Source organism: Schistocerca serialis, chromosome 2 (genome assembly GCF_023864345.2).
Source record: "Schistocerca serialis cubense isolate TAMUIC-IGC-003099 chromosome 2, iqSchSeri2.2, whole genome shotgun sequence".
Lineage (NCBI taxonomy): Eukaryota > Metazoa > Arthropoda > Insecta > Orthoptera > Acrididae > Schistocerca > Schistocerca serialis.
Window position 1 is genome coordinate 828,469,770 of NC_064639.1, and position 243,793 is coordinate 828,713,562.

The 243,793-nt window shown below is 41.8% G+C and overlaps 2 protein-coding genes across 2 annotated transcripts; one reads left to right on the top strand and one right to left on the bottom strand.

Moving 5' to 3' along the window:
- The first annotated feature begins 27,850 nt into the window (after positions 1–27,850).
- LOC126458092 (uncharacterized) lies at positions 27,851–69,009 on the top strand. The gene is made up of 3 exons (XM_050094913.1): positions 27,851–27,933; positions 51,125–51,244; positions 68,070–69,009. The coding sequence occupies exons 1-3, from the start codon at positions 27,907–27,909 to the stop codon at positions 68,199–68,201; spliced, it is 279 nt and encodes a 92-aa protein (XP_049950870.1). The 5' UTR covers positions 27,851–27,906; the 3' UTR covers positions 68,202–69,009.
- A 28,650-nt stretch (positions 69,010–97,659) lies between these two features.
- LOC126458093 (peroxisome assembly factor 2) lies at positions 97,660–242,972 on the bottom strand. Its single transcript, XM_050094915.1, has 11 exons — positions 241,169–242,972; positions 236,063–236,203; positions 217,317–217,525; positions 191,865–191,968; positions 188,706–188,870; positions 164,163–164,309; positions 136,271–136,379; positions 123,873–123,989; positions 110,776–110,853; positions 101,628–101,767; positions 97,660–97,979 (listed from the first exon to the last, which is right to left on the bottom strand). Exons 1-11 carry the CDS (start codon positions 242,378–242,380, stop codon positions 97,828–97,830), a joined length of 2,574 nt encoding a protein of 857 aa, XP_049950872.1. The 5' UTR covers positions 242,381–242,972; the 3' UTR covers positions 97,660–97,827.
- Positions 242,973–243,793: the final 821 nt, after the last annotated feature.

Sequence of the window (243,793 nt, forward strand, 5' to 3'; positions counted from 1 at the left end):
GTGCAACGGATGTCATTCCCCGATGTCTTAACACGTGTCCTATGATTCTGTCTCGTCTAATAGTCAGTGTTCTCTATACATTCCTTTCCTCGCCAGTTCTGTTCCTTATCATATAAGTCCACCTAATTTTCAACATTCTTCTGTAGCATCGCTACTCAAATTCATAGATTTTATTGTATTCCGATTTTTTCACACTCCACGCTTTACTACCATATAACGCTGAGCTACAAACGTACGTTCTTAGAAATTTCTTCCTCATATTAAGGCCTATGTTTGATACTAGTAGATTTCTCTTAGTCAGGGATACCCTCTTTGCCAGAGCTAGTGTGCTTTTTATGTCCTCCTTGCTCCGTCCATCATAGGTTACTTTGCTCCGTACGTAGCAGAATTGCTGCTCTGTGATCCCCAATTCTGATGTTTTCTCGCTGTTCTCATTTCTGCTACTTCTTATTACTTTCGTCTTTCATCTATATATTCTGTACTCATTAGGCTGTTCATTCCATTCAACAGCAGCTGTAATTCTTCTTCATTTCCACTGAGAATAACAATGTCTTCAGCGAATCTTATCACTGATAGCCTTTCACCTTGAATTTTAATCTTACTCTTGAACTTTTCTTTATTTCCGTCATTGCTACTTCGATGTATAAATGACAAGAAGTGGTAAGAGACTACATCCTTGTCTTACATCCTTTTTAATCCGAGAACTTCGTTCTTGGTCTTCCAGTCTTATTATTCCCACTGTATATTACCCATCTTTCCCTGCAGCTTACCCCTATTTTTCTCAGCATAGGAACTGAATAACGGTGGGGATGCACTGTGTAACGCGTCCTCTTATATTATTATGTTTTGCTATTGTTATTGTTCGAAAAATCTTTATTCAGTCGGTCGTCGAAATTTTGAAATAAAAGTTAATGTGAATGTCGCGTATTAAATAATTTGCGTGAAGCGCTTTTGCGACACAGGCAAAGATCAACTGTAGAAACTAAGCCACTGAATATTACAAATAATGTTATTAAAGAATACGGCTGACTGACTACATCAAATAAGAGGGCACGTACATTCGCGAATGAGTGGTCGGAAAAAAAGAAAAGAAAAGAAACAAAGAAAAGCGTTAATACTGTGTAGGAAATGAGTCTTAAATGCAGTTACGCTTATACACACTCAAATGTATCCGAACGTACGAACGGGATAGATCCCGGGTTCGATTCCCGGCGGGTTCAGGGATTTTCTCTGCCTCGTGACGACTGGGTGTTGTGTGACGTCCTTAGGTTAGTTAGGTTTAAGTAGTTCTAAGTTCTAGGGGACTGATGACCATAGATGTTAAGTCCCATAGTGGTCAGAGCCATTTGAACCATTCTTGAACGGGATAGAGGCACGGACATTTTGAGTGCAATTATTCCCCGTGGTCTGGATAAAAAGAATTACAGTTAAATGCATTTATTCATCTTAGAAAGTAAATGTGTGGACTGCGAAATTAAATGAAAAGAAAGACTGCAGGTTCTGAATGTCGCGGCAAATATATTGAAATTGACGGTAGCGGCCACGAAAGGAAAAAGAAGAACACATTCACGTACCTCTATTGTTGAGCAGCGTCGCCGTGAAGATCGTCGCCTCCATCTAAATTCTCTGCATAAAATTAAAATACTAATAATAATTTTCCAGAATTTCAGGAGCTGGGACCCATGGTATCACCAAAGACGAAATCGCTCTGCTTCAAAATCACTTTCATTATTTAACTCAATTTTATCAGTAAGAAATGGCACAACACGTCTTCACACTAGGACAGGAAGCCGGCCGAAGTGGCCGTGCGGTTCTAGGCGCTGCAGTCTGGAACCGCAAGACCGCTACGGTCGCAGGTTCGAATCCTGCCTGTTTGTGATGTCCTTAGGTCAGTTAGGTTTAATTAGTTCTAAGTTCTAGGGGACTAATGATCTCAGCAGTTGAGTCCCATAGTGCTCAGAACCATTTGAACTAGGACAGGATAACAGCGAAAGGTAACTTATTCTAAAACTAATAAACGAAGAGCGCAAAGCTTCTTTTGTTCAGCAAATACTTTACGCATTAATCTCTGGTAGTTGAACTAGTGTCTATATATCCATAAAAAAATAATCATACAATTCCTTTACAACTGCAACTCTGTCTCACCTCTTTCGGTTCTATATCTGCAGACTAGTTTCTGTATTTTCTTTTTTCTATCTTCATAATTTCAAAAGAGTGTAATTCAGTCAACGTTATCAAAAGCTCTCTGTTTATTCAGTGCTCATCTTGAGTGTAACGCCGCAAAGTTTCGCAGACATGCAGGGGTACGTGGTTGAACACCGGTTGCTAGGCAGCGCCGACTTCCGGTTAGCTGCCGCCATGGCCACGGCCGGCCGCGCAGCGCCTCACGCCGGGGCAGCGTGATTCCGTGACGTTGCGGGACCGCGACCACTCCTATCTGCACGTGCCCTGCCCTGCGGCCTGTAGCCTGGACTCCGCCGTGGACGAGCAGGAATAACCTTGCGCGATTCCTCTCCCCCATACAGGAAGCGAGTCCGCACCAGCCTTTCGATACTTTCACCTGTATCGTAGCATTCTCACGACCCTGAACAAAACATTAAACTTATGTATTTGTTTTGTAAACATAAGACTCTGCTTGTGCGATCTAAGAGGAACATTTCGTCAGATGTCATTACTGTTAGGTCGGTGCATAAGCTTGTGGCGTTTTTCCATGTTTAATAAACCCAACAGATGCACATAACAGAGGCTTCAGTCATCATATTCCGCTTCAGTATTTACAGAAGTCTGCCAACTCATTGGGTAACTTTTCGATACCGCTTCTGCAGAATCATGTGGTTTTCAGGCGAATAATTCGTCAGAGCGCCTGCTCATGCGAACAGAAACTTCATCTACATCTACATCTACATGATTACTCTGTAATTCACATTTAAGTGCTTGACAGAGGGTTCATCGAACCACAATCATACTATCTCTCTACCATTCCACTCCCGAACAGAGCGCGGGAAAAACGAACACCTAAACCTTTCTGTTCGAGCTCTGATTTCTCTTATTTTATTTTGATGATCATTCCTACCTATGGGCTCAACAAAATACACTCCTGGAAACGGAAAAAAGAACACATTGACACCGGTGTGTCACACCCACCATACTTGCTCCGGACACTGCGAGAGGGCTGTACAAGCAATGATCACACGCACGGCACAGCGGACACACCAGGAACCGCGGTGTTGGCCGTCGAATGGCGCTAGCTGTGCAGCATTTGTGCACCGCCGCCGTCAGTGTCAGCCAGTTTGCCGTGGCATACGGAGCTCCATCGCAGTCTTTAACACTGGTAGCATGCCGCGACAGCGTGGATGTGAACCGTATGTGCAGTTGACGGACTTTGAGCGAGGGCGTATAGTGGGCATGCGGGAGGCCGGGTGGACGTACCGCCGAATTGCTCAACACGTGGGGCGTGAGGTCTCCACAGTACATCGATGTTGTCGCCAGTGGTCGGCGGAAGGTGCACGTGCCCGTCGACCTGGGACCGGACCGCAGCGACGCACGGATGCACGCCAAGACCGTAGGATCCCACGCAGTGCCGTAGGGGACCGCACCGCCACTTCCCAGCAAATTAGGGACACTGTTGCTCCTGGGGTATCGGCGAGGACCATTCGCAACCGTCTCCATGAAGCTGGGCTACGGTCTCGCACACCGTTAGGCCGTCTTCCGCTCACGCCCCAACATAGTGCAGCCCGCCTCCAGTGGTGTCGCGACAGACGTGAATGGAGGGACGAATGGAGACGTGTCGTCTTCAGCGATGAGAGTCGCTTCTGCCTTGGTGCCAATGATGGTCGTATGCGTGTTTGGCGCCGTGCAGGTGAGCGCCACAATCAGGACTGCATACAACCGAGGCACACAGGACCAACACCCGGCATCATGGTGGGGAGCGATCTCCTACACTGGACGTACACCACTGGTGATCGTCGAGGGGACACTGAATAGTGCACGGTACATCCAAACCGTCATCGAACCCATCGTTCTACCATTCCTAGACCGGCAAGGGAACTTGCTGTTCCAACAGGACAATGCACGTCCGCATGTATCCCGTGCCACCCAACGTGCTCTAGAAGGTGTAAGTCAACTACCCTGGCTAGCAAGATCTCCGGATCTGTCCCCCATTGAGCATGTTTGGGACTGGATGAAGCGTCGTCTCACGCGGTCTGCACGTCCAGCACGAACGCTGGTCCAACTGAGGTGCCAGGTGGAAATGGCATGGCAAGCCGTTCCACAGGACTACATCCAGCATCTCTACGATCGTCTCCATGGGAGAATAGCAGCCTGCATTGCTGCGAAAGGTGGATATACACTGTACTAGTGCCGACATTGTGCATGCTCTGTTGCCTGTGTCTATGTGCCTGTGGTTCTGTCAGTGTGATCATGTGATGTATCTGACCCCAGGAATGTGTCAATAAAGTTTCCCCTTCCTGGGACAATGAATTCACGGTGTTCTTATTTCAATTTCCAGGAGTGTATTTTCGCATTCGGAAGAGAAAGATGGCGACTGAAATTTAGTAAATAGATCTCGCCGCGACGAAAAACGTCTTTTCTTTAATGACTTCCATCCCAACTCGGGTATCATATCTGCCACACTCTCTCGCCTATTACGTGATAATACAAAACGAGCTGCCCTTTTTTGCACTCTTTCGACGTCCTCCGTCAATCCCACCTGGTAAGGATCCCACACCGCGCAGCAATATTCTAACAGACGACGAACGAGTGTAGTGTAAGCTGTCTCTTTAGTGGACTTGTTGCATCTTCCAAGTGTCCTGCCAATGAAACGCAACCTTTGGCTTGCCTTCCCCACAATATTATCTATGTGGTCTTTCCAACTGAAGTTGTTCGTAATTTTTACACCCAGGTACTTAGTTGAATTGACAGCCTTGAGAATTGTACTATTTATCGAGTAATCGAATTCCAACGGATTTCTTTTGGAACTCATGTGGATCACCTCACACTTTTCGTTATTTAGCGTCAACTGCCACCTGCCACACCATACAGCAATCTTTTCTAAGTTGCTTTGCAGCTGATACTGGTCTTCGGATGACCTTACTAGACGGTAAATTACAGCATCATCTGCGAACAACCTAAGAGAACTGCTCAGATTGACACCCAGGTCATTTATATAGATGAGGAACAGCAGAGGTCCCAGGACGCTTCCCTGAGGAACACCTGATATCACTTTAGTTTTACTCGATGATTTGCCGTCTATTACTACGAACTGCGACCTTCCTGACAGGAAATCACGAATCCAGTCGCACAACTGAGACGATCCCCATAGGCCCGCAGCTTGATTAGAAGTCGCTTGTGAGGAACGGTGTCAAAAGCTTTCCGGAAATCTAGAAATACGGAATCAACTTGAGATCCCCTGTCGATAGCGGCCATTACTTCGTGCGAATAAAGAGCTAGCTGCGTTGCACAAGAACTATGTTTTCTGAAACCATGCAGATTACGTATCAGTAGATCGTTCCCTTCGAGGTGATTCATAATGTTTGAACACAGTATATGCTCCAAAACCCTACTGCAAACCGACGTCAATGATATAGGTCTGTAGTTCGATGGGTTACTCGTACTACCCTTCTTAAACAGTTCCTTAAATGTTTTTCTATAGAGAGAGGAAATGAGGAAAATTTGCGGACGCAAGGTCAAGTGAATAACGTGGGCGCGGAATGACTTCCCATACCAATTCCTGTATAGTGTTTTCTGCCAGTGTAGCAGAATATGGGCGCTCATTATCGTGGAGTAACATCATTTCACGCGATCTTCCTGGTCGTTCTTTTCGAACTGCATCCGCCAGACGTCTCAATTGGCGACAATGAATGTCAGCAGTGATGCTTACTGCACGGGGCAGCAATTCGTAGCACAGCACACCGTCGCTGTTCCACCAGGTGCATGGCATTGTCTTTCGTGTATTCGCGGAGGTCTTTGTCGAGGAACTGCTGATTTGTTTAGGCTCAGCCATTCCTTTCCTCATGTTAGCATAAAGAGACCATCTCTCATCAGTAATGATACTGAATAGGATGGTCGGTGCTGTTCACGAGCCGGTTGATGACGAGCAAGCGGAGACGCACATACAACCAGCCATTGATTTTAATGATTTTAGCTTAGAGGTCGCCGTACCCAATCATCCGGTTCTTGAACCTTCCCCAGTGCATGCAAATGTCGCACGATGGTGGAATGATCACAGTTCATCACATTCGCTAGTTCCGAGTGCACTGACGTGAGTCATTGTGGTTTAATGCGCTTAACGACCTTCATAAAACCCCGAATGTGTTCCTGAACATGGAGTCACTAATGTCAGAACGATCCCTCTTAAAACGAGAAAACCATTTTCTTGCGGCCCTCTGTCTAATGGCATTATTCCCATATATGGTGCAAATGTTTGTGGCTGCCTCCGCTACTGTCACCAATTTATTGAACACAAACAGAAGAAAATGTCGGAAATGTTCCCATTGCTCCACTTGGCACTCCATTTTCTAGCGTCCAAACCGGCCGGTGTGGCCGAACGGGTCTAGGTGCTTCAGTCTGGAACCGTGCGACCGCTACGGTCGCAGGTTCGAATCTTGCCTCGGGCGTGGATGTGTGTGTGTTCTTAGGTTAGGTTTAAGTAGTTCTACGTTCTACGTGACAGATGACGTTCTAGGGGACTGATGACCTCAGATGCTAAGTCTCATAGTTGTCAGAGCCATTTCTAGCGTCCACAAATCCACGCACTATCTCCAAATGACAAAATGACGATACGCAAACTCAAGTAGCAATAGTGAAGTACAAATAAAAACTGACACTCGATAAATAAACCCATCGCAACCGGAATACCAACACGCACAACTTACGTATCAACCTAATAAACGACCTTCGTGAACCCTTCTCCTATGTTATTCATTAAACAGTTTGTTTTCAACCAATTAACCGACAAATCGCTATCTCTCTATTTGATGCAACTAACATTTTTAACTTTTAAACTGTTCGTTTAGTGAAATGCGCAGCCCCAATAATTCGTTAGTTAAGCCTATGTTATACCACACGAGGTAGAGTGATACGACTCTCTAGGCTTCACGAGGGTAGTACACCTATGATCGTTAGGCAAAACAGTGCGTTAGAAGGGTTGCTTGCTTGTCCGCTTTTATAACAAATCTATTGCCCAGCAGTGGCCTCGGGGGAATTTCACGACGGTGTTTAGTGCTTCGTCTAAAAGGGCTGTGAACTAGACTCGTATTGAATCTAGGAAGCTGAGCAGCGACAATTACATCGACTTCGCAGTCCACTGCTAGGAGGAAGGGAATAGGGTGGAGGCAGCTGCAGGCTCACCGCATTGTCGTGATCGTGGATTGCCCTCTTCGGGCATACGTAAGGGTTTTAAACGTGTCGTTAATATGTGATCCATCACACATCAGAATGAAACCAGTTAACCCCTCAATTCCTTAAAGACTCCAACTCCCCTATGAAATGAAATGAAATAAAAAGTGAAACGAAGCGATCGTATGACACTGATGTCCCCAGCTAGGGAACTTCGGCCGCCAAGTTGCAAATGTTTTCAGCTGACGCCACACTGGACGACTTGCGTGTCGATGATAATGAACTGAAGAGGACAACACGACACCCAGTCCCCGAGCGGAAAAAATCCCCAACACAGCCGGAAATCGAACGCAGCCCCACTGAAAAGCACTCAGCTAAGGAGGCGGACACCCTCCTATATAAAACGACTTCAAACTAATGCTTACTTTACAAATGAGTTAATGTGTTAAATATTTGACTTTAAGCATGTAAGCGAGAAGAATTTTAGGAAAAGTTTGAAGTTTTGCGTAAAGGTGTTGAAAGTGCTAACGTCTGTTGCTACAAAACTAGTGATTAATATAGTTTGTGTAATTTGCGCTCCATTTTAAGCAAAAACTAGTTTTTTCACGCATCTCAGAGTTTGTGACGTCAGATCTGAACTCTTGTCTCGACCAATGATATAATTTTGCAGAAAGCGAGTGGTTATAATTGACGTACAGCTACTCACTGAGGTTCAGTATGATTGTAATTCTCGTGTGGCAGCGAAACCTTCTATGTATGCTAATTCCATACTGGGAAACTGATTTACGCTCGAAGAATATCAGTTCCAATTTTTGCCACCAGGACAAAATCTGGCGCTATACGGCATGTCTTCGACGCCTCCAGTGCTCATATTGAACAAATTGTGTAAGCGGTAGTTAACAATAAACTCAACAATATGTCTTTCTCACTTGTTTGGCCTTTTCTACGCATGTCCCGTTTCTAACTCGCCAGATATGGAAACATTTCTTTACGTTTTTCTTGAATTCACAGAGACAGATTTGCACCTGGTCGCCAAAATTGGAATTAATATTTTTTTTCCAAAGTAAATCGGTTCTACATTAACGCATCAGCATATCTAACAAGTTTCGCTGCCATACGGCCTGCAAGTAGCAGCACTTTCGTTATAACCACCTCGTATATTCAGTTATATATGTAGATACTGTCTGCAAAGTGTGTTGCTAATAGAGTTAGTAATAAAAAAAATAATAAATTAAAACGTCATGCGTGTTGCTGAAGTCTTACTGTATGCCATTTTAAGCGAAAGCTAGTTTTTCACTCACCTAAATGTTTATCACCTCATATCTCCTGAAATACGTGTTCTACAATAATATAACTTGCAGGAACATTTAGTGGTATATGTGATGTGTCTGGAAACCGTGTTGTGAATCGAGTCGGTAGTAAAGAAGCAATAAATTAAAACGTCACGTCAACGCCGAAGTTTGACCTCACGAACAGCGAAACCGTAGTATGCTAGTAGATTCTGGGAGGCGGTTTAGTAATACAAATTCTTAGAAAAGTTTAGGTTCTAGATTTATGTGGTGTGCATCTTGTAAACGCACCATGCGCTCAGAAAGTATGAATGGGATTTACAAAAAATAGTAACGAGCTAGTTGAAAGACGCAGTTGTCAAAATCCAATACAACGCTTCATTTTCGTGCTTAGAACAGTCAGGATATGTGCTGCATGCAGTTTTCCGTGCTATTTGAGACGAATTTCGGACTCTCCCCCACTTCCGCCTCTTAAAAACAGCGCAAATAAAGACCAAGTACATCTAATGCGATCCAATGTCAGCCTTTAGATCGACGCAACCTTGAACAGCCAGAAATGACATTCTGCAGCGGAAAATTGAGGTCAATCAGATATCATATTCCATAAGTTTAGACTCGGACTCCTCTATTGATCTTGAATGTTCAAAAGCTTTCAATTTTACATATAGCAAGTAGACTTAGGATTATTTTTTGATACAATGTAGACAATATTATCTGACGTAGCAACCAAAACTGAGTAAATTATGAACAATTGTAGGCCTCGCTTGAGTACGTGCTTGTTATGGAATACGTCAGAAGGCAGCAGCACGAATGACTGAAGTGGTTTAAAAAGAGAAAAATTTCTGCATCTGAGAGGCTACCTCTATACATTATGTACAGTAATTGGAAAATCTGGGCTCTCTTCTATGAACGTAGTACAGCTTTTAAGAAGGAAAGGAACATTAGAATTTAACATCTCAAGAAATGTTCAAATGTGTGTGAAATCCTGTGGGACTTAAGTGCTAAGTTCATCAGTCCATAAGCTTACACGCTACTTAACCTAAATTATCCTAAGGACAAACACACACACCCATGCCCGAGGGAGGACTCGAACCTCCGCCGGGATCAGCCGCACAGCCCATGACTGCAGCGCCTTAGACCGCTCGGCTATTAACATCTCGTTAACGGTGATTTCACTGCAGAGAGAGGACTGTTAATGGACGTAGAGTGAATTCACTTGTGTTCTTACGAGATAAGCAGTTTAGGGAAACGCTAATGAGCAACAGGACAGCATCATCAGACGGGATTGGAGCCTCGCTCGTCTCCAAACGCGAGCCCAACCCCTCGCTCGGTCCTGTACTTTAGAAAGTGTCACAGGGCGGGTAGACAGAGCTGAAGACCTTAGCTGGCTATTAACGGTAGTTCTACAGGTGTTGCTGTCAGCGTTCTGTATTATTTCAGTTAATTCGAGAAGTGTAAGTGTATATCGTTCACTTAGAGCCGCCTAAGGTATGTAGCCTTTCCTGAATAAACGACCTTTCGTTACTCAAATACAGTTAGTGATAACATGTTGTTAATTGAACTTCCCCCTCTTCGTGTAAGTAACTCAGCGTATTTGCTAAGATCTACAGGAGGGGTGGAAACTTGGAGCCGAGGTTCCAGATTCCTAAAAATGCCTCTGAGCACTATGGGACTGAACTGCTGTGGTCATCAGTACTTAGAACTACTTAAACCTAACTAACCTAAGGACATCACAAACACCCATGCCCGAGGCAGGATTCGTACCTGCGACCGCAGCGGTCGCGCGGTTCCAGACTGTAGCGCCTAGATCCGCTCGGTCACGCCGGCCGGCTCCAGATTCCTGCGAGCCCGCCTATAGCCCTGTAGCCGCCATCGGCAGGCACCATTCGAAATTCTCTATCAGAATAGAACCCCAACATACATCACTGGAAACAGTAACTACCCCAAAATACCTAGAAGTAACCATCCAGAGTACCTAAAGCAGAGTGACCACACAAAATAAACTGTAGAAAAAGCAGATGCAGGGCTGAGATTTATCAGGTGAATTTTAAGGAAATATAGTTCTTCCACAAAAGAAGTGACTTACAAAACACTGTTCGGCCGGTTCTTAAGTATTACTCATCACTATGGGACACATACCATGTTGGGTTAATAGAAGGGGTAGCTAAGATCGAACGAAGAGCGCCGCGTTTATTCACGGAATTGCTTTCGTCGGTACAAAAGTGTTACGGAGATCCTCAACAAATTGCAGAGGCAGACGCTACAAGAGAGGCGTTGTGCACCATGAAGAGGTTTAATGTCGAAATTCCGAGAGTGTACATTCCGAGAAGATGCATGTGCGTATTTCCGTTCGTACTAGGGTATTTATGGGATGCTTGGAACAATTTCAACTAAACTTGCTTCGTGTATGACTTATCATCTGCAAAATCTTGGGTTGAAACATTCCTAATAGTCTTAGTATTAGGGTAAAGATGTGAAGGGGTTTTAGTGCAAAGATAATCGAAGATGAGAGATACTAGCGTCTAATCCACAGTTCTTGAGGTCGCAAGGCTGGCTGATGTCAGACTTCATGACATTTAACTCTTTGCGGGGAAGGGAGGAAGGAATGAGATGTAAAGCATAACTCAGGAACACTGGAAGCAATTTTAACCAAACAGATACGTAAAAATCTACACTGTGGTACTAATTTCCTTTCCTCAAAGCTCGTTGTTTTGTACACCTATAAATACTTGAGTATTGCTCATCATTGTGGGGTCCATACCAGGTCGGGTTGACAGAGGAGATAGAGAAGATCCATAAAAGAGGGGCGCGTTTTGTTACAAGGTTATATGGTAAGCGTGATAGCGTTACGGAGATGTTTAGCAAACTCAAAAAAATTGGTTCAACTGGCTCTGAGCACTATGGGACTTAACATCTGAGGTCATCAGTCCTCTAGAACTTAGAACTACTTAAACCTAACTAACATAAGGACAGCACAGACATCCATGCCCGAGGCAGGATTCGAACCTGCGACCGTAGCGGTCGCGCGGTTCCAGCCTGAAGCGCCTAGAACCGCTCGGCCACAGCGGCCGGCTAGAAAACTCAAGTGGCAGACTGTGCAAGAGAGACGCTCTGCATCGCGGTGTAGCTTGCTGTCCAGGTTTCGAGAGGGTGCGTTTCTGGATGAGGTATCGAATATATTGCTTCCCCCTACTTATACCTCCCGAGGAGATCACGAATGTAAAGTTAGAGAGATTCGAGCGCCCACGGAGGCTTTCCGGCAGTCGTTCTTCCCGCGAACCATACGCGACTGGAACAGGAAAGGGAGGTAATGACAGCGGCACGTAAAGTGCCCTCCGTCACACACCGTTGGGTGGCTTGAAGAGTATAAACGTAGATGTAGAAATTCTTTTTATATTTGCCACTATCATTATGGTTATTATCGTCATTATTATTATTATTATTATTGTTATTACTGCTATTGTTATCAGTGGCAGAAACAGCAATAGAACAAGTACTGCCAGTATTAATTTTGCGGTCAGTATTACTCACATTGCCACATCAGACACTCAAATCATTTTAATAGTATTTATCACATTAAAACTATTATTATTATATAACTATGATGTAAAAAAGGTACTGTATGGGTGAAACCCTGGTCCGATGTAAGAGAGGGCCTAATGGCTCTAACTAGGTTAGCTTAAATAAGTAAAAATAAAAAGTCGCTAACAGCCCTTGGTGTGGAGGTGCGCTAGAAGAGTGAGTGAGTGACATGTAACCAAAGCTCTGCAATATGTGGAGCACTTTCAACCATACTTGGTTCACAAGTTTCTTACTATCCAGAAACAAATACTGAGGGGATATGATATCCATAACATCTATACGTTAGGGTGCGGAGATATTAGGGTCTAATCCATTGTGTCATTGTTTTCGCTGTTGCTCAGCCAATTGGTCGCAGTCCCAAGTGTGTGAAGGCGTGGAATCGCGATGAAATTTCAATTTAAGCGAAAATAACCGACCGTAGTGTCAAACACACAATTTCCGGGGTCACTAGCATAATTGGTGACAATTCTAATGACATTTCACCGCTAAGATGGAAGGGTAGGAAGTGGTTGACAAAACAACAATCGGAAGCGACGATTATTACTGACAAATCCATAGCGTTATATGTTGCTAGGCTGACTGGTGTGAGTACATAGCAGATCCAAATGTTGGGCTTGACGGCATGGGGATGGTGTGGGTAGCGCACGAGGGGAGGGGTAGGAGAAGGTGATAAATGAGTAGGCAACCAACGCCGGCTGATCAGCTAGTGATGAGTAATTCAGCTTCACGTTCGCATCGATCTTGCTGAGTAGGCCTGAATCATATTAATCGGCAACGGCGGCATCAGATCTCCCTTATTCACTGGTGTCATCGATATTTTTACGACAAGCATCTCACGTTCTCTCCGACGACCCGTGGACGGCTATTTCGCTTTGAAGGCGAACATCTGGGCAAGTCCAGAGTCCCACACGAAATAAACACTAGCGACCTTGTGATATTTGGAGATCAACGGTCACCTGATGACGCCTTCAACTTCTGATCGTTGGGAAACCACGAAAATGACTCATTCAGCTCCACGCACAGGCAACAGGCTGCTACGCACACACGCACATACACATATAAGTAGCGACATAATGATACACATTTGGCCAGTATTTTGCAATTGCTGTAATTTACCACTGCCATATTACCGAAGAAGATATACAGGATGATTCCGCGATGATATTACAGACTTTCATGGAAGATGGACAAGCGTAAACGTATCAATTCGAGGTAAGGTACCCTATCTAAAATCGTATGATAGCGCTGACAGTGGAATATAGGTACCGGTGCTGTTGATGCTAAGACTGTAGGGTAGGCAACCCCGCCGAGCAATTAGCCGTGGAGGTTTGAATATTAACTTCAACTAATCCAGCGCAGATGGCGTACCGTACTGTGTTCTGACACGAGCAATCCTGGTGTCCAGTGTCTCTTCTGGCAGTAACTGTTTACAAGTTGAAGTAGTAACGTCGATCAGCCCCAACAAAATATCCGCGTAGAAGACATCCTGATCACACCATATTTCGAAGACTGTTCCAACGATCAAGTGAAGCGACGTAGTGCACGGACTCTTGACTTAGAAGCAGTGCTTGATCGAGTGGGCGAGGCGCCTGAAATTAGCACTCTATCAGTTTCACGTGAAGTGAATGTTTCGCAGAGTAATGTGTGGCGAGTGCTACGAGAAATTCAGCTACACTCCTATCATCCACAAAATGTGCGTATTATGACTCCTGCTGATTTCGGACCTCTTGTAGTGTTCAGCCAATGATTCTTGCAGCGCCTTACAATTAGTTCTCGCTTTCCTGCGTATGTACTTTTCACGGATGAAGCATGTTTCACCAGAGGCAGAATTTCAAATAGCCTCGTTTGTGTCGAAGAGAAGCGCCACACTACCATTGTGAAGAGCCATCAACGCAGATTATCAGTAAACGTGTGGGCAGGCTCAGTCGGTGATTTTGCATTAGATCCCTTTCTTCTTCCGTCTCCCTTAAATGCTCCAGAACACACAGTGTTTATCAGATACATACTACCCAGGTTCCTGGGATACTTTTCACTTGTTATTCGTCAACGGATATGGTTCCACAACGATAGAGCCCCACATCACTTTGAACTGAGTGTTCGTGAACAACTGGATCAGACATTCCCTGAAATGTGGATAGGCAGAGGAGGTCCTGTTTCGTGACCGGCACGTTCACCTGATCGCACCCCACTTGATTTCGTCCTGTGGGGCCATGTGAAAAACCTTGTGTACGAGACGCCCTTCAAGACTGAAGAAGAGCTCCTGGAAAGAATTCTCGCTGTCTGCGACACTTATCAGATGACACCAGGGATATTAGAACGGGTGCGACAGAACTTTGTGCAACGATTCCATGCCTGATATGACGCCGGGAGACGCCATTTTAAACAACATAAATTAGTAGCTTTTGAAACTTGTGCAGGTAAATGGAATTCATTACTGCTGTACCGTAAGCTTGGAATTTTCAGTCTCTTTGGTAACAAGTTACGTGCGCAGTTACTAGTCCGTCAACAGGAGAAATTATCTGGAGGTACTGGAGAGTATTCAGCAGGAATTCTGTAAATCATGATCAGTGTTCAGAAGTTGGCGCCATAATTTGAGCGCTGCGCGAGACTAAGGCTGAACTTGAGTAGATTTTCGTTTATACGGGTTGAATCAGCTAAAAATTCTACCACAAATATTTTCTATGCAGCTCTTGATGGAGAGAGATATGATAGGGATAGCACCTACGTGGACGGTGAAAGTGTGGGCACTTGGGCACTTGCCTGACTCATGCCGCTTTCTCGTCCGATCGCGCGGGAGTTAACTGCAACAGCAGTAAGAACATTAATCTCACTCTCTTTTGTCGCCATTGTTTCCTTCTGTTACGTTGTCTAGATGTTACACTACAACATTCACGTAACTAGTTAAAGAGGTTGATAAATAATTGCTGAGATGGTTCACGTCTATTGGGACATGTTGTCACGTACACCGTACAGAACGTGTACGTAGATGTAGATGTACTTCTTGTCCGCATGGTCACACAGCTTCGCCCGCACCGTTGGCTCAGCGCTACAGCACTGTAACAAACGAGGACCTGTCTGCCTCGACGGTTCGACGCGATCTCCTGCTGGCTGAACTGGTGACTCGCGTGCTGTTGCGTCGGTTCCATTGTCCAGAAACTATAAAAGCCTCATTGGTGCGCTTAGTGGCAAATGTAATGCTTTCGGTAGAGACAACTTCAAGCAGTCCTACATCGATGTCTGCACACTCATTAGCTACTACCTTGGTAATCACAATCTGGCAACCTGCATTGTTGTGTTGGCGTAGCAGATAAATTGCTAGTGCTATTCTTTGAGGCAGTGAGTACCCACAAATTTTGTGTACCGATTTCACAGGATCCATCTATTTATATATCGTTTATTTTTATGAACGTTGCGTACTCCTTTACTACAACAAGTAAACTACTAGAAAAAAGTTGGCCGAATCATTCTCTCGACCAATCACGGGCAATTGTGGCCCGGTTACTTGGCGCATTACTATCTGTAAAAATTCCATCGTCGTTTGGGAACATTAAGTTTATTAATGGCTGCAAATAGTCTTCAAGCAGCGGAACATAACCATTTCCAGTCAACGGCCGGTTCAGTTGAACCAGAGGACCGAGTGCACTCCATGTAAACAACTTGGGCCCATGGCTTCGTGGTGTGTGCGCCACACTCAAACCCTAAACTCTCACCAACCGAAATCGGGGCTCATCCGACAAGACTACGGTTTTCCAGTGGTCTAGGGTCCAAATGATATGGTCATGCCCAGGAGAAACGCAATAGGCGACGTCGTGCTGTTACCAAAGGCACTGGCGTCCGTCGTCTGCTGCCGTAGCTCATTAACGCCAGATTTCACCGCACTGTCCTAACGGATAAAGTGGTCGTACATCCCACACTGATTTCAGCGATTATTTTACGCAGTGTTACTTGTCTGTTAGGATCGTTGCTCTCGGTCGTTATGTGAAGGCCGTATGCCACTGTGTTGTCCGTGCTGACATGTCGTGCCTGAAATTTGGTATTCCCGGCACACTTTTCACACTGTGGATCTAGGAATATTGAATTCCCTAACGCTTTCCGAAATGAAATATCCCATGCATAAGTCTGTTAATTCCCATCGTGCGGACATAATCACGTCGGAAATCTTTTCACGTGAATCACCTGTGTATAAATGACAGCTCCGTCAATGCTTTGACCTTTTATTCATTGTGCACGCGATACTACCTCGATCTATATACACATGCTTGTCGCTATGCCACGACTTTTGTCACATCAGTGTACTACAGTTAGTTTAATTTGAAGAGAATCGGATCTTTCGAAGCGACAAACAGTTCACGACTGGCAAATGATGAAAGCGTGTGCCTATTGCTAGTGACGTTCCTGTAAATAACTGCCACACAAAATTAGTAACTATTGATGACAAGAATCCTTTGTATTAAAATACGTTTTGCCTTGAGTTAGTTTATTAATCTTCAAACACCGGAACAAGCCTATCTATGTTCTTTTCACTAACGGTGATAAAATTAGAGGATTACCGCAGGTCCACAGTTTGCCTATGACTCTGGTTATGAATACAGACGGCGATATTTTTCTCTCCGGTATTGCCACTTTTAGCTGACAATTTTTACGCATTACATCTTTTGCTCATGGCTACTGCCTATACAAGGTGTTTTAGAGCCTTTGCGACATATGTCTGGGACTGTTAGAGAATGTCATGGGGAACAACTTTCGTTAGAAACACAATGTTTGAGGACGCTAGGCGTCGATTAAGACTGGCTATGCCCCTGATATGCAGCCTGACGTTAGCACTCTGCAACGTTCGTATGCAATGTGGGTTGCCTATCATCCAGTCGTTTACTCCGCGAGAAGGGCAGCAGGTCTTGCAAAATTGAAGTTCCTAATTCGGTTCTTTAAATATCCATATCCGCTTAGAAATATTCATTCTTATGATTTTCTTGTTGCAAATCACTCTGTCAATTTAGTGGGGTAGGTAGTGTGCTGCACACCAGGTTAGTAGACCCTGCTGGTTGAGTGAAATCTCGTCATCCCAGGGCCAGCGAATACTAAAGGATGCCTAGCGTCGCTGAGAAGTGTCACAAAAATGGTTCAAATAGCTCTGAGGACTATGGGATTTAACATCTGAGGTCATCAGTCCCTTAGACTTAGAACTACTTAAACCTAACTAACCTAAGGAAATCACACACATCCATGCCCTAGGCAGTATTCGAACCTGCGACCGTAGCAACAGGGCGGTTCTGGACAGAACCGCCTGGAAACGCTCGGCCACAGCGGCCAGCTAGAAGTGTCACCAAACATTTTGTCTCTCAAAAATGTTTTTCTTCGTGACAGGATCCGTCACCCCTAGAAGTATGCGCACAAACTTAGAAGCACTCTTTCTATGCTCGTTACCCTAATTCATGCAGCTGTATAGTTCACAGCGAATATTACAGGTGGAAGCTGTGTAGCGTAACCAGGTTCCTTATCGTAGCTTTGAAAGGTCCTTGGAAGCCACTGAGTCCTGTGATGTGACTCGCGAGACGCCTGACACCTCAAAATACTGCCCCAGCCTTTATCCACAGCGTCTCTATTGCACTCATACTGGGAATGTAACAAATTTCCTGGAGATGGAAAAGCTTCTGTCCACAAATCAGCACACATTTAGAAAGCATCGCTCGTGCGAAACTCAGCTTCCCTTTCTCTCACATAATTTCCTCCAAACTATGGATGGAGGGCAATAGGCAAATTTCATATACCTAGATTTGCAGAAAGCGTTTAGGACGGTGGCCCCCTGCAGACTGTTGACGAAGGGTCGAGCATATGGATTAGGCTCGCAGGTATGTGAGTAGCTCGAATACCCAGTACGCTGTCCGCAATGGAGAGTGTTCATTAGAGACAAAGATATCAGGAATGCCCCACGGAAGTGTAATAGGACCGCTATTATTCTCTACATACACAAAGATAGGGCGGACAGGGTGAACAGCATTTTACGGCTGTTGAGTAACTGTAGGCGAATACAAAATGACCTAGACAAAATTTCTGCTTAGTATGATGTGTGGGAGCTTGCTATGGATGTCGAAAAATATAGGTTAATGCGAATAATAGGAAAAACAATCTTGTAATGTTCGAATACAGCATTAGTAATGTGAAACTTGACACAGTCACTTCGATTAAATATCCAGGCGAACATTGCAAAGCGATATGAAATGGAATGAGCACGTAAGGACGGCAGTAGGGAACGCGAGCGGTCGATCTGGTTCTTAGAAAAATTCTGGGAAATTGTAGCTCATCCGTAAAGGAGATGTCATATATAATGCTAGTATGACCCATTCTTGAGTAGTATTCTAGTGTTTGGGATACCCAGGAGGTCGCACTAAGCGTCATATATAATGCTAGTATGACCCATTGTTGAGTACTGTTCGAGTGTTTGGGATACCTACCAGGTCGCATTCAAGCAACACATAGAAGCAATTCAAAGGTGTGCTGCTACATTTGTTACCTGTAGATGCGATTAGGTCTCAAGTATTACGTAAATGCATAGTGAACTCTAATGGAAATCCTTGGAGGAGAGGTGACACTTTTTTCAAGAGACGGTATTCCGGAAATTTAGACAACCGAAATTTGTGGCCGACTGCAGAACGATTCCACTGCGGGCAACGAACATAAGGTGCGAGAAATTAGGGCTCGTACGGTAGCTGTTAGACAGTCGCTTTTCCCTCGCTGTATTTGCAAGTGGAGCAGGAGAGGAAATGACTAGTAGTGGTACATGGTGCCCTCTGTCATGCAGCCCACGGTGGTTTGTGAAGTATGTATGTAGATGTAGATACAGACGTTTTGTCTCACTAAATTTCAGATTCCCGACTAAATGTGCTTACATGTTACCTTTTATACTCATTACCCAGAAATGTGTGAAATGGTATTCCACAGGGGACAGGGGAACTGAATGCAATGTGCACTCCCAGGTACACCAGTCAAGTAGATTGCTAACTTCTAAAGTTGCAACATCATGAACGCAGCGTTCAGCAATCGACAAACTGCGACAAACTGAAATGACGTGTACTGTGTGCGTGGATATACAAACGATAAGCGTTTCGAGTGGAATCGCAACAAGCAGAGAGGATGGTTCAAATGACTCTGAGCACTATGGGACTTAACATCAGAGGTCATCAGTCCCCTAGACTTAGAACTACTTAAACCTAACTAACTTAAGGACATCACACACATCCATGCCCGAGGAAGGAGTCGAACCTGCGATCGTAGCGGTCGCGCGGTTCCAGAACGAAGCGCCTAGAACCGCTCGGCACCCCGGCCGGCCAGCAGAGAGGAGTACCACCGTCTACATTCTCTATATAAGGAACTATAATGAAAGGAAAAATAAGGTAGAATAAGCCATTGGAAATGTGAAATACAGGTACACTAACAACCGGTGTAATCGCCATAATGTTAAATACAAGCATACAAACGTGCAGGCATTGTGTTGCACAGGTGCTGCATGTCAGTTTGGGGGATGGAGTTCCATGCCTGATACACTTGGTCGGTCAATACAGGATCAGTTAATGCTGTTTGTGGATGACGCTGGAATTGTCGTTCGATGATGTCCCATATGTGCTCGGTTGGAGGCAGACCTTGTAATCGAGTTGGCCAAGGCAACATGTTGACAATCTGTAGAGCATGATGGGTAACAACAACGGTATGTTGGCGAGCGTTATCCTGTTTAAAACACCCCCTGGAATGCTGTTTACGAATGGACAACAGAGTGATGTGCAAGTTTGCATTCATGGTTCTCCTGCTGTAATGCGAAATCGCACCCCAGACCACAGCCCCAGGTATATATCTAGTGTGGTTGCAGGCACCAAACTGGCCTAACCAACACAGGACCATCACCAGCACGGAGGCAGAAACAATTTTCATCATAAAACACAACAGAGCTCCACCCTGCCCTGCTCCTCCCGCTTGACACCACTGAAGTTGCAAATGCGGGTGGTTGCAGTCAGTGGAATGCACGCCACATTGCGTCTGGCTCAGAGCTGTCCTTGAAGTAACCGACTTGTAAGGGCCCGTTGTGTGTGTGATGCTAACGGGCTGCTCAAATTGCTGCTGCAGATGCAGTACGATGCGCCAGAGCCGCTCGCCGAACGAGATGGTCTTTTCTCTCGGTAGTGCCACGTGGCTGTCCACGGCCCGGTCTTCTTACGTCTGTAGATTCTCGCGACCACCGACGGCAGTAGTCATGTACAGTACTTCTGCAGTACTACAGAAGGATCATCCAGCTTCTTGTAGCCCTATTACACGACCTCGTTCACACTCAGTGAGGTGCTGATAATGGAGTCTTTGTCGCCTTAAAACCATTCTTGACTAACACCAACTCTCCACGTTCAGTCTCGAAGATAACTGTTGCTCACGACCGTGTCAGGGCATATTTAAAGCAGTCTTGATGTACATCCTCATAGTTGCGCCACTAGCTCCATTTTTATGCGACTGGTGCGAAATTTGAATAGACACCATGTTTCAGACGTGGAAACACGCCTACCAACTTTGGTATACATCGCACAACTCCTTGCTATCGCGATTTATTTTTTCGTCAGTGTATTACGTAGCTGGTTTCTCATTCAAAAATCACATGTCAGCGTTAGTTATTTGTGATAAGCTCCTTTTTATGCCTCATAGAAGAAGGGTAAGACGTGTCATGGCCTTTCGAGACTGGGAGTTATCGTTTCACAATATTGCTACTCACGATGGTCGGGATCTGACGACTGTCATACGCATATACACACATGAAAAAGTTTTGCATCACCTCGGTTCCGAGAGTTCCGGAACCTGCACAGAAAATTGGAATAGAGACCAACATAAACAGCATTTCCGCTATTTTTATTGCTCATAAAAACCACACATTGCATGTTGTGCCACCATACAGCAAAACCTACAGAGGTAACTCTAATACGCAGTAGCACGTCCTCTTGCATTGATGCATGCCTGTATTCGTCGTGGCATACTATCCACAAGTTCATCAAGGCACTGTTGGTCCAGATGGTCCCACTCCTCAACGGCGATTCGGCGTAGATCCCTCAGAGTGGCTGGTGCGACACGTCGTCCATAAACAGCCCTTTTCAATCTATCCCAGGCGTGTGCGATGGGGTTCGTGTCTGGAGTACATGCTGGCCACTCTAGTCGACCGATGTCATTATCCTGAAGGAATTCATTCACAAGATGTTCACGATGGGGGCGCGAATTGTCGTCCATGAAGACGCATGCCTCGCCAATACACTGCCGATATGGTTGCACTAGTGGTCGGAGGATGGCATTCACGTATCGTACAGCCGTTACGGTGCCTTCCATGACCACCAACGGCGTACGTCGGCCCCACATAACCTTCGACTTACTGCATTCTCTGGACATTGTGTCTAAGGCGTGCAGCCTGATCGGGTTGCCTCCAAACACGTCTCAAACGATTGGCTGGTTGGAATCATTTGAGACACTCATCGGTGGAGAGAACGTGATGCCAATCCTGGGCGGTCCATTCGGCATGTTGTTGGCCCATCTGTACCGCGCTGCGCGGTGTCGTGGGTGCAAAGATGGACCTCGCCATGGACGTCGGGTGTGAAGTTGCGCATCATGCAGCCTATTGCGCACAGTTTGAGTCGTAACACGATGTCCTGTGGCTGCACGAAAAGCATTATTCAACATGGTGACGTTGCTGTCAGGGTTCCTCCGAGCCATAATCCGTAGGTAGCGGTCATCCACTGCAGTAGTAGCCCTTGGGCGGCCTAAGCGAGGCATGTCATCGATAGTTCCTATCTCTCTGTATCTCCTCCATGTCCGAACAACATCGCTTTGGTTCACTGCGAGACGCCTGGACACATCCCTTGTTGAGAGCCCTTCCTGGCACAAAGTAACAATGCGGACGCGATCGAATCGCGGTACTGGATGTGTAGTCATGCTTGAACTGCAGACAACACGAGCCGTGTAGCTGCTTCCTGGTGGAATGATTGGAACTGGTCGGCTGTCAGACCCCCTCCGTCTAATGAGCACTACTCATGCATGGTTGTATACTGCTTTGGGCGGGTTTAGTGATATTTCTGAACAATCCAAGGGACTGTGTCTGTGATATAATATCCACAGTTAACGTCTATCTTCAGGAGGTCTGGGAATCGGGGTGATGCAAAACTTTTTTTGATGTGTGTAGAGCTGATGGGTTCAGGAGGACTGCGCTCTATACAGCATCTCAGCAGCGCCAAGCGACTATCGTCCTAGAGGACAGGCATATTGTTCAGATGGGCACACAGGACAGTGCAGCAGTGTCACGTACATTCAGTCACGTAATAGGCTGGTTTGCAGCGACACCGATATCAACACGGACAGTCCGACGACGCCTGGAGCACCACAGACAGTCGGAACGGCGGCCAGCGTTGTGCATTCCATCGACGCTGACGCTGCTGCAGAGAGAGAAGCGCCGAAAGTGGTGCGTGCAGAGGCAACACTTGACACGGGATGTAAGAAAATGAAACACCTACAGCCGTCCTTATGATGTCGTTTACTGTATGGCTAACAGTTTCGGTGCTTCAGTGCACCATCTTCAGGCCTTAACTGATGCCAAGAGGGTTGACACCATCCGTATATACGATGTATCAGAGGCGAATATCTATAACTAGTTTTCGCAGATTACTTGTAACCACAATGTCGTCTCTCCAACGATCAACTAATAATTTCTCGAAGCTATAATTCTCAGTGTGATACAGTTTGGAGCTGCGATGAATTTCTTGAAAGAGTTCGTGAGGCCTTCAGCTGCCCATTCTCTTTATTTCGTGTACTATTCTACAATTTCGGCCTTAGGCCACTTTCAAGTATCTACAACGCAAGCATTAGGTACATTTGATACCTTAGTGACATTTCTGATTTCGATATAGGAACAAGTCATATTTGTAGAGATACTAGGAGCATTACAACTTACTTTATGGATGATTTTTTAGTAGTAAATTATGCCATGTATGTCGTTGCTCCTATGACTCCATGTTATGATCGTAAAATAAATCCGAGATGTTTTATGCTATTTTAGGGGCACGTTACTTTCGATCAGTTTTTGCAAAGACCTAATATATAAAACCCGTCTTTTAACATACTTAACACTACGAAGATTATAATTATTTTGTAGAAATTTGTTAATTATCCTGCATATGCTTTTGTTCTAAATTATATTTAATTATCGTTCATGATTGGTGTAAATATGACTCTACGTAATTTCTTTAAAGTAACTTGTAAATATTTGCTCTTTTACTGTGGGAGCACCTCATTTTTGAATAGTTGGTACAAAGATCCTACACATAAAATCTATCAGTACTCTAATAAAACAGTACTGAGAACTATGAGAGTCGAGGAACAACTGCTTTATGGTTGCATGATGTTTCGCATTACAGTTATATTAATTAATGAGTGTAGCGATAGTTTTACCTTCTATGGTTCCGTAATGCTTCGTCGTATAGCTGCTAAAAAGTTGTTTAGGAATTTCCCATTTCGCAGGTCTTTTTGGTCATTTAAAACTTGGTCTGACTGATATTTTGGATCGATGTAATTTTCAGTTTTTTCCATTACATCCATGATTTTTCCTTTCTCTGACTTATGTAGTATTTGAAGTCATCCATCTATATTAGATATTTTGTGGTTGGTGTCTTTTAAGTGTGCAGAAAACGTGAATGGGTTATTGTCGCATATTGTCATGTATTCTTTAAATCGTGTACTAACGTTTCTTCCTGTTTGTCCAGTATAAGATTTTGGGTATTCAGATTGCGAAAACGGTTCTAATTTACATGGTATGTATCTCAAAAATCGTTGTAGATTGTTAGTGGTTCTGTAACTGGTGTACAGTATTGTATGCTTGAAACATAGAGTAATTTTTTCGGAAATAATATCTATATGTAAAGCCATATAAGTTGTTGATGGTTGGAAAGACAACATTCCGGTTGCATGTAATCTGAGGAAACCAGTTATAGATGGCCTCCGATACATCGTGTATGCGTATGGGGTTAATCCTCTCGACATCAGCTAAGGCCTGAAGATGGTGAACTTAAGCACCGAAAGTGGTAGCCATACAATAAATGACATCATAAAGACGGCTGTAGGCGTTTCATTTTGTTGCATAAGTGAAGGGCCGAAGTCCCCCAGACCTCCAATCACGAGGATGGACGTACAAAAACTTGACATAGGTGTCTTTTCAGCTGATTCCAGTTCTGCATGCAGCATCGTGATGGACGAACCCATGTGCAGAAGCTCAGGGGAGAACGAGCTTTGCCAGACTCATCATTGTTATACATGCTCAACGTCTGATGTGATACTGGTGAAACAACATGATCACCTGCGGTTCTAATATCCTGTAATTAGAACAATAGTCGTTACATTTCTGATTTATTAATGCTGTACTTGTGCTTTATACTAGAGCTCTCCATGATGTTATCTTTCAAAAACATAGCAGAAGACCCTTTGTTGTCCATGGTGCCCTCACCTATCTCGATGTAAAGGGTTTTCGTCTGACGGCCTGGCCAACAAAATCTCCAGTTTTTTCACTGAAAACATTTAGTCATGTAAAAGCTACGTTTCACATGTTTATACCGTTTCTTCAAGTCCTATCTTATGTTCATCTTTGTGTATTTTTGTTTGTTGCGGAAATATGTGACATCTATATTTTTTGTGACATTGTGGAATTATTGACAAAATAAGTTTTTCAAATGTTATTAAAAATAGATTGAATTATGAGGAAACTTATGTCAGCTTATATCGTTCACAGCAATTGAAAATGAAAAACATATACATTCATTTTTACTTTCATACTTCAAAAGAATCAGAACGCATCCCATGTCGATACCTGGCACAAAAATGTTATAGGAATAAAAATTCGGAGCACTACGAACAACGTCCGAAGGCACATATGACACACTTTCTAGTGTGAATGTTATTAGGAAAATCAACCTCGTAAATGCCGCTAAAAAATCTCGCGATCTGGCGGTAATTTGGGGACCGACCAGTAGACATATCAGGAAAATTCCTTGAAAGCTGGAGCCTGCAGCTCATGGATCAAGCCTTGTATTTTAATTGGATCGCTTCCACTTGCGATTTCCCTTTGCTGGGCACAGAGCACTTCTGCAGTTCTTCATATGTCGTCAAAAGAATACATTGCAGGATCGACAGATCGGCACACGCTTTAGCGGAATTTTTAGGTTGGTGCAGAAGTCCGTAGCGTTTTGGTTTGCATGTTGGTATTCCGATTGCTATTGGTTTATTTATCGATTCTCATTTTTTATTTGTAGCGCACTGTTGCGATTTGAGTTTAGGTACTGTCATTTTGTCATTTGGAGATAGTGAGTGGCACTGCGGACGCTAGAAAATGAGGAAATCGAGACATTCCCGACGGATTCTTCTGTTTGAGTTCAATAGAGGGGTAACAGCAACGGAGGCAGCCAGAAACATTTGCATCGTGTATAGGAATAATACTAGAATTTTTATGTTTTCCGTTTCCAGTTACTGTTAATAATAGAAAGTTATATAAGGGTTTCTGATGATAAAATCTATTTTAATAGTTACATCATCGTCAGTAACACAATTGTATTTGATGATGTCACAATAACTATTGATGTCGCATACTTCACAACAACCGAAGACAAAGAAAAAAAGACGTAAGATTGGATCTGAACACGTTGCCCAGAAATTCGTATTTTATGCTTTCAGTCGCTCCGCTACTGAGTCGGTTGCTTCAAGATTCTGCGACGAAGCTGATAATTCGCATCGAAATTTTAAACGTCATTTTCTCTGAAACTGTTGAGCGTTGGTAACGACGCCAAAATACACTACTGGCCATTAAAATTGCTACACCAAGAAGAAATGCACATGATAAACGGGTATTCATTGGACAAATATATTATACTAGAACTGATATGTGATTACATTTTCACGCAATTTGGGTGCATAAATCCTGAGAAATCAGTACCCAGAACAACCACATCTGGCCATAATAACGGCCTTGATACACCTGGGCATTGAGTCAAACAGAGCTTGGATGGCGTGTACAGGTACAGCTGCCCATGCAGCTTCAACACGATACCACAGTTCATCAAGAATAGCGACTGGCGTATTGTGACGAGCCAGTTGCTCGGCCACCATTGACCAGACGTTTTCAATTGGTGAGAGATCTGGAGAATGTGCTGGCCAGGGCAGTAGCAGAACATTTTCTGTATCCAGAAAGGCCCGTGCAGGACCTGCAACATGCGGTCGTACATTACCCTGCTGAAATGTAGGGTTTCGCAGGGATCGAATGAAAGATAGAGCTACGGGTCGTAACACATCAAAAATGTAACGTCCACTGTTCAAAGTGCCGTCAATGTGAACAACAGGCGACCGAGAAGTGTAACCAATGGCACCCCATACCATCACGCCGGGTGATACGCCAGTATGGCGATGACGAATACACGCTTCCAATGTGCGTTCACCGCGATGTCGCCAAACACGGATGCGACCATCATGATGCCGTAAACAGAACCTGGATTCATCCGAAAAAATGACGTTTTGCTATTCGTGCACCCATGTTCGTCGTTGAATACACCATCGCAGGCGCTCCTGTCTGTGATGCAGCATCAAGGGTAACCGCAGCCGTGGTCTCCGAGCTGATAGTCCATACTGCTGCAAACGACGTCGAACTGTTCGTGCAGATGGTTGTTGTCTTGCAAACGTACCCATATGTTGCCTCAGGGATCTAGACGTGGCTGCACGATCCGTTACAGCTATGCGGATAAGATGCCTGTCATCTCGACTGCTAGTGATATGAGGCCGTTGGGATCCAGCACGGCGTTCCGTATTACCCTCCTGAAGCCACTGATTCCATATTCTGCTAACAGTCATTGGATCTCGACCAACGCGAGCACCAATGTCGCGATACGATAAACCGCAATCGCGATAGGCTACAATCCGACCTTTATCAAATTCGGAAACGTGATGGTACGCATTTCTCCTCCTTACACGAGGTATCACAACAACGTTTCACCAGGCAACGCCGGTGAACTGCTGTTTGTGTATGAGAAATCGGTTGGAAACGTTCGTCATGTCAGCACGTTGTAGGTGTCGCCACCGGCGCGAACCTTGTGTGAATGCTCTGAAAAGCTAATCATTTGCATATCACAGCATCTTCTTCCTGAGGGTTAAATTTCGCGTCTGTAGCACGTCATCTTCGTGGTGTAGCAATTTAAATGGCCAATAGTGTAGGTGTTCCTTTATTTTATTCCTACTTTCATCCAGTGAAGTTTCGTCTGTGTCAGAGAGCGACTTATGGAGAGTTCCCCTGGTAAGATTTGAACAATGCTTCTTAGGGATGTGTGGAGACTGGAATGAGAGGCCTAACCAGTAATGCTGTACGTTTCGGGTCGCCTAGCCTTCCAGAAGTGTTGCGCGCGTTATGTAGCGCAGCTGCGGAGTACGTGACGGAAGGCAGCGAGCAGAGCAGGGTCTCAGGGTGACCGCCTCTGCCTCGGTCCGAGGTGTGCGCCCCCGAGCACGTGCTTCTGACCGGCGTGGTGGGGACTCGCGCATCGAGATTGGCCCGCGGCCGGGCTGCCGGCGCCGATAAAACGCGGCCTCCCGCGGCCGCACGGCGTTCACTCCCGAGGACGACGCCGCACGCGGCGCAAAAACCACCGCATCCACAACGCACACGATGGAGCGAGCGACGCGATACGTGCAGGTAGGCACCGGCGCTTCTTAGCCTCGGTCGTGACTGCAGCGTCTTCACGTGCCAACACAGTGCTGTGGGGATAGACGTAAATACTGCCAAGAGTCTTTCACGTCTGCGCTAAAACTTCTGAACACTACTTTCGCCAGTATATGAGTTCACAGCAAATGTGTTGGTATATGTACAGTGGGGATGGAAGCAAGCAATGCACAACATTTTCATATTGCTAGATGCATGAAAGATCTCTTGCGCGCGTCGTTTGGTGATGATCGTGTGCTCAGCCGCCACTTTCGTCATACTTGGCCTGCCAGGTCCCCAGACCTCAGTCCTTGCGATTATTGGCTTTGGGGTTACCTGAAGTCTCAAGTGTATCGTGATCGACCGACATATCTAGGGATGCTGAAAGACAACATCTGACGCCAATGCCCCACCATAACTCCAGACATGCTTTACGGTGCTGTTCACAACATTATTCCTCGACTACAGCTATTGTTGAGTAATGATGGTGGATATATTGAGCATTTCCTGTAAAGAACATCATCTTTGCTTTGTCTTACTTTGTTATGCTAATTATTGCTATTCTGATCAGATGAAGCGCCATCTGTCGGACATTTTTTGAACGTTTGTACTTTTTTGGTTCTAATAAAACCCCATGTCATTCCAAGCATATGTGTCAATTTGGTCCTCTCTATCTACATTATTCGGTGATTTATTCAGTTTTCAAATTTATACTGACTTTTTGATCACCCGGTATTTATTATGTGCCTGATCTGAATTATAAAAATGTTTATTGTTACTGGTTTCAGTTTATTTTAAAAAAATCAAGTATAGAGGCTAAAACTTGGAGAAATATAATTTCATTTTATTATTACTATTTCTGCATATCTTTCAGGATGCCATGTTCAACCAATCAAAATCGGTAATCACCAAAAAAATTGGCACTTGTTATCATTATATTCAAGAAATCTGTTCATTTATTTGCGCATTTAAATATTGCGTATGCATTTGAAAATATTTATTTAGGTGATGTTGTGCGCCTCACAGAGCTTTCATCTACCACTGGTTTCACGATCTAGTATTCTGGTATTTCCTGAATTCCATTCCGTCAGTTTTCTTTGAGCTAAGCTTAATCATAAATATTATCCGAAAATTTCTAAATAAAAATTTCTGAATAAACATAGCACATGAATTAGCATCAAAGATAAAGTTGTGAAACGGATCTAAAAGAATTATGTCAGTCATCATGATCTCGAAAGAATCACAGATACCTGTGTCTCTCCTTGCTCATCAGATAGTAAACAGGTAATATTTTCTTAACAATCTGTGGACAATTAAGAGACTACCCTTTTTTTTCCGCAGTGGACGTGGCAACACGTGAAATACAAGTGGTATATGTTTGCAAGCACGCCAAACTTTTTTCTGCGCTGTGTACAAGAATAATTCGAAATAATACACAGTAGTTCTGGGGAGCGTCAGATACTGGTATTCAGAATTTAAGGGTTTAGGCAGCAAGAATGAAGACGAGGGAAGAAAATGCATCTGTTGAAAAAGTGATCTTCGACATGAAGACTGCATATGCCGTAAGGGTAAAGAAGGAGAGCCACGCTTAATGGGCAAGCCCGCTGTTGGCTACGAAGCTTCTTCATCTGAGGCAGAAGTTTCGTGAAATGACTGCCGGAGGGAGAGAGCTTCAAATTGCTGCAGCGATGCTGAACGCCTTATCGGTTGTTCAAAATATTTGGAATATGTATTTTAATAGATTATCGTGTATATTTGTAGAAACCAATGAAAAACTAACGAAGAGGGTTATTCGTTCAGATAGATCTTGCAAATTAATGTGAAAGAATTCTACTTGAAAGTGACTGTCAATTTTGTGGAGCCTGTACGTTTTTCACTTTCTAAAGATATAGATTTAATTTAAACCCACCGGTATACAATTTGTTTAGGCGTAGAGAACTGAAAAATGGTTAAAGAACAGAAAGAGAACTGATATAATAAATTTTAAGAAATATAAATGTTCGTAAAAATATTATAATAGCACTGTCTCTAGTATGTAACTGTCGATCCCACAAAAAAAAAAAAAAAATGTTCCATAAGATGGGGCGAATGAGACTGGGAACGTCACGTAAAATTATTTACGCATACCCAACAAACGAATGGACTGGATTGCATATATTTCTAAAGTTTTGACCGATTCAGTCTCTTCGAACTACATTCGGGTTTGAGATGTTCTCTCTACTCTGTGTGTGTGTGTGTGTGTGTGTGTGTGTGTGTGTGTGTGTGTGTGTGTGTGTGTGTATGTGTGCGTGTATGTGTTTGTGTGTGTGTGCGTGTCTCACTATTCATGTTATACATTTTTGGATGTTGTAGAGGAGACTTGTAGATCAAATTTTACATAGGAACACATGTCCGGAAACGTCATCAACGACGCTACAGACTGTCAGAGTTATAGGCGTAGGCACCTGTAAATGTATGTATATACAGGGTGATTCCATGGTGATGTTACAGAGTTTCTAGGATGATGGAAAAGGATAAATGCATCAATTTGAGATAAGGATTGTGGAATACATGTACTAGTACTGTTGTGACCTTTTGTAGGATAGGCATCTTTCAGATGTGGTGGTAAGGATCAAAACAGAAAAAGTGTAGTAAACTCTATCTTAAGAGCTATGAGCACTTGTCGAATAGAGGAGATTTGTTTCTCAGTACAGAAGATGAATAAGTATACAGGTATACAGTTTAGAGCTCACGTTCGCTGGATATATTTTCCATATGTTTTTGTCCATGCTACCACCTCTGAATGTTGTCTACCCTACAATCTTAGCAATAACAATACCAGTACACGTATCTAATGACAGAGGTATCACAACGGTTTTCGCTTATAACATTCGAACAGTTCGTTTCCAGTGGTTTCCGAAGAGTAAACTTGATCTACAACTTCCTTCTACAATCTCTAGGAGTGTGTAACATGAATTGTGAAACACCCACTCTCTCTCTCTCTCTCTCACTCTTTCATGATTCAAATTTTTCAGACATACTGTGCGAGTGCAGAATTCATCCAATTTTTTTAGACAACAGCGGAACAGGTTTTATAAATATAATGTATGGCGTGTCACACACAGTGGAAAAGTGACATATGTCACTTCTGACAGTGATCTGCCTGTCGGCTAGGAACATCAAGGTCGGCAGATCCCTTCAGTGATATTCCAAGAGAGGAGTCTACTTAGCAGTACCGGGAATCTCTCCTCCCTCCCTCCGTCTCACTATCCTCAACAATACATTCCGCTTATTCTATACACACACTTAACACACAATACTCGCGTTTCGAGTAGAAATCTGCAAGTTGCTTGAAGAATAAAAAAATTCACTATTAGGGCCGTCCAGCCAGTAATGCTGTACGACTCTACTTACGAGAGTACTTGACGGTCTAATGCACATGTTTTAGACATAGGGCGTAGTTATACCTATGACTCGGGAAATGTAGCGTCCGTTGAGATACGGGAAAGGGGAATTCTGATCTCGAATGCAGTTTGAAGGACTGCAGTCATCGATACAGAAGCTACACAAACTTAATACTACACAAGATGAAACATCATAGTTGTCAAAATGCCGTTCGTTTTGTAAGGAAATGATTTACTTACTTTTTTGGCGTAATGTTCGGTCCTAATATTTTTCGAAACTTGAATAAATGGCAACGCATTTTGACACAGGGGCCGTTCATTTGTAAGCCATACATTTATCTGCTGCTCTAAGTTTAAGCGGAAACGTATACTAATTAACATATTTTTATAACCTGAAAGAGAATGTATAATATCATATTTAAATAATTTTTAAAATTTTTTGATACCCAGAATGAAAGTAGTTAGGAACATCTAACTGTAAAATGGAACTCATACCATGGAACTCATACCATGAAAATCCAAATTAAACTACTTGCAACTTAGGACCAATGTCAGCCCATCAACTGACTATCGTTTGCGTAGTAGTCTCATAAAAAATGTACGCCTCCACAGCCAGGATATAAGACTTAAGGATCACAACACTTTAAATAAAAAATAAAGTAAAAACTGAAACAAACTGAAAGGACTCAAACCTCAACCAACCAAGGTTAAGATTTACAGGAAGCTAATAGCGTAATTTGATAAATTTTGTTACTTACAAAGCTGCTAAAATGCAGATTATCCTTTATCATTTAAATGCAAGCAATAAATTTGGCATTCGTTGACCTAAGTGACTAAACCCTGACTTAAACTTTCAGATGAAAAGGGCGGATATCGCCAGGACGGAAAAAACGAAAATATCTAGGCAGTGAAATGTAAGTGTACGAGGGGCATTCAGTAAGTAATGCAACTCATTTCTTTCTCGACCAGTTTCGGTTGAAAAACGAAGAATTTGTTGTAGGACATCGTGGAATAGTCCCTATAGTTTCATGAAGATCCAATAGGTGACGGTGCTACGTAGATTTCAAAACAGAGCTTGTAACCGAGGTGCGTTCCAAGCACAGTTTCTTTTGGCGGAAAATCATAGCATCGCAGATATTGATGGCCGCTTGCAGAATGTTTACGGAGACATGGCAGTGAACAAAAGCACGGTGAGTCGTTGAGCGAAGCGTCTGTCTTCATCGCAACAAGGTCGCACAAACCTGTCCCATCTCCTGCGTGCCGGCCGGCCGCAGACAGTTGTGCCTTCTGCTTTGTTGGAACGTGCGGACACTCTCATTCAAGGATATCGACGGGTCACACAATCAGTCACCTCGTTGCACCACTGGGCGTCTCTGTTGATAGTACTGACACACTCGTCCACCAGTTGGTTTACTCAAGGGAGTGTGCCCCCTGGGTTCCTCGCCACCTAGCCGAAGACCATAGAGCACCTCCCGACTTCGATCTGTGTGCACCAGTGAAGGATACAGTCCGTGAGAAGCCCTATGTGAATGATGGGGAGGTTATTGACGCCGCAAGACGTTGGCTCCATACAAGCCCTCCCAGTAAAGATGCGTAAGGCCATAACTTGGAACGGAGATTATGTTGAAAAACAAGGTTTTGTAGCCAAAATATTGGGGAATAATATCGGGTATTGGAATCCCGTATAAAAACAATCTGCTTTCAGGAAAAAAACGTGTTGCATTATTTCTTGAACGCCTCTCGTATTTGAAAGATAGCAAAACAAGGAAAGGAATTCAGTTAAGAAAAATTTACTGTGTCGGATCTCATGAAATGTAAAATCTTCAAATTCAAAGCAGAGAAACGTGATGATTAGGAATGCAAAGTATGACACGTCTGAAACAAGACTGTATGGCGATCCATATAAAGAAAAGTAAGCGCCAAGGAAAGGCTATTACAAAGTTCCATTTACAATGGTAATGAAAAACAAAATGGTTTGTAATTTGGCAGCCGCGATCAGAAGCACAGATATATCATCTACACCTATATCCTATAAGCCGTCTTAAGGTTTGTGCTGGAGGATGCTTCATGTACCACCACCATTTCCTCCCTTCCGTGAGTGTTACGCATAGGAAATGACAGTTGGTCTGAATGTGAATGTCTCTAGTTTTATCACCGCGGATATTTAATGAGATGCATGTGGGAGAAAGTAATATTTTGTCTGATTCGTCTTGGAATGTGCGTCTGCCTTATGAGTGCCATGAGTGACCTTGCGAGGCTCTCGCGCTCACAAAACGAACTACAGGCGAAACGCGCCATCCTTCTTTGTTATCTCACATATCTACTCCGTTAATCTCACCTTGTATGGATCCCACACCGACGAGCAATACACAAGAATCGGTCGAAGGAGGGTCTACACAGGAAAGGTATCCGCAGATAATCTACCTAATAATAAAACGGTAAAACCATCGCCGTGCGGGATTGGCCGAGCAGTCTATGGCGCTGCAGTCATGGACTGTGCGGCTGGTCCCGGCGGAGGTACGAGTCCTCCCTCGGGCATAGGTGTGTGTGTTTGTCTTTAGGATAATTTAGGTTAAGTAGTGTGTAAGCTTAGGGACTGATGACCTTAGCAGTTAAGTCCCATAAGATTTCACACACATTTTAACATTTTTGTAAAACCATCGCGTCTGTCTATCCGTTTGAACGCGCTAATCACCTACTAGACGAATTTTCATGGGATATTCACAGGTAACTTGATCCTAGCCTAGGGCAACATATAGACTTTATTTCATCCAAATCAGATCACGGAAAAAACAGATATTGTGATTTAAAGTTTTATCTTAAACCTTCAGATCTGTCTGTTTGTTTGTCTGTTAGAACACGCTAATCTCCAAAACTGCAAGACAAATTTTCGTGGTGTTTCCATAGCTTAGCTTGGAACAAAACAAAGGCTTTATTTCATCAAAACCAGAAGACAGAAAAAAAGATATCGTAAATACAGTTGTACCTAAAATCGTTTCCTCTTCTTAATAGTTTGGGAGTTTGATCACCACAGCATAGTACACCAGAGAACCAACAGATTGGGCATTTAGTTTCGTAGTACAGAAAAGAACCAATAGATAACTTTATTAATGTTTTTTACGTCAGTGACAGCCGTTTTTTCGGAAGTTTACGTCGATGACAGAATTAAAATGTTATTAGTGTTTTTAACTCACCAAGCCGGCCGGTGTGGCCGTGCGGTTCTAAGCGCTTAAGTTTGGAACCGCGTGACCGCTACGGTCGCAGGTTCGAATCCTGCCTCGGGCATGGATGTGTGTGTGATGTCCTTAGGTTAGTTAGGTTTAAGTAGTTCTAAGTTCTAGGGGACTGATGACCTCAGAAGTTAAGTCCCATAGTGCTCAGAGCCATTTGAACCATTTTAACTCACCAACAGATGTTTTTTTTCGGAAGTTTACGTCAGCGACTGGATTAAGGACCACAATCTTATCTTTATGAATACAAACAAACAGGGAATTTTCTTGGCTAGGATATACGAATTTACTGATTTCGGTTTGTATGTTATAAGCTGAACGACATTGCTTTGTTTGTTTCGATAGATTTTATTTATATTTTTTGCTACAAAAACGAATTTATCAAAACTGCTTTGTGGTCTGGGTGCCTACTCATTACATCTTCATTTCGTTTTGTTTATGAATAAAATTCCCTAGAAAATGGTTGTGTCTTGCTGAATACACCAGAACAGCTAAAAGACTAAGGACTATGCGGTCTCAATAATCTAATAAAGATTGTGAAGCGAGACTTACTGTGGCTCAAGACCTTCAGGCTTTAACTTGCTCTTTGGAAACTCCTTCTGAAAGCAAGGTCTGATCTACCTCTGATCAAGAGCGTCTCGCTCCTCAGAACGTTTCGCTGACTTACTTCTCTCCAACGTAACATCTTAGAAACGGAAATTTTGATGGGAAGTGGCACAGGCGTGTGAGTTCTTACGCTCCGAATCCCTCTTATACCCAACAGTTAACCATTTCACTTTAAACCTGTACAATTCCCCGTGAGCTTATGTTATGCCATTACCACAAACAATACACAAGGTCAGACGTTGGGTCTTGCAGGCGTGGTCTTTAGTGTCAGTCACTCTTCGCATGGTCGACTCTCTGTGGCTTTCTCCCACGTTAGTGAAGGAAACAAGCTCTTTGTTCATGTCCCCAATCATACTAAGAAAGGAAGCTTTATAAGTCAAAAACAAATTCCACGTTTACGAAGTCTCGAGCTCGGATATAAATAAACGCCCAGACAACGCCAGGTTTCTAAGCTATTGGTTGAATAAATAGACTGGCGTGATACAAGCGGCAGTCAAAAGTAATCGCCACATAACTGTTGATACATTTATCCCATTCTGAAACAAGACGGTCAGTGCCTTCATGAAAAAATGCTTGTTGTTGCCTATGGAATCATGATTGTATCCAGGCAATCAGCTCTCCGTCTGAACCAAATCGACGGTCACGAATGTTTTTCTTCGGGTCCCTCAGGTTGCCATGGTTGTTCCGAGTACGCTGTAGAAGTTTCGCCTACACTTCCTTCATACAGTCCGTCTCTCCATGCGATTTTTATATTTTTAGAGTCCTGAAGAAAGACATTCATGGTCGTCGATTGGCTTCAGACGAAGAGGTGTACGCCTGTTTGCAATCAGAGTTCCGTAGTCAACCACAAATGTTTGTCCCTGAAGGCACTGACCATATTGTCTCGCAGTTGGTTGAATGTATTAACAGTTATATGGGGATTACTTTTGAAATAATAAACAGTTTACCTACTTTTTCCATTTGGCTCATTTTCATTTCTCTGCCCCTTACAGGTATAGTGTACTAATTAGGAAAGATGACTTACGTGAAAGTGCATTCCGTCGTTCACCACTTGAGAAGGAAGACAAGAGATATTGTGAAATCATATTGCTTTAAGATTCCCGTTGTGACAGATTAATAGACCTGCGTGTATTTCGCTGACATCCGTGTAAACTATGTTCGTGATTGCGTCATTCAGCCGTTGCCAGTCCGCGCTAGAACACTGACTGCCTATATAACTAAGGCAGCCAAAATTACATAATTCTGGTGCTGCAGGGAGATAGCCAGTTTCTTTACATAATCTCACGACAGTTCGGAGGAACGGGCGGTTATGTAAAAATGACACAGCGCCGATTAGTGGCTAGGAAGTGCGTTCCGCTCTCCACGCAGCGCGTCCGGATAACCCCCAGCAGTTCGGAGATTAACGGTTCATCAGCTGGAGGCGGCGGGCGAGTATTTTTAACCGGTCGGCAGCTGTTTTAACGACCTAACGTCACGATGACGTAGGGTAATCTAAGGAAAAAATGGCTCTTGGCCTCGGATAGGAGTGTAGATTATGCAAATCAGTGTCAAGTTCATGAAAGACATTTTCATTGTACCACAAAACTAAATGGTCTTTCCTCTATTTATGTTTAAATATTTGATTACAATCTTGTCGGGTATTTACACGTTCTACTCCGTACGACTTCGACGTATTCTGCCTATCCAAGCAGCACGGGTAACCGCACGGTCTTGGGCGCCTTGCCACGGTTCGCGCGGCTCTCTCCGTCGGAGGTTCGAGTTATCCCTGGTACATGTGTGTGTGTGTGTGTGTGTGTGTGTGTGTGTGTGTGTGTGTGTGTGTTGTCCTTATTGTAAGTTAGTTTGAGTTAGATTAAGTAGTGTGTAAGCTTAGGGACCAATGATCTCAGCAGTTTGGTCCCATTACCACAAAAAATGGTTCAAATGGCTCTGAGCACTATGGGACTTAATTTCTGAGGGCATCAGTCCCCTAGAACTTAGAACTACCTACACCTAACTAACCTAAGGACTTCACACACATCCATGCCCGAGGCAGGATTCGAATCTGCGACCGTAGCGATCGCACGGTTCCAGACTGTAGCGCCTAATTACCACAAATTTTCAAGTTTTTCTACCAATCCAATCTAATATGGATACCACCTTTTCGAGCAATACCTGCAGATACGTTGAAAATCGTTTCGCAAACAGTCTCTCTTAAATATTAACGCCGTCCGTTGTGGCCGAGCGGTTCTAGGCGCTTCAGTCTGGGACAGCGCGACCGCTACGGTCGCAGGTTAGAATCCTGCCTTGGGCATGGACGTGTGTGATGTCCTTAGGTTAGTTAGGTTTAAGTAGTTAAGTCCCATAGTGCTCAGAGCCATTTGAATCATTTTTTGTCCCTCAGACGCTGGAAAAGTCTGCCGAACAGCTTATCAGAGGGCACTCCGCACTGTGGATATTTTTGAGCGTAGGGTAGCAGGGGCTCGCAGGTTACGTCCGTTTGTTAAACATTAGCGGAATATCGTATCCGTCAGTTTACTTGTCGAGTACTAGGCTTCCATTGCTAACAAGTGGTGGAAGGTAAATGTACTACACCATTTGTACAACGCAATAACAGTAAACACATAAGTAAATCCGAGTTTGGAAGAAGGGAAAACACTATCGTATGTAACCAGGGCTGACAGCACACAAACACGACGAAAACTATAGTAGCCTACAACACGATTCGAACCACACAACTGACAGCTGATCACCTAAAGATAGAGTACTGTGAGTAAGACATCATAATACCCTGCCGACACATTGACGGAGCGCCAATGCAACGACTGTGCTAATATCTGTATCCAACTGTCAAAAATGGCTCTGAGCACTATGGGACTTAACATCTATGGTCATCAGTCCCCTAGAACTTAGAACTACTTAAACCTAACCAACCTAAGGACGTCACACAACACCCAGTCATCACGAGGCAGAGAAAATCCCTGACCCCGCCGGGAATCGAACCCGGGATATCCAAGTGCCGCGCAGTTATTTCTATAAACATGTGTTTATATCCGAAAGTATCCGCTTTCGGACCCATGTTTATTGGACTTCTTATACTTGTTTCGATGAGTACTACCACCTCTCAGAGTATTCGACACTGTCTTTTAAAATCCTGTATAATAGTATACATCAGTATGATTGACACTCTGATGTAGTAGGAGTAATCCAACGAACTGCAGGCCTATATCATTGACGTCGGTTTGCAGTAGGGTTTTGGAGCATATACTGTATTCAAACATTATGAATCACCTCGAAGGGATCGATCTATTGATACGTCATCAGCATGGTTTCAGAAAACATCGTTCTTATGCAACGAAGCTAGCTCTTTATTCGCACGAAGTAATGGTCGCTATCGACAGGGGATCTCAAGTTGATTCCGTATTTCTATATTTCCGGAAAGCTTTTGACACCGTTCCTCACAAGCGACTTCTAATCAAGCTGCGGGCCTATGGGGATCGTCTCAGTTGTGCGACTGGATTCGTGATTTCCTGTCAGGAAGGTCGCAGTTCGTAGTAATAGACGGCAAATCATCGAGTAAAACTGAAGTGATATCAGGTGTTCCCCAGGGAAGCGTCCTCGGACCTCTGCTGTTCCTCATCTATATAAATGACCTGGGTGACAATCTGAGCAGTTCTCTTAGGTTGTTCGCAGATGATGCTGTAATTTACCGTCTAGTAAGGGCATCCGAAGACCAGTATCAGTTGCAAAGCGATTTAGTAAAGAGTGCTGTATGGTGTGGCAGGTGGCAGTTGACGCTAAATAACGAAAAGTGTGAGGTGATCCACATGAGTTCCAAAAGAAATCCGTTGGAATTCTATTACTCGATAAATAGTACAATTCTCAAGGCTGTCAATTCAGCTAAGTACCTGGGTGTTCAAATTACGAACAACTTCAGTTGGAAAGACCACATAGATAATATTGTGGGGAAGGCGAGCCAAAGTTTGCGTTTCATTGGCAGGACACTTAGAAGTCCACTAAAGAGACAGCTTACACTACACTCGTTCGTCCTCTGTTAGAATATTGCTATGCGGTGTGGGATCCTTACCAGGTGGGATTGACGGAGGACATCGAAAGGGTGCAAAAAAGGGCAGCTCGTTTTGTATTATCACGTAATAGGGGAGAGAGTGTGGCAGATATGATACGCGAGTTGGAATGAAAGTCATTAAAGCAAAGACGTTTTTCGTCGCGGCGATATCTATTTACGAAATTTCAGTCACCAACTTTCTCTTCCGAATGCGAAAACATTTTGTTGAGCCCAACCTACATAGGTAGGAATGATCTTCAAAATAAAATAAGAGAAATCAGAGCTCGAACATAAAGGTTTAGGTGTTCGTTTTTCCCGCGCGCTGTTCGGGAATGGAATGGTAGAGACATAGTATAATTGTGGTTCGATGAACCCTCTGCCAAGCACTTAAATGTGAATTGCAGAGTAATCAAGTAGATGTAGATGTAGATCTAGATGTAATACTGGGTGGACAAAATGGAACTGGTCCCAAAAATAATTACTGTAGAATTGGCGTGGGATTAACCCTTCTTAACGAACTTCATTGCAGTTAAAGACGATGCAGCGTTTGACTCGACTTATTAAACGGTGGGATAAGCGTAGCAGATCTGTCTGCGGGTCAGCAGCAATAGCGTTTTCAGCGTCCTGTTTTGTATGAGGATTATTTGAGTACATCTCACCCGTCAGTTGGAACCACAGGTAAAAATGTCTGGGAGAGAGATCAGGTAGTCGAGGTGACTAGGACACTGGACTACTTTTGTCGAGTGTCCTCTCCTCACCCAAAAACCTCATGCAGTTGTGATAAGGTTGTCATTGCGATGTATGCTCTTGCTCCGGCTTGCTGTGTGTTGCCCGCATCTCGTGGTCGTGCGGTAGCGTTCTCGCTTCCCACGCCCCGGTTCCCGAGTTCGATTCCCGGCGGGGTCAGGGATTTTCTCCACCTCGTGATGGCTGGGTGTTGTGTGCTGTCCTTACGTTAGTTAGGTTTAAGTAGTTCTAAGTTCTAGGGGACTGATGACCATAGACGTTAAGTCCCATAGTGCTCAGAGCCATTTGAACCATTTTTTGCTGTGTGTTGACTGACATATAGGTTAAACAGTTTCTGGATATATCGATAGTGTGAACAGTTTGATGAAAGAATCGTCTTACGATGCGGATACCAGATATTGCGCGCCAAATACCAACTACACTACTGGCCATTAAAATTGCTACATCACGAAGATGACGTGCCACAGACGCGAAATTTAACCGACACGAAGAAGATGCTGTGATATGTAAATGATTAGCTTTTCAGAGCATTCACTCAATGTTGGTGCCGGTGGCGACACCTACAACGTGCTGACATCAGGAAGGTTTCCAACCGATTTCTCATACACAAAGAGCAGTTGACCGGCGTTGCCTGGTGAAGCGTTGTTGTGATGCCTCGTGTAAGGAGGAGAAATGCGTACCATCACGTTTCTGACTCTGATAAAGGTCGGATTGTAGCCTATTTCGATTGCGGTTTATCGTATCGCGACATTGCTGCTCGCGTTAGTCGAGATCCAATGACTGTTAGCAGAATATGGAATCGGTGGGTTCAGGAGGGTAATACGGAACGCCGTGCTGGATCCCAACGGCCTCGTATCACTAGCAGTCGAGATGACAGGCATCTTGTAACAGATCGAACAGCCACGTCTCGATCCCTGAGTCAACAGATGGGGACGTTTGCAAGACAACAACCATCTGCACGAACAGTTCGACGACGTTGCAGTAGCATGGACTATCAGCTCGGAGACCATGGCTGTGGTTACCCTTGACGCTTCATCACAGACAGGAGCGCCTGCGATTGTGTACTCAACGACGAACATGGCTGCACGAATGGCAAAACGTCATTTTTCCGTGTTTGGCGACATCGCGGTGAAAGCACATTGGAAGCGTATATTCGTCATCGCCATACTGGCGTATCACCCGGCGTGATGGTATGGGGTGCCATTGGTTAAACGTCTCGGGCACCTCTTGTTCGCATCGACTTCATTTTGAGCAGTGGACGTTACATTTCAGATGTGTTACGACCCGTGCCTCCACACTTCATTCGATCCCCGCGACACCCTACATTTCAGCAGGATAATCCACGACCGCTTGTTGCAGGTCCTGTACGGGCCTTTCTGGATACAGAAAATGTTCGACTGCTGCCATGGCCAGCACATTCTCCAGATCTCTCAACAATTGAAAACGTCTAGTCAATGGTGGTCGAGCAACTGGCTCGTCACAATACGCCAGTCACTACTCTTGATGAACTGTGGTATCATGTTGAAGCTGCATGGGCAGCTGTACCCGCACACGCCATCAAAGCTCTGTTCGACTCAATGCCCAGGCGTATCAAGGCCGTTATTACGGCCAGATGTGGTTGTTCTGGGTACTGATGTCACAGGATCTATGCACCCAAATTGCGTGAAAATGTAATCACATGTCAGTTCTAGTAAAATATATTTGTCCAATGAATACTCGTTTATCATCTGCATTTCTTCTTGGTGTAACAATTTTAATTGCCAGTAGTGTATGACATTCCGCAACGGCTCTTCGAAGTACTGACGGGGATTTTCTGACGCATAGTGTATCATGTTCTATGAGTTCACATACGATGACAGGATGAACCAGGCTTCCCCTGAAGCAATGAAATACCAATAATCAAAAAGTCCTGATACCGTTACACTCGGAAACCACCGGCAGAACTCAACAAGCTTTATCCGATGCCGAACAATATATTTACAAGCATTCAGATGCAAGCCCTTTTTGATAATGTTTCGACGTGACAGTCCCTTAATTCCCATTTACACAGGCAAACGGCGTTGAGATGTCGTCGGACTCTGTTCCAGGCTCTCCTTCACTCCAGTATTGTTTTCTGATGTTCGAACTCTGTTCAGATAGTTACGGCTGTAATTCGCTACAGAGCCCGTTTCGCGTTTTGGCACAAATTTTTGCATTGGTGACTTATTTGGATGTGTGGAAAAAACATCCCAGTTTTAAATTCTTGTGCAAACGGTTCTCACACGTCTTCCACGAAATAGGTTTTGCATAACACTCGACAATGAATACGCGCTGTTTTATCACGAGCACCATTTTGTGTTACATTCAGCTAGCCACTAAACACGTCTGCTCCTCTCACTCACTCAAACGTAACGACATAGAGAAGAACTCGGAAAAGAGCTTTCGGGAGATGCGCATTCGCAGACGTGTTACAGCAACCGGTCGGGACATCGAGATCACGGTTGCCGGCATTTTCTCTGCTGTGGAGTTCTCCTATTCATTAACAAGGGTCAATACCGCGTCAGTGCTATAAACATTTTCCAGGTCAGTTGTACGAGGGCCGTTCAGAAAGTAACCTCCGGTTGATATAAAAAAATACACCAAGTTAAATAAGAATATTTTAATATATACATCTTACAACTACATCTTTGAACTACTTTTCTACATAGTCTCCATAGCGATTGAGGCACTTATCGTATCTCTTCACAAGCTTTGAAATTCCTTCTGCATAAAAATCACCCGCTTGTGCCTGGAGCCAGCCTGTGACCGCATCTTTGAGCTCTTCGTCGTCATCAAACCGCTGTGACCCGAGCCATTTCTTCAAATGCATGAAGAGGTGATAATCACTTGGCGCCAGGTCTGGGCTGTAAGGTGGATGGTTGATAACGTCCCACTTGAAGGACTCAAGAAGGGCCGTTGTTCTGCGAGCAGAGTGAGGACGGGCGTTATCGTGCAAAAAAACGATACCGGAAGTCAGCATACCACGGCGTTTGTTCTGTATAGCCCGTCGTAACTTTTTTATTGTTTCATAGTACACTTCTTGATTAATGGTCGTACCACGTTCCATGAATTCAACCAACAACACCCCTTTGGCATCCCAAAACACCGTTGCCATCAGTTTTCTGGTAGAAAAATCTTGCGAGGCTTTTCTTGGTTTGGTAGGCGAATTTGAATGTGCCCACATCTTTGATTGTTCTTTTGTCTCAGGGTTCACGTACTTAATCCAGGTTTCGTCACCGGTCACGATTCTGTTTAACAATGGTTCTCCTTCGTCCTCATAACGTGACAGAAAGTCTAATGCAGAGGCCATTCTTTGAGTTTTGTGGTGGTCGGTAAGAATTTTGGGCACCCATCGTGCACAGAACTTACGGTAACCCAATCTTGCTGTCACTATCTCGTACAAGCGAGTCTTAGAAATCTGTGGAAAACCAGTAGACAACTCCGACATTGAGAAACGTCGATTTTCACGAACTTTTGCATCAACTGTCTGAACGAGTTCGTCAGTCAACAATGATGGTCTACCACTCCTCTCTTCATCATGAACGTTTTCTCGTCCACTTTTAAATAAACGTACCCATTCACAGACAACTCCTTCACTCATAACTCTTGGTCCGTACACGGCACGAAGCTCACGATGAATAGCTGCTGCAGAATATCCTTTGGCTGTAAAAAACCTTATGACAGCACGCACTTCACATTTGGCGGGGTTTTCTATTGCAGCACACATTTCAAACTGCCACAAAAACTAAACTAGCGCAGGTACGACGTTCACTCGACCACGGCTTGATGCGGACTGACCTGTTGAGTGCGTGAACGCACAGATGGCGTCGCTACTCCCCCCACAACCCGCACCGTGACCAATCGGAGGTTACTTTCTGAACCATGTATAAGTATATGGTTCACATTTTCATTTCTGCAGTCGAGACAGTTGAAAATGAACGTGGAGTCTTTACAGTAAATATGAATTACTTTCAGCGTAGCCACAGTTATTCAGAATAACGGCGATGTTTCTCGATTGTATAAAAGTTTAATATCTGCAGAGACAGGTTTAAGGTATTTGTCTGCCGATAACACGTCTTGGATATCGAATTGTATTGAATAAATCATATTTTGTATTGAATAAATTATATTTTTTGTTCCTGCCACATGAGTCAACAACTCTAATTTTATGCAAGAATCTACACACCATTATCACAGCATAGGAATAGGTTTGCCGACCACTCACGATTTATGTTGTTCGAGGTAGATGAATATACCAAATCATCGATCGACAGCGATAACACTGACGATACATATGACAATAATAATAACTGTTCCGAGAAAAATTATTGCGACGAGAATGATTATTACTGTAGTTGCTGCGATCCTTAGGTCCACGACCGATTTCTTGCATCTGTGTACGCTATTCTTTTCTTGGGAAATCTCTTCATCTTTGCATAACTTCTGCGACATATGTCCATTTGAACGTGCTTATTTTAGTGAAGTCTTGGTCTCCCTCTACAATTTTTGTTCTCTACATTTCCCTACGTTATTAAATTGGCATCCTTGATGTCTTAGGATGTGTTTTACCAAGCAATCCCAACTGGCCAAACGGAAATCCATCATGAGGCACCTTTCAGACTCCACCAGGTTCTGATAGTTCTGTCACACACGGGTGCGTTTTATCTCTACAGGAGCGTTCCCGATACCAGAAAGTGCACCAACGTTCGAAGAACGCCCATACTTTGTATAGGTGGATGAAGCTAGACGCCTGCAAATACAGGTCTGTATGTGTGGGCCTACGGTGAAGGAAATACCCCATTATCCATCCATTTTCCATCTGGCGAAGATGTCCAGAAATGGCAGACAGCCGCCCTTCTTCAATTCCATCGTAAATTTGATATTCTCATGGATAGAATTCAGACCCTGCAACAAGCATGATAGTTCTTCTTCACCGTGGGGCCACACTACAAAAGTACCATCCAAAGTATCATCCACATATTGCCAGAAGACTTTTGGCTCTGCCCTCTCCTCAAAGTTTTCCATAAAAATGTTTACTACCTGAGGGGAGAGAAGGCTACCCATGGCAACACCGTCAATTTGCTCAAAATATTCTCTGTTGAATAAAAAATAAGTTGAAGACGGAAATTGGATGGATCATTGGGATATTCAGTCCATCGTAAGCCCACACATGCAGACCTGTATTTGCAGACGTCTATCTGCCTCTGCCCAACACAAACTATGGGCGTCCTTCGAACGTTGGTGCACCAGGTATGTGCTGTATCTGATAGAGACAGCCTTGCAAATGAGCTGGAACACCTACAATTGTTGTCCAAAAGTAATGGATAATCTTCGCATCAGATCAGATGGTTCAAATGGCTCTGAGCAAAATGTGACTTAACTTTTGAGGTCATCAGTCGCCTAGAACTTAGAACTAATTAAACCTAACTAACCCAAGGACATCACACACATCCATGCCCGAGGCAGGATTCGAACCTGCGACCGCAGCGGTCGCTCGGTTCCAGACTGTAGCGCCTAGAACCGCACGGCCACTCCGACCGGCCACATCAGATCACACTGCTTTAAGAAAGAAGAAACGTGACCACCCACAAGAGCAGGAGAAGGAGCGGTTGAAGTCCAGGGCATCCTTCCAGTACGTCGGCAATATTTCGTCGAAATTCGGCAGAATCTGAAGAAAACAACATGTCAAAGTAATATTTCGCCCACCTGCAAAGACTTGTGCTCTTCTCTGTTCGGCAAAGGGCGATCTGGGATTGCGGAAGGTAGGACTCAATAGAAAACCATGTCAGTGTGGCAAACCCTACATTTGACAGACGACGCGCAAAGTGCGTGAAGGATGCGTTGAACATGATCGCCACACTCGCCTTCGTAGCCCAGTAACTCAGCCATAGCCGAACTTTGTATCTCCACAGTACATTCCATGGATTACTCTTCCACGGAAATCTTGGCCTCGACGAGATCTTTCTAGGATTCAGTTTTAACGAATCGGTGGAAATACGTTTAGCGTAAGATCTCATTAATCGTGATGGCAGCTTTCAAATGGATAAGGTGTGCGACCTGGTGATATCTGTAATTTCTCCTGTAAGAAAACATTTTATAACATATGGCACATCTAGCGGTATTTATTTTTATTCATTTTGACATCTGAATTTTAACTCCGCGAATGCGCATTCCGACAGAGAGCGTGCATATAGTATCTCACTACGCATGCTCCTGCGCGCCATGTTGTTGTTGTTGTGGTCTTCAGTCCTGAGACTGGTTTGATGCAGCTCTCCATGCTACTCTATCCTGTGCAAGCTTCTTCATCTCCCAGTACCTACTGCACCCTACATCCTTCTGAATCTGCTTAGTGTATTCATCTCTTGGTCTCCCTCTACGATTTTTACCCTCCACGCTGCCCACCAATACTAAATTGATGTTCCCTTGATGCCTCAGAACATGTCCTACCAACCGATCCCTTCTTCTGGTCAAGTTATGCCACAAACTCCTTTTCTCCCCAATTCTATTCAATTCCTCCTCATTAGTTATGTGATCTACCCATATAATCTTCAGCATTCTTCAGTAGCACCACATTTCGAAAGCTTCTATTCTGGTCTAGACTATTTATCGTCCATGTTTCACTTCCATACATGGCTACACTCCATACAAATACTTTCAGAAATGACTTCCTGACACTTAAATCAACACTCGATGTTAACAAATTTTTCTTCTTCAGAAACGCTCTCCTTGCCATTGCCAGTCTACATTTTATATCCTCTCCACTTCGACCATCATCAGTTATTTTGCTCCCCAAATAGCAAAACTCCTTTACTATTTTAAGTGTTTCATTTCCTAATCTAATTCCCTCAGCATCACCCTACTAAATTCGACTACATTCCATTATCCTGCGCGCCATAAATGGAGCAATATTTGACGACGGCATGTAATTCGACAGAGGTCGCTCATGTAACGGCTGTCTTTGTGCGCGCGACTTGAACTAGCAACCTCAGTGCAAAACAATAACCTGAAGATGGCTGAATGGTTGTCAGCCGATACATTGTGGCAGGAAGTCGATGTCATCTGACTGCAATCCGAAAGGTCATGGAATACTCTTTACGCCAGGAAAATTTCAATAATCACAAACAAAACTAATGCATTCTGGTGGCCATTCTACTTCTCCCCGATGATTTCCTTTCTAATCATTTACATACACGCTGATGATGCGTGTGTGTACGAAGTTACACTGACAACTGACCACGTCTCCTGGGCGCTTCACTTCTGTTTATCTGGTAGTGTATTACGGAGACGCCCATAATGGCTGACTCTGCTTAAACGTGGGCGCCTGACAGTTATATTAGCCTCAAAACTCGCAAGCTTGCCAGGCGGCAGGCTCAGTCTGAAGACGAACACATCCTCCTCAGAAACATCGCCAGTTGTTTCTTTTAGTGTACCGCCTACAGACAGACTGCCGAACTAAACGTTTACTGGACCTTATTTGTGTTAAATATTCAGTACCCTGCCATCTATAATTTTTAAATTGCTCTGCTGGTTACGCATACATAACACGTTGATTATTCTCCCCTCCCCCTTCTATGTCTAAAGCACTTAGACACTCGATTCTCTTTCAATATGCAATAATAAACAGTCAAAACGAAATAAGAGGAAGCAGAAACACTCATCTAATTCAATATGACGATTTAAATAGCGGAAGAAAGCTGTAAACAAACATCAACGTCTGCTGAGTTTTGAATAAGACGAGGTTTTTGGAATGGAGATAATAAATTCGGAAAAAATTTTTAGGTAAAATTTAGATGAAAGAACTTAATTATCAAATCTTTATAGTATGTACGTTATTTTCTTAAATATAGTATGCGGTTCTTATCTCTGCACTAATAATAAAACACAAAATGAATAAATTACATAGTCTTAAACGTGTTTAATTAAAAATAAACCGAAGTAAACTAATAATGAAGTCTTGATCCGTGGTGTTCTTGGTTTAATTTAGTTGCATAGCCCTTTGTGTATATTACTACAGCACACCTGGATGGCACAGAATCCACAAGTTTGGCCAATCGCGACTGAGGAATCTTCTTCCATTGCTCATACAATTCTTGATAGAAAGCCTCGTTGTCGGTGCAGTTTTGCTGGCCAACGCGTCTATCCGGCTCGTCCCAAAGATGTTCTGTGGGGTTCAAGTCTGGACCTTGTGCTGCATCGGAAATGTCTTAATATGACAAGAAGGATGCTTCGGATCGTTGTCGTGATGCAGTTGCCAATTACGATGTATATTTCGTCTTCCGTGAGGTGTTAATATTTCATCATACTTCCGATTATCCATTAACCCTTTAATGTCGACGAAAAGACCTACACCACTTCGTGAGAAGCACCCCCACAACATGGTGCTTCCTCCTTCGGTTTTCATGATGGATACTTGGCACCTTCTGTCATTCCTGTTGTTTTCCGACCGTCGAATGTACTGTATCCCGCCTGAGGAGAAGAGATTAAACTGCCATTACTCGCTAAAATTTTTGACCAGTCTTCAGTGGTCGATAACTTGTATTTCTTTGCAAACCGTAGTGTGACCTTCCTCTTTTTCGCACTTGTAGGTTTTCGAGAAGTTCAGATCTACAGCTGCTAAGTGAAACACGGACCTTCACCCTATGTTTTACCTGAAGATCATCATATATTGCCCGGACTGATTCTTCGAGATCAGCCATCGATTGCCTTCTGATGATCTTCTTTTTGGATGGTTTTTTGGGCCCGACCACTTTGTGCAATGTGTTCTATTCTCCCCCTTTCTTTCTGGAGGCGGACCCAGAGACTCACAAGCAGTTATGAGATGCCAAATACCTTCGTAACGAAGGACTGAGTTTGGCTGTTCAGACAACTTGTCTGAAATCTGCTGTGTACTCTTTAGTTTTAAACGTTGCAGGAAGTAAGTAAAAATATCAGAATTAAATTACCTTTTTGTAGCTTGGTTCGTTTGCAGTTGCATTCTACAAAATACTAAGTAGCCCCTTGGCAACACTGTTTACGGCTTAAGTCCATGTTTAACTGTACTCAGTCTTCCTGGTTAGCTGAGTGGTAACGTGTGTGCCTCCCGTGCAACGGGCTAGGGTTTGATTCGCAGCCAGGTTGGAGATTTTTTCCCCACTAGTGGAGTGGGTGTTGTCCTGTCATTATCATCAGTTCATCAGCACCGACTTGCAAGTCGCCCAGTGTGGCGTCGCCTGAAATAAGTCTCGCAAGCCAGCTGCCAAACTTCCCTGGATGGGGCCTCCTGGCAGTCAGTGCAACACGATCATTTCATTTCATTTGCCTGTATTCAGCAATCAATACATGTAACCGCGGTGAGGTTAAGCAGTCTTCTGCCTGAACAACTGGTTTCTTTCGATTCTGCGTATTAATAAACAATTCTACCACACTACTAGTTCAGCTACAAAATACTTTTGAGCGATACTATAGAGTCTCTCAACAGACAGCAAGTTAAGACCTGACAGAGGGCTGACTGTTACCATTCTTTCCGGGGGAACATACGCTACTGGCTATTAAAATTGCTACACCAAGAAGAAATGCAGATGATAAACGGGTATTCATTGGACAAATATATTATACTAGAACTGACGTGTGATTACATTTTCACGCAATTTGGGTGCATAGATCCTGAGAAATCAGTACCCAGAACAACCACATCTGGCCGTAATAACGGCTTTGATACGCCTGGGCATTGAGTCAAACACAGCTTGGATGGCGTGTGCGGGTACAGCTGCCCATGCAGCTTCAACATGATACCACAGTTCATCAAGAGTAGTGACTGGCGTATTGTGACGAGCCAGTTGCTCGACCACCATTGACTAGACGTTTTCAACTGGTGAGAGATCTGGAGAATGTGCTGGCCATGGCAGCAGTCGAACATTTTCTGTATCCAGAAAGGCCCGTACAGGACCTGCAACAAGCGGTCGTGCATTATCCTGCTGAAATGTAGGGTGTCGCGGGGATCGAATGAAGTGTAGAGGCACGGGTCGTAACACATCTGAAATGTGACGTCTACTGTTCAAAGTGCCGTCAGTGCCAACAAGAGGTGACCGAGACGTTTAACCAATGGCACCCCATACCATCACGCCGGGTGATACGCTGTATGGCGATGACGAACACACGTTTCCAATGAGCGTTCACCGCTATGGAGCCAAACACGGATGCGACCATCACGGTGCTGTAAACAAAACCTGGATTCATCCGAAAAAATGACGTTTTGCCATTCGCGCACCCAGGTTCGTCGTTGAGTACAGCATCGCAGGCGCTCCTGTCTGTGATGCAGCGTCAAAGGTAACCGCAGCCATGGTCTCCGCGCTGATAGTCCATGCTGCTGCAAACGTCGTCGAACTGTTCGTGCAGATGGTTGCCATCTTGCAAACGTCCCCATCTGTAGACTCAGGGATCGAGACGTGGCTGCACGATCCGTTACAGCCATACGGATAAAATGCCTGTCATCTCGACTGCTAGTGATACGAGGCCGTTGGGATCCAGCACAGCGTTCCGTATTACCCTCCTGAACCCACCGATTCCATATTCTGCTAACAGTCATTGGATCTCGACCAACGCGAGCAGCAATGTCACGATACGATAAACCGCAATCGCGATGGGCTACAATCCGACGTTTATCAAAGTCGGAAACGTGATGGCACGCATTTCTCCTCCTTATACGAGGCATCACAACAACGTTTCACCAGGCAACGCCGGTCAACTGCTTTTTGTGTATGAGAAATCGGTTGGAAACTTTCCTCATGTCAGCACGTTTAGGTGTCGCCACCGGCGCCAACCTTGTGTGAATGCTCTGAAAAACTAATCATTTGCGTATCACAGCATCTTCTTCCTGCTGGTTAAATTTCGCGTCTGTAGCACGTCATCTTCGTGGTGTGGTAATTTTAATGGCCAGTATGTAGTATCGCCCATTGCAGGTCGCCATTTGCGTCAGTACGGCACGTCGACGTCAATCTTCTCTCACTCTTGTAGAATCCAATACCTACTGAAACCTGAAATTAACCTCTATCTTCTGTGCGACCTATCTCACATATGGAGATTGCAGCGCTGTTCGTTTTATTTTACGCTGCTATTATAGCAATACTCTTAGCTCCTATGCCAGTTTTGTCTAATTTTTGAAACGTGTGGTGTTGCAGGCGGCGCTGGTAGCGTGCGTGGTGCTGCTGCTGGTGGCGGCGGTGGAAGCGGCGCCCAAGAGGGCGCTATGGCCCGCCAGCGTGCCCTACAGCCCCACGGACAACGGCTGCAACGGGAAGGTCAGTAGCCCCTGCCCTGGCCACCTTCCTGCTGTTCACTAGCGCTACTGCAGTCTGATTAAGCACAATGACGGCGCTCATGGGGAAAAACTTCCACTTGTGGGCAGTGTGGTATTTTGGTTACCATAAAACTCTGTCTACACCTACATCCACAGGGTGATTTTTTCCACCGTGTACAAACTCTAAGGATTGATCAGTGGGAGGACACGGTAAAAAATGTATAATGAACTTACGTCCCGAAATGTATGGTTTCTATGCTAGAGACCGCTTATTCAATCATATTTTGCTACAGAGACTGCGTTCCAACACGCTGTACAATGCTGCCACAGTTATGGTTTCCTCCTAGAGGGTGGTACTGTTCCTCTCCTGCCACAGTAATTGGTAATTTTGTGTCCGATTCACTACTCTTGCTGACTCACATTGTAGTGGATGTGATACAGGTTGTACACACTGGTTCCGTATTCGAATCTAGAGCTTACGAACATGCTTTTTACTTGCGGAAAGGCAAATGGCAACGGTCAGCGGGCAGCAAGGTTGTATCAGGAGACCTATCCCCGTAGACAACAACAACAGCATTCAATGCTTGCAACAGTGTTTCGCCGTTTTTCTGAGACAGGGTCGTTTCAGGAAGCAGGAAATCGTGAAGGACGTACCAGAAATGTTGGGACACCAGATTTGGAGGAAAATGTGATTAACACTGTGGAAGGCGACCGGCGAGTCAGTACCAGGCAGTTGGACCTCCAGTACAGGGTATGCCAGACGACCGGATGGAATATTCTCTATGACAGTTGTTGCTATCCTTATCACTTACAGCGTGTGCAGGATTTACTAGCGACAGTCTTTTCACATCGGGGGCAGTTTTGTTACTGGTTTCTTCACCAGACAATAACGATTCCGGGATTTGTGTCATCCTTTCTATTCACGGATGAGGCCACATTTACGCGGTGTGGTGTCTTCAACTTTCATAACAGTCATCTGTGGAATAGCATGCAGAAACCTCATTGTATGGTGACAGCAAATCATCAGCTTCGGTGCAGCCGGAATATGTGGGCCAGAACAATTGGCGATCGTATTTTGGGACCTATCTTTCTTCCAAGTCGCCTAATAGGCCAAAACCATCGACGTTTCTTGCGGGTGACATCGCCTCCTCTGCTGTAAGAAGTGCCATTGATGATTCGAAGGGTTATGTGGTGGCTACATGACGGTGCTCCAGCCCACTTCGCAGTTAACGTCCGGACGCATCTCACGCGTGTCTTCCCTGATCGATGGATCGCACGAGGGGTCCAGTTGCATGGGCTGCTCGTTCACCGCATCTCAATCTGTGCGATTTCTGGTTATGGGGCCACCTCAAAAGTACCGCCCATGCAGAGCCCACTCCAGATGTGGAGAGAGTGGAACAGCGCATTCGTGCTGCCTTTGACACGGTTCAGATGCAGCCTGGCCGATCTGAACGTGTGAGACAGAAATTGCTAGGGTGAGTACACGCATGCGTTGAGGCAGATGGAAACCATTTTCAGTTCATACTGTAACTGTAGACCGCAGTCTCTGTAACAAATTGCGATTGAATAAATGGTGTCTAGAATGGAAACCATGCATTTCCGGACATAAGTTCGTTAGACCTTTTTTGTTCCGTATCCTCTCATCGATCAGTCGCTAGAGTTTGCACGTGGTGGAAAAAATCACCCTGTGTACTCCGCAAGCCACCCGACTGTGTATGGCGGGCAGTACTACTGGTACCAATGTCTAGTCCAACATTCCCTGTTCCATTCGCGAATGGCGCGTGGGAGGAATGGGTGTCTATAAGCATCCGTATTAGCTCTAATTTCTAGAATTTTCTCGTTCTGGTCATTTCGCGAGACGTATTTGGAAGAAAGTAATGTATTGTCCGACTCTTCCCAGAACGTACTCCCTCGGAATTTCAAAAGTAAACCTCTCCCTGATGCACATAACCCCTCTTGTAGCGTTTGCCACTAGAGTTTGTTGAGCACCTGAGTAACGCTCTCGCGCCAAATAAAGGACCCCGTGACGGAACACGCCGTTCTTAGTTCGGTTTTGTCTATCTCTTCTATTATTCCAACCTGGTAAGGATCCCAAACTGATGAGTAACACGCAAGAATCGGCCGAACAAGCGCCTCATAAGCCACATTTTCAGTGGATGAACTACATTTTCTTAAGGTTCTTCCTATGAAGAAAAGCACTCCGTCTTCAGGCCACGAGTGGCCTACTGGGGCCATCCGACCGCCGTGTTCAGTGGAGGATGCGGATAGGAGGGGCTTGGGGTCAGCACACCGCTCTCCCGGTCGTTATGATGGTAGTCTTGACCGAAGCCGCACTATTCAGTCGACTAGCTCCTCAGTTGGAATCATGAGACTGAGTGCACCCCGAAAAATAGCAACAGCGCATGTCGGCCTGGATGGTCACCCATCCATTTGCCGACCACGTCCGACAGCGCTTAACTTCGGTGATCTCACGGGAACCGGTGTATCCACTGCGGCAAGGCCGTTGTTCTTCCTGTGAACCTCAATCTAATTGTTTTGTGTGTTCATTCCACTTTACGTCACTCCAGGTAGATACTCCTACATATTTTACAGTACTTAATGTTTCCATTGATTTGTCACCAGTACTGTAAAATACAGTAGTGGATTTCTTCTCCTACATAATCGCAGTATGTTCATTTATTGGCGTTCAGGGTCAACTGCCTGTCCCTGTACCATTCACCAATCCTCTGCAGCTCCTCTCACAATTCGCTACAGTTTTCTGACGTTGCTGTCTTCTTACAGAAAACTACACCATCTGCAAACAACTTCTTGGAGATTCCGACGTCAGCAACTAGATCATTTATATGTGATCTTAAGAATGAAGGACCGGGCGAGGTGGCACAGTGGTTGGAACACTGGACTCGCATTCCGGAGGACGACGGTTCAAACTCTCATCCGGGCGTCCTACTAACTAAATCACTTAAGGAAATACCGAGATTGTTCATTTGAAAAGGCACGGCCGACTTCCTTACCTTCAAATCAACCAACAGTTACGGTCCTGTCACACACACGTGGGGTATTCCTTAAACTGGTTTTACATCTGCCGGTTTTGCTACGTTGAGAGTAATGCGTTGAGTTCTCTCCTTAAGATGGTCTTGAATCCAGTCGTAAATCTGGTCCGATACTCGGTAAGCTCGTTGTTTTTTTTTTCATTAAACAGCACTGTCGGAGGGTATCAAATGCCTTCCTGAAGTCAAGGAACTCAGTGTCAACCTCAGTGGCGATACCATCAGCACTGTGGAACTAATGGATGAAGAAAGCTAGCTGAGTTTCGAAAAATCGCTGTTTGCAGAAGCCATGTTGTCCTTTATAAAGGCGATTTACATTCTCCAAAAACGTCATAATTCGTGAGCACAAAACATGTTCCATAATTCTACAAGACTGACTTCGGCGATATAAACCTATAATTATGTGTATCTGTCCCAAGACCCCTCTTCAAAACGCGAATGACCTGCGCTTTTTTTTTTTCAGTCGCTAGGCACCCTTCCTTTCTCCAACGATTATGATAAACTGCTGCTAAAAGATAAGCAAGTTGTTTCGCTTTATCTCTGTATAATCTTACAGGTATCTCATCTGATCCAGATGCCTTTCCACTACTAGGCGAGTGTACTCTTAATTGCTTTTCTATCCCACCATCACTTATCTCAATATTTGCTATTTCGTCTACAGCACAATAAGTAGAAGCAGGGACCGTTATTACGATCTTCCGCGATGAAACAGTCTCGGAAGATCGACTTCTGTAGTTCGGCCTTCTCTCTGTCATCTTCCGTTTCGGTGCCAGCATAACCGCTGAGTGACTGAATAGATGATTTCAGCACGCTTACTGGTTTTATGTTTTAGTCAGATCGGTGGCAAAATTTTACTTTCATAGTCACCGAACTCTTCCCTCGCTGCTCTCCTTACGTTTATTTTATTTTCGTTCATCTTTTCTTTGTCGGCTACGTTTTATTTTCTCTTAAATCTGTGATGAAGCAGTCATTGTCTGCGTAGCAACTTTCTAACACAACTGTTAATCCGCGGTGGGTTTTTCGTCTTGCCCGTCCCTTAAAGCCTCGCTCGGGACGTGCTTGTCTAAGCTGTATTGAAAGATGCTTTTTGAATCTTATCCATTTGTGCTACACATATTCATTCTCAGAAATAAATATTTGACATTGATTGATCAGGTACTCTGCAGTTTGTATTCGGTCACTCTTACTAACCAAAAGTGTTTTCCTACCTTTCATAACAGTCCCTATAACACTCGCAGTCATTCGTGCTATTACAGCCTTTCGATCACTGATGCACTCCAGTATGTTAACTGGTTCGAAAAGTTCAGGCCTGTTTGCTGCTAGAGGTCTCAGAGTTTACTCTCATCTTCGTCCTAGGCATTGAATATTCGACATTTATCTTAAGATATTTGTATGTATCCTGTCACTTTTGCTAAGCAGAAATATTTTCCCATCTTTCTGAACAGTCCTTACAACACCCATAGTCACTGACACTACCATAGCCTTATGATCACTGATACCCTCTTGTGCTTTAACTGACTCGAGAAGTTCAGGACTGTTTGTTGCCAAGAGGTCAAGACATAACCCTCTATCTGCCTGCAGTAATTTTCGGACAAGAGAGTCAGTAGAAGGTCACACGAATTCCTGCCTCTGGCACCAGTTTTGATCGCATGACATTCTATAGTGGCAAGTTAAAACCTCCCTCTATTTCAATAGGATGATCAGAATACTATACCACAAAATTCTGCAAGTTCTATCTGAAGCGCTCCAGCACTAAAACTCTTGATGCAGACAGTCTGTAAAAGTATCCGATTACCAATTTGTCGCACCTTTGATGCTTAACTTCATCCAGATTACTTCACACACGTAATCCTTAATATCCTCACTACATATTATCTAATTCTTAATTGCAACAAATGAACCAACGTCATTGGCGTCTAATCCATCCTTGCGACGAAATAATCTTCCTGGTACCATTTCTATTTGTAAGACAATGATGTGATACTCTGCATATCTAACCAGCACATTTAAATGAGCCTAGTACTTCCGCTGTACCTATGACCTTAAAAAGTTACTGGGAATGATACCAAGCGACATAAAGTGGAAATTGCTCATAAATTAAGAAGTTCATTTGAGTGGTCATTTCCTACAGTATTGTACGTATCTTCCGTGACAAAAATACTGTTTGCACTCGTGACAAAAATACTGTTTGCACTGTTTCTGAACCATCTTCAGTGACATTGTAAACTCTTGCATGTATTGCGGCTAAAAAGATTTCTCAGTCGATTTAAATGTAGTTTAGAGGTTCCGTCTTGATCAAAAAAAAATTTATTGTTGTTCGGTTTTTGCCATGTGTGTTTCCGGCGATGTTACATCATCAACAGGTTTCTCTTTAATTTACGTAACACCACATTTATGCGGTCATGCCTTTTTCTCTCTAGTGGAATACATGTGATACTTTTAACACTTTGTCATTTGCAGTAATATTGTTGTTTGCGATGGTTTTCGTGTTAGCACAACTCTATGAACTGCATACTCTATTGCCATGGCGGCTATTATTGTTTCCAGTAGCGATTCTGTTTCAAAGGATGAAGTAAGGACCTCGAGTGTGAATAGTTTTAAGGGTGAGATATCTGACACCTTAACTCACCACTCAGTCCGTTCCCCGATTCCCATCTACGATCCTGGGCCGGCCGCGGTGGTCTCGCGGTTCTAGGTGCGCAGTCCGGAACCGCGCGACTGCTACGGTCGCAGGTTCGAATCCTGCCTCGGGCATGAATGTGTGTGATGTCTTTAGGTTAGTTAGGTTTAAGTAGTTCTAAGTTCTAGGGGACTGATGACCACAGCTGTTAAGTCCCATAGTGCTCAGAGCCATTTTGAACCACGATCCTGGGCTCTCTAAAAATGGCTCTGAGCACTATGGGACTCAACTGCTGAGGTCATTAGTCCCCTAGAACTTAGAACTAGTTAAACCTAACTAACCTAAAGACATCACAAACATCCATGCCCGAGGCAGGATTCGAACCTGCGACCGTAGCGGTCTTGCGGTTCCAGACTGCAGCGCCTTTAACCGCACGGCCACTTCGGCCGGCTGGGCTCTCTCCTTGTCACTTTGTCTTCTAGCTGAAAGTCATCTTATCTGCCATTTCCTTTCCGGTTTTATTTCCTCGATACAGGATAAATCAAATGGCTCCGAGCACTATGGGACTGAACATCTGAGGTCCTCATTCCACTAGACTTAGAACTATTTAAACCTAACTAACCTAAGGACATCACACACATCCATGCCCGAGGGAGGATTCGAACCTGCGACCGTAGCAGCAGCTTAGTTCCGTACTAAAGCGCCTAGAACCGCTCGGCCGCAGAGGCCGGCTATACATGATATATTAGGAGGAATGGTAAATATTCATAAATATGATAGGCATGATCGTCTATAAACATGGGCCCAAAACTGCATACCTTAAGAGCTGACAGAACTTCTTAGTCTTCGATATTTAAAAAAATATCTTCTACTGCAAGCTCTTTGCTTTCCATATTCTGTGAATTAGTGGTACGGACCAAAACAAGAAAAAATGTCGAGTAAACATGTGCTCTAAAGGACATACCTTAAGATCTATATGAGCACCTGTTCGTCTTCGCTTCTGTGAAACATCTCTCTTCTACCGAATAAGTGATATAGATCTTAATGTACGCATTTTAGAAGCCATGTCTGCTAGACAATTTTTTTCTTGTTTTGCTCCATATTACCTCCTCCCAAAATATGGAAAGCAAAGAGGTTGCATTAGAAGACTTTTGTTTCGTAGCATCGAAGACTAAGAAATTCTCGTAGCCCTTACGGAATGCATTTTAGGGCCCACGTTTGCTGGACGTCTCTGCTTCGAATGATCGTTCATGTCGTGTCTCCGAATATTGACCACTCCTCCTGTGAAACCCTGTATAAAGGCAGCGGCAGTTAAAGAATTCTTCTTCGTTCATAGCCTCCGTCGTTTACCGAAAACGCTTCACATTTCACGGCCACAGACCATTGCAAAATGGCGGTGCGGCTCGTTCGTGTGTGGTCCCCTAACTTGGCTCGAGCAGACTCAGTCCTAACGGACTCGGACTAAACGGATCACTCGGAGTGTGGCGCAGACTGCGCAACGCCTCGGCGTCTTACCGAGCGAGGCAGCGCAATGGTTAGCACACTCAACTCGCATTCGGGAGAACGACGTTTCAAACTCGCGTCCGGCCATCCTGATTCATGTTTTCCGTAGTTTCCCTAAATCTCTCCAGCCAAATGCCGGGATTGTTCCTTTGCAAGATAACGGCCGCTTTCCTTCTCCATCCTTCCCTAATCCAAGCTTGCGCCCCGTCTCTAATAACCTCGTTGTCGACGGGACGTTAAATACTAATCTCCTCCTCCTTCTCGGCGTAAAAAATAAAATAAAGATCGTGACAGAAGACACATTGTAAATACAGAGGGGTCCAAATAAACGTATCCACTGTTTAAAAGTCCATAACTTGCAAACTAATTGACAGTGTTGTCTCATTTTTGGTGAAAGTGTAGCTTAAAGTCCAACTTAAAGATATCGCTGTAGGTGTTCGAAATGGTCACCATTTAACATCCACACACAAACGATGCCGTCGAACTGCAGCACGAACTACTAACTGCAACGTGTTCAGTCGGATATTTGCACATGAGTGTACGGTGGGTTCTCGAAGTTCATCCAATGTGCGTGACTTTAGTCGATAATCGACGTCCTTTAGTGTTCCACACAGCTAAAAGTCCAGAGGAGTTAGGTCTGGGGAACGTGGTGGATACTCCACAGCACCTCTACAGACTATCCATCTTCCTGGTAGATTTTCGTCGAGATACGCCCTAACACGATTTTGATAGTGGACTGGGGCACCATCTTGTTGAAAGTAAGCCCTTCCGTCTTCATACAAGTCTCGGATGGCAGGTAAAATGGATGTCTCAAGCTTCTGAAGGTACACCTCACCGGTAACTGTGCCGTCAAAGAAGAATGGCCCAATCGAGCCCGGAAATTTGTCTGGAATGCGACGAATCGTTAAACGTGTCGGTGGCTCTGTTTGGCACTCATTTCGCCATTGCCGTTGAACCTCATTGAAGTTTTCGTGCATAAAATACCACTTCAAAACTGACTTCCTTTCATCGAATGTAAGCCTTGCATCAGCCATGTTTAGTCGAGTAACTAGGTGCAACTAAGAACGAAATCTGGCGACTGTCATCTGACAAAACAAAACAACGCAATACAACGCTTGTGTGACGATTGCCGGAAGTACAAAGTATTACACTACCAAAGATGAGACAACTCCGTCAATTAGTTTGCCAGTTATGGCCTTTTAAACAGTGGATACATTTTTTTTTGGACCCCTCTGTATAAATAACGCATTACAGTTTAAAAGCCTGGACAGAAAACATCACGAGAGTCTCAGTCTCGGTGAATGTTTACATCATTAAAATTCCCTTCCGTTACTGTTTTTACGGATGTCGCACTGCGACGGCTGAGGTTAAAACAGTGGTCACTCCGCAGATGAGGTTCTTTTTTCCCGCGCGGAGGAATTTCCAAGAGGGAGACTTGTCAACAGGCCGAGATACGGCGACCTCAGCGCGAGCCGGCCGGCGCCGGCGCCGGCGACGTCAGAGGGGCGGTTCGCGACTCCGCCAAAGTCCGCGCGCTATCTGCCCTCTCGCTGGCGGAGGACGCCTATTTGCGGACGCCACCGGGACCGCCATCACGTGCACCAGTCGCCGGGACGGCTCGACGGATCCGGTTTCAGCGAATATGGGTCGCGCCGGCCGGCAAAGGCTGCAGCCGCAGCGGCACAAACCAACTAGTCGTCTGACAGCCACCTGGTAGCTGTGCTGCACCCAGCTTTCATAGTCCTTCCCAGTTGTCATACAGTGCTGCAACTCACCAGTTACTTTCTTGCACTAATACTCTCTGGTGACAAAAGCTATAGGATAGCGATCTGCACGTATACAGATGGCGGTAGCATCGCGTACACAAAGTATAGAGGGGCAGTGCCTTGCCGGAGGTGTCGTTTGTACTCAGGTGATTCATGTAACAAAGGTTTCCAACGTGATAATGGTCGCACGACGGGAATTAACAGACTTTGAACGCGGAATGGTATTTGGAGCTACACGCATGGGACATTCCATTTTGGAAATCGTTTGGTAATTCAGTATTCCGAGATGCAGTGTCAAGAGTGTGCCGAGAATACCAAATTTCAGGCACTGGGCGAAGGCCTTCACTTAACGACCGAGAACAGCGGCGTCAGTGCTAACAGACAAGCAACACTGTATGAAATAACCACAGAAATCAATGTGGAGTGTACGACGAATGTATCCGTTTGGACAGTGTGGCACAATCTGGCGTTAACGGGCTATGGCAGCAGACGACCGACGCGAGTGCCTTTGCCAACAGCACCACGTCGCCTGCAGCACCTCTCCTGGGCTCGTGACCAAATCAGTTGGACCCTTGATCACTGGAAAAGTGTGGCCTTGTCAGTGAGTCCCGATTTCAGTTGGTAAGAACTGATGGTTGGCTTAGTGTGTGATGCGCACTCACGAAGCAATGGACCTGAGTTGTCAACAAGGCACTGTGCAAGCTGGTGGTGTCTCCATATGGTATGGGCTGTGTTTACTTGGAATGGACTGTGTCCTCTGTTCCAAGTGAACCGATCATTGTCTGAAAATGGTTATATTCGGCTTATTGGAGGCCATTTTCAGCCATTCGTGGACTTAATGTTCTTAAACAACGATGGAATTTTTATGGATGACAATCCGCCATGTCAGTGCGCCACAATTGTTCACGACCGGTTTGGAGAACATTCTAGACAATTCGAGCAAACGATTTGGCCACACAGATTGCTGACATCAATCCTGTCGAACACTTATGGGAAATAATAGAGAGGTCAGTTCATGCATAAAATCCTGCACTGGAAACACTGTCGCAATTATCCAAGGCTATGCAGGCAGCACAGCTCACTATTTTCGTAGGGGATTTCTAACGACTTGTTGAGTCCTTGCTACGTCGAGTTGTTGCACCATGCCGGGAAAAAGGAGGTCCGACACAATATTAGCGTTATTCCATGACTTTTGTTATCTGAGCGTACACTGATTCACAGTTGCTAAGGAACAGAGACATTGTTGGACAGGAATACTCACACCAATGATGGTCGGCATGTAACACAATACATACGTAATAGAGAGGGAGTGGTAAATTTACAGTGAAAAATCTCATAGATTTCACCACATAAGAAAGGAGGACAACAGACATAAATAATGTTCATGTTTGACAAGGGTCAGTCTACCAACATAAAGGTCGAGTTTGGACTCTCAGTGAGGTATACGCCCTCCTCAGGTACTAATGCACACTTTGCAGCTCTTCTCTGTGCTGGCTACCAAACTGTTGAGGAGTCCTTGCGAGATATTGTCCCACTCCTCTCTCAAAGCGGTACAGTTTTTTCACGGTTCATGGAGGGAGTGTTAATTGAGAAACACGTCTGCAAACAGCATCCCAGGCATGCGCTATAGTGTTCAGGTCTGGGGAGTACACAGGCCGTTCCACACGTTCCATACTTTCACTTTCCAGTGTGTCTGGCACCTCAGCGGCCCTGTGTGGAAGGGAATTGCCGTCCATTAACAAAAATTCAGGACTCGGACCCCTAAACAGACGGACATGAACCACAACAACCTCTCTGCAATACCACTGTGCTGCAACGGTACCTCGCGCAAAGATATGCAGGATTGTTTGGCCGTTGTGCATAATGTCTGCCCACACCATAAAGCCTAGGCCCATACCAACGACGTTCGTGAACATTCTGTGGTTTCATGCTCCCCTCTCTCTCCACAGTAACTGGTAGTCAGAATCACTTGCGCCCGCATCTCGTGGTCGTGCGGTAGCGTTCTCGCTTCCCACGCCCGGGTTCCCGGGTTCGATTCCCGGCGGGGGTCAGGGATTTTCTCTGCCTCGTGATGGCTGAGTGTTGTGTGATGTCCTTAGGTTAGTTAGGTTTAAGTAGTTCTAAGTTCTAGGGGACTGATGACCTAAGATGTTAAGTCCCATAGTGCTCAGAGCCATTTGAACCATTTTTGAATCACTTGCCACAGTGAAGCGGGATTTGTCCGAGAACATCACTCTGGATCACTATTCCTGACCGCAACCCATATGCTCGTCACACGAGCTCTTTCTCGAAGATGGCGAGGCTGAAGTGGGGAGCATTTAACAGACTCCCAAGCATACAAACCAGCCTGATTTAACTGCCGCGAAATGGTTCTGGCAGAAACTCATTTGCCAGTAGCAGTTAGAAGGTCTGTTGGCGATCTACCTAGGAGTGAGTATTTGGGTGTTCCTTTTTTCCAGATGGCTACATATCGATCATCTTGTGTTGTGGTGGCCCATCTAATAACAAGGGCATGCTTTCACGTTGCATTTCCACCTTCAGTGGCCCGTTGTTTAATCGTGAGATGACACTTTTGGACCCACAGTAGTGATACTTTGACAAGCTTTGAGCCGTGAAACTGCTCGTCCATGATAGTAAGCACTCAAGTGATACCTTGCAGACATGTTACCATACCACAAAGAATGTCACGCTGATTGGTTCCATAACAACCTTAGTCAAATACCATACGACATGAACTATCGGATGCATAGAGTGTTCATGCACAGGCTTCGCTGAAGTTAACACATCCCACCGTCTACATTTTCTGGTCAGTTGTTCTGTAGCAGTTGGTAGCTGTTCGTCAGCACGTGTCAGTTGTTCCTTAGCACCTGTCAAGCAATGTACGTAAACCCATCATTGTCATGGTTTACTATTCTGTCTAGTATCTTCTTCAGGCTGGACACAGGGCATCTGGAAGTGATATTTTTAATTCCAGTAAATAACTGGAGCTCTTGCTTGTCTAGAAATCACTGTTACACATTTCAGAGTGTAGTAACGTAATTCGTTATTTCTCACTGTCTTCATTTATCTCCTTCAAGACTTACGTTTGCCAGGACTTCCATGTGATTATCTTGTACAGTTTCCTGCCCCTAGCACGGTGTGCGTGGAACACAAGTCTCTCTCCATCTTCTCCAGTATTCTCACATCGCTGCTCTCTTCTCTTCTAATCTACAGGGGTTGTACAAAAACATGGAAACACCACGAGAAATGTGCGCTCGTACATAAATGCAGATGTTACCCAAACCTGCAGGATGCGCTCTCGTATTTGACCATGAATGGCATCTGTACAACGTCCTCACTAAGTTGTAAATGTTAGAGGTGGTCAGAACAGTGTTCTCTGCAGTTGTGAGCTCGTTATGTTGGAGTTAAGTGATTTGGAAAGTGGGTAAAGAGTTGGTGCTCATATGGTGGGTGCTTCCGAAACTAAGGTAGCCAGATGTTGGGTGTTTCAAGAGGCAACATATCGAAGATTTTACACATGCAGCGAAAGTGGAAAAACATAATCTGCTAAGTCACAGCTCGGACGGCTACGTGTGTCGAGCGACTGAGACTTGCTATCACTGAAGAGGATTGTGAGGAAAGACAAGAGGACGACAGCTGCAAAAGTCTCTGTATAACTGAATATTGCACAAGCGAACCCTGTCAGCGCCAAAACAACAGGAAGGGACCTCGAGAAGCAGGGAATCGCAGACCGATCTGGAATTGCAAAATCACTCACCAGTGATGCAAATGCCTGTAACAGGAAAACGTGGAGTCTAAGCAAAAAGCCTGGAGCAATGAAAGAATGTCATTAGCTCAGATAAGTCTTGTTTGACACGTTTTACAACTTCTGGTCGCATTTACGTCCCAAGAGTGAAACATGGCAGTGGTTGGGTGATGATTTAGACAGCCATATTATGGTATTCCACGTTTCCTATGCTTACTCTGCAAGGTTGCATTATGGTCAAGGGTTATGTTGCTATTTTGACAGATCATGCCCACTTCATGGTACAACGTTTGTTCCCAAATGGCGATACTGTGTTCCAAGACTATAGGTCAACTGTTCACACAGCTCACAAGATCCAGAACCGGTTTTGTGTGTAGGAGGATGAAGTGTCACATCTCCCCTGACCATCACAAACAGCTTATCTAAATATCATTGAGCCTTTCTAGTCTACTTTGGAGAGTAGGGTAAATGATTGCTATTCACCTGTATCATCATTATCAGTAATTGCCACTATTTTGCTGGTTTGCTTGAAAATCATACAGGACTCTTATTTATCCACTATGAAATGACTGGAAGCTATTTTGAATGCCAGCAGTTTTCCAACACCATATTAGGCATAGTAATGTGTTGTGTTTCTGGTGTTTCCATATTTGTGACCACCCCTGTACATCTGTATAGGCCTATACATATCCTGCAAACCACTGCAAGCTGCTTAGTAGAGGATACGTACCACATATTAGACTTTCTTTCTGCTCCTGTCTTGAATGGAATGGATGAGGAATGACTGTTTAAGCAGCTCTGTGTGGAGGTGCATGCTGCAGTTAGTCTAGTCTTTGTAATATTTCATGACTTAGGAATATCTGTAGATTCTTCATATAACACTGGTTCTTGAAATTTTGTAAGCATGAGATAATTTGCTCCTATCTTAAACAATCTGCTTCAAAATTTTGCTTCTTCAAAATTTTCATGATTGTCTCCTGTAATTCAAACAAACCTCTGACCACTCATGCCTCCTTCTTTGTATACATTTATCCAGTATCTTCTGAATGCTTTCTTCCACTACTGTTAGCAACTTGTTCCTTGATCTTCCTCTTAGTATCCAACCTTTGGTCTTCATCTCGTGCATCACCCTAGGCATCCTTGTCACACCCATTCTCTTCTCATGCCCATACCTCTTAAATCTTCCTTTTTACAATCTTCTCTTGTAAGGATTCCTAAGTGTTATCTCCTAAACACATTCATTTCTCATCTTTCCCATTTTTGTTGCAGCTATCCAACTTCTCAAAAACTTTGTTGCACTTGCACTTGCACTTTTTCTCTCCTTCATGACCAAAGTTCCAGTGTCTACAACAAAACTGGTGTTTAATACATTTGGTATATCACCTGCTTACTTTTCTGGGGGACACTGTTCTGGAGCACACTATTCCTCTCACATTTCTCATAAAGTTATCACCTTGCCTTGCACTTTCACTTGTCTCCTGTCATTCCTTCCAGTTCCTATATTATATGCCCAGTTCTCCTCCATTTTCAGCTGATCTACTCCCACTGTCATGTTTACTATAGTCTATCCTTTTTATCTTGTTCTGACCACCAGCTCATATTTCATTGCTTTAAATTTTAGTACATACTCTTACACAATTTCTTCTCAAATACCTAATTGGTCCTGTGTTTTCTCCTTGTTGTTCCCACACAGCATCAAATCATCAACAAAAAACATTGCTGATAATGTGATCAATACACCATATTTGCTTAGTGCTGATCCTCTTGACAGCTAGCATTGGTGTTTTGACAGTGTGTATGTTGCAAAAAGACATGTTTTTATATTTATCCCTGTCAAGATCATACCCAGGGTCAGAGTTAGAAGAGGGGGAAGGGCCACACAGCTCATACTAGTTTTAGGGGGTTTGGAGGAAAAACACCGCAATTTCTTTGACAATTAAAATTCAAAACTATTGGAAAACAGTATTTATTAATCACCACACATATTAAAGTTTCCACTTCTTAGGTACTTCAATGTACTTAATGGAGAGAGGATAGTTAGTATGAGATATGTACTCATTATTGTACTGTCAGCCAGGTAATGTTCAAATATCGACATGTAAATACTTTCTGTTCAGATTTTTGATACATTTTGACTTTGGCTGGTAACACATGGAAAAACATCACTAACTGATGGTAAAACACTGCTGGAAGTTTTCAGAATCCAGAGTCAACTCACATTTTCAATTGCTAGAATGGTAATGGTTGGAGAGGTAGTGACGTACGATTCCTGATCCAAGAATGTCCAGAGTCAAGTCTCAAATCTGCCTGCAGTGGCTCTTTGACTGGGTGTAAGTGGCACTGTTCTTGATCAAGTGTACAATCTACGCAATGTCAAGATCAGTAGAACCACTGCTCTGCTTGAGATATATGTTCTAGTCGGCTGCCAGGTTCACCTCCCTTTTCCTTTTCATTTCCAGTTGTTTGTACTGCACTGTGCAAAAAGTGTAAGATGTTACGGTTCTAGTAAGCTTTTGTAGACCAGCTGAATGTCATTTCAAAGTGATATGGAAATATGGTGTAATGTTCTAAGACCCTCTCATCCCCATACAGCTTTGAGCATTGAGAGTAATTCATACCAGTGTTCAGCACAATGAATCTGAACTTTATTTCTGCTGCCAAGAGTCTACTGATAAGCCTCACTTGAGACTGACAAATGATAGAACCAACCAGTTGTGTGTGGTATATATGTCACAGGGCCAAAAACATATAGTGCAGTGACAAATATAGTGCCCACTATGGTGTCTCAATGAATGTAAAAAATGTGAGGTATGTTTAATTTCTATAGTTGCATTTGTAAGATAAGATGTGTCTCATCTCTTTTGGAAAAGGCTTGGGTTTCTTGTTGCTCTAGTAGAATTGTTTCACAAAGGCTTTCAATACTATGACTGCTTACCTACAGCCTATGATAGGAGATGAGTTCTGGAATGAGTGTTGCATTCATAAACACACAAAGTGATTTGTAATGGTGTGATTTTATTAAAAACATTCTCTCTCTCTCTCAATCGTTGCTAGAGGAAGGGTTCTTCAACAAAGCCATAGTCAAATTTTAACTTATAAAACCATGAAGTTGAGGGAACATGAAACTCCAATCTTTCTTTATGCCAGCATATTCCAAGACATTTCTTTATGAAATAATTGATGCACAGCAAGATGTACTGTAATTAAGACAAAAGTAAAAGCTCTTATAATAATATGAAATTAAAATTAGAGGTGCTCAACACTGGTGTTGTGACTGTTACTATACCTGATGTTATCTGACTGCAAAGACTGGCAGCTCTTGCCACAGGTAGGACGTTTGCATCAAGTTTCACATTTTGGTCATTGAACAAACTAAGTAGGAAGCATTTTCACTACTAACAGAATTCGCATAGTGCCAGAATAGGACTCTGCTTGTCAATGTCTAATTTACAAGGTCATGATACATCACTATCGAATTGAAGATAAGAGGACAACATCTTTATTCTTACAATTCTAATGGGATCATTTAAGCAAGTTCAACAGGGATTTCATCATCATTAATAATAAACTCTGTCATCTAATGGTATCTAATGCCTCCAAAAACTGGGAAAGATTACACCACCTTTCTTTGTTTGATTTAAAAATTAATGATATCTTAAACTATGATAGATAATCTGTTGACAGAGTATCTTAGTAATAAATGTGGATAAAAAATGAGATACAAATGACGTCTACTGACAGACAATCTTATGACACACTTGTACATAAAACAGCCAGTTAAGAAATTTCAGGAGATTAGTTTTTCTGTTGGTGGCAAATTACTACTTGCTTTATGGTTTACTCTTAAAAATTAATGTTGCTTTCAAATTTCACACTATCACATAGCAGTGCCTGCTATGGAAAAACAGCAGAATTCCTCAGGAAAATTTCATATAAGTCTCTAAAGGCAGAAAGATTTACAGTGAAACTTTGTGACACTTCAATTCCTTACCTATAGAATTGATTTGCTACCTGTAGACATAGCAACTATAATAATGACATAATTCAATACAACACCGAAACCAACTACAGCAGATGAAAGGAGCAGTAAATGTAAGTCTCAGCATGTAAACCATGTCTACACCATTATTTTTTTCATGTTTCAGCCCAATGTGGAGCGGTTATGCCAGCTCTGTGCAGCCTCGACCAAGTCCCCCATGGTGTATCCAATGTGCTGCAATGACATGGAGGATGTGCAGGTGTGGTGCATCCGGTATCTCAGTTTTGGCATCCAGTGAAGAGTACCTCATTAGTCTTCTGATCCACCAGTGCCACTAAATTATTTTCGGACAATGCACTCACAAACATTGACAGCAAAGACAATGGTCGATTAGATCTATAATACTAAGTGCTGCCATCAGTTACAGTTTTCAGTGGGTTTTTTGAAGACTGTAATACAAACTATCATATTAGGTACTGGAGGCTTTTGTAAGGCAAATTAATATTACAACAAACTGTAGTTTTAATACAGTTGAAGAAGAAACAGAACACAAGACTTGAGGGAAAGTGCTATTCATGGATTATTTTTAATTCTGAGGTACTTAAAACCATAAAGGCTGTGAATTTGATACTCCCACTTTATTTATTTTGTCCCTGTATCTATTTATACACTCCAAGTTTTGCAATGAAATTGCTCCATGAATGCGCAAAATATTTGATAAGCTATTAAAATATTTATTTTAAAAAGAAAGCCATTGTCTGTCACTAAAAAAATGTACTTTCCATGAAAGAATGCTATAGTACACAAATTATATGAAAATATGTAGTGACAATTATTTATGAAGCCTTTGTAGAGGAGTTACATGCTACAAAAGCACAAGCATGAAAAAGAATTATGACTTACTTGTTCAATTAAATGCTGTTTGCAAAATGTAATATGTATTGCCAATATAGATTATTTACTGGCAAATGATGTTTTAAAAATCATAAATAATACAAAAATATTTATATTACGTATCATGTTATAATGTTATTTATTTATATTTTTATATTATTTATATGAAAACAACTGTGATAATTAAAAAATAAATAACAATATTTACCTAATGTTGTTGAATTAGTATTTTTAATAAAAATCTATCAATATTTTCACAATCACCCTGCTGCTATTTTCACATGAATGGATAGTTACAAAAATTTGAGAGCTACTGATAATTTAGCACATCCAGATCATCTAATCTAAAAGATGGCAATGGATTTTTCTTAAAATCAACACTTTCACTTATCAGAGTGCTATACAAACAAAAATAGGGACACAGCTACCGTAAACATAGTATTTCATACATTACAAGCAATGATGTTAAACTGATATTAATAAAACACATGTCTAGTAATTTTTTGGGACATGCAACCTCTCTTTAAGAACATCTGTCTCTTTCTATACCCTCTTTGGCAGTCAGATGTTAATAATTCCAAAATCTGTAGCAATTATATGAGTCCTATACGAACATCTTCTGAACAAAGTAATATATTTTTAATTTTGAAGACATACACTTATGTACTGTACATTGCTGACACTGTAGCTTGATAAATGTTCAGGAATCATGCTTCTTAGATGTTAGAAAGTCCAGTGCCTCATGTCTTACTAGAAAGTCTCACACATCTTTACCACCAAATTACCTTAAAAATACATCATTAAATTTCTTTAAAAACAAAAATGATGTGACTTACCTTACGAAAGTGCTGGCAGGTCGATAGAAACACAAACAGACACATACATACACACAAAATTCTAGCTTTTGCAACCAATGATTGCTTCATCAGGAAAGAGGGAAGGAGAGGGAAAGACGAAAGGATGTGGGTCATAAGGGAGAGGGTAAGGAGTCATTCCAATCCCGGGAGCGGAAAGACTTACCTCAGGGGGAAAAAAAGGACAGGTATACACTCGCACACACACACATATCCATCCGCACATACACAGACACAAGCAATGTCTGCTTGTGTCTGTGTATGTGCGGATGGATATGTGTGTGTGTGTGTGCGAGTGTATACCTGTCCTTTTTTTTCCCCTGAGGTAAGTCTTTCCGCTCCCGGGATTGGAATGACTCCTTACCCTCTCCCTTAAAACCCACATCCTTTCGTCTTTCCCTATCCTTCCCTCTTTCCTGATGAAGCAATCATTGGTTGCAAAAGCTAGAATTTTGTGTGTATGTATGTGTCTGTTTGTGTTTCTATCGACCTGCCAGCGCTTTCGTATGGTAAGTCACATCATTAAATTTCGTATGAAACCAAAATTATTAAGAGACCTTACTCATTTGATAGTATAGAACTGTGAGCTGGCCATGATTTAACTCCAAATCTCTGATTTTTATAAGCAACACTGAATTTATGAACTTAATGTTAGTCAACTCCTTTGACTCTACTGATGAGTATATTTATGGAAACTCTTCATATTAATAATTTAGGCAGTTTCACAATTATAATTGATAATAAAATATTTTTTCCACCTGGGGACAACTCTCTATCTCTCTCTCTCTCTCTTTCTCTCTCTCTCTCTCTCTCTCTCTCTCTTTCTCTCTTTCTCTCTCATAGCATGTGGCCTTTTAAAAGTGTGTGCATGCATCACTGCATTCCTCCTCTTTCAGGGAGATCACAGATTCTTAAGATGTCCATGCTGTCCTCCTTGTCCGCTGGGCTCTGGCTGAGGTGGCATATGGCCTGAAGTGCTTCGGACATGGATACAATCTGTACTTACCTTCAAATGTCAAACTAGACAGCAACACCATGGTTGTTTCCATGCTGACCTTCAGCATTGGCTCTGGTGACAGTGCTCATTGTGCTGATGATACTGGTATCAGCGGTTGCTCAAGAACAGGTGACAGAATCTCTGATGATGGTGTCAGAAGCAATAGAGGAACTACTGGTTCAGCCAATGAGGACAGATGCCCTCACCCATGTGGGAGTGGAGAACTGGCAGCAGCAGGTAATGTGACAGCCACTGTGGATGAGCTTGGAGGTGATGTTGTGGCATCAGGGGGCATCTGGCCATCCATGTGAAGGTGAAGCTGATCATAGTGCCTCAAGCAGAGGCAGTACTCTGACCAGATATCACATAGATGCTGTCCCCGGCATCTGGTGATCACCGCTGGAATCCATTTAGTGTGACTTCCAAACCTGCTTGCCCAGACAGCCACATTCGGCTGGAAGAGCTACAATGATTGCACAGGTTGATGTCCAGGTGTAGGATGCAGGAGGTGTAACATTGTCCTTGGCTGATGCCTGTGGAATAGCTCTACCAGGCTCTACTCGCCAAACAATGTGAAACTGTACCAACATACTTTTCATCTGAGTTCTGAACATTTGCACTAGGCAGGGAGCATTGGAGCAAGGATGTGATTGATACCATGGAGTCACAAAATGCTGCAGCCTCTTCTGACAAAAATTATGGACTACTATCAGATGCTAATATCATGGGCAAGCCTCAAGTGAAAAAATTTTGGACAAGGCTGTGACAGTGGCAGTGTGGATGTAGAAACACAATGACCAACATACAAAAAACAAGAATACGTGTCAATGACCAACAGTGAATAAGTATTAAGAAAGATGCCAGTGAAATCCACATGTATATGGTTTGATGCAAGCGACGGCATCGTCCAAAGAGACCACAGTTCCCGTGGAGCTGTTTGGGGTGTCACACACTGTGAACAAGAGACAACCAGGTGGGTAATGACACTGTCCAAGCTGGGACAAAACACATGTTGATGGGGTTGGGTTGGGTTGTTTGGGGAAGGAGACCAGACAGCGAGGTAATCGGTCTCATCAGATTAGGGAAGGACGGGGAAGGAAGTCAGCCGTGCCCTTTCAAAGGAACCATCCTGGCATTTGCCTGGAGCAATTTAGGGAAATCACGGAAAACTAAATCAGGATGGCCGGATGCAGGATTGAACCGTCGTCCTTCCAAATGCCAACATTTTTGTGTGTGATACAACCCAATGATCTGCATGTAATAAATGGAGAACCTCTGAAGAAAGCACTGAAGGGATCACTACAGGAGGGGCTGTGTGATTCGTGTGTAAAAGCAAAACACCATCCACAATGGAGAACTGATGTCAAAAGATTAATAATTATGGAGTGGGTTGGACACACAAAGACGGTGGTGAATCCGGTCAGCCATGTTGTAAGAATGTTATGACCTTCTGCAAAACGAGATCCAAAGCTGCAGCCTTTGTGATCCATGTGTTAGTTGCAGGAAAATGGTCAACTGTCTGCTGTGCATTGACATCAATGCAGAAACAAAGCAATTCCTCCTGATCAAATCCTGTGTCCAGACTGGCTGGCAAGTGGGACAATGCATCAGTGTAAGCGTGTTGATTTGTACGGCCAGAATGAATCTTATAGTTGTAATGTGAAAGTAATAAAGTCCATTGTTGAATGTGATGTGCCGCTTTATCTGATAATAAGGCAGAAGGACTGAATAAGCAAACCAATGATTTGCGAACTGTGACCAGATGGAACTTGGTACCATACAGGAACACATGGAATTTCTTCACAACATATACAATGGTCAAACCTTCTTTTTTCTATCTGATAGTACCTAGCTTGAGCACGAGTCATTTTGGAGACATAAACAACAGGCCGCTCAGAGCCATCGGCATATCTATGAGTAAGTACTGCCCCAACCCACACTGTGAAGTGTACATCATAAGGGCCAAGTGGAGGCCTGGTTGGTACATCACAAAGCAGGGCACAGGCTTGAATATGGTCTTAAGAGTGGGAAACACAGTTTCACGAGCTGGAAACCAGTGAAACTGAGTCCTTTCACACAGCAATGCATGTAATGGCTATGCGATTGTTGCTGCCCCAGGCAAAAATTTACGGTAGTAGACAACTTTGCCTGGTAAAATCTGAAGTGGAAGCAACACAATAGCAGAAACATGTTGATGTAGGGGTTTGAGACCCTTGCAAGAAACTTCAGACCCAAGATAAATTATAGAAGGTTGAAAAAACTGACATTTTTCTATATTACACTCCAAATACAGCTGCTTGTAGGACATAAAAAATAGTTAGGAGCTTTTGAAAATATTCCTCAGTGGAGGCACTAGAAACTACAGTGTCATCCAAGCAGTTTGCATAACCCGGCACAGACACTGTAAGCTGTTCCAAAAAGTATTGAAAAATAGTAAGAGTCCTGGTGACTCCAAAAGGCAACCACACATATTGGCACAGTCCAAAAGGAGTATTTACAACTAACATATGCTGTGACTGTATCTAACACAAGTTGTAAATAGGCATCTGACAAGTCAATTTTTGAGAGATATTGACCACCTGATGAATTTGCAAAGTATTTGTCAAGGCACGGTATCAAGTATGTATCCACTATAAATCGTGCATCCACAAAAACCTTAAAATCACCACAGAAGTGTAACCAGCCTAATGGTTTCTTCACTGTAACTAGTGGGGTAGACCATTCACTTGATGCAATAGGCTGAACAACACCAGATTCCATTTGGTGATCTGATTCATCTTTGACTTGTTCCCTGAGTGGTTTTGGAACTGGAAGGGCCCAGAGAAAATGAGGCCAAGCAGAAGGTTTAATGGTAATATGCACTTGAAAATTGCTGGCACAACCCAATCCAGGAGAAAACAAAGAGGAAAACTCAGAACAAAATGCGTCTAACTGTGAATATGGCACTTGTTCAGGCACTAAATTCACTTCATCTGGAATGGTAAAATCAAACAACGTAAAAGCATCTAATCTGAAAAGATTCCCCATACATGTGTTTCTACAGCAAAAAATTAGAGTGACTGAACTACTGACTTGTAGGTCAGTGGGGCACAGAATTGGGAGAGAATAGGAATACTCTTTTATTGTAATTTACTAACTTTCATTACACAGAGAGAAGAAGAGGGGAGATCAAGTCCATATAAGGTTGTGAGTTTAACAAGATTACCACAGCTCCTGTATCCACTTTCATGTGCAGAACTTCATGAAAAACCATAACATCAATGAGAAGCTTCTTTAATGCAACAGAAACAACTGACAAAATGTTTACATCCATATCCACACCAGGGTCATTGTGCTGAATTTTTTGAATTACAAACAGAAGTAATGCGACCATTTTTGTTGCAATTATGACAGGCAGCCCAGCATTTTTGGCAGTGTGGGCATGCCTGATTAATGAAACAATAAGGACAAGACAGGAGCATGGATATGTAGATTGCTGTTTACTGACCTGTTTACTTTGTTAGTGTGGCTGCTGCTGGGAGTGAGGCCGGCTGCCTTAATGCTGTGATTGTGTGCGGACTGCCATGACCATGTCTTTGCCCTACAAACTATCTGAAGCTATGTGCACGGAAGATGGTTGGATTGATGATACCTCACATCATGACCCAGTTTTGTTACCTGCAGCTCCCAACACCTCAAATGACTGTACGATAGCTGAAACCTCAGCTGAACCCCCACACAATCCGAAGCTAAACATATGACATTATCTCTCTCTATTTGATCAGCATACAGCTCTTTATGCACATTGTTGTTGTTGTTGTTGTTGTTGTTGTGGTCTTCAGTCATGAGACTGGTTTGATGCAGCTCTCTATGGTACTCTATCCTGTGCAAGCTTCTTCATCTCCCAGTACCTACTGCAGCCTACATCCTTCTGAATCTGCTTAGTCTACACATCTCTTGGTCTCCCTCTATGATTTTTATCCTCCACGCTGCCCTCCAGTACTAAATTGGTGATCCCTTCATGCCTCAGAACATGTCCTACCAACCGATCCCTTCGTCTAGTCAAGTTGTGCCACAAACTCCTTCCTATTCAGTACCTCCTCATAAGTTGTGTGATCTACCCATCTAATCTTCAGCATTCTTCTGTAGCACCATATTTCAAAAGCTTCTATTCTCTTCTTGTCCAAACTATTTAGTCCATGTTTCACTTCCATACATGGCTACACTCCATACAACTACTTTCAGAAACGACTTCCTGACACTTAAATCTATACTTGATGTTAACAAATTTCTCTTCTTCAGAAACGTTTTCCTTGCCATTGCCAGTCTACATTTTATATCCTCTCTACTTCGACCATCATCAGTTATTTTGCTCCCCAAATAGCAAAACTCATTTACTACTTTAAGCATTTCATTTTCTAATCTACTTCCCTCAGCATCAACCGACTTAATTCGACTATATTCAATTATCTTCGTTTTGCTTTTGATGATGTTCATCTTATATCCTCCTTTCAAGACACTGTCCATTCCGTTCAACTGCTCTTCCAAGTCCTTTGCTGTCTCTGACAGAATTACAATGTCATTGGCGAACGTCAAAGGTTTTATTTCTTCTCCATGGATTTTAATACCTACTCCGAATTTTTCTTTTGTTTCCTTTACTGCTTGCTCATTATACAGACTGAATAACATCGGGGAGAGGCTACATCGCTGTCTCACTCCCTTCCCAACCACTGGTTCCCTTTCATGTCCCTCGACTCTTATAACTGCCATCTGTTTTCTGTACAATTTGTAAATAGCCTTTCGCTCCCTGTATTTTACTCCTGCCACCTTCAGAGTTATTGTCAAAAGCTTTCTCCAAGTCTACAAATGCTAGAAATGCAGGTTTGCCTTTTCTTAATCTATTTTCTGAGATAAGTCGTAGGGTCAGTATTGCCTCAGGTGTTCCAACATCTCTATGGAATCCAAACTGATCTTCCCCGAGGTCGGCTTCTACCAGTTTTTCCATTCATCTGTAATTCGTGTTAGTATTTTGCAGCTGTGACTTATTAAACTGATAGTTCGTTAATTTTCACATCTGTCAATGCCTGCTTTCTTTGGGATTGGAATTATTATATTCTTCTTGAAGTCTAAGGGTATTTCGCCTGTCTCATACATTTTGCTCACCAGATGGTAGAGTTTCGTCAGGACTGGCTCTCCCAAGGCCGTCAGTAGCTCTAATGGAATGTTGTCTACTCCCGGAGCCTTGTTTCAACTTAGGTCTTTCAGTGCTCTTTCAAACTCTTCACGCAGTATCATATCTCCCATTTCATCTTCATCTACATCCTCTTCCCTTTCTATAACATTGCCCTCAAGTACATAGCCCTTGTATAGTCCCTCTATATACTCCTTCCACCTTTCTGCTTTCCCTTCTTTGCTTAGAACTGGGTTTTCATCTGAGCTCTTGATATTCATACAAGTGGTTCTCTTTTCTCCAAAGGTCTCTTTAATTTTCCTATAGGCAGTATCTATCTTACCCCTAGTGAGATAAGCCTCTACATCCCTACATTTGTCCTCTAGCCATGCCTGCTTAGCCAATTTGCACTTCCTGTCGATCTCACTTTTGAGACGTTTGTATTCTTTTTTGCCTGCTTCATGTACTGCATTTTTATATTTTCTCCTTTCATCAGTTAGATTCAATATTTATTCTGTCACCCAAGGATTTCTACTAGCCCTTGTCTTTTTACCTTCTTGATACTCTGCTGCCTTCACTACTTCATCCCTCAAAGCTACCCATTCTTCTTCTACTGTATTTCTTTCCCCCATTCTTGTCAATTGTTCTCTTATGCTCTCCCTGAAACTCCGTACAACCTCTGGTTTAGCCAGTTTATCCAGGTCCCATCTCCTTAAATTCCCACCTTTTTGCAGTTTCTTCAGGTTTAATCTACAGTTTATAACCAATAGATTGTGGTCAGAGTCCACATCTGCCCCTGGAAATGTCTTACAATTTAAAACCTGGTTCCTAAATCTCTGTCTTACCATTATATAATCTATCTGAAAACTGTCAGTATATCCAGGCTTCTTCCATGTATACAACCTTCTTTTATGATTCTTGAACCAAGTGATAGCTATGATTAACCCATTAAGTACCAGTGTCCTATTTTTAGGACAGAGCACATATTTATTTATAAATACACAATACATTATTAATTTGTGACTATTACTGTTCTACGTTATTTGTTGATGCTTTTTATAACAAATGTATGCTTACAGGAAATTAAAAGCAATAAATCATACCATTAATTGATTATTGAATACTAAGGCACACTTTTCGTTATTACAGGTATTTACTTTATCGACAATTTAGTAATATTCAAAATATGTGGCAAAGATCTTTTTGTGATTATTTATAGTCAACAGACATTGTTCTGAAATGTTGTGTCAGATGCACTTTTGGTCGACTGTGAGCTCTCGCGGCACCTGCCATGCACACAACTTCTTCATAGCCAGTTCTCTATGTGGGATATTATGCATTTGCTCAGTTGAGATGCCTACAGTCTCAGTAACATCAAGAATTTTTATTTGGTGATCTAGCATTACCATACCATGGATTTGGTCAATGGTTTCCTTTCCAGTGACCTCAATTGGACGGTTGGAGCATGCTTTGTCTCTGGTGCTTGTCCAACCATGTTTAAAATCATTAGCCCAAAAGTAAATGATCTTCCATGATGTTGCAGAGTTCACATCAACTTCATTTAATTCTGTTTTGATCTGTTTGGTAGCCCAAGCCTTCAAATGAAAATGTTTGGTAACAGCACAGATCTCTGTTTCCTCCATTTTCAATTGCATTTGATACACTGAGCATTTCAGACTTCTGTCAACAATGAACTATATGCTGTACATAGTTGAAATTCTTTGTATGATCCTTGAAAAAAAAAAAGTTCCATTCTTTTATGGAAATTTAGCAGACTTAGCAGACCTATCAAACCACCCTCGTAGCTCCTCAACTGGCATCATGGGGCTGAGTGCACTCCCTACCAGTCCTTACACCCAGGAAAAATCCTTGGCAGTACCAGGAATTGAACCTTGGTCCCCTGTATGGCAGCCACCTACACTGGCCGCTCAGCTACAAAGGCAGACGACAGTATCATTGGTTCCCATAATTAGTGAGATCATGACATCAGATATGCCATGCTGTTGTTTCACAAGAAACAATCAGATATAAGAAACTCATATTAACTGCAGTTAAGTTCAAAGCCCCACTACTGCTGTTATAAGTTTCTTTTGCCATTTCTTTAAAGTAGTCTCTAACAGAACAAAAAACAATACACTATTGGGCAGTCTCCAACTAATAAGAGCCACTCACATTTTTGAAAAATATTCCTGTGCACAGTTACTAAATAATCTTATTGCTCCCATATGTTTATTAGAAAATTGTTCCTTTGTTAAGTGACCAATGGTATGGTATATAATTGTCAGTGGAGCCAGGGTAGAGTAAGGACATTAAGAAATCATGAAGATTTACTAGACCTTCAATTACAGAGGAAAGGACAATTCAGAGTCAATGGTATCAGTTCCAATGCTCAGCACTGTAGGTGCTCATACCAGTCCTTAGACACAATTTTGTGATATGTGTTCATACACTTAATCAGGTATAAAGCTTTGCTGTGGTTGCAGCAAAGTCAGATACAAGGTGAACCAAAACTTCGACAATCAATGCTGTTATCTGAGTATTTTAGTACAAGTGAATCTGTGGTCTCTAGTGGTTCATGAGAGAGTAATTGCATTTCACTTGATTTCTTACCCTGCCTCTCTTTGTATCTGTATTGCATTGAAAATATTTGCAAAAAAAGTGCAAATGTTGACTTTATGCACGGCAGCAACTGCTGCTGACAAACAGTTATGACTACTCTCCTCTTGGCCTTCAAGCTTCCATTCAGCACTTCTCAGTTCTGTAATGTGTCTTTTTTTCTGGCAGTATTAGTTGTGTGTTTTTAATGATAAGCAGCAGTAAGCATAACACATAAGTTTTGCATTTGTACATTGCCACCAAGGAAAACCAGATCATTCTATGTTGGAATGAATGAATATGACAATTTTTTCCACTGTTGTGAAGGTATTTTCAGAGACATAAAGGTAACTGGGGTATAAAACTGAATAAACCATAATGACATTATTACTCTGTAATGAACCACTGAAAACCATAGGTCTCTAACATCAGAACACTCCAAAAATATACCTGAGAAAAGCGAAAAAGTTTGACAATGGAGTTTCGGTTCACCCTGCATAGTGTGGATGGTTTTTTGAGTGGCACTTCTGATAAAGGCATTCAATTTGTCAGTGACAGGAATGGAGTACAGTATTTTTTGGGTAACTGCAAGATACAAGTCTTCCACTGGTCTCTTATAAAGCTACGATACATGAAGCAAGGGGTTGGTAAAAACAAAGATCCAATGTATTCACACACTGAATGAGACAGTGACACAATGTCATTTATCATCTGGTACAGAACAGTTACTGTACCCAAATATGTGACTTTCAAGAACAACAATCGCAGAGTTTATATACAGCATCCATCTGCATCTACATCTACACTCTGCAAACCATGGTGAGGTGCACGGCAGAGGATTGTACAAGTTATTAGGCTTTCTTACTGTTCCGTTCACCTATGGAACATAGGAAGAATGATTGTTCGAATGCCTCTATGCATGCAGTAATTATTATAATCTTATCATCAAGATCTCTATGTGAGCAATACGTAGGGGGTTGTAGTCTAGTACCTTCCGCCGCGGAAGTCAAATACGCGCCAGAACAAATGGACGTGGCTAGCCCATAGAGGGCTCCGCATCTGCGGCAGTTCTTCCATGCAGCGGCTCTCGCGCAGCGAGGGCGCCACCACCACACCACATGCAGACTGCGGCCAATAGCCACTCCCTCTGGTTTTGTATATAGGTACCCGCTCTGCCCTAGTCCAGTCAGTCTGGTACTCGCTCTGGATTGCGTCTCTATCTCGGCGGTACTGCGTTCTGGTCGTTGCTCGTTGTTGACATTTGCCTGGCTCTGGTTCTGAATGGATTTACTGTTGGTGTTTGGTGCTGTGGTTTCTACAAGCCTCCGTTGTTTATCTCTTCCTTGTTGTGTCAGTCGTTGTCGGTTGTTGTCGGTTGTCGTTGGTCTGTCGTCCGACTCGTCCTTGTGTTTACCCGGTGGTGTGTGCTCCACCACCAGCGGCTTCCCCGCCTGGCAGCTCCGATCCGCAGCCCAAGGCACCTGGGTATTTGTATGAGTTGGCTGATTTAAACAGTGATTTAATGATATTATAGGATACTACATTTTTTTTCATTTTTTTAAGTGTAAAATTTTACATTTCTGAACATTTAGAGCAAGTTCCCAATCCCTGAACCATGTTGAAATCTTATCAAGATCTGACTGAATATTTATGTACCTTCTTTCAGATAGTACTTCACTATAGATAACTGCATCATCTGCAAAAACCCTGATTAAGCAATTAATATTGTCTGCAAGGTCATTAATATACAATATGAACAGTAAAGGTGTCGACACACTTACCTGGGGCATACCTGAAGTTACTTCTACATTTGCCAATGATTCTCCATCCAAGATAACATCCTATGTCCTCTCTACCAAAAAGTCCTCAGTCCAGTCATAAATTTCACTCGATACCCATATGATCATAATTTTGACAACAAGCATAGGTGAGGTACTGAGTCAAATGCTTTTTGGAAATCAATAAACACTACACCTACCTGGTTGCCTTGATCCAAACAAAGCTATCAGTATGTCATGTGAGAAAAATGTAAGTTGGGTTTCACGTGATAGATGTTTTCCAAATTCATGCTGGTTGGCATTGAGGAGGTCATTCTCTTCAAGATACTTTATTACATTTGATCTCAGAATAAATTCTAAGATTTTACAACAAATTGATGTCGTGGATAATGGACGGTAGTTTTATGGACAACTTCTACTACCCTTCTCATAGATGGATGTGACCAGTGCCTTTTCCCAAGAACTGGGCATGGTTTTTTATTTGAGGGATCTACAACAGATTATAAGTAGAAGAGTGGCTTACTCACCCACAAATTCAGTATAGAATCTTACAGGGATTCCATTGGGGCCTGGAGCTTTGTTCAGTTTTAGCAATTTCAGCTGTTTCTCAACACCACTGAACCTAATACTCATTTCATTCATCTTTTCACTGCTATGAGGACTAAAAGGAGCAATTCTCCTGGGTTTTCCCTTGTAAAGCAACATTTGAAAACAGAGTTAAGCATTTCAGCTTTCACTTTGCTATCCTCAATTTGAGTTCCTGTCCCATTCGCTAGTGACTGGACACTAACAGCCTTTAGATGCAACCAGAATTTCTTTGGGTTTTGTGAAAAATCACTTGACAGTCTTCTGCTATGTTATTCTTTGAAGTCATCACACATTGCTTTCTTGACAGTCAAATGTGTTTCATTCAGAATCTCTGTATCTATTGCCCTACACTTTGTTTTACACCTATAATGCAGTAATGTATACCATGGAGGTTCCCTTCCATTATGAACTGTTCTACTGGACACATATCTATCCAGTGTGTGGTCAGCCATTCTTTTAAACTTGGGCCAGAGTTCCTCTACATGCTCCTGACCTGTGCTGAAAGTCTTAAGTTCCTCAATGAGATATGACACTACTGATTTTTTTTATCTAGTTTCCTGAATAGGACAGAAATATTACCCATTGACATGAAAGGTCACTTAAACTCACAAACATTTGTCTACATCTAAATAGAAACTTGTTCTTGTACTGTAGTATCTTTTTCTTTGTATTCTGCCAAGGAATTCCTCCATTCTTTTTTCCTTTTCCTTCAGATACTTCGTATACTGCACTCATCATTCAGTCATTCACACTGGTAGTCATGATGTGGTATTTCAAGTCGTACCAGCTATGATTTTTATTCATTTTTGCAGAAATTAATTTACTATGTAGATACGTGATTAGCATTGACCTTGTCAGGATCAGTGTAATACGAACTGATAGACTTAATAATACTGACTAATCTGACACAAAATGATTATATTTACCACACAACTTTTTATTCTGTGTGAGCAAAAGGACAGCCCAGAGCAACAGTATGGAACATGGAATATGGGGAACAGTTCACAATTGGTTCACCCCTTACTTGGCAACAGACAGCATAAGGTTATTATTCACACTGTTGAGAATGGCTGTGATGTGGGGTCTGAGTGGGGTAAGGTCAGGGGGGGGGCAGGGATCAGTGTTGGGGCCACTCCTGTTCCTCATTTATATAAATGATATGCCCTCTAGTATTACAGGTAACTCTAAAATATTTCTGTTTGCTGATGACACTAGCTTGGTAATAAAGGATGTTGTGTGCAACATTGGCTCGGTTTCAAATAGTGCAGTTCATGACATACGTTCATGGTTTGTAGAAAATAAAATTATGCTAAATCAGAGTAAGACTCAGTTTTTACAGCGTTTTTACAGTTTCTAACACACAATTCAACAAAACCTGACGTTTTATTTTTACAGAATGGGCATAGATTAGTGAAACTGAACAGTTCAAATTTCTAGGTGTTCAGATAGATACTAAACTGTCGTGGAAAGCCCATGTTCAGGATCTTGTTCAAAGACTTAATGCTGCTATTTTTACTATTCACATGGTATCTGAAGTGAGTGATCGTTCGACACGAAAATTAGTCTACTTTGCTTATTTTCATTCGCTTACGTCATATGGTATTATATTTTGGGGTGACTGTTCCCATTCTAAAAGGATATTTCTGGCTCAGAAATGGGTGGTTTGGGCAATAAGTGGTGTAAGTTCACAAAACTCTTGTCAGCCCCTGTTGACGAGTCTGGGTATTTTAACATTGGCCTCTCAATACATAAAATTTCCAAGAATAAGCAGCTTACACTCAGTTAATATTCGGCAGAAATAAAACTTGCATTTGGATCGGACTTCCTTAACTCTTGTGCAGAAAAGTGTGCAGTATAATAAACAACCACTAGAATTCAAAAAATCTTAGCAGTAATCCACGTGCTTTCAAATCAAAACTGAAGAGTTTCTTCATGGCCCACTCCTTCTATTCTGTTAAGAGTTCCTTGAAAAATTAAGCTGATTCTTCTGTTATACTGCTGACTGCGTTTACTTAAACATATAGCTTGACTTTTTTTGGGTTTTGGATTTTATTTTTACCTGTTATTACTTTTATGTTGTAATTTCATGCACTGACACATTCCATGAACTTGGAGATTTGCTCCTCAATTTGGTCCTATTGAACTTGACATGTAAATAAAAAAAATAAAAATACCATAAAAAACATGGAACACAAAAACACAAGAATAAACAGTGCACATGGAGAAGGCACAAGTGCACTCAGAAAAAATACCAACACCCCTGGTGTCTGGGCATGGAACTCTTTGACAGCGGTGATTCACTTATTACCCACAAAAACATGGCATCTCTGGCAGGCCAGCATAGAACTACCTTGACAGTCGTAATACAGCTGTTACATCATGCAACATTGCATGTACCCACACTATGAAGCAGCTGTTGTGTCAGACACTATATCAGCCCTCTCAGTGGAAGCAAGGTATCTGTATCAAGGAAATGGGTAGGGGGGAAGTGGACACGGCATCTGAAACTAGTCGTCCAGGTAAGAAGATGTTCCACAAGTGGCTGTGGCAGTGGTGGTGCTTGCAATTGTGCATCTTCTTCATGCAGTTCCTGATGTCTCCATTGGATAGCAGATGGTGATGCCTCTTCAAAAATGTGTGCAGGCTTGACTCTGTTCAGGGAAACAATCATTGACTTGCCATTGACCAATACTTACATCATATGTGTACTTCACCGTCAACATGCAGTATGGGCCAGTGTACTAAGGTGTAAGGGTGGTTTCATGCTGTCTGTGTGGAGCATGACATGCAAGCGGTGATCCAGATCCTCATGCATGTAACAGAGTGGTGTGCCATGACATGATGCCTTTTGAGGATGGATCTGTGTGACATGGTTCTGCAGGTGATGCATAAAATCTGGCCGGCGTTGCAAGGAAATTTCCAGTGTATTGCCATCGACAAATTCACCAAGCTGATGCCATGCCTCTGTAGACCAACTATGCATCCAAAGAATCGATATCAGGTTTGTATATTGTTTGTAGCCCAAGTAGGACCACTGTAAGAGCCGAAGTCCATGTGTTTTCATGGCAAATGAGCACCACCTGCAAGGAATGATGCCAGTGCTCAACCATGCCATTGCTATCGGGATGGTAACTGGTGGTCTTGTGGTGGACATACAGGCAAAACTTGGCAAGCTGTGTGAACAGATCTGACTCAAACTGCCATCCAAGTTCGGTAGTGGTATGCTGTAGGCACCCAAACCAGGTAGCGGCTAATCTTTTGGCAGTAATATTATCAACTGGCACGGCCTCTGGGTAGCAGGTAAAATCTGTGGAAAGGTAGTACTGACTGTTTGATGGAGGAAGCGGTCACACAATGTCCAGATGTAAATAGGTGAAAACTAAAGCTGTATCTAGAAAGTCACAGTTCAGGGCATGCACACGGCAAGACACTTTACTCCTTTGGCACTGCAAACACCTCCTTGTCCTTCCCAACAGTCCTTTGCCATGCCTAGCCACACAATCCATTGGGACATGATTCGAAAAGTGGGATGTATTCCTGGATGGCACAAGTTACGTACGCTGTTGAAAGCTTGGTTTCTGAATGCAGGTTAAAGAAATGGGTGAGATCATCCGTGAGATACTTTGCAGTAGAGCTTGACATCTTCTCCCAGAACACTGACAAGCTACAATTGTAATGCTGTGTCACATCATCAACGAATGTTCAGAGTGCCTTCTCTTCTTGTTGTACTTGGGGCAGTGCAGAAAAGTCCACAGGACTCATCACACTGCTGACATGTGAAAGACAGTAGGCCAATATGTTATTGTTTCCTGAAATGTGTTTGGTGTCAGTAGTGAACTGGACTATGTACTCCAGATAGTTGAAATGGTGATGAAAACAGTTGGCGTGGTTCAACTTGAATCCAAAAGTCAACAGTTTATGGTCCATGAATATCATAAACACTTGTGCTTCAACTTATGGGCAGAAGTATTTCACTGCTTCACATACACCTGGGAACTCACGGTCATAGGCAGTTCACTTTCTCTGAGATTAAATTAGAAGGGAGGTCAGTGTTGGCCATAATATTGATGGTTTATTGATAGCAAAGTCGATTTTCAAACATATAGATCATCTTCAGTGCTGTGGTGTACAAATTAAACTCATAGGTACTGGTGTCAAATTATGATCAGTAACCAAAGCTAAGAAAGGATCACAATAACTCCATGGAGTCGCCAATCAATTCTCTGAGATGGTGACAGTTTCTGTGAAAAGAATGCCAATGTTTGCCATGAACTATTGAACCACTGCTGTAGTATCAAACCAATAGCCGTTTGGCTTGCATCCATTACTAGTACAAGAGGTGCGTTGAGCTTAGGATGAGCTAGAAGCAATGCGACAGCCATGTTCTGTTTAGCGACCTCGAATGAGGAGCACGAAGCCTTAGTTCACTGCATTAAGGAGTTGTTTTTCATCTTAGGACCAGTCAGCAGCACAGCCAATGCTTCCTGCAATTCTGCTGTGTGAGGAAGGTAGTGAATATAAACATTCTGCATGCCAAGAAACCCATGCAATTCCTTGATTATGGCTGGCCTAGGCAACTGTAAAATAGCTTCAACTTTCTCAGCTGAGGATAGGGAGCCCACAGCAGATATTCTATATCCCAAGGAGGACACTTCAGATTGTACGAAAATGCACTTGGTCACGTTCAAAACAGTTCCGTAATGCTCCAGACACTTGGACACCTCCAGTGGATATTGTGCATGTTGTTCCTCAGTCTCTGAGATCACGAGAATGTCACTCAGATAGGCAAAACAAGACAGAAGACCTTGAAGAACAGAGTCAATGAATCTGTGCCATGTCTACACAACATTTCACAATCCAAAGGTCATATACATACCATCAAACATGCTTAATAGTGTTGCAACTGTGGTCTTCTGAAAGTCCTCTTTAGCTGCAGGTATCTGGGTTTAGGTTTTAGCACAGTCTAAGATGTTGAACATACTCGCACCATGTAACACGTAGTTTTATCCTCCTCGTAATGGCACAGGATATCGGTCTGGCATTGTTCTCATGTTCAATGCACAATAATCTGTACACAGGTGCCAGGCCACACCTTTATTCAGTACCAGATGTAAGGCAGAGGTTGATGGACTGTTCAGTGATCTGAAAAGGCCCTCTCACAGCATAGTGTCAAACTGAGCTTTCGCAATTGCAAGACACTGTCTGCTAAACTTCTAGGTTGGCATGACACTGGTGGTCCATTTGCTGTCTCAAAGTGATGCACTGTATTGCTTTAGAATCTGTTAAGGCGCACTGTGTAACAAGATCAAATCCAGAAACTACCTTGACAGTGAAGTGTATTCACCATCAGGAGCTTGTGTGAGCTTTGCACTGTGGATGGTTGCACTGTGATGATAACCGGTAACAGTTAACCCAGTGATGCTGTCCATCAATTGGGCATTTGCCAGATCCAGCAAGAGGCTGTAATGTGCCTGGAGATCTGCACTGATGATCACTTCCATGATAATTGTATTCCATGTGAACAGACAGCATGGACCTAAGTCCAGCTCCATTCGCTAGGTTCCACAGGTTGCAATCGTTGAATTGTTGGCAGCCATTATGTGAAAAGCAGTTAGGGCCTAGAACAATGCTATGAAGATAGTGGCAAGATACTGAGGTCCACACCAGTGCCTACCAGAAATTTCACAACAGGACCTGATGAACATTAACCTGTATGGTGATGGGCAGTTGGTTATGCCCATGGTCCACCACCACTGGCATTTGGGTGAAAGCACAGAGATATACATTTTCATGCATTCTCGCCAAAATTCTGGTGGTATCAGCACACAGGCTGCTCACCTTGCAAAGATATAGCATTGTTTGAAGACTGGCTCCTCAAATGTCTGCGGTAATTCCCTATGTTGTTTCAAGCACTGCCTAGTGACAACAGTGCACTGACCTGCACCCATAACATGTCTACCTTCGCTGTGAGCAAGTCGTAATTGTCGAGCGTGGCTGTTGCTAAATCTGTAGTAATGTTGCTCTGTGCCACAACCTCACTACTCTGGGCAGGTGTGATGGCTTACTGTATGCAGTCTCCCAACTATGCCATGGAGTCCAGTGGCATATTAGTTTGTGATGCCACTATTGTTTTTCTTTGTGTTGGTAATATATTGCTCCACAGTGTGCACAACAAGTTGTTTCACACACAGACGGTGTCTATTTTACTGCGCAGATGTCTTAGATATTGTGGCAGCTTACTATCACCAGTGTCTTATTGAAAAAGAACTTGGTAAATCTGATATTCCTGTGAAGCAGCAACTGTCCATGTTAGTTCCGCCTTGCGCTTCTCATAAGAATCTGCCACCGGGGAGGCATGATGATGTCTTGCATCTTGGCCACGATATGGTCATCTACATGGCTTACTACAAGTGCAATCTTTGTGGTATCGGCCATAATTCCAGAAAAACAAAACTTGCTTCCAGCTGCACAAACCACAATATGGAGTTATTGGGCCAAAACAGTGGCAATCATACTGCTAGTCTCGATATGGTGCATTCTTCAGACATCTCCTGAGTTCAATGAAAAATGCCTGTAGTTCAGTTCCTCCAGCTTGAGGATCACAGCAGGACACAAATTGTCGGGATCAGTGTAATTAGAACTGATCAATTTTGTAATATCGATTAATTCGTTGCCAAAAGATTACACTTTACAGGAAACTCTTTATTCAATGAGAGCATGTAAAAATGTTGGTGGACCCCCCCCCCCACCCCCCCCCCCCCCCCCCACCCCCCCACTCCCAAAAAAAAAAATTCTTGTTCTCTTTGCAAATATTTTCAATAGTATTTTTTTTTTATATAACAATGTGCAAAATACCAAAAATCTCAAATGCTAACTCACAGCTTAGCCAACATAACTTTGTTATCCAGTACATTTATTTATTTAATCAGAATCTGTTGGTATGTTACCTACGAACAGTGCTAATTGCAAAATAACAATAACAAAAAACTTTGTTATAATTGTTCACATGTAAACATATACCCAGTTATGAAAAGCATTTATAGATAATTATACCATTTATACAGCTAATGTGGGGAAAATGGAAGTAAGTTTTGCCCTCATTTAGTTTCAAAGCAATTAGCATTTCAGTTAAAATAGAATACCATATTTTGGAAAACTAGACAGTATAATTCAACAGCAGTTGTGTTGAATAATCGAGTTTCTGCCAGTTATTTGCATCTGTCCTGCAGACAGCATTTGAAATACTGTGCAGGAAAGATGTGAATAAGTGGCAGAAAATCAATTATTCAACATGACAATGCCTCACCGTGAAAGCCTCAAGAATTTCAGTAGAAGTTATTGGTGTATCTAAAAGTTCGCATTCAGAAGAATCTTTTCCCACTATTCAGTTAATCAGGAATGTAAATCTTTAATTGTAATTTGTAAGAAGACAGCAAACAACAATAGCTGAATGTATTGCTAATTATTATAATATTACAGAAGAGAGGCTGCTGAGAGCCATTTCAGTAAGTCTGCAGAAGAGTATAAGGTGAGCAAGATCCGTACCCAAAATTATCGCACAACATACCACAATCGAGTCAACACAAATTACAACTTGTATCGAGTTTTAGATAAAATTCATGTCCAAGAGTCTACTCAATGACTGTTTCCTATGATCGATTGTGAACTTGTAATTAACTTCATGAAATGTGTCACTCTTCTAAAAATGCCTTCTGTGGTGACAATAGGATTGAACTGTGAACTTTACTGAACATCATTTTCCGGCTGATTTGGTTGTTACATTTCAAGACCAGTGATTTAAGAAAGTCAATCAGTGACTGTGTTCATTAAATGTCTGCCACACATTAACTTATGTCACTCCATTATTAGTTTACTGCATTCAAACAATCAAAATATAGAACTTCAGTCAAGGGTAGTATGTGGCTAGCTCTTTATCCGCGCAGAAATTAATAGTGAATGAGACCTGATCTGGGCATAAACTGTAGGTTATTTAATGACAAAGTAAAATTAAAGTATTTGGACTGAAAAACCTGGAGGGGGCCACATCATTTAAAACAACGTACTTTAGATGCAGCCAGATTAGATGGAGGCACAGCTACCGGAGACATATTAGCACCAGTAAATATGTCTACACTTCAAGCAGGAGGCTAATTGAGCTGCAACCCAGACCTATAGAACAGAACATAAAATACAAAAAACATGGAACATAAAAACACAGGAAAAAAACTTTGTGCACAGAATAGCACCAATACATGCAGGGGAGGGGGGACCACTTGTTACACGCGAAAACACAGGACTTAGTCTTATATTATTTAAGTTTCCCAGATGACTTCCACATTATGCCCCTACGCAAATGACTAGCTTATGGCATAAGTCCACATTTATGGTGTAATTGTATCAAAGGAAAACTAAAACTAGAAGGAGACAAAATGGCTTGCCACAACTTCCTTTCAGGAGTACAGCTAAGAGACATACAAAACAGTAGAAAAAGTATACTATCTTCTAGAAATGTTAGTTACTTTCTCACAGAGTAAAGAGGGACAGGACGAAGAAGCTTAAAAAGGAGGGACTGGTCACTGAAGCCACTGCGAGAGGTGGGTCCCTCTCAAACTAGTGTCTTTATGGTGTAACCAAACTACACAGTGTCTGTTTTAAAAGACACATAACAGTGACACTACTGGAGGAGTAAAGGCTGCCCTTTAATTTGACAAGAAAATCAGCCTATATCAAATTTAACTGTTTTTACCTACCTTTGGATGAACTGGACCATGAGTTAGTTACTTAGTTTCATGTTCCATGGAGCATTTGCACGATAACTGTAATGATGTGGAACCGTCATTTCACATTCCAATAAAAAAATAATTTGTAAACATGGCTACATGCTGACCATTTTTCTTCATTTACTTTTAAATTATTATACAGATGTCAGTTAGTAATTACTACTCATCATTTTTACACATTACAATAATAATTTAGATTTCACTTTGTTGTCTGTCAGACACACTATATCTCTGGGTACGTGATAACAAATTTTGGTTGCAGCACCGTGCACCCCGTTTTGTGCTAAAGACAACCTTCATGTGGAGTTACGAATGTCATTTTTCTTCTGGTATTGTAATTATGTACATCATTCTTCCTTTTGAACTGAATTGGAATATCTACAACAAGCTTCATGAGGGAATAAATATACTGTAGACTAGTAGCCAAAATGCTTAACTCTTTAAACAGATGTCGCAAGAGGGTCATTGATGAGCACCACGTATTATTCTTACATCACATCTTTGAGGATCGAAGACTTTCTTTCTTAAAGATGAGTTACCGCCGGAACATTACTCAATACATGACTATTGGATAAAAATAGGCAAAATATGTCAACTTGTTTATTTGTCTCTCCCCAAGATTTTCAGTAATTCAAAGTGCAAATGTGTCTTAACTACGCTGTTTTAGGGCTTCCAGAATGTGTCTTTCCTGCTTAAATTCTCATCAGTAAGGACATCTAAAATTTTTTCAGTTTTCACCCTGTTCATTATTTCCTCACCATCTGTTACACTTATTACTGGTTTAGTACCTCTAGATGAACAGAAGTGAATATGTTGTGTCTTTCCAAAGCTGAGAGGGAGTCCAGTTGCAGAAAACTAGTCAGTGACACATACTTTTAAGAACATTGTTTACCATTCTGATGCTGCATATATGCTTGGACTGATTACAAAGTAGTACCATCTATACAAAGAACTAATACTGTTTGTTCTATGGTAGGTGGAAGATCATTTACAGGCATTAGGAACAATAGAGGACCTATGATTTAGCCTTGGGTAACCCCATTAATAGTTTCTCCCCAGTCAGAATAATTCCCACTGCTCACATTGGTTGAATTACTAAGTACAACTTTCTGCACTCTTTTGGTCAGATATGATGTTATCAATTGGTTGGCTACATCATGAATTGCATAAAACCTCAATTTTTCTAGGTGAATATTGTGATTCACACAGCCAAATGCCATAGATAGATAACAGAAAATACCAATCATTTTTTGTCATTTGATGCCTGTAAAATTTGTTGAATGAATGTGTAAATGGCTTTCTTAGTTGAGTAACTTTTATAAAATTCAAATTTTGACTTACTGAGAATACTATTGTTGCTTAGGTGGGATATAATTCTAGATTACACCACATCCTCAAAGATTTTGGAAAATGATGATGGCGATGAAACAGGTTAGTAGTTATTGACCTCTCTCTTATCATCTTTCTTATAGAGGACTTACCAATGGCATAGTTCAGTCTCTCTGGAAAAATGACTGAAGCTACTAATATAGTATATATTTAAGATAGGGCGTATTATATGGGAACAAATCTTCAGTTGTGAAACATTCACACAACTGAATTTTATGAGTGTTACTTTTTCAGCATACTGCTGTCATTTTTCTCTTGAATGGTTTATCCCTATATTTTCTGCTAAATTTAGGAAATGATTATTAAACATATCCTTTACCTGTGACAGACCATTTATAGCACTTCAATTTAACTCAATAGTAATGCCCTCTTATTTTCTGGGCAGTTGTCTTGTCTCGTTTCACTACATTCCATACAGCCTTAAGTCTGTAGTCAAAATTACTGATTTCTGACATAACATACACATTCTTTGATTTTTTAATAACTTTTCTTAGTAATTTTGAATAGTTTTTATTATGTGCAACTACTGCAGGACCTTTTTCTTGTTCTTAGCAACAGATAATTTCCCTTTTCTTTTCACATTATACTTTAATCCCACTAGTGTTGTCCTTTCTGATTAGCTTATGTGGAAAGCTCTTTTCAAATGATGATTACATTTTTTGTCAGCATTTTGTTCATTATAAATTTCACCCCAGGTCAAAAATGTTTATCCTGGAATCATTAATTATTCTAACTGATCTCGAATGAGGAGTATCTGTACTATAAGACACTATCTTATTTATCCTAACTAACTGCCCATCATGATCAGAAAGAGCATTTGTTACTGGGTTTTCTTCCTTTGAGTTTCATCAAAGAAAACATTATCAATTAGGGTCCTATTGTCTTCACCCACTTGTGTTGTAAAGCTTATTACTGACATCAAATTTTAGAATCCAAATAAGGTTTCCAGATCATTTTTCGTATCAGAATTACTTAGAAAATGTACAATGAAAATACCACAGACTATTAACTGCTTGCTGTTGTCTGACAGATAGCATAGTAAGGACTCCCTCACGAATAGTTCAAAATTTCCCAGTGAGGATCAGCACAATTATGAGGGTGTACTGCAAAGTAATGCCTCCGAAATTTTTTTGTGAAACCTCTTAAAGCTTTTTCAGTAAAACAAACTTCACTACTATTCTACATCATTATTCTTCATGTCTGCATACTTCTTTCTCAACAGTCACCCTAGCAACCACCACATTCCTCCCAACGAGAAACTAATTTGTTGATACTGTCACTGTAGAATGTTTGACAGAGCCACAACCTCACCTCTGCTTGCACCGCTTCATCAGCATCAAAGTGAAGTCCTCAAAGGTGTTCTGTATAGAGGGTGACTCATGATGGAGAATCCTTGGTGTCAGATCATTGCAGCTGTCACAGTGCTCATGTGTGGCCTGGCAATGTCATTTTGAAAGAGAGTGCCCCATGTGTGGATGAACTCTTTGAATTAGTGCTTTCAGTTTGCTGAGGGAATACAAAAAACTGTTTCTCACACACATCGTAGTTACGTTACACACCGCCATGTTACATGCTACAATTCTGAACCATCTAGCAGTAGGGGGTTGTAACTTGCGTTAGCAAAGTAGGGAAGTCAACTGAGTAAGATGCATGGCATGTATTACCTCAACCAATATTGAGAACAGAATTTAAAAAATCAGAGGCATTATTTTTCAGCATATTCTCAAACAAGTAAAAATAAACTGTTATTCGGCATTAATTCACAAGCTTCTACATGCTGTTAATAACAAAATCTATTTGTCTCAATGTTTTGAACTTTTGTTCTGACTTAATATATGCAACAACTCCTCCTTTTCCTATTTTAGTTCTATATAAGATTCTAGAGCATAATCTTTTGTATTTAATTAATCTATCTCTGTGGTTATGTGGTGCTAAAATGCAAAATTAAATTAGAGGAATTGTAATGACTTGCACCAACTGGCACCTGTGATAGCAATGATTGTTATGCATTTTACTTTTAAATCGCAGATGGCCTAATTCAGCTGAAACCAGGTGATAACAGGAGAATAAAAAGATTATCTCATCTGTTTTGTTCATAAAACATGATCACTGTTATCTGCTGTGACACAATGCCATGTTTCTGGGTGTCCTTTTATGATTCCAATTTGAGAACCAGTTAACTTGAGCAATCATTGCGAGCTCTTAAGTTTTCTGTGGCATGGAAAAAGATCTGTGACATGATACACATTTTTCCTTATATTTGTAATTTTCCACCTACACTTGAAAGATCAAGCTTCACTGTCATAAATCAATATTAACCTCAAATGAAACTAAACTTTCTAGTGAAATTTAAACTATCCATATCATACACAAAGTGTTTATAAAGGCTTTGACAGTTAATACAGTATTGCCATCTTGAGCTATTTGTCACTCCCATGACATTATTTCTTTCTCCAAAGTTTGCAAAGTCTGTAGCTGCATCCTGTCCAACATATCACATCCACCTCCATTCCTACATCATGACCTTAGTACCAGTAAATATTTTGTATTTGGCTGTTTTCATGCACATTTAGAATTTTTATTTTGCATAAATCAATCAGAAATGGAACATATTCTTCTAACTACTTTGGTTCATAATCTGGACTGTAACTAATGACCATTCCTTTTAGTGCCGCAACTGCCACAAGTTTTCCAGTCCTTGCTGGTCCATCTGTACAATTTTTCAGAGGTGTATATTCTCTGGCTGTGTCTGCTATCATCTACTGTACATACTCTTTATAAACAACATCCTGGCTTGTTTGTAGGCCTGGCCAGATACAGAAAATGCAAGCAGCCCATTGCAGTTCATGAAAATCTGTGCTATCCTAATGATCCAACATCACCAGTCATATGTCTAGTGGTTGAGCCCTGTGACTTGTATATTCTCATAAAATGGTCCCTCAGATTTATAGCTGTTCTGCTGCCATGGTCTCAATCACGGGTAGTGAAAATAATTTCAGATTTATACTGCGAACTGTACTCTTTAACCCTTGAGGTGGCACGCCTATGTATAAAGTGTGCCAACAACAAATAAAATTGTTTTCCACCATTCCACTGTTGTATCACGATCATGAGCCCATACCTATTCCTTCAGCTAACACTGTTATAAACTGTGTTATAATACATCTAAGTGAGCAGCAGTAACATAAAATAAACAGCAAGCTAGATGAGAAAATATTTATGATCCGTGCAAGAAATTGACCAAGATTACATGCTAACAACACATTCCCACAATGGGACCTTTGTCTTTGAGATATTGGCAATTGAGTAAGTGGTTGGCTGGTTTCTGATGTAACTGTACTATTTAATGCTTTGAGTGGGTCATTCCTGTGTGGTAACACCTGTCCATGGAAACAAAGTGATATAATGAAAGTTTATTTCATTATTGTGTAATTAAACCGTACTTCAGCTTATACTATTTAAGTTTATTTTATCACTGTTTAGTTAAACTAGGATTAAACTGTGACTTTGCTCATACATATTTAACTTGGTAACATAAAGACAGCCACTCTTTATATGTGTACCAAGGCACCGTGCATATGTTCGTGTTACGAAAAACAGTGAGCCCGCGCATGGGTTAATTTGGTTGTCCCTCCTATTGCACTTTGTGAACAACACTGGACAGAACGTAACTGTTGTTGTGGTGGTCTTCAGTGTGAAGACTGATTTGATGCAGATCTTGAAGCTAGTCTATAACACGCCAGCCTCTTTGCATCTACTGCATCCTATATCCACTTGCACCTGATGATTTTAATCCAGCCTTTTTTCCTTTCTACAGATTACCCCCCAAACACACACACACACACACACACACACACACACACACACACACACACACAAACTAATATACTAATCACCTTTTTTTAGCATCTCATTTCCTAACCTGCTTCCCTGAGAAGCACTCAATTTAATACTAATATGCTGTTGTCCCTACCTTGCTTTTGAGGATGTTCCTCTGATCGCCTCTCTTCACGAAACTATCCAGTCCAATCTACTGATATCTGACAGATTTACAATGTCATCAGCAAACCTCAGATTTTTTATTTCTTCTCCTTGAAATTTAATTCCATTTCCACATTTCTCTTTTGTTTCCTTAGTATGCAGACAATAGGCTACAACCTTCTCTCACTCCTTTCTCAACTGCTGTCGTCCTTTCATGTCCGGTGTCTTGTAGAATTTCAGCCTGGTTCCTGTAGAAGTAGTAGATGATCTTTCATGACCTACATTTTATCCTTGTTACAAACAGAATTTAGAAGGATGTACTGATATTCAAGTCAACAGTATCAAAAGCCTTATCTAAAGCTTCGAATGTTACACACATTTAATTTCCTTTCCTCAGTTATCTTACAAAAAAGGTATAGGATCAGCATTGCCACTTGTGTTTCTATAATTTTGTAAGAGCCCAAACTGATATTCTCTACAACCACCACCTACCAGTCTTTCCATTCTTCTGTAAATAATTTGTTAGTAGTCTGCATCCAAGACTTATTAAACTCATGGTTCCGCAATATTAACACTAGTCAGCACCTGCTTTTTTTTAAAATCAGGCTTTATTAGTGTTGTGTTAAACAAAAAATTGGTGCCCAGCATAAAGATAGCACGAAGCAAACCCCCAGCTGCAGAACTGCATGGTTACAGGAAGGTGGTCTACTGCACACTAAGACAGTTACACCACAGGGAAATATATCTAAAATGGAATAACTGTGGCAACACATGAGTACCAATAAAAAACATGTATTAAAATAATGGACAGAAAAATATACTCAGCTTTTGCTTACAGAGAAGCCATGGCACTGACATTAAGTTCTAAACCTTATTTAACCTCACCGTATATGATTATTAACTAATCTAATTGAAGTTTAGAGGTTTTAAGTTCAGTCTACTTATGTTCAACACACTGTGTAAACTGACAAACTTCTGGGACAGGTCAACACTCTAGATAATTTGCAGAAAACAGAAGAACTGGAACTGTTGTGCTGGAACCAATGAGAATTTCCTGAGCGTCTACATGTTGTTGCCATAAAAATTATGTTCAGAGAAATAGTGCTCAGCATATAAGTGCCTAACTCCAAACTATTCAGTGGATGCACAAAAATAGTTCTAGGTTTCAGTGATCTCCGTGGTGGCCAGCGTAACTATTGGTGAATGAATGACCTATCTGAATTCCTTATGTGGAAGCATAAAGTAGTTCCTGGTATGAGTGCCATCTGGGTTGCAGCTGACTGCATTGTATGAGTGGCATCATACTGTAAATGCTTGATGTGCTTGTCCTCTGAGGATCTACTGTGTACAGTGCCTGGTGGAGACACAGCAATTACATAGTTTGTTCTCCCAAAGATCTCAATAATTCTGAGGCAATGTGAACTACTCCAGTATCGTGTTTCAAACTAGGTCTTTCAGTGTATCTCCCAGCTAATCTTCAGCTACTTCCCCTTCCCGTCCCATAATATTGTCTTCATGTTTCTTCCCCTTTATATTGCTGTGCTATATATCCCTTCCACCATTCAGTCTCCTTTGCTTCGTAAAGACTTGTCGTCTGAGCTCTTCATATTCACAGAGGTGGTAGTGTTTTCTCAAAAGTTTTCTTTAATTTTCCTAAAGATAAAACCTACCTTCCCACCAGTTACTCATACTTTTACGGCTTTACATTTCTCCTCTAGCCATAATCATTACTACGTGCATTTATGAAATCTATGCCCTCAATGTAATTTCATACAATGAGTTTAAACCACGAGCTGCTCATAAGACAAAAATAAAATCTTACAGTGTGTGCCCAATGGTCCTCAGAAGTGTCTCCACTAGTGTGGAAATCTGGTTCAATTACCAGAGCTTATGTTCCTATCTACCTGATACAAGTAAGAACATGGCAGTCACAACAATTCACTGATCACTCAATACATATAAATAATGTTTTAAATTTAATTTGTATCAATTTCTTTAATTTTTCTTTTTTTAAGTAAAAATTTCCACAGTATTACAATATAAAGTTTGTATTATCACCTCGGATGATAAATAAATTTTAAAACATTCTACCAAGGCTTTGACTGGTCATAATTATTGGAGTTAGGCGACTTTGTACATAACCTAGATTAAACTACGGCAGTCACAATAAATACTTAGATACAGTACCCTCTCCTCCTTCAAGCCATTATATTTCTGGCAGTTTCAAAATATTTTAATGTGTGTGCTGAAATACAGACTTTTCCTTGAGATGAGACAAAGTGTATTACTACAACCACAGACATGAGTTACATGAGATGTAATGTCAGGCTATTCCAAGAACAGTACTGTTAGCATTTCATGTTTCTCCTGATTTTGTTTTCTTCTTTTTTTTGCCCTCCTATTAAATTATTTCCTTGCCAGCTTTTAAATCATATTCTGTATGCCTATTAAAAATGTTTTTCACCAATTTGCATTTCAGCTGGATTGCCATTACAAATTAAATATCAATGAGCGGTTTTGCAATGACCAGCTGCAGGACTTCCTGTTTCTCCAAATACAGAGACAAAAAACAATCTGCAGTGAAAGTGATATAGGACACAAGTTTAGAAGTTAGGATATATGATAGTCCATGGACGAATGAAATGTGGAAATCTGGTTCAATTACCAGTGCTTATGTTCCTATCTGCCTGATACAAATAAGAACATGGCAGTCACAACAATTCACTGATCACTCAGTACATATAAATAATGTTTTAAATTTAACTTGTATCAATTTATTTAATTTTTCTTTTTTTTTAAGTAAAAATGTGCACAGTAATACAAAATAAAGTTTGTATCATCACCTCAGATGATAAATTCAGGTTACTACTAGGAACCCATTTCAGGTAACAAAATAAGAATGTCAATGAAAATCATTATTCAAACAGCACTCATTTCCTTCTGCACTTTCCGATAGTATGCCATATCTTCATCAGATACTGATGGTTTGATGTTAGCCACTGCTGTGCTGAAGTCCTCTGCAGAAACTTCAACAGTTGTTGATAATAGTGTGGCACGGTCTTCTGGTGTGGCTGTAACATCATATTGGGAAAAAAAGTTATTTTGTTATGCAGTTGTGAAAAGATCTATATCAGTGTTAGAAGGGATGAATAAGAATGATCATTTCTGGTGAAAATTCAGTTCTTCTTCATTATTTTACACATAAGAAAAACTCATCACTAACATGCATGCTGACCACAATTTTTTTCCTCACTTTACTTCCAAACTCTATTGTCCCAAAAACTGATGTGAGTAAGATTGAAATGGATAATGTAGTAATAATGAAAGTTGTTACATGGAATGTCAGAAGTTGAACATTGTAGGGCAGCTCGAAAATCTGAAAAGGGAAATGAGAAGGCTCAACATAGGTATGGTGCAAATCTGTAAAGTGAAATAGAAAGAAGATATGGATTTTTGGTGAGATGAATAGGGTAATATTACGAGCAGCAGAACATGGTATAACAGGAACAGAATTTTTGTGAATAAGAAGGTAGGGTATAAAGTGTGTTACAGAGAAGAGTTCAATGACAGGGTTCTTCTCATTAGAATCCACAGCAAACCAAAAACAGTTCAGGTACACACGAAAATGTCAGAGGCAGAAAATGAAGAAGCAGACACAGCATTTATCAGGATATTGAACAGGTAATCCGGTATGTGAAGCAAGATGATAATCTAATAGCCATGGTGGATATGAACTTGAAAGTAGGGAAAGAGTTACAGGAGAATATGGGCTTGATAGTAGGAATGAAACAGGAGAAAGATTAACTGAGTTGTGCAATAAATTTCAGCAAGTAACAGTGAACACACTATACAAAAATCAAAAGAGGAGGAATTACACTTGGAAAAGGTCCATAGGCATGGGAAGATTCCTTTCAAAATCAGATAGTGGATTGTAAGGTATAACCAGGAGCAGATGTAGAATCAGATCACAATTTAATAGTGATGAAGAGTAGACTGAAGTTTAAGAGAATCATCTAGAAGAAACAGTGTAGAAGGCAGTGGGTTACAGAAGCACTGAAGGATGAAGATACCCATCACGTCTGAAATTCTCTAAGGCTGTAGGTGCTGCAATAATGAATACTTCACTACGAAGATCAGTTTAAGAGGAATGGACATCGCTAAAAAATAAAAGGGGGCAGTTACAGAAATTATTCAGGCAAACACAGGTACAAGAAATGTAATGACAAAGAAACCTTGGTTAACAGAAGGAATACTTCAACAGATTGATGGAAGAAGGAAGTACAACAAAAATGTTCCGTGAATGACATGAATACTGTAACGTAAGTCATTTAGGAGTGAAACAAATAAGAAGTATGTGGCAGAGAGGGGGGAGGGGTGGGGGAAAAAGTGAGGAGCAACTGTCTGATGGGATACAGGAAGAAGTGGTAGTTGATATGGAAGACATAGGGGATCCAGTATTGAAGTCAAATGTTTGACAGAGCTTTGGAAGGCTTGAGATCAAATAAGGCAGAATGGATAGATAACATTATTTCAGAATTTCTAAAATTATTGAGGGAAGCAAAACCACATGACTATTCAATAAGATGTGTAGGATATGAGAGACTGGAGGTATACCATCAAGCTTTTGGAAAAAAATGCCATTCACACAATCCCAAAGATAGCTAGGGCACATAAGTGTGAGAACTTTCATACAATCAGTGCAACAACTCACACATCCACAATGCTGACAAGAATAATATGCAGAAGATTGGAAAAGATAGTTGAGGATCTGTTAGATAATGATCAGTGTCACTTGAGGAAATGAAGAGACACCAGAGAGGCAGTTCTGATATTATGCTTGATAACAGAAGCAAGACTTATGGAAGATCAAGACATGTTCCTAAGGTCTGTTGCCTAAAAAGCACTGAAGATGATAGAATGGTGCAAGATGGACAAAATTCTCAGCAAAATAAGTGTAAGCTGTACAAAAGGACACGTAATATACAATATGTAAAACAACCAAGATTTAATAATAAGAGTGTATGACCAAGGGCAAAATGGTCAGATTAAAAACATGTATGACAGGCACACAGCCTTTTACCATTACTGTTCAATTTGTACAATGAATTAGCAATAATGGAAATAAAAAAAAAGGTTCAAGAGCAGGATCAAAATTCAGGGTGAAAGGATATCAATGATAAGATTTGATGATGACATTGTTATCCACAGTGGAGGAGAGGAGGAACTGAAGAATCTCTTGACTGGAATGAACAGTCTAACAAGCACACACTATGGATTGAGAGTAAACCAAAGAAAGATGAAAGTAATTAGTAGTAGTAGTAGTAGTAGTAGTAGTAGTAGTAATGTGATGACTGTTAAACTTAACATTCAAATTGTTAACAACGTTGTAGAAGAAATGCAGGAATTATTCTACTTTGGAATCAAAATAACATATGACATGTGAAGCATGGAGGGCACAAAAAGCAGACTAGCATTGGCAAAGAGGGCATTCCTTGGTTGGTTGGTTGTTTTGGGGAAGGAGACCAGACAGCGTGGTCATCGGTCTCATCGGATTAGGGAAGGATGGGAAGGACGTCGGCCGTGCCCTTTCAGAGGAACCATCCCGGCATTTGCCTGGAGTGATTTAGGGAAATCACGGAAAACCTAAATCAGGATGGCCGGACGCGGGATTGAACCGTCGTCCTCCCGAATGCGAGTCCAGTGTCTAACCACTGCGCCACCTCGCTCGGTGGCATTCCTTGCCAAGAGAAGTCAACTAGTATCAAACATAGACCATAATTTGAGTAAGCAATTGCAAAAAATGTATGTTTGGAGCACAGCATTGTATGTTAGTGAAACATGGACTGTGGGAAATCCAAGAAGGAAAAAACTGAAGAATCTGAGATACATTGCTACATTAGAATGTTGAAAATTGAGTGAACTGATAAGATAAGGAATGATGAGGTTGTCCACAGACTCAGCGAGGAAAGGAACATATGGAAAACACTGACAAGAAGAAGGGACAGGATGACAGGATATGTGTTAAAGATATCAGGGACTAACTTTCATGGTAGTTGAGGGAGTTGTAGAGGGTAAAAACTGTAGGTGAAAACAGAGACTGGAATACATCCAACAAATAACTGGAGACATTGGGTTTAAGTGAAGTACAGCAGATTTCCCCACACCCAAAATCCTGAAAGAGGAATTTCTTAACTGCAAGAACCTCAATAAGAAACTGTAGATGATTATTCAGATGTATAAAAAAAAAATTTTCAACTGTGACTAGTTTTTGCTAATTCATTCAACTCTTTTCTGGAATATGCCAATACTATTTCTCAGAATTCTGCCTGTCTTTCAGCCTGCATGCTGTGCATGCTTAAGTTAACTTAATCATAGTAAACATACCCATAACTCACAATGCTTACACATTGTATGGTAGGAAACATATCTGTTTACATACAATGTGTGTTTAACTGTTTGTGCAATGTAGTTTGGAAACAGAGAAAAGTGAAAGGGAGTTAGAGGTCATGCATAAACTAATCTACACAATCAGACTCATTATGTTTAGAGGTAAGCTAAATATATGATTTCCTTAGCTGTCCTGAAATGAGGAGATGTCATAACCAAATATCAGAATGCCAAGCTGCTGTTTATTAACTAAGGTTCATTGTGTCTTTTTGTATGAACATATCTCCAAAAGATTTTGGGGCATTGTTGTACATGCCCAAACTTATACTTACCCTCTCGTACTTTGTGAACGATGGATCTAACAGCACTAAGCCAGGCCTTAGAACAGACTGAATACACATCTGCACCAGTGACAACATCTGGGAACTGCTCAACAACATCAGACAAATTCACATCTGTTTTCAGCTTAAACCTGAAAAATAACATATATTTCTCTTCAAAACCTTTGGTTGCAGTGCCTGAATAGAATGAAGTCTTCACATCAGCAATTATAATAGCACAGTTTCAAGTCTACCAAAGTTTTGTTGATTTTGTCACCAACAATAATAATCTCCCTGGCAGTTGTGGGTACAATAAGCATAAAAATTAATGTTGTTGTTGTTGTGATCTTCAGTCCAGAGACTGGTTTGATGCAGCTCTCCATGCTACTCCATACTGTGCAAGCCTCTTCAGCTCTGGATAACTACTGCTACCTACATCCTTCTGAATGTGCTTAATGTATTCATCTCTTGGTCTCCATCTATGATTTTTACCATCCACACTTCTGTCGAATACTAAATTGGTGACCCCTTGAGGCCTCAGAACGTGTCCTGCCGACTGATCCCTTCTTCTAGTCAAGTGGTTACATGGTCTATCCATCTAACCCCCAGTATTCCCTTTAACACCACGTTTCAAAAACTTCTATCTCCTCTTGTCCAAACTGTTTATCATACATATTTCACTTCCATATATGGCTACACTTCATACAAATACTTTCAGAAAAGACTTCATCACACTTAAATCTATACTCAATGTTCACAAATCTTTCTTTTTCAGAAACCCTTTCCCAGCCATCATCAATCTACATTTTATATCCTCTCTACTTCGACCACCATCAGTTATTTTGCAGCCCAAATACCAACACTCATCTACTATTTTAAGTCTCATTTCCTAATCTGAACCGAGCGAGGTGGCGCAGTGGTTAGCACACTGGACTCGCATTCGGGAGAACGACGGTTCAATCCCGTCTCCGGCCATCCTGATTTAGGTTTTCCGTGATTTCCCTAAATCGCTTCAGGCAAATGCTGGGATGGTTCCTTTGAAAGGGCACGGCCGATTTCCTTCCCCATCCTTCCCTAACCCGAGCTTGCGCTCCGTCTCTAATGACCTCGTTGTCGACGGGACGTTAAACACTAATATCCTCCTCCTCCTCCTCCTAATCTGATTCCCTCAGCCTCACCTGATTTAATTCAAGTACATTCAATTATCCTTGCTTTGCTTTTGTTGAATTTCATATTATATCCACCTTTTAAGACACTGTTCATTCCATTCAAAATCTCTTTCAAGTCCTTTGCTGTCTCTGACAGAATTACGTCATTGGCAAACCTCAAGGTTTTTATTCTTCTCCTTGGATTTTAATACCTACTCCAAATTTTTCTTTTGTTTCCGTGACTGCTTGCAAAATATGCAGATTCAACAACATCGGGGATAGGCTACAACCCTGTCTCACTCCCTCTTCAAACACTGATTCCCTTTCGTGCCCTTCGTCTCTTATAATTACCATCTGGTTTCTGTAGAAATAACCTTTCGCTCCTTATATTTTACACCTGCCACCTTCAGAATTTGAAAGAGAGTATTTCAGTCAACATTGTCAAAAGCTTTCTCTAAGCCTACAAATGCTATTACGTAGGTTTGCCTTTCCTTAACCTATCTTCTACGATAAGTCATAGTGTCAGTATTGCCTTGCATTTCTATGGAATCCAAGATGATCTTTCCTGAGGTCAGCTTCTACTAGCTTTTCCATGCGTCTGTAAAGAATTTGTGTTAGTGTTTTGCAACCGTGAATCATTAAACTGACAGTTCGGTAATTTTCACACCTGTCAGCACCTGCGTCCTTTGGAATTGGAATTATTATATACTTCTTAAAGTCTGAGAGTATTTCACCCGTCTCCTACATCTTGCTCACCAGATGGAAGAGTTTTGTCATGGCTGGCTCTCCAAAAGCTATCAGTAGTTCAAACAAAATGATCTTTCAGTGCTCTGTCAAATCCTTCACACAGTATCATATCTCCCATTTCATCTTCACCTATGTCCTCTCCCACTTCCATAATACTGACCTCAAGTCATAGACCCTCTACATACTCCTTCCACATTTCTGCTTTCCCATCTTTGCTTAGAACTGGTTTTCCATCAGAGCTCTTGATATTCATACAAGTGGTTTTCTTTTATCCAAAGGTCTCTAATTTTCCTATAGGTTGCACCTATCTTACCCCCAGTGATATATACTTCTACATCCTTACATTTGTTCTTTAGCCATTCCGCTCAGCTATTTTGCACTTCCTGTCAATCTCATTTTTGAGACATTTGTTCCCTTTTTGCCTGCTCCATTTACTGCATTTTTATATTTTCTCCCTTCGTCAATTAAATTCAATATCTCTTGTGTTACCCAATGATTTCTACTAACCCTTGTCTTTTTGCCTACTCGATCCTCTGCTGCCTTCACTATTTCATCTCTCAAAGCTACCCATTCCTCTTCTACTGTATTCCTGTATGCCAATCATTCCCTAATGCTCCCTCCGAAACTCTCTACAACCTCTGGTTCTTTCAGTTTATCCATATCCCATCTACCTTCCTACCATTTTGCAGTTTCTTTGGATTTAATCTACAGTTCATAACCAATAAATTGTGGTCAGAGCCCACATCTGCCCCTGGAAATGTCTTCTCTGTCTTACCATTATATAATCTATCTGAAACCTTCCAGTGTCTCCAGGCCTCTTCCACGTATATAACCTGCTTTCATGATTCTTAAACCAAGTGTTAGCAATGAGTAACTTATGCTCTGTGCAAAATTCTACCAGGCAGCTTCCTCTTTCATTCCCTACCCCTAGTCCACATTCACCTACTATTTTTCCTTCTCTTCCTTTTCCTACTATTGAATTCCAGGCCCCTGTAAGTATTAAATTTTCATCTTCTTTAACAATCTAAAAACTTTCTTTCATCTCATCATACATTTCTTCAATCTCTTCATCATCTGCGGAGTTAGTTGGCATATAAACTTTTACTACTGGGGTAGGGGTGAACTTTGTGTCTATCCTGTTAACAATAATGAGTTCACTATGCTGTTCATAGTAGCTTACCTGTGCTCCTATTTTTTTTATTCAATATTAAACCTACTCCTTCATTAGCCCAATTTGATTTTGTCTTTATAACCCTGTATTCACCTGTCCAGAAGTCTTGTTTCTCCTGCCAGTGATCTTCACTAATTCTCACTATATCTAACTTTAACCTGTCCATTTCCCTTTTTAAATTTTCTGACCTACCTACTTCATTAAGGGATCTGATATTTCATGCTCCGATCCGTTGAATGCCAGTTTTGTTTCCCCTGATGACAATGTCTTCCTGAGTAGTCCCCAGCTGGAGATCCGAATGGGTGACTATTTTACCTCCGGAATATGTTACCCAAGAGGATGCCCTTATCATTTAACCATACAGTAAAGCTGCATGCCCTTGCTTTCAGCTGTTCACAGTACAAGCACAGCAATGCTATTTTGGTTGATGTTGCAAGACCAGTTCAATCAAGCAACCAGATTGTTGCCCCTGCAACTACTGAAAAGATTGCTGCCCCTCTTCAGGAGCCACATTTGTCTGGCCTCTCAACAGATGCCCCACCATTGGGCTGCACCTACAGTATGGCTATTTCTATTGCTGAGGCACACAAGCATCCCCACCAATGGTTAGGTCCATGGTTCATGGAGGGGTAAAAATGAGTATCATAAAATAATTAAAGAGCATGGATGTAAGCTGTGAAATACAAATACAGCTTGAAATAATAACCCATCTACAGTCTGGTGACCATATAGTGACAAACCATCAATACTGAAAGGGAAAAGTTCCAATTAATTCACAGATATTGGTACCCTTCTCCATTTTTGCTGGCTACAACAGAAAAAAAGGAAAGCATCAACTGAACTTGCCCAACATTAATCATTCACATGTTAGCAAGTGTTCAGAAAGATTATCAAGGATTTTTACATAATATATGAAATAATGTTTCTTGTTGTGTAGATTCATCTCTGGAATACACTGGCAGCTTTTCTGCTCACATGGAGAACTGTCTGTTGTCATTTATGACTGGTTACTGCTTGCAAAATGGTAACCATTATGAATGTGTTTGTTGGTAGGTGAAGTGTTAAGAGAGTGCTTCTACCTGTATATAGTACATGCGTAGTGAGGCACGATATTCCTCCCCTGTATAAAATCATCACACAACGAACACCATGGTTGGAAAATAATCATTTCCCTGAAAAAAGCATAGAAGGATGGACATGCTGTTTATGTTTTCCAAGGGCAAAAATAGTCTTTTGCCACAATGAGTCAAAGTATACAAGAGAATTGATCCACAATCTTTTTCTACATCCCATTAAAGTAGAAAAGCTTTATCACAATTTGAAACAAACAGAAGTATATCCTCCACTATCCTGTGGTAACATAAATAAAGAAAACTAAGCATTCCTCCGCAAACATGAGCAAGAAGAATAATACAAAAGCAGATAACCTCTTTGAAGGTCTTGGAATTCTTAAAGTCACTTTTCTCAATATATTTACTCCACAATGGCATATGTTCCTAAAATCAGTTTCATATGAACAGTTACTTGCACAACTATAATTCAACAGAAAAATATAATTCCTATGTAGACTTTGTCTCCTGGTTTAGAGTAAACACACAGAAAGAAGTTTGGAATCCTTAAAAATTCAAAACAAAATTAAAACATGCTTTACAAGCCATTTCTCTTATGTAACATCTGATTACTGAGATTCAAGGATTGAATATTCCTATTAGCTGCATCACAAATAGCTATGTTCATTGTAAATAGGTTTCAATACTTGTAGCATTTAGCTAACAGATATTCTTTGATAAATATTTAACTCATAGTAGTAGCTAAACAGCAAATACTTACTACAACTGAAGAAGCAGTGTCCGTTTTTCCTTAAGTAGTGATTTTACTGTTAATTTTATTATGTTAAATTTAACCAGTCTGAGAAAAAAACATATATAGCAGGCAGCGATACTTCATCACTGAGATAGTCTACAGAAATTATTTCTTATACAGATTCTTCCCTTTTTCAGTCTACAATATGACACATTCTACTTCCCTGAAGGTTTTCCACCTTGATGGGATCTATGGAGCATGAGTCAGTGAATGAATGGAGGAAAGAACAAATACATACAGGTTTGAAAAAAAGTATAGTTTTCTTTATGTAAATCAGAGAAAAGAGAAAGAAACATAAATTGAAACAGAAAAAAATCTTTGTTAATTTCTCAAGGAACCTAAATTTCAGTATCCCAATCTCTTATCCAGAGTAGTTTGTCTTACTGGTTATTCATAACAATCTCAAGACTAGGTTCAACACTGGTAACTAACTGTTATGAATAAAATCTAATTTCGTTCACATATATGTTCAAATGGCTCTAAGCACTATGGGACTTAAGTCCCCTAGACTTAGAACTACTTAAACCTAACCAACCTAAGGACATCACACACATCCATGCCCGAGGCAGGATTCAACCCTGCAACCTAGGCAGCAGCGCAGTTCTGGACTGAAGTGCCTAGAACCGCTTGGCCACAGCAGCCGGCACATATATGTCAATTAAGATTACATTACATTAGAATAGTGAAGTGTGTGACATGGCAGTTAGATGTTTCACATCTGTGTTACCTAGTCATTAAGAATTATGAACACGAAAGCCAGTTTCTATACATGGAGCTAGGTACACCAGAAGTCTGGCAAGGAGTAAAAAGTATGCCAGCATAGTTTTCAACCATTCCAACTCTATTTGTGTATGTGAGGAACAGCTATTAGTTACCTCTGCATAGCACAAAAGACTCCTAATTTTACAGTCATGGTCATTATGAAGTATGTGCGGAAGGAAATTCTATATTGGTTATTCTTCAAAAATTATTTTTGGGCTCTTAAGAGTAAGCTATTTCATCAAAGGATTTGTTGGAATACCTACACTATTCTGTGCTGACTAAAGGAGTCTAACAAGCTGTGCATTTCTTGTCTGAATCTCCTCTATCTCTTTAATTAATCCAACTTGCAAAGGGTTCCAGACTGATGAACAGTACTCAAGCAGTAATCAGCAGTGAGTTTTAAATGTAACATCCAATGTGCCTGACTCATATATTCTTAGGATTCTTGCAGTGAATCTCATTCTGACTTATGTCTCCCCACAACCATATGTATGTGGTTTTTTCATCACAACTGATCCAGATCACTGTTTGTAGATACTTGACGATTGTGACTGTTCTCAGTAATTGATTGGTTATGATGTATAAAATAAATATTAGACATTTTTGTTTGTTTATTCACATTTACTTACGCTGAGGACCAGCTGTTGGTACTTGCATTCAATGTTCATCATCTGCAGGTATTCTATATTTTGAAATAATTTTAAAAATGTGTGATCTCCCTAAACATATCTGTAACAATTAGGAAGAACTTCAGAGAGCTACTGAAATTATCAGAAGGTCATTTTTACACATTGTGAAGAGTGACTGATCCAGCAAATTTCCTTGAATTACTCCATATGTTACTTCTACTTGTCATATCTCTCTATTGTGAGTATGATACCAAGTTCTGTTTGCTAATTACTCTTCATACAATTGTCCATGTGAACTGATACTTCATAAACACATTTTTCTTTTTAAGCAGCAGTACAGGTGTTCTAACTGCCACCAATTACAAGTGTCCAGTGGTCACATGACAAAGAAATGCTGAAGAAATATGCTAAAGGTCTTGCACGGGATATTGTTACTAATTGTTCCTGTAAATTTTCATTCAAGTTAATTCCTGTTTAATGTGTTAATTGCACATCCATATGCTTCCTCCTGAAGCATCAGTAAATGAAAGTCTGTTGTTGCTTTTAGCCTCCTTGTATTTTATAGTGTGAGACACAGTGGCCAGTGGCAAAGTTCCAGATTATGGTTGAAAAGATCCGAGGTTCAGTCCCCAGTGAGTCTTACGATTTTTATCAGTCAGTCATCACTTCTTTCAGCTATGGCAATGTTTGTTACCATGAAAGACTCTGAGTTGTACTGTGGTTTGGAGTCCATCTTAAACTGCAGATTCACCTTAACTGCTGGGTAAGTAAGTTCAAAGGTCAGAGGAAAGCAAAAGCTTGTAGTAAGACCATGCCTAGTAAAGAACTGTGATATTCAAACCCAGCTTCACGTTGATGACAGCTTTGCCATCTTTATTCCTTTTCACTGCATTGAAACATGAAACACGGAGATGAATTTCAGGATAAATAAAGAGGAGATTCTTCAGCTTCTGTAGTCCTGTTTTCCTCATTAGATGATCCAAAAGCAAAAGTTATCAACATACCATAATAAAAGGACAGTCTTCATTCACCAGAGAAAATGTGGGAAAGAAGGATACCATTAAAAAATGACAACAGAGAAAAACAGAAACAGCACAGGCAAGAGAAATGAGACCCAAGATACTAGACACACTTCCTCTACTACACTTTGGACCCTTCATTATATACCATACAGTGGCTTTCAGAGTACAGAAATAGATGTAGATCTATATTTTCAACCTGCTTTCGTTGTACACTGAAACAAGGACAATACTTCATAATATCACGCGTATTGAAAACCAGAGCAGTAACATACCTTTCAATAGAATGACATGTCTTCAGTCCATTCAATTTTGTTCTGAAATCCATGCCACACTGGTCATGCATTTGTGAATAAGCTAAGCACACAATTTGTTCAGCTACACATTTAACCATCAGCTACTATCTCAACAGTGCATTGGAGGAACAACTGTTAGTATATCACCACATAACCTCAAACATCTCTAATTTTACCACCAATGCTCATTATGAAGATGTATGCTTGAGTAAGTAATACCTCTCTTGCCCTATCTTTTACTAAGTATTCTTAGAATTTTAATAATAAGTTTCTCCACAAAATGCAACACCTTTCCTGTGGCATCTTTTAATGAACTCTGTTGAACTTCTTGAAGCAAATCTATGATAAAGTGTGCAGCTTCTCTCAAAATCTTTTCTGTCCTCCAATCCAGTGTGGTAAAAGCCCAATACTGAAGAAACAGAGGATGAGGGTTTTGTAAAAGAGATTCTCCTTGAATGACTTACACTTCCTTAGGATTTTTCTGATGTGTATCAATTGCCATCCACCTTTTTAGAACATCTTCTATCTGGCCACAGTCTTATCTGCATCAAACAAGCTCATTTTTTTGTTAACTAGACAGCAGTTCAGAACTGAATCAAAGACTCTGCAGAAGTTGAGGAATGTGTATTAATTTAGGCCCCAGTATCTGCATTATTTTGGGTCTCATAAGCTAAGGAGTGAGTTGGGTTGCACATGATTAGAGTTTACAGAATCCTTGTTGGTTTTTACAATGAAATTACTCAGTTTTCAGAAAGATCATCAGAGATGATCATACACATGTGGCAGATTTATACAGCACATTAACTCCATGCTGTGCAGATGTTCTTTGACTCTTCTTAAAAACTCTAATAGCTCGTGATAATTTCTAATCACAGGAGACTCTCCATTGTTTCAGAGAACTACGATAAAGTGATGGTATTAAAAGGGCCAGTTCTTTCGTGCAACAATCAGCACTGAGTCTAAAAAGTAACCAATACAGTGGCCTTCCCTCTGCCTGCAGTTACTTACCACTATATCTTGTCATTTTGTGTCCATGCATAAATCAGAACTAATCTCCTGCAGGTAAACAATTTTACAAGATAGAATTGTTGTTGCTTATTATTCATGTAATTACTGCCAGTATCAATAAAAGCCCATTAAGATTATACTGCACTATCTTTCACAGCATTAATTTTCTTCCAAGTTCAGTTATTAGTTGCTATAAGAGCCTTGTGCCATACACACCACCACCACCACCACCACCACCACCACCACAGTCTTGGATCTGAAACCAATTTCTGACATTCTACAGTCACATAACCACATCTTCATCTCAAAACTTTTGTGCTATTTCCAATGATTCTTCTTTATCCCATATGTGTGTTTCCTTTACATACAATGAAGGCGAGAAGTAAATAATATCGTCAAACTATCACTAAACAGCACTTCCTTGAACAACCTTCCTGTACCTTAATGGAAAATTTACTGTGAAATAATTCCAATGAGTATGATCTATCCATAAATGTTTTTGTTTTTCTTCACTTACTTTCTAGTTAAGGCCTTCAGCACACTAAGTTTTGTTTCATTGTCCTCACACATTCCAACATAGAGCAATTTATCAAACCTGTCAACAGAGAGAAAAAATGAGAATGTATGAGGTATAAGTTTAGCTTGAATATGAAATTTTTCTAAGCTAATTTCTATATGAGCTACTTAGGATGTTTATGGCTTTGTGACTAGAATGTAACACTGTTTGAACCAGAATTAATGAATCTACTAAGCAAAGCAACAAAAGGGATAGCACAAACAACACCTAAAAAAATTGGTTTTAATTAACAGTTTCATCTCAAACAACTGAAAGACAGGGAGCAGAATGAGCTTGAAAATTGCTGGAGATGGAGAGAAGGAAAAGCTGCTGGAAACTATGCTTCTCAAGTCTTTGGTACAGAGATTGGAGTGATTTTTCCAACCTCTGGATTTTTCCAACCTCTGGGAATGTGCATTTCATTCTTCTTTCTCTATAAAACTTCACAAAAATTTGAGTAGAATTTCCACTCCAATAATTTGATGTATTCAACATAACAATGACACACTACAGAAAAAAATTTAAGACAAGAAAAAAAATTACAAATGCTACTATTAAGGCAGCCTGAAAGGTCTGAATTATTTTACATGTGATACAATCACATAACAAATAGAAAACTGCCTACATTGTAAGGCACAATAATTGACTATAATTTGCTAATATGATACTTTGGCTATATATTTTTAAAAATTGTTGTGACAGATGTTTTCATGTCTTTTATGTACATAAACTTGAAGACAAAACAAGAGATCAAGATGATCATGTATCTGAAATATGAGTAAGGAAAAATGCCGTGTTATTTTGAGTGCTCATGTCTTCTGACTGGTTTGCTCCAGGCCCTATGAATTCCTCTCCTGTGCCAACCTCTTCATCACAGAGTAACCCTCACACCCAACAGCCTTGATCATTTGATGGCTACATGAGTATTTCAATCTCTATATTCCCCAACAGTTTTTACTCTCCATGGCTCCCTCAACTATCATGGAAGTTATTCCTTGACATCTTAACCCATGTTCTGTCATACTGTCCCTTCTTCCTGTCAATGTTGTCCATGTGTTTCTCTCATCACTCATTCTGAGGAGAAACTCCTCATTTTCTATCTTATCGATCCTCCTAATTTTCAACATTCTTCTGTAGCACCATATCTCAAATGTTTCAGTCCTCGTCTTTTCCAGTTTTCCTGCAGTCCAGGATTCACTTGCATATAATACTGAACTCAAAGATACATTCTCAGCAATTTCTTGCTCAAATTAAATTCTGTCTTAGATGCTAGCAAATTTATTTTTGCAAGGAAGGGCCTCTTTTCCTGTGCTACTGTGCTTTTTATATCCTCCTTGCTTCATCTGGCATGTGTAATTTCCTACCAAGATAGCAGAATTCCTTTACTTCGCCTCCTTTGTGATCCCTAATTTTTATCTAAGTATATAGTTAATCTCACTTCTGAAATTCTTCATTTTTTCCTTACTCAGTTTACTCTTAATTGATGGTGTGTGCTCATCAGACTGTTCACTCCATTCAAGAGATCCTGCAGTATTTCCTCACTTGCACTGAGGATAGCAATGTCATAAGCAAATCTTATAATGGATGTACTTTCATCTTGAATTTTTAATCCCACTTCGGAAACTTTCTTTTATCTCTGTCACTGCCTCTTCGATGGACAGACTGAACATTATAGCTAAGTTTGTTAATCCTTTTTAATCTGGGCATTTTGTTCTTAGTCTTCTATTCTTATTTTTCCTTAGGGTTCTTGTACATACTGTTATAGTTCTAGTTTTTTTTTATGTCCATTGATCCATGATTTTAGACATGTTATGTTGCAAATTTACACAGAAATAAACAAATTTCTTGGAAATTTGTGATTTGATACATGAAATAATTTTGTAATATTTTTACTCAGTGAAATATTATAGCCTACACTGATTTATGCGACAGTTTAGCAAACATAGGGAAACTCTACAGTCTATTTTTTTTTTTGTACTGCTAACAATAATAAATAATACAGTATTTACTCGAATCTAAGCCGCACTTTTTTCCGGTTTTTGTAATCCAAAAACCCGCCTGCAGCTTAGAATCAAGTGCAAAGTAAGCGGAAGTTCTGAAAAATGTTGGTAGGTGCCGCCACAACTAACTTCTGCTGGTGATTATATGTACCGCTACACAGGCATGCTTTGCAGGCACGAAGATAAATACTGGTGCTGAAACCTCTGTGTCAGTAAATAAATTAAAAGAAAAGGTAGAAGAAGGTATTTATTATGCCATGTATTCTTTCGTGTTTGCTGCTATCTCATTTAAATCCTGTCTGCCTAATAAACTACAAAACTAGAGAAAGACAACAGCGAACGCGGAAGAATATACATATCATGTCATGTTTATATTCGTATTATTCTTATGCTGAATATTATTATTATTATAAGCGTGTGGCATTGGTGGCCGGGAGACCCCTCGTGGGGCGGTTTGGCCACCGCTCCACAAGTTCTTTAACACCACTACAGCGACTTGCGAGTGAATGAGGATGAAATGATGATGAAAGACACACAACACCCAGTCATCTTGAGGCAGAGAAAATCCCTGACCCTGCCGGGAATCGAACCCAGGACCCCGTGCGCGGGAAGTGAGAACGCTACTGCAAGACCACGAGCCAAGGACTGCTGAAAATTGATACAGTCAGAAATGAACCACCGCAACTGACTAGATTTTTAAATCTAAGATGACTAATTTCTGTGCAGAATGTAATGTACTAAAGAGGCGTCTGCAAAGATTTTCAAACGGAGAAAAATGTTCACTAAACTCACGTTCAGAACATTGTCTATCCTACGCAGTCTATTATTTGGTTATTGTTGATCATTATCAAAGAAAGTAGCAGTGTAAGTAACAACAAATAGCAGCCTCCTGCTATTGTTTCGCTTATGAGATATCTTTTTTGTAAGCGGTAGTAGCGTGCGGAAAAGCAAGTCATTCCGCGAGCGGCGACAGGTCATGAACACTCATTATCAGAATGCGACAAACAATGCATGACACAGTACAAGAATGCATTTTAAGCTTAGAGTGACGTAAACACCTATAAAAACGAGAACGGCACTTATCAGATCAAAGCAAAATAAGCAATCAATTCAAACCAGATGAAGCACCTGAAAAAGGAAGGGTACCCGTATAAACACGGACGGAGCGCCTGACACATAGCAATGGCTACTTGGTAAAGCTTAACTGTTAAGATTACGACTCAAACCAAACTACTGTAGCTGTATTTTCATCCATTCGACCTAAATTGTGCCTCATGTTACAATGGACCAACTTCGTTTCAATTTGGAGGTGCGGTCTAAATTTTTTTTCCCCCTTGAATTTCGAGTCTCCAATTTCAGGTGCGGCTTAGATTCGGGAAATTCTTTTTCCCTTGATTTCGAGTCTCATTTTTCAGGTGCAGCTTGGATTCGAGTAAATATGGTACATTTAGAAGAACTGAAGACCAATTTTTTTAGTTCATCTGTGTTAAACTCACTGCACAGAAATAATAGGACATTTATACATTATTGCAACACTACATCATGGTCTGTATGTTTTCTTCTGTATTTTCAGCACTACAGTTTGTTTTCCTTTTCCTTCTTTCAGGAAAATTTGACATTCCAACTTACATTTGTCCTATGGATTTGCCAACAAGTACTGCTTCACCATACACTAGCACCCAGAGGTGGTGTGTTCCTTGAATTTTCTTTTGAAGGTGCTCAGTTCCTTTATGCTCTGGATGTTAGATGGTGATGTTACATGCTTCACCCACTGTCCCTGCTGTCGAGACATCTTCATGGGTACCGGGCACGGTTGGGCCACCCTCTCCCCAAGGGGAGTGGCGGGTTCAGCGGCATTCGTGGCGCATGGCGCATGAGGCAGAGGGTCAATGTGGAGGCTGGCCGTGTGGCATCGCCCGCTCTGTCTGTGAGTGGACATGTGGCCGCTCCTTCAGCAAGGTCCGAGCAGGCACACGGGGGGAGGGGTTTATTAGTGATTGGGAGCTCCAACGTTAGGCGGGTGATGGAGCCCCTTAGGGAGATAGCGGAAAGGTCGGGGAAGAAGCCCAGTGTTCACTCTGTCTGCTTGCCGGGCGGTCTCATCCGAGATGTGGAGGAGGCTCTGCCGGCGGCGATAGGGAGCACTGGGTGCACCCGACTGCAAATTGTTGGTCATATCGGCACCAATGACTCCTGCCATCTGGGTTCAGAGGTCATCCTCAGTTCGTACAGGCGGTTGGCGGAGTTGGTGAAGGCGGAAATCCTCGCTCACGGGGTGGAATCTGAGCTAACTATCTGTAGTACTGTTCCCAGAACCGATCGCGGTCCTCTGGTTTGGAGCCGAGTGTAGGGCTTAAACCACAGGCTCAGACAATTCTGCGGAGATCTGGGGTGCAAATTTCTCGACCTCCGCTATCGGGTGGAGAAATGTAGGGTCCCCCTGAATAGGTCAGGCATGCACTATACACAGGAAGTGGCTACAAGGGTAGTGGAGTATGTGTGGAGTGCACATGTGGGTTTTTTAGGTTAGAGAATTCCTTCCCTAGGCCCAACAAGACGCCTCCTGAGACACAGCAAGGTAGGAGTAGGCAAAATGCAACAGGGAATAACAATATTAATCTGCTAATAGTAAACTGCAGGAGCATCGATAGAAAGGTCTCAGAAGTGCTCTCATTTATAAACGGTCACAATGCACACACAGTACTAGGGACAGAAAGTTGGCTGAAACCAGATGTAAACAGTAAAGAAATTCTAAACTCAGATTGGAATGTATACCGCAGAGACAGGCTGGACAGTGAAGGGGGAGGCATGTTTATAGCGATAAGAAGTGCAATAGTATCGAAGGAAATTGGTGGAGATCCGAAATGTGAAATAATTTGGGTGAAGGTCTCAGTTAAAGCAGGCTCAGACATGGTAATTGGATGTCTCTATAGGCCCCCTGACTCAGCAGCTGTTGTGGCTCAGCACTTGAAGGCTACTTTGGAAAATATTTCGAGTAGATTTCCCCACAATGTTACAGTTCTGGGTGGAGACTTTAATTTGCCGGATATAGACTGGGAGACTCAAACGTTCATAACAGGTGGCAGGGACAAAGAATCCAGTGAAATTTTTTTAAGTGCTTTACCTGAAAACTACCTTGAGCAGTTACACAGAGAATCGACTCTTGGTGATAACATATTAGACCTTGTGGTGACAAACAGACCAGAACTATTTGAAACAGTTAACGCAGAACAGGGAATCAGCGATCATAAAGCGGTTACTGCAGCAATGATTTCAGCCGTAAATAGAAATATTAAAAATGGTAGGGAGATTTTTCTGTTTAGCAAAAGTGACAAAAAGCAGATTTCAGAGTACCTGATGGCTCAACACAAAAGTTTTGTCTGAAGTACAGATAATGTTGAGGATCAGTGGACGAAGTTAAAAACCACCGTACAATATGTGTTAGATGAGTATGTGCCAAGCAAGATCGTAAGAGATGGAAAAGAGCCACTGTGGTACAATAACCGAGTTAGAAAACTGCTGCGGAAGCAAAGGAAACTTCGCAGCAAACATAAACATAGCCAAAGCCTTGCAGACAAACAAAAATTATGCGAAGTGAAGTGTAGTGTGAGGAGGGCTACGCGAGAGGCGTTCAATGAATTCGAAAGTAAAGTTCTATGTACTGACTTGGCAAAAAATCCTAAGAAATTTTGGTCTTATATCAAAGCGGTAGGTGGATCAAAACAAAATGTCCAGACACTCTGTGACCAAAATGGTACTGAAACAGAGGATAACAGACTAAAGGCCAAAATACTATATGTCTTTTTCCAAAACTGTTTCACAGAGGAAGGCTGCACTGTAGTTCCTTCTCTAGATTGTCGCACAGATGACAAAATCGTAGATATCGAAATAGACGACAGAGGGATAGAGAAACAATTAAAATCGCTCAAAAGAGGAAAGGCCGCTGGACCTGATGGGACACCAGTTTGATTTTACAGAGTACGTGAAGGAACTTGCCCCCCTTCTTGCAGTGGTGTACCGTAGGTCTCTAGAAGAGCGTAGCATTCCAAAGGATTGGAAAAGGGCACAGGTCATCCCCGTTTTCAAGAAGGACGTCGAACAGATGGGCAGAACTATAGACTTATATCTCTAATGTCTATCTGCCGTGTTTCTGGACTTCTACAACACGTTCTATACAGTTCCCCACAGTCATTTAATGAACAAAGTAAGAGCATACGGACTATCAGACCAATTATGTGATTGGATTGAAGAGTTCCTAGATAACAGAATGCAGCGTGTCATTCTCAATGGAGAGAAGTCTTCTGAAGTAAGAGTGATTTCAGGTGTGCTGCAGGGGAGTGTCGTAGGTCCGTTGCTATTCACAATATACATAAATGATGTTGTGGATGACATTGGAAGTTCTTTGAGGCTTTTTGCGGATGATGCTGTGGTATATCGAGAGGTTGTAACAATGGAAAATTGTACTGAAATGCAGGAGGATTTTCAGCGAATTGATGCATGGTGCAGGAAATGGCAATTGAATCTCAATGTAGACAAGTATAATGTGCTGCGAATACACAGAAAGAAAGATCCCTTATCATTTAGCTACAATATAGCAGGTCAGCAAATGGAAGCAGTTAATTCCATAAATTATCTGGGTGACGCATTAGGAGTGATTTAAAATGGAATGATCATATAAAGTTGATCATCAGTAAAGCAGATGCCAGACTGAGAGTCATTGGTAGAATCCTAAGGAAATGCAATCCGAAAACAAAGGAAGTAGGTTACAGTATGCTTGTTCGCCCACTGCTTGAATACTGCTCAGCAGTGTGGGATCCGTACCAGATAGGGTTGATAGAAGAGGTAGAGAAGATCCAACGGAGAGCAGCGCGCTTCGCTACAGGATCATTTAGTAATCACGAAAGCGTTACAGAGATGACAAATAAACTCCAGTGGAAGACTCTGCAGGAGAGACGGTCAGTAGCTCGGTATGGGCTTTTGTTGAAGTTTCGAGAACATACCTTCACCGAGGAGTCAAGCAATATATTGCTCCCTCCTACGTATATCTCGCGAGGAGACCATGAGGATAAAATCACAGAGACTAGAGCCCACACAGAGGCATACCGACAATCCTTCTTTCCACGAACAATAAGAGACTGGAATAGAAGGGAGAACCAACAGAGGTACTCAATGTACCCTCCGCCACACACCGTCAGGTGGCTTGCGGAGTATGGATGTAGATGTAGATGTTTTCATTTATATAGTTCCAGACTGTTTTAGAGATGTTAGAAAAAGATTGTATTTCAGATTTTCGGTGGCTAGTCTTTGCTTTTCTTATCATCCTAGTGTATGCTTTCTTGTTGAACTTGTAACCCTCATGAGTTGATCTGCCCTTTTCCTTTCTGATATGTTTCAAAGAGTTCAATCAGTTAATCTCTTGCCTTTTTTTTTTTTTTTTTTTTTTTTTTAATTTCTGCAGTGAATCATTTTTTGTTTGGTTTACCCCTAATAGTTCTGAATATTATAGATCAGGCTGTATTTACATGGTGTCTTAATACACCACAGACAGATTCCCAGCTCTTATCTACACCGTGCTGCATGAACGTATCATCCCAATTTTCTTCTTTTAGCAAAAATTCTAGACTCCTCAGATTTTTCAAGATTAGTTTGTCTAAATTCAGCCACTACATTTTCCTCAGTTTTTATGTGATCTCGCAGTTCAAATGTTTGTCCAAAATGGTCTGCAACAGCAGTATATAGAACCTGAACTTTTTGTCTCTCTTTAGGTATATTTGACAGAACAAGGACTATTAATGTGATAGATGTCTCTGTATGTCTTGTTGAATTTGTTGCATAAAACTGGAGATTGTATGTCCTTATAATGTCTTGAAAACTTCTTGTGTAGCCACTGACTTTAAGCACACCTATATTTAAGTCACCAGCTATTATTACATGAATGTATTGCTTCGAGACTTTATGTAGTATCACATCAATTTCCAGTAAACTTTTTTCAATGCATGAGCTTGGTAATCAGTATATTCTTATTAAAAGGCATTTTTCCCCCATGAACTTTATTTATACTGCTGCTGATTCAAAGCAAAATTCTGTACAGTTTGTGATCTGTCAACTGTAATCCCCTATTTTGCTGTCTACATATACTGCCACTCCCCTACTTCTATGCACAGTTCTGCAGTAATATGCTACATTTTTATAACCCGTTAGATTGAAGACCTTTAATTCATTCTCATTTAAACCATACTCAGTCATTATGAAAATTTTGGGAACTTTAGCAGCTAATAACACTTCTAACTCTTCTGATCTGTTGTATGCACATTGAACATTTTGATGCAGTATTTTTAAATGGAATTTCTTTGAATCTACTGCTGTATTAGTCATACTGTTTTTTTCCTACCTATGTGTATCAAAAATTTTGGTCCTTTTGTGGGAGCTTCCTGTTCTTGGTGCTTCTTAACATGGGTCCAGGTGCTGCTGTAAATTGCCCATCTTTCTCTACAGCGTGTGCCTGTTTTGCTCAGTATATCCAACATCTTGCATGTTTTTACATTATTGAAGGCTTTTTCAAAGTCAATAAATCTCATGAACGTGTCTTGATTTTTCTTACATCGTGTTTACTAAGCACAATGTCAGAACTGCATTTCGGATGACTTTACTTTTTCTAAAGCGGAACTGGTTGCCCCATTCTTTTGTATGTTATTCTTTTAGCACCTTTGATGCATGAGCAGTTTAAGCTGATTGTGGGGTAGTCCCTGCACTTCTCTGCCCTAGTTAACTTTGTAGTTCTATGGATGATATTTTTGAGCAAGTCTGGTGGTATGTTTCCAGACTCGTAGAGTCTACAAACCAAGTTAAATGGTAATTTGGTTGCCACTTCCCCAATTATTTAAACAAAAATCCAGAGGAATGTTATCTAAGCTTTCTGCCTTATTTAATTACAAGTCTTCCAAAGCTCTAAATTTTTTAATGCTGAATCCCCTATAACTTCGCCATTAACTCCTGTTTTGTCTGTTATTGCATCACCAGACAGTTTTTCTGCCTCACAGACGCCTTCAACATATTCTTTCCACCTATTAGCTCTCTCCTTTGTGTTCAACAGCATAATTCCTCTTGAAATCTTAATTTTATTACTGCCTTTTTTAAATTTCACTGAAGGTTGTTTTGATTTTTTTCTGTGCTGAATCAGTACTCTGATGATCATTTACGTTTGTATTTCTTTGCATTTTTCCAGCAGACATTTCACATTAGCTTCCCTGCTCATGCCCTATGTTTCATTCCTAAGTGACTTATATAGTCGTATTCCTATCTCTTCCTGAACATTTTTGTACTTCCTTCTTTCTTCACTCAACTGACATGTTTCTTCTATTAGCCAAGGTTCCTTTACAGTTACATTCATTGTACCTATATTTGTCTGACAACTTCTGTGACTGATATTTTTAGGAATGTCTATTTCTCTTCAACAGAGCTGCCTATTGTTTTATTCATTATAGTACCTACAGTCTTCGAGAACTTCAAATACATTTCATGATTCATCAGTACTTGAGTATCCCATTTACTTCCACACTGATTCTTCTGGGCAATTCTCTTAAACTTTTGCCTACACTTCATCTTTACTAAACTGTGATCTGAATCTGCATCTGTTCCTGAGTATACCTTACAATCCACAGTCTCATTTCAAATCTCTGCCTCATCAAGATGTAATCCAGTCTGAAACCTTCCCTTGTCTACAGGCCAATTTGAAGTAAGCCTCCTGATCTTGGGATTTTTGAACAGTGTATTCTCTATTACTGCATGAAATTTATTGCAGAACTTATTTTGTTTCAATTTTCTGTTATTCCTAAAATACCAAGCCCATGAATGCCAGACAGACATGAATGGAACAAGATAGATAGGTAAGAAAACTGAAATACACAAATAATAGTCCTGCTCCGAGTCTGCTTCAAATAAAAACAATGGACTGTCTTTCGATTCCTGTAGTTGATCCCACTCTCCCATAGAATGATAAACATTTTATTCCTTTCCATACAATCAAACGCATTATCCAAATCTAAAAATTATTTCCTTGTTTAATGTAAAATGATGCTATGTTTTTGATTAATGACTTATGGTAAAAATAAACTGCTGTATACCATTCAGCATCTTTTTCTTCTTCTACTGCTACTTCTTTTCAGTTTCCTGAGTTAGGTTTTGAATCAAGGACCTCCATTTATATCTGTGTCTTCACTAATCTTCTCCTTCTTTAAGTACACCTTCCCTTTTCATCACCTTCTCTACGAATTCCATCACCTTCTCTATGAACCTCTACATCTCTTTTTGGGTCTTCTTTGTGATTTCTTTCTAATTAAGCTTTTAGAAATTATGTTTTTGGCACTCTTTCCTCTTCCAGTCTCACCATATGCCAATATCACTTCAGCTTTGTTGTACACTATTCGGTATTTTCTGTTCTCCAATTACTTAATGCAGTGGTTGTGACACATTCATTGTAACCAAGGAAACAGACAACTGTCTTCTTGGATGTACCGTCTGTAAGAACCATTTTCATTGGTATCAGTTCATCTTGCAATACTCAAACAGTTGACTGCTGCTTAGTTTCTGGCTTATATAAATTTATGCAATATTCACTTCCATTTATGATGTTGTATAAAGATTTTGTATTTCCTTGGTCAAATGTTTTGAGCATTTCCCTACACCAGTTGACATGAGCATGTTTTTGAGTTTTTATCAAATTATGAGGAACCCACCGACAACTTGAGACCCTCCACACCTGAGCTTGCATGATAACCATCAAATAAAGTTCTACTGTCACACATTCTATTGAGGTGTCACAGGGTGTGGGATTGTGATACTGTCTGTTCATGTGGGTCTGATCACTCAATAATATGGGCCCACTGAGGAGATAACTGACAGAAAATAGTTGAAAAATGGCAGCTTTAGGACAGAGAGAAAAAAGTGTCATGTGAGTGCCATGAGGAAAAAACCTTTGTGGCAACTGGACAAATAGGAAGGGCAGTTGATGGACTTGACTGCTACCTACAAAAGATCACCAAAGGACATGGCTGAGTTAGTAGCAGGCATCATGCAATTTGCTCAATACCTGTTCCATTGCTCATGAATGTCATAAAGATTGTTAGTCCTTTCTATGTGGCAGTCCCATGAGCTACTTAGAGCACCTGAGTCACTAGTGGCTATGGCACTCACAACTGCTTCAACCTTGTGGTCATCAGTGCAGCTTCTCTCAAGCACTGCAGGAGCTGTGCTGGCTGTGGTTGTCCTCGCTGGGCATTGCCGCACAGTTTGGGGACCTCTGTGCTGGGATTGTCACCATACTGTCAGTGGGATGATGAGACAGCAGGTCTAAGGTTGGCTGGAACCTCCTACCTCCTCCACTCTGTCATCCCTCCTATGCTGCATCACAAGCCACGGCCACTCCTCCCCTCCATCCAACCTGGTGACCCAGTGATGGCGGAGCTGTGCTAGTACAGCTTCACCTCCTGCAAGGTGTCTTGGTTGCTCAGCCACAAGGGGGTATGAATTGCACTTCCTCCTTCTGTGCCTTGGCCAGTCTGGAACCCTTATAGAAATCTTGAAAAGCTTTGCAGCCTTCCAGCCAGCAACATGGTCAACACCACAGCTGAATCACTGTGGTGGTTTGCTTTTCCTTCTCTTGCAAGTGCAGCTGGCATGGGGACCAGCACACTTTGCACAAGTTTCCCACCTAATACAGTGATTAGTCACGTGAACAAAGCCTGCACTGAAAACATATGCATTTTGTAGGTGAATATTTAAGCAAAATTGAATGTACTGCAGTATTTGAAATGCCTAGGGATGTCTCTATGCAACATAAAGTCACATGTTGATCTTCTACAATCATGCTGTACACAGCACTGACGTTACTAGAATGAGATTTTCACTCTGCAGTGGAGTGTGCACTGATATGAAACTTCCTGGCAGATTGAAACTGTGTGTCAGACCGAGACTCAAACTCAGGACCTTTGCCTTTCGCGGGCAAGTGCTCTACCAACTGAGCTACCCAAGCACAACTCATGCCCCGTCCTCACAGCTTTACTTCTGCCAGTACCTTGCCTCCTACCTTCCAAACTTTACAGAAGCTCTTCTGCAAACCTTGCCGAACTAGCACTCCTGAAAGAAAGGATATTGCGGAGACATGGCTTAGCCAGAGCCTGGGGGATGTTTCTAGAATGAGATTTTCACTCTGCAGCAGAGTGTGCGCTGATATGAAGCTTCCTGGCAGATTAAAATTGTGTGTCGGACCGAGACTCGAACTCGGGACCTTTGCCTTTCACGGGCAAGAGCTCTACACTCAGCTGCAGAGCGAAAATCTCATTCTAGAAACACCCCCAGGCTGTGGCTAAACCATGTCTCCGCAATATCCTTTCTTTCAGGAGTGCTGGTTCTGCAAGGTTTGCAGAAGAGTTTCTGTAAAGTTTGGAAGGTAGGAGGCGAGGTACTGGCAGAAGTAAAGCTGTGAGGACGGGGTGTGAGCCGTTCTTGGGTAGCTCAGTTGGTAGAGCACTTGCCCGCGAAAGGCAAAGGTCCCGAGTTCGAGTCTCGGTCCGGCACACAGTTTTAATCTGCCAGGAAGTTTCAGTACTGACGTTATTTGAAACAATGCATGATTATAGTCAATCTACACAAAATTCATCATTTACTGAAGCACAACCATGAGGAAATTTTGAAAACCAGTTGCAAATAGTCTTCCCTGAAGGGTGACTGATCACCAAAAGTTGAAGGTAGTGATTTGAGGCACTGTTATCGAGTTAGGCCTTTTAGAAAAATCATAAAAAAACCATGTGAAATTTCCACATTCCTTTAAACCCACAATTTAAACAAACTACTGAGCTGGCATTGTGCTAATAACAACAAATGATGAAATTCAAAATAACAGTACCATCATTTTAAACAGCTGCAGAGTTCTATAGAAACAATGAGTGAAATAAAATAATTTATTCTAAAGAAATACACACTGTAATAACAATATCTCATAACTGACAGCAACATACTTGTTTTCTTGAGAGTTTAGATTCTTCTATCCACTTTCCTTACCTTCCTGGTCTCAAGAGAGCAGCATCAATCAGGTCAGGTCTATTTGTTGCTCCAATGAGAAATATCTGAGTTGACTTTTGTACACCATCCATTTCTGCCAAAAGTTGTGAAACTACCCTGCAACAATTGACAAACTTATCCAATCAGTTTTAGTGGAAACTTCCTTGTCTCTGTAAATCTGATAAATTTGTCTCTGTAAATCTGATAAAAAAAAATTCCAAGTAATTTAAATGTAGATAAGCTATAGCATTGACTATATCACTTCCTTTAATGCAAGAATAATATGGTACTGGTGTTGATATTCTTCTCAGGTCTGCACTTAAATCTTAAAAATAGCAGCACAAACACAATCTCTAAGAACACATTTGGCACAATAATTACTTTATCAAAGAAAGAGGGAGACATTGACTTTATGAGCAATGCTATTGGGCTGCCACATGCTAAAAGGATGTTAAGGCTCTGCAGTGACCATATTCAATATGTTAAGTTGTTACAATTTTTCTCTATGCTAATGTAACTGACATGGATGTGGTGGTGACCATATTATCCAAGCAGATTTGTTCCAAAGTTAGCAACTGTGTAACAGCTTTGAAGCAGTATTAGCTCAAGGTGTGGAAATTACCCAGATTATATTCATTCAGAATTTGAGAGTGAGATCACTTACCAACTTCCAACAAACTTTATACATACTTCAAACCTCTTCAAAACTTTTTCTCTCTAACACTCCTTCACAAAATAATGAAAGGGAATTGGGCTCATTGCTCACTACAGTCTCATTGTTCCTGCAATAAAACTTCAGCATCAAGTGTGATGTTTTATTTTATTACTTCTTTTCTACTAACTGTACGAGTCTTGTTCAAAAATTGTGGAACATTCATAATTTCACACCAACAGTGTGTCGGGGTGAAATACAGTTGGCATCCCTACACACGCTTGTATTTGTTGTGTAGCTGTTGGAAGTTTCATTGTTGTACATCCGTTAGTTATTGCTCGGTGCTGTGTTGAACAGAACATTGTGCTGCACAGTTTTGAGATGGCAGAGTTACAGGATCAATGGGTCTACGTTAAATTTTGCATGAAGATCAAGAAAACCATTACAGAGACACACCAAATGAGGAAGCCTACGGTGATGAGTGCTTAAGCCATACTTGGTGTTACAAATGGTTCACACAGTTTAAAAATGGCCTGACAGAAGTTAAAGATGTACCTCATTCAAAATGCCCTTCAACATCTACTTCCGACGCTCATGTCAGGAACATTAATAAAAGGATTAGTTAATCATAAATTTGTGCCACAGGGACAAAATGTTAACTGGTTGTACTATCGGGAGGTGTTGGAAAGCCTGTGAGAAAAGTGAGAAGGAAATGGCCTGAAATGTGGGCGACACAATTCATGGCTCTTGCATCATGATAATGGACCTGCACATTCATCCCCATTGGTGGGTGACTGCTTTAAAAAAAAAAAAAAAAAAAAAAACACACACACACACACACACACACACACACACACACACACACACACATGATTCAGGAGACAATATGATGATACAAGCAGATTCAGAAGGATGTAGGTTGTAGTAGTTACTTGGAGATGAAGAAGCTTGCACAGGATTAAGTAGCATGGAGAGCTGCATCAAACCAGGCTCTGGACTGAAAACTACAACAACAAAGCATTGAGATGCATCAAAAGCTAGCTTTTCTTAAAACATAGTGCAAATTACCCGGACGATAGTCATCCAGTGCTTGACAATGAGAGCAGGTAGTGCCTTGCAATAAACTTTAAAAATAATTTCAAACATTTTCTGAACTTGATTTACAAGTGTTGGTTTCGACTTTTTCATTAGTACCAAAAAAACTAACATAATTAGGACTTTGTATCTTCAACCATGTTGTTTGTATTGCTTAATGTCAAATATTTAACACATTAACTCATTTGTAAAGTAATCAAATGTTTGAAGTTGTTTTATACATGGGAGTTCAATTCCTTAAGGAACTGGGATTGGGGGCTGGGTCACTGCTTTATAAACATTTCCCTAAGGAAGGCGGTGAATTGGTCAACACAATGGAATTGCTTTCAAAAGGAGCAGGGTTTAAATATATGTCTGGACATGATGATTGGACGCCTTCCCCTATTCTTCAAGCAAGCCAGTACACTGTCTGTAATAGCACCATTAGAATATTAGGTTGATGCATAAATTTGTAGTAATTTTGCTTTACATGTTGTTATTCTAGTCACTATGTGTTTATTTATCAACTATCATTTGTTATCTATAGCTCACTGTTACTATTTGAGTTTAAATATTGTCATTTTGTTATTTAGAGATAGTAAGTGGAGCTGTGGACATTACAACATGAACTGCAAAGTGGAGAAATCAGAACTTTCCGACACATTCTTTTATTAGAGTTCAATAGAGGGGTGACAGCAATGGAGGCAACCAGAAACATTTATGTCATGTATGGGGATACTACTGTTGGACAAAGAATGGCAAGAAAATGGTTTTCTCATTTTAAGGAGGCTCATTTTGACATAGTGACTCTTCACATTCAGGATGATCTTTGGGGTCTGATGAGGATAGTTTAAATGCATTAATCCACAATGATCCACATCAGCATGCTAGAGAACTGGCAAATGTGATGAACAGTGATCATTCCACCACTTGCAACATTTGAATGCAATGGGGAAGGCTCATAAAATCAGGAGCATGTGTACCGCATGCTCTAAGCCAAAATCTCAAAAAATTTGCCAGTGGCCGTATGGGCATCTCTGATTGCAATTGTCTCATGAACAACATCAACCACTCCTATCCTGTTTCGTTACTGGTGACAAGAAATGGTGTCTTTATGATAACATAAAGCATATGGAAAAGAAAGGATTGGTAGAGCCCAAACAAAGCAGCAATCCCCGTACAAAGACCTACATGCATCCATAAAAGACAGAGTTATGTATTTGGTGGAACAGAGATTGTCTGTTGTATTATAATTGCTTCCCCGCAGTGTAACCATCACTGCTGACATTTATCGTCAACCACTGACATGTTTTGCACACACAATCCCAGAACAACGATCAGGAAGACTGCGTGAAGTGCTGTTATACCATGATAATGCCTGCCCACATTCTGCTAGACCGACAAAAAGCAAGATACAGGACTTGGGTTAAGGAGTCAGCTTATTCACCTGATCTTACACCCTCAGGTTTTCACTTTTCCCACTCTCTATCCAACAACCTTAAAGGAACTTCCTTTCCAGACAAAAAAAAAATGTGCTTCAAACATGGCTTGACGAGCTCTTTGCCTCAAAACCATGTAATTTCTACATGCAAAGAATTGAAAAGTTTTACCCCATTGTTGGCAGACTGCTGTAAACAGTGTAGGAGAATATGTTATTATTGAGTAATGTCTCTGTTAGTGTATCTGTTGTGCTCATTAAATTTATGGAAAAATGCTATCAACTTATACACAAAATAATATTGTTGTTGTGGTCTTCAGTCCAGAGACTGGTTTGGTGCAGCTCTCCATGCAACTCTATCCTCTGCAAGCTTCTTCATCTCCCAGTACCTACTGCAACCTATATCCTTCTGAATCTGTTAAGTGTATTCATCTCTTGGTCTCCCTCTATGATTTTTACCCTCCATGCTGCCCTCCAATACAGAATTGGTGATCCCTTGATGCCTCAGAATAGTACCAACTGATCCCTTCTTCTAGTCAAGTTCTGCCACAAATTTGTCTTCTCTCCAATTCTATTCAATACCTCCTCATTAGTTATGTGATCTACCCACTAATCTTCAGCATTCTTTTGTAGCACTACATTTCAAAAGCTTCTGTTCTCTTCTTTTCCAAACTATTTATCATCCATGTTTCACTTCAATACATGGCTACACCCCATACAAATACTTTCAGAAACGACTTCCTGACACTTAAATCTATACTCGATGTTAAAAAATTTCTCTTCTTCAGAAACGCTTTCCTTGCCATTGCCAGTCTACATTTTATATCCTCTCTACTTCGACCACTGTGAGTTATTTTGCTCCCCAAATAGCAAATGTCATTTACTACTTTAAGCGCCTCATTTTCTAATCTAATTCCCCCAGCATCACCCGATTTAATTCGACTACATTCCATTAGCCTTGTTTTGCTTTTGTTGATGTTCATTTTATATCCTCCTTTCAGGACACTGTCCATTTCATTCAGCTTCTCTTCCAAGTCCTTTGCTGTCTCTGACAGAATTACAAATTTATCGGCGAACCTCAAAGTTTTTATTTCTTCTCCATGGATTTTAATTCCTACTCAGAATTTTTCTTTTGTTTCCTTTATTGCTTGCTCAATATACAGATTACATAACATTGGGGATAGGCTACAACCCTGTCTCACACCCTTCCCGACCACTGCTTCCCTTTCATGCCCCTCGACTCTTGCAAGTGCCATCTGGTTTCTGTACAAATTGTAAATAGCCTTTCATTCCCTGTATTTTAACTCCGCCACCTTCAGAATATGAAAGAGAGTATTCCAATCAACATTGTCAAAAGCTTTCTCTAAGTCTACAAATGCTAGAAACGTAGGCTTGCCTTTCCTTAATCAATTCTCTAAGATAAACCATAGGGTCTAGGCTAGAAATGTAGGCTTGCCTTTCCTTAATCTATTCTCTAAGATAAATCGTAGAGTCAATGTAAGATTAAACTCTAATATTCCTTTTATATATATTTCAAATAATTGAGAACTTTCAGATGAATGTAATAGTCACAGAAAATCTAACACAATAATAGGTACAAAGGTTAAGGATTTAGGATAGTAGCAATAACAGCTGTATTACAATGAACAAATATGCAACCTTCTTAATCAACAAAAGCTTATGTTTTCTGTATTTTTCTACTCACTAAAAGCAGAGAGTGAGGAATCAAAAAAACATAAAGATAGTTAAACCTGCTGCTTAAACACATGTTACTTCCATCCTACCATTGTGGGAAGAAGCCCTAATACTGTATGAAATTTGACATGTTCACTACACTTATCTCAGGGTTCACCAAAAGAAGTATGTGATCAAAAGTAAATGACACAGCCTCTGTGTCCACCAAAAGATGCATCAAGTTAAAATGAAGGATCAAATTGGATTTGTTGCCAGTGCTAATCCATGATAAGGCTATTCTACAGAAGATAAAGTCGTACATCACACTGAAATGCTTTACCTATCTGGGAGTCAGCCTTACAGACAGTTTTCCCCAGTACGTTTGTCTTTATTTGTAATTATTTATTCTCTGACAAGTTATAACACTTCCCAATAACAGAAAGGTAGTGCAGTATACAATAATGCATCCTCTCCAACACAACATTACTGATGCATTACGTGAATCCTCATACACACAGAAATCTAACCGGGTGAGATATCATTCATCTTTCCTGCATGCGGCGCAGTGCATCCTGAATATGCAGCATATAAATCTTTATCGCAGTTGAGCAGTACTCCAGTACAGCGTTGACATGTCATCAACACATTGCTCTTTTCAAAAATGGCAAGTTAAACAGTTCATTGTGAACATAATGTAAAAAACATATCATAAAGTACTTTGTGTTTGAAATGTAGCTGCTGGTCTCTCTCTCACACACACACACACACACACACACACACACACACACACACATGCACAAATGGAAAACTACATCTAAAATTTATAAATGACAATTCTTCATAGTTGTGCCCAATTCTTTTACAAGTTTAACAGCCAAACTAGTGACTTCAATAAATTGTAAAGAAAATACTGAAAAGTAAAAAAAATATTGAAAATGGAAATTTTGTCACTGAAAAATCTAGTTAATAAAATCCCATGTGTGCAAAACACAACCACTTATAAAATAAGCCTGCAAAAAAATCATTTTATATAAATAAAAGTGTTATATAAAATAGAATATTGTACGGTGAACAGTTGATGAAAGGAATAGATCTTCTGGGACAGATTCTTCCAAGGATAAAAATCTCTAGCTTGAGAAAACAACAATTGTACAATGCACTAAAATTTAACAAGAATTATGTTTATTTACATATGTAAAATGCTACAAAGCTACATTTAAAAAATCTGTACTGGCCATAGAAAAAGGCAGACAGTAGGTTCATAATAAAACTAAGGAACCAATTAAGTAAGATGCAAATTGCTGTCAAATCCGAAATGGAAGTCAGCTACTATTTTCCAGTGTTTTGTTTCTGTGTCTATCCACTGCTCAGTGTGTCTACTATAACTACATCTACAACTGCACATACAAATAGACTCTTGAAACCACCATATGGTGTGTGGCGGAGGATACCCTGTACAGCTACTACTAATTTACTTTCCTGTTCCAGTCGCCAACAGAGTGAGGAAAAAACGACTGTTCTTGTGGCTCCGTATGAGCCCTAATATCTCATATCTTATCTTCATGGTCCTTACGTGCAATATATGTTGGTGGCAGTAGAGTCGTTCGGCAGTCAGTTTCAAATACCAATTCTCAATGGGGTTTTTTGATGATAATATTGCCTTACCTCCAGCAATTCCTATTTGAGTTCCCAAAGCATCTCCGTAACACTTACGTCTTGTTTGAACCAACTGGTAACAAGTTTAACAGCCTGCCTCTGAACTGCTTCAATGTACTCCTTCAATCCAATCAGGTACGGATCCCAAACACTTACGCAGTACTCAAGAACAGATCACACCAGTGTTATATATGTGGTCTCCTTTACAGATGAACCACTCTTTCCTAAAATTCTCCCAATAAACTGAAGTCAACCATTCACCTTCCCTACCACAGTTCTCATATGATCGTTCTACCACATATTGCTTTGCAGCGTTACACCCAGATGTTTAAACGACTTGACGGTGTCAAGCAGAACACTAGTAATACTGTATCTGAACACTACTGGTTTGTTCTTCCTACTCACCTTCATTAACTTACATTTTATGAATTTAGAGCTAGCTGCCATTCATCACACAAACTAGAAATTTTGTCTAAGTTGTCTTGTACCATTCAACCATCGCTCAACTTAGACACCTTACCGTACACCACAGCATCATCAGCAAACAACTGCAGATTTCTGCCCACATTGTCTGCCAAATCATTTATGTATATAGAGAACAGCAGCAGTCCTATCACACTGGGGCACTCCTGACAACACCCTTGTCTCACATGAACACTTACTGTTGATGACAAGATGGTGGTTTTTTTAACTTAAGTAATCTTCGAGCCATTCATACATCTGTGAACTTATTCCATACGCTCATACCTTCATTAACCACCTGCAATGGAGCACCATGTCAAACGCCTTCTGGAAGTCTACAAATATAGCATTTGCCAGTTGCCCTTCAGTCATGGTTCTCAGCATATCAGGTGAGAAATGGGCAAGTTGAGTTTTGCATGAGTGATGCTTTCTAAAACCATGCTGATTCCTGGACATAAGCTTCTCAATCTAAGGAAAGTTTATTGCAGTCAAACTGAGAATACATACAAGGCTTCTGCAGTAAACCGAAGTCAGGAATATTGGTCTGTAATTCCTGATATTCTGAAGTCACCTGCACTTTTTTACCTCTCTGTAAAACCAAACTGTGATTAATCTGGACCTGGTGATATATTTGCTTTCAAATCTTACAGTTGTTTCTCTATGCCAGGCTGATTTTTAGTATGTTGTCCATACAGGAGTCTGTCCGATGGTCAAATGACAGTATGTCTGTATGATTCTCCTGTGTGAACAATTTCTTGAACGTGAAATTTACTACTAACCTTTGCTTGTCATCATTTGTGTGTTCTCTTTTGAACCAAGAGTGCAGCACCCTCTGCTTCCTTAGCATCTTCTGAATTTCATTCTTAAGCCATAGTGGGTCTTTCCCATCCTTTATCCAATTACTTGGCACATAACTCTCCAGACCACAATTTACAATCTGCTTAAACTCTGCCATTAATTACTCTATGTCCATCTTACTGGAACCAAGTGATGTCAACTCACTCTCCAAGTTAGATGCTAACTACTGCTTATAAGCCCTATCTAGCAGAAACATTCACCTAGCCTTCTTGATTGATTTATTAACTTTTGTAAACATAGTTGCTATAATGACACCATAATCGCTAATCCCCGTTTCTATACTGACATTTTCGATATGGTCCAACCTATTTGTAGCTAAAAGGCCTAAGATATTTCCTTTCTGTGTGGGCTCCCGAGCTAGCTGCTCAAAACAGTTTTCAGAAAATGTATTCAAAAGTATTTTACATGACTGTCTGTCTGTATGCCCTGCAATGAACCCTTAGACATCCCAGTCTACACTCAGGAGGTAAAGTCACCTCCAACTAGCATCGCACGATATAGGTATTTATGGACTACTGACTGTGGACTTTATTTGAATGACTCTAGAACTGTTACAGCAGAATTGGCTGGCCGGTAAAAACATCCAAGAATTAACTTTGTTTCACCTACACCTATTATACATGGCCAGATAACTTCATCAACACACTAACTTCAACCTCAATACAGACAATATTTTTGTGGACTTGAATGAACACTCTGCCTCCTACGGCCTCCAATCTGTCTTCCCGATATACATTCCATGATTTGCTAAATATCTCAGAGCTTTCCACTTCGGGTTTCAGCCAGCTCTCAGTCCCAAGAATAATTTTAGTGTGAGAACTTTCCTGAAGGGCAGTAAATTCAGGGATTTCATTACGAATACTTTGACAGTTTACTAATACAATTTTGACAGTCAAAGTGCCTTTACTCTGAATCCCGTCTGGCTTCCCTTGCTGTACATCGAATGGTGAGTATTCATCAGAAGATCTCAAACTACTGCCTAGGCTAAAAGACCTCATGTGCACTCCACAAGTTCTCTGCTACCCAAGTAGCTGCTTCCTCTGTGTAGGGCACCCCTGACCTGTCAAGGGGTGTCCTACAGACCCCCACATGATAACGCAAGTCAAGAAATTTGCACCCAAGTCCGTCACAGAGTTGACAGTTGACGAGGTTGAGATCGCACACTGGTGCAAATTGCAAGTTCTACTTGCACTTCATGTGCATGCTCAGCAGTCCTCACGACCTCCACCAGATACCTGTATGAACTGATAATGGCCCCAGAACCCAAGTGATAGGAGTCACTGGTACTGATGTAAGCCACAACTTGCAAATGACTGCACCCTGCACGCTTTCCAAATACTTAAATGTTTGAACTCAAAACTGTCCTTGCATAATTGCTCTATCAATCTCAAATCACCATAATGAGTCACCACTTCCTTCCACTGAAATCTTATATAGTTAAACAGTTTTCCCCCAACTTGTACACTCCCCCTCCTCCTCCCATGTCCGTTATCCTTTCTATATCACAGTCGCAGCTATGTTTCATTTATGATATTATCAATTTTCCTTCTGCACACCAAAATTACATTTAATGTTTTGTAGGCTACAACAGTTCTTCATACAACCATTTACTTTCCAGTCTTTTTCTCACACTAGTACTTCATACTGCTTCCAATGTAAAACATTGCCTAGGCATCTCCCCAGTCTCTTTATATGCCACTCCCACTTATTTTGTCAGCCTGGGATTACTCTGAAATGGGAATGTGATTTGTAAAGTTGTAATTGCTACTCAGGTTTTTAGTAATAGTGATAACGCAAAACACAAAGCAGCAGAAACTACCAGTTGTATAATTGCAGGCGTAATTTTCATTTAGCAAAGGTTTCATATACAATAGGTGAGAAATTTCTCTCCGGAATGTACCAGTGTTTCACAACAAGCTTCAACTCTCCTGTGATTTCATAAGCTCACTAGACAAAATATTAGTTACTAACTTTGAAGAGCACAACGGTCATTTTGTCGGGTACTAATATGACCCCTCCATCACTGACACCCATCACAGCAGTGAAATAGTACGTGCCAGACAGTTGTATGGAATCAGTGCAGTGAGATGTGTTGACACGTAGACATAACAAAAAGGCAAAAAGGAGCTATCTCATTTGGACATGCTCATGAATACCATGAATGAAGTTGCCCAATTTGTTGGGACTGTGCAATGTGTCTGTGTACCACTCACAGACATGTAACACAGCATAAGAGCAATGGTTGTAAAAATATGTTTACTCATTGGGAACAGAGATGAGTATCATGCCTTGCCAATGATAATCAGTTTCAAACCGAGCTGCAATAGCTGCTGTCAACGAACGTAGTTCCATGCCAACCAGTTTCAAACGGAATTGTGCAAAGGTGTGCAATAGAGCTTTGGAGTCAAGTAACTATTTGGAGTCTAGTAATTCACAAAATGCCACTGCTCATAGCAGCACATAATTTTGAATGTCCTCTGTGGGCCAAACAACTCAGAAACCAGACAGAAACTGACCGGCTGGAGGTGTGTGGTGTGGTGTGGTATAACGATTCACAAATTTGTCCCTTTTCAAATAATGTGAAGCACTGACTGAACCAACATCCCGATGAGGCATTTAACCAGCAGTGTATGGAGTGTGTTGTTTAGACTGCAGATTGTTCCACGATATTTTGGGACAATTGTTTGTACAGTGACTTGGGCCCATCCATTAAAGTTACCATGAACATGAACAAGGAAGTTTATTTCAACATTCTCAGTGCTCAACCATTGTCCTGTCTTCTACAACTTCGTGATGAGTATGCTGTGGGCACTCTCATTTCAGGGTTGCATTCATATGTTCCTAGTTTCATGAACACTCTAACATTCACTTTTTCTTATGCTGGAACCTCAAATTTGTCTGATCAACTGTCCCCCCCCCCCCCCCCCCCTCCCATTCTAGCATTCACTTATTCACTTTTACCTTTGTTTCTTTCTTCATTTATTTCTTCTGGCATTTTTGCTTATATTCTCCTACACCCCTCCCTCTCCAGTTTCTCCTTCCCTTAGCTTTAAAGTGGTCATTGTCTTTTCTTCCAGAACTGAGCTGTCTGAATCCCATGTTTACCCATTTCAGCCTATCCTCTTATATCTCTGTTGGCAGACAACCATGAATGATGTAATACAGTCTTCCCATGTCTCTTTCCACATAAGATTGCAGTGTGAGGGTGAAGTTTCTGAAAGGCTACTCTGCACTTTCATCCTCTGGTGAAATGCTGGTGTATCACAGTTGGTTTCCTTATGTACATAATGGCAGTGGGCATTTAAATCTCACAATGGCCACTTCGCATAAGTTTAACAGTAGCCCAGCCAATTGTTTACAAAGCTTGCAACTCATGTCTGCCACCTGCCATTGCCCTATGCAATGCATACTGTTGTCTCTACCATCTTGTTGTCTCAAAGTCTGGTCACCAAACTGTGCTGAGGAAAGAAACCTTATCTCAGTTAGCAAAATTCAACACTCATATCTCAATTACCTCTTTAATAACACTGTCCCAGAAACCATTAGCTGAGCAGATGACAGATACCTTTTTGAAATTGAGCATGTGATTTTCTTTTAAATTGTGCCCAGTGATTGCAAATTTCTTTTCCTGTCTAAGCCTTACACTGCCTATATGTTCCATACAAAGTAGGAGGAAACAGTACCAATGTAATATTTTCCACACTTACACTGAATATGATAGGCCCCAAGTGTATGAAGTCTGAGGTTAACTTTCACACTGACTGGGTTTCTTACTTTTGGAGGTGGTCAAAACATGAGCTAATACCTTTCTTAGACACAGCTCAGTTCTTATCTCAGTTCTGTCTATGAAATGTATGACGCCCATATTTTGAGCCCTACGAAACTACAGAATCTTCATGCAGCATGAAAAATAACCCCAGACTTAGTACACCTCAGGCCTGTCACATTCTGTGCAAAAAAACAAAGTGCTGTCCCTATGTGCACAAAATGTATACTCAATGTAAGACTGACGAAGTTAAATAAATCTGCACTGGCTGAGCACAGGTTGATGAGAAAGAACACGTCTTCTGATTAGCTAATAGTTTCTGGCGGAGCATTATTAAGGAGGCAATTGAGATACAAGTGCTGACAAAACCTTAGCACAACTTGGCAACCAGCCTTTGAAGCAATAAGAGGGGACAGGTAGAGGACTGCACTGTGTAGGGCAATGGTGAACAGTAGATAAAAGTTGCTAGCTATCTAAACAATTGGGTAGTCTGCTGTTAAACTGTTGTGGAGTAGCCACTGTAAAATCCACTCTGATAAACGGGCACTTTGTCACAAGGAGGAAACAGAGAGTAGTCTTTTTGAAAAGTCACACTCACGCACAGATCTTATATACCAAGAAACAGCTGAAGATTTTATTGCAATGAAATGGTGCATAAACATTCACACACACAATCCTGAATGATGTTGTCAATTAGTTTTTCTGTTTCCTAAACACACATCTTTTAGTTTTTTCTGTTCCTTTTTTTCCAGTTATGGTAGAGAGTACAGTGTGGAAAATCACAGATGTAGTGAGAAATTGTAACAGATGAGACCTACCTGTCCATGACACCACCAGAGTCACCACTTCTACCACGGCTGGGTGCTAATGAATCAAGCTCATCAAAGAAAATGATGCATGGTGCAGCACTTCGGGCTCTCTCAAACACTGAAACAGTTATTACACACATTGAAAACCAAACATGTGCTACAGAAAGTCAAAACACTTGGTGTCCGGGCTAGAGGTATACAAATACATTTGTTTATATTTCAGTGCTTATTAATATATCTAAAAACAAAGATGATGTGACTTACCAAAAGAAAGCACTGGCAGGTCGATAGACACACAAACAAACACAAACATACGCACAAAATTCAAGCTTTCGCAACCAACAGTTGCTTCGTCAGGAAAGAGGGAATGACTCCTTACCCTCTCCCTCAAAACCCACATCCTTTCGTCTTTCCCTCTCCTTCCCTCTTTCCTGACGAAGCAACCGTTGGTTGCAAAAGCTTGAATTTTGTGTGTATGTTTGTGTTTGTTTGTGTGTCTATCGACCTGCCAGCGCTTTCTTTTGGTAAGTCACATCATCTTTGTTTTTAGATATATTTTTCCCACATGGAATGTTTCCCTCTATTATATTCAGTACTTATTAAGGTTGATAATTCTATTTGTCAAATATTGTACACAGGAGCACAAACATTTTTATGCATATTAGAACAATTTAATGTGGGCATCACTTGTAGCTACAGATATCATAACAGTACTCTGCTTCTTGCCACATGTTCATAAGTATGACAGGTGTTATGGTCTCTATTGCAACATAAATCTGTTGTGTCTAATCTTCCAGACCTTGAACCCTTATTCTGTACACAACAGCCTTGATAAGCCCGAGGAAGACTGAGGGGGCCTGATAGGGCCACGCATAGGCACTTTTCCTTCTGATCCAATGCTCAGGAAATGCCTCATGGAGCGATGGGGGTACCATCCCCATGATAGTGAGGTGGGGCACCATCCTTCTGGAAAATGACATCGAGAGGCATCTGGGTAACTGCATAGTTCACCAACATGTCAAGATAGGTATACCCTGTCACTGGCACACATGTGCCATGCAACACAGAGCTGTTCATAGTGAGGATCACATCTTGGGGAGGGTCTCTGTCAATTGCATATCTACCCAGCAGCATAAAATGTCAAGGTCTTTCATCATAAAGATTTGTTTGTGTATATCTCTATATTCTCCTGATTTTGCTACAGTAGTACTCTGATTTACAAATCAAACAATGAAAATCCAGAATGGAATGTGACAATATTACAAAAAGGAAAGATGCCACTCATCATACTGCGGAGACGTTGAGTCGCAGATGTTGTTGTTGATGTTGTGGTCTTCAGTCCTGAGACTGGTTTGATGCAGCTCTCCATGCTACACTATCCTGTGCAAGCTTCTTCATCTCCCAGTACTTACTGCATCCTACATCCTTCTGAATCTGTGTAGTGTATTCATCTCTTGGTCTCCATCTACGATTTTTACCCTCCACGCCGCCCTCCAATACTAAATTGGTGATCCCTTGATGCCTCGGAACATGTCCTACCAACCGATCCCTTCTTCTAGTCAAGTTGTGCCACAAGCTCCTCTTCTCCCCAATTCTATTCAATACCTCCTCATTAGTTATGTGATCAACCCATCTAATCTTCAGCAGTCTTCTGTAGCACCACATTTCGAAAGCATCTATTCTCTTCTTGTCTAAGCTGTTTATCGTCCACGTTTCACTTCCATACATGGCTACTCTCCATACAAATACTTTCAGAAACGACTTCCTGACACTTAAATCCATACTCGATGTTAACAAATTTCTCTTCTTAAGAAACGCTTTCCTTGCCATTGCCAGTCTACATTTTATATCCTCTCTACTTCGACCATCATCAGTTATTTTGCACCCCAAATAGCAAAACTCCTTTACTACTTTAAGTGTCTCATTTCCTAATCTAATTCCCTCAGCATCACCCGACTTAATTCGACTACATTCCATTATCCTTGTTTTGCTTTTGTTGATGTTCATCTTATACCCTCCTTTCAAGACACTGTCCATTCCGTTCAACGGCTCTTCCAAGTCCTTTGCTGTCTCTGACAGAATTACAATGTCATCGGCGAACCTCAAAGTTTTTATTTCTTCTCCATGGATTTTAATACCTACTCCGAATTTTTCTTTTGTTTCCTTTATTGCTTGCTCAATATACAGATTGAATAACATCGGGGATAGGCTACAACCCTGTCTCACTCCCTTCCCAACCACTGCTTCCCTTTCATACCCCTCGACTCTTATAACTGCCATCTGCTTTCTGTACAAATTGTAAATAGCCTTTCGCTCTCTGTATTTTATCCCTGCCATCTTCAGAATTTGAAAGAGAGTATTCCAATCAACATTGTCAAAAGCTTTCTCTAAGTCTACAAATGCTAGAAACGTAGGTTTGCCTTTCCTTAATCTTTCTTCTAAGATAAGTCGTAGGGTCAGTATTGCCTCACGTGTTCCAACATTTCTACGGAATCCAAAATGATCTTCCCCGAGGTCGGCTTCTATCAGTTTTTCCATTCGTCTGTAAATAATTCGTGTTAGTATTTTGCAGCTGTGACTTATTAAACTGATAGTGCGGTAATTTTCACATCTGTCAACACCTGCTTTCTTTGGGATTGGAATTATTATATTCTTCTTGAAGTTTGAGGGTTTTGTCAGGACTGGCTCTCCCAAGGCTGTCAGTAGTTCCAATGGAATGTTGTCTACTCCCGGGGCCTTGTTTCGACTCAGGTCTTTCAGTGCTCTGGCAAACTCTTCATGCAGTATCGTATCTCCCATTTCATCTTCATCTACATCCTCTTCCATTTCCATAATATTGTCCTCTAGTACATCGCCCTTGTATAGACCCTCTATATACTCCTTCCACCTTTCTGCTTTCCCTTCTTTGCTTAGGACTGGGTTTCCATCTGAGCTCTTGATATTCATACAAGTGGCTCTCTTTTCTCCAAAGGTCTCTTTAATTTTCCTGTAGGCAGTATCTATCTTACCACTAGTGAGATAAGCCTCTACATCCTTACATTTGGCCTCTAGCCATCCCTGCTTAGCCATTTTGCACTTCCTGTCGATCTCATTTTTGAGACATTTGTATTCCCTTTTGCCTGTTTCATTTACTGCGTTTTTATGTTTTCTCCTTTCATCAATTAAATTCAATATTTCTTCTGTTACCCAAGGGTTTCTACTAGCCCTCGTCTTTTTACGTACTTGATCCTCTGCTGCCTTCACTACTTCACCCCTCACAGCTACCCATTCTCCTTCTACTGTACTTCTTTCCCCCATTGCTGTCAATTGTTCCCTTATGCTCTCCCTGAAACTCTGTACAACCTCTGGTTTAGTCAGTTTATCCAGGTCCCATCTCCTTAAATCCCCACCTTTTTGCAGTGTCTTCAGTTTTAATCTACAGTTCATAACCAATAGATTGTGGTCAGAGTCCACATCTGCCCCTGTTTACAATTTAAAACCTGGTTCCTAAATCTCTGTCTTACCATTATATAATCTATCTGATACCTTTTAGTATCTCCGGGGTTCTTCCATGTATACAGCCTTCTTTTATGATTCTTAAACCAAGTATTAGCTATGATTAAGTTATGCTCTGCGCAAAATTTTACCAGGCGGCTTCCTCTTTCATTTCTTAGCCCCAATCCATATTCACCTACTATGTTTCCTTCTCTCCCTTTTCCTACTGATGAATTCCAGTCACCCATGACTATTAAATTTTCATCTCCCTTCACTACCTGAATAATTTCTTTTATCTCATCATACATTTCATCAATTTCTTCGTCATCTGCAGAGCTAGTTGGCATATAAACTTGTACTACTGTAGTAGGTGTGGGCTTCGTATCTATCTTGGCCACAATAATGCGTTCACTATGCTGTTTGTAGTAGCTTACCCGTACACCTATTTTTTTATTCATTATTAAACCTACTCCTGCATTACCCCTATTTGATTTTGTATTTATAACCCTGTACTCACCTGACCAGAAGTCCTGTTCCTCCTGCCAACGAACTTCACTAATTCCCACTATATCTAACTTTAACCTATCCATTTCCCTTTTTAAATTTTCTAACCTACCTGCCCGATTAAGGGATCTGACATTCCACGCTCCGATCCGTAGAACGCCAGTTTTCTTTCTCCTGATAACAACGTCCTCTTGAGTAGTCCCCGCCCGGAGATCCGAATGGGGGACTATTTTACCTCCGGAATATTTTACCCAAGAGGATGCCATCATCATTTAATCATACAGTAAAGCTGCATGCCCTCGGGAAAAATAACGGCTGTAGTTTCCCCTTGCTTTCAGCCGTTCGCAGTACCAGAACAGCAAGGCCATTTTGGTTAATGTTACAAGGCCAGATCAGTCAATCATCCAGACTGTTGCCCCTGCAACTACTGAAAAGGCTGCTGCCCCTCTTCAGGAACCACACGTTTGTCTGGCCTCACCTACGGTACGGCTATCTTTATCGTTGAGACATGCAAGCCTCCCCAGCAACAGCAAGGTCCATGCATGGTTCATGGGGGGGGGAGTCGCAGATAGGCACAACAAAAACACTGTCACAAATAAAGCTTTCAGCCAGTAAGGCCTTCATCAAAAACAGACACACACACACACACACACACACACACACACACACACACACACACACACACACAAATGCACTCAGGGTGCCTTCAGTTGGCTGAGACTGCTCGTGTGTGTGTGTGTGTGTGTGTGTGTGTGTGTGTGTGTGTGTGTTGTATATTTTTGATGAAGGCCTTACTGGCCCAATGCTTTATTTGTGACAGTCTTTTTGTTGTGCCTATCTACGGCTCAGCATCTTCGCTATATTGTGAGTGGCAATAATATTGATTTAAAAATGAGATTGATATATTCAGCATACTAAAATTACAAGAAGAATATTTGTGTTTAATTAATTCTCTAATTAATAAGTACACAACATTCGAGGAAAAAACCTGCCTTCATAGCGGAAGTCACTAATGCATGCATGTGGTGTTGTGCTTGACTCTGAGGTAGTTGGTTTGAAGGCTGGTGGTGGATACAATTTTCACTGCCATTATTTGGCCAGAAAGTGAAGGAGATGTGGTGGCCTAAGTTACTGATCACCCGTTTTTACATAAATATCTTGGACTTAACTGCAAACTTATCTGCAGCGCCTCATGAAGTGAGGGCATATGACACTGTTGATGGTGATCTGACCATCAAACAAGGACGTGGAGCTTGGCTGCCCCCTTGGTACTATTAAAGACAAGTAGGCTATGTGCCAGACCAGGTCTCAATCTCACCCTACCACCACCACCACCATCAGCAGCAGCAGCTGCCAAAATAAACATAACACTACACCATGTATGCGTCCCTCATATGCACCTACACTCCACTGATATACATACAACATACCTCTCTCATATCCACAAAAAAGGAGCCATTGTGCATGGATGAAGAACACACTTTCCACTAGGTAACTGAACTAACCTGGTGGGATTTTCCATTTATAGTTGAAGAAAATATTACACGGCACTGGAGATTAAAAAACATACAAAAACAAGCACTAATAAGAACACAAAAATGTCAATATTCAAATTTATTGGGACATAAAATGTGTTTAATGAGTATATCACAAGAAATAAGTAAAATAGTAAACAAAAGTGAGGACAGATGACCCCTGAGCAACAGCTGAATGACGTGTGGTGTATAGACACACAAAACACAGAAATTTTCACTAGCCACTGAGCTATCATTCTTTTTTCCAAAAGGAAGAAGCCTATAAAGCTTCCACAAATGTTCTTCAGTACGTTGTTTGAGCTGTTGAAGGACAAGGGATCCAGTCTCAGATGAGGGGCAGGAAATTTCCCTCACACAGTAGAAAGATTCTGCAAAAAGGGTAAAGGCAGTTAAGTAAGATCTTTGCTTGGATATTGTTGTTATTTAGGACAAGTGTAATTAAGATTAAGGACTTAATAAAAGATGAAAGCCTTCATGAAAAAATGACTGGTGGTAGGCAAAGATACTTCCATTATGAGGAATTCCATATGTTAGGCAAGGTTTCAGAAATAGTACATGATATTAGACATTTGCTTAAGTGGGGGAAAATCTTCTAAACTGACATAGGTAGCATGAGGAAGAGTTCACAGTCATCTCCTCCTCCTCCTCCTCCTCCTCCCCCCCCCCCCCCCCCCCAACCACACCTTCATGGGTTCAGTGCTTTCTCCTGTTCTGATCAACATGACCAAGCTACTGGTCTAGTTCCTGTATCCAGAGGATGATGACTGATTAAAATAGTTGACTGTCCCATCAGCCTCTGCTGGCACTGTTGACACAGGCACACTGCAACACTCGCCATATACTCCTACATAGAGACACTGGCTGAGAGGAGCTGTGCATTGAGACTAGCAGACGAGTATTCATTTAAGTGGTGTCAGACAGAATCATGATACAGTCCACATTCTGTGCACCCACTATGGTGTCAGACCATAACTATGATGCACCCTACTGGTGTCTGCCCTTGTCATGTGGCACTTTCTGTGTGTATGGCAGAGTACCATCTCTTCTGGCAGACATAGCAGATCTTATAGGTGATTTTCTCTGGAATGCCAAAACCTTTGTTGTTTATTAGTGGAGATGTTCATGTTACATTTAAAAGCCAACAAATTTGATGATTATATTCATTTTCTTGAATTACTGTTTGATCATCTGCATGTAGTAGACTATTAAAAATGTCTTGTACAATTGGTGGTCTGCAGCTTGTAGAAATTCCAAATATGTCATATTAATAATTATATCTGACATACTCGCCACATCAGGTGTTATGTTGTGTTGCAGCTGTGCACCCTGCTTACAGGTGTCTGTGCAGTGAAGTTGGATCTCTTAGGTATATGGAGGATTGAGTGTTTATGATCAGCTGCCTGTGGTAGTCAAAATGGCAGCTGTTACTTTGGCCCCTGTGTGTGGAACAACAAGTGTGCAAGCTGCTTGGCCATTTGGGTATCTCACATATCTGCAGGTCTGTAGTGGACAAAGGCTCTACAGTGTCCACTATCACACAAAGGTCCCTTTACAATGTGTTTCAAACTGATTCAGCAATTGACAAATCTTACATTGTTTGGTAGCGTTCAGAGTTTCCTTGATTATTTGACATGAGCTAGTATTTTTGATCTTTGACCCCACTAAGAATCAATGGCTACATAATCCAATTTGCAAGTGGAATATTCAATGAAGCAGATTAAGGAGGGAGAGTTTCCAGTTCTCAAAAACCCAAGTCCAACAGCAGAAAGCAAAATTTAGGACAATTTTTACATACTGAAAAATCAACAGAATACTATTATCACTGGATCTGTTCCATGTGGGAAATGTATGCAGATAAAATCATACAAGCCATTATCGGACAACAGGAGTTTTATTAAGTGCATCGACTCCAAATTCTGCAAATACAGGTATGCACTAACAGAAGAAGAGCATTTTAAGAATAGGTGAAACAGGCATGAATAATAAATATAAATGCTGTCTTACATTTTATCTGGGTGTTTTTTCCTTCTTCCCATGATCTCGTGGCATATCATTACAGACTTGCATTTGCCTAAGAATTTACTGACAATAATTCTGAACCCTTCAGCCTCTTTGCAGTTTTGTATGTGTGCTACCGGACATGCATAATCATTTCAAGAACGCCACTGTGCAGTATGTAGTACTTCTTACTCAAAAGTTTCCACATGAACCCAAGAAAGGAGAAACATTTTTTACAGGAGATGCTTCTTTCCTTTTCCCTTCTGAGGATAGCTAAAAAAGACTTTTCAAAGCTAGTGTGGGTGATGGGTCAGGGGTCTAACATTATGAGTGCCTTAAAAGGGTATGAAAGGCAGTATAGTATGTCTTGCCCATGCATTGGCAACAGTTGTAACGGAACTGAAATGATGGTGGGCTGACAGTAATTTGGAGCCCGCGCGTCGGAAACGGGCGCGCTGGTGTGAGACTGCCAGGGAGTGCACCCTGATGCCATCTATTGGCGAAACTGGGAATTAGCGCTGTCTCAGACAATGCACAGAGCTCTCGGAGTCAAATGTATTCTTTTTCTTGGTAATAATAAGTTATTACTGTATGATTTAATGTTATAAAGCGCTAGTAGTAAATTATTATGACTGGTATGAACTCCAGGGTAATAAATATAAATATTCTTAAATACTAAATGATTTCGGTGAAAAGGTGGTAGGGGAACGCCCCACTCTTGGTGATACGAGCGTAGCTAGAGGTAGCTGGAGACACAGGGACTGAACAATGGATTGGCCTGGGGAGTGTTGACGTGACCGGACGTGCGTAACTGTGCTCACGCAAAAGTGGTTGTGCAACAGCGAAGAGGCGAATATCGTCGCCGTTTGTGGGGTAGAATGCGACGAATGGTTGTCGAAGCCGTCTCTGTGCCACTGGGGCTGATTGTAAGAGTTCCTGCGCCCAGATTTTATGGCGGACGCGCAGTAGCTTATACGAGTGCTACAGCTCGTAGTTCCAGCCACCATTAAGGGCACGAGGCGTGAAGAGGAAGAGCTGCGTTAGCCACATGCATCTCACCACCAGCACCGACACGTCTACCCAAGGCAAGACTGCTTGAAATTGTTAAGTCGAACTTTGTATACATGTAAAAGGAGAATACCGGTTTTATTTTGTGCAAGTGCAGAGGACAGAATATAGTAATGAGCAAAATTACGACGCATGTTGTTCATTGTAAAGTGTAGTAACCTGAAACATAGTGTAGTGAAATCAGACTGAGGCCACCATCGCCTCTTTCATTTACAATTCTTTTGGTTGTAGAATACTTTAGCGTTTAAGAATGTAGAAAAGAGCAATGGTCACACCAGAATGAGTCGCCTATTTATAGTTACTTAAATTTTTCTGAGTAACCTTTCAAGTAAAGTCACTTAACTAATTCTATAGCAATTGTCCAAAGAGTAATATCCAAAATCATTAAATAAGTTGAAGGATAGAATTTTGTTAACTTAAGTTGCATAAGTTGTCTTGGTGGTAATTACCAAGCCAACTCACAGAAATTGAGAGAGTATTTGCTTTGTAGAATCACCTAGAATGATCAGAAATAGTAATATTCAGAATTAAGTTTAAATTCAACTCAAGCCGTTTCACTTTGAAACGAGCCAAAAAACTGATTTATTCTTTTGCTCCTTCAGAGCTGGCGACCGTAGTTATAAGTATTTTCAGGAGGATTCGACGGTAAGTCTGCTGCTCTCGTCGTGCTGATAGGATTACCCACTGCTGCTAGCAGTGGTGATTGGATTCATAAGCTCACTACCAAGTTAAGTGGGTCAGGTAGGCAGTGTTACCGTGTGAACTGTAGGGCACTGTAGGCCGTGGATCGAACCCGTTCAATCATCACAGCTCTTTGAGAAATAGTCCGGTTAGGAGTGTACTAATCCAATAGGTAAATACTGGCGAGTAACGCTCAAAAATGTATACGCAAGTGAATTTAGCAAGGTCCATGTAGCACCTAGTTAATGTGGTGTAATGGCGAGGGTAGGAGTGGAGTAAAAGTGAGCTGAGCTTGTGGCAGCTGTGCTGTCTTCAAAGATTAATAACGCCAGAATTCACTACTAACTCTTACCATTAGGGCTGAGCTATTTACGGTTAAAATACGTAGCAGTAAGCACAAAGGCGTGACAGCTACAAGTCCGTATTGGCTTTATACATACGGAAGTAGGAAGCGGGTCATTCTGTCAGTGGAGGGGTTAAAACAACGGAGTCACTTGAGAACATACCCCATTTACTGATGGAAAGATCCGGCGGTTCGGTCGCACAGTCTTTGTCATATATTTGATATAGGTTACTGATTGGCAGAAAACAGTTGCAGATTGACTGAACAGACACCTGATTTGCAAAAATTTAGTAGCCTACCTGAAAAGTGCAGGTCTGATGTTAAAATTAGATATGACATGCTGCCAGGAATGTGAAACATGATGGAATTCAAAAGTAACCGTGTTGGAGTCAGTCTTGTCTCAGTTCGAACAGGTTAAAGAGATACTGCAGCAAAACAACAACATTCTAAAGACATGAGGAATGGACGAGGACCTCCTCAAAAATTTCGTATGTTTTCTAAAACTGTTTCGCCATGAAACAGACAAATTACAACAGAATGAATGTCCTAAAATACAATATTGCTTCCTATATTACAAAAGAATGATGCAATACTTGTCTGGCATTCCCAAAAGGAGAGGCCATGATGTTGGGATCAACAGATTTACTTCAAACTTTGTAAGCCTTTAGTAGGGTATTAAAACAACATAATGTGCATGTAGTAAGGTGCACTGCTCTGGTAATTCCAAGAAAATTGCAAGAGAAGTTTTAAGTGTCTGTTATGTGGCTTATGTATCTGTGCGTAGGTACTTAAGTTAGAGTTCATGGTGGTCAAGTGATTAGCACTGGAGTTTCATAGGATGAACATGTGTGAGGTGACAGTTTGATACCCACTCAAATGTAATCATTAACATATTTTTTCATTACTAGTCATATTATTTAATTTATATGACAACTGAGAGATAATATAATGGAAAAAACCATGTGTATTTGCGTGAAGTATTTGCACGAAGTTACAATTTATGTTTTCCATGGCCATATGAAAAATATCATCCTGCAATGTGTAATGTTGAGAGCACACCTGAGTAATTGTAGATTACACCTGTAGTCTGGCACATTGTGACTTGCTATATTACTGATTACAAATAATGTCATTCGTATCAGTATTTATCGAGATCTGACTTGTGTTTTCCAAGCCTGTCCCTCATCCTTCAAAATTTAATTACAAATAGTAAATAGTCAAATAACATATGAAATTCACTAAAACTTCATGAAAATGCATGTGTGTTTTTCATTATATTGCCTCTCAAATGTCACATAAATTAAATAAAATGACCATCAATGAAAAAAATAAAGATTAAAAAAAGTAAGTGGTAGTGGGACTCGAATATTCACCTCATCCCAGCATGCATGCCAGGCACTAACGTTAACCGCTTGACCACAATGACTCCCTAGAACAGGCATCTTCAGACAGATACATCAGTTGCATTATAGATGCAGAAGCTTTCTCTTGCTATTTTTTTGGAATTGCCAGAGTAGTGCACCTTACTACTTGTACATTACGTTGGTTTGATGGCTTACTAAATGTATACAAAGTTTGAAGTACACCTGTCTTCCCAACATTGTGGCCTACAATTGTCAGTAGTGTGGATGAGTTTGAAATAACAAAAAAACTGACAATGAGAGCTTCGCACTACATGCATCAGGAGTTTAATCTTGGAATGAATCACACTATAACTATGTTCCTCACTACTCCCTTCTGAAACATCAGAAACGCTTTCCTCTCCAGAAAAGAAAGAAGTAGTGTGGTCAGCTGCTAGAGATCTTTGCAGGAGAATGCCACAAAGTGAAATCAAAAATCAGGAACCAGAGAGGGAAGGAGCAGAGAATTCAAGAGGCCAAAAACTAATTATGACACTTGGTGTGATGATGTCAGTGATGCGCAAGGCTAGGGCATTGTATCTCTTAATCAAGAAACTGACACATCAGACTTCAATGACCACAAGTATCACCAGTAGTGAAAAGTATTTTTCTTATGCCTGCTACTAGTAATGTATCTGAAAGGACATTTAGCAAGGCAGGTGACATTATTCAGAAACAATGATCACAAATAAGCCCTGAACAAACTGATGAACTTTCATTCCTTAACATTTGTTATAAACATGCACAGAACTGATTTCATATTTGTGATAAAATTTCATTTAAAAAGCACATAGATATGAAACAATTATTCAATCTGCATTGTTATGTCACAGATTTTTGTGTGTTAACTACAGTTTTAAATAAAAACAATAAAAATGGAGAGCTGTTTTGATTTAATAAAAATAATCAAATGTAAACACATACAAATTTGTTTCCATTTCACAGCAAGCTGAAATTTGCTTTTGGCTTTTCTTATTTATTTGTTCATAATTTGTAAATATGAGATATGTTTCTAATGTTATTCTGAATGATTTACCTGCTGCTTGCAACTACAGGGAAATGAGCACAACCATAAAATAATATGGATCCCAGTCGGGTATCAGATATATGCTTTCGGGTACAAATCCAACTCTGTCAACCACAGACCCAACTGAAATCTCCCAGTACCTGTCCATACCTACCCACTGAAGATCTCTAATTGCAGGCAGTGGATGCCTGGTATTCCTGACTATCCAGCTATTGTTTATGACAATAATGTATCTGAACCCGGACAACACACACGAGGATCTCCATTCTGCACCAGATGTGATGTCAGACCTCCAGCCCACTCAGGAATCAGCAGCAAACTGTGATTCTGTCCCTTCAGCACCTCCTGCATCTCTGGTAACAGATCCAGGAGCAGCTTCTCTACCACCACCAGCATAGACTTTGCAGCAGGCTGCACTGCACCCACACCATCCTTCCCCATATTGCCCAGAACGGTTCCTGTCCTACAGGCCAATTCAAGGGAGTAGAGATCTTTTTATTGCTCAATGATGTGTACTACACATTCTTCTGTGGACACATTTACGGTGATCTTGTGATTCTTGGCTATTTTCTGGAAACTGATTTGAACTTTGTTATTCCTTGTCATAGATGTTTGTCTTGCACACAGAAATGTCAATTTCTCTAAAGCGGTGCTGTTCCATTCCACCAGATGGTGTGCCTTCCTTGAATGAATCAACAGGAGTGCATGCACCAAGAGTTTAGTTCACAGCTGAGTGGTCAGTAAAACCAGGTGCATTATCATTATCTACCATAAAATATTTTTTTAACTATATCAGTACATGTGTGAACATAATTCTTGACCAGAAAGAAATTACTCTAAGCTTCAGGGATTAATAGCACCGAGACAAGTTCAAATCTATTTCTTTCATCTATTTATTATGATTATGAAAATTCCACATTGGTAACAAGAAATAAAAATGACAAAATATAACTTTAGTATCCCCACCAGCAGACACACATATGAACACAGATGAGCTGCCATGGGTCTCACGGCAGGGTGGTGCAGAAAGCTAACATGGGTTGTGGACATGGAGTGTGGTATGGGCAGACCCACTGACCAAGATGTTTACTTGCCAACAGCAATAGCCCAGACCAGGAAGTTCTTATGGTGAGTTCAACTAGCTCGGATCTGGTTTCTATATTGTACTGTGCTCTTGGTTTGCTAGTTTGTTTCAGTCTTTCGTGATGGCTGTATTTAGTGCCTTTCTCTGTGCCAGTCTCTATGTGATGTTCACACTCACTGCTCGCCCTTAGATTGACCAACATGTCTAGTTTGTGTGGAGCTCCCTGGCTCCCAGGTCACATGTTCCCCACTGGTTAGAATAAAGACATTTATTCAGACAGAACGGTTCTGCTGTGTTGTCATCCCTGTGCAGATACAAAATTGGCCATGATGACATTCTTATGCCTGTGGCACTTTTTTTTTCCTAGTGTTAATTTATGGCCACCATGGACCTAGCATTTATGCAATGCTGGCAGGAATGGTTGTGCTGTATGCAGCCTGAACTGCTGATCTGCAAGTGTTAGTTTGAGTGTCTCCAATGCACTACTTCATAAGCAGACTCATTGATTGGGGATGTGGTCTTCTGATCAGCACCAAACCCAGAGGTCAAAACTAGGGCATTGGCCTTGGCTGACCCCTCATTAGGTGATGCAGATTGCTAAATCACATAAACTTAAGGCAATAGCAACAGGTGGCAACATTAAATATGTGTGATGGACAGCCTCAGGTGTCCTCTGGTGTTGAGGCGACCTGACCATCCACTGAGCTGCCATGATAATTTGAGTGTGCTGCCCATTTTCATCCACGATAAGCTTGGCATGTACATGCAAGTTGAAGGGTCTGGGTCCCCATCATGACCTTTTTTCAGGTTCTCTGTGTCGTTCTCCTTCTGCACGCCCTGATCGTTATTTTGTGAGTACTGGACAGGACTGTCTGTATGTAGATGCCATGTGTGAAATCTGCCGAAAAGTAGGCCATTTGCATCAGATTGTGACAGTTGGTGAGATGCAAGACAGTCATCATAGCAGGTCTAAGTGTTTTCCCTGTGCTCGGAGGCTGCCTCTAATGCTCTACAACCATCGTCCAGCCATATCTGCTACCACTGGTTGTTAATGGGTGACCGGTTGAGTTTCAGGTTGTCATGGGGGTAACAATCAGCCCAATTAACATAGGCATGTACAGGCTCTTGGGTTGCCCTGTGTTGCAATGGCCCCTATGCCATGATTCCATTAAGGGGGCAATTCTATATCTCAGCATGTTATAAGAACATGGAATGGCAATGTAAATTTTTAGTGGTAAATTCACCATTGTTGAAAATTATTTGTGGGCTAGATGGTTCTTCTGTTTTTGGATTCCAGACCCTGGATGAGGTCCATTTTGTGTCCCATTGGGTCCCCTTTCAATACTTGGATTCTTTACCAATGTTATACGACCAGCTGCATGAAATTGGGCAGAAAATTTTGAGGCTCTTGTTTCCCTTGCGCCATCAGCAACCCTTAAATTTTGTTGCTTCTGCAACATTCTCTTCACCATACATGACAAGGTCAATGCCAAGTTGCAGTGTTGGCAGGAACTCCATGTCATCTAGTCAGTGAGCTACACCTTTTGTGGAAATTTAGAAGCCAGATGGCACCGTGCATCTGTGCAGCAAGTTTACACAGATGGTTAACATGCAATGTGTTGCATACTTGTATCCTATTTTGTGCCCAGAGGAGTTGTTGGTGAAGCTGTGAAGGGGCCAGTGTTTTTCATTCATCTGCTTGGGCCAAGTGTTAGACAGAAAACCAAAATGCTCTATATGTATTGAGGCTTAAAGTTTTTCCACTGAGTATCAGAATTTCATGTGTCCACTGCTTAACTGCTACTGATTTTAAGAGTGCAGTCCACGATCGGAGATCGTAAACTGATAAATAATTGAAACTGAGGTCCCTCTATCAAAGAGAAAAAAGTGTGAAAACCACAAACCATTGCAGAGAGCATAAAACGACATTGTGTACTCTTGAATCTGTGATGTTGTTTCTCTGCATTAGTGCCCTCATTCACTGGCAGCTCTGATAAATATGTGCTGTATCACTCTGGCGAAAACACTGTTGACAGACATCGTTACATTGTGGGCAACTATATCTATAATTTAAAGAAAAATAATTTGGACAACTGGGCTTTTGCAAAAAATTTAGCCAAGTTTGAGGTGAAAATCCAAGATGGTGTGGGCTTTGATGCCTGACTGGTTGAGTGAGAGCCACTTCAGATCCACCTGCAATGCACAACATTTTTGCAGTTTCACTATTAAGCAGACTAGGTCATGTTGCATTTGTCAATTGAGATGACAGTTCTGATACATCATATTCTGTGGATAAGGTATTTTTTTTTTTTTTTTTTTTTTTTTTTTGTTTAAGGGCGCTCAACTACTGAGGTCATTAGTGCCCAGTCACAATTGTTAGAGCACATAGAATCTAGTAAAACTCAAGGGGGGTGGGGGGGGGGGGGGGGAGGGGGACGCCAGAAAGTTCTTACAAAGATGCAGATAAAATAAGTGAAGGAGTTAGATGTCTTTGGACAAGCCAGTCAAAGTAATGAAACGAAGAACACGAGCAGCTGCTCGAGCGTCATCAGCTAAAATATCCTGTAAAGTAAATGGCAGAGACAGGACAACACGAGACTGACTAAAACGGGGACACGACAATAAAACATGGCACACTGTTAATGCATGACCACAAGGGCACTGCGGGGCTGGGTCACCGGAGAGCAGGTAGCGGTGGCTAAACCGGCAATGCCCAATCTGCAACATGGTCAGAAGGACCTCTTCTCACCGAGATGGTCGAGAGGAGGTTGTCCAAGCAGTTGGGAATGGTTTTACTGCCTGGAGCTTGTTTCCTTGAAGTGATGACCAAGTATCCCACCACAAAGACACAAGCCTCTTACAAACAACCCCACTAATGTCAGATGACGGGACACAATGGGAGGCTGGCCCAGGCAGGAGGACTGCAGCCTTGGCTGCAGCATCAGCAGCCTCATTCCCAGGCACTCCTACATGGCCGGGAACCCACAGAAAGCTGACAGGAGAGCCATCAGCAGCAGAAGAATGGAGGGACTGCTGGATCCGTTGCACCAAGGGATGGACCGGATAAGGAGCTCCAAGGCTCTGAAGAGCACTGAGTGAATCAGAGCAGAGTACATACGATGAATGGCGGTGGCAGCGGGCATACTGAATGGCCTGATGGAGAGCAAAAAGCTCGGCCGTAAAGCTGGAACACTGGTCGAGGAGCCGGTATTTAAAGGTGAAGGCCCCGACGACAGTGTGGATAAGGTAGTCTGAGCTGCTTGCGAAATCTTGAAACAGTACTTCAGCCAAAGAAGGCTCTGAGTAATCTTAATGCTTGAGCACAAGCTTGATGTATGGAGTAATTTGATCATAACATCACATATTCTGCATACGATGTTCCACAACAACATCTAAACTTTCTTTAATATGCCTTGCAGTGGGCACTGCGATGGAGGCAGATGAGCTGTCCTCGGTTGTGCTGCAGAATAATGGAGGGTGCACGTGGCATGTAGTATGGGCAGACTTACTGATGAAGATGTATACTGTGGGCAGCCATAAGCCAAGCAGGCCAGTGATCACACTGAGTTCAACTACCGTGGACCTCACTTCATGCATCAGGCCAAGTGTTGTTGCCTACTGCTCAATTGACAGCCACCTAAGCCAGCTGCATGCTGAGTTATACCCATGCTAGTTTCTATGAAGGTTCGGACTTTCTGCTTCACGTTGGTTGACTCACATTGCAAGTTTCTGTTTCCTCTCACAGGGTGGTGTTCCGCAGTCATTATCAAGCCACCATCAGCCCACAAAATGCCCATGCCGACAGTGTAGTGTAGTGCCGTTGTCACGCCAACGCAGATTCTAAACTTTCATTTCACCTCAGGTCCTGCAGCTCCTTGATCCATGATGCATTAACTGTGATCCACGATGCATTAACTGTGATGGTGCCTTATAATACTGGGGAAACAGCTGTCGCATGCACTTTTGTCGTGCCCATCCCCCAGTAAACATTCATTTACCAGTCTTCTTTATAATTTGAAACTGTCCAAACAAATAACAGACTATCTTTTGCCCCAGCATGCAGAGAATCATGTTCGTATCTTTGTTTGACTTGAGGAAAGCAGAAAGGTGAAAGTTTAGTCATATGCTGTTCTGCTTTAAAATTTACTTTATATACACAAAGCAAAGTTGCATCCAATGCTATGTTTTACTTTATGTAGAAAATACTGAAAACCACAGGTTTTGGACTCGCATTTCATTCCGAAATCACTGCAAGCAATTGGGTGTCACTTGAGAAACTGGCATGTTCAGTTTCCCAAATGGAAAATGGGATGTTGCAGTGTAACATGGAATCTACCATGTTTCATTTCTGCTGAATCTCCACATCATTACGAGGTGACTGCTAGGTTAAAAATGCAGAGTGAAAAAAAGGGACCCAGCTGGGATTCAATTCCACAACATTTCGGTTTCCAGCCAGACACATGACTGCTACACCACCACACCAGATGCAAACTGGGTCAAACTTTCCACTCTCTCAAGTAACTTTTCCTCTTTTGAGTTATAGCAGCTGCTCACTAGGTGGCAATGGTGTCATTTTCACAACTTTAATTCATCATAACTCAGACAATTTCTAACAAATGTTTACAAATGATACACAAAACCCTTCAATGCAATTTGGTGTATCTATTAGTCAAAACTGGATCAAAATCCCTATAACAATTCCTGAGATTAGGCGGCACACACAGATGGATGTGAGGGCGTGGCTTCAATTTATAAATACAGAGATCATAACGTAAATAAAATGTTTTTTTTTTTTTTTTTCATATCATGATAATGACTGAATTTTCTATTACCAATGCATAGCATGCAAACGTCTCAAAAATGAGATTGACAGGAAGTGCAAAATGGCAAAGCAGCGATGGCTAGAGGACAAATGTAAGGATGTGGAGGCATATATCACTAGGCGTAAGAAAGATATTGCCTATAAGAGACCTTTGGAGAGAAGAGAACCACTTGTATGAATGTCAAGAGCTCAGATGGAAAACCAGTTATAAGCAAAGAAGGGAAAGCGGAAAGGTGGAAGGAGTATATAGGGGGTCTATACAAGGGCGATGTACTGCAAGGCAATATTATGGAAATGGAAGAGGACGTACATGAAGATGAAATGGGAGATATGATACTGCATGGAGAATTTGACAGAGCACTGAAAGACCCAAGTTGAAACAAGGCCCTGGGAGTAGACAACATTCAATTAGAACTACTGATAGCCTTAGGAGAGCCAGCCCTGACAAAACTACCATCTGATAAGCAAGATGTTTGAGACAGGCAAAATACCATCAGACTGCAAGAAGAATATAGTCATTCCAATCCCAAATAAAGCAGGCGTTGACAGGCATGAAAATTACTGAACTATCAGTTTAATAAGTCATGGCTGCAAAATACTAACAGGAATTCTTTACAGATGAATGGAAAACTGGTGGAAGTCAACCTCGGGGAGGATCAGTTTGGATTCCATAGAAATGTTGGAACACGTGAGGCAATACTGACCCTTTGACTTATCTTAGAAGATAGATTAAGGAAAGGCAAACTTACGATTCAAGCATTTATAGACTTAGAGAAAGCTTTTGACAAAATTGACTGGAATATTCTCTTTCAAATTTTGAAGGTGGCAGGGGTCCAATACAGGGAACGAAAGACTATTTACAATTTGCACAAAAACCAGATGGCAGTTATAAGAGTCAGGGGGCATGAAAGGGAAGCAGTGGTTGGAAAGGGAGTGAGACAGGGTTGTAGACTATCCCCAATGTTATTCAATCTGTTTATCAAGCAAGCAGTAAAGGAAACAAAAGAAAAATTTGAAGTAGGAAGAAGAAATTAAAACTTTGGGTTTGCCAATGATATTGTAATTCTGGCAGATCTTGAAAGGAGGATATAAGATGAACATCAACAAAAGCGAAACAAAGATAATGGAATGTAGTTGAATTACATCAGGTGATACTGAGGGAATTATATTAGGAAATGAGACAATAAAGTAGTAGATCAGTTTTGTTATTTGGGGAGAAAATAGCTGATGATGGTCAAAGTGCAGAGGATATAAAATGTAGACTGGCAGTGGCAAGGAAACCGTTTCTGAAGAAGAGAAATTTGTTAACATCGAGTATAGACTTAAGTGTCAGGTAGTCATTTCTGAAAATATTTGTACGGAGTGTAGCCATGTATGGAAGTGAAACATCGACGATAAACAGTTTAGACAAGAAGAAAATAGAGGCTTTTGAAATGTGGTGCTACAGAAGAATGCTTAAGATTAGATGGATAGATCACATAACTAATGATGAGGTACTGAATAGAATTGGGGAGAAGAGGAACTTGTGGCACAACTTGACTAGAAGAAGGGATTGGTTGGTAGGATATGTTCTAAGGCATCAAGGGATCACCAATTTAGTACTGGAGGGCAGCGGGAGGTAAAAATCATAGAGGGAGACGAAAATATGAATACACTAACAAGGGAACCTACCCATTGCACCCCCCTCAGATTTAGTTTTAAGTTGGCACAGTGGATAGGCCTTGAAAAACTGAACACAGATCAATCGAGAAAACAGGAAGAAGTTGTGTGGGACTATGAAAAAAATAAGCAAAATATACAAACTGAGTAGTCCATGCGCAAGATATACAGCATCAAGGGACGTATGAGCTGAGGAGCGCTGTGGTCCTGTGGTTACCATGAGCAGCTGCGGAACGAAAGGTCCTTGGTTCAAGTCTTCCCTCGAGTGAAAAGTTTAAATTTTTATTTTCAGTTTATGTGACAAACTCTTACGTTTTCATCATTTTTTTGGGGATTGATTATCACATCCACAAGAAAACCTAAATCGGGCAAGGTAGAAGAATCTTTTTACCCATTCGACAAGTGTACAAGTTAGGTGGGTCGAGAACATATTTCTGTCATGTGACGCACATGCCGTCACCAGTGTCGTATAGAATATATCAGACGTGTTTTCCTGTGGAGGAATCGGTTGACCTATGACCTTGCAATCAAATGTTTTCGGTTCCCATTGGAGAGGCATGTCCTCTACTAATCGCACGGTTTTGCGGTGCAGTCGCAAAACACATACACTAAACTTATTACAGTGAACAGAGACGTCAATGAACAAACGGACAGATCATAACTTTACGAAAATAAATATAGTAAACTTTTCACTCGTGGGAAGACTTGAACCAAGGACCTCTTGCTCCACAACTGCTCACGCTAACCACGGGACCACGGCGCCCCTAAGCTCACATTCTCCTCGATGTTGCTTACCTTGCACATGGACTACTCAGTTTGTATATTTTGCTTATTTTTTTCATAGTTCCACACAATTTCTTCCTGTTTTCTCGATTGATCTGTGTTCAGTTTTTCAAGGCCTATCCACTGTGACAACTTAAAACTAAATCTGAGGGGGGTGTGATGGGGAGGTTCCCTTGTAAGCAGATTCAGACAGATGTAGGTTGCAGTACATACTTTGAGATTAAGAAGCTTGCACATGATAGGATAGCATAGAGAGCTGCATCAAACCAGTCTCTGGACTGAAGACGACAACAACAACAACAACAACAACAACACAACAACAACCACAGCACGTCTCAATAAAACTTTGTGGTCTTTAATGCTTATGATTTCATCTCACTAAAGATCAATAGACATATCTCAAACACTACTCAAGAGGACGTCGTTATCAGGAAAAAGAAAACTGACATTCTACGGATCAAGCAGGTAGGTTAGAAAATTTAAAAAGGGAAATGGATAGGTTAAAGTTAGATAAAGTGGGAATTAGTGAAGTTCGGTGGCAGAAGGAACAAGACTTTTGGTCAGGTGAATACAGGGTTATAAATACAAAGTCAAATAGGGGTAATGCAGGAGTAGATTTAATAATGAATAAAAAAATAGGAGTGCAGATAAGCTACTACAAACAGCATAGTAGGGAAGCCGTCTGGTAGAATTTTGCACAGAGCATAACTTAATCATAGCTAACACTTGGTTCAAGAATCATAAAAGAAGGTTGTATACATGGAAGAATCCCGGAGATACTAAAAGGTATCAGACAGATTATATAATGGTAAGACAGAGATTTAGGAACCAGGTTTTAAATTGTAAGACATTTCCAGGGGCAGATGTGGACTCTGACCACAATCTATTGGTTATGAACTGTAGATTAAAACTGAAGACACTGCAAAAAGGTGGGGATTTAAGGAGATGGGACCTGGATAAACTGACTAAACCAGAGTTGTACAGAGTTTCAGGGAGAGCATAAGGGAACAATTGACAGCAATGGGGGAAAGAAGTACAGTAGAAGGAGAATGGGTAGCTGTGAGGGGTGAAGTAGTGAAGGCAGCAGAGGATCAAGTAGGTAAAAAGACGAGGGCTAGTAGAACTCCTTGGGTAACAGAAGAAATATTGAATTTAATTGATGAAAGGGGAAAATATAAAAATGCACTAAATGAAGCAGGCAAAAAAGAATACAAACGTCTCAAAAATGAGATCGACAGGAAGTGCAAAATGGCTAAGCAGGGACGGCTAGAGGACAAATGTAAGGATGTAGAGGCTTATCTCACTAGGGGTAAGATAGATACTGCCTACAGGAAAATTAAAGAGACCTTTGGAGAAAGGACAACAACTTGTATGAATATCAAGAACTCAGACGGAAATCCAGTTCTAACCAAAGAAGAGAAAGCAGAAAGGTGGAAGGAGTATATAGAGGGTCTATATGAGGGTGATGTACTTGAGGACAATATTATGGAAAAGGAAGAGAATGTAGATGAAGATGAAATGGGAGATACGATACTGCGTGAAGAGCTTGACAGAGCACTGAAAGACCTAAGTCGAACTACTGACGGCCTTGGGAGAGCCAGTCCTGACCAAACTCTACCACCTGGTGAGCAAGATGTATGAGACAGGCAAAATACCCTCAGACTTCAAGAAGAATATAATAATTCCAATCCCAAAGAAAGCAGGTGTTGACAGATGTGAAAATTACCGAACTAGGTGGCAATGGTGTCATTTTCACAACTTTAATTCATCATAACTCAGACAATTTCTAACAAATGTTTACAAATGATACACAAAACCCTTCAATGCAATTTGGTGTATCTATTAGTCAAAACTGGATCAAAATCCCTATAACAATTCCTGAGATTAGGCGGCACACACAGATGGATGTGAGGGCGTGGCTTCAATTTATAAATACAGAGATCATAACGTAAATAAAATGTTTTTTTTTTTTTTTTCATATCATGATAATGACTGAATTTTCTATTACCAATGCATAGCATGCAAACGTCTCAAAAATGAGATTGACAGGAAGTGCAAAATGGCAAAGCAGCGATGGCTAGAGGACAAATGTAAGGATGTGGAGGCATATATCACTAGGCGTAAGAAAGATATTGCCTATAAGAGACCTTTGGAGAGAAGAGAACCACTTGTATGAATGTCAAGAGCTCAGATGGAAAACCAGTTATAAGCAAAGAAGGGAAAGCGGAAAGGTGGAAGGAGTATATAGGGGGTCTATACAAGGGCGATGTACTGCAAGGCAATATTATGGAAATGGAAGAGGACGTACATGAAGATGAAATGGGAGATATGATACTGCATGGAGAATTTGACAGAGCACTGAAAGACCCAAGTTGAAACAAGGCCCTGGGAGTAGACAACATTCAATTAGAACTACTGATAGCCTTAGGAGAGCCAGCCCTGACAAAACTACCATCTGATAAGCAAGATGTTTGAGACAGGCAAAATACCATCAGACTGCAAGAAGAATATAGTCATTCCAATCCCAAATAAAGCAGGCGTTGACAGGCATGAAAATTACTGAACTATCAGTTTAATAAGTCATGGCTGCAAAATACTAACAGGAATTCTTTACAGATGAATGGAAAACTGGTGGAAGTCAACCTCGGGGAGGATCAGTTTGGATTCCATAGAAATGTTGGAACACGTGAGGCAATACTGACCCTTTGACTTATCTTAGAAGATAGATTAAGGAAAGGCAAACTTACGATTCAAGCATTTATAGACTTAGAGAAAGCTTTTGACAAAATTGACTGGAATATTCTCTTTCAAATTTTGAAGGTGGCAGGGGTCCAATACAGGGAACGAAAGACTATTTACAATTTGCACAAAAACCAGATGGCAGTTATAAGAGTCAGGGGGCATGAAAGGGAAGCAGTGGTTGGAAAGGGAGTGAGACAGGGTTGTAGACTATCCCCAATGTTATTCAATCTGTTTATCAAGCAAGCAGTAAAGGAAACAAAAGAAAAATTTGAAGTAGGAAGAAGAAATTAAAACTTTGGGTTTGCCAATGATATTGTAATTCTGGCAGATCTTGAAAGGAGGATATAAGATGAACATCAACAAAAGCGAAACAAAGATAATGGAATGTAGTTGAATTACATCAGGTGATACTGAGGGAATTATATTAGGAAATGAGACAATAAAGTAGTAGATCAGTTTTGTTATTTGGGGAGAAAATATCTGATGATGGTCAAAGTGCAGAGGATATAAAATGTAGACTGGCAGTGGCAAGGAAACCGTTTCTGAAGAAGAGAAATTTGTTAACATCGAGTATAGACTTAAGTGTCAGGTAGTCATTTCTGAAAATATTTGTACGGAGTGTAGCCATGTATGGAAGTGAAACATCGACGATAAACAGTTTAGACAAGAAGAAAATAGAGGCTTTTGAAATGTGGTGCTACAGAAGAATGCTTAAGATTAGATGGATAGATCACATAACTAATGATGAGGTACTGAATAGAATTGGGGAGAAGAGGAACTTGTGGCACAACTTGACTAGAAGAAGGGATTGGTTGGTAGGATATGTTCTAAGGCATCAAGGGATCACCAATTTAGTACTGGAGGGCAGCGGGAGGTAAAAATCATAGAGGGAGACGAAAATATGAATACACTAACAAGGGAACCTACCCATTGCACCCCCCTCAGATTTAGTTTTAAGTTGGCACAGTGGATAGGCCTTGAAAAACTGAACACAGATCAATCGAGAAAACAGGAAGAAGTTGTGTGGGACTATGAAAAAAATAAGCAAAATATACAAACTGAGTAGTCCATGCGCAAGATATACAGCATCAAGGGACGTATGAGCTGAGGAGCGCTGTGGTCCTGTGGTTACCATGAGCAGCTGCGGAACGAAAGGTCCTTGGTTCAAGTCTTCCCTCGAGTGAAAAGTTTAAATTTTTATTTTCAGTTTATGTGACAAACTCTTACGTTTTCATCATTTTTTTGGGGATTGATTATCACATCCACAAGAAAACCTAAATCGGGCAAGGTAGAAGAATCTTTTTACCCATTCGACAAGTGTACAAGTTAGGTGGGTCGAGAACATATTTCTGTCATGTGACGCACATGCCGTCACCAGTGTCGTATAGAATATATCAGACGTGTTTTCCTGTGGAGGAATCGGTTGACCTATGACCTTGCAATCAAATGTTTTCGGTTCCCATTGGAGAGGCATGTCCTCTACTAATCGCACGGTTTTGCGGTGCAGTCGCAAAACACATACACTAAACTTATTACAGTGAACAGAGACGTCAATGAACAAACGGACAGATCATAACTTTACGAAAATAAATATAGTAAACTTTTCACTCGTGGGAAGACTTGAACCAAGGACCTCTTGCTCCACAACTGCTCACGCTAACCACGGGACCACGGCGCCCCTAAGCTCACATTCTCCTCGATGTTGCTTACCTTGCACATGGACTACTCAGTTTGTATATTTTGCTTATTTTTTTCATAGTTCCACACAATTTCTTCCTGTTTTCTCGATTGATCTGTGTTCAGTTTTTCAAGGCCTATCCACTGTGACAACTTAAAACTAAATCTGAGGGGGGTGTGATGGGGAGGTTCCCTTGTAAGCAGATTCAGACAGATGTAGGTTGCAGTACATACTTTGAGATTAAGAAGCTTGCACATGATAGGATAGCATAGAGAGCTGCATCAAACCAGTCTCTGGACTGAAGACGACAACAACAACAACAACAACAACACAACAACAACCACAGCACGTCTCAATAAAACTTTGTGGTCTTTAATGCTTATGATTTCATCTCACTAAAGATCAATAGACATATCTCAAACACTACTCAAGAGGACGTCGTTATCAGGAAAAAGAAAACTGACATTCTACGGATCAAGCAGGTAGGTTAGAAAATTTAAAAAGGGAAATGGATAGGTTAAAGTTAGATAAAGTGGGAATTAGTGAAGTTCGGTGGCAGAAGGAACAAGACTTTTGGTCAGGTGAATACAGGGTTATAAATACAAAGTCAAATAGGGGTAATGCAGGAGTAGATTTAATAATGAATAAAAAAATAGGAGTGCAGATAAGCTACTACAAACAGCATAGTAGGGAAGCCGTCTGGTAGAATTTTGCACAGAGCATAACTTAATCATAGCTAACACTTGGTTCAAGAATCATAAAAGAAGGTTGTATACATGGAAGAATCCCGGAGATACTAAAAGGTATCAGACAGATTATATAATGGTAAGACAGAGATTTAGGAACCAGGTTTTAAATTGTAAGACATTTCCAGGGGCAGATGTGGACTCTGACCACAATCTATTGGTTATGAACTGTAGATTAAAACTGAAGACACTGCAAAAAGGTGGGGATTTAAGGAGATGGGACCTGGATAAACTGACTAAACCAGAGTTGTACAGAGTTTCAGGGAGAGCATAAGGGAACAATTGACAGCAATGGGGGAAAGAAGTACAGTAGAAGGAGAATGGGTAGCTGTGAGGGGTGAAGTAGTGAAGGCAGCAGAGGATCAAGTAGGTAAAAAGACGAGGGCTAGTAGAACTCCTTGGGTAACAGAAGAAATATTGAATTTAATTGATGAAAGGGGAAAATATAAAAATGCACTAAATGAAGCAGGCAAAAAAGAATACAAACGTCTCAAAAATGAGATCGACAGGAAGTGCAAAATGGCTAAGCAGGGACGGCTAGAGGACAAATGTAAGGATGTAGAGGCTTATCTCACTAGGGGTAAGATAGATACTGCCTACAGGAAAATTAAAGAGACCTTTGGAGAAAGGACAACAACTTGTATGAATATCAAGAACTCAGACGGAAATCCAGTTCTAACCAAAGAAGAGAAAGCAGAAAGGTGGAAGGAGTATATAGAGGGTCTATATGAGGGTGATGTACTTGAGGACAATATTATGGAAAAGGAAGAGAATGTAGATGAAGATGAAATGGGAGATACGATACTGCGTGAAGAGCTTGACAGAGCACTGAAAGACCTAAGTCGAACTACTGACGGCCTTGGGAGAGCCAGTCCTGACCAAACTCTACCACCTGGTGAGCAAGATGTATGAGACAGGCAAAATACCCTCAGACTTCAAGAAGAATATAATAATTCCAATCCCAAAGAAAGCAGGTGTTGACAGATGTGAAAATTACCGAACTATCAGTTTAATAAGTCACAGCTGCAAAATACTAACACGAATTCTTTACAGACGATGGAAAAGCTGGTAGAAGCCTGCCTCGGAGAAGATCAGTTTGGATTTCGTAGAAATAATGGAGCACGTGAGGCAATACTGACCTTACGACTTATCTTAGAAGAAAGATTAAGGAAAGGCAAACGTACATTTCTAGCATTTGTAGACTTAGAGAAAGCTTTTGACAATGTTGACTGGAATACTCTTTTTCAAATTCTAAAGGTGGCAAGGGTAAAATACAAGGAGCAAAAGGCTATTTACAATTTGTACAGAAACCAGATGGCAGTTATAAGAGTGGAGGGGCATGAAAGGGAAGCAGTGGTTGGGAAGGGAGTGAGACAGGGTTGTAGCCTCTCCCCAATGTTATTCAATCTCTATATTGAGCAAGCAGTAAAGGAAACAAGAGAAAAATTCGGAGTAGGTATTAAAATCCATGGAGAAGAAATAAAAACTTTGAGGTTCGCCGATGACATTGCAATTCTGTCAGAGACAGCTAAGGACTTGGAAGAGCAGCTGAACGGAATGGACAGTGTCTTGAAAGGAGGATATAAGATGAAAATCAACAAAAGGAAAACGAGGATAGTGGAATGTAGCCGAATTAAGTCGGGTGATGCTGAGGGAATTAGGTTAGGAAATGAGACACTCAAAGTAGTAAAGGAGTTTTGCTATTTGGGGAGAAAAATAACTGATGATGGTCGACGTGGAGAAGATATAAAATGTAGACTGGCAATGGCAAGGGAAGCGTTTCTGAAGAAGAGAAATTTGTTAATATCGAGTATAGATTTAAGTGTCAGGAAGTTGTTTCTGAAAGTATTCGTATGGAGTGTAGCCATGTATGGAAGTGAAACATGGACGATAAATAGTTTGTACAGGAAGAGAATAGAAGCTTTCGAAATGGGGTGCTACATAAGAATGCTGAAGATTAGATGGGTAGATCGCATAACTAATGAGGAGGTATTGAATAGAATTGGGGAGAAGAGGAGTTTGTGGCACAACTTGACTAGAAGAAGGGTCCGGCTGGTAGGACATGTTCTGAGGCATCAAGGGATCACAAATTTAGCATTCGAGGGCAGCGTGGAGGGTAAAAATCGTAGAGGGAGACCAAGATATGAATACACTAAGCAGATTCAGAAGGATGTAGGTTGCAGTAGGTACTGGGAGATGAAGAAACTTGCACAGGATAGGGTAGCATGGAAAGCTGCATCAAACCAGTCGCAGGACTGAAGACCACAACAACAACAACATCTGAACACATAACTGTATTACTGCTGCAGTGATGGTAGTAATGTATATAAGGAACATAAATGTTGTAAGTTTCTTACCTTCTCTAACATTCATCTCACTTTGACCAACATACATATTGAGCAGTTCAGGTCCTTTCACGGAAAGGAAGTTAAGGCTGCATTCAGTGGCAATAGCTTTGGCAAGCAGGGTCTTGCCAGTTCCAGGTGGACCAAACAACAACAGTCCTGGCGACATAAAATAAAATGACAATGTTCGTATTTATTTCAAACTCTAACAGAATGCTTCTTTGACATTTCAGTGCTCTGAGTAAATCATTCTTAAATAGTTCACAGCCTTCATTGCTTACAGTCAACAATAAGGTTTGACAGTCTCCAGGTGCGACCTACTTGGGGAAAAAATTGCGTAACTAATGTCAACAACACAATCAGATGAAATAAACTAGAATATTTTGCTTGACCAAAAGGAAATGTATATGGACCACTGCCATTTTTCTTTATTTGATTTCCAGTTATTACGTCATCATTATATAACTATATATATAAATATGATACCTATGTAAAATACTAGGATTTAAATTAGACAGCTAATATTATACAATACATTTGCACACAGCACTGTTTTTATGCTGTTGGTTAATAACTTTTCAGTAAGACAGCACTTCTGCATCCACAACACCTATCAGTAGCACACAGTTTGTTGAACACAAACAGGATCTTTAATCATCTATAATAACTGTATTGGTTGTGATGACGAGTACTGAAGCCAGGAAAAGTTTTTCATGTCACCATCCTATGATGAACCTTTCAATTTACCACACATGATTTTCACTGATGTCACAAAAACTCATCAGCTAAAACTTATCTGAACTCTTTCACTTATCTCCCTTTCATGTTGTGAAGTTTTCATGTTCTGTTTAGCTAAACTGGATATTGTTAGAGCTCACACAGGGAAAAAAATTACCCATAGTGAAGAATTTATTTGTCACTTTTGCCCTTCATTCTCATTATCATTAGAGGTCTGTATTTAAGTCCTCACTTGGCCCCAGGATTTTGTCTCTCGCCTATTTCTTCTTTCACGTCTAGCAGTGGTTTGTTAATGCGAAAAATGCAAAGTCTCATTATCAGTTTGAGTACATGTTAAGTTGTAGTTCCCCTATAGTTAGCTGGGTAAACAAGTTCAAAAGTCAAGAGGAGGGCAACGCCATACCAACTTCAATATGATTATGCTTAATAAAATGCTGTTGGGTTCAAATCAAGTCACCCCACATGGCATTGTGGGACTGAATGCTAACTATTAATGCCATTTTCTAAGAAAGGAAAAAAAAGTGAATTAAGTTCATTTGCATTACAATTAACTATGTTTCCTACTTGAATTCAGAAAACCCATTTGAATGCTGAAATGCATTAGAAAAGATTCTGTAACTTAGCTTGAATCTGGATTTCTTGAGAATTTTGATAGTGTTACAGTTGTGTGCTTATAAGAAGGTAGGCGGTGGGGCGATGCGCAACGACAAGGAGCAGTGTACCACATGATGATCCAGCCAATAGTGTCATTCTGCCGCATCTGCCTGTAGCATGCACTTCGGGATGTGTGTAGAATATTTAGCAATGATTTTATGTCAGTTGAGGTACGATTAGGCTACTTAGCCTCAATGGCTGACGTGTGGGACAGAGACAGATAGCACACTGGTGGTGATATAAAGCATTCTCTGTATCTCTCTATGCAGAACACATCATCACACATCATACAGTTGCCTTCTAATGTGCAGACCACTATAACAACTGAATAAAGGGAAACAAGCTTTGTTTTCTTTGCTTTATATTTTGTAGTTGGTATAAAATAACATAATTTAGAGTACTTCAGGGTGCCACACTCTTTCTTCCATATTAGTTTTTGTTTAGCAGTCTGATCAAATCATTCAAAGTATAATTACAGAATCCCTGCACTAAGAGAAGGACTCTAAGAGAAGGACTCCAAGAGAAGGACTCCAAGAGGAGGACTCCAAGAGGAGGACTCCAAGAGAAGGACTCCAACTGAGTTCCATATTACCACTCTTTCATGGTTATTATACATATTTAGTGCAGCACAACATATATCATTGTACATTGTTAGAAATCTCATTTACAGACTGCAAAACTAGTTAAAAGTTTATCTTTTACCTTTTCATCAGTAGACATTTCTAAGGATTGTGGCCAATATCAGAATTTGGTGAGCAAATTGCCTGCTGTCTAAAAATAGCTAGAATCCACTTTGATAACAGACAACTAGCTTCCTACAGTCACAAGTGATGGAATTGCAGACTTTTCTCCAATTGTTGTGAGCACAACTCCTAGCTTGTCACTTTTTCCTCACCCTGTGGTGTCCACAGAGCACAGACAATCTGACACCAAATTGTTAGTTAAGGGTGGTGATGGCGAGAGATTAATGCATATAGGGAGGAACAGATGAATAAAAGAGGACAGGAAATGAATAGTACTGTCAAAACTATGTTATAGCACAGAATATAATGTGACTTGAAGAGTGAGACAAAGGTTCATCTTCCAGCACATTGCCCAGTATTGGAAGTACCAGTATAATGCCAGTGAAAGAGCCCTTCAAGAATACAGCACTCAGGACAAGAAATAAGATCAGTATGTATCTCTGTCTAGAGTTCTCCTCTGGTGTATAAAGGTGGCTATTCAGCCGCCTACTGAATGTATTGAGTCCTGCCAGGGTGAAATGGTTAGATGTGAAAGTAGTTTTGGGTGTATGCAACGGTGGAATGGTTAGATGTGGAAGTAGCTTTGGGTGTGACCCAAGGAAACATTATAAACCTTTACTGTTGGCAACATCCATAAATGATCTGGTGGATGATGCTGGGAACTCCAAAGGCTGTTTCCAGATTCTGCTGCTGCTGTACACAAGGAGATGGCTGCAGTGTATGTATGGTGCCTGATGACCCAGCACACACAGCATTGGCCTGAAGGTTGCCGTCCCACCAGATGCCTCCAGCTGACGCAGGTCAATATTACTGCGACATACCCTCCAGTAATGAGGGTGCCAAAATCACCAGACACAGTCAGCACTGTCTCATATCTGTGAAGCCATGTGACAATTCTTCTCAGAGAATAGGAGAATCTCTTACATTACTTCCATGAAGAATCTTTTCTCGGTTGTTCATGTTTTCTTGTTTGCTTGCTAGTAAAAATAAACTTCTAGTGTTAAATGTTACCTAGGTACCTTCTTGTTTTCTGTGTGCACCATTCCATAACAGGATACTTTAGTTGGCAACGAGGATCAACTCTTCCAACACTCTTGGGCACCTCAGGCCCCACAGGTCCAAGACCATCAGCATTGGCCCCCAGTCCCCAATCTCTTGGCCTCTCACTCACTCACATCCTGCACTGTCCCCACAGGCTCCTCCATCACATCACTCACTGCTGTGGCCCTACAGTTCCGATGTCACCAACTACAGCATCCACAGTTCCTGTTGCTCCTGCCATGGCGGCCCAGATGCCTCTCAATGTGGCTCCTCTGCCTGCCCATGCATCGCCTCCACCTATCGATGTGGTACCTCCACCTGTTCTGGCGCCCACCAATGTGGCACCTCCATCCACTCTGGCACCTACCGACACAGAATCACCCATTCTGAATAAAGTAGTAACTCTGCCTGCTTCAGCGGCTCCCAGTGCCGCGCATCTACAGGCGTGGCACCTCTGCAAAGTACGGCGCCTTCATATGGCATGGCACGTCCACATGGCGTGGCATCTCCACACGGCGTGGCACCTCCACACGGCGCGGCACCTCCAAATGGAGTGGCATTTCCACATGGTGCGGCACCTCCACACGGTGTGGCACCTCCATACGGAGCGTGCGGCACTTCTGCACAGCATGGTGCCTCTGAACCTCACAGCACCTCTACATGGCATGGCATCTCTATTGGGTGCAATGCCTGCACCTCTGCTTGACATGCCACCTCAGCTGCTGCTGCTTTGTACCACTAACTCCAGCACTGCAGCTGGCCCAGTGGATGTAACTCTCCATCCAACCTGTTCCTGACCTTCCAAGCTCTTGACACCTGTCCATTCCATGCTCTTCCTTGCTCTACTGACACCATGGCTCAGTTTTTTTCTGTTTCCACAACCCTGGACCTGTCTCTTAATGACAAGTCCTCTGTTGCTCCGCCTTTGGTAGGGCCCCGCCTAGCACCATCCTCTACCGGTTGCCACCCTCAGTCGTCCTTCCTCGCGCCTCTCACTGGTGGCCTCATGGAATTCCCTGTGCCTTCTGTATGTCACTCATGAAAGTTTTGCTTCCTGCCTGTTGCCTATGTTCCACCCATGTCCTTGGCTCTCCACTTCTACCCTCAGATGTCTGCTTTCTCTCATGCACCAGGTTTTCCTTTTGTTTGGAGCAAAGTAGCAAGTTTAAATCAGAGGCGATGTCAATTACATGATGCTCTTAGATGCTGATTTCTTGACTTGCACTGTCAATGGAGAACCATTGGGAGCCCTACGTACATTGAGAACATTCTTTACAAAGGACTACTCACAGGAATCAGTTGTTCGCGAAGCAGCAGCTACAAATCAGAGTGTATGTGACACACTTTTGGGGGGTTTGTTTAAGTTAAACAACTCAGTAGAGAGTTATGTGCAGTGTAGCACATGGAAAACATCTGATCATCTGTATCTGTTACGAAGGCAAATATAGATGCGTGTAGGCTGGAAAAAAAAAAAGGTAAACCTAACTGTAGAGGGATGTTGGACGAGAATGGGCTGTCAGGACGCGCCATATTAAAACTCGTCAGAGTTTCCCAACTGATTAATTATTTCCAGTTAAAGTGCCCCCGTTACTCTCGGTCTGCATCACCGGGTCCCACAATGCTGAGGACACCACTTCGCTGTCTGTGAAACAGCTTGGTGCGGAATCACTGCCTCAGCGACCCTACTGTGTGTAGGCCTTGTATGGCCACAGAGTTGTGACGACATCAGGCAGTCGGCTCAGCAGTCTCAATCTGCGGCCCTCGCCTGGGGATGCCTCTGACGTGTGTTGGGAGCCAACAAGACTGCCAGCAGTAATGAGCCGTGGCGTGGCCCACCGCTGGCTGGCTGCAGACCCCGTGTTGGCCTCAAAGGGTCAAATTAGCGACCTACTGTGGACTGGAATGCTGGCGCTGCGTGTAGCCGGTGGTGTGACACGCCCCGCCAACCAGGTGAGCTGTCACACTTGAAAGCCTTGTTAGTGAATCGGCGCCTATTTATACGCGGCTGTGCGCCTCTGTTTTTCTAATGCACCGCTCTGAGTCATGTAATCATAAAACCTGGGTTGGGCCAGTGGGCCCCTTCTGCCTGTAGCTCACACCATGCAAACCGCTGTGTTTACTCTTTTCAGCGGATCTACTGCCCTGTGGCGTCCATTCTACTTCGCAACCACTGGTATCATAACTTACTGTCAACAGGCCTGCGGCTGGCTGTAGCTTGTGCACTCTGAAACACTGCACCTGAAGCTAACCTTTTCCCCAACTTAAATGGTGGTGCCGCTACATTATTTCCCCCCTTCAGAAAGATCCAGTCTCCGGGTCAACCTCTAACCACTCTTAAGCTTGTTTGGGTCGGCACATACTTATGATATCTTTACTACTACTGTTAGGGAACTTAGATGTGGTCTAGGCCTCTTAAACACATGACATGAGACAAATCGTAAAAATTCCTTACTGGATGACCACTTCACTTAATGCTCAATCAACCCCTTACCTACCCGTCTTACGCCCTCAGTATCCAATCCACTGGGATTTGGACTACCGTCGGTTCCCTCTTGGAATTGGCTCTACACCTGATCAGAATAAAAACAACACCCAACAAAGTTAAGGCTGCGATGGCACTTGGTACTGAGGTGCTCAAAACAATCGACATGCTGCAGTAGCTGTTCGGCTGATATGCGCTCCTCTTGCTCTGAAATGAACTAGTTTACGGATCTCAACAGACCTGACTCCAGAGTTTGATTTAACAAGCTTAGATTCTGCCTTGGCAGTACAGCTGTGGCTGTGTACCATTCAATTGAGTGACTCCTGAAGTTGACGCTGGTAGATGGAAGGTTGGTGCTATTATGTTACACGCAGTTCCATTGATTAAAATTCCACTCCCCTCAAGCTCTATACGTTTTGCTTTGGCAAATACTCCCTGATCAAAACAACTTGCCATTACTATTAATTTTTCGTAGGTGGAGAAGATCCAGTGCATCCCGACCTGTTGCAAGCTCAATTTTGGCTCCATGATGTGCCTTGGACAGTCTATTTCTTCCCTCCTGGCTAAGAATAACTGCACCGTGCGTGTGTACACATTGGTGCTTATCACCCTGGCAGGACATACCGTTACCTTCCCTCTATGGCAGCACCGTAATACCTTCCTTGTCATCTCGGCGTACCGGCTGTTAACTGCCGAGATCAGTAATACCTCCTCAGTTTTTTACTTCTACCAACTTGCTCAATGCTCCCCTTTTTAGTGACCTGAGAACAGTGATCACCATCACCACTCCTCCCTCTTCAAAAAGACTGCTGTCCCTAGCAGGCTCACAATACTCGAAAGTACGTACAACATATAAAACTACAATGCCTAATTAATCAACAAAAAACCCAATGATACCTAACAAGAAAATAAAAACTACAAATACGCTACTACTTTCTGGATCACAAAGCATACGGTACATCATGCTGTACTCTATCTTTCTGGTTTTTTTCTGCGCTGAACACCTCTCTTCACTCTCTCTTTCTTCCTCTCCCCTTCCTGTGACATACCTGGAATCACATCTGGACAACCCTTAAATGGCCGCAACTGTCCTATGTGTACTATCATTGTTCTAGTTGGCAGCTGAAGCTTAAAATTAACAGGGGGTATGGTTTCAACTGCTTGGTATGTGTTATAACCTTTAATCACCAATAATTGTGTGGATATTCAAACACACTCACTTAGAAACAATAGCTCGTCACATGATAACAACTTAGTATCTCTTATTCGACTGCCGTGCCGTGACATGCGGCCGGCGCCGTTCGTAGCTAGGTGACGCTCCCGCGCTCAGCCGAGTTGCGGAGCGCCTCTATCGCCGTTTGCGCGTACTGTCGTGGCGGCACTGTTAAATGTCATGGCACTGTCACAACACTTTTCCCCCCTTGAAAAAAAAAAACACTCACTTCCTTGGTGACATGGACAGTGCGGAGACATCCATGGCCTCTTGTGAGGCCCTGAGGAGATCCCGCGGAGAGACACGAGAGTATGGTCGAAAATGTCCAGGATGGAAGCTCGTGCATGGAACGTGCCTCCTGGTGTCGTGGACCTGGGGGTGTGCTCTAGCGAGATGGGTCCCGGAGAAGGCGGCGTCGCAACTGGGGCCGGTTCCGGCGTACTCGGAAGCGGTAGCGATGTCGGCTGCATCAACGAGTACGGTAGATCGGCAGCAGCGACAGGACTGGCTTCTCGGGCTGGTGGAGGCAAAGGAAGGGGCGGTGGCACCGGCGTGGCCACCACTCGTGGGCGCATCTGGTCGTAATGGCGAACAACCATGCCGTCGTCCGTACGTATTTCACAAAGCCGGCGGCCGCGAAGAGCCTTAACCACCCCTGGAATCCATTTAGGGCGAGATCCATACCCTCGTGCCCACACGTCGGCACCCACTGAGTATTTTCCCGCACTAGGGGACACAGCACAAGGCCTGACAGGGTGAAGCAGGTGCAGTAGAGTGTGTGGTTGGCGCCCATGCAAGAGTTCAGCAGGGCCGCGATCACCCAGAGGCGTGAAGCGATAAGAACTCAGAAATTGCAGCAGAGCGTCATCTGTGGAAAAATCACTAAGGAATTTTTTCATCTGGCTTTTCAAAGTGCGGACAAGGCGCTCGACCTCCCCATTCGATTGCGGATGGAAGGGCGGTGCTGTAACACGATGAATCCCTTGTCCAATACAAAAATCACAGAAGGCCTGCGAAGACAACTGAGGGCCACTGTCCATGACAATCGTGGATGGAAGACCTTCTAGCGCAAAGATTTTGGACAAAGCCAGTGTCGTCGCCGCAGTGGTGGGCGACGGACATCGAACAACAAACGGAAACTTCGAGAAGGCGTCAATCAACAGTAGCCAATAAGTACCGAGGAAGGGGCCGGCAAAGTCAGCGTGCACCCGTTCCCATGGCTGCGCCGGATCAGGCCACGGAGAGGGCATTGTACGAGGTGCAGCCAGTTGTTGAGCACACTGACCACACGCAGCAACCATGTGGGCGATGTCCAAATCAATACCGGGCCAATAAACGTGCCTGCGGGCCAGGGACTTAGTCTGAGAAATACCCCAATGGCCTTCATGCAACAGTTTGAGAACATCTTTGCGAAGAGAGGCTGGCACCACGACCCGTGGAGATGTGCCATCCGTGGCCAGAAGAACACCACCATCATGAACAGACAGACGAAGGTGCAAGGCATGGTAGTTGCGAAGGGGATCCGATGCCTGATCCTTGGTCCTGTCCGGCCAACCCCACTGAACAAAACCGATCACCTGACCAGGACCGGGTCCCGTGCAGTAGCCGACGCGACCTGCGAACCTGTAAGTGGAAAACCCTCGACCACACGATGTTCTTCCTCATCAATGTGGAAACAGAGTAGTTCATCACGATCGAAAACCGGGTCGGGGCCCATCGGCAATCGCGACAATGCATCAGCGTTGGCGTGCTGGGCCGTGGGGCGATAGTGAATCTCATAGTGAAAACGAGACAAGTATAAGGCCCAACGTTGCAGGCGGTGAGCTACCTTATCCGGAAGCGACGCCGATGGGCTGAACAGAAAGACCAGCGGCTTGTGGTTGGTGATGAGGTGAAACTTAAAACCATACAAAAAAACGCTGAACTTTTCTAGAGCATAAATGATAGCGAGCGCCTCCTTTTCGATTTGAGAGTAATGCTGTTGCGCATCGTTGAGGGTCTTGGAAGCATAGGCGATGGGTCGTTCCGACCCACCCTCATACCGATGGGCGAGAACAGCCCCTAGGCCATACTGTGACGCGTCAGTCGCCAGAACCAAGTGCTGACACGGACGGAATGTGGCATGACAAGGCGCCAACTGCAAATGAGCCTTCAAGCGGACAAAAGCCTGCTCACACTCGTCGGACCAACAGAAAGGGACGTTTTTGCGTAACAGCTGATGCAGAGGATGAGCTACTGCCGCTGCGGATGGAATGAATTTGTGATAATAAGCAATCTTGCCTAGAAACGCCTGAAGTTCTTTGACCGTAGACGGCCGGGGTAGAGCGTTAATGGCCGCAACGTGCTGACGTAGAGGACGTATACCCTCACGGGACAAGTGGAAACCTAGATACACAATGGAGGGTTGGAAGAACTGTGACTTGTCCAGATTGCACCTCAACCCAGCCGAATGCAAAACCCGAAACAGTGAACACAAATTGCGAAGCTGCTCCTCAGTGGACGCCCCCGTGACAACAATGTCATCCAGATAGTTTATGCAGCCAGGAACGGAAGCCGTGAGCTGTTCCAAAAACCGCTGAAAAATGGCCGGCGCACTAGCGACGCCAAATGGTAACCGCTGGTACTGATACAACCCACAAGGAGTGTTGATGATGAGAAATTCCTTGGAAGAAGCATCCAACGGCAACTGATGGTACGCCTCCGATAAATCTAGTTTGGAAAAGAACTGGCCCCCAGCGAGCTTGGTAAATAACTCCTCAGGATGGGGAAGAGGATAAGTGTCAATGAGGCTCTGAGTGTTGACAGTGGCTTTAAAATCACCACACAATCGCAGACTCCCATTTGGTTTAGAAACCACCACGATTGACGATGCCCATTCGCTGGAGGTAACAGGAAGGAGAATCCCTGAAGCTGTTAACCTGTCTATCTCAGCCTTGACAGGTGCACGCAACGCCACCGGAATAGGGCGTGCCCGGAAAAACTTAGGGCGAACTGTAAGTTTAAGAGTAATGTGGGCTTCAAAATCCTTGGCACAACCCAGACCAGCAGAGAACACGGACGAAAATTCAGAACACAATCCATCCAGCTGTTGATACGGAGTATCCTCAGGTATGAGGTGCACATCATTATCAATGGAGAACCCGAACAACTGGAAAGCATCATAACTGAACAGGTTTTCAGTGCCCGCATGATCCACCACATAAAACGTGAGGGGCCTAACAACAGACTTGTAGGCAGTGGAAGCATCAAACTGGCCAATGATAGGAATTTTATGTTTATTATAAGTTCTCAGATTTCGTGTAACTGGAGACAAGGGAGAGGAGCCCAACTCCAAATACATGCGAGAATTAATGAGAGTTACTGCAGAGCCAGTGTCCACTTGCATGCGAATGTCTTTATCCAGAACACGAACAGTAACAAACAACTTATTTGGTTGAGAAAGCACACAGTTAACATCTATGTCTGATGCCTCGTCCTCGTCGACAGGATTTTTAGGGGACTGACACACAGAAGCAATGTGGCCTTCTTTCCTACATGAATTACACTTGGCTCAATGTTTTGGACACGCGGCCCTGTCATGCTGGACGAAACAACGTGGACACAAAGGAAGTGCGGAATGAACCTGCTTCTGTGGTTGCTGTTTTCGCTGCGAGCGTTGCGGCCTAACGCGACGTTGTTTACACGAGTGAACCGCCGCCACATCTTCGTTCTCCTGTGAAACAGGCAAATTGTCCGTGTCGAAAGTCGACTGTACAGCGCCTACATCACACCACGCGTCTATTTGCGCGACAGCAGCGTGAGACACTTCAAAGGATTGAGCGATGCTTAGAACTTCCGACAACGACGGGTTTGGCAGTTGTAGGGCACGTTGCCGAACTTCTTTATCAGGAGCAAGCTGTAGAATAGCATCCCTAACCATTGAATCAGCATAAGACTAATGATGAGTGTCCATGACAAACTGACATTTCCTATTCAGACCATGTAGTTCCGCCGCCCAAGCCCAGTAAGATTGATGGGGCTGTTTACGACACCGGTAGAACACCACGCTGGCGGCAACGACGTGGGTGTTTTTTTGGTAACAGTTAGACAAAAAGTCACACACTTCTTGGAAGGACAGAGAGGCAGGTTCCCGCAGAGGGGCTAACTGAGATAGCAGCTGATACATCCGTGGGGAAATCCAAGATAGAAATAACAACTTACACATAGGAGTGTCGACAACGCCGAAAGCCAAGAAGTGTTGCCGCAAACGCTTCTCATAATCCTCCCAGTCTTCAGCGGCCTCGTCATAAGGAGGGAATGGAGGCGGAGAAGAAGAAGACAGACGATGAGTAAGCGACGTCGACAACGCCTGAATACCAGCCGTCAGCTGTGTTTGTTGTTCAATGAGCGCTTGCATAAGCTGTTCCATGTCTGCCCCGTCACGAACACACAAATCCACAATGTAGTGAAAATATCCGACCTCGTCGCCAAAAAGTGTTATAACCTTTAATCACCAATAATTCCGTGGATATTCAAACACACTCACTTAGAAACAATAGCTCGTCACATGATAACAACTCAGTATCTCTTATTCGACTGCCGTGCCGTGACATGCGGCCGGCGCCGTTCGTAGCTAGGTGGCGCTCCCACACTCAGCCAAGTTGCGGAGCGCCTCTATCGCCGTTTGCGCGTACTGTCGTGGCGGCACTGTTAAATGTCGTGGCACTGTCACAACAGTATGGCCCTTCATACCTTGTGACGAACTTCTTCATTTTCTCTTTTGGTGTATAGGGGCTAGATAGCATTACCCATTGCCCTACCCTATACTGCGGTAAACTTCCTTTCCACTTCACTGCATCTTTTTGCCTTTCCAAAGCCTTCATATTCCCCTTTTGTACCCGTTTCCAAACATCCCGAATTGTTCTCGCGAATTGTCGTACAGATTCACTGGTCCTTCCTTTCTGTAGCTTCACTAAATCAAACGGCGATGGCATTTTTCGCCCGTACACTACCTCATATGGAGGGAAACCAGTATTGGAATGGACTTTTTCATTGTATGCACATACAATATACTTCAAATACTCGTTCCACTGATGGTGATGAGAATCCACATAAAAACTCAGCATCTTCCTGATTGTTCTGTGTACCCGTTCTGTCCTTCTGTTCGCCTGTGGGTGCAATGTGCTCATCCTCAACTTCTTTAGGTTCAACAATTCACACAGTTCCTTGATTAAATCCCTTTGTCAGTAATTATTGTCTCCGGGATACCAAACTTCAAAATCCAGTTCTTTATTAACGATTGCGTGATCAATGCTGCCTGTTGGTTTGGCACAGCCACCATCTCCACATACCTCAAAAAATGGTCTATTATTGTCAGAATATATCTGTTTCCCGATGGTGTTCGACTGAAAGGTCCTAAGACATCAATTCCCAACATAGAAAATGGACATGTCACTTCCGGCAATCATTGTAGCTGTATCTGTTTCCGACTCAAATCTGCCTCTGCGCACATGGTATACAATTCTTGACATACTGATCCACATCCACTTTCCTATCTCTCCACCAATACCTCTCTGCCACTCTCCTATTTGTCACTCTCCACCTGCTATGAGCAGATAACACATGATCATGTGCTTCCTTTAAAACCTCATCTCTCAGTTTCGCTGGCACTATTACCCTTGGGTCTAACTTCGTTTCCCTGCACAGAAGACTGTCGTACATATTAAATTGTGGCTGTGTCCGATACACTTTACAATCGTTGTTAGTGTCCTGTAATTCTTGGCATACTGCTAGGTCATAACCTATGACTTCTACTTTTGCCACCTTTCTACTCACAGCATCAGCATTACCGTGCTTCTTCCCCGGCTTGTGCACCACCTCGTAGTCGAATTCACTAAGCCTCACAGCCTACCTAGTGAGTATAGTGGATGGATCCTTCAACCCCAACAATAACTTCAATGCAGCATGATCTGTCACTACCCAAAATCTTCTCTCATACAAATAACATTTAAAATATGTAATTCCATAGATTACGCTAAGCATCTCCCTCTCTGTTGTTGAGTAATTCCTCTCTGCTGCATTCAGCAGCCTCGGCGCATAGGCTACAGGATGTTCTTTCCCATCAATTTCCTGACTAAGAACACACCCTAATGCTTGATTTGATGCATTGCATGCTAGAATAAATTCCTTTTCAAAATCTGGAAACACAAGAACCGGACTTGATGTTAACACTTCTGTCAGTTTGTCAAATGCTTTCTGGCACTCTTCTGTCCACTCAAATTTCACACCCTTCCGTAACAATTGCATCAATGGCTGTGCTAAATCTGCAAAACCCTTCACGAACTTTCAATAGAAATTGCAAATTACGATGAATGATTGCATTTACTTAACTGTTTTCGGCTCACGGAAATCCCTTACAGCCTGTACCAACCTCGGATCTGTTCGCACTCCGTCCTTACTGATGATATGACCTAAATGTTTCACTTCTTCCAATGCAAAATGACACTTCTCCAGGCTCAACATTAAACGAATGCTCTTAACCCCATAAAGACTTCCCTTAACTGCTGTCTATGTTGCTCCATACTACTTGAAAATACTATAATGTCATCCAAATAGACAAGACACTGCCATGGTTTCAAACCCCTCAACGCACTGTCTAGCAACCTCTCTGAAACATTGATGGAGCATTTTTCAAACCACTAATGTACTGGTAATGGACTCCAGGAGTAGAGAAAGCAGTTTTTGGATGGTCCTCTGGAGCCACCTCTAACTGATGATAAAACCACTTGTCAAGTCCATCGTAAAAAAGTGCTGGAACTGTCCTAAGTGATCCAAAGTCTCTGATACGTTTGGAATGTGGGCATGTGTCCATTACTGTCTTATTATTGAGGTATCGGTAGTTACAACAGAACCTGTATTTCTTAGTTCCATCCATAGATTTTTTTAGGCACAACGACAATGCCCGCCCCCCAGCAACTATTACTATGCTCTGTAATACCATCCACAAGCTGCTGATCAATGAAATCCTCCACAACTGGCTGCAAATACTTCGGTACTCTGTATGGTTTACGGTAAACAGGTGCTTCATTCCCTGTTGGTATCCTATGTTGAACTAACGGAGTTGCTCATAACGGCCCTTGTGGGAAAAAACAAATCCTTAAATTCTCACAACATTTCTTCCACATGCTCTTTTTCTTCTCCTTTCAAATGCTTAACTTTGTTACACAATGCAGTTCTATTGGCAGTTAGTGGTTGATCGCTACACCTACCTCTCTAACACCAGTCTTTGTCATCTGGTACATCCAAATTCGCTACTAAAACTCCTTTTCTCAAATTCGTGTCTACAGTGCCAAAATTATCCACGTTCATGGGGACAATGTTCCCCCCGTTTCCCTCTTGTACACCTACAATACTATGTTTCACAAAACAACCTAATGGATCCAAAACTTCATTATCCTCCAATGGTTCAACAACACAACACATACTGTACCCACAGGTAGATTTGACTCTCACTTACCCAAAGCAACTTCCTAGCGCCACTAGACACACACTCATGCGAATTAAGCCTTAATGCTAATGTAAGCGGTTCAATTGGTTTGTTCATTACATTGAACACCCCTCGCGGCAGCTCTGCAGTGACACCAGTTTCCCCTAGATGAAATAGCATTCCACCAAGTTCCACAGTTCATTGTCCATTTTGGCATGATGCTGATGCAAGAAATCTACTCTTAGGATCATGTCGTAGCCCTCGCTTAGCCGTGGTACTGCCTCATTGCATGCATCAAATCAGACTTTTCGTATGCAAAAGTCAACTGTCACTAACCACAAAGGTGTGACCTCCTTATCCTCCACTCGACGCAACCTATAACATGGTGGGTCTAACTTCCTTTGTCCCATTAAACTCTTAGTAGCCACTGACACATGTGCCCTGTGTCCAACAAAATCTTAAACGTTTTAGTTCCTATTGATCCTACCACTGAACATTCCACCTCTGCATAAGTATTTGTAGCATTGAAATTAAATGGGAGCTTCCTTAGGTGGGTCTTGCCATTTAACGACTGTCCACCTCTACTACCTCCACTTCTGCATCATTCCACACTGCTGATTTCCAACCCTTCCTCTATTCCTCAGTGACTGGGTACATTGTCTCTGCATGTGTCCCGTACAACCACACTTATAACATTTTATACCCGCTGTAAACACTGCTTGTCTATCACGTACCCCCGTTGCCACGTCTATTTCCTCACATTGAATTGCCAGCAGAATGGCCGAATACAAATCTTTTGGAGTCCCTTCACGCACTTTCTGCAACATATGCGCTGGTAACCCCCTCAAAAATACATCAAGTGCCCTTTGCTCAGCCTCCTGCAACAGAACACCATTCGGCTCATCACTCTGACTCAACTCGTAAGTATACTCATTAATTTCTCTTATTCTGTCCGCAAATTTCTCTACTGTCTCTCCCTGTCTCTTCGTCATTGCACTCAATCTCTCCCTAAGTACCGAGTGCTATTCTGTTTCTTTTACCTCTGTAAAAGCCCCTCCTTCAACTGCTTAAACTGTCCCGCCTTCCTGAAAGCCTCAGAACACCTTACATATGTCTTCACTTCACTAGTTAATCTAATCTTGGCTACATGTAACAACTGTTCATCAGGCCCACCATTCATCACAGGTGAAGTTTCCAAGTCCTCCAAAAACAAATGCACATCCTCAGATGCCTTGCCAGAAAACAGAATGATCAAACTTGCAGTGGCTGGATCAATCTCATCAATTCATTGATGAAAGACGAAGAGATTGCACTGTGTAGACTAGCATAGAAAGTTGCATAAAACTAGTTTTTGTGCTAAAGACCACGACAACAAATATTGTTCTACTGAGCTGTGCACAGTCTGCTTGAAACTCCAATAACACACACACACACACACACACACACACACACACACACACACACACACACACCACATAAATTACTCTAGCTGATATTTGACTATGAGCTATTAAATCTCTAGTAATCTGCTATCACAGTTTCATGTTCTTGCTAATATTTTTACACTGGAAGGAAAGGTATAGTTAATTATGAATGGAAATTGAGACACCGGCATTTAATATGGTGAGAAAAGATTTAAACTAATTTCAATATGCAAGGTCCATATTATTGCAGGTAACTACTAGGGCACAAGGAAGGAGACTCCTTGAATATTGCTTTCGAAACTGCGCGTACTCTGGACAATAACAACTTCTGTCAGTGGAAAATTCTTCTACAACCGAACAAAGCTAAGAACAATATGAATGGCGAAAAATAGAAGAAATGGTCCTTCTCAGCACCAACACTGACTATTCGCAGCATAAATACAGAGGGTATTCTGAAAACTAAGGAAGACATTTTGTTACATACACATACATAGAATTGTTGCGATGTGTTATGCATTCAGGAAATACACAAAAATGTAAACTCTATTAAACTAGTAACGCTTAGTATAGGTTTTCTGGAAGGCTTATCCTACCCCAAGTATGGAAGAGCATTATACGCAAAATATGGGATTATGCTGTCTCAGATGACGCTGCATCATTGAAGCACGATACTGAAATAATAACCATGCAATGTGTCAACTGTTCTACTGCATCTATATCTAAAACACTAGGAACATGTTTGTTGTTCAAAACACCATGAACTTGTTTGGAGTTCAACTCTCACAAAAAAAAAGGGGAGGGAGAGAGAGAGAGAGAAAATTAAATTTGTACTCCAAGATTTTAATGCCATATTACAGCTTTGGGTTGTGATAGTACTAACACCAATGGAAATCATGTTGACCAGTTGGCTGATGTGGATAATTTAACACTGATTATGCTAAACTATCACACTCTTTTAACAGTAATGACAATACATGAAAAGGATAGATTGCTACTCACCATATAGCGGAGATATTGAGTCGTAGATAGACACAACAAAAAGGCTGTCAAACAACTAAGTTTTCAGCCAAAAAGGCCTTCATCAGAATTAAATCACTCCCTTGCTCTCTCTCTCTCTCTCTCTCTCTCTCTCTCTCTCCACACACACACACACACACACACACACACACACACACACGGAAATGCAGCTCACACACACACATATGACCACTGTTTCTGGCTGCTGAGGCCAGACTGGGAGCTGCAGCACATGATGGGAAGCAATCAGGGTGGTGGGGGTAAGGAGGAGGCTGGGGTTGGGAGGGGGCAGGATAGCAGGACAGGGTTGGGGGCAGTAAAGTGCTTCTTGTGGGAGTATACTGGATGAGGTGGAGAGAAGGTAGGGCAGCTAGGTGCCGTTGGAAGGTTAGACGAAGGGCACTGGATGGGATGGGGGCAGGGCAAAAGGAGAGAAGTAAAAAGATTGTGAGTACATTGGTGGAATAGAGAGCCGTGTAGTGCTAGGGTAGGAACAAGGAATGGGACAGGTGGGTGTAGGACAATGACTAACGAAGGTTGAGGCCAGAAGGGCTATGGAAGCATAGGATATAATGCAGGGAGAGTTCCCACCTGTGTAATTCAGAAAAGGTGGTGGTGTTAGGAAGGATCGAGATGGCACAGGATGTGAAACAGTCATTAAAATTAAGAATATTGTGTTTGGCAGCTTGCTCAGCAACTGTGTGGTCCAGCCGTTTCTTGGCCACAGATTGTCAGTAGCCATTCATGCGGACAGACAGTTTGTTGGATGTCATGTCCATGTAGAACACAGCACAGTGGTTGCAGCTTAGCTTGTAGGCCATATGGCAGGTTTCTCAGGTAGCCCCTCCTCTGATGAGATAGGTGATGCTTGTGACTGGACTGGAGTAGGTGGTGGTGGGAGGATGTATGGTACAGATCTTGCATCTAGGTCTATTACAGGGGTATAAGACATGAGATGAGGCAAGGGGTTGAGAACAGGGGTAGTGTAGGAATGGATGAGGATATTGTGCAGGTTCGGTAGACAGCAAAATGCCATGGTGGGAGGGATGGGAATGATAGGGGGTAGGGCATTGTTAATTTCACGGCATGATGAAAGGTAGTAAAAACCCTGTTGGTTCAGTTGCCACAGTCCTGGGTGGTACTGAGTCACAAGGGAATATTCCTCTGTGGTAAGGTAGTGGGACTTAAGGACATGAGGAGTGACTGGAGAGATAAGGCATGGGAGATTTGTCTCTATGGAAGGTTGGGAGGGTAATTACAGTCTGTGAATGTCTCAGTGAGACCATCAGTGTTTTTTGAGAGGAACTGCTTGACCCTACAGATGCAACGACCATGAGTGACTGTTCTGTATGGAAGGGACTTCTTGGCATGGAATGAATGGCAGCTGTCAAAGTGGAGGTTTTGCTGATGGTTGGTAGATCTGATATGAATGGAGGTTCTCTGAAGTGAAGGTGACTTGTTGAAGTAAATGGTGGAGAAGGTATCGAGATTTTGAGGAATGTGGATAGAGCGTCTTCACCCTCGATCCAGATCACAAAGATGAATCTGACCCAGGTGAGGTGTTTGGGATTATGGATGGTTAAAAAGGATTCCTCTAGATGGCCCGTAAATAGGTTGGCATAGGATGGTGCCATGCGGGTGACCATTGCCATACCCCGGTTTTGTTTGCAAGGGATGCCTTAAAAGGAGAAGTAATTGTGGGTGAGGATAGAACTGGTGATGAAAAACCAGAAAGGAGGCTATAGATATGGAATCTGTCCGGTGTCATGAAAGGCCATGGGCATCAGGGATGTTCATGTAAAGGGAGGTGGCATCAATAGTGACATGCAGGGCACCATGTGGTAAAGGAACAAGAACTCTGTGGAGAGTCAGAGGAGGAAGTGGTTGGTATCTTTTATATAGTAGGGTACCATGAGTTGCAAGTAATAGGCTAAAGATGTTGGTCTACGACAGCAGAGATTCTTTCAGTTGAGGCACAGTAACCGGGCACAATAGGGTGTCCTGGATGATTTGGTTTATGGGCTTTAGCAAGCACATAGGAGGTAGAGTGCAGAGTGTGGTAGGAGTGAAGAGAGATGAGGAATCTGGGAAGATTATCTCTGTGGGCCTAAGGATTTGAGGAAAGACTGGAGATCTTGCTGGGGTTTGTAGCTGGATGAATCTGACAGCTGGTGAAGTCCTTCTGCCAGGTAATGCTTGCGATTCAAAGCAAAAGTGGTGGAGCCTTGTCAGCAGGTGGGCTTATAAGGTTGAGATCTCTTTTTAGGTGGTGGACTGCAGTTCTTTCTGTGGGTGTAAGGTTAGCTTGCATGTAAAAGGATTTGGGAAATGATGGTGAGGCAAGGTTTGAGGTTAAGAAGTTCTGGAAAGATAAAAGGAGGTGATTTGGGGGCAGTGGGGTGGATCACAGTTGGATAAAGGAGTTAACTGAGTCAGGAAGGGTTCAACATTGGTTGAGTCTGATTCGTAAGCTTGGTGACGAAAAAGTGTTTCCACTGTAGGGACTGGGAGAAGGAATAAAGGTCTTTAACAAGTCCTGCATGACTGAATTTGGGGGTGGCGCAAAAGGTGGCGCCTTTGCAAATGACTGACACTTCTATGAGGCTAAGGCTTTTGGAGGAAAGGTTCATGACTAGGTTTTGGTCTGTTAGATTCTGGATTCTGAATGGTCATGGGAGGGAGTGTTTGAGGGTGCAGTAAATGTAGTAGGTCTGCAAAGCAAGGTTTGTCAGCTATGGGGAGTTGTGGTGGACGTTTGCAAGTTGTTTTAGATGTGGTGGATAGTGGTAGTCCAAGGTAAGAGTAGGAAGTGAACAGATTGGAGAGTTTTTCTGAGGTGGTGGTGTGCATGCTGCTCTAATACCTGGAGGGCAAGAGTTTCAGTGTATGATATGGGATCCAGGAATTTGGGATTGCATCGTAGGAGAATTTTATGGATGGAGAGTAGGTATTGCAAGGAGGTTTGGGCCTGATTGACATGGTTTTGCAGGACTATGTTGGTGATGGTCACAGACTGGTGAAATCTGAACAGATGGAGTTCAGTGTGGAAAGAGGGGTTGTAGCTGGAGATGGGTAATTTGATGGTAAGACCATGCGGAGGGATTTCAAACTTACAAATTCCTTCCTAGTCGTAATGACCAAATGCATAGTGGCAACACTGCTGTAACATAAAGGATGTGCACCAGACAGCATGCCCGCTGTCTGCAGCTGCCAGCAGTAAGTCAGCTGAAGTTGTGCAGTGAGCACTGACAGCTGTTTGAGTCAGCTGCTGTAGGTACTGTCTGAAAGTGTGGGAGGCTAGTTCAAGTGCCCTAACAGTATGTTTAGGAAACACGAACAATGTATGTGGATCAAGACTGAAGTGAATCTTGATCACAGTGCACAACATTGTTCCCTTCTGCCACTTCATCACATCATCCTTCATGACAATGCATTTTGCCACACTGTGAACCCCATGCAGGAGTTCCTGCATATGTGCGGGTGGAAGATAATGGAACATCCAATGTCTTCACCTGATAAAATTCCATGCAATTATGACCTGTTTGCCAAAATGAAGTAACCTCTTTGTAGAATGCACTACAACACAAGAGAAGACATCACTCATGGCAGAAAGCAGTCCTTGCAAGGCATCGACAAAGGTGGATGTCCTGATGATGTACAACACCTTCAATCTCTGGGGGAAGATGACTGAGATACGGGGCACTCACATTGAGGGCATGTAATATGGTGAATGTCTGTCAGTAAAGTTGGGTATGAATTATAATTGCATTTCCACTACTTTTTATCCAATCCATGTACATCCTCACCCACAATTACTTCTCCTCTGAAGGCATCACCTACAAACAATTCCGGCGTAAGGCATGGGCACCCGCATAGCACCATCCTATGACAACCTAGTCATGGGCTATCCAGAGGAATCCTTTCTGACCACTCAGAAGCCCAACTCCCTCACCTGGTTCTTCAGATTCACTGATGACATCTTTGTGATCTGAATTGAGGGTGAGAATACCATATCCACATTCCTCCAGAGCCTCAACACCTTCTCCCCCATTCCCTTCACCTGGTTCTCCTCAACCCAAGAAGTCACCTTCCTCAATGTTGACCTCCACCTCAAAGACTGCTATGTCAGTACCTCCATCCATATTGAACCTACCAACCACCAGCAATACCTCCACTTTGACAGCTGCCACCCTTATACAGCATGGCCATCCACGGCCATTGCATCTGTAGGGACGAGCAGTCCTCCTCAAAAAATACCGAGGGTCTCACTCAGGCCTTCAAAGACTGTAATTACCCTCCCAACCTTGCATAGAAACAGATCTCCTGTGCCTTACCTCTCCAGTGACCACGTCCTAAGATCCCACTGTCTGGCCACAGAGGAGAATTTCTCTTATGACTCAGTACCACCCAGGACTGGAGCAACTGAATCACATTCTCTGCCAGGGTTTCTACTACCTCTCGTCATGTCATGAAATGAGAATGTCGTACTCACTATCCTTCCCATCCCTCCTGCAGTGGTAGTCCACTACCCTCCAAATCTACACGATATCTTTACCCATCACAACACAACCACTGGTCCCAACTGCTTGCCTCATATCTTATATCCCTGTAACAGACCTAGATGCAAGGCCTGTCCCATACATCCTCCCATCACCACCTACTCCAATCCAGTCACAAGCATCACCTATCCCATCATAGGCAGGGCTACCTGTGAGTGATCTACAAGCTAAGCTGTAACTACTGTGACCTTCATTAGTCATTGACCTACACCCAACTATCCCCTAACTTGTTCCCACTCCAGCACTGCACAGCCCCCTATTCCAGAAATGCACCCACATTCTATTTACATCTCTCCTGTTGTGTTGCCCCCACCTCTCCCCTGCCCTTCGTCTAACCTCCCAACGGCAACTAGCTGCCTTACCCTCTCTCCACTTCTCACAAGAAGCATTTTACCATCTCCCACCACCACCCTGCTTTCCTTCCCCCTATATGCCCCAACCTCTTCCTCACCCCCAACACCAGATTTCTTCTCCCATCACACGCTGCTGCTTGCAGCCTGACCTTGGCAGCCAGAGATTGTGGTCGTGTGTGTGTGTGTGTGTGTGTGTGTGTGTGTGCGCGCGCACGGTCGCGCGCGCACGGTCGCGCGCACACGGTCGCGCGCACACGGTACCGCGCTTGCATGTGGGGTTGTCTCATTCTGATGAAGGCATTTTTGGCTGAAAGAGTATTTGTTTGACAGTCTTTCTGTTGTGCCTTTCTGCAACTCAACATCTTTGCTATATGGTAAGTAGCTATCTATCGTTTTCATGTATTGTCATTATTCCGTCATGGATTTTCCTTTAACATTAGGATATAGTAGATAGGGCACACCTCTTTCAACAGTCCCGACAGTGAACACTGATGTACGAAGTTTGTAGCCAATCCCATCCCAGAAACAGAACACTGACTGATGAGTCTCCAGGTTTCTGTTGCACTGAAAACAACCTAAGCCCCCTATAGAAGATTTATGTTCTATGAAGCAAATTGGAAGGCTATGCAGACGATCTTGACACAAAGACACAACATCTTCCCCTCACACCAAAAAGAGTGTGATTGCGGATATATTGTGAATGTTATCATGCAAACACATACCCAGTGCATGTAGATGGACATACTTTTCTGGATAAATGATTAAAGCCAAAAACGGGAAAGTACTGTCAGCGGCATGCCAACATTTTCAGCAATTGTATCATAGATTGTGGAGAAACTCTAACGTAATCCACAAGAAAAGTGAAAGAAAATAAATGGGTTGTGGCACTTGATAAACTGGATACGCATGGAAACTGAATAAGAAACTAAGTGAGGAAAGGAAACCTGTTAAATTAAGATTGAAACATCTGCAAATAAAATTGCTCATGAATTTCTTCCTAACAGAAACATCAAAGAACAGTTTCCAAGGCCCATGAGAACAATAGCACCTCATAATGAAAGAGATATATTCCATGTACCACTTTCTCTAAAGGCGCTTGACAATGGGTGAAGACACATGAAAAATGGAAAATCTGTGGAGATTCAAGAAGGGTAATGAACAGATTAAGCAGTTCAGTCCAGTAACAAAACAATGGGTATTACATATATTTAATAAATATCTTTGTATATGTATTATCTCAAAAATGTGATGGAAATCTAAGTCCTTGAAGTCTTGAAACTAGGAAAAGATCCTGATACAGCTAACAGCTATAGCCCAATATCTCTATTATGTGATCTATTCAAATTATATGAGAGACTGAAGCCAATCGCAGACCCAACTACACCTCAACACGCAGGTTTCCGACCTGGAAAGAACAGCACAGCCTGATTTCTAAGCCTTACAGAACACAGTGAGGAGTGATATCAAAATAAATTAATCACAGTAGTTGCTCTGACAGATCTGCCTGCTGCTTACGACACAACAAACTACGGAATCCTACTTGATCAGCAGCACAGCCATTTCAAAGATTACCATTTGGATAGGTTATTCAATCAGTTCTTGAGAAATGAAGATTCTATGTGTATTTTGATAATGTGTAAAGTAAATGGAGAAGTTAACGTAATGATCTTCATCAGCGAAGTGTACACAAGAGACCAACCAAACCCCAGTATCATGAAGCATTTCCGATACATAGCAGATCTTGCTTTTGCTGCACAGGGTAAATATTTTGAGCTTGTTGAAGAGCAACTAACAAGGGCCCTGTCTACCACATCAATGTATTAAAAACAAAATGTGTCGAGACCAAATGCTTTAAAAACACGGGATGCGCATTTCACTTACAGTTTAGACTGGAGAGGACCAGCAGCTGTAACATACATAAATTTCTAAATATTTCGTAGTATTCCTCTAGAGGTCTTTGACCTATAAAAATCATTGCAAGAAAATTGCTACATAAGTAACAATAAGGATCATTGTTTTGAAGAAAATTAGTTGCAGTAAGTATGGAGAAAATCCTACTGTTCTCAGAAAAACTTGTAAAGCACTGTGCTTTTCCACTGCAGAGTATGCCTGCCCAGTCTGGATTAGATCTGCTCATGCCAGAAAAGCTGATGTCATCTTGAATGAAACTTGCTGTTTAATTAAACAATGGCTGTATGGCTGCTCCACTGCTGGATAAACTGTATAGAGCAGCTGGTTTCTCTGCTCCATGTATTACACTATCAGCAATGGACTACATGGAAAAGTTCAAGCTTGACCTTCAATGAAAAACACGTAATGCACCATGCAGTGAGAAAATTGCCAGAAGCAGCTTCATGAACACTGTGGACATAGACCTTCCTGAATGGTACCCACCATAAGAAATTGATCCAACAGACATTTAACTGGAATGAGAAACTTAGAGTACCCTCAATGAATTAACAACAGGTGTTGTACCAGTAAAGACAAACCTGTCAATCTTGGGGCTACAAGGTAACAGCGATATTTTGTGTGATTGTGATGATGTGCTGTATACAGTACACACATTAGATTGTCTTCTCAGTCCTTATAAGAGCACCCTCAAAGACCTATGGCTGGGAACCAATGCAGCTACTGACATGGCTCAATACTGGGCTGAAAATTTTGGAAGAGATGACAAGGATCAGAGAGTATGGCTGAAAGCTCACCCAGACATGAAAAAGAAAGTAAACCAACTGCCATATTTCAATATATTTCTGAAACCCTATGTTACACCCACAATTTCTCTATTCTGTGTAGTGTATTTTATATTCATTCACTAAGCACAAAAGTAGAAAATGATACGAACAAAGAGAATCTGCATGTTCACCTGATCTTCGAAGTCCAGAGGCCACAAGCTCTGGATGTTTGAGAGGCATCATCACTGTACGGAATATTTCTTCTTTCAGCTTTGACAGACCACCAATATCATCCCATGAGACAGCTGGGATTTTTGGTGCACCAATAACATCAGCATATGTGCTGTGCATAATATCTAGAAAACAAAGAATGGACATTAGTCTTTCATAATCCACAAGAAATACACTTGAGTAAAGAATAATGTTTATAATCAAAACTTTATAACATAAACTACATCAATACATATGCTTCTCATTATTGGGTGAACTATTTCAAGTTACAAAATTTTCAGTAAATAGAAGTGTGTAATAATCAACAGCAAATTACTTTTTTAAGCTGAACAGCATTGTTAAATAAAGTAAAACTACAAGTAATGCTTTCACAAGCATTCACATAATGTTGCAATTACATATTTTTAAAATCTATGATGACACTTCTCATAAAAAACAATATACACCTACATTTATACTGTAAATGTAGTAAAATCTAATCAGCAAGTGGCCATAGATGGAAACACATAAAAAGATGTAAAATTGCTACCTTTTAGAACCAAGGGTCCTTACTGGGGCATATGAGTAGGAAAGGTCGGAAGGAAAGAGCCTGTTGCAGCTTAAGAATAAGGAAATGTCCAATGGAAATTCCCTCGGCATTGCAGGTAAAGGGAGATTTAATAAAAAGAATGAGAGGCACTAGATGGGATCTGAAAACCTGAAACTTAGAAGATAAAGAGATTAGTAGACAACTTGAGGATGAGTGGGCATATGTATAAACAAGCTAAAATAAGGAGTGAGAAAAATAACTGCAAGATAGATTTTAGAGAAAGCGGGGGAGATAAATGAAATGAAAAGGAAAGACAGTCACAAGAAATAATATAAGAAAAAAGAAGAACAAGGCCAGAAAAATTATTGGAAATTATGGCAAAGTAGGAGGCAACAAACAAGCTATGGACCAAGCTCCCATTGGAGAACTTGATAAGAACTAGTATCAGAGCAGAGACTCTAGATAGAAAGTGAGGTAAAATGTCACCTGGAAAGTGTGGTAAAATGTCTCCATGATCACAACGTTTTTGCTGCACTATGTGCAATTACAAGCATACTATAGCTACCAAGGGACACGTTCTTTGGAGGATGTACATTCATCAGGCCTTGTCATACTGATAATCCAACTTTAGTGAAATAAATATCTATGATGAGGCAAAAGCGGAAATGTGATAAGGAGTAAGAACATTAATGAGAGTATTTTGAAGAAAAGATGTGACTAAGAAGTGCAGTTAGGCATTTTACACATTATCAAACATTGCCAAAGATGAAAGAAGTGATAAATGAGAAATTAAAGTCCTTGGACGGACTGGGAGAAAACTTTTTCATTGTCCCCGAATCTCTGTGGACCTTATACTCCTTTGATTCAATTTCCTTGTGTTGTGGTTCTAATTCCCCTGGCCACACTTTCCAGGTGACATTTTATCACACTTTCTATTTAGAGTCTCTGCTCTGATGCTAGTTCTTATCAAGTCCACCAGTGGGAGCTTGTTTGTTGCCTGCTGCTTGGCCTAAATTTCCCAAAAAAATTCTGGTCTTGCTCTTTTTTCATGTATTATTTCTTGTGATTGTCTTCCCTTTTCACTTCATTTATTTCCCCCTCCCTAAAATCTATCTTGCAGTTACACTTCTCGCTTCTTATTTTAGCTTGTTTATACATATGTCCACTCGTTCTTGAGTTGTCTACTAGACACTATTTATCTTCTAAGTTCTCAGGTTTTCAAACACATCTAGTGCCTCTGTTATACAGAAGGTCTCTCTATAAGTCAGTTCAAAAGTCAAAATAAAGCGTGTGATGCAAATCAACATTTGGTTTGATGACAGTGATACCATTAGGTGGTATGGGAGAATATTAGGTATCTTAGACATCATTTCAGGATATGGTTTCAGAAGACCATTAAAAAAGTTAAAAAATGCATTCTAGACCATTACAGTAAATGGTTACATGAAGTGTATTGCTTGGTTACTTCTTAGAAGGATCAACAGAACTAGAGTTGGCTAAGGTGGTCTGGTAAAACCTGTTTACATGACTCATATGATAATTAAGGGTAGTCAAAGGGCGTTTCTGTAGTGAAGCTGTTTGGCTTTACATGTACTGACATGTATAGCTGGACTCCAGTGAGACTGTTACCAACATAAAGAAAAGTGGTATGAGATTTAGAAAAGAACCACGTGAAATGTAACTGTGACACTTTGCTACAAGATTCAAAGAAATCCAACAGTTCAGTCGCAGTATAAGGTAAAATCCACTGTTACAAACCTGCACAAGGGGCTGAAGTTCCATTGGTACAGTTAAAATTTATAGTGTCCTTGTCTAATCTCACACAGCATTTCATTATGTTGACTATGGACTCACTGAAGACCAGCTACATGGCTCTGTACACACAAAGCCAAACAACAAATATTTGTACTTAAAACTTTGACAGTTTTTTTTTTTTTCTTTGAGAAACAGTCTCTCCCTTACAGGTTTGAAATTTAGGGCAAACATGTCTAGATATCTGTTTAGATGACTCCTTACAGAAATAACCCTCCAGTCTCACCTCAGCCTCCACTATCTTAATAGCCTAGTTCATAAAAAGATTTTCCCCACATCATCCCAGTCATTTCTGGTGCCACAGATTCTTCTAAAAAATAACAAAGTAGTCTTCTTCCTATTACCCTTCATTACTGTGGTGTAAAATGCATTAAGGAATATCCTCAGCAGGGTTATGAGTTTTTGATCATGACCTGAAATCAATATTAATTCCCACTCACAAAACTAAATATGTTTAAGCAATGGAGAATATTTTAGCAGGTCAAGCAGACACAAATAATTAATTTAAGACAGTACTAAATCATTTTAAACAAATGTAATGATATGTGTGTTTCCATTTGGATCAGTTTGTGTGGTGCCAACTGGGTGCAAAGCTGGATCTTTTTGTGCTGAAATGTATACAGCATATCTACAAATAATTTAAAATTTTGAGAGATTCAAAAATCATGGAGGATCAGGTTTTAAAGCTGGATACACGGAATGACCAACCATGACCTAGTGTCAGTTAGCCAATACTTCGTCACACCACAATACTAGAATTTCTAAGCTGAGATTATACCTAAAGCTACCTCAAAATCTTCCTTCTTCAATTCTCTGCCACAATCCTCATTATCTTCTGTAACAAGTGTATTGCCAAATTTCTTCAATTGTTTGTAGTGGTTTCTGTAAAATAAGAGTGACAATTTTTTAAATTAATCTGAAGTAATCACAGAATACTATAGCTCTTATATCATGTACACAAATATTTCTATTGTCAAAAGGTTAAGCACACTAATCATCCATTAAGACTGGAAGACAGAAACAGATGCTACTTTTCAAATCAAAACCTCTCAGCAATATTTCCCACAATTTATTAGTAGATAAAATTATAATTAATCCAGCCAAGGGCTCAACACAGCTGACAGTTTTGCATAGGGATGCTGTTATATTTGTGCTGTTGCCTAACACAACAACTAAATTTTCCTGGAAGTGCTAAGGATAATGAGAATGATTTCTAAACCTGAATCACTGTCACTGCACTCAGAGACTAATGTAGATCTAGGACTCCTGGCATGTTGATTGGACTACGAAGCAAGTACACGATGTACGGGAATGAGTTTATTTGCTGAACAAAACAAAATCAGTCAGGAATGTCTCTAAGATGATGTGAGAAGAAATAATATTTACTAAGAGAAACAGTTAAAAAAAATAATAATAAAATGAGCCCAAACCAGGACTTTACTTGAATGAGTATGACATTAAATTAAAAAATGTCCACGACACAGTAACTAAAAATAAGCAGAATCTTGAACAACTATTTAAATATTTATTTAACTGTTTGTATTGTTTAAGAGAATAAAAAAACAAAAACACAGTGAATGACAAAAACAATGGCATCCTAGAAGGAATACCAGTTTTGGCACATAAAGCCAATGATTGAATGAAGATGGGAAAAGCACCTGAAGTTGATAGCATTTCACTTCTTCTTCTCCTTGTGCCTTTGACCCTAATCAGCGCAGGTCATCATGGTTATTAATGGATTTGGCATGGTTAATTTAACGGCCGGTCAGGTGCCGTTCCTGTTGCCATGCTATTATCCTTCCAGGACAAAAACGTGTATCTGAACTACTTGCATGCAGTGTTATCCCATGTGAAAGTGTGAGAACATTCAAAAATGTTTGCAAATAATGTAACTGAGATCAGACTTGGGTACCAGCCCAGTATTCATCTAGTGGGATGTGGGAAACTGCCTAAAAACCACACCCAGGTCACACTGACACTCATCATTAATCCACCAGGCTGATTTGATCTGGAAGCAACACTTTAACATGTAAGGCTATCTGGGCAGGTAAAATGATGGTATTTGTGGTGTCACAAGGCTTAGGCCTGTCCCACCCCTCATTAAATCGACCAAGACTTATAGGAATAATTGTAAGAACAGTTATTACTATTATGTTCTTTAAGTTTGTTTTTGGGTTCCCAGAAATACTGTGGGAAGAAAGTTTATTTATGTTGCAGATAACGCGGAAGACACTGCCCAACGACCACCACGAAAGTTCAACGTAGCGGCAAGTGGGCAAGGAATAAAACGAATGCTGCAAACTACCGCGAGCCATGGAAGAGCCTGGGCCACGAGGGCATCGAGCTTCCTAGGTCGTTGTTGGACAATGTCAAAGGAAGAGATATTCTGCTTTCTCTTTGTAAACAGATCGATCGCATCTTGAAAGGTTCATGTAAAACGTATAGGCAGGTGACACATTAGGTGGGACCCGATCCCTGCAATACTTCCACAGTTATTAAAAAGTTGTTAAACGGCAAAATCAATAGTTTCATCATTTATACAGATAAAAAGTAGTAAAGATATAGGAAAAGAAGAGTTGCGGCATCAGAATGAAAAGTGATACATCGCTCAGCAACGAAGAAGGACATAAACAGCGGGCGTTACGTGGTGAAAACAAATCAACTGATAAAATAGTAAGTCTGTAATTAAGCATAAAGCCATGTAACACTGCATATTTCGCTTTAAATTATTAAAGCTGGATGACAATAATTTGCAAAACTTTTGTGAAAGAAGACAACTCCTCAAATGGAACAATGCTCCCACTGTTCTACTTCAAAAGAAAGAAGATAGACAAAGCATAAAGATACTATACACCTATCAGCCTCCAATCTGGAATAACAAAATCAGATCTTTATGCCTCATACAGCTACACAGATTATGACATTGATGATTTGTCAATGATGTAACTATAAACAGATGGACAAAATTAATCTAAGATAAAGACAGTGTCACAAATGCATATAGCTGACATTACGGTAGACTCAATATGGTTGGCTAAACTAATGGATGCAATTATTTACACACATATTTATTAAACATGAAATCTTACACACTTTAACAGTATTTAGTTTTCTTGTATATTTTTATGTCTGCTGGCTCTGAGCACTATGGGACTTAACAGCTGAGGTCATCAGTCCCCTACTTAAACCTAACTAACTTAAGGACATCACACACATCCATAGCTGTGGCAGGATTCAAACCTGCGACCGTAGTGGTCGCGCAGTTCCAGACTGATTTTATGTCTGCTTCTGAATTTTTTGTATTTGTGTTTGTTGCCACTTCCAGATTTTATTTACAAATTTCCTACCCATATAATGTGTAGTATTTTCATTCAAAGTCTATGGCTTGGTATCGCGTAATTTGTAATGTGTCTGATTTCATAATGACTGGAAAAGACTTTGCCCCTAGAAAGTTGGGATTTTGTTTTTGAGAAGATGAGCTTCAAATAGTTATTAAATTTAATCTTTCCAAATTATCGTTTTCGTTGTCTAAAAGCTTTCTGTACGTAAGTGTTCTCCACACCCAGAAAATTATACTGTACTTAACAGAATGAAACCAAATTGGCACATTATACAGTATTTTTACAGTCATATAACTAATGCTATTCAATATGTTCATGATTTAAATGAGACTGTTTAGTCAACTCAGTACACTTCCTGTTTCTTTATTTCACAATATATTTTTATTTATTAGTACAAGGAATTCTTTTGTCTACATAGTTTATATTTCAGTTATATGTTGTATGATTTATTTGGTGATGAAATGAACCCTTTCTGCTTTAGCAAAATTTAATTGCAAGCCATTATTTTTAAACCATGTTTTAGTTCCCCCCTCCCCCCCCCCCCCCCCCACTTTTCCCAGCTGTTTTGCAAATGTGACTGACAACTATACACCATTTCTACAGCAGACTATCGCTGTTGGGTCATCTGCAAATAGGATAGTGTTAGACAGCACCTGATGTATCATATGTTCCTTACAATACAAAAACAATAATGGTCCTTGACTGAACCTTTGGGAAACTGTAACTATGGGTCTTTCCAAACAGAGAGGAACTTCTTTTCATTGCTCTGTAAAAGTACAGTGCATCCACAAAGTTGCTCTGCAGCGATGAGCCTTGCTTATCTTGCCTTGTGGGGCACAGAAGGGTGGCAGCACAGTCATGTCTCGCCTGCACGTGCTCTGTGGGCCTGCAGTGGCAATGTGGGGGTAGCAGGGTTGTGTGTGTGTTGCAGTTGTTAGTTGTGTTATTGTCTGATCATTGTGTAAGCTGAGTGTAGTGAGAATTCCTACTATTTCAGAGAGTGTTTTTAGTGGAAGAGGTTCTCTGTGCAGAAGGAAACTTTACAGAGCATGTGAGGTGGCAATTTAGATTGTGTTTTCCTACCTAGAGGTCTCCACGTCGTGACACTGAATGTGATTTAACTCACAGATTCCAGATTCAGTTCATGATGCACCACGAACTGGTAGACCCCAATTTTAACAGAATAGAAGCTCGTTGACATTTCGGACATCATGTTGCAGAGTCCAAAAAAATCAGTGAGGAGATGATTCCAAATGTCTCTCAAATGACAGCAAATGAGGCTGTAACCACAGAACTTAGGTTGTATCTCTATAAAATTACTGCTGTGCAACAATTGCATTGTATGGACCATTTGAACAAAGTGGCATACTGTGAATGGTTTTACTGGTTTGCTAACAGACCTGGAGTCGGCATTTTAGATTGAACCCTTTACCATAGATAAGACTTGGTTTCACCTATCTGGCTGCATTAATTCCAAAAACTCATGAATTTGGTCATGAGAAAATGCCATTTCACACAGAAAAAACTAGAGTGTGGGTTGCCAAAGCATGAGCGTGAATTAACAGGGCCAATCTTTTTTGATACTACCATCATTTCCGATGTCTATTGTTCCCAGGTAATTTATCCATTTATTGTCCTGCTTTGAAAGGAGGATATAAAATGAACATCAACAAAAGCAAAACGAGGATAATGGAATGTAGTCAAATTAAATCGGGTGATGCTGAGGGGATTAGATTAGGAAATGAGACACTTAAAGTAGTAACGGAGTTTTGCTATTTAGGGAGTAAAATAAGTGATGATGGTCGAAGTAGAGAGGATATAAAATGTAGACTGGCAATGGCAAGGAAATCGTTTCTGAAGAAGAGAAATTTGTTAACATCGAGTATGGATTTAAGTGTCAGGAAGTCATTTCTGAAAGTATTTGTATGGAGTGTAGCCATGTATGGAAGTGAAACATGGACGATAACCAGTTTGGACAAGAAGAGAGTAGAAGCTTTCGAAATGTGGTGCTACAGAAGAATGCTGAAGATAAGGTGGGTAGATCACGTAACTAATGAGGAGGTATTGAATAGGATTGGGGAGAAGAGAAGTTTGTGGCACAACTTGGGTAGAAGAAGGGATCGGTTGGTAGGACATGTTTTGAGGCATCAAGGGATCACAAATTTAGCATTGGAGGGCAGCGTGGAAGGTAAAAGTCGTAGAGGGAGACCAAGAGATCAATACACTAAGCAGATTCAGAAGGATGTAGGTTGCAGTAGGTACTGGGAGATGAAGAAGCTTGCACAGGATAGAGTAGCATGGAGAGCTGCATCAAACCAGTCTCAGGACTGAAGACCACAACAACAACAACAACAACAACATTGTCCTGCTGAATGAAAATGAGATCAATTGTTGATTTTCCCAACAAAACAATGCTACTGCTTGTATAGCACACTAGTCCCTTTGAGACAGAGTAATTATGAAAGGTCTCTGGTCCCCATGCACATGCCATCGGTCTGCACCTGACTATTCCCTTTGGCAAGCAGCTAAAACATTTGTGTTTCAAAATAACCCAAAGACAATAGATGAACTGAAGACAGAGATAATTGATTATCTGCATTTGTTTACATGTGAACACTGGTAAAAGTGTTCACAAATAAATGTAAGTGTGTTGAACTATGCCTTCAATAAAAAGTAAAACATTTCCAACACCCACTGCGATACTGGTGAGTATGGTGTATTTATTGCAATTAATTAATTTCATTGCTTCAATTATAATGTTGAATCCCATCTCATAAAATAACTGCAGCTACTAGCAGGGAATCCTGGCCCCTAACTTATACAGCAACATGAATGTGCTGCCAACCTTAAGTGCCCCGCAAACTGAGACAGGCAGAGCTCGCTACTGTATAGATACTTTGCAGCCCCACTGTACTGTTTACTTTCTGACAATGAAATTAGTTCAGATACAACATATTCACTAAAATCATTACCGCAATAGACCATTTTCAAGTCATGGATGGAATTACAGAATGGTGCGATGAATATGAGTTACAATTCACAGGCTTTGAGAAAGTTGTTAACTCAATTTCAACAAAATAAGTATCAATACTTCATGAGGAAAAATGCAATGATTCAGACTGTGTTAGTACACAAGACTATGTAATGCTATGGCTCCCATTAGACTTTATAAGAAGGGTGGGAAATTCAGAATTAAAAATGGGTCTGGCAAGGAAATTACATTTCAGCAAAACTATTCTGGCAGCCCTTGAGGTAGTGTTAATTTTTCTAAAATTGGAGAAAGAAGAAGGAATATCTATTAGCAGAACATTGCTGTACCACCTTCTGTTTGCTGATGGCACTGTATTGTTAGTCTTTTATGCAAATGAACTTAATAGAACAAATTTGAAAGTCATCTTCAACTTAATTACAATAATACTACAATAATGAATAATCTACAAATTAACAATGAAGTTTTACAACTAGTTGATGTGGTTATAGATGTAGGACAATTGGAGACAATGATTGGATGGACAGGAAATAAATAAACAGAACAGTTAAATTGGATTGGAGTGTTTTCACTAAACTACTAGAGTTTCCAAAACTAAGTTTCCAACATAGCTGGAATAAGAAGTTCACAAACGGCATATATTACATTTAGACCAATGGCAATGAAATTTTCACTGTCACTACCACTCAAAAACAGAGAGAGTACTGCAGAGATGAATGATATGAATTATTTGTAAACAGAGGAAATAAATGAGTCAAGCAACAAACATAATTATGACTGCAATGAAAATTTGAAAGACACAGGAAGGGCATGCTGCCAAGCAAATTAATTGTCAATGGAAGTGGTAGCCAATTTTTTGTCAATTAAAAAAAAAAAAAAAAAGAACATTATCATATGTGCAACTTGCACGTTGTTTCCCCACCAGTATATGCCTAAAATATGACAACAAACTTACAGAAGAAGTTGATGATGTTAATTTTTGCGATTACAGCTTGATAATAAGTTTAACTGGGAGGAACTTACCACAGAACTGCTGAAGCACCTAACCAAATCTCTGTTTGCGATGTGAATGCTGTCAAACATAGGTGGTGTGTGTGTGTGTGTGTGTGTGTTATATATATATAAACACAATTATTTTTTGGGGTAACTCACCAAAACAAGCTGACTTTTTCCACATCCAAAAATGTACAATAAGAATTATTTGTGGAATGAACTCCAGAACATCCTGCAGAGGCCTGTTTAGGCAACCATGGTTACTAACTACTGCTTCCCAATATATTTATTCCTTAATGAAATTTTTCATTAAAAAATATTCCTTTTTCAAGCTGACAGCTCAGTTCATGACATCAATACTACAAATAAAATTAATCTTCACAAAAATTTAGAGTCACTTACTTTGGTCCTTAAGGTGTCCATTATTCAGGAACACAAATTTTCAAGAACTTGCTGCCAGTCATAAAAAGTTTAACCACTAATAAAGTTCAGTTGAAGAGGAGCTTAAAGGATTTGTTGGGAGCCAACCTCTTCTACTTCACAGACGAATTTGTAAGTAGAACCAACTGACGTGTATATGTTACTAATAATATCAAATAATACAAGTCTTAGTACAATGGCTTGTGTACTAGTTCAGTGCAGTGATGTAATCACTGTAAATAAGTGTTGCAAAATGATCTTTTTATTTGACGATGCATAACTACATATAGCCTAAGAAATAACATATGCAACTTGGTGTATTGAACACTTACAGCTTTTGTAATGAGTTATTTACTATCCTTTAAATGAAAATATGTTATTTCTTTTTCTTTGTTAATATTTATTGTGTATTACTGCTGTTCTGACACGTTCTACAACATGGATGATGTCCTCACCATGGATATTTTGGAATGAAAAGTACTTCTCATGTAATCTTTGCTGCACTCCAAGAAACAAGAGGAGACTGACAAGAAAGCCTAATGAAATGCAGGTAGACAACATTAGAAAATATGAAAAACCAACAGGGATTCACATAGCTGAAAACTATAATGCCTGAAGAAGTCTAGAGAAGACATTTATGCAGCAGCAGATGTCAAATGGTTAATGATGATGATGTTGATGACCGTGATTATTTCACTTTCACTGCAGTTCTAATTCACAAGTCCTTATGTCGCCTTGCTTCTCCGAACTACTGACTTTTTTTGTCTAAGGTGCTATACTCACCAGATGATCATAAACAAAATTTTAACTGCAGTCCAGCATTTTTCAACATTATCTTTAATCTTTATGCTTAGCAATTAAGCACACCATTAAACAAAATTTATTCTTAAATCCATTTCCTGTTAAAGAACATTTACATATTGAAATATACATCTGCTGTTATTCCAAGAGTGTCCAAGGCCATTTTCCTCGATCAATGATGTAAGGGGTGATCAAAAGGTTTCATTTGGAGGCTATACAGTCCAGAATTGGAATGTCAACCAGGCAAAGTCGTCTTGAGCACTGAGGTAATCATCCTACAGATGTACCAGGTTGAAGATACCTGGCCGGCCGGAGTGGCCGTGCGGTTCTAGGCGCTACAGTCTGGAACCGAGCGACCGCTACGGTCGCAGGTTCAAATCCTGCCTTGGGCATGGATGTGTGTGATGTCCTTAGGTTAGTTAGGTTTAATTAGTTCTAAGTTCTAGGCGACTGATGACCTCAGAAGTTAAGTCGCATAGTGCTCAGAGCCATTTTGAAGATACCTGTTTGGTACAAAACAGTGCCCTGCGCTGTAAAGAAGTCTGTGAATGCCTACTGCACATCCTCATCCGACAGGAATCGGTGACCCTTCAAGGCCTTTTTTAAAGGACCGAGAGCATGATAATCATGTGGGCAGAGATCAGGGTTATAAGAAGCGTGCTCAAGCATCCCACTTGGGTTGGCATAACTCCTGCTGGCCTCCCAGATAGCCATGCATCTTGTGTCAAACTGTGACCAGCATGGAACTTGGTGCACCGCTCAACAATGGTGGTTTCCGACAGGCATGCTGACCTACACACATTCTCCAATGGATGTTACCAGCATTTGTCCTTTGGCAGGCAAGGAAAGAATAAGAGCATGTTGGTCATGTTTGGACACATTTGGTAATAAAATTGACATAGTTAACAATCTTGCATTTAAAGCATGCACATCGTAAAGGCACATATTCCACACTAATCCCTTGCCTTGATGTTGGTGCTTATATATCCACATCATAGTTATGCTACATTGCATATACTCTGTAGCAACACCCTCAAATGGAAACTTTTTGATCACCCCTTTCTATGTATCGGACGTAAAAGCATTACCTTTGGTCATCGTAATTTTATGATGTAAAATAAATAGATAGGTTGTAATACAGCTATTTCATTTAAAAAAGTGTCATTATTATCCTACATTGTGAGAATCTTTATCAACTACCAACTGTAGCTGATAGCTGACAAACAACCTAACAACAGTACATACAATGAAAAGTGGATTTTTATGTCGAGTTTTAGTTCTGTAGTTCTATAAACGCACTAATATGTCTAAATTGGTGGCAGCCTGCATTCTTAAATAACGTATTAGTAATCTGAAAGTTTGCTATTTGTAACACAGTTGGCTGCGTGACTATTTCAGATATGCAGCTAAAACAAATGTAACAGGTAAAGCAGATGTAACAGGCTACACTGACTGGTTCTCAGTTCAGGGAAATGTCAAAGGCATATGCCTTCTAATATTATGAAACTTAGGAAAAGGTTATTTTCTAACCAGCCTTTGGATTTATGCTTGCTTTCATTCTTTTAATATTAAAATGCCAATACAATAGCTTTAGGAAATTAAAATTAATTTTAGATTCAAATGTTTTTCAAAGCATGAATGTGTTCATTTAAAGGGAGTGTTGGGTATTAAGCAGCTAAGGAGGCAAATAGGACAGTATCAACAACAATTTGTAAATCGATATTTCTGAAAATAAATGGCAGACATTTCTCATGTCATTAGAATTACAAAGCAGCACAGTTGCAAAAGTTTTTGATTATGACAACCAATATTCTCTTTGCGTGGGACATCAGTCTCCTTTTATTCTTGTAAGGTTCTAGCAATTATATTTTGGCCACTAAAATTGCTAGATGGGGAAGGTTAGCAAATAACAACATGTTACCTCCTGTACAGATAAAGTTCTGTAGGAAAATGCATGATCAAATTTGTATGTATTTGGGGCTACACAGGGTGCAAAATATAGTACACAGAACGCCACCTCTGGCAGCAAGAATAAATTTAACCCAGCTTGGCAACGAGCCAAACTGAGCTCGGATGATAAGACACACGTACATCAGGGATTGTGCACGATATTGTTGAGTGTTGCACGTTCACCCTCCACCTTTTCCTCGAATCTTTTACTGTAATAAACATAATGTAGCCAATGCCCTAATGCCTCATAATGGACTAATAAATTTTGTCAGCTTTGGATCAAACTTGGAAGTTGCTTTCCTAGTGCAGCTTCTTAGTGGACAGTGCGCTGAAGTAAAGTTTCAGCAGGGATGAGCCTGTTCATAGCAGCTGGTGGAATGATCGTCTGTATCTGTCCTTGGTTGCAGAAATCCAGAAAACCCGTCAGAGGAAACAGTTCCAAATGCCCCATTATATTGTGCTACTCTGTGGAGATTATTTTGTCCTTGCTTTCAAACCCCTCTCCCAAAGTCTAGAATGAGACTTTCACTCTGCAGAGGAGTGTGTGCTGATATGAAACTTCCTGGCAGATTAAAACTGTGTGCCCGACCGAGACTCGAACTCGGGACCTTTGCCTCTCGCGGGCAAGTACTCTACCATCTGAGCTACCGAACCACGACTCACGCCCGGTACTCACAGCTTTACTTCTGCCAGTATCTCGTCTCCTACCTTCCAAACTTTACAGAAGCTCTCCTGCGAAACTGCCAGGAAGTTTCATATCAACGCACACTCCGCTGCAGAGTGAAAACCTCATTCTGGAAACATCCCCCAGGCTGTGGCTAAGCCATGTCTCCGCTATATCCTTTCTTTCAGGAGTGCTAGTTCTGCAAGTTTCGCAGGAGAGCTTCTGTAAAGTTTGGAAGGTAGGAGACGAGATACTGGCAGAAGTAAAGCTGTGAGTACCGGGCGTGAGTCGTGCTTCGGTATCTCAGATGGTAGAACACTTGCCCGTGAAAGGCAAAGGTCCCGAGTTCGAGTCTCGGTCGCGCACACAGTTTTAATCTGCCAGGAAGTTTCATATCAGCGCACACTCCGCTGCAGAGTGAAAATCTCATTCTGGAAACATCCCCCAGGCTGTGGCTAAGCCATGTCTCCGCTATATCCTTTCTTTCAGGAGTGCTAGTTCTGCAATTTTCGCACGAGACCTTCTGTAAAGTTTGGAAGGTAGGAGACGAGATACTGGCAGAAGTAAAGCTGTGAGTACCGGGCGTGAGTCGTGCTTCGGTAGCTCAGATGGTAGACCACTTGCCCGGGAAAGGCAAAGGTCCCGAGTTCGAGTCTCGGTCGGGCACACAGTTTTAATCTGCCAGGAAGTTTCATATCAGCGCACACTCCGCTGCAGAGTGAAAATCTCATTCTGGAAACATCCCCCAGGCTGTGGCTAAGCCATGTCTCCGCTATATCCTTTCTTTCAGGAGTGCTAGTTCTGCAAGTTTCGCAGGAGAGCTTCCGTAAAGTTTGGAAGGTAGGAGATGAGATACTGGCAGCAGTAAAGCTGTGAGTACCGGGCATGAGTCGTGCTTCGGTAGCTCAGACGGTAGAGTACTTGCCCGCGAAAGGCAAAGGTCCCGAGTTCGAGTCTCGGTCGGGCACACAGTTTTAATCTGCCAGGAAGTTTCATATCAGCGCACACTCCGCTGCAGAGTGAAAATATCATTCTGGAAACATCCCCCAGGCTGTGGCTAAGCCATGTCTCCGCTATATCCTTACTTTCAGGAGTGCTAGTTCTGCAAGTTTCGCAGGAGAGCTTCTGTAAAGTTTGGAAGGTAGGAGACAAGATACTGGCAGAAGTAAAGCTGTGAGTACCGGGCGTGAGTCGTGCTTCGGTAGCTCAGATGGTAGAGCACTTGCCCGCGAAAGGCAAAGGTCCCGAGTTCGAGTCTCGGTCGGGCACACAGTTTTAATCTGCCAGGAAGTTTCATATCAGCGCACACTCCGCTGCAGAGTGAAAATCTCATTCTGGAAACATCCCCCAGGCTGTGGCTAAGCCATGTCTCCGCTATATCCTTTCTTTCAGGAGTGCTAGTTCTGCAAGTTTCGCAGGAGAGCTTCTGTAAAGTTTGGAAGGTAGGAGATGAGATACTGGCAGCAGTAAAGCTGTGAGTACCGGGCATGAGTCGTGCTTCGGTAGCTCAGACGGTAGAGTACTTGCCCGCGAAAGGCAAAGGTCCCGAGTTCGAGTCTCGGTCGGGCACACAGTTTTAATCTGCCAGGAAGTTTCATATCAGCGCACACTCCGCTGCAGAGTGAAAATATCATTCTGGAAACATCTCCCAGGCTGTGGCTAAGCCATGTCTCCACTATATCCTTTCTTTCAGGAGTGCTAGTTTTGCAAGCTTTGCAGGAGAGCTTCTGTAAAGTTTGGAAGGTAGGAGACGAGATACTGGCAGAAGTAAAGCTGTGAGTACCGGACGTGAGTCGTGCTTCAGTAGCTCAGATGGTAGAGCACTTGCCCGCGAAAGGCAAAGGTCCCGAGTTCGAGTCTCGGTCGGGCACACAGTTTTAATCTGCCAGGAAGTTACATATCAGCGCACACTCCGCTGCAGAGTGAAAATCTCATTCTGGAAACATCCCCCAGGCTGTGGCTAAGCCATGTCTCCGCTATATCCTTTCTTTCAGGAGTGCAAGTTCTGCAAGTTTCGCAGCAGAGCTTCTGTAAAGTTTGGAAGGTAGGAGACGAGATACTGGCAGAAGTAAAGCTGTGAGTACCGGGCGTGAGTCGTGCTTCGGTATCTCAGATGGTAGAGCACTTGCCCGTGAAAGGCAAAGGTCCCGAGTTCGAGTCTCGGTCGCGCACACAGTTTTAATCTGCCAGGAATTTTCATATTAGCGCACACTCCGCTGCAGAGTGAAAATCTCATTCTGGAAACATCCCCCAGGCTGTGGCTAAGCCATGTCTCCGCTATATCCTTTCTTTCAGGAGTGGTAGTTCTGCAAGTTTCGCAGGAGAGCTTCTGTAAAGTTTGGAAGGTAGGAGACGAGATACTGGCAGAAGTAAAGCTGTGAGTAGCGGGCGTGAGTCGTGCTTCGGTAGCTCAGATGGTAGACCACTTGCCCGGGAAAGGCAAAGGTCCCGAGTTCGAGTCTCGGTCGGGCACACAGTTTTAATCTGCCAGGAAGTTTCATATCAGCGCACACTCCGCTGCAGAGTGAAAATCCCATTCTGGAAACATTCCCCAGGCTCTGGCTAAGCCATGTCTCCGCTATATCCTTACTTTCAGGAGTGCTAGTTCTGCAAGTTTCGCAGGAGAGCTTCTGTAAAGTTTGGAAGGTAGGAGACGAGATACTGGCAGAAGTAAAGCTGTGAGTACCGGACGTGAGTCGTGCTTCAGTAGCTCAGATGGTAGAGCACTTGCCCGCGAAAGGCAAAGGTCCCGAGTTCGAGTCTCGGTCGGGCACACAGTCTTAATCTGCCAGGAAGTTACATATCAGCGCACACTCCGCTGCAGAGTGAAAATCTCATTCTGGAAACATCCCCCAGGCTGTGGCTAAGCCATGTCTCCACTATATCCTTTCTTTCAGGAGTGCAAGTTCTGCAAGTTTCGCAGGAGAGCTTCTGTAAAGTTTGGAAGGTAGGAGACGAGATACTGGCAGAAGTAAAGCTGTGAGTACCGGGTGTGACTCGTGCTTCGGTATCTCAGATGGTAGAGCACTTGCCCGTGAAAGGCAAAGGTCCCGAGTTCGAGTCTCGGTCGCGCACACAGTTTTAATCTGCCAGGAAGTTTCATATTAGCGCACACTCCGCTGCAGAGTGAAAATCTCATTCTGGAAACATCCCCCAGGCTGTGGCTAAGCCATGTCTCCGCTATATCCTTCCTTTCAGGAGTGCTAGTTCTGCAAGTTTCGCAGGAGAGCTTCTGTAAAGTTTGGAAGGTAGGAGACGAGATACTGGCAGAAGTAAAGCTGTGAGTAGCGGGCGTGAGTCGTGCTTCGGTAGCTCAGATGGTAGACCACTTGCCCGGGAAAGGCAAAGGTCCCGAGTTCGAGTCTCGGTCGGGCACACAGTTTTAATCTGCCAGGAAGTTTCATATCAGCGCACACTCCGCTGCAGAGTGAAAATATCATTCTGGAAACATCCCCCAGGCTGTGGCTAAGCCATGTCTCCGCTATATCCTTTCTTTCAGGAGTGCTAGTTCTGCAAGTTTCGCAGGAGAGCTTCTGTAAAGTTTGGAAGGTAGGAGATGAGATACTGGCAGCAGTAAAGCTGTGAGTACCGGGCATGAGTCGTGCTTCGGTAGCTCAGACGGTAGAGTACTTGCCCGCGAAAGGCAAAGGTCCCGAGTTCGAGTCTCGGTCGGGCACACAGTTTTAATCTGCCAGGAAGTTTCATATCAGCGCACACTCCGCTGCAGAGTGAAAATATCATTCTGGAAACATCCCCCAGGCTGTGGCTAAGCCATGTCTCCGCTATATCCTTACTTTCAGGAGTGCTAGTTCTGCAAGTTTCACAGGAGAGCTTCTGTAAAGTTTGGAAGGTAGGAGACAAGATACTGGCAGAAGTAAAGCTGTGAGTACCGGGCGTGAGTCGTGCTTCGGTAGCTCAGATGGTAGAGCACTTGCCCGCGAAAGGCAAAGGTCCCGAGTTCGAGTCTCGGTCGGGCACACAGTTTTAATCTGCCAGGAAGTTTCATATCAGCATACACTCCGCTGCAGAGTGAAAATCTCATTCTGGAAACATCCCCCAGGCTGTGGCTAAGCCATGTTTCCACTACATCCTTTCATTCAGGAGTGGTAGTTCTGCAAGTTTCGCAGGAGAGCTTCTGTAAAGTTTGGAAGGTAGGAGACGAGATACTGGCAGAAGTAAAGCTGTGAGTACCGGGCGTGAGTCGTGCTTCGGTAGCTCAGATGGTAGAGCACTTGCCCGCGAAAGGCAAAGGTCCCGTGTTCGAGTCTCGGTCGGGCACACAGTTTTAATCTGCCAGGAAGTTTCATATCAGCGCACACTCCGCTGCAGAGTGAAAATCTCATTCTGGAAACATCCCCCAGGCTGTGGCTAAGCCATGTCTCCACTATATCCTTTCTTTCAGGAGTGCTAGTTTTGCAAGTTTTGCAGGAGAGCTTCTGTAAAGTTTGGAAGGTAGGAGACGAGATACTGGCAGAAGTAAAGCTGTGAGTACCGGGCGTGAGTCGTGCTTCAGTAGCTCAGATGGTAGAGCACTTGCCCGCGAAAGGCAAAGGTCCCGAGTTCGAGTCTCGGTCGGGCACACAGTTTTAATCTGCCAGGAAATTACATATCAGCGCACACTCCGCTGCAGAGTGAAAATCTCATTCTGGAAACATCCCCCAGGCTGTGGCTAAGCCATGTCTCCGCTATATCCTTTCTTTCAGGAGTGCAAGTTCTGCAAGTTTCGCAGGAGAGCTTCTGTAAAGTTTGGAAGGTAGGAGACGAGATACTGGCAGAAGTAAAGCTGTGAGTACCGGGCGTGAGTCGTGCTTCGGTATCTCAGATGGTAGAGCACTTGCCCATGAAAGGCAAAGGTCCCGAGTTCGAGTCTCGGTCGCGCACACAGTTTTAATCTGCCAGGAAGTTTCATATCAGTGCACACTCCGCTGCAGAGTGAAAATCTCATTCTGGAAACATCCCCCAGGCTGTGGCTAAGCCATGTCTCCGCTATATCCTTTCTTTCAGGAGTGCTAGTTCTGCAAGTTTCGCAGGAGAGCTTCTGTAAAGTTTGGAAGGTAGGAGACGAGATACTGGCAGAAGTAAAGCTGTGAGTACCGGGCGTGAGTCGTGCTTCGGTAGCTCAGATGGTAGACCACTTGCCCGGGAAAGGCAAAGGTCCCGAGTGCGAGTCTCGGTCGGGCACACAGTTTTAATCTGCCAGGAAGTTTCATATCAGCGCACACTCCGCTGCAGAGTGAAAATCTCATTCTGGAAACATCCCCCAGGCTGTGGCTAAGCCATGTCTCCACTATATCCTTTCTTTCAGGAGTGCTAGTTTTGCAAGTTTTGCAGGAGAGCTTCTGTAAAGTTTGGAAGGTAGGAGACGAGATACTGGCAGAAGTAAAGCTGTGAGTACCGGGCGTGAGTCGTGCTTCAGTAGCTCAGATGGTAGAGCACTTGCCCGCGAAAGGCAAAGGTCCCGAATTCGAGTCTCGGTCGGGCACACAGTTTTAATCTGCCAGGAAATTACATATCAGCGCACACTCCGCTGCAGAGTGAAAATCTCATTCTGGAAACATCCCCCAGGCTGTGGCTAAGCCATGTCTCCGCTATATCCTTTCTTTCAGGAGTGCAAGTTCTGCAAGTTTCGCAGGAGAGCTTCTGTAAAGTTTGGAAGGTAGGAGACGAGATACTGGCAGAAGTAAAGCTGTGAGTACCGGGCGTGAGTCGTGCTTCGGTATCTCAGATGGTAGAGCACTTGCCCATGAAAGGCAAAGGTCCCGAGTTCGAGTCTCGGTCGCGCACACAGTTTTAATCTGCCAGGAAGTTTCATATCAGTGCACACTCCGCTGCAGAGTGAAAATCTCATTCTGGAAACATCCCCCAGGCTGTGGCTAAGCCATGTCTCCGCTATATCCTTTCTTTCAGGAGTGCTAGTTCTGCAAGTTTCGCAGGAGAGCTTCTGTAAAGTTTGGAAGGTAGGAGACGAGATACTGGCAGAAGTAAAGCTGTGAGTACCGGGCGTGAGTCGTGCTTCGGTAGCTCAGATGGTAGACCACTTGCCCGGGAAAGGCAAAGGTCCCGAGTGCGAGTCTCGGTCGGGCACACAGTTTTAATCTGCCAGGAAGTTTCATATCAGCGCACACTCCGCTGCAGAGTGAAAATCTCATTCTGGAAACATCCCCCAGGCTGTGGCTAAGCCATGTCTCCGCTATATCCTTTCTTTCAGGAGTGCTAGTTCTGCAAGTTTCGCAGGAGAGCTTCTGTAAAGTTTGGAAGGTAGGAGATGAGATACTGGCAGCAGTAAAGCTGTGAGTACCGGGCATGAGTCGTGCTTCGGTAGCTCAGACGGTAGAGCACTTGCCCGCGAAAGGCAAAGGTCCCGAGTTCGAGTCTCGGTCGGGCACACAGTTTTAATCTGCCAGGAAGTTTCATATCAGCGCACACTCCGCTGCAGAGTGAAAATCTCATTCTGGAAACATCCCCCAGGCTGTGGCTAAGCCATGTCTCCGCTATATCCTTACTTTCAGGAGTGCTAGTTCTGCAAGTTTCGCAGGAGAGCTTCTGTAAAGTTTGGAAGGTAGGAGACAAGATACTGGCAGAAGTAAAGCTGTGAGTACCGGGCGTGAGTCGTGCTTCGGTAGCTCAGATGGTAGACCACTTGCCCGGGAAAGGCAAAGGTCCCGAGTTCGAGTCTCGGTCGGGCACACAGTTTTAATCTGCCAGGAAGTTTCATATCAGCGCACACTCCGCTGCAGAGTGAAAATCTCATTCTGGAAACATCCCCCAGGCTGTGGCTAAGCCATGTCTCCGCTATATCCTTTCTTTCAGGAGTGCTAGTTCTGCAAGTTTCGCAGGAGAGCTTCTGTAAAGTTTGGAAGGTAGGAGACAAGATACTGGCAAAAGTAAAGCTGTGAGTACCGGGCGTGAGTCGTGCTTCGGTAGCTCAGATGGTAGAGCACTTTCCCGCGAAAGGCAAAGGTCCCGAGTTCGAGTCTCGGTCGGGCACACAGTTTTAATCTGCCAGGAAGTTTTATATCAGCGTACACTCCGCTGCAGAGTGAAAATCTCATTCTGGAAACATCCCCCAGGCTGTGGCTAAGCCATGTCTCCGCTATATCCTTTCTTTCAGGAGTGCTAGTTCTGCAAGTTTAGCAGGAGAGCTTCTGTAAAGTTTGGAAGGTAGGAGACGAGATACTGGCAGAAGTAAAGCTGTGAGTACCGGGCGTGAGTCGTGCTTAGGTAGCTCAGATGGTAGACCACTTGCCCGCTAAAGGCAAAGGTCCCGAGTTCGAGTCTCGGTCGGGCACACAGTTTTAATCTGCCAGGAAGTTTCATATCAGCGCACACTCCGCTGCAGAGTGAAAATCTCATTCTGGAAACATCCCCCAGGCTGTGGCTAAGCCATGTCTCCGCTATATCCTTTCTTTCCGGAGTGCTAGTTCTGCAAGTTTCGCAGGAGAGCTTCTGTAAAGTTTGGAAGGTAGGAGACGAGATACTGGCAGAAGTAAAGCTGTGAGTACGGGGCGTGAGTCGTGCTTCGATAGCTCAAATGGTAGAGCACTTGCCCGCGAAAGGCAAAGGTCCCGAGTTCGAGTCTCGGTCGGGCACACAGTTTTAATCTGCCAGGAAGTTTCCTCTCCCAAAGTCTGTTTCTTTCCATGCTGCTAGCCTACACCTTACCCTCTAGCCACAACATTACAAAAACAGAAATTCATCAGCAATCATAAACAATTTAGTTCATCCACAATTTCTTCATGAAGGAAGAGCATTAAAGAAAATATTTTTCATTAGCATAACTTCATTTCATACTTTTGTCAACTGTAAATCAAGTTTGATGGCAATACTGTCACATGTGATAGCTGGCTAGACTACACCGAAATGGTATTGTTTGTGTTACTATGGGTGTTCTATTTATGTTTATCATCTGTTATAACTTTTGTAGAGTTTTGAGGTGATTGTGTGTTTTGGTTTCAGATAGCTCTTACATTCCTGCTCTCTTATTAGCTGATGGCAGAAATATGGGTACCCAATATATTTGATTTAATTGAAGTCACTGTATTTTACAGACTTTGCATTCTTTTATTTTGGTGTCCGATTTTAAGCGTTTCTATGTGTGATAATCTGCAGATGCTCTCAAAAAGGTGGATTTTTAAGTAAGTTAAAAAGTCATTCCCTTCTAAACTTCTCATATAAGAATATAATATTAAAAATGTTTGCGCAAAACGAAGCTTCATATACTACCAGCTACCACTGGAGTACACCATTCCATTGTGCTTCAATGAATCATAATGGCTAGTGAGTGCTGGTGTAACAGTTTCTCAGCACAAAACTGCTAAGGCTTTCATGGCCACTTGTTCACAATTTGTCTGTTGGCTTCCATCTCAGATTCTTTGGCCGATATTTGTTTGATGATTTTTCTGATAGTTTGCAAGCATGAGTGGCTGGCATTGTCAAAAAATTCACCCTCTGTTGCTGGTGGTGGAATGGAGTCGAGCTCGGGGCTGTAGATTATATGTAGCTGGTGCACCTACATCCAAGCGCTTTTCCGTGATCACTAACACTGTGGCTTTCCCCTTGCTACCTGCAATGGTCAGTCCTCGCAGCATAGGAATCCATGGTCCATTCACTTTGAGGCTTCCTTCTTTCTTATTGAAGCCATTGTCATGTTTGTGCATTTCTGTAGATTCCCCAAAAAAGCAGGTGTGATAGCTCTTCTCCACAACAAGGACATCTCTATCAATGAATTTTACTGTGTGTTCAGTCTCACATAGTGCGTGATCTGCCATGGCCAGTTTCTCTACCTGCCCCAACTTGCAGTGTCGTTCATGTTCCGTGATCCTGATGTTAACCGATCATCCAGTCATTCCAAAATACTTTTCCACACGTACAGGGTTTGTGGTATATTCCCTACAACACAAGTGGGTTCCTTTTCTCCTTTGCCAGTCTGAGAGACTCTATCTGTCTTTCTGGGCAGAAAGTTGTTCAAATCTTATGGGACTTAACTGCTAAGGTCATCAGTCCCTAAGCTTACACACTACTTAACCTAAATTATCCTATGGACAAACACACACACCCATGCCCGAGGGAGGACTCGAAACTCCGCCGGGACCTGCCGCACAGTCCATGACTGCAGCGCCTTAGACCGCTCGGCTAAACCTGCGCGGCTGGGCAGAAAGGCCATACTCAGCATTTCCTCATCTGTTGTGTCACTTCGCTGAGTGTTTGTTTCTGTGATACATTTTATGCAACTGGTGGATTACCCACAGCTCCTCAGAAAACTTTCTACATGTTGCATCTCACGCCTGAGGTACTGAGGCTCACAGATTTATCTTACTCACGTTAAGAGTATATTAATCATGCCTCTTTTCTGACTCAGGTGGTCATATGGCAGTTTGTGCCAGTATTGGTCTGTGTATGCCGGTTTTCAATGCCTGCAGTGTTCCACATTTTCACCATCCGTCATGACCACAACATTGAGAAAGTGTAACTGTTGGTCCTTTTCTACTGCCACGCAAAATTTTACGTTGGCATGGAGACTGTTCAGGTATCTTAAGAAGTCACCAATGTGTTCATTGCCACGGCTCCACACAACGAAGGTACCATCGCTGTATCTGTACCACACCTTAAGTTACCATGGTGCCAAGTCCAGTGCCTGTGCTTTGAAATGTCCAATAAAGAAGTTTGTAACAACAAGACAAAGTGGACTGCCCATGGCGATGCCTTCCAGTTGTTCACAGAAGTAGCTATCCCACATGAAACATTTCATGATGAGATGTGCATGAAAAAGCTTGGTAATGTCTTGTGCAAAAATGGAAATGACATACTCCAGAGAATCACTGACTGCCACACTGGTAACCAAAGAAACAACATCAAAGCTGATGAGGATGTCATTTTGTCCAAAATTTAGTTTCTTCACCTTCACAATGAAATGTCCAGAGTCCTTTATGTATGTGTCAGTCTTTCCCAAGTGTGGCTGGAGCAAAGAGGCCAAGTTTATGGGTACTTCACTAGTTACATAAGAAGTATCACAAAATCAAACACTTGCCAAAGTGACACATCGGAAAATGAAATGTCGGATATGACCGTTCTGCCATACATTCCCAGAGTAATGAACAGAATTGGTCGTATATTGTGCAAACAAAGAAGAGTAATGAACAGAATTGGTCGTATATTGTGCAAACAAAGAATAAAAACTATTTCTAAACTGACGAAGAAAATCAGATCAGCAAAAGAGAAAAGGAACGCACCTGCATTGTCGGGAGTATACCTCATACTGCATACGAGGGTGGTTTGAAAAGTTCTTGGCACGGAATAGAAAAAAGAAAGTCTCCTTGTAGATTAACGAACTTGGTCCAACAATGTTCTAGTGCCTTGATCCCATCTCAAAAATGAGTTTCCTCCAGGCCAGCAAAATAGTTGTCAACTCCGGCTATCAATTCTTCGCTTGAAGTGAATCTTTGACCAAGAAAAATTTTTAGTTTTGGGAAGAGATGGAAGTCTGACAAAGCCATATCAGATGAATAAGGTGGGTATGGCACCAATTCATACCTTAGTTCATGTAATTTTGCCATGGTGACGGCACATGTGTGCAGGCACGTGTCAAGAGTCGCAGCACCTATCTTGCAGATAATTTTTTCATTTCTAATTCTTCAGTCAAAATGTGATACACACTTTCAGATAACATCTGGCAAGTGTGAGCAATTTCATGCACTTTCAATTGGCAATCCTCCATGACCATTTAGTGCACTTTTGCAATGATTTCTGGAGTAGTGACACAGCTTGGCTGATCATTGCGCATATCAGCATCTCAGCCCTCCTGACCAAATTTAAATTCATCTGTCCACTTGGCAATAGTTGAATATGAAGGAGCAGAGTCCCCCAGAGTATTCTGGAAATCAGCATGAATGTCCTTTGCTTTCATACCTTTCTTTACGAAGTACTTAGTCACTGCTTGCATCTCAATTTTTTCCATCTTCGCAAATCACTTCAGGGGGACAACAGAGCCACGTTACCGCCGCAGCTCTCTTCCAAGAGCACTGATGTGGCACGTGTTTACAGGCAACAGTCCAATGAATATCACGTGAACAACTCATTGCGCTAGTGCTGACCTCTCATGGTGATTCCGAGAACTTTTCAAAGCACCCTCGTACATGAGGAAAAGTCTAGAAGGACTGGACGAACAATCAACACCAGAACCCACTGAACATAAGCAGCACTGCAAGTTGTGGCAGGTGGAGACATCGGCCATGGCAGAGCACATGCTTTGAGAGATCTATTACATAGTAAAATTTGCCGATATGGAAGTTCTTGCTGTAGAGAAGAGCTATCATACCACTTCATCAGGGAGCTATAGAAATACACCAACATGATAACAGCTTCAAGAAGAAAGCCCTCAGGTGAATGGATCAGTGAATGATTATTGCAGGTAGCAAGGGGAGAACCAGAGTGGTAAAGACCATGGAAAGGCCCTATGATGCTCACACACCAGGTGCACACAATCTGTGGCTGTGAGCCCCACTCCAGTCCATTATCACCAGTGAAGGGTGAAACTTTGTCAATGGCAGTCACTTGTGTTGGCAAAATGCTATAAAAATTGTCTTACAAATATCAGACAGAGAACCTGAGACAGAAGCCAACAGGCTACTTGTCAATGTCTGGGCAATCTATGACCAGATATTTTCTGTGGATGAGAGCTATCTTCCTCTGTACTGGGGCAGGTCAGGACAGCATGGGAACATGCAGTCTTGCACTATCTTGTTAAAAGAGGTCACAGAGCCTTTGAAGATAGGGCACAGTCACTGGTCTCAACATACCAGAAATCTAAGGGCTTCTATCAAAGTTAATGTCTATGCAAACCAGAGGAGATAGTGTTGTGCACTCAATCGTACCCCACATAATTACATTGTGTGCAGGACCTGTATGACAATGGCACAATGGCAGACACAATATGGCAATGTTCATTCCTTTTCCATCCTTCACACATGAATACATCGGTTGTGATGCTGCACATAGAACTGGGATGTATCTGAGAAGACAACCTAGTGCCACCACTCCTGCATGCAGTGTTTTTATTAGGTACACCATTGTCAGTGTGTGTCTCTCTCTCTCTCTGCTGACACAGTCCAGCACAGACCGTCATGGCATTCCTGTTCATTTTAGTGATACTGCGACAGCAGCAATCCAATTGGACAGTAAGTTACACTTTTGTAATACGATATCAGGTGAGTGGTAATAGTACTGCTTTGTAATAAAGTTTTTACTAAAGGGAACAATAATAACTAAACAATTAACTAAAATTGCCAATCTTTAGCTGTCTAAGGATGCTGGGAGGTACGAACTCATGCAGTACGCAGTACAGGACAGTTTATCTACAATTCTCTTGTAACCTACAGATGTTTAATAAAGAATGTCACTTTCCTTTAAGAACAAAAATGGCTAGCAAACAGCAGAAGACCTGATCTTTGGAGAAAGATGGCGTATATCCACCCAACAATGTGAAGTTTTGTTTGCAACACTTCCAGCCAAATTCTATGGGAATTCAATACTTATGTTATTTAACAGAGAAAATAAGCCATGATAACTGTAGCTGAAGAGAAAACCACACAGATGTCAAACACAATAAAATTGTTTCACAACATGGAGGAAACTGATTCTGCAATTGTTGCTACATTTATGCCACAAATGGTAAGAATCTCCAACACAGTCATCTTTTGAAGAAAAAGTAATTACATTTAAATAAATTTGTGCATTAGAAAATACAGTGAAGTGAAAAAAAGTATGCATCATTAGACTGCATTACACGTAAGAAAAGAGGTTGTCAAAACAAGAACAGACAATGGTAGAAATAAATGCTTCTCATCCATGAAAGACTGTGTTTATATTCTACTGCTTTCAGTAAAGTAAGATGCAATTATACATAGATTCAAAAGTATCTCTTCCATAATAAATTGTAGCTTATGTCTCTGAATCTGTGAGACTTGGTTCTTTTCCCATTTACTTCACAATCATTCATCTCTCGATAATTTATTGATACTTGGAATGCAAAAATGCAATAACTATTTCTGTTTAAGTAGGAATATAATTAAAAACAAACATTAATATTACAGCTGGCTTTCTCACAGTTGTTCCAACTGTCAGACCATAACAACTTTCACAGCAGCAGGTGTCGTGACTGTATGTGATAGACTGTGTTGCTGCCATGTGAAGGGAGGCAGCAACAATGATGCTCCAGACATCATCAGACTTTCCACGTGAACTCTAGCCTCACTGTCAACAATCCCATTTTCTGAATCAAGGTGTATGATGTAGCTGTATGATTCTGCATGTCCAAGTGAACAGTATATCTTTCCTCTCGAGTGCTAGTCTTGTAGGGCTATTGAGACCCCATGTGATGTTGAGTATGACTCTTCTGATCCTATTGATATGACAGTCCAGGGATCGTGGCCAATGCTAAAAGCAATATCATGGAAAAATAAACCAGTCTCAACAGGACATGGTTCTGCTGCTGCTGCTGAATCCAACACATGCAGGTAGGCATTTCATCTTGTTACACAAAAAATAATATGATCTCCTCACAAACAAACACATTTATATGGGAAATGCACTGCCTAACCTTTCCTTGTATAGGCTTGTTGGTTGGTTGGTTGGTTTGTAGGTGGGAACCAAGCAGCGAGGTCGTCGGTCCCGTGGGATTAGAGAGGGATGGGGAAGGAAGTTGCCGTGCCCTTTCAAAGGAACCATTCCTGTATTTGTCTGAAGCGATTTAGGAAAATCACAGAAAATGTGTTGTGGACTGGCAAGACAGCCAATCCACAGTGACGGGTAACCGAAAGGCGCGCGCTTAAACTCATGCAGGCTGGCGTGAGGTCTGAAACAGGATACGTAATGAATGCTATAAAGAAAAGTACGTAGCTGCTGGAATACTTAACTTTAATCCACAATTGGTGAACATTGGTCTTGTTACTGTACATGCTTCATTAGATACATAGCAAAGGATAAATGGCGCCTTGCTAGGTCGTAGCAATTGACTTAGCTGAAGGCTATGCTAACTATCGTCTTGGCAAATGAGAGCGTAATTCTCAGTGAACCATGGCTAGCAACGTCGGCTGTACAACTGGGGCGAGTGCTAGTACGTCTCTCTAGACCTGCCGTGTGGCGGCGCTCGGTCTGCAATCACTGATAGTGGCGACACACGGGTCCGTCGTATACTAGCGGACCGCGGCCGATTTAAAAGGCTACTACCTAGCAAGTGTGGTGTCTGGCGGTGACACCACAAAATGTAAATCAGGATGGCCAGACACAGGTTTGAAGCGTCGTCCTCCCGAATGCAAGTCCAGTGTGCTAACCACTGAACTACCTTGCTCGCTCTTTCCTTGTGTAGAGAACAAAGGTGGCATTACTCTTATCTGTGTGGTTGCACTGATATGCTAATCATCTGGATACCTTGTAGTGCACTTTGTGCTAATTTGACATTGCCTTCATGCTGTTGCAATTTTAATGGCCACCACTGTATATCTACTCACCTTCTCTCCACAAGATATTTCTGTTTTAAAATATAATATCAATGTTTGATGTCTACTTCACACATATTAAACAAACACAGAGCAAGAATGTAGTTGCAGCTGTTGTACATTTAATATATGGCACAATGGAAGTATCCTCTGTCATACACTACACAATAATCTGCAGACTCTACATGTAGCTCGAGATGTACAAATTGATAGCACTGTTTCAGCTAAGCAAGCAATTGTAGTACTATTCAGACTTTGTGATGTAATGAAGCAGGGTTTATTTCACACTTGGATGTGTACATTAAACTGACTGAACAGCTCTTCACATTCTAAATGACAATTCTTGTATCACTATTACTGTGTATGGCTCTTTTAGAGAGAACCAGAGTTTCAATATTGTGGTTTTACATGGCACATTAATGCATGTGTATGAAAGATGATTATCATTGCTTGAAAATCCAAAATGACAGACACATTGAAACTCAATTGAAACATCAAAGATTACACAGAGCTGACATCTTATGGAATCTGAGCTAGAGACAAGATAAGAAACTATTTGTGAGTCTTAAAAATTCATTACCTGACTGCATGTGAGATGAGAGCTTCCAAATCGGCAAGAACAAATCCAGAAGTTTGGCTTGCATAGTATGGTAATGATACATCAGTCTCCAGGTGTAGACTCCTTGATCTCACAAGCCACTCTAACATTGACAACCTCTCTGTTTCACTTGGACTTGATACATGCATGGTGTCGAGAAATGCTCTTGCCAAGTCTGCAGTGATGTTAGTCTGGGCAGCAGAATGGAGACAACAAACATTATACAATAAATGTTCTGAGGAATAATGTAATGTACTGAGCAACTTTTGCCCCCAGCTGTAACAGACAACAGGATGTAGAAAAATTATTTCTTTAACACTCTGTGACACAACTCTGTAAATGGGAAGCAAACTATCAAAAAGAAGGTAATTAAAATTAAACTATGTATTACACCCATCTAATGAACAACTTATTTTAATCTGTGAAAAAGTTTTCACTAGCACGTAATAGTCACAAAAGATAAAAACTTAAGGCAGTAATATTTATGAATTAGTCAGTTATTTGATAAATAAATCCATACATATTATAAAATATATGTATGTTCAATATCTGCTCCTAAAGTACTCAATCAATTTCAACCAAACTTGGAGCACATATTACTTCCCGTCTATTAAGAACTGCTGTGCGGGTAAGAACCACCTATCTATCAATGAGATGGGAGTGGGGATGCAAAAGTGGTGTAGGGCATGATGCATGGATATCCAGTAATTGAGAACGAGAGCACTTAGTGACTTGCAACAAACTTTACACATAATTTCAAACCTTTAAAAAACATTTTCTTGCTGACAACGGCCAACAAAATGATGAAAGGAAAAAACTTTATCATTACATTATAGGATTTCCTTATACTCTGCTTCTTGTGGATTTATCCATTTTTTTCACCTAATTTTGGTACTCTGCTCTTTTTTTTTTCCTGAGTCTCTGTCATTACTCATCCTCTTGAACTGCAAGTGGCATGTCAATAGTGGATTTAGGCTTCCTGTGTATGGTGGATGAGGACCATGGAAGACTCAGGGTGTAGTACTGATCCCCCTGACCAACAAGTTCGAGGTGCTGGCCTCCACTTGAAACTGAAACTGAGCCAGTGGGACTCACTTCACCTGTTTAGGGGAAACCTGTTCTGCCCAGTGTCAAGGGGATGCAAATGCAAAAGAGTAGGGGTATATTAATCGTTGGTAGTTCAAATGAACGGTGAATGATGGAACCCCTTAGGGAAATGGCAGCAAGGGCCAGAAAGGACACAGATGCACTCAGTGTGTATGCCTGAGGGCCCCATTTAACATGCTGAAGAGGCTATCCCAGCAGAACGATGTACAACCAACTGCAGACTGTAGTGTACCTTGGAATAAATTATGCCTGTCACCTTTGCTCCAAGATCATACTTGGCTCATTCCAGAGACTGGCAGAGAAGGTTGAGAACACCAGCCTTGTACATGGATTTTCAATTAAGCTCACAATTTGCAGCACTGTCCCCAGTACTGATCATGATCCTCTGGTTCTGACTGAGTGCAAGGACTGAACCAGACACTTTGCAGGTCAGGTGTGCACAACACTTCAGAGGCTGCTATTCCTGTAGCTGACTGTGTATGGAATGCACACTAGGGTTCTTCAGATTAGGTGGCTCCATTCAATCCACATAATAACAGCTGTATGAAACCCAGGATCGAAAGAAATAGCTTCCACAGGCGAGCGTACTAAAACCCTAACAGTCAACGGCTGAAGCATTTGCAACAAAGTGCCAGAGCTTGAAACACTCCTGAAAAGCAGCAAAGCTCACATAATACTAGGTACAGAAAGCTGGTTGAAACCTGAAATTGATAGCAGGGGGATTGAAAGGATAGGATATGGGAAATGGAGGTGGTGTATTTGCCACAATCAACAAGAAACTACAACCAACTAAGATAGAAATTGATGCTGCACGTGATATTGTTTGGTATTGTTTGGGCAAGACTCAGTATCAGGGGTGGGCATAAAATGATAATTGGATCCTTCTATCGCCCACCATAATCATTTCCTTATGTAACCGAAAACTTCAGAGAAACCTCAGTTCACTAGTACTCAATCTCCCCAATCATACTGTAATCATCGGTGGAGACTTTAATCATTCAACAATTAACTGTGAAAATTACAGTTTTGTTAGAGGAGGGTGTGAGAAGACAGACTGCAAAACATTACTAAATGTCTACTATGAAAACAACCCAGGACAAATAACTTGGAACCTCACTCATGATGAAAATATATTGGATTTAATGGCAGCAAATAGACCTGACCTAATATATGAGAAGCACCAGTTTGCTTTTGTTCTACAATAATACTTTTTATTGTGTTTTCAGACATTTACTGAAGATGGCCTTGTAAGCCGAAAACTACTGACATTTACTGAAGATGGCCTTGAAAGCCAAAAACCAGTTAACACAATAAAAGTATTATTGTAGAACAAAAGCAAACTGGTGCTTTTCACTTATTATAATGTTGTTCTACCAAGAACCGATGGAAGATTCTGTTAACGTAGACCTGAACTCTTTGAGGATGTCCACATCAAAACTGGTATAAGTGACCACGATAAAGTTGTGGCAACAATGATTACCAAAGTTACAACTAAAACCAGCAGGAAGATATATATGTTCAATAAACTACATAAAAAATCAGTAGTGTCATACCTCAATGAGGAACTTGAAACTTTCAGCACAGAGCAGGAGCATAGAGAGGAACTATGATTCAAGTTTAAAAGAATAGTTGACCATGCACTGGAGAGAGATATATATATATATATATATATATATATATATACACACACCTGAAATTGATAGCAGGGGGATTGAAAGGATAGGATATGGGAAATGGAGTGGTGTATTTGCCACAATCAACAAGAAACTCCAACCAACTAAGGTAGATTGATGCTGCACGTGATATTGTTTGGTATTTCAGGTTTCAACCAGCTTTCTGTACCTAGTATTATGTGAGCTTTGCTGCTTTTCAGGAGTGTTTCAAGCTCTGGCACTTTGTTGCAAATGCTTCAGCCGTTGACTGTTAGGGTTTTAGTACGCTCGCCTGTGGAAGCTATTTCTTTCGATCCTGGGTTTCATACAGCTGTTGTTATGTGGATTGAATGGAGCCACCTAATCTGAAGAACACACACACACACACACACACACACACACACACACACACACACACACACACAGCAGAACAGTTCATAAAGAAATGGAGATTACTGCGTAATAGGTGCAAAGCAAAGCATAGGACAGTAGATGGAGAGATGCTGAATGAAATACATTTGGCTGTGAAGAAAGCAATGTATGAAGCCTTTAATGACTACCACAGCAGAATATTGTCAAATGATCTTTCGGGAAACACAAAGTAATTCTGGTCATATATAAAGGCTGTTAGTGGTACCAAAGTTAGTTTCCAGTCCCTAGCAAATGAGACAGAAACTGAAATTGAGGGTAGCAAGCAAAAGCTGAAATGGTTAACTCCATTTTCAAATGTCCCTTGACAAAGGTAAACCTATGAGAATTGTCCTAATTTAATCCTTCTACCGCTGAAGACACGAATGAAAGAAGTGTTAGTGTCAGTGGAGTTGAGAAACAGCTGAAATCATTAACGAAGTTCCAGGCCCAGTCACACCAGTCTACAAGAAGGGTAGCAGAAGTGATCCACAGAACTACTGCCCAGTATCCTTACCATCGATTTGTTGGAGAATCTTAGAAGATATTCTGGGCTCAAACATAATGAGGTGTCTTGGACAGAATGACCTCCTCAATGCCAACCAGTACAGATTTTGAAAACATTGATGACATGAAACCCAACTCACACTTTTCTCATATGACACACTGAAAGCTTTGGATCAAAACAGTCAGGTAGATACAGTATTTCTTGATTTCTGAAAATCATTTGACTCAGTACCACATGTACACTTACTGTCAAACGTATGATCATCTGGGGTATCAAGTGAAGTTTTTGACTGGACTGAGAACTTTTTGGTAGGAGGACGCAACATGTTATCTTGGATGGAGCGTCATCATCAGACGTACAATTAACTTTAGGTGTGCCCCAGGCAAGTGTATTGGGAGCCTTCCTGTTCATGTTGTATTTAAGAGGCCTTGTAGACAGTCTTAACAGTAATATTGATTGATTAATTGAGACGGGTTATGGACCAAATGGCGAGGTCATCAGTCCCGTGATACTGAAGTGAGTCACAGAAGAAAGAGGATTTGCTACAAGTGGACAGATGCAGTCAGGGGAGTCAAATTATACAATAATGAGCATTTAACACACACAGTAAAGGCATAAAAGGTGAGACCAAGTTTAAAAATTGCAAAAAAAGGGGTTGGTCATGAGGTCACAGACCAAGAAGACTGTAAAAGAAGTCCCAACCACAACCAACCTACCCCTGCTCCAAGTCTAAAGTAGAACCTTATATCAAGAGATAAAAATCACTTTCACAGTGGAAACTGAGGACCAGTTCAATCATCCATGGATTGTCCGCTAATATGAAATATAAGGAATTGGGAAGACTATACTTAATACGAAGGGCCAAAAGAAGGCCAATATGTGAGATATCGTCAGTCTGGCTCCACAACCACAATGTGGGGTTGGGTCATTACGTAGGAGGAAACAACGGGTGAGATGGGTATGACCAATGCATAAACAATATAAAACAGTGGACTCCTTCTGAGGAGAGCAGAAGAAAGAGTGCCATACTGCAGTAGACTCCTTGATTGTGCAGAGTTTATTACTAAGAGCAGTAGCGCTTCAGAAGGCATTCCACTTTTGGGCAAAGAGAGATTTGACATAGACCTGCAGCACGAATCATGAAAGGAAAAGGGGTAAGTATCTGCTTCTCTAGCTAAACAGTCAGCCAGTTCATTCCCTGGGATGCCCACATGACTTGGGACCCAGAGAAAGACAACTGATCAGGCGGCACACTCAAGGGAAGAGAGGAGGTCGTGGATAGCAGAGACCAAAGGGTGAAGAGAGTAGCATCGATCGATAGCCTGCAGGCTGGTCATGGAGTCTGAACAAATTAAAATACTGTGGAGGGAGGCCTGAGAAACAAAAAGGAGGGCCCTGTGAATGGCTAGAAGCTCTGCTGTAAACACATTACATGATCCCGGCAATAAATGGTGTTTGAAGCCAGTAGGAGATGTGAAACCATACCCCACCTTATCGATTGTCATAGAATCACGGGAGGAAAGACATGGGGTGCAGTCCAATGGGTGGAGATCGAGGTCCCGACAAAGTGACATGAGACGCGTGCCAACTGACAGTCCCATCCATGGATGGGTGTTAGGAGGGAGACACCCCTCATGGGCGAAGAGCACAGGGTACACAAAATGGTCAGGGAATTGACGAATGGCGATTGCGTAAGAAATAAGGAATTGGCTCCGTCGGATGTGTAGAGAGAGAATCCCGCTTCTGTGAAGAAACTACCAACAGGACTAGGGCAAAAGGCACCTATAGCCAGATGCACCCTACAATGATAAGACAGTGTCAAGGAGTTTCAAAGTGGAGGAGGTACTGAGGCATAAACCTGACTACCATAATATAGTCTGGACCCCAAGATGTGTGGGCCAGGAGGTGGAGAGCATTAAGTTTCATGTAGTCTTTAGGTGGCGAATGTGGGGCAGCCATGTCAGCTTGTTATCAAAAGTAAGGCCCAAGAAACAGGACTATGCTACAACATCGAGGAGCTGGTTGCCTAAATAAAGTTCTGGATCGGGGTGTACTGTGGGTTGATGATAAAAATGCATTACCCGCGCTTTGGAGGGAGAAAACTGGAAACCATGGGCGTGGTCCACTCAGAGGCCTGTCAGATGGCACCTTGGAGCTGGCGCTCAGCAGATGCTACCGCGTGGGAGCTACACCAGATGCAAAAATCATCTATGTACAATGCTGGGGTAACCAGAGGCCCTAAACAGGTCACAAGCCCATTGATGGAGATGAGGAAGAGTGTGACACTTAGCACAGAACCCTGTGGAATACCATTCTCCTGAATCTGAGGGGCACTGAGTGAAGTGCCAACTCGAACCTGGAAGAGCCAGTGAAATAAAAACACGTGGATAAAAATTGGAAGGGGACCACGGAAGCCCCGTCATGGAGGGTAACTAAAATGTGATGGTGCCAAGCCATGCCATACACCTTACGTAGGTAAAGAAGACTGCGACAAGGTGGCAGCAGTGAGTAAAAGCCTGTCGGGTGGCTGATCCATATCGGAATAAATGGTCAGTTGGAGATCGCCCTGCCCAGAAGCCACACTGATACGGAGACAAAAGCCCCCGAGATTCGAGTACCCAACATAATCTAAAGCTGCCCATCCTTCCATGCAGTTTACAAAGTACATTTGTCAGGCTAATTTAGTGGTAGCTGTCTAGAGACATTGGGCTTTTCCCGGGCTTAAGGACGGGGATAACTATACTGTCTCGCCATTGTGACGGAAAAGTACCCATGAGCCAAATGCGGTTGAAGACCCTGGGGAGCTGTTGCCTCTGCGGAACGTCCAAGTGTTGGACCATCTGGTTGAGGATGGAATCCAGTCCTGGGGCTGTGTCTCGTGATGAGCTAAGAGCCTGCACCAATTCCCATTCAGTGAAGGGTGCATTATAGGGCTCAACATTGTGCGGCATGAAACAGAAGGGGGTCTGTTCAGCTCTGCATTTCTGCCGGAGAAAGGTAGCAGGGTACAAAGAGGACTACAATGCCATCGAAAAGTGTGTCGCAAAGTGTTCTGCTAGGACAAATAGATCAGTGCACTGAGCACCTTGGTGGTTCAGATCCTGGACAGTTGACTGTAGTTGGCCCAGAAGACTACAGACCTTGGACCAAACCTGCGATGAAGAGGCATACATCCCCGGGAAAACACAGTGCTCCCAGCATTCCTTTTTACTCTGCTTAATAAGGTAACAAGCCTCAGCACAGAGACTCTTAGAAGTGAGGAGGTTGGTCAGTGAATGGTGTCTCTTAAATCGCTGCAGCACCTGTCAGCGGTCCTGGACAGCGACTGCAACATCCTCAGTCCACCACGGAGGCCAGAAATGGACAACTTTTCCTCAATTATGATTGAGCATACTCTTCGGGACTCGGTGCTTGAATTTAAGAGGTTGATGATTGATATTGTTACTGAATACAGTACTTCAGGAATATATGCATAGAGATGAGACTGAGTTATAAGTGGCATAAGAAAAGGTGGTAGATGGGCCCTTTCATCACACACTGTCTCAATCTGGAACACTTTTCATCAACTGTCTTGTTTTTCCAGTATTGCTGCAACCTAACAGTAGTTGTATTACAATTGTGCAGTGAAGCTAAAGATTGCAAGTTGTGTCAGCAACATCAATCGTGGATTATGGCAGCATTTCCTCTCTCACATCTACGCTCTCCACAATGGCCTAAAATATTCCCTTGACTCCACCACCACCTGTGGTGCAAACCGTCTGTCTTTTGTACCACTTGTAACTCATTCAGTCACATCAAATGTCAATAGGAAGAAAATGGGATGAAGTGAAGCGAGACATCGAGTAAGAACTTAAGACTCAAGGTAAACCTTACTGGCAAGAAATATAAAATTGGAGAATTTTAGCATTGATCTTATGGGTTTTTCACAGGGACTACAAATTTATTGTGTAGAATCATGAAAAATGTAAAATCAGACATTCCACTGTACCTCTATTTTGTGAACAATGTTGGAAAACTGTTGGCTACAGTTAACAGAACATCGGGAGGTTGTGATTTGGGTGTCTTGAAGACCTTTAACCAAACACATCTTGTAACTGGTAAGTTTAAACAGATGCAGAAGGATGGTGTTTATGACTGCATGGCAAAGGAACTATGGGATGGATTATCTCCTTACATTTTTTTAATAGCTTCAGCAGATTTCAATGGCTTTTCTGCAATTTCCTTCAGAAACCAGAAAAAAGTTACGATATTACTGTCAATAATTATTAAGCATGCTTGGCTGGTTTTTCCTTGGAGATTGAAATTGAATTTAAAGCCTTTAAACTGCAGTGGAAATACTTAACCTAAAGGTCACATTTGTATTGATAGCTTGTATGAAGAATTCTCTGAATTCAAGACTAACTTACACGAAAGTGTGAACAATGACAGTAATGATGTATTGAAGTGGTTATGTTTCTTTTCAGCTGTATCAGAATATAAACTGTCAAATATTAATAAGATAAAGGGATTCTTGTTCAATATACCAGGATCTAATGCTTTTGTGGAAACAGTGTTCTCATTAATGAATAACAAATGGAATGAGCCAAGAAATAGAAGTAGTACAGACTGAGGCAGAGATCCAAATTATGGCGAATTTTAAGTAGTCATGCAAAAATTTTTTTGAAAATGTAAAACAAGATCTTACATTCCTGAAGGATGTGAAAACATCTGCACAATATCGGTAAAATTTTGATGAATCTGTATAAATGTTTTTTGTATTTAGTTTTTTCCCTCCAAAAATGTAGTAGCTATGAGCATCCTTCATCAATAAATAAATAAATAAATAAAATAAAAAATAAAAATAAATAAATAAATAAATAAAATAAAATAAAATAAAATAAAATCTGGCAACCCTACTACATTTTCACTGCTCATGCAGTAAAACTGCTACATGAAGTATGACATTTTAATTTGTTACTACTTTACTGCTAACTGTATTCATGGCACATTTTGCAGTCAGTATTCACTTCTACTACTGTATGTAACAGCAATATTATATCTTTGTACAACACATATTTCAGGGGATGTGACACCATAAACATTGACCTGTGTGAAAACGAAACTGCAGGGTGACATTTGCAAGAGATACAGGTGAAACATGTGCTCATGCTGAACCGATGGACAAATTTGGATCAAATTTGGTACACATATAATATACTGTCCAGAAACAGCCACTTAGACGGTAATAACCACCAGCCTCCTATTGGGGTGGAGGTCATAACGTGGAGAGAGAAGGGGAAGGATGAGATGGACAGACAGAGAGGGGGAAGGAGGAGATGGAAAGAGAGATGGGAGGAGGAGAGGGAAAGACAAGCAGGAGACTGGAATGAATACATACCCAGGCAATACTGGGTTATTCAGCTACTAAGAAAATAAAAAGAGAACACTGCGCATTTCTGCATGCTGAAATAAAATGAATCATTTGGGTTAGTGAGAAATAATATAATGCCATGTTGTTGGTGTAGTCTTCAGTGTGAAAACTGATTTGATGTAGCTCTGCTAGCTGGTCTACTCTGCACAAGCCTCTTTATCTCTTCATAATTACTTCAAAGCACTTACAGCCATTTGAATCTGCATCCTATAGTTAAGCATTGGTCTCCTACCTCCACTGCCCAATTGACTTTTCCTTGTAGCCTGTGGTGAGAATCCTATCAAACCAATCACTCCTTTAACTCATATTATGAAACATAACATGTAATTAACACTGGGAAAGTGATGTGTTTATTAAAAGATACTGTGAACTTAACTTGATTACAGTACATTTACTAAATTATTAAGCTAACTAACTTTTCCTTTTTTTGGATATAATTCCTATCACCTTGTGCTGACTAAGCAGACTGCTACAATTATTGGAAATTCAAGTCATTTTTAATAGACTTGGCTCGTAAATACACAGTCAACAGGCATAGGTAGTGCACAGAAATATGCCAAGCTCATATCCTAATTGGAGTGGACTCAGTTAAATTCCTGAGATTAAATCTAGATTTTACACCAAAAGAAACACGTAGAGTATCTTGTTAGTAAATTTTGTAGCTTTATATTTTTAGTGCAAATAGTAGGTCATGCTACAAACAGAGACAATCATAAAATAGCATACCAATCTTATTTACAACCAGTTATACAGTATGATATTGATTTTTGGAGAAAATAACTAACAGTTTCATTTACTAAAACAACAGAAAGATAATCATTAGAGACACGTGGGCTACACAACTAAACAAATCTAGTCATTCATTACTTTAAAAAAAACTGCAACTACTACATGCAACCCCTCCTCCCTCCCTATGTTCATCTATGACACTAACATACTTCAAACACAGCAAATAATACTTACAGAAGAATTTTTACTATTCACATAATATGAGAAAGAGACATTTTTGGATTAAATGAGACCACTCACCAAAAACACAAGTGCTGAGCTGTCGATAAGCACGTTCGAAAAGAAAGAGAACTTGTAGCTTCTAGCATTATCCTTTTATGAACAACAGTAATATATATATATGACTCCTTACCCTCTCCCTTAAAACCCACTTCCTTTCGTCTTCCCCTCTCCTTCCCTCTTTCCTGATGAGGCAACAGTCTGTTGCGAAAGCTTGAATTTTGTGTGTATGTTTGTGTGTGTGTCTATATATATATATATAAAAAAAAAAACAAAGATGAGGTGACTTACCGAACAAAAGCGCTGGCAGGTCGATAGACACACAAACATACACACAAAATTCAAGCTTTCGCAACAGACTGTTGCCTCATCAGGAAAGAGGGAAGGAGAGGGGAAGACGAAAGGAAGTGGGTTTTAAGGGAGAGGGTAAGGAGTCATTCCAATCCCGGGAGCGGAAAGACTTACCTTAGGGGGAAAAAAGGACAGGTATACACACGCACATATCCATCCACACATACAGACACAAGCAGACATATTTGGGGTGCAAAATAACTGATGATGGTCGAAGTAGAGAGGATATAAAATGTAGACTGGCAATGGCAAGGAAAGAGTTTGCGAAGAAGAGAAATTTGTTAACATCGAATATAGATTTAAGTGTCAGGAAGTCATTTATGAAAGTATTTGTGTGGAGTGTGGCCATGTATGGAAGTGAAACATGGACAATAAATAGTCTGGACAAGAAGAGAATAGAAGCTTTCGAGATGTGGTGCTAAAGAATAATGCTGAAGATTAGATGGGTAGATCACATAAATAATGAGGAGGTATTGAACAGGATTGGGGAGAAGAGAAGTTTGTGGCACAACTTGACTAAAAGAAGGGATCGGTTGGCAGGACATGTTCTGAGGCATCAAGGGATCACCAATTTAGTATTGGAGGGCAGCGTGGAGGGTAAAAATTCTAGAGGGAGACCAAGAGATGAATACACTAAGCAGATTCAAAAGGATGTAGGTTGCAGCAGGTACTGGGAGATGAAGAAGCTTGCACAGGATAGAGTAGCATGGAGAGCTGCGTCAAACCAGTCTCAGGACTGAAGACAACAACAACAACAACAACAACAACACTTATTTTTTAGAATTATATGCTCTGTACCACCAAAATATGGAAATAAAACAATGCAACAACTTGTAAGTATAGCATTCTGTACACAATAGAGAGGAGAGGGGCGGGGGAGGGGGGGGGGGGGGCAGCCTCCATAATGCCCAACTTCAAAGAGCAGAGATGCTATTACTCAAATTCATGAAGGATGACCTGATAGTTTAGCAAGATGTACCCATCATTAGTCTTACTGAGTATACAATAGAAAAATGATACAAATATTAAAATAATGCTGCCTATCATTAGCTGTTATTTTGTAACAGTGAAGACATATTAAAAATGTGGGCTGTATTTTGAAATTTCCCCAGTACTCTAATCAGATGGTGAGTAAACGTACACAATGAAAAAAATAAATAACAATTCTGAAGTTTTAAATGAAAGACTTCAACTTCCCTATACTAAAGTGGAAGAATCCAGAAATTGTTTTGGAAATCTGCCAGTGACTTTAGAACTGATGAAATATGATTTGGCAGTAGTACTCCCAACTGAAGAGCCTGCTTCTCTTTTTGTGTACAGCATACAAAAATCAGCAAGAGGGCCATTTTAATTTCATGAGAAGCAAAGGGCCATTTTATAATATTAAAAAAAAGGAAAAAAATTGCTGCAGACTGAATATCAGTCTTGCTGACAAATAATAAATATACTACCGATAGGTCCAGTCTGCTGCCTTGGTCGAGTCCTCTTACATACAAAGCATCATATGTAGCAGATAATGGACAAGTCAAGTTACAAAGCAAGTGCATGCATACAGCTATGGATACATTGACAGCATATGTAACACATTAATATGGCAATATACGGTTGAATATTGACATATTTATGTTACATTAACATCTCTCACTGCTATTACACAGAGTCCACTAAGATGTATCAAGGTTTTGGCATACAGAGTCATGAAAGTGCCTGGGGTTGAGAGACAAAATCTAGGAAAAACCATCCCCTGATCTCCACTTCCAACCTCTTCACGATCTACATAGCAGAGTAGATACACAACACTAAACTTTATAATATAAGTATTTATTGATGGATAAATGGGTCCTTGTTTAGAACATTGTGAAATTTTAACAACATTCCATAGTTTCTTTTGTACTGTTTGCTGTAAGTCAGTTATTTTGTTGCCATGAGTTGTCTTCCTTTCTTATGACTGTGTTTTGATGATGGTGATGATGATGATGATGATGATGATGATGATGATGATTTATGGTGGAGGGCACTAAACAGCTAGGTCATCAGCGCCCTTGCATAATTGTTATACCGAAGAAGATTTTCATAATCTATGGAAGGAGATCAATAAACTGGGAAACTACATTTGATCCTACCACAGGAAATGTAAAGCAACATCAGGAAGGTGAGGTTCAGAAAAGCCCGTAATAAAACCCCAGTGAAGCACAGCAGGATAAATAAATGAAATCATGGAGAGAATACCTCTAAAGATGCTGTTAAGAAAGGGACAAATAAGCATGGCTAGATTATAACTTAGAAACAATACATGACCCAGCCACTCTGTGACACATTAAGATTGCACACCAAGTATTTCGGGAAGAATTCCGGACAGCACTCAAAATTTTAAGACGCGAACAACACTCGCCTTGTTATCAGTTAAAATGAGGGAAGATCCTGTGGGAGACCCAGTTCAACACTCAGGTCATCATATAAAACACACTCAGTTAAAATATGCCATACTGACAGCTGTGTCCCGCATCTCTGACATACTGGGGGCTCCTCCTGACGTAAGAGGAAGCCGTGTGTCAGTGGGCAATGTCCCACTCTAAGCCGAGTAAGGGCTACTTCTTCACACTGTCGCAAGCAGAAGGAGGTGATCCATGGTCACCCCAAGTTTTGATGGCACATAGTTTATTGTTCCTCACTTCCAGCCACTGGTAGTCCCACCAACATATGGCCTTCCTCGTCACAAATGAAGTGACAGCCAGCAGAGGGACTGAACAGCTGGCAGGAGGAGGAAGGGAGCAAGTCTCCTTAGCAGAAGCATCAGCGAGTTCGTTTCCCTGGATGCCTATGTGCCCTGGAACCCAGAAAAAATGATTTCCTCGTTTTGCCTGTGCAAGAGAAGGAGAGCATCCTGCAATTGTTACACCATCTGATCTCCTGTGTAAATCTGTCCAACAGTGAGAAGGACACTTTACAAATCGGAGTAGATGATAAATTTTTTGTCACGGCGCCATCTCATCTGCTCCATTGCTCTCAGGATAGCAAACAATTCCAAGTAATAAATTGAAAACTGCTCTGGGAGCCCTATCCTGAGGACAGTGTCCCGGAACACAACAGAACAACCGAAAACATCTCCCTGCTTAGAACCATCCGTGTAGACGGTAATAAAATCTGGGTGGTTACATAAAAATTCATTAAATTTAATTTTAAAAACATGGTCTGGGGTACAATGCTTCTTGTAAGCAGTCAGTTCTAAAAGCAATCTAGGCCTTGGTAGTAGTCAGGGGGATGCCCTACTCTACCCCTGGCTTTGGAGCTTAATGCCCCCCACCTGTAATAATTCAAGGATCTCCCTTGCACAGATCCCAAATGATGTGTTGCTTGTGGTCGATGATCGAACAGCCATTCCAGTGGCGGCTCAACAACGCAACTGGATGCTGGCGATGTAGGAACAAACAAAGCACTTTATGAGAAGAAGACGTCGAATAGGCAGTGGAGGTTCACCAGCCTCTGCACACAAACTAACAACAGGGCTCATGTGATAGGCCCCTGTTGACAGCCTAATACCATCATAGTGAACAGCATCCAGCATTTTAAGGTATGAAGACCTTGCTGACCCATAAATCTGGCATCCATATTCAAGCTGAGGTCGCACAAAGGCCTTACAAAGCAGACATGCTCTGTCAGCTCCCCAAGACCTATGACTAACACATTTAAGGATGTTTAAGGCCTTGAGACATCTCAGTTTCAGTTCTTTAAGGTGAGGCAACCATGTTAACTTCTCATCAAAGATAAGACCCAGATACTTCACCTTTTCCATAAAAGTAAGATCGGAGTCCCCCAGTTTTAAAATGGGCAAATTAAACAGAGAGCAGGAGTGATTAAAAGCAACACAAACTGTTTTCTCTAATGAGAATTTAAAACCTGTGGTGTGAGACCATTCCTCGAACCATCTGATCGTCAGCTGCAATTGGCAAGTAGCCGTGGCGAGGCTGTAGGATGCACAGAAGACGGAGAAGTCATCCACAAATAAGGAACATAGTACTGGACGTCACACTGTGGTTGTAATACTATTGATTGTGATGGCGAAAGCCATGACACTTAAAACACTCCCTTGACGGACACCATTCTCCTGCTTAAAATGGTCAGACAAGACATTCCCAACCCTGTATCTAAAGTATCTGTCCGAGAGAAAGGACCATATGAGGGTCGGTAGACATCTGCGGAATCCCCACTGATGGAGCTGCGACAAAATATTATGCCTCCAGGTAGTATTGCAGGCTTTTCCAAATTGAAGAAAACACCGATAGGTGTTGCTTATGAAGGAGAGCTTGTTGAATTGCATCTTCGAGCAGGGTCAGGTTATCGAGAATGGAGTGATACCTCCTGAACCCACACGGGGACATGGTTTCCAGAACCCACACTAGGCGCCGACTGACCATACACTCCAGTGTCTTTCCTACGCAGGTTGTCAGGCTAATACTACGATAACTGCCAGGATCTGTTTGATCCTTTCCTGGTTTTAAAACTGGGATTAAAACAGATTCCTCCCATGAGTTGGGAAAGTCACCAGTTATCCAAATTTTATTGAAGAGCTGAAGGAGGACTTCTTTCGACTGTCGGTCCAGCTCTTGTAGCATGATGTAGGTTGTTTCCAGGGTCATATCACAAGCAACTGACAATGCAGAATCCAGCTCCCACAGAGAGAAAGGCAGGTTGCATTCTTCCATGCTGGTGGAACGGAAATCAAGATCAGCCTTCTCCTGTGCCTCCCGATATTGACAGGAGGTGGGATCCTGGCTAGAATCGGCCGTAATGGATTTGTATGATTCAGCCATTGTCTGAGCTATATCCATTGTCGATGTTACAAGAGACCCTTGTATTCATACAACTGCTATTGGTGGTCAAGAGTTGTGCCTTGAGATCCTCCTAATGGCTTCCCATACTTTGCATGTGGGTGTGGACCTATTGATGGAGTTCAGGAACTCTTGTCAAGACCTCTTCTTACTTTCCCAAATTACTCTCCTCACCTTTGCTGTGCGCTATTCAAAAGTTTGCAAGATTCTCATCTGTAGGGCATCGACTGAATCACCGCATTGCTGCCCTCCTGTTCCTGATTGCAAAGCAACACTCATCATTCCGCCAAGGGACAGGTCGCCTCCTAGACACTTCCACAGACTTTGGGATGGATGCATCAGTAGCATGGCGAATCACAGCCGTAATGTGATCCACCCAGTCCTGGATGCCATCACATTGCTCGAAAACAGCTAACTGCCTCTAAAGCATCCAGTTAGCCTTCTTGAATAACCATCTCGGCGGCTTTCTTTCAGGATCTGCTCCATCAAGCAGATGGATCCAGATTGGGACATGGTCACTAACATGAAGGTCATCATCCACTGCCCACTGAACAATGTCCCCAAGAGCAGGGGAGCAGGAGAGGTCTATGACTGTAGACGAACCTGTAGCGGTGCTAAAACATGTGGCTTGACCCATGTTCAGCAGTATAAGATCTGCTTTGTGCAGCATTTCCTCAAGTACCCGACCCTTGGAGCATGTGGTGTTAGAGAACCCCATAGTGCACTGTGTGCATTGAAGTCCCCCAAAAGGAGAAAGGGTCGGGGTAGTTCATCAAGATGATGAGTGAGGACCCCACTATCAAGAGGCTTATGGGGTGGTAAACACAAAGAGCACACTGTGATGTCAACATGGGCCACTATCTGAATAGTAACCGCTTGTGGTGTTATTGTTAAGGGAATAGGTGAGGAGTGGAAAGTGTCCTTTATGAACACTGCAACCCCACCTTTTGTCCTGTCACCATAAGGTTGTCGTTTCTATAAAGGTGATAACCTATAAGTACAGGTGTGTCAGTCTCTTTAAAATGAGTCTCTTGAAGGCAGAGGCAAAAGGGTCTGTCCTGTACAAGGAGTCTCAGTTCCGCCAGATGAGTCCTGTATCCATTTATATTCCATTGAAGTATGGGAGCCATTTCGTCAATGTGGTCTTGAATTACCCGTCTTTGTGCCAAAGTGGTGAGGCACTTGTAGAGTGAGGCAGGGTTTTGGGGCTGACTGGGTCTGGTGATGAGGCATCAAAATCCATGATGTCCTCATCATCAGTCAGATGTGCCAGAATGGCGTCTGATGGTGCCCGGGTCAGCTTTTGACCTGTATATTGAGATCCTTTCCCTGCTCCCTTTCCCAGAAAGGATGAGGGGGCGAAGGGAGCAGTGAGAGCCACTTTTCTTCTAAGAAACTTGGTATTGAGGGACACTCTGCTTTTGGGGTGCCTTGGGCTGTGCACTGTGGAAGCATTACTGGTCTCTTCCACTGTAGTTGTTTGAATCGCTATGCCTTTCACTTACTTTGGTACATACAGGTGCAAGTACAGGTGCTAGAGGTGGACAAGGGAACACTGGACATCGTCTGAGTCGAAGCGTCAACCTTAATAATAGGTTTCTGCATCGATGAAGCATAAGAAGTGGCAAAGACGGGGTTTCATCGCCTGATAGTCCTTTTTGGCTTCTGCATATGAGACCCGCTTAGTCACTTTGATTTCCTGAATTTTGCATTCCTCTGCAAAAACAGGGCAGGCTTGGCTCCAGATTGGGTGACTTCCAGAGCAGTAAATACAGACTGCTAGAAATGGACAGTCCGTCCCAGCTTCATGGGCTGCCTTTCCACACTTCCCACAAGTCGCTTCACCTCTGCAACTCAGTGTTGTATGGCCAAAATGCTGGCATTTGAAGCATCACATAGGGTTAGGTACATAGGGCTGAACCCTAAGTTGGAGGAAACCTGCCACAATAAAAGTGACAGTCTTCTCAGTCTCTCCATTGTTCTTGCATGTCCTTTGATCCACATCTATGATCCCCTGTGGTGCCCATTTTTGTTTGAGTTCAGCAACATCTATATCCATAATATCACAACAGGTTACCACGCCTCTGCTGGAGTTAAGGGAGTTACGCAACTCAACAATGATGTCGTACTCACCCAATTTCTGTGACTTCTTAAGGAGTTCCACCTGCTTTGCCTGGTTAGTCTCAACAAGCAAGGAACTATTGTGCAACTGCTTAATAGACTTTTGGGTTCCAGCCAGCCCTTCTAAGCCTTTATGGATTTAGAAGGATACACTTTTTCAAAGGTCCCCTCCTTCTTCTTGATCACTACAAAGTCATTATGATTCACAACTCCTTGAGTCCCATTACTGACAACAAGTTGATTATCAGGAGGACTAGCCACCCTCATTCTTTTTGATGAATGGGTGTGAGAACTCCCAGGCAGTACACACTTCCTGCTGGGAGGAGAAGAAGAAGATTTCGAGGGTTCCATCTCGGTCCCACAAGCAGCTAGGGAAATAAGGGACCACTCAGACAGAGTCCCGTGTGCCTGAGTAAGCCTTATACAACCGAGGTGCGACAGGTTCCCCGCTAATGACTGTTCCACCTCAACAGCCATGCATCTCATCAGCGCGCAGCACACCTTGAGATAGAGGTTTTTTTTATAGAGGTTTATTCCATCGTTGTGATCTGGGCAGTCAAGCCAAGATCTCCACTCCCTGTGACACACAACGTTCCACCGCCGCGCCGCAAGGTGGTTGCTGAAGCATGCCCAGAGCTTACAGTGACAGGGGCCTGCTGGCGCTTACCAATTCCCAGCCCTGTAACCCCGGGGTCGCCAAGCCCGTATCCAGCAAATGAATGCCGAGCCCCTGGGGGCGACTGTGTTTTACACACTGCTGTAATTCTTCCCTACTTTCCACTATAATCACCAGCAGATACGGCAGTTTCTTTTCAAACTTTATAACTAAAATTGAGGAAATAAAGACATAAAAACACAGAAATATAAACTAGTAACAACAGTATCAAATGAAATGTCTAAAGAGAAAAATAACACACACGAAATAGACTGCTGCCCAGTGAAATGTTTAGCACTGTTGTCACACTCACACACACACACACACACACACACACACACACACACACCAAAGTGATGACATTATCCTAGAGTCATTAGTTCCTTCCTTGGGGAGGAGAGATGGATAGAATGGGGAAAGTAAATCTGGAAAAAGGAAGTCACTTAGCCCCCACAATGAGAGGGACCCACCTTTAGTAAGGACTACAGTTGATGGGTCTCTCCTGCCCGAAAAACAAACTAATAGTTCTGAAAGTTATGATCATGGCATCCTTTTTACTTTGGTGCATCACTATTACCAGTGCTAAACATTTCACCTCCTGGAGGTATGTACTTCCAGCAATTCTGTCTCATAGTTACTGAATTAGTAATAAGTGTATTTAACTGAACTGTAACCATACCAGAGATTCACTCCTGTTGTCACAAACAGCAATCAATATTATGGGAAGATCTCCCACATTACTGAACAACTTGGCTGCTTCCTCATGAAATACACAGATTGTTCGTGCATCTTCTTCTTCATTTTTAGTCTTACATAAATACTGCAACAAAAAAGGCATAAAGTATGCTAACTTGTATCTACAACATTATTCTGAAATCTAGGGGTTTCGGTATTACCAAAAGAGCATGATTTATAATACAACATCTAAAATGATCTCCAAAGTGAAACTAATACAAAAAAATTCCTACTTAATGTGTAATAACAGGCACAGGCACGTACAAATGTCAACCAATCTGAAATGACTTCTTATTTACACTCTGAACAGTGAATTTCCTGTAACCTTTTCTTCTCTTTTGTCTTCCCATTCCCCTTGAATTGGTCAAGTAGACACAAAAAAAAAAAAAAAAAAAAAAAAAAAAAAAAAAAAAAAAAAAAAAAAAAAGTGGTTACATTATAGGATAGCACCGAAGGATTGCAACTGAATGCAGGGCACAAGGCAATCAAATGTAACATCCCACAAGGTTCAGTTTTTTGCCTGTTCCTATTTTTTATCTGCACTTGTGACTGATAAAGTTTTTCAATATTTGTAATGTTTGATAGTGAGTCAAACATTTATTGTACTCCATCACTCAAATAATAGAGGAAACCCTTCAGGCAAACAAATAAATTAAGGCATGCCTCATCCTAGGTAATCATCATTAGAAACTGAATTAATCATCAGTTGTTGTTAAACTGCTTTTGCTTACTCAGGTCAAATAACCAGATTAGCATAAAAGTTACAAATTTTTTACAAAGCTCTCACTTTTTCAGTTATACTAAATAGTGGTGTTTTCCTGCCACTGCCTGATTATTATTTGTATGCCTGCACTGAGAGTAATTAAGAAAAACAATTTTTATGTGATGATAAACTAATAAGGGGTTCAAATTCAACCTTACCAGACACAGTCAATACAACAGAAAATGCATTTAACTGGGTCACAGCAAAAAGCTTAGTTCTTGACTTTAGAAAAAATAAAAAGCTTAACTAATGCAGATCGACATTAATAAAAATGATTAATGCGTCCCGGGAAGAGGCATTTCTAATCACTTACTGGCTAAAGCTTCCAATGTTAAAGCAAACAGCAAATTAAAATGGAAGCTGCAATATCTGCATGGTAAAGAGTGGTGTTCATTGTAAATACATTTCTATGCTTAATGCATGTGAATAAATACTATCCTTTGATAATCATTAATTATAACCATATTGATGTGATTGGACAAATATTAATCTTAGCAACAGGAAACAATAGCTACTCAATATAGTTGGGGTGGCGGCAATTCTTTCAAGTAGCAGTTTCCCTGTCAATCAAAATATGTTAAAATTATCCAGTTCAAATGTAAATAGTATATATAAATGGAGTGACACTTTGAAACATCCTGAAGGATTAAAACTGTGTGCTGGACCAGGATTCGAATTTGGGAACTCTGACTTTCACAGGCAAGTGCTTTAGCAACCGAGGTAGCCAAGCACAACTCAAGACTTTTGCCAGTGCCTCATCTCCTATCTTTCAAACAACACTGAATGTCTCCTGCATAACTTGCAGGATTAGCACTCTTAAAAGAAAGGATATTGCAGAAACATGGCTAAGCCACAGCCCGGGGAGTGGTTCTCACAATGAGTTTACATCCTGCAGCGAAGTGCGCTGATATGACTAATCCTGGCAGATTAAAACTGTGTGTTAGACCCAGGTTCGAGTCCTGGCCCAGCACACAGCATTAATCTTCCAGGATGTTTCATATCAGTGCACACTGTGATGCAGTATGAACATTCATTCTGGTAGTGCCCTCTTACTTTTAATATGGTGTACATGATTAATTTTTAACAGCTATTACTCTTCGCTATTTATACCTTAACTAATTCCACACCCCAGAAAATTCTCTTTCATAACAGGGTCCTCAGAATATGATGAATGAATGAATTTAGTGATGATTACACAAATCAGTTTCTGTTGGGTTAATTGAAGCCTTTGATACTGCTTTACTAATTCATTATCAGACTCACATCTTTCAGTGTAATCCAGACACCAGACTATGCTACACATCAGTCTGCCAACACAACCTACATTCGAAATAATAATACAGATGCAAAGCAAATATTGTAACTGTTCTGTTCTCTCTGTATTTGTGCATCACTGCCACAATATAATTATATCATGGGCCAAAGGCAACACTTGGTATCAATAGGTTCAATCAGCCCATTTAGCGTGTTATGCAATAACAATAATGTTTTTTGCTCGCGTATCATGTCATTTCTGGAAACCCAGAATCTACTATGTAGGAATCAACATGGATTCCGGAAACAGCGATCGTGTGAGACCCAACTCGCCTTATTTGTTCATGAGACCCAGAAAATATTAGATACAGGCTCCCAGGTAGATGCTATTTTTCTTGACTTCCGGAAGGCGTTCGATACAGTTCCGCACTGTCGCCTGATAAACAAAGTAAGAGCCTACGGAATATCAGACCAGCTGTGTGGCTGGATTGAAGAGTTTTTAGCAAACAGAACATAGCATGTTGTTATCAATGGAGAGACGTCTACAGACGTTAAAGTAACCTCTGGCGTGCCACAGGGGAGTGTTATGGGACCATTGCTTTTCACAATATATATAAATGACTTAGTAGATAGTGTCGGAAGTTCCATGCGGCTTTTCGCGGATGATGCTGTAGTATACAGAGAAGTTGCTGCATTAGAAAATTGTAGCGAAATACAGGAAGATCTGCAGCGGATAGGCACTTGGTGCAGGGAGTGGCAACTGACCCTTAACATAGACAAATGTAATGTATTGCGAATACATAGAAAGAAGGATCCTTTATTGTATGATTATATGATAGCGGAACAAACACTGGTAGCAGTTACTTCTGTAAAATATCTGGGAGTATGCGTACGGAACGATTTGAAGTGGAATGATCATATAAAACTAATTGTTGGTAAGGCGGGTACCAGGTTGAGATTCATTGGGAGAGTGCTTAGAAAATGTAGTCCATCAACAAAGGAGGTGGCTTACAAAACACTCGTTCGACCTATACTTGAGTATTGCTCATCAGTGTGGGATCCGTACCAGGTCGGGTTGACGGAGGAGATAGAGAAGATCCAAAGAAGAGCGGCGCGTTTCGTCACTGGGTTATTTGGTAACCGTGATAGCGTTACGGAGATGTTTAATAAGCTCAAGTGGCAGACTCTGCAAGAGAGGCGCTCTGCATCGCGGTGTAGCTTGCTCGCCAGGTTTCGAGAGGGTGCGTTTCTGGATGAGGTATCGAATATATTGCTTCCCCCTACTTATACTTCCCGAGGAGATCACGAATGTAAAATTAGAGAGATTAGAGCGCGCACGGAGGCTTTCAGACAGTCGTTCTTCCCGCGAACCATACGCGACTGGAACAGGAAAGGGAGGTAATGACAGTGGCACGTAAAGTGCCCTCCGCCACACACCGTTGGGTGGCTTGCGGAGTATCAATGTAGATGTAGATGTAGAAGAAGTATCTGTCATTGTTTGCACATGCAAATGAAAATGCTAGATTACTTTCATACCATGCTCCTTATGGGAGTAACTAATGTAATAATAATGCTGTTTAGATCATTCTTTAAAAAATATAGTAAAATTATTTTGTGGAATTTTGTAGGTCTCTCTTCAATGGCCAAGGAATTCTTAACAAGACTGATAAACAATGTGATATCATACAGATACACCTCTGTGGTCATTAACAAGCAGCTAAGTATGAGCCTGAAACATGAAAACTTAAGCAAAACAAAACCAACATGCAAACAGAACCCCCACTGCAATAGGTGTTTTTATGTTTTTTTTTTATTTTTATGGAAATGCCGTTCTTATTAACACATTGAAACATATTAATAACTTGAAATATCAGATCACAGTGTAAAAACTGGGTTTTTATAAGCGACATATATGTATGTACAAAAAACGATTATTGTTGAGTCACAAACCTGACACATCAAGTATTCTACAGTTCACTTTTTCAACACAGCCTCCATAACCAAGAAAAGTGCTGAGAGTAACGTCACTGGCTGTACTTTGATCAACAGTGAACTCGTCACATCCACCTATAAAGGTCTATAATACAACAAAATCTTTCCATCTCTTCCTCCACTCAAACAGATCACCATCTTTGTTAGATCTGTAAGACTAGTAAACTACACAATCTAGGCAACCACTCACAAGAACTATGTGACACACTGTAAACAAAACACACAAACAACATCTAAAACATAGAAGCACAAACAAAAAATATCAGATACCACCTGCATAACATATGTCACACTTCAAATAACATACAGGTGACTCACTTTTTCACTAATATCATGTTACATATGGTCATAACAGGCACAAGTTACAAAAATAATTTCCAAATGTTCTCCAAATTGTTAGCTATGTACAAAATGCAGCTCATTTATGTGTATATTGTTTTTAACAATATATACAGACATAAGCCATGACCTTGCGGCTATCCAAAATTCAAATATATAACTTGCCACTCCCCATACAAATTATCTAAAAATTTGATCTTCAGATGACAAATCCCTGTTATTGCTGTAAGAGGTAATGTTGACTGTAATAAGCCTCCCACTAACAGTAGTCGTGCATGACACTAGCTATAGGCCAGCTATAAAGTCACATACTCATTATATATCTTGTAATGTAGAACAGCAACTGAACTGTGTGAGTGGAAAGGATGACTTTTTTCTAGTACCTTTATGTGATGCCAATGTGGGTGACTATTTACATAGAAACTGAATGTGGATGGTGTCTTTTACATGTCGTATATAAGCCACCAATACTTAATGATAGATAAGTCTTTCACTTAATGTACAGAAGAAACATAGGTCTAATATCTCCTATGGTATTCAGTATCTTCACTCATACCACAACGCAGTGGTCCCCACACAAAACCTAAAATGTGAATGGAAGCACAAATGACACGCCAATTGACCAATCATCTGCACAGAGCAGTTGAAATGAAACTTTAAATTCCTACTGTGTAGTGCACATAAGATATAAATTATTCTCACCTCTATGTTGTTCATCAGCATGATGCATGGAGCAAATTGTTTCACTTTGCTAAAAGCAAATTTCAGTTTCCCTTCTGTCGATGCTGCAGTTCCTGACTGGATTTCCAAGCAGTCTATGCTCCAAATTCCTAGACCCAGTTTCTGTGCAACACTTGATATAATACTCATTTTCCCACATCCCCGCTGTCCATAGAGCAAAAACATGGGCTTCACTTTTAAGCTCCTTGTGTTAAGAATAAATGGCCGCAGAGACCTCTCTAATTCTTCAGAATACTTCTCAAGTCCCCATGGGCATAGTGTTATGAGATGTGAATCATAATTTGAAGCAGCCAAAGTTGTCTTGTCTGCCACCAGTCTCCAACGAACAGATGGGAGGTACCTCTGATGACATCCAGCCTGTATTAATGTTGATGAACTTTGTTCTACGAAGTACCCCATTTTAACGTCCTTTAAGAAATCATCAGTATATGATTCACCAGTGATTTCCTCTACTACGAAGTACAGTTTTTCGATACCTTGGTTACCAGGCATGTAACGGATTTCTGGTGCACAGTGTAAAACATTTATGCAAAATAGTTCATTTTCACAAAGGTATCGTGGATGTTTGAAGTATTTCGTCAACACAACATCCATTAATGCATTGTCTATATCAGGAGGTCTTTTTACATATCTTACAGCCGCTTTGTTTGCTTTACTAGGTACAAAACTTTGGTCCACTTGGCGTCCAAGAATTGATATGCTATGGTTATCAGATAATTCCAAACTATTTTTCAGGTTGTCATATTTCACATCACTAATTAAAGCTGTAGGAGGGTCAAGATTCACAAGACCGATTATTTGCACCAGCACACACTTTAATGTTTGCTCCGATTCATTCTCCGAGTCAATCTTTGAATCCGTTTTCTGTACTTTTACCCAGTGTCCATTTGCCACACGAAGCTCATCAAGTATACTACTACTAACAAATAAACAGGTGTTCGAATCTACGATCACTTCATGAAGAGATCCTGGAATTAGCTCTAGCAAAATATCGTCGGGTAATGGCACTAACGACACAGAAATATTTCTCATTTTTTGGTTTTTGTATGCAATGTACAACGTAGAAAATATTGGGAACAAAGCGTTGTGATGCCGGGGCAACAAGATTCTTGCTGTGAATCGCAGCACACTGAGTAATGTGGCAACCTCGGTTGCTCGCGTTTTCTTTTTCATTTTAAAACGTATAACAAAAAATTGTTGTCACTGATAATTCGGTAAACGAGACGACAAATGATTTATTAAATAGTAATACAACTTTAAACAGTAATCTTCCTAGTGCCACCTTGATTCGGTTACCTGCTTTTCGTCATTCTAATTTCATAACAGTGTATCTTAATCTAATTAAGTTATCAATGAGGTTAAGATAAATAAAATAAAAACAACACGTCAACCATAATGAGACATGACCTTTCACTACGTAGCTGCGATAAGAAGTCGCTGTGGCTGCAAACTTAATAAAGCACTATGTGGTCAAATGTTTACTACAAACATTTCCGTTGCGAAATAAAGCCATCATCTCAGTGTTGTTCAGTCATAAAACGTAACAGAACACAAGCTTAACGCTAACACTGTTTCTGCGCATGTAAACAAAAATTTGCCTTTAAAATAGAACTAAACGTTAGATTCAACCATGATGATGAATAGACGTATTTATTAGTATATGTATCTGAGCTAAAGAAATTCATCAAGCTGACATTTTAGGGGAAGCGGGAACCATATATTCAAATATAATATGGCCTGGATGTTACTCAAAAATCAACGAAGCATTTGATTTCTCCACCATTACGACATTCATTTGTCACCGTCAGTCAGTGATATCTGAGCTCTGGCTCTCAGTGGTCTGCGATTTTACTGTTGTTCAGTTCATCAGAGAGTCACAGATACAGATACATGTCTGTGGATTCACACAAGCAACAAAAGTGTCACCACAGTCTAACATAACAGTCGCGACACTTCGCCTCTATTTTGTTGCTACAGCGCCAGCAGCGCCCCAAGCGGCCGGTAGGTTGAACTGTGAGTTCGGCGCGATCGTGAAAGCGAATAGTGATTGTTTATTTCGATTTATACAATGGTTTTTACCATCGGGAGCGTTTGTAGCGCAATAAATTGCAGCAACAACAGGAAGAAGACACCACAGCTGTCTTTCTTTAGGTTTCCTAAGGATCCTGGGAGGTATGTACCATCATGTTACTAAACTGTATCGTCAGGATTCGCTTGCAAACTATATGTGTATAAATGATGAATGTTTCGTTTTAGGAGCAGAAAATGGCTAGTTAATAGCAGACGAGAAGACCTTATGAAGAAAGACCCAGTTTACCTGTATAATAATATTAGCTTTTGTTCGCTACATTTCGAACAAAACCGGTTCATGAACGCAGACAATAACAAACTCGTTTGGAATGCAGTAACCACACTGTTTGACATTCCAAATAAACCCCCTCAACTGACGATGAAGAAGAAACTGCCACAAAGATTCGACAGTCAATCTAAAGCTGTAAAACAGTCCTATGACACAGAAGCAGACAGTTCGACTCTCCATGTATCAGTGCCAGATTCGTGTGAATCACCAACACAGACCTGCTTTGA

What these genes read in the sequence shown, in the direction of transcription:
- LOC126458092 (XM_050094913.1), top strand. Translation starts at nt 27,907, where the DNA reads ATGGAGCGAGCGACGCGATACGTGCAG. An exon ending in GAGCGACGCGATACGTGCAG is followed by an intron (nt 27,934 to 51,124) that starts GTAGGCACCGGC and finishes GTGGTGTTGCAG; the next exon opens with GCGGCGCTGGTAGCGTGCGT. An exon ending in ACAACGGCTGCAACGGGAAG is followed by an intron (nt 51,245 to 68,069) that starts GTCAGTAGCCCC and finishes TTCATGTTTCAG; the next exon opens with CCCAATGTGGAGCGGTTATG.
- LOC126458093 (XM_050094915.1), bottom strand. Translation starts at nt 242,380, where the DNA reads ATGAAAAAGAAAACGCGAGCAACCGAGGTTGCCACATTACTCAGTGTG. An exon ending in ACAACAGGAGTGAATCTCTG is followed by an intron (nt 217,526 to 236,062) that starts GTATGGTTACAG and finishes TCTGCTGCCCAG; the next exon opens with ACTAACATCACTGCAGACTT. An exon ending in GCTCTCTTGAGACCAGGAAG is followed by an intron (nt 110,854 to 123,872) that starts GTAAGGAAAGTG and finishes CTCTGTTGACAG; the next exon opens with GTTTGATAAATTGCTCTATG.